General features: G+C 36.7%; 2 protein-coding genes and 1 long non-coding RNA gene across 3 annotated transcripts; 2 read left to right on the top strand and 1 right to left on the bottom strand.

The window, feature by feature from the left end:
- Positions 1-27,772: 27,772 nt before the first annotated feature.
- On the bottom strand, positions 27,773-219,458 carry LOC123632181. Its single transcript, XR_006733284.1, has 3 exons — positions 219,372-219,458; positions 200,147-200,215; positions 27,773-27,882 (listed from the first exon to the last, which is right to left on the bottom strand). It is a non-coding gene; the product is annotated as an uncharacterized LOC123632181 (long non-coding RNA).
- LOC123632180 (uncharacterized protein KIAA1143-like) lies at positions 159,257-159,738 on the top strand. Its single transcript, XM_045542269.1, is given in 2 exon segments — positions 159,257-159,317; positions 159,320-159,738. Coding segments are annotated over 2 exon segments (459 nt in total). The 3' UTR covers positions 159,718-159,738.
- Positions 219,459-260,827: 41,369 nt separating the features above from the next.
- Positions 260,828-272,303, top strand: IRAK1BP1 (interleukin 1 receptor associated kinase 1 binding protein 1). Its single transcript, XM_045543916.1, has 4 exons — positions 260,828-261,176; positions 268,207-268,272; positions 271,788-271,918; positions 272,025-272,303. Exons 1-4 carry the CDS (start codon positions 260,862-260,864, stop codon positions 272,293-272,295), a joined length of 783 nt encoding a protein of 260 aa, XP_045399872.1. The 5' UTR covers positions 260,828-260,861; the 3' UTR covers positions 272,296-272,303.
- The last annotated feature ends 9,876 nt before the right edge of the window (positions 272,304-282,179 follow it).

A 282,179-nucleotide genomic window follows, 5' to 3' on the forward strand; every position in this document is an offset into this window, starting at 1 on the left:
GCTACATATAAAAACTAAAGAACAGAATTTTGTCTTTGCTATTCTGTCCAGACCAGCCTTCACAATGATAACAGTTACACATTCTGAACAAAACACAATTGAGGATTCTAAAGAATAAACAAAAGCAGACAGACTGTAGAAGGGAGTCAAAATTGAAGAAGCAATCAGAATTTACCCCCTCCCTTTTTTTGTGGCTTTGCCCTGAAGGTAAGAGAGATAGTACATGCAATTAAATTATGAAAAAAAAATGGTGACATATTTTTTCATCATAAAGACAAAATAAAAACATTTTCAGAAAAAAAGAATATTTGTTTCCAGCAGAACTCTACCATAAGGAATGGTAAAGAAAGTTTTCCAGAGAAACTAACTAGTAAACAAACAACAGATGAAGCAAACAGACCTTATTTTAGGCATATCAATAATTCCAATTAATATTAATGGTATAAACATTCCAATTAAAATGAAAGAATTATCAAAGTGGATAAATAATTATATACTGCCTATAAGAGATGCAGTTTCAACATAAAAACACACGCGGGCTCAAAATAAATGGGTGATAAAAGATAAGCCATGCAAACATTAAGCATAAAAGGACAGAATCTGCTATATTGATGACAGGTAGAATGGATTTTAAGAAAAAGAGTATTACCAGAGATAAGTGGAATATTTCATAATAGTAAAAAGGGCAATCCATCAGAAAGACATAATACAAATGTATATACACCTAATAACAAAGGCTCACATATATGAAGTAAAATTTAAAGAATTAAAGGGAAAATATAATATTCTATACTCATAATGAGATACATTAACACCATTCTCCCATCAATTGATAGAACAACTAACTAAACAACAATATAAGTAAAGACAAAGATCTAAACAACACTATGAGCTACCTGATCTAATTAATACTTACAGAATGCTATAACCAACAACTGAAGAATTCATACTCCTTTCAAATGCACACAGTATATTCACAAGTAAACATAATATATTCACAAAGACATACTATATGCTGAGGCATAAAATAAGTCTTAATAAATTTAAATAACTGAAATCATACAGAGATTTTATCTGACCACAACAGGATAAAAATAGAAATGATTAGCAATTAGATTATCTAAGAAAACTCCTAATATTTGAACATTAACAACAAACTTCTAAATAATTAATTGGTCAATTATCGCAAAAGAAATTTAAAAATATTTTTAAAATTGCATAATAATGAAAATACAACATGACAAAATCTGTGGGATGAAGCTAACACAGTGTGTAGAAGGCAATTTATAGGTTTGAATGTTTATTTAGAAAAAAATTAAGTGTCTAATCCAATGTCCTATAGTTCCCACCTTAAAAATCTATACAAAAAAGAGTAAAATGTATCTAAAGTAAGCACAGGGAAGAAAATAATAAAGATAAGAACAAAAATAACTGAAATAAAAAACAGACAATAGAAAATTAACAAATTTAAAAGTTAGCTCTTTGCAAGGATGAGCAAAATTGACTGTATTTATTCAGGCTACTATAACAAAAACACCTTGGACTGGGTAATTTATAAATAATAGAATTTTGTTCCTTATAGTCTGAAGGCTAGTAAATCCAAGATCTAGTCACCAGCAGATTCAGTGTCTAGTGAGGGCCTGTTACTCCAAAGATACCTTCCAGCTTGCCCGGATGTGGCAAAAGGAAAGACCAGCTAGCTTCCTTGATCCTCTTTTACCAAGATGCTAATCCATTCCCTCATGACCTAGTAACCTCCTAAAGGGGCTACATCTTAATATTATTTTACTGAGGCTTAAGTTTCAACGTATGAATTTCGCGTAGACACTAAGATTCACTTCATAGCATTTCACCTCTGAGTCCCCAGAATTCATGTTCTTCTCCCATGTAAAATACATTCATTCCACTCCAATAGCCCCAAAAGTCTTAACTTGTTTTATTATTGACTCAAAAGTCTGAAGTTCTAAGTCTCATTTAAATATCTAAACTTCATATGTGTGAGATTCAAAGTATTCTGAGGCAAATTTCCTCTAGCTGTGAGCCTATGAAATCAAACAACTGATGTGTTTTCAAAATACAATGGTGGTACAGGGATAGGATAGACATTCCCATTCCAAAAGAAGAAGTAGGAAAGAGGAAAACGATAACAGGTCTTGACCAAGTCTAAAACCCAACCAGGAAAACATTAAATCTTAAGGTTCCAGAATAATCTTCTTTGACTCAAATCTCACCTTCCAGATACACTGTTGTGAGGGTTGGGACTCCAAGGCTCTGAGCAGACTCACTCCCATGGCTTTGCTTGGTGCAGTCCATACTGCAGCTCTCAAGGATGGGAGTCATGTGTCTACGGCTCTCCCAGGCTTTAGTTGCGCCCCAGTGGCTCTACCAGTCTGGGGTAGAGAGGGCAGCATGGCTCCACTAGGCATTGCCCTAATGGGGGCTCTCTATGATGGTTCCACTGGGCATAGCCCTCGTGGGGACCCTCTGTGGTGGCCCTGGCCCTGCCCCTGCAACAGCTCTCTGCCTGGGCCTTAAAGCTCTCTAGGGTATCCTCTGAAATCTAATTGGAGGTATCCATGCCCCCACAGCTCATGCATTCTTTGCTGTGGTAAAGATAGCCATGTGGGGACCACGGTTTACTGCCTGTAACCTCCAGAGAACTGCACCAGTATGCAGAGAGCAGAGACATGAGGCAGCACCAGGCAGCAAGATCTGAGGTGCTGCAGGTGCCTGAGGGTTCTCTTTTGACGTAGTTTTGTCCACCGGGCCTTTGCACTCTGGGCTGTGATGGGAGTGGCAGCCCCAATGACCTCCAAAATTCCTACCAGGTCATTATTCCATTGTTTTAATAAATAGTATCTGGCTTTTGCAGCCCCATACTAATCTCTTTATCAAACTCTCCCTTAGCCACAACCTTGGTGTTCTCTCCCAAACATACTTGCTTTTTCATTGCTTATAGCATGGCCAGTCTGAGAGTTTTCTAAACATTTAAGTTCTGTTTCCCTTGTGATTATAAATTCCATCTTTAGTCATATCTCTCTTCTCACATTTTACTTATTAGTAGTCAAGAGAAACCATGCCAAATCCTTGACATTTTGGTTAGAGATTTCTTCAGCCAAATATTCAATTTCATAACTCATGAGCTCTACCTTTAACAAAACTCTGAGGACATGAACACAACTCAGCCAATTCTTTACCACTTTATAACAAGGATCATCTTTCCTCCAGTTTCCAATGGCATGTTTCTCATTTCCCTCTGAGACCTTATCAGAATGGCTGTTAGAAAAACTCCTTGCCAAAATGAAGAACCACACTCTGTAAGAGGAGGGCAAGCTCAGACCTAAGAAAGAGTCAGACTACTCCAAGTTAGTAGGTAGTCAAAGATTTATTCAGGAGGAACTTATGTACAAGGCAGTCTTGGGCAACAGCAAGACCAAGTAGATCTCCAAGCCTGCAATGCACACCTGTCTAGTTTTTTATAGAATGAAAAGAGAAAGGAAAAAGGGAGGTGAAAGATATGTTAAGCCATCTGTTGCTTTCTTAATCTATTTACTTTCCACTTAAAGAGATTGTTTCGGTTCCCTATAATCTGTTCAATATTCCCAAGGGGGGCATATTCAGGGCAGCAGAAGTTATCTTGGCACCTGTGTGTTTCCTTCAGTTGCTGTGTCCTACAGTTCACTTCATGGTAATATAACCAGAATACATTTTCACAACAATGGCTTTACTTTCCTATTTCTACCAACATTCTGATCAAGATCACTTAGATAACCTCTAAGAAGATGGAGGCTTTGTCTATAGCACTCTCCTTCTGAGCCCTCACCAGAATCACTCTTAATGCTACATTCATGGCAATGTTGGCTTTTTCTAGCATAACCTACAAACTCTTCCAGATTCTACACATTGTCCAGTTCCAAAGATGTTTCTACATTTTTTGATATATGTAACAGCAGAACCCCACTTCTCAGAACCAATATCTATTTTAGTCTGTTCAGGCTCCTATAACAAAACACCTTAAGCTGGATAATTTATAAACAACATTGTTGCTCACAGTTCTAGAAGCTAGGAAATCCAAGAATAAAGCAGTAGCAGATTCAGTGTCTGGTAAGGGCTCACTCTCTGCTTCACAGATGGCACCTTCTAACTATGTCTTCACATGCTGAAAGGGGCAAAAACTAACAAGCTCCCTCAAACCTCTTCTAAGGACACTAATATTCATTTATAAGGGCAAATCCCTCATGACCTAATCACTCCCAAAGGCCCCATTTCTTAATACTATTATATTGGGGATTAAGTTCCAACATATGAATTTTGGGGAGACACAAACATTTAGATCACAGAATTTATCAATCTGTAGCTAGACTGGAGAGAGCAAACAAGAGAGAGAGAGAGAGAGAACTTTGTTTCAAAAAAAATAAAGAAGGCTATTTTTCTAATATTATAATACTAAACCTGATGAAGACTTAACAAAAACAAAGTATACACCAATATCCCTCCTAAAAATACGTGCAGAAATCCTTAAGTAAATATTAATAAACCAAACCATTAATATGCATAAATATATATACAGCATAATCCAATAGGATTTATACCAAGAATGAGAAGTTGGCTTAGCATTCAAAAATTAATCAATGTAATTCACCATACTAGCAGACTAAAGATAAATAATATAGCCATTTCAACTGATGAAAATTGACAAAATTCAACACTTGATCACAATAAAAACCTTCAACAAATGAAGAATAGCAGGAAAATGCCTCATCCTGATAGAGGCATATATGAAATATCTACAACTAATATCACACTTAATGGTGAAAGTTGAGCATGCTTATTGGAGGGCATGGGGAAAGTGGACAGGTAAAGGTAGGCAGGTAAGCTGTTGACCAACTCCTGTGAGTTCTAAAATAAAGAGGTCTTTACTCATGCTGGGCACAGAGATCAATTTCAGCTGTATCCCTACTGAGAAGATAAGATGTTCTCTTCTTTCTACTTCTCTCTCATACCTAAGCATTTGTCCTAAGGGCTCACTTCAGACATACCATTAAGTTTAAAGAGAAGGTCCAATGGATGGGAGTGCAAACATACAAGCAATCTCTGAGCTACTAACTCCTCCATACAAAACATTTGCCTTTGAATGTGTTGACTCTACACTTGAAATATTCCTGGTATTGCTCCTACTTTCTACCTAGATAGTTTTCCAAATTGTTTTGGGCTGTGTTTTTATCTTCTCTTGTTTCTCTGAAATCCCAATGCCATCTGCCTTCTCATTTTCAGGAATTCCCAAAAATGTCTTGTAAGCTGATGGCTTCCTTTCCTTTCTTGTATACCACCACTGCTCTAGGCTAATTTTTAAAAAATAAATTTTCTGCAAGTTTAAAGATTTTAGGTGGGGGGAGATGAAAACATAACAGCTCAGTCCACCATACTGATCCAATTATTTAATGAATAATTTCCTAAGCTTATAAGATGCAGTGAAATGGGCACTTTTATTCAATGTTATTAGGTATGAAAACAAATGAACATAAATATTGTACAAATTGTTACAAAATAAACAATTGAGGTATACAAGCATGTGATTTTCTAATATTATACATATAAGTACATGTTAAACATTCATACTCTTTGACCCAGTAATTTTCCTTTATAGGAATTTATATAAAAATAAGATTTATGAGCAAGAGTATTCACTCAAGCATTATTTATGAATGCCCAAGAAAGGGTACATCTAAATTATCCAGCATAAGAATAATGATTAGTGTGTGGCACGTGTCCATGTTAAAATGGATAGCATGCAGAAATAGAAATAAAAATATCATTTCAAAATATTTATTGATATGTGAAAATGTTTATAATATAACTTAAAAAATAAAATCTGAAATATTATACATAACACTGTGTCAAATTTCTTCACATATTTAATACATGTGCACAATCTTACAGAACCCGAAAGAAATATATTAAAATGTTGTTAGTACCTGGTTGTTGAATTACTTTCTCTTAATCACTGTATATTATTGTCTCTTCTATGATCTTTTTTTATTTTTCAACTTTCTAACATAACCATATACTTGTGGTCAGGAATACATACAAACGTAAGAAGATTGTTTTTAAAAAGAAGATGAGTTTATTTTTAATAGTTAACCAAAATAACCTATTCCCAAAGCTGCCAGTTAGTCAAAGTCTGGGCTGTATTTATTGTTTTACTTACAAGGAGAAAACTATTCAGTCTCTCATTTTCAAAATTCAATTTTCAAAGTAATTTCTGGCTTGTTCTGTTTTGTCTTGAGGATGCTGGTTATTATCTCCATATGGGGACTCCTTCAAAATTTTCCTCACACTACTGAGCATTAACACAAAGCAACTGCACAAATGTAGATTAACAATCACTAAGCCCTTTGGATAAAGTAATGTTGCAGACTGCTTTTCAACCTCCTGCTTTACTAATGAGCTTTTGAAAACTTCAAACCGAAAGCCTTAGAATTGTGGTCCTTTGTGGCGTCTCTCGTCTGTCGTGAATGATTAAGTGGCTTATTAAGACAATTAAGTTTGGACCTCTAACTAATCGTTTTTATGAGACACAATATCCTATTAGAAATCCCTGAATCTTGTGGAGTTTTTTTAATTCAAAGCTTCTGCTACACTATGATAATGAGAAAACAGAAACCATGGTAATTAATTATCATGAATTAGTTCACTTAAAGTAGCATCTCTTTTCTTCTTCCTCCAACCCTTTATCTCTCTCATGCTAGAATCTGGATGTGGACAAAAAGTTGTGGTAAGAACTCTATTTTCTTTGTTTTTATTTAAAGTGACCAAGTTAAATTACATGTGGTTTCTAGAGAAAGAGACTCCCCCCTCACCTCTGCCTTGTATCTGGCCAACTTGCTCTCTGTTCTCCAAAGGGCCTCAAGTTAATGTCACTCCTGATGAAGGTCTCTCCAGTCTCCAGTTTCACAGCCCCACGTGGTCATTTGTTTGACTGTGTGCATAATGACTGTCTTCCTCACTGAACTGTTAGTTTTATGAGACCAGGGACCCTACCTGCCTATAACCCCATGTACTTTCAGTGTCTGGTGCAAGGTAGGTACGTGATAAAAATTTCATGAGTGGGTTAACTCTTGTCACAATTTAGTCAAATATACAAAATAGGGATGCTTTGCAAAAATAAGTTTTATTTGATCTTTAGCTTTTGGAACCTTTTAAAAAATTTCTTTAATTCTATATGCAAGACAGAGTAACATAACCGGAGGGGCACTGGGTTAGTGTTTGGAGGCATAGCTGTTTGTGCTGGCTATCATGTCATCATCATGTAATCTTGGCTAGTCATTTAAATGATCTGAGCTACAATTTCCTAATCTACAAATTGAAAACAATAATACTTCCCCTACATGCTTCACACAGTGACTGAAAGATTCAAGAGAGAATTAATGTGAAGTTGCTCCACAAACTCTAAAATACTAACCCAAAGTAGGAGGCTGTCATTCTAACAACTTTTATGTATGTAGGCTCTTTTTTTTTTATTGATTACCTCTTCACACACCTACAAAAAATACTTTTAGGTAACGATGAAGACTATTATAGTACTCTGTTATAGCCCACCTCATTATTAGATTGTTGAATAAATCGCTGATCTATTTCCTAGATAAAAGAATTGATTACAGCAAAAGCATGATAGAACACAGAGTTTATGTTTTTATTTTTTATTTTTTTTATTTTTTTATTTCAGCATATTATGGGGGTACAAATGTTTAGGTTACGTATATTGTCTCTGCCCCCCCAGTCAGAGCTTCAAGCATGTCCATCCCTCAGAGAGTGCGCATCACACTCATTATGTATGTATATACCCATCCCCTCCCATCTGCCTGACACCCAATTAATGTTATTTTAATGTTATTCCTATATGTGCACTTAGGTGTTGATCAGTAAAACACAGAGTTTAGACCAAGCTTTGACTAGTGTTTTCCAAGCCAGAACAAGCAGAAAAGAAGTTCCACTGTGTTTTTACATGGAGGAGTTTCAAAGAAAACTGTGAAATTGAGTATCACCAAGAGAGAAGAAAATAACAATATTCTCTTTCTCTCTCAGAGATCTCAGAGTTGCATTTATGGTGGTAAAATCACCAAACAACTGGTTCTGGGCATCAGATACTTAAGCTTAAAAACCTAAAAGTCAGCACATTGAGAGTCAATCCATCTTTCAGGGGTGGATTTTATCCAGCTAAAAGACAGAGAATGATGCATAAAATCAGAATGCCAATTTATAAATTTATAAATAGAAATATGGTTGTCCTACCTCCTTAAACCTGACATCAGCATAACCAGCTCTTCTCTTCCAAAGGCAGATCATCAAGGAAAGTCAAACTTTAATGGGAAGGGTCCTTGAGGAGCATGAAATCACAACAAAAGTGAGTTATATAATTCAAATAATGGTCTAAAGCATGATGTCCACAATAAAGCTACTGGCCAATATTTTCTTTTTTGTGTTTAGAATGGACACAGCTAATGTTTTTTCCATTGGGTCAATTTTTCCCGACTTTATTACTGACTAATGTCCCCTTTGACTGTTTTTTCCTCTAGATTTATTTATGTATTCAGTCAAGTCTTGCTCTGTCCTGCCAGTAAATCCATTTTTTTCAAGTGATTGCATATCTCTATTTTGATCTACTATCTATTGATTTTATAATTTAATTCTCAAAGAACAATCACATTCTGCGTATTTACAAGATCTTAGTGGAACTTCACAGCTGCCCCCAAGTACCACTTTTAATAAAAACAAGGAAAAAAAAATTAGCTAGACATGAAAAAAGAAACCATTAGCCAGACATGTCTATTGCTCACAGGACATTGAATTATTAAGCCGGCACTCAAATATAGAAAGAGAAAAAAAATCAGCATTTAAAATTATGTCTGTTCAAAATTACATTAAAATAAGACTAATAAAGATTCCAGGGGATTTTGCATGTGACCTTTCTTGACAAATGATTCAACCAGATCTTAAGAAACATGGAATAGCTTTTCATTTAAGGCCTTAATGTGTTTAATGAAGTAGCAAAAGAAATAAAAAATCAATTTCTTACAGCTTATTAATTAATGTTGAGATTGATTTCCACTTACAATTTACCATTATTAGTCTCTTTCATTGATATCTGACTGTGCATTTATAAAACATCAATCTTCATAAGCTAATTATCATTAATTTTAACAACAATGGGAAAATATTGAAAACATACTTGAATTACCAACCACCTCATGAATAAGACTTAAACTGTTTAAAAACCAATACTGGCCACGTATAACTCAAACTTCTACACATTTAATAATTGGGATAAGATGTGAAGAAAAAAGTTCCAGGAGCACATAATTCAAAAAATAGTTTTCATTTTGTTATGAATTTTCATAGATTATGCTGCTTTAGTGAAGTTTAGGATGACAGGCATTAGAATACACAATTAATGTAATCCAGGCTATTGCTATGGAAAGTATACTTGATGTCTAATCTTACTAATCTCTACTTTAGGAAAATGTGCTTACATTCCTAACAGATGTCTCCAAAAGGGTGGGATTTTTTTCAATAAAAGACAAAAAAGAAGAAGAGAAAAGCTACATTGACATGGCAAAGAGAGAGAAAGAGATGCTATTTTTCCTCATATCATTTCCTTAAATGATATAGAAATCTAGTGACGTTTTATAATTCTATCACACTTGATATTGTAATAGGCACATATGGCCAATATGATTGCCAGCAGCATGCTTGCCTTTGAGCTGTTTAATTCAAGCCCATTTCACTATTTATTTATGCCTTGACTCATTCCAAAACTGATTTGTGTTTGGCTTTTATGCCATTTTGATTGTGTAAAAAGAAGGTATGCAAACACCCAAAATCTTATACCTTGAAAGAAAATTAGTTTGTAGTATCTTTGTAGCATAGTTCTTAACCTGAAAGAAGCCAAAATTTTCACACATTCAAATCTATAAACCTTTGGGGTGGGGGACATTGGAGGTATTTATCAAATACAAATTCATAATCTCTAGATGTTTCCTCCTTGAAACCAAGCATGTTTCTGGCCTACTACTCACACTTCTCAGCTTCTACTAATGGACTACAGCCTGATTTGGCTTTTGGTAGTCATCCAAGTTACCAGCATCATGGATTAAAAAGTCACATAGGTAAATTTCAGATTAGCTATTGTTTGAGATACTTGCTTTTATTATTTCAATTAAACTTTTGTTAAGTGTTTGCCTCATATATCTCTGTTATAGCCTACTATACAAATAAAGAAGCCATGTTTCCTACCCTCAAGATGCTCCAAGTCCTTTGGGAAGCACAGATGCCCATCAGTTCAAATGATTATAATATGGAACATGGTGATGATGATGATGATGATGATGATGATGATGATGATGATAAGCACCATTGGTTGAACATTTACTATGGCCTAGATATTCCTCTAAGAGTTTGCATGTATTATCTACTCAATAAAGTTAATGTCGATAATCTTATTTTACAAATAAAGGGACTAAGAGACAGAGCAAATGATTTCTAGAGGCCACACAGCAGAGAAAAACAACAGACTTAACCTGTCTTCAGTCAAACATAAAAATCCTTGGGATAGTACATAGCCCAGCATTTAAGAGGGTCAATTTCTTTATTCATAGGTAGGTACACAACATCCGGCTTCATGCCACACTTTGCATCATGCATAATGAGCCATTTAAAAATTCAGCCTATGAAAAATAAATGGATGAAATTCCATTTCACAATTTAGTCTCTCACACACACACACACAAAACCCAGAATTTCAACACTTAAAACTATTAGCTCAGTTTTAACTCTGTGTCCGTATTCATAAATGATCTTTAGCCAAATTCTCATCTTTCACTTTAACAGATAGTGCCTTTTTGTATGTCACACATTTAGATTCAGAGAAGTAAACACAAAAACTGCCAGCTCAACCAGGTGGAAAGAGAAGAAAATGGAGCATAATTCACTAGAATTCTTCTGGCTCACTCAGCTGAAGCCAAAGAAGCAGAATCACAAACATGGCTCTGCCCCTTCAGTGGAGCAGGGGCTACTGCAGGCTTCATCGTCTCTCAAATGTTTAACTTTAAATATATTTAAGAAACATATTACTGGGGGCCAGGTGTGGTGGCTCATGTCTATAATCCTAGCACTCTGGGCGGCTGAGGCAGGAGGATCGCTTGAGCCCAGGAGTTTGAGGTTGCAGTGAGCTATGATGACACCATTGCACTCTAGCTGAGGCAACAGAGGGAGACTGTGTCTCCAAATAAGAAACATATTACTGAGTACCATTAATTCTCATATGCTCAATTATATCAACAGAGACAGATAATAATAATGTATTATAATATGATCATATGAAGAACAGTTACTTAGCCCACAGACCCTTTGCTTTCAATTTCTTATGGTACTAACCCATATTTCCCATTTTGTCCTTTTCGTCAAAGTACTAGTATAAATAATACAGGGAAATGGACTGAATGGTTTCATCTAAGCAACGCTTCCTCAGTCAAAAGCTTGATAAAAATATAATACTGGCACACTGTGCTAATGAACTGATTTACTCTATTATTTCAATCAACATGAACTATAGGACAGTGCATACATGTAAAACCAGACTGACCACAGACCTTGAGTGAGTAACAATATATAGCAAAATAATTGACCTTTCCCCTCTAAAATTATTTTTCTCTTGTTTAGTGAAGTTGATACAAAAATTTTCCTCAATTGCTTCTGAGTATATTTGTAGTTAATTTTTGCTCATGGTCCTAAAGAGATCATGCAGAACTCTTAATGAAGCATGAAAGTCAATAAAAGCTCTGTGGTTGTTTTACAAACTAAGGCTTCAAACTTTGTCACCAAGTTTTAATTCCGTTCCTATCTGTCCATGGGAGAATATGTTCTTATTATCATTGTGTTCCCTGAAGTTCTCAATTTGCTTTCCTCATATATTTCACCAATCCATGGGTTCTTCCTCTGCAGCTCTCCCTAGCCACACTACCCTTGGGATCATCTCACCACCACTCTGCCCATAACCACGGGACTCACTAAAGATATTAAACAATGCCAAAGCAATATGGGACAGAGGGAAATGTCATGGCATTAAGTAAGAGTTGTGAAAACCCACAGATTCCAAGTTACAGGGTTTAAAATTTGATACTATTTTCAACCTAAAATTAGGAAGAAGAAAAGGGGGAGGAAAGAGAGAAGGAAGAAAAGGAGAAAAGGAAAGAAGCAAGGATTCATTTCAAGAATGGAATCTCCTTTCCCTGGGTTCCATATTGTCATCAATCTTGTTTTTCCTCTCATTTGACTCACTTATTCTGTGGTAACTTCATTTAAAAGAGCACAAGAATCAAGGATGATTTTTCACATCTTTGCAATATTCTATACAAATACTTGAATAATAATTTGGCAGGCTATATAATGCTAAGTTGAAAATTACATTCCTTTTGAATTATAAAGTATCTCTCCATAGGATTAATATTCTAACCTCAGTGTTGCTTCTAAGAATTCTAACACTGATAGAGCCAAGACAGATCAGAGACACCAGCTGGCAGATCATCTCAGAAAGAAGGAAAGTTTTAGATGAAAAAGAAAAACAAACAGATACAGATCAAGTGTCATTCCAAGGGAAATGGACCAGAACCTACCAGAGATTCCAGGGGAAGAAGTTGTGGATCAGAACAAGAAGGAGCAAGATATTATCAGAGATCAATCCCCAAGAGGCTTAGAGTCCAGCAAGATGGGTAGGTAGAGTGGATTGTTTCTACCTCCCCCATTTCTCCAGCAGTCAGCAGGCTCTCAAGTTAGTGAGAGCCTTCTACCATCATGAGCCCAAAAGATTCTGCCACCAATGAACTGGAAGCTTCTGAAGGACAGAGAACCAGGCTGCCAGAGCCCTCAGGGCTGTTGCCCATCACTACAGACCCAAGCAGAGATGGCAGGTGCCATATTGCTTCTCCACCTACCATGCACCTTTGTCCTCCCAGAGCGCTTCAGCTCACTCATTGCCACACATTTCCTAACTCCAGCCCAGACTGCAGGAGACACAGGGGGCTGGTGGGTCCCAGGGGATCTGCATGACCCCAGATCCTGGACACTCTGGGCATACTGCCTTCTGGAGAGAGAAATCCAGGTAAAAGAACCTCAGTGAAAACCTTGGAGATTCATTGAAAAGAGGCAATCACCAACACACATAATCATCAGACTGGCCAAAGTCAACACAAAGGAGGAGCTCCTGTGAGCCATCAGGTGAAAACACCAAACAGCTTACAAAGGAAAACTCATAAGGCTAACTGCAGACTTCCCAACTGAGACCTTACAAACCAGAAGGGATTAGGGCCCCATCTTCAGTCTTATTAAACAGAACAACTGCCAGCCTAGAATTTTGTATCCTGCTAAACTAAGTTTCATAATTGGTGGAGAAATAAAGACTTTTCAGATAAGCAAACACTGAGGGAATTTGTCAAGATCTGACCTGCCCTGCAGGAAATACTCAGAACTGCACTCTACATGGATCAGGACAATAAACATCCACCAGTGTAAAACCACCCAAAAGCTAAAAATCAGAGCCCATACAAAGCAATAGCACAAGATGTAAAACAAAGCAATAAGGTACTACCCAACAGGATGAACAGAATGGCATCTCATATATCAATTCTATCAATGCCAACGGTCTGAATGCCCCACTCAAGAGACATAGGCCGGCTGAATGGAAGAAAAAATACAGCCAGAGTATCTGCTATCTCTAGGAAACCCATCTAACCCACAAGGACTCATATAGTCTCAAGGTGAAGGGATGGAAAAAAATATTCCATGCAAATGGAAACCCCCCCAAAAAAGCAGGTATAGCCATTCTCATATCAGATAAAATTGACTTTAAATCAACAATGATAAAAAAGGCAAAGGTGATCATTATATAATTGTAAACAGAGCAATTCAACAAGAAGACATAACAATCCTAAATATATATGCACCTAACACAGAAGCACCCAGATTCATAAAGCAAATACTACTAGATCTAAGCAAAAAGATAAACAATGGCATCATAATTGCCAGGGACTTTAAAACCCTACTGACTGAACTGGACAGAGTACCCAAGCAGAAAATAAATAAGGAAGCACTGGACTTAAACAGGACTCTAGAACAAATGAGACTAACAGACATCTACAGAATATTTTACTCAAAAACTACTAAAAATAAGCACATGGAACAGTCTCCAAGATAGATCATATCTTAGGCCACAAAACATGTCTCAAAAAGCACAAAAGAATAGAAATCTTACCATGTATCTTCTCAGATTATAGTGGAATAAAACTAGAAATCAACTCCAAGAGAAACACTCAATTCTACACAAAGTCATGAAAATTAAACAAACTGCTGATGAATGACTATTGGGTCAATAATGAAATCAAGATGGAAAGCAAAAATTCCTCAAACTGAATGACAAGGGGGAAACAAGCTATAAAAATCTATGGGATTCAGTAGAAGCAGTACTAAGGGGAAAATTCATAGCCTCAAATATCTATATCAAAAAGACAAAGATCACGAATTAACAATCTTATGACAAGTCTCAAGGCATTAGAAAAGGAAGAGCAAAAGAAATGCAAAGACAGCAAAAGAAGAGGTAAGATCAGAGCAGGACTAAATGAAATGGAAAACATATAAAACAATACAAAGGATCAATGAAACAAAAAGTTGCTTCTTTGAAAAGATAAACAAAATTGACAGACCTCTTGCTAGATTAACCAGGAACAGAAGAGAAAGGACCCAAATAAGCTCAATCAGATATAAAAAAGTAGATGTTAAAACTAATACCACAGAAATAAAAAATATCATCTGTGAATATTATGAAAATCTCTATGCATATAAACTCAAAAACGTAAAGAAAATGTACAAATTCCTGGAAACACAAGCCCCCCCCCAAGACTCAATCAGGAAAAAATAGAACCCCTGAACAGAACAATAACAATCAAGGAGACTGAAGCAGTAATAAAAAATCTTCCAATAACAAAAAAAGTCCCAGACCAGATGGATTCACAACCAAATTTTACCAGACCTACAAAGAAGAGCTAGTACCATATTGCAGAAACTATTCCACTACATTAAGACTCAAGCATAACAAAATTGATACATATAACCAAAACCATTTGTACCCCTGTAATATTTTGTAATTTAAAAATAAAAAGAATCCTAATGCCATTATGATTCCAGAGTCTTTGTAGGTAAGTATTTGTTTGTTTTTCTCTCTCTGGAAAGTTTTAGGATCCTCTGGTTTTTCCACATGTTCTAATAGATCATAAAAATGTGGGTCCTTTCTTGCTGGACTCTTACTGGGCTGCGTTAACTTCAGGGCCTGTACTTCAGTTCTGAAAATTCTTTTGTGTTCTATTTCTTGAGCAATTTCCTAGCCTCTGTTTTCTCTGTTCTCTTTTTACCCAATATCTATTAGCTAAATATTGGAATACTAGGTTGATCACTTAATGTTCTTATCTCCTTTCTTTTATTTTACATTTCTTTATCTTTTGATTCTATTCTCCCAGAATTTCTTTTCAGCAGCTAACGGATTTTTCTAAATGATTTTAATCTCCAGGAACTTTTTCTGATTCTGTTTCTTTACACAAACATCTTATTTTTTGTTTTTGTTTTTTGCTTTTGTTGGATGCAATATTGCTCGTATTTCTTAGGATTCAATTATAGCAATTGCTTTTGTTTAACTGTTTTCTATTCCTGACCCTGTATACTCTCTGTTTCTTTTAGTCTTCCTTTTCTGACATTTGTCCCCTCCCTCCCCCAATTACATCCTTACATTGCTATGTCTGCTAACAGAAGTCCAGAGCTTTTCAGGTTCAGTTTCCCCTGAATATTAATGGCCATGCTCCTACTTGGGAGAGAGTTACCTAGTCTCCAGGGAATGAATAGGACATGGCAGGTCTAACTGCATCTTATACAGATTTTCCTCCATTCCCAGAAAGCATTACTAACTTAATAAGCCATGGATCATGTTGAGAGTAAGTTTTTCAGACTGCAGTGGTCTTCAGTGATGTTTGCCATGAATAACAATTTCACATGCTAAAAACACAATCACAGCCATTCATAAAGTGCTTCCTTGATACCTGTCTCAATTGTTTCTTGGTGTTTATACGTGCATGCCACTCACCCCTTGCTCATTAGTATCCAGTCACATTCACCTTCCTTCAGTTCTTCTAATAATTCAAGCTCCTTCCTATGCTTATTGTAGAATTAAGCCATAATTCTGTATAAGGATTGTATACAAGTAAATACAAACCAAAGGAAGGAGCAACCACCAAAAATGCATGACCAGATAGACAGAGGCCCATGGATTAATGAGCCATAAAACTCTATAAAGTACCTGTCCTAATAATGTAAAGTAAATCAATTCTTTGTTCACTCATACCAATATACCATAGGGAATTATATAAGTAAAATAGTGTACTTATAAAGGGATGTTCCATAAAGGCATGTTGATTGATTGGATGTTTTTAAACAGATTCATCTAGGCTGGGCATGGCAGCTCACACCTTTAATCCAAGCACTCTGGGAGGCTGAGGCGGGAGGATTGCTTGAGCTCAGGAGTTCAAGACCAGCCTGAGCAAGAGTGAGACCCCGTCTCTACGAAAAACAGAAAAAATTAGCCAGGTGAGGTGGTGTGTGCCTGTAGTCCCAGCTACTTGGGAGGTTGAGACAGGAGGATAGTCGAGGAGTTGGAGGTTACTGTGAGGTAGGCTGATGTAATGGCACTCTAGCCTGGGCAACAGAGTGAGATTCTGTCTCAAAAATAAATAAAATAAAATAAACAGATTCACCTATAGAATTTTTAAAATAACCAATCTTTTAAATAAATAACTATTTAAAATTCCTTTAAATAGCTATTCCAAGCTAAAAGGATTGACCATAACAATATTTACAAACTTGGTCATTATATAAAACTAAGGACATATACTGAACCCAGATTTTTGTAAATCTGAGTTTTTGCATCCTGCTATTGCTGTGAGAATGTAGTGTCTCTATAATTAAAATCTTTTTAAGTTTTTGTGATTTGGGGGATGATCCTGCCCAAGCCCCTCTCTGAGAACGGCCACCACCTGCCCCTGGAATCATGCTTGTCCTTTGGACCCACTTTGAGAGAGCCAGGAATATTTAAGGAGAGTACAAAAAACAAGACGATGCAAGAAAATGACAATGCACTGAAATGGTCCCACGTACTACCAGAGACAGGCACATGCTAAGGAAATCTGCCTGGTGAACTGCAAGTCTAGTTCCTGTCACAATGCCCCCACTATAGCTCTTCCTGTGGTTCCATGGGAAAATCCTATATGCTTCTAATTAAGCCTCTGTTTTTATGAAACAAAATAAATCACTATTTACAAATGCATGATTATTTTATCAATTCCAAGATGCACCTAACAACTGTCATATAAACATTATAATTAGCGTAGAGTGGAAGGCCAGGATCACATTGCAAATTAGGCATCTTCTTACATTTAATAAGAGATAAACTCTGAAATGAATACTTAATTGGTAAATTATATGTTCAACATCTTCAGGCCCATGGCAAAAATCTATGGCATAAGCTAAGGAATTATATTTTTATTTGATAAACCAGAATCACAACTGGATCTTTTAAAATGCTTAATAAATTCAGTGGAGTTAAGTAATTTAGAAGGACAAAAGACACTGGCTTCTAGAATTTATTTTTATGTAAATGAGAGCTGTACCTCTCAGGGAGACGAGTATTTAAAAGGAAATCAAGGAGTAAAACTCTCCCTTAGAGAACATCTGATCATAGTGAAAGTCTCCCTGAGCTTTTGCCCTTGGAGTTTGGGAGCTTTCTAAAGTTGGATTTATCAGTGTGGGCAATGCTGCGATGGTGTGAGTGTGTCTGTGGGTGTGTGTTTAAGCTGACACATGCAATATAAATCCTACAGTTAAGAGACTGCATGAAAATTAAATTACCAACTCAAAATATAGCTTGGGGAAATAATTATCAATCCAGTGTGCATTTATGCTTAGAAATGTTTAGTCAATTGTAAATGAGTTGCCAGGGTGTTAGATTATAACACTCCCGGAATTAGAGAATGATTCATATGAACTCCTGTGCTTCAAAAATAAACACATTAGCATGAAGTAGAATTACAGGACTATCTAGTAATTGACTTGTGTGCAACATATTTTTACAGAACCACATAATAATAATGACAATAATAATAAATATTTGTATAATACTTTATTGTGTTAAAAATCTCTTTAATGTACTTTACCATTACCTTATTGAAACCCTGTGAAGTACATATTCACCATAAATTACTAGAGAAGAACCTGAAGTTCAGAGACACTAGATAACTTCCTTAAGGTAGCACAGCTTGAAAATGGAAGAGCCTGAAGTTGACCCAAAAATTCTTGTATCAAAATCTGTCGTTCATTCACTACATAATACTGCCACCTAAAGTAAAGTATTTTTTTAAGCCAAAAGGGATGCAAATCACATGACTCAATAACTAAGCAACCAACACACTACAAAGCATGAGACTGTATGCTACTCATTGTGCTGCCCAGATGAAGGCCTATTCTCCATTTCCAAAGGCTTTGCTGCCCTTCAGGAATTCTTTCAGAGTCAGCAGCAGTGTGAGGCATGAGGTCAACTACAGAGCAGGTGGTCACTGACAGCAAGCATTAATGCAACAGATAAGAAAGCTACTACAAGCTGGATCCAAAGCATGGTGAAGCTGGAGTCCCTGCATCAGAGTCTGTAGCGAGGCCCCAGACCATGATAAGCCAACAGCAGGAGTAATATGAACGCTTAGAGAGCACTTTAAAAATAAATAATGCAAAAACCCATGAATTAATCTCATTATGCCCTGTACTTGCTGTGGCTTTTCACTTAAAAAAAAAAAAAAAAAAGGAAACAAAAATAGCACACGTTCTGTCTTGTCCTCACTCCATGAACACAGACAAGTTTGATTAACCACTCTGTCTTCCTTTCATATCCCTTTTCTGTAAATATGGAAATACTGATTCCTACCCTATAAAATTGTTGAGACTATTTAAAAATAGAAAGCGTGTAAAGCACTTAGAACTGTAGCTGGCAAGAAAAAAGTCTCAATGAATGTTAGCTGATGTTGTTTTTTATCCTTATTACTGAGAACCAAAACTATGCAGCCCAATATCTGTATTAACATGATTTTACTCCTCCAAGAAACTCTTATCCAAGGAGATGAAAGTACAAATAACTCTAGTTTTTGTTTGTTTGTTTCAGGAACTTCCACCAAATCCATACTTCCAAACTTTCAACTAGCCTTCATTACCTCCTTTCTCAGGACAATAGTTCACTCACCTAGGCTTATCAAGAGACTACTTACCCTTCCACATCCACTCAGAATCCTTGCCTCACTGCGTCCACCGATTCCGTACTATTGTGTCACCAACGCTGCTCAATACAATTAAGGTCTCTGCATTGAAAGACCTATCTTAAGCCAGACCCCCCCAAACTTTGTGAATACCCTGACTTTCCCTTCTCCCCTCAGAAAGTTTACTAAGACTTCAATAAAATGTTGATCTCCCATACTAAGTTAAGAATAAATGCAGTTTTCTTTATTTTGGTGGTATTTTTGGTGAGTGGTAGTTGATATTATTATTATTATCAAATGTAACTTTCAACTTTATAGCCCCACGTTTTCCAAATTATTGCCCGAGAGGCCCTGGGACATTGCAGGGAGCTTATAGTGAACAGCAGAATATGTTAGATTTTTTTAGGAAAACACAATTCTTGACATCTGTCAGACACTGCATGACTTTTTTAACATTAGATGGCTATGTCCCTTTCAAAACATATCTTTGTGAAAATGGATTTTTTAATGGTTGCTGGAATTAAATTAAGTACTGCATGAAGGTCAGTATCAAAAGAAAAATGAGGGTGACAGTGATACCAAAATTTGAGAAATTGTGAAGTGTTCAGCAGGCACACACTTCCCAGTGGTAAGTAATTATGGCTATTTCAAAATGAAAAAAAATGTTGTTTTTTCTTTTAATTTACATTTATTATTGAAATGTCTACCAAGTTGTTAGGACTTAATAGTTATTAAGTTGTTTAGAAATAACTACTTAACAATGGAACTCTTCACTTTTTATTTTGGTCTAAGGAACTGTAGGAAAAAACCACCAAGACACTAAGGGCACTGGGAACAAAGGAAGTTTAGAAACTTCATCTCTAACTTATTCTGTACACAAATTGTGATTTGTATAGAACATAAAGACTCCTTAACTTCAGGGAAAAATTACCCTTGTGGCTTTATCCATCCTTCAACTCTACCAGTCTTTCTGTGGGCTTCTCCCTTCCTTTGCATGTCCTCGTGTGAACTTCTGGATGACCAGAAGTTCTATTGTATTAATACTTTAGTGAAAGTTCCCATTTTTATTATGAGGGAGATTTTCTTATCTTGTCCCTGCTGCTATAACAAAATACCTTAGACTGGATGATTTACAAAGGACAGAAATTTATTTCTCATGGTTCTGGGGACTGAGAAATCCAAGATCAAGGTGCTGGTAGGTTCAGTGTCTGGTGAACATCTGGTCTCTGCTTCTAAGACAGCAACTGAACGCTGTGTCCTCACATGGTAGAAGAGATGGAAGGAATGAACCCATCTCTTCAAGCTCTTTTATAGGGTCTTGTCATCTTTTGAAGGCCCCTACCTCTTGATACTGTTGCATGGGGGATTAAGTTTCAACACAAATTTTGTAGGTAACATAAACATTCAAACCATAGCAGAGATTAAATTTATTTATACTAAAGATGAAATTGCCTCTCTCTGCTAATTTAATTCATTCATTCAACAAATATTTATTGAATGCCTGATACATACCAGGGACTGTTCTAGGACGGAAGATAAACTGGTTAGAAAATTTATTACATTAATAGTTCTAATGCCCTGGAAGCTAATTTATAATTAGCTACATATTTCCAAGTATAAATTGATACTGGAATAATAAGTATTTTTAAAGTAGGTGATGAATCCAAGTTGATAGCAGAATTTTCAGGAGAGAACATGGAGACACATCACCTATTATGCCCACATTAAATTTAGACCAGGACTGGGGCTGGTTATAAAACCTTCAAATGTGTTTTGCCAGCTTTGAGAGAAGCAAACACATGAATGACTGGTTTTATTGTGTCCCACTTTGCTGCTTCACTTCATGTCCATTTCACGAGTTTCATCAAAATGATCCATTTCTTTCACAGAATCTAAGATCAGTTCCGGATCATCCAGCCCTTCTACCTGGACCTTAATAGCCTGTCCCGCTAAGCCTACCTAATACTTTCCATGATAGCTCATTTTTTTTCTAAGAGCCGCCTGGATACAAGTTCAAATTATCTTTAATATTACAACGTTCTAAATTATATTCTGAATTTTGCTTTTTCCACACAAAAATTTAGAAAATATATATTTTTAAAAATTTATGGAGAACTGCATTTTACCAATTAATAACAGTCTAATAAAGATGTAAGTAAATTAAATGCCCTGCATGGAGGTTCCCAATTACTCTGTCTATATTCTACTTTCCTTATAACAAATTCAGACAAATAGAGAAGAGTCTCCAAAATGATGTTTCAGTTACTCCTTGCCCTTATAAAAAAAAAAAGAAGAAAAAAACCATTCCAGACCAAATACAAAGTCAGTAACTTTTAAGGTTCACCTTTCTTTCTCACCTCAATAAGAGAATGACATAGCAGCAAGAAAGAGAGTTGCCAAACTAGCAACCCCTTGTGACAAATAAATGATTCCTTTGTTTTCTCAGGGGAACCATGGAATGGAAAATTTCACCAAATGGAGCAATTTTAAGTCCTAAGAACAAGTATCTCCTAATTTAAGGCAGGAAGAATGCAATATGAAATTCTGCCTGAATGGAGGCCTAGAATCTTTAAGGACAAATTTGCAAAACCAGATATTTGATTTGAACTTCTGTCTCCTTGCTTAGCAACATGCCCTGCAAGCAGCAAATGCAGAGATGCTGCAAGAAAAGGCTTGGATGATAACAAGCCTGCTTTTCCCAATTTTTTCAATATGTTCAAGTCCTGAAGGCTTACCTTAAAAACCATTAATGTTAAAAAATTAATAATAATATGCACTCAGGATTGACCTCTGATGATACATATATCCTACTAATTGAGGGAAAAAATTAGAAGCAGTTTTTCTCCTGAACATTCAGAAACAAAAATGGTATTTGCTTGAAATCCTAGGAATCTTTCCAGAATGAAAGATTCAATGATTTAACCCTCTTCTGACCAGCAGAAACAGTAATGAGAACTCAGCGCTCCCTATGGTATAGTGCACACATCTGGTATTTCATTCCTACACACGACTACAGTAAAGGGAAAGCTTTAAAACTGGCTTTAAACTTCTGGGCATATATCCAGAATAATTGAAAACAGGGATTCAAACAAATATTTGCACAACTATGTTCATAGCAGCATTATTCAAAATAGCCAAAAAGTAGAAACAACACAAATGTCCATCGATGAATAAATAAACAAAATGTGACATATGCATACAATGGAATATTATTCAGCCATGAAAAGGAATGAAGTTCTGACACCTGCTACAACATGGAGGAAACTTGAGGGTATTATGCTAAGTAAAATAAGCTAGATACAAAGGACAAATATTATATAACTGCATTTATATGAGGTATCTAGAATAGGGAAAATTTTTAGAGACAGAAAGTAGAATAGAGGTTATCAGGGATTGGAAGGAGGAGGAAACTGGGAGTTAATGTTTAACGGGCACAGTTTCAGTTTGGGATGGTGAAAATGTTCTGGAGATGGATAGTGGTTATGGTTATATGATATTATGGATGTATTTCATGCCACAGAATTGTGCACTTAAAAATGATTAAAATGGCAAACTTCATGCTATGTATATTTACCTCAATAATTTTTTTATTTAGTGCTCCATGACTTCAGAGATATCATTTACAGGCAATTTATTGATCCAAAGTGAAGTGAGATAGTTGAATGGTATTAAAGATTTGTTGTAATTTGTTGATGCTAGAAGTGTTTTTTTGTCTTTTGTATGGTGTCTTTTTTGCATTCATAGATCATACTCAACACTCTTTCTTGTACACTGCTTAGTTCAGGCCTTAATCATTTCTCACCTGCTCTATCACAAAAATCTCTAACAGGTTTCTCTAATTCCATTCTTTATTATAATCTCTACAAAACCACAAGTTTGATCTTCTTATACCTTAACTCTAATCCCTCCCTTAGTCATCTTCTATGGCCCCTTTAACCCACCGATTAACAAATACTTTAGGACAGTATATAATTCTCCCCAAATACTTAGTCTATCACTTAACCACTAGTGCCAGCCTCCTACTTGTTGCAACTCTGTTCCTGCAAGGCTGGACCACTTGTTGCCCTGCGTTCTCCATTTATATCATTTCTTCTAGGCACCCCTTAGGGTGGCATCAGACTGACTGAGAGAGCCTGAAACAGCCATCCCCACAAGAACATGTCCCTACCACTTGGCCCTGAGAGGTTTGTTCCTGACCAAAGTCCCTCTTCCTGTGAAAATGTTAGAAGAGCACTACCACAACATGGGCCATGACTTACTCTTTTTACATTTCCATTGCAGTCCAGCTCCTCCGTTGCTTGCTCCCTTCAGATATAACATCATCAGTCAGATTTCAGTCATGTGTTTCTCTCCCTTGGGAGTTATTCTTCTCTCTCCTTCCAATTCACGAGGTGTTAATTTCCAGTTCCACTTTTTAATGGCAACTGTACTCATGCATACAAGTTAGCTCACAGTCACTTACCCAATGCAACATACTAGCCCATGCAATCTTTAATAAGTTCTTTTATATGAATTCTCCTAGAGTGTTAGGTTTATGGACACTGCCAGGTGATTTATTTCCCCATTCCTAGTACCTCTAGGAATAGCTGAAATGCAAAATTTTGCTTGCCTCAATGTGATATTGAGAAATTTGTTATCAGAAAAATATATCTATCTATATAAATATATCTATATATCTATATCTACCTATCTATCTATAGAGAGTGAGTTTATTGATTACTATATAGGCATTGAGAATCATTAGATTCTTTAAAATCTAAACTTTATTGCAACCAATACCAGTTTGGTTACTCAATCATTTTATTAAGCACCTACTAGGCATTGCTCTAGATTTAGAGGCACTAGAAATAATTATAAACAGTTTCCTACTCTCAAGTATCCCGTGATAGTAGAAGAGCTAGAGATATACAGAAAAACATTCAATTCAATGTTTTAATTCACAAAGTACTAGGTGGGGTGAGGACTGGTGAACAAAAATCTAGTCTGGAAATTTATGAAAGTTTTCTCAAAGATCTTGATGCAAAACCTGGATCTTCAAGAATAAATAGTGGTATAACATAAAGAATTATATTTAAACCTAGTATTAATAATAAAGAACTCTAATAATTTGTGTAGAAACATTTAACCTATCATCCAGACTTACTCTCTGCTTAGGGATCTTATAGCTGTATAGGTATGAAAGAGGACTCCAACCACATTTTCTCTATTTTCAACTAACTAATCTTTCGAGGTCTCATGACATTTTTTCAGCTCAGCTCTCTGTAGCCAACAGTGAGGATGGGAAAGTAAGAGTGTTCATTTCCAGTATATAAAATCTAAATAATTTAGGACTCACATGTTTGGCTAGGAGGCACCATAAAATTTGACCACAGTCTATTTGGAAGGAACAAGACAATATCCTGGAAAAGATAATAACAAAAACCTCTCCTTCTGCTCATTTTCAATAAGGGGATTTTCATGATGATGGGAAGGGACAGCCATTGGAATAAAACTGAGGCAGCATTCTGATGAAATCTTCATGACTGCTTCTTGGTCTGTATCAGGCTTATATATGACCTTTGCTGACACGTAGGACATGTGGAACATCATGTGGCTACTATAATCTTCACATAGAATCTACTTAACAATTTCCTGTGACTTTTTTTATATTCTTTTAAGTTACCCCGGAGCTGCCAAGAGTCACAACCATCAAAAATTTGGAGGTAGTTATTAGTTGCCATAACAAGCAGAAATCAGTTAGTCAAGGAGATGAAAAGGTGAGGGCATTTCTGGAAAAGCAAAGACACAGAGGTATGAAATCACGTAGCCAGCCACACACCGCTTCCCAGGTGCTAGTTGTAGAGATAATGCAACTGGAAGTAGGTAGGGGATGATGTAGGGTCTTTTATTCCACAGTAAGAAAACTGACAATGTAGACAGTTAAGTGACATTGAAGGTTTTAAGCAAGGTAATGAACATCCTCTTTGTGTCTAAAAAGTTTAGTTTCTTACTTGTTTAGAAAATGGAGTTGAGGCTGGGCGCAGTGCCTCATGCCTGTAATCCTAGCACTCTGGGAGGCCGAGGCAGGAGGATCGCTCAAGGGCAGGAGTTTGAGACCAGCGTAAGCAAGAGAGACCCGTCTCTACTAAAAATAGAAAGAAATTATATGGACAACTAAAAATATATATAGAAAAAATTAGCCAGGCATGGTGGTGCATGCTTGTAATCCCAGCTACTCGGGAGCCTGAGGCAGTAGGATTCCTTGAGCCCAGGAGTTTGAGGTTGCTGTGAGCTAGGCTGAAGCCACGGCACTCTAGCCTGGGCAACAGAGTGAGACTCTGTCTCAAAAAAAAAAGAAAAGAAAAGAAAAGTAAATAGAGTTGAGGGGAAATAAAGTCTGGATGTCCAGAAACCACTTAGAAAAGTATTACAGGAATTCAAATTAACTAGAACAGAGGTAATAGAAACAGAGAGAGAGAGATGTATTTGAAAAACACTTGGAGATTGATTAGATGCAGTTGGTGAGGGAGAAGGAGGTCTCAACAATTGCTCCAAAGTTTTCAGTTAGAAGTAGGTAACACCTAATGGTATTAGGTGAATGGTATTATCACCAGTTGAAATAAAGATTGGAAATGACTATTTTATAGAGAAAAATATTAATAGAGAGTTCTGTTTGGACTATGCTGAGTTTGAAGGGCATATAAGGCATAGATAGAGCTGAGGTGTTGAGTGAAGAATCTATACACAAGAAAGAGATTTATCAGGAACAAGTGCATATGCAGTACTCAAAACCATGAGGGCGATGAGATGAGCTTAGGAGAGCACATAGATGGCGAGGAGATAATGGTGGAAAATAGAAATTTCACACCTAGAAGACAAATACAAAAGGGATTAAAGGTCCAGAAGAGAAAGAGAGCACACTACAGTAATAGAATTCAAGTTTTGAAACTGATTGTTTGAAGAAAGCAAGATTAGCAGGAACAAATTCAACAGAGAAGCCCAATAGTATGTAGACTGAAAGTGCTCTTTGGCAATTAGGATGTCATTGCTGATTTTACAAAGAACAATTCCATAAAATGGCGGAGGCAGAGGGCAATTTACAATGGGAAGGGAGAGAATGGAGATAATTCTTTTTCTGCCAGTGTATGAGAACTTTGGGTTTTGTTGCTTCTGAATTCAGCATCCCACCACGCTAAAGTCTCCAATGCAAGGGCTCAATCTTAAAGATACTTTTGCTGTTGTTGTCTCCCTTCTTCTTGTTTCTATGTTAACTCTCTAAACCTCCAGTTACCTGGACTGTAAATTCTGTACATACCCTCTTCTGGGAGGCAGCAAAGAACATAAAATCTTTCATCTGCCTATTAATACCTTATCTCTATGGAAGACACTTCCACACCAAGAGTCTGTTGGATTTTGCTAGAGAAAATAGAACTCAATCTCTTTCATAGTTATTCATCATCTTATTTTCCTTCTTTCTTGCTTTTGTTGTCATTCAGGAAAAGGGAGAAATAGAGACAGAGAGATGGAGATAGAGATAGAGATAGAGAGAGATAGAGATGAGACAGATAGAGATGAGAGAATGAGAGGGAGAGAGAGAGAGAGAGAGAGAGAGAGAAACAGTGCTTCCACCAGCTCTCTAGTCACTAAGCACCATAACTGTAGGGGCTATGAATATGTTCCTAACCAACTGAGAAGTGCTCAGTAATGAGTAAATGAATGAAAAAAATCACATCTCTGTATCAGTCTTGTTACATATATTTTCATGTTTCTTTCCTTGTCTAGACTATAAAATCTTGGAAAGCAGGAGCTGCCTTATGTTTTGCAGCATTTTCGTGCCTTATGTTGCACTCGACTGTGAACTAGGTAAAGAATTTTTTTCTGTGATTGAATAAATTCACACAGTACTATGCAAAACAGAAGAGGGAATATTCAACACCGTGAGATATATACCCAAAGAATAAAAAAATATTTTCTGCCCTTAAAATTGGAATTTAATTGAAAAAAATTAAGTTAACATACATGAAAAAGTTTGGAGAGAATTTTAACACTGTCTGATTCTGGCCATAAAACTGTTCATGGAGATTAAAGATCCATGTGCCTTGGAATTGGCAAGAAAAGTTCAGTTGAAGAGATAAAACTTGATTTGACCTTTTGAGAAGGGGCTGGCTTTTGCAGTAAGTGGAGGGAGTTTAAATTCAATACCTGACTTGCTAGTGCCAAATTGTAAGAGAAGGAAGGGATCCCAGGGTGGATTGGACAGGGACGAGATTGGCAATGAGAACGAGAAGGAAAGCTCTTCTCTGTTGGAGAGGTAGGAAAAGATGACAGACTCTATGAATACATTTCAAGCCCATATTCCTTTCTGTTGAACATGGCGTAGTGAAATATGTTGTACTTACTGTTCACTGGTGTGAAATCCAAGTTCCTCCTCGGGGTGTCATGGTAGAGACAGTGCATCAAACTTGGCAGGGCGCAGTCAAGCATGCGAATGCTGGCGATGAATCTGGGAGGCAGTCTAGGGGAAAGACACAGGAACAGATTTATTTTTCGGTTACATTTATTTCCTCTTGGCTCGTCAATATTGATACAACTGATAAAACACAACAAGCAAAGACAGAAAAGTCTGTCTTCTCTCCAAAGAGAAGAGATGGGATGGAATGTGTCCGAGCAAAAGGTTCTGAGTATTCCAAGTGGAAACACTTGCAATACAGCTAACTCTCGTTTCCTGCAGATGAACAATAACATAATAGCTTTGAAATAACTCTAACAAGAGTAACTGTGTATGAATAAAGGAGTCAATAAAAATCGGTGTTCTTTCCCAAGTATTTTTATTTAAGAATAAAACCCCATTCTGTAATAATAATGTAGAAAAATCTTAACTGTGCTATTTATGGTACCTACATGTATTTATTCTATTTTAAAGGTTCACCTATGAATTTCATTTTGACAGTTAGTAGAATTTTAAGAGACCGTCACTCTCCCAAAAATATTCTTCACAGGGTATTAGCTCGCCATGTCCATTGTATCCAACAAAGAAATTACTGTCACTCATTAACAGTGCTAATGGTGCTTGGCAAATAGTAGATGCTCCATAAATATTTGTTGGATTCAATTCTCAGGAAATTTATTTTCTTTGCAGCTAAACATATAATATAAAATAGCTAATTCCTAGAGAAACATCTTTTTTCCCCAGACCCTCAAATTCCAGAGCTTAGAATTTGTTTTGTTCATTTTGTTTGCAATAATAACAATGAAATACAATCAAAATCATTTATTCTCCTCTGCTGGATTGTAAATCTTGCCTATTTTGTTTGCTGCCTGGTATATAATAGGCTTGCAATAAATATTTGTTAGAAGAATAAACAAACAAAAGCGACCTCTTTGACATCTGCAAGTGTGTATAGCGGGTGGAAAGACAGAGAGAGAAATGTTCTTAGTACTTTGATACATGTATACATTTACCTCCACAAACCAAACCGTACTCATAATTTTTTGTGGAGACCTCTTCTGACTATCCTGCTTTAGAACTGCCAGAAATGAACAGAATTAGAATGTATCTAATTCTAGATATACTGGACACAATTCAGAACTTTCAGGAATTAATTGTATCAACTCATTTCTTTCCATTTGTTGACCATACAAAACTTAGTTTCTACAAAGTTCTGAAGGAATTCCAGATTTAAAACAAAACACAGCAGCAACAAACTAAGCATTAGTTCTGATTTAATAATATTCTTACTCAAGGCAAACTTAAATAAGAGTGGATGTTCTGCTTTATTATATAATATGAATCTTATTCAAGAGCTCCTGAATACATCGATTAGAATGAAATCCACACGTAATAAAAGAGACAGTACTTTTCTAAGTTTTTTTCATCATGATTCTCTTATCTTAAAAACTTTCCTTGGCTCTCTATTATTTGTAGCAGTTTGAAAAATGTTTAAACTTCAGAATAATTCCTTCAGAGAAAAGTATTGCAAAGAAGCAGCAGTATGTAAAACAGATTACATAACAGAATTGCTAAACTGCTAAGCAGTGGAGTGGGGGGGGTGAGGGGGCGGAGGCCTGAAGATTCTAGGAACCCTGCTGTCTGCAGGGAAGTGGGACCCAGAAAGAGCATGGTTGTAAGCACAGGCCTCCATTAAATAGATTGGTCAGTAGACCTAAGCTTCAGAATTCTCACCTGTAAAGTGGAAAATATCCCCTACTTTATGGAATTGTTGTGAGAATTAAATCAGATGATTATTTGAAGTACTTAGTACAAAGCTCAAGATTCAATAAAAGATCACTAAATGGCTTTGTGGCAAAAAATGTTGACACTGTCTCCTCCCCTCGGATCTCTGTTGACCACTTTAATGAGCTTCATATGCACACACACACACACACACACACACACACACACACTTCACTGCAGCCAGGGCTTGCACTTTTGGAGAACCCAGGCAAGAAAGCTGAAGTGCCAGAAATTAATATCACCAATATCTCCAAACCAGCCCATGCCCCATGGCCCTAACTCAAATGACTGGTAAGTGCAGGAGTATTTAAGGCTTTTCTTTAACTTTCTAGTGCCTCTGCAGGATCAAAGTGAAGCCACCTTTGGAACTTAGCCTAAGAAGCAAGCTCTCTTCCTTGGTTTTCCTGGGTGTGTTCCCTTAACGAAACATTTAAACGTGAACCTTCTCAGGTTCTGCCTCTGGGGAATACAATCTAAGTAGGGGTCAGGGTGTGGTTACTAGCATGGCATACAAGGTACAAAATAATAATCCCAGTCTGATTTTCAAACACTTGGACCCAAAACATCTTCTCCTCAGCCTCCCTAATTCAGCTGCAAAGAAGCTATGGGGCTCCCAATACCCCACGAATATTCACGCCTCTTTTCTTTCCATTGCAATTGACTTTTCCTGTAAAAAACACTATCTTCCTTCAGGACCCTATTCAAATATCCCCTCCTCTGCAATACACCCAAAATCCCAGCAGAAATCACTGCCTCCCCTCTTACATTTTATCCACATCTCTTCTACAATACATCATATTAAAACAGTGCACGTATCTGGGAACTCTGAGAACAGTGAGTCCTGTTTACGTTTGCATTTCACACACTTCCCCTCTGGCCATCCTCCTGTCTGCCCTCACCCATGTTTCATATGTGACAAATCCTTTACTTAAACCCTTTGGACAAGATTGCTTTGGAATTTGGAACTTTTCAAAGCTTAGAATGATATTACAGGTCATGTGGTATATCTTGAGGAACATTCTGGGGCAGCACTCTAAAAAAACAAACACATTACACTTTCTTCAGTGAGAGAAATGTGTATTCACACCAAATGGGATAAATAATAAATGCACATAACCTCATAGCCATTCAGGTCAGGTTTTGCCACTAAATGAATTCCGTTTTTTTAGAGCTCTTTGGATTTCAGATTTATGGATAAGAGGTTGTAAGCCTTTAATAGAAGCTCAATATGTGTTTATTGAACTGGGTTCAAGAAAACACCCTCCCATTGTTGTTTTCACTTCATCTTCTTTCTGCTTAAAAAAATTAAAAGCAACTTTTTAAAAAAGCCCCTGGATACAGTTGGGTTTTTTCCTAGAATTCCAAGTAAACTGCCAAAATCATCAGATTTCTTCACCCAATTCCCGGAGAAACAAATTGTGCTGCTTTGCTGCTGTTCTAAGTGCTGGACCTGTGAAGCAAGGTCTTCTGCGGTAGTAAACAAAAATTGCAGAGCCTGAAATACTACTCATTTGACTATGAAATCTAAGTCCAGCAAATCCCTTAAATGTGCCTTTCCCTTGGTTTGCACTTGGCTGATAATTATCTCACAGGCATGAAAACTAAATCCCCAAAAGAGATGGAATCATACTTGATCACTGGAAGCATCTTAGAGGACATCTAATTCAATCCCTTCACTTTACAGATGATGAAAACAAGGCTCAGAGAGGTTAATTGATTTTCCTGAGTTCATACAGTAGGTTAGCAGCAAAGCTGAAACTAGAATCCAGGTCTCTGGGGTGAGTCCTCTTTTCTCCACACCATATTGCCTCAATAGAATAGGAGTTCTTTCGACTCTGACCCTTTAAGTCCTGCTATGCCAAAGGCTAACTTATCCTATTCTATTCTCCACATAACAGCATAACATGCATGGTGTGCTTCTTGAGTTCTGCATACCACGTCTGTCATTTGAAAATAGTAATCATAGTAGCTTCGCCTTTACTGAGCCTATATAATATGTCAAGGTCTGCACTCAGGGCCTAATAAAAAGAAGGTATAAATGGAAGATACTATTGCTATAGGTAATTATGGATCTAACAGCATTTATTAAAGGCTTAATAAAATTATTTTTGAAAATATTCTTAGATTTTTTTAAAAAATTATACTTACAGTGAAACAAACTGCATTAGGCTCATTAATCAAATTCTTAATAGGAAAGTCCCTTATGAACACTTTATTGAAATACTGTCACACATTTAAATGCTACACACATTTTGTTTGGCCCCGTGCTATCACTTAAATAGGGATTTTGAATTAAATTCTAATTATGGAATTCGACTGTGAAAATATGAGTTCAAGGAAATAACTGTTATACGTGCATATGCCATAAAATGTCAACATGATTTTAAATATTACTGCCTTATCTAAAAAATTGCAAATGCTCCCCCAGCATCAGGTAGCATTCAACTTCACATACTTCAGAAAGAGGTAGTCCTTTTTTTAGCTGAGTTTTATTCATGGAAACATTGAATTCCAGGAGGGATAAAAAGAACTTTGCATACCTGCTTCCTATCACATCATAGTGTCCAGAGAGGATTGCCTCCTCCACTGACCACCCTCCTTCCTACTTTAGGGAAGGTGAAAAGAAAGAGGAAGAGGACAAAAAGCAGTCATGAGTTCATATCTTCCAGACTACGAAGACACAGAAGGTGGGAAATAAAGCAATGAAAAGTTTGGAATATCAGTGCCCCTCCACCTCAGACCATTTATGTTACAAACAAAAGAAAATAAAATATTATTCCATCGGTTTATTCCTTTTTTTAAAAAGCACCAGTTGTCTTCAGTGAAAACATATGAATCCCTCTAACAAATCAAATTTATTGCTGGCTTGGACTAAAACAATTGACCATGATAGAGGACTCTGTTAATGTGTCCTGATATCAAAACTGTTCTGATAACAGATTTCCTCCCTCTCATAACTAACAAAGCAGAGCTCCAGACACCAGATTGCTGCTCTTACTGAAGTCAGCCACAGGTTGCAAAGTAAAAGAACAAATACAAATTAACACAAACCTAGTAACCCTACAGGGAAAAAACAAAGCAAAGAATGTACAAAGCAGAGCTCCAAATGGATGGAGGAAATTCATCTGCAAGGAAATAACTGCAAGAGCCCAAGAGGTGAGGTCCAGGCCTACTGGGTCAGGAGCCTCTGGGCAGGAGGTAATTGTAACATTGATTCTTTCAGAGACCATGCCAAGTCTCATTTGAGTTTCTTAAGAGAGTGGTATAGCTGCATGTTTCATTTCCCTAATGATCAAATTTCCCAACCAGTGTAATTAGGCCAATCAGGTCACTGAGAATTCTTAATTAATGAGAAATTCAAAGTCAATTTCACACACCACCTATGTCTAATTTTCCATTCACCTATTGCTATTCATCTGAGGGCAGTAAAATCTCTTTGAAATGTTTGTTCCAAAGTAAAACATTTTAACCTAAATTTGTCTTCATATGCCTGGTTTCACATAACTCACAGTTCCAACCTCCCCTCTCCCAACTTCTACTAACCGTATTATGTAAAATGCTTCATTCTGTTGATGACAGGAATAACAAGTATAAAGTGAGAAGCACCAACTTGAAGTGTCATGTAGGCAAAAGATAATATGAAGGAGAGATCTAAGTAAAAACAAATGCAGTGATTTTGTTTTGTTTCTTTTTTTCCCTGCTATATCTTCCATACCTAGGACAGTACTCAGCACATAACTGGCACTCCGTAAATACTTACTGAATGAATAACCATCTTGTTCTTTATCACTTACACGTGTCACATCATCCCAAGTATTGCCTTTTAAAGTACAGTAGCTTTCTTTGCCAGACACACTCAGAGAGGCATGGCATCAACCCTGCAGGATTGTTCCACAGAGCACCATCTGCAGAACATCTGTAGCATCACCACCACATGAAACATCTCCTAACACAAAATAGATGTCACACTCATTATACTATGCTGGCTTCCTTAAAAGTGTCTCCCAGTTCAATCTACATGTTTCCTAGAAGTCACTTCTCTATGTCCATGTGAACGATTGAGATTTGACTATGTAGCAGCTCAGGAGATAGAAAGCACACAGTCAGTTTAACAGAGGAAGATTAATATAAAGAACAATTTAACTAGGAAAAAAGAGTAACTACAAGACATAAGAAAACTCAATACGGTATCCCAGGGCTGAGAGAGAGTACTAAAAGAAGAACAAACTTCAAAGAGGGTCCCCTCCCCAAGGCTGGGGTTCAGACCCCACTGGAGAAGGTATATTCCAGCTCAAGGAAGACCAGAAAAGTTTTCTGGTTTGTCCGGCCTAGAGCTAGTCTGGAGTCATTAGGCAAGCAGGAAGCACCCCTCCAGAGTGGTGAGGAGGAAGTGATCAGCAATCAGCAATGTGGATGTGCAGAAGGGGTCACACTCCTCCAGACTATGGAGGGAATCTGGGAGCCAATAGGAGGGGGGGAGCAATCCCAAAGGGGCACAGATGCAAGCAGGAAGACTTTGGGGTACCAGTTCCCAATTTAAGAGGGGCACAGAAAGATTATCACCAGACAGAGGGTGCAAGGTAGCTGAAGACTCCAGGCCCATGGATGGGTCAGACCTCCACCAAATGTTCACACTCAGACTCTGCTAAGACCTCGCACCCTGGCCTTCCTCCGCCACAGCAATAAACAGCAGGACAGCCCCTTCCTTCTCCAATATCTCTCCAGCGCCCTCTACTGACAAAGCTTAATGTCATGCATACTGTAAAATAGAGCAGCTCTAAAGGAATTCCCTCTATTATCACAGGACATATATTGAAGGATAAATTTGGAGGTGAGAGGCAATAAATTAATAATGGCACAGACTATTACCTCAAAAAACAACACTTGTGTGCTTGTTTTTGTGCATGGACCAGCTGATAAGTAGAAACATTTCCCCATTTGGACACAATGCAACCTGCAGAGAACTGTCTTTCTAGAACATGCATCTCTCCAAGCATTACCTCAAAGTTAACTTTTAAATTGGGGGCAGGTTTAAACTTAGAGCCAAACCAGGTTTGGGAACATTTTTCTCCCCAAATATGTCCATATAAATTCCCCAAATAACCAATTGTCTTAAATGGTGACAAGACCCTCCCAACAGTATAATGATTAAAATTATCATCAAGAATTAATCCATTTTCATTCACCTGCCTGACTTTTATGCCCATCCCAAAATTGTCAAAGAGACATTTTTTCCCCTAAAATTACACATTTCAGTGACTTGATTTTTTTCCCTCACCAATAAAAGTCTCACACCCATTGCAGTGAATAAACCACGCCTCATTGTTTTGACCCTTAAGTCAAAGGACCCTTTGATTGTTAGCATGTAGAAAGTACACATGCCACCCACAACAGTGATGACAACAACAAGCATTACAATCCATTAAGTATTGGCAAACCCTTCAGTGAGTTTTCATATCTTATGGAAAGAATCCAAACATGTTCATTTCTAGAAGTTCTTCTCATCTCCAGATCTTAGAAATGACTCTTCAAGAAGTCAGTTTAATCTTTCATGTACTGCCTTTGGAGTTTCTGAAAATGAACATTCCTGACAACTGCAAGACTGCTCCAAAATGTTAAACATAGAAGAATGAAGGAGCTCAGGAAATCTCACCCCAAAATATGACTTTCTTTTTAATTAAAGGATCTCAGAGATTAACAGGCCCTTGGGAGAGGCTTTCTCTCTCTCTGCATAAACCATAAACCAGACTGACCTGATCAAAAGATCAAAGTGGGCAACTGACTTCCCTTCATCTCCCAGTTATTTCAATATAGTTCAGGAAAGAAGATCAAGAATGCAAACAGACCTGGCCCAAATTATTTTAAACACAATGTCTGCCTCTCAGGTTAATTTAATTTGCAAAAGAGAATCATTTACAAGTCAATCTGTCTCCCCTACCCATTTGTCTTCCCTAGCACCACTTGTCACCTAAACAGAATTACCTGAACTCCACATTTCCCCTCCCCTACAAAAAGGCAGGTATAAAAATATCTGAACTTCACTGGCATACTGGGTAATCACTATGAGATTCTCCCTATGCGCATGGTAAATAAACCTTTTCTCTTATTTCTCTGCCTTAATTGTGAGCTGGTCTTTCAGAGGACCTTCCAGGAAAAGGGCAAGCTTCCCCTCACCCCTATAAGAGGAAAATAAAAGGAGTCAATGTTTAGTTTTTAAGGTAATCCAAATATAGAGTTTGCACAGCTATCCATCTTTCCCCAAAAGAAGTGAATATGAAAAAACCCTTCAGGTTACTTTGTGACTTTGGGACTATGGGAGGAACCAGAAGGCCAGAGTCATAAATCCTATTAAATATTCTTCTATGACATGACCTTGAAACTGCCCTTTACCAATCGGCAAAGGAATACAAGGCAAGAACGGTGGCAAGGCCTAAAACTGTGGAGGCACAGGCTTAGCTAAAAGTAATGATAATAACCAGCCACTGTCCCCTTGCTTACTTGATAGTAATTAGCCACTGTCCCCCTGTTTTCCTCACTATAATTGCTACTCTGGAGTCATATAGCTGGTGGTCATAAAGACTCTTAACTTTCTCCGTAGACATCACCTTTTTGAAACCTAAAGGTAGCTTCTGAGATACCTTCCAGACCTCACGTTCCAGTGGACTGGCTGGCCCACCCAGAGCAGTGGCCCACAGGAAGACACTGACTCAACTGGAATTGTGACCCCAGCCCAGGAACTGACTCAACCCAAGAAGATGATTTCTACACCCCTATAATTTTGCCCCAAACCTAACCAATTAGCAAACCCCATTGCCTAATACTTTACCTGCCAATCTATCCTTAAAAACCCTGTCTCCCACATTCTCAGGGAGGCAGATTTGAGAAATTCCTCCCCATCTCCCCACTTAGCACTCTGTGGAATTAAACCCTTTGTCCATTGCAACCCTGACTGTCTCAGTGTATTGACTCTTCTCTGTGCAGCAGGCAATACAACCTGGTTGGGCAGCAACAACCTTAGGAAAGAACTCCAATAAAACTTACGGAAGTATTAGCGCATAAAATGAAGTGCTTATCCCCTAAGAGTGAAAAGCATCTTGAAAGAAAATAATCAGTTAATAAAAGTGGACTCCCATCTTGAATTTTCTAAACTAATCCTCATTATAACATGCTTCCTCAAGTATCCCCATAGCTCATTTATAAATATATTTGTTTTAAAACAATTCTCACTTAGATTATCCAGGCACAGATCGTGGAGGAAGATTTGAATTCCCCTTGCAAAGAGGTTTTAATAAATTGCTTTTTACTGCCCAGGGAAGGTCTGGAAAAACCTGGTGAAAGTTAATGAATTATTTTCCTGGTTTGTAAATTTTTATATGAAATCAACTGTTAATTTATTAAACAATTGTCAGAACTTCTATTTTCTTACAGCCCTAGGAATCCCCTTTGTGCAAATACCTGCAACGACTAACAATTAATGAAGGGCTAGAGGCAAAGAACATATGTTTTGATTAGTTATGCCGTATGTGCAACTCAAATTCCAACTATGTAGCCAGAGATGGGTATGCTATTTAGAGATCTAACCTGCAGGTGTGTTAATTTCTACTATTAAAACTCCAAGTTCTTTTTAATAAACTGACAAAAAACAACTACCCTTATTGATTTCTAATTATCTAGTGTGCGATTTGTGAGCAGAACCCGTGAGTGTCCATTTCTTAAGAATTAGATATTGGTTAAAACTGTACAGTTCCACTGAAGGATTGGGCCATATCCATGTTTAAGAGTTCAAGAGTGTTAATTGAATACAACAGTCATTGAGTAACCACATACTATGTATCTATATGTAAGTGTAATAATGTTAAATTTGACTTTTCCTGTTTTCTCAGAGTTTCTAGAGAACAATCAGTGAAGTATCACTTATGGACGACCTGCTAAGCTATTGAGAACCAGTTTTGAAATCCTTGGCTATCCCTCACTTTGAGTCTCTCATTTTCCAATAACAGAGGGAAAAGGCCATTTCCCATGCCTAAAGCAAAGGAAAACAGCTTCTGAAAACAACAGAGAGAACCGGAGTTTGGGGGACACAGAGTCTTGCTACTGATTGTCACCTGGAAAAGTCTATTCAGGAGGAGGCTGCAGCGTCTCCTATAGACAAGAGGAGGAGAGAGGGCTAGGGTAGGAACAGTAGTGAGCTGTACTTCCACTGAAAGCAAGGTATTTGTTTCCCATGGACCAAATATGGGTCCACTCAAAAGTACACCTGATACCTTGAGGAACAAGGTATCCCCAGAGAGATTCCAATAGAAAGTCTGGTAGGATGGATCTCTAAAGAGGAGTCTCAAGAAATGGAGGTATTACTTACAACAGAGATCTACAAATGGAACCACCCAGAAAAACACTCTACAAGAGAAACTCAGTATTGGGACACTTGCCCCTATTGACAGCATTTTAACAGCCAAGAGACACTTCCAATCACCCCAGCTATATATAACCTTTCTATTTCCTCTACCTGCCTCATCCCTTCTCTACCCACTCCAACTCCAAACGAGCTAGAAGCACTGAATGGGGAAAGGAGGAAAGTATCAGAGGGAGTAAGGAGAAAGACAGACTACACCCTTCATCTCACTGCGGATCTTGGAACCTGAGTGGAGCCTGAGGAGAGAAAAGGTTGGATCACATGAGATTGTGAAATTTTGATATTAGACTGGACCAGATTTTTCAACTCTTAAAAAATAAGACAGTTCTACTTATAAATACCTCGAAGTAATTGAAAAATGGATCCAAACAAAGAAACAAAGGCTAAATGGGGAACAAAGTACCAACTTTGTTAATAGCTTGATAAACGCCATTAAGTACCTCAGAGCAATGATGTAATGAAAGCTGGATGGAGACCATAAGTTATACTGGGATCCCTAAATGAGGCTTCTTGCTCCCCCAACCAATGAATCTGTGGGTACAAACCCTTCAATCTGAGGGTGAGACCTTACTGCTGCAATCTAAGGAAAGTCCAACACGAAGTATACACACCAGTGCAAGAACAAAAGAAGGAAGAGAGACAGCAGGAAAGACCTCATCTACCCCCAGCATCCAGCACTATGTGGCATGTGTTGTCTGGTTCATGTCTGGGGAAATAGCCCAGTATAAGCTGCCATGTGGAAAAGAGGAAGCTGAGGATCTTCCTGCAGGAGAAGTGAGGGTCCTGGGATGAAGAGCAGGGAGTAAAGGAGCACCGGAGTGACTGGCTGAGGCTGGAGGGACTAGGAAAGCCAGTCCTCTCTCAGATCTCAGGACACAGCAGGGGCACCTGCACATGGGCGCACTGCACCCTTTCATATGGTGGTGCTGTACCATACTCCTTGGTGCAAACACATGGTCCTGAGACTGGCTAAGTCTGACCATTCTGAGTCTATTCCTTCCTCGCTTAAGGGCAAGGCTTAGAAAAAAGTAGAAGGTGGAGAAAGGTTTTCTCCTCTGAGGGGCAGAAAGAGCTCCCACAACCTTACTTGATGGTTTTTTGGAGAATTGCTTATAAGACTAGACATAGCTTTTTTGAGGAAATTACACTCTGACTAAAGTGAACAGTTTGTCTGAAGTGACTAATCAATAGCTCTAGTCCCTACTTCCCTTTGTGCTGTGAACACCTAATGTTAGCTAATGGTGCAATTCCATCACCCATTATAGCAGCCAAGTTTCTGGCAATCTAAACCTCATCATGTCTTCTGACCTATTCTATAATGACTAAAATAAGACAGCTCTTCAAATCATATTCCATGAACAAAGCTCATAGAGGAAAATAATTGTATTCCAATTTGTGATGTTACTAAAGTAAATTGCATTAATACCTGTATGAAATGCACAATCTCAATCATTCTGACCAAAATAACATAAAATCAAGATGAAAAGTTTCCAACATTTTGGGTTCTTCACATACATCAATGATACAGACAATGATAACACACTTTTACTGAGTGTTTATCATTAATCAGGCACCAAAGCTAGCATTTTATATGCTCTACACTCTCTATATACTCACAATAACCCTGGAATCCATTATTTTCCCATTTTCAAGAGATGAAACAATTTAGTGATTACAAGTCACTTATCCAAGAATATACAGCTATCAAGTAGTAGAGAAAATATTTCAATCCCGGTATTTAAGCTTCACACCAAAACCCCTCTCACTAGAATGGAAGCCATTCTGGGTTTTTATTCTTAGACTGCTACTGCTAGTACCTTAAAGAAAATGCTAAAAGTAGTACTGTTTGATCCAGCAATCCCATTACTTGTCATCTACCCAAAGAAAAAAAAAGACATCCTATAAAAAAGACATATGCACTAGAATGTTTATAGCAGCAGAATTCACAATTGCAAAGATTTGGAAACAACCCAGGTGCTCATCAATACATGAGTGGATTAATAAAATGTGGTATATGTACACTATGGAATATTACTCGACCATAAAAAACAATGGTGATCTAGCACCTCTTGTATTATCCTGGATAGAGCTGGAGCCCATTCTACTGAGTGAAGTATCACAAGAATGGAAAAACAAGCACCACATGTACTCACCCTCAAATTGGTATTAATTGATCAAGACTTATGTGCACATATAGTAATAACATTTATTGGGTGTCAGGCAGGTGCAGGGGGGGAGGGGACAAGTATATTTATTGGGTATGCAATGCACACCATCTGGGGGATGGTCACTCTTGAAGCTCTGATTCGGGTGGGGCAAAGACAATATATGTAAACTAAACATTTGTATCCTTGTAATATGCTGAAATAAAAAATTTTTTAAAAAAGAAAACATATTATATATTTGTGATATAAAAAGGCAAGCATGCCTGAACTAATTGTTTTCTTACTGGAAATTACTGCATAAATAATAAGGGGCCATTTTGAGATATCTTAAATCATAGAATAAATGAAAATGACTATGCAAAAAGGTCTTTATCAGTCTTCAAAAACCTTTTGGTGAATAGCATTATTTTTAAGACAATAGCTTCAAAGGTTGATTTTATTTATTACATTGGATATGTGTTTCTGGGTGGGCAATATGTTTTTATTTTGTTTTAAAGTTTTGATAAAAATTTTACTTGAATTAGAAAGATGGAGAAAGGGTTTTAGGATGTGATATTTTTGTGTGTATGTTGTCCTACTAAATTTCGCATATTTATATCAAATGGTAACAGAATGCTTTTTGCCCTTTGTTGTATTGACGTTTCTATCCTGTATTTCCATCATGTTCCTGAAAACAAGAACCTTGTACGTTCCCTCCATGGCACCTGACTTGGAAAAATCTTAGAGGATGTTAAATAAAGAATTATTGATTGCATTATCTCATTGCTAAGGATTCAGAAGAGGAATAATATGACCCAAAAAAAGTAAAGGTAGATTAGGAATGACTATTACAGAAATGCTTCTGTTGGTACCTCCCCTCCCACAGCTAAAGTGCCGACAGCACATCACTCACTCCCAATCACTTTAAAATCAAAAAGTTTCCTATAAATGCATACCCCATAGTAATGGCGAAAACAAGAAGCTGCATTCCAGGCAGTCATTTATACTCCAATAAAGGAAAGATGATCCCCTCTTGCTGCTGGTGCCTTGCCTCAAACAGCTTTGGTTGTACTGAACGTGTCCTCGAGGGACCATCTGAAGACCTGGAGTGCCAGCTCTGGAGAGGAACGGCAGCACCAGAGGACCACAAAATATATGGAGGGGAGCTGGCCCGTGAGTTCACACGTCCATTCCCTACTCCTTTTACTTCCTCTCCACCTTCATTCAGCTGCAGAGAGGACACTGAAAGTCAGGGCTGCACTGAGCTCCACTGGCCACAAACCACCCCAGAGCAGATGTGTCAGAACTGACACATGCCCCTCTATCGCATAGCCTGGAGCTCCAAGTGGGCTCTGGGAACAGCCTCAGATGACTTGAACCATTCCTGACTCCACTGCCAAACCCTGAGCAAGCATAGGATTCTCAAGGTAAAATAAGGGAGGTTTTCCTGGGAGAGTATTCTCCAGGTCCCCACAAGGCGTTCTTCCACGGATGCTGCAGTGAAAGATCAGCAGGATGCGGGGCCTATCAGCTTACTGATTGCCCAGAGGTGTTTCCAAGGTGATTTTCCATTCTTCTTGGGAAACATGCCAGAACATTTCCCCCTTGGCCTAATTTTAAGCACCTGAACTGGTTCAGAAAGTAGAAGACCTGACACACACCCGATGCCAGTGCCTTTCCCCAAGGTGCTTTTCCTGTGCATGTCTAGGGAATGGGACCAGGTGAGCTCTCACATTTATTCTGATTCCACTGCAGCCCAAGGCATCAGCCCATCTCACAGAGCCCTGGAATCTTCCTGCTGCTGCCAAACTCGTTTCCTCTTCCTGGTACATGAATATGAAGTACACAATCACATACAAAGGCTGAGCCTTGGAGAAGTAAGTGAATGTTAATTTACATTTCAAAGGTGCTTTTCTCTGTTTCAGAAGACATATCATCTCCTCATTAAACATCCATCTACAATCAGCTCTGATGCCGAGCGGACCTTGATCCACCTCTTACAGATTTGCTTGAGAGCTTTAAGCCCTCCTAATCTCAGACTGGTTCATATTTGACTGCTAAGGTTTTAGCTGAGTATTCAGTTGCAATCATCATTTCATTTGATCATTTAAATAGAGAAATGCATTTTTTTCTCTTCACTCCTTTAATCTTTTCCTTATTAACAAAAAGGGCCTTAAGTCAAAAAGTGGGCAGGGATATAAAGTGAATTACTGATTTTTTGGAGAAAATCTCTATACAAACATAAGGCTTGATTGTATCTGGTCCTTCTAAAACTGAGCTTCCTGCCCTTTACAAAACTTTCATCTCCTTTAGGGCCTTATGGATAATTGAAAACATCCGTATTTGTGTCTTCTTAAGTACTTCCTATATATTTTTTAATATTATAAGACAGTACAGTGGAGTGGAGACAGATTACCTGGGATCATATCCCAGCTCTGATAATTCCTATATTTCTTAACCTTCCTGTGCCTCAGTCTGTTCATCTATAAAATGGTCACATAATAATGCTTCCCTAATAAGATGTTGTACAGAATAAATTAATATATGTAAAGCATTAGAACAATCACTGGCACAAGGTTTGGGCTCTATAATGTTAGCTCTTATTTATTTCTTAAAACAATTTGCTTGCAATGATATATTTTAAAAATTCAAAATTAGGTTGAACTCTAAATTTTTACCCTCTTTGCAGTTATTTGTCATTAGAACATGCCTACCTCAGCATTAAGCTTCAAGTGTATCACTTTGTGGAAACCCTTTAATTAATTTTTTCTTGAGTTTTGGTTTTTCATCTATAAAATGAAGACAACAGTGATGCTTGCTATTCTGAGGGCTTCCAGCCAGCCCAAGGCAGGATGAATAATGCCTGGGGAACAAGGTTAATGTGGAGCAGACAGAACTGTTCTGCTCAAGGCCACAGTATTGGTGATCGGGTCAACAAAGTCTGGCCTGGGACCTCCAAAAGGCAGGCCTTGGACTGGTTGAGAAATCAACAAAATAGGTCAGAAAGAAACAAAATACAAAAGTAAAAAAAATTAAGGTATTGGAGAAAATAGGAGAATTTTAGAAATTTTTTGGTCCCCAAATCAAGTTCCTTCCTGCATACAATATTCCTAATATCTGCAATAACGTTAAACGAATGTGCAACAAGATGAATAGTTAAATGCTGTCTTAGGAGGAACCAGGTTCTCTAGCAGAGGAAGAAAGGAGATTAATACATAAGAGCTTCCCATAGGGGAGAGGGCTAAGGACAGGATTTGGCCACAGTGCAAGATATCTGGATGGACCAGCACTGTCCTCCCTTGTCCCACTCAAAGCCTCTCTCTAAAGGAAACACATTGGGAACTGGCCCAAGAGGCCTATCAAAATTGATAGGTTATTACTAGACATAGTAACCAGTCAAGGTGGTCTAATAATTGTTAGCACAGAGAGTTAGTCAAGTTCTCACAGAACACAGACGGGGCTGGCTGCTGACAGGCATTGCTCAGGACTCAAGGGTCCTTTGCCCTGGGCAGGAGTGCTCTGCCAGCGGGTTTCCAGCTCAGGATGTTTCAGTCCTCCCTGCCATCTGAATCACCTGCAGATTCCTTGCTCAGTAGCTCTAACAAGCTCTCAGGTGATGCCGCTGTTGCTGCTCTGAGACTCACACTTTGTGGAATGGGGGGGTATGGTCCTCTGGGTAAGTCCCTCAAGAGAAAGTGTTTTGATGGGGTGATCTCAATCTGAGATTTTGCATGAGAGAAGAGCTCATGTATTGCTAGGTCTCTTTGGCGCTCTCTGCAGTTGAAAGAGTGTGGACCCTTTTGCCCAGGTTCAGTCTGTAGGGAGTGGGTAGATTATTCTCCTTCTCTCGTGAATTTGTGTGTAGGAAAATAACACGTTGGACTTCCCTGCAGTGTTTGTCTGAGTGCCTTGCTGACCAAAGACCCAAGAGCTGTTTAGGGCATGTCTTTCAGGTATTGTTAGAAATCCCCCTGTGAGATTGTGTCTCTCTTTTTACAGGTCAGAGTTGTCAGGTCAACCAACCCTAGTGGCCAGATCAAAAACTGGACTGGAGCTGGAACACCCAGACATGACATAATAGCGTGGGAATGAATAATCTCTGAGGACTCTTCCTGCTCTAAAGTGACATGATTCTAGGTTCTAGTTTCTCTCATCCATGTACGGGGAATTTTCATTTTTGTTACTGTTTGTTTTCATTGGAGTTAATGCACTGTACTCAGAAAAAAGAGGGGGATATCAATACAACATGCTCATCCAGTAGTGAAGGAGACCACACCCTTTCTTGAGACATCTGATTATGATAAGTAGTTTAAATAAAGTGTGCTGTTACCCAAGGGGAAAACAACCTCCTGCAAAGCATGCTTTAAAAACTTCTGTACACATAGTCATATGAACTCATCCATTTTCTATGGCATAATCAAAATTAACTTTTCCTTTTTACCTTGAACACTAGCATATAATCACTTTGAACAAAAAGATAGCTATCTAAGCAGTCATCTCCTTCAAGTCTTCACTCTCCTGTTTGTTTTCCCAGTAGCAACTGTCATCTTCAGATCTTTTGTTCACTGAAAAACTTAGAATAGTGTTTGGCATATAGAAAGCACTCAGAAAAACCTAAACCACCTTAAATCTTCTAAATCAAAACCCCTGATTTTATTCTAATGGGAAGAGAAAAAGTAAGATGGATAAAAAGAGGGAAAGAGAGACACATTTGTGCATATAGATTAAATGTTTACATCATGCATTCCACCTGCTGGATAATTAAAAGGCTTCGGAGTTTTAGAATAAGCTTTACTAGTCATACTAACTAATGTAAATTGTTTCATTGGAAAGATATTTAGAATTTAAACAGAAGAAAGAGTTGTAGTAAAGCAGCTTAGTGCAACAGACTTAGGCATAGAGAAGCAGAGGCAGATGAGGGTAAACTTTTTCTTTTTTTTCCATTTTAACTACAGACATCTGCCTTATTATTTATTTGTCAGTATTTCTCCATCTCTGAAGACAACAGAATCTTGATAACCTCTCAAATACTGACAAATCAAAGCCCAGCAGCATCAAGGGCTCTCACATATCCACAAAGAGGAAATGGTGGAGATAAAAGTGGAAAAGAGCCCTTAGCAATGGAAGGTGCTCATGTCACCTGTCCTAGAAGTAACTGAGCAGCACCATCATTGTTTCTGCCGGCTTCTCCAATTGTTGAAACTTGTCTAAGCACACTGCCTTCTTCTCCCACGCCTGCTTCAATTCCCCACTACAAAGCCTTTCATTCAATCACCTTCTGTGTTCTAGTGCCTTAGGAAAGTTCTCTTTCACGCAGAATACATCAGTGTGGGTAGCTGGAGAAATGTTCTTTTTATTACTGCATTTATCTCTCAGTAATCCATTTAATAAAAACTATTATAATAACATCTTGATTTTAAACAGTGCCTTTAGCTCTATTTTTTCATCAGTCAGTTGATATTTCTTTAATAGTTTTCTTCTTAGTGACTACATATAAAATGGAGAGATGTAGAAGACAGAATCCTTGAATTATAAATATTACTTTATAAGATGATTTAGTCAAATATGGCAATGCCCAGAACAAATTACTGCAGACTGTTTTGTGATTTATGATTTATGTGCCAAACTGCTCATAAAATCCAGGCTCAATAAAAGCTGGAAGGCCTTAAAGAAGAGATCATGTGCTACGAACACAGGCCATCAAGAGAATACAGGGCTCACATTCTCCATGTGGCACATGGCACAGCAGAAAGGGCATTAACTTTGTAGTTAGAAAGATTGACAGTAAAATTGAGATTCTGGCTCTTTCCTTAAAGGTTGTGTGACCTTGAGCAAGTTTCTTAATCTCTTTATAAGTTAGTTTCTTCTGCAGCAAGTTGAAGTGCATATTAAATTAGATCATATAAGCATACAGTAGGCACTCTATAAAAGTAGTTGGCATTTTTACTATTCTCTAAATCTCCAAGATACCAGCTTTACAGCTTCTGTGTTATAATACTATGAGGAAAAATGGATATTTTCATTAATAAAATGTATTAAATTTATTGAGTACTTAATACATAGTAGGTTATTTTTCACAAAGATAAAATATATGGAATATATACATTTTTAGACCCATTTTTTAGATAAGGATATTGAGCAAATCACAACCTTTCTATGTCCTGCCTAAAAATCTTCAGAGGTTTTCCCATTACATTTGGAACACAACCCACTTATCCCACTTCACCAAGCCCTGCAAAACCTGCCCCTGTAACCCTCCGTGACTTTCTCTCCTACCACTGCATCCCCTGCCTTCCACCAGCTGTAGTCCTGGCCCCACCCCCACCCCAGGTTTCCTAAATTCAACAAGATTGTTCTCTCTGGACATACAGTCCTTGAACTAAGGGTCCTCACCACCTTCTCCAACTCTCATTTTTGCATGACTACTTCTTTGCCATTTCGATCTTGCAATAAGTCCCATTTCCAGACAAGCCAATCAATAGTAGCTACTGGGTCATTCCCAGTGGTATTACTGGGTGTTAATTTTCTGCATAGTTTCTTATCACTCTCTGATTATTGCTCATTTAGCTATGCATTTGTTTGTTATACACACACACACACACACACACACACACACACACACGTGCGTGCTCAACCCCATGGCCCTCCCTGGAACCTTGACAGCTTTGTTCACCTCTGCATCCCCAGTTCTCAGAACTCTGGTACTTACTGGGTGTCCATGAATATTGTTGACTGACTAGATGAATAAATGAATGAGTGACCTTATCATTTGAATATGTCCTTGTGTCTAGGCAAAATTTAAATGTAAAATCACTTCCTCTGATTTGGTTGTCTGTAGAGACAGAAAAGAGACAATGCAACTCATGCAATCAAAAATCCTTTAGTTGCTCAAACATATTATCTAGCTCACCATTTAGACTTTTGAACACAAATGCTGAAAATATTACCTTATATACTAACATCTTTGGATTACCTCATTTTCCTCTCCTGTGACTGAGGTAGTTGTAGCATACTGATTTCTATTGCATCTTTTTCAGTCTTGGTTTACACCAAGGGTCTTGCCCCACCATGGACAGTGCCATGATACTTGCACAAGCACCACTCTGCCCCTTTGAGACCCACACCAAGAGGATGCCCAGCACTAGCAATGACCATGATGCCATCCCAGGCTCTTTGTGCTGTTCTTAAACTGCCCAGCCCTGGTGAGCAAGGTTCATGACCAGCTGGGTAACGTCTCTTAATGTTTCCCCCTGAGCTAAGAATATCTATTCCAATGAGCTATAGTGTGAATTAAATGAGGTAATGCATGCAAGGTGCCTGTGAACACTAAAAATTGTGCCTAACTTTTAGGCACAATCTCTTCCCAGTATGTCTGGGAAGAGATAAATTGTTGAGAAAGAAAAACATCAAAAACTTCTTGAAGTTCTAATAAAGCAAACATTTCTCTGCTAGACACAGATTTTCCCTGCCTAAGGTACTTTAATAAATAATTAACCTTACAGCTATTTGCTTATAACTAAGAGAGGAATCCTATCAGATAGCAATAAATTATTGCTGGAATATAGGGAAAAAACAGAATATAGTTTGTATTTTTAAAAGGTATATATTTTAGATATTTTTCCCAAAACAATTCAGTCTTGTGAAGAGGCTGTCTTAAATACATCCTCACACACTATAAGCTTTTCAAAACAGACTGCTAAATGCAGCTAAGCTGCACAAGCCCAAAAATCAAAGATAGGACATTAAAGAGGGCAAAACTGGGGCAATGACATTTATGGGCAATGTAACTCTCTTCAATGAAATGGCACAGTTATCCAAGTCAGAGGGCTTTCATTTCAATTACAAATATTATTAATTATGAATAAATTAAAATTATCACTGGCTATATGACAGTTTTCAGTGTACAAAATTAAGCGCATACAAGAGACAGACAAATAAAACATAACTCAGAAGGAAGTCTCTTTTAATTTGTTTCCATGTGCTCTCATGAGAGAAGTTAAATGTAGGTCAACCCAGAAATTAGACGAATTACAAAAAGCGGCGGGAAATGGACATCCAAGTATTATCTCTGAAAAATTATCCAAGTATTAACATTTTTTTCTTAGTTCAGTTCAGTTAATGCTTATTTAGTACTTGCTATATGTAACACTGTACTTGCTTCTCCATCATGTATCTGTGACTCCCAAGATATCACTCAGTTTTACTTTCACAGACTTTTCTTAGCTTTCAATTTTGACTTAATAGTTTTCACTCACTGGTTTTGGGTCTGAATTTCAATATTTAGATAAATAATGAAACTTGAAAGAAAACTCAGCCAACCTCACTAAGAGCAATGCTTTTATCCTTTTCTCTTTCTTAAGTTCTAATTTGCTTCTGTTGGCTCAAAAATTCTGTGTTAGGCCCACAAAATCTCTACCCTTGCCACTATTATGATATAATTATACATAATACTTTTAAAATTCAGTCAAAATTATACTAAAAAGCAAAAGAATAACAACAGAGATTTATAATTCTGTTTACATCGGAGACCACTTTACAAAAGGAGTTATGGTTCCTTTAAACACAGTGTTCTTTTTTTAGTTATATCATTTGATATTCAAAGATTGAATTTTCACACAACTTTTCAGGAAAATATCTACTGCCTAAACTTCAGTGAGTCATAATCTATTAAATCACTACATTTCATGACAGATCAAATAAAGTAAATTAGGCACATAGATTTCTATTTTTAAATACACACACACACAGAGTTTGGAGGGATCTTGTTTGTTTTTAAGGAAATCCAAGAGTTCAGAGTTCCATTTAAACATCATGAGATGCTCTGAATATCACAAAAAGGGTGGTTAAGGTAATGCTATTCCCTTAAGAAGACATGTGGGGAAAGAGAGAGAATTAGATGACAGAGGGCAAGAAAATACCTAAACTCTTAAATAATGTTGGTATTCAATATTCCATAGATATTTTCATGTTTCTGCATGGTCAGGGTTTTCTGAGCAAATATTGCAGGCAACTTGGGTTAAAGGATAATTGAATAGCATCCCTAAAGGTTGACACACACACCCCACACCCGGCCAGAGACATACAGTCTTAACTCTCCTTGGAGCCATGCATTTCCCTTCCAGAGTGGTGAAATAGAGACCTCCTCCTCTCTCCAGAGAGGAATTGTTTACACTCCAGAGCAAATGTCTCTTTACATTTTCTGAGGCGAGAATGCACAGACATGCCAGCCACCCTATATAAGCTCCAAGTTTTATAATTTTAGGGTCCTTCTCTGGTGCATGCATAGGGACATGAAGCCTCCATTTTACCACCCTGTGGGGAAGTGGGGCCTGGGGAACTGGGAAGAAGATGCTCTGTGAGAAATAATTTTTCTATTTTCTGATTGAGAAACCTTGTGTTTCCTGTTCAGAATAAATAAATAAAAATAGACCAATAGATATTAAATAACAACAATAACAGATAAAAGGAGAATTTGTGTATAAAAAAAGAGAAAGACATTAGTGGGGCAGGAGGAAGAGCCCTCTTACACAGATCAGAATTTCTCAATCTTGGCACTACTGACATTTGGACCAGATAATTCTTAGTTGTGGAGGACCATCCTGTGCATCAGTAGCATGCCTACCCCCAACCCACTAGTAGTCAGTAGCAGCCCCTCCAGTTGTGACAACCAAAGTATCTCCAGACATTGTCAAATGTCCTGTGGGGTGCAGAAACACCCCAGGGTTGAGAACCACTTATATGAATAGATTGAATATCATCAGCTATGGCCTCAAATTGATAGTAGCCCTCAAATATGCCCTATTAAGTGGTCCCAGTTCAACTGGCTTTCTCCTTTGGCTTTAGCAGACATTTCCTCAGAATGAGTTTGAGCTGTTAAATTTAAGTCCCCATACCTCAAAGCAATACTTTAGGGGGTTATCCTTAAAATGGTAGCTCTCCTAGAGTAAATTATGAAATAAATGACATAATTTCTATGTCCTGCCTAAAAGTCTTCAGAGGTTTTTCCATTACATTTGGAACACAACCCACTTGGAGATAGCAGTCCAATTAATTAGACAGTAGTAGTTGCATTTAAAAACCGAATACTGACATATAAAATAGTTCACCATCTACAGAATTTCCAGTTTAGAAAGCACCTATTTCCTCATCACCTCTGACCACACTTTTTAATACTTTAATATTCCCACAACATCCTTGGTGAGTGATGGTCTACTCAGTGCTTGAACATGTCAACTAATGGGAAACTCACTCCTCCTAAAGAGGCCCATTGATTTCCAGATAATTTGGAATTTCATAATTTTCTTGTTTAAATTGAAAAAAAAAATCTCATTTTAGCCTCCAACCATTGATCCAGTGGGTCATTTAAAACAAATCTAAACTTCTTTCCACATGATGGAACATACTATATTTGTATTCAATAGTATGTTTGTCTAATATCTACTTTTTCTGAATTAAATATCTATAATTCTTTCCACCATCTTTTGCAGGGCAGAATTTTAAGTCCTTTCATCCTCCTAGTCATTCTCTACTATGTTTTCAGTGTGTTCATATAGCTTTTATAATCTGGCTTCTAACATTCAGTGCTATGCTCTAAGTATCTGAAGATTAATTACAGTGCAGATAGCGAGAGGACTATCACATCTGCCTTCTCGACCCTACATTTCTGTTACTGTGGCCTGAGATGTTATGGCTAGTAATAAAGCAAACAGAGACATGCTAGAGGGTCTACTCGAGGTCAATGGTATAATTCTGATGTATAATAAAGAAAATAGAGATTCTGTTTTTGCTTTTGTCTTTTCTAACAAGGAAAATTGCCTCCTGAAAGAGAATTTTAAAAGAGAGAATGGCATCATCCCTCTTTTCAGACAAATCACATTATTATCTCATATTGAATTTACTCTCAACTTCAACCCCCCAATTTGCCATCATATGTGACATTGCCAAATCCTATTCTATCTTTATTTGTGACCTTAGTATTTGTACCTAGGTTTAGAATCTTACATTGAACTTTATATCAGTGAAGCTCTATAATAACATTTTCTAGGTTTTTCTTTATGATTAATATTAAACTCCTAATTCTGTAGTTATGAACTCTGCATCCTGATGCTTTTAGAAAAACATAATATTTGCCTTCATCTCTTCTAGTACTTCCTATTGTTGTTTACATTTTCACACATATTCAGCCTCATTCATGGCCATCCTCTACAATATATCTTCCACTAAGATGAATGAACCACTTCAAAAGAGGGTAAGTTTGCCATCAATGGACTTGTTCAAATAGGTTAGATCATCTGTTATTAAGAATTCTCCTTCAGAAAATAATTTACCATATTAGGAATCACAGAAGCAAAAATATCTACTTTCTTTATTATTAATCAGAATTATACCGTTGACACCAAGCAACCCATCTTTCTCTGTTTGTTCTATTGCTGATATAAGAAATTAAAGTCTCTTTTGATGTTCTCATTTTTTCTGAGTCTCAGTTTCTGAATTCCAAAACAGCTCACGTTGACCCAAGATGTTTTGGGAGCTGTGATTATGGATGAACCCTGAGCTTGGAATGCTGCCCCAAACAGGGCAGAAGTTGCCCAAGAAACAAAACAGGATGCAAACTTCCAGGATTGCATAGACATTACTGGATAATTGGCTTTGTCTTCACTTACTATAATATATAAACTTTAAACTTTTGTACTATTTTACCAAGAATTCTTTAGAAGGCCTAAGGCAAAGTCTCAGAATTAAAAGTTTTGTCAATAGGAAAAATTAAAACATTATGGAAACTGAAACCTCTATTAGTTTTATGGCTTCCTTTGCACTCCCTCTATCCTTACAGACACACATAAATATCAGGCATCTATCACAAAAATTCACAATTACTCTAATATGCAGTAACCATCTACTTTCCATTTATCTCTTTTCTATACTTAAGGCTCATCAACAGTGTGAAACTTTTCCTGAACAACCCTGTCATTCTTATAATGTCTTTCTTTATGTTAATTTTTTAATATTCCCTCATGTCTCCCCAATACACTATAATTTATGGAGATGGCAATGGTATCTGGTCTTCTATATTTCCCCCTAAACAACTAAAGAGAATAGGTAAATTATAGTTAAGTTTGCTGAACTGAGCCCTCTGTCAAAAGCTATACCTAGAATATATGTTTGAAAGACAAAGTTATTTTATGCACCAGTATTTTTGCTTTGCATTAATAATCCACTGACTTTAACAAACAATATTTTTTCTTATTCATTTCTGTTCCATTTGCTATCCCTGATAGCCTTTTAATTAGGTTGCTTGTTTGTCAAACACCAGTTTGTTATGCTTGTTCCCCTTCATGGATTCAAAAATAATCAAGGCAGGTGTTGTATAAATTGTATAGGAAGACATGCTGTCATGATCAATTGCTAATTAATTTCAGATTCTTTCTGCTCCTATGATGTGGGTGCACTCTCTCAAATGAAAAACAATAAACAATCATTACACATTTTGTGTTTGTTAAAGCACTTCATAATTGATAGCAGAGGGGAGATTAATTTTTAAGCAAGTGTTTTCATCCAAGTCTTAGCAAAGGCTCTGTCTTCTGGAAACTATTGTTGATTTTGTTTTTTTATTCTCAGAAGCCAGTGATTGTTTCTAGGCAACATAAAAATGTATGGGAAGAAAAAAATCCCCTTTAGCTTAAACTCACATATACTATTGAAGTTGGAACATTTTAAAGAGGAGTCAATAAATGCAAAGGGCACTTCATATTTTTAATAACAAAAATATCATCCAAAAACAAGTTCTTTCTATATACCGAGTACTTAATATGTATTTTGCCACTTAACCTTTATATCAACTAAATGGTGTTGGTACTACCATGATATTGATGAGAAGTCCGTTGTGCCAGGTAGGCCACTTGTCATATACCAGGGTTTGGGTTGAGTTCTGAAAAATCATACAGCACTGGCTAAGCAGTAGGCTCTGTTTGGGGAAAGGGAAAATGACAAAGGCCAGAGTCAGCACACAGAGGCTTCTTTGTTTCGCACTGAGGAGACCCGGCAGCACTGGCTAAGCAGCAGGCTGGTAGTGCAGAATAGTGAGCTACTCTCAGTGCGACTCCAAGTCCTCTATCTTTAGTGGGGTACTCAAGATACAGCAGTCGAGTCAGGGTAAGTAATCAGGTTGTGTTTGGGTACAGTCTGGTTTAAGGTACCAGCGGTTTATAGAAGCTCTCAGGCCCTGGAAACCTTGAGGCCCACGAGGTATCCCAGGCTCTATCACCATGGAAAAAAACACAGTCCCACGAGTAACTGCTTCCACTGACAGATGGGGAGGCCTGGGTTTCAGAAAGCTTTAGCGAGGTGACCCTGAGTGAACAACCTACAGTTACGTTTGGATTATTTTGTTCATTGAGCCACTGAAATTGAGTCTTTGAGAGATTAAATTGCTTACTCAGGATCAGAAAATAGTTGAACATTATCATCGGAATGCTGAGAGAAACAGGTGCCCTAGAATTAACCTGGAAAACTTTTTTTTTTGGGTAAGATAGTCAAAAACTGAGAGTTTTTACTGTCAATAGAACTATACAATAAAAAACTACCAGAATATACTCCAAGAAAAAGGAACATGACAGCAAAATTTTGTATGAGTTGCAAGAGGAAATGAAGACCAAAGTAATTGGTAAACAGGTAGATAATAAATACTGTTTACATTAAGAAAAAAAAAGCAAAAAAATAGGTATGGAATAAAAAAAGACAGAACAAATAATGGATGGTAATAGCACATAGGACAGAAGAAGATAATTACAATAAAATATGGTATGGTCCATGTCTTTTGCAGAAGAGGGATTTTGATACATTTAGACTCATATTTCACAAATAAAAAGAAAATATGTATAATGGACTGTGCTAGGTACTGAACTCACAGGCATGAATGACAAAAGGTTGCAGAGGAAGAAAGCAACAGAAAGACAGTGTGAAAAAACCTACAATGCTTCCCCCAGGTACCTTCCAATCTTGCCAAGTAGATCACCCCACCTCTCTCACCCACATCGGGTATCTCTAGTCATTTCTCTAATGATTCAAAATGCTCTCTCTGTGACAGTCCATCCATGGTGAACCTCTACCCACAAACTTTGATCCTCTCCTTGAGAGTGGCGACTGTAGGCTGCTTCTAGTCTGCCATGTTGCCTTCCTCCCCCTTATACCTGATTTATATTTTCAAAAATTCACTCTACCTTCTATGTAGGAACAAAACTGGATGCAGGAAGACCAGCTAGAAGGCTATGGTAATTGCCCAGGTGAGAGATTTGGTATAGCTTTTCAGATATAATCCAAACTTTATCTTGTCATAGGTCCTAGTTATCATGGGGGTCAAAATGCTCCTGAAATGTGATTGACATGTGTTGATTAAGAAGAGAAGTGAGATTAGAATGTAGGCTTGCTACCAGCAATGAAAACATTTGAACCGTAATTAATTGCTTTTATGGACTGAATGTTTTTGTCTCTCCAAAATGTATATGTTAAAACCTAAAACCCTCACCCTTAATGTGCTGGTATTAGGAGTGGGGCCTTTGGGAGGTGATTTGGGACTTGATTAGGTCAAGGAGTGAAGCCCTCATGAATGAGCTTAATAAAAGAGAAGAAGACATGGGATTCTCTCTCTCTCTCTGTCTCCACCCTGTGAACATACAATGAGAAAAAAACTACCTGCAAATCACAAAGAGGGACTTCTCTAAAATCCATTATGCTGGTACCCTAAACTCAGACCTTCCAGCCTCCAGAACTGTGAGAAATAAATTTCTGTTGTTTAAGCCACCCATCTACAGTATTCTCTTATAGCAGCTTGGACTGACTAAGGTAACTGCCATAGTTTTATGAGCATTTATCCTGTGAGCTGTATTAGCTCCACTTTATGTCTTCATAAAATCTAATAGAGTAAAATGTTTCCTTCTGTTCTTGAGAGACTTTAATTATAAAATATTTTGTAAGTCCTCAGTATCATTTACATGGATGCTAAGATATAGTGTCACGTACATGTATTAAGGAGAAAAGAGAAATGTGAACCATTTAAATATTTCATATAATAATTCCACTTCAGTGTTAAAAGAGAACGTAAGTATTAAAACATATGAAATAAGCAAACACATGTAACAGAATAATCCAATAAAAATAAAATGTACTTTAAGAACTAGAGTCTCTCATTAATTTTTTGCCATTAGTTTTCAAGGGAAGCATATCAACTTATAAGAAAAGTAGAAAAAAATACAGTATAAACAAGCATCTGTATGGAAAATTAGAAAGTGCTGGTGGCATCTGTGTACCTAGGACTAAGGAGCTATTAAAACTGCAGCTAGCTTAACTAAAACTAATCTTATCCTACCTGAAATTCCATTTTACCCTTAGGTGATTCTGAATTACAATTGAATAAAAAAGATTACTTCTAAATAGGGCTATAATCATATATTTTTATTGATACAACAATGTTCTTCAAGTTTGTGCAATTGTTGTCTGCCTTAAGATAATTGAAAATGGTTTCAATAATTAAAATGAGTTTAAAGGAGTAGCAAAGATTATTTTTAATGTCCTTTTCATGGAACATGGCTTCAGAGAGAGAAATTAAATCCTTGTTGGCTTCATCTTTCAGTGATTCTGGAGAATAAAAGGTGTTGAGAAAAGCCTAAGGGAACATCTGCCCATTTACTGGGGAGCGCAGAATCCAGTCCATTTAGTTAAGTAAAAATTAAACAGCGCTCAAAGGGCATGGGCCATATTCTGTTAAGCATTTTCCCAGACTTTACAATCACTTTGTATCAGCTTAGGCGATGGGACTTGAGTTTAGTACTCTCCCACAAAATATACTTGGCTTTTTTATATTTCAACCACTGATCTGAGCAGAGCTTCCTCCTCAGTCATGGGACAGGGTCAGAGCTCACTCAGACAAGAGGATACAACCACCCTGAATTGGGAAAAGTGAAATTCAGGGTATTTTCACACAGGCATATCTTAATATCCTCAGATATAGCAAAGTCCTGAAATTAAGGTATATTTTAGAAGGTCTTGAGTAACTTGATTTAATCAATAAGATAATATTAATATTTGTATTGACAAATATTGAAAAAGTGTAGTTTAAAAATGCTCAAAAACCATAAAAAGTTGTTTGCATGTCTAAAGCAATTTACATATGCCCAGGACAGTCTTTTGCTACATTATAAATTTAGAAAGTTCACATTTTGATCATCTGTGGTGTGAAGAGGTGATAGATGCCTGCCTTGGGAGTTATGTGGCTCATCAAAGTTATTTAACAATCTGAGCTTCAGTGTCTACATCTGAAAATCAGAAATAGTAATGCCTAATTTATTTTATTTTTGTAACATTTAAGTAAAATAAGGTTAAACAGAGCAAAATTCTTAGTGTTATAGCAGAAAGCAAACATGAGTTCCTCCTTTGTCCTTTCCAACAACCGAAATAACATAAACCCACAGAAGTATGATCCAAATTAAGGAAGCATTTTCTTGTGTGAAATGCTACTAGTGGAAATTGACTTCATGTTTGCATAAAAGTGACAAAAGTATGTTCTGCCTGTGCTACAAACAAACGCAATAAATATGCTGAAGGTAGTGACCATGGAAAGGCAGAAAACAAACTTAATTGAAGCAGAAGCTAAAGAATAGGAAAGGAAAACTGGAAGTGAGATGAGTTCCAGACAATAGAATAGTTCCCACTGTGAGAACTCAGAGACTAGAGGACAGAGCAACAGGAGAAAATATCAGCTACCAAAAAGAAACAACATATTTAACATTATTTTAACATATATAAAGACCTGTTACAGATCAATATGAAAAAAATTAACGTTTTCATGGAATGTGCCAAAGACATGAATAGACAGATTAAAGGAAAAGAAATATAAATAGGTATTAAATATATGAATAATTTTTCTGTCTTTATAGGAATAAATTAATCAAAGTGTCATATTTTTTTTTTTTTTTTTTTTTTGCCTACCAAAGTAGCAAATTTCTTGAAGTGCTAAAACCTCAGCTTACTGGCAAAGAACCAGTAAAGCCTGTGCTCTCACCAATTGCTGATAGAATATATATATGTACCCACTCCAGACAGAAATTTGGAAATATCTATGGAGAGCTGTTAAAGAGTTTGTATTCTCTAAGTAATTCCACTTCTAAGAACATAATCAGATACAAATATTATATGTAAGGATGCTATTTTCAATGTTGATTTATAATACATAGAAATGGAAAATTATCTAAATATGTAAACAACAGATTGAATAGAAAAATGCTAAGTAAGCAATGATCATATGTATGATGTACTATTAGAGAGCCAATAAGTATATTCCCCTCAATCTTTCAGAAATTATCATTGCTTTCCTAATCTATGAAAACACAGCCAAAGAATAATACACAGAGGTAGCTCAGGAAACCATAGAATCCTGAGTAGATACCATGCAGCCTTGTCATAACTTTGATAAGAAAACACTGTATCTACTCATTCCTAGACTAAGATATGGATGGGGAAAGGAGAGTATAGATTTAGGAAAGTGGATCCCTGTGTGGAGAAAGCACTCCTTAGACTGTCATTTAAACACCTGTATTAGATGAATATATTGGGCTATTTATTTAAAACTTAAATTGGAATTTTTTTCTTAAAATATATTGAGAAACAATGTAACCCTTGTGTTAAGAAAATGAACTTTGAGTATATATGGTACTGGGATAAAGGTCTATTCGACTTTCTGATAGTTGATGACTTAGGGATATTACTTAACCCTCCTAAGTCTGTGATGGCTAATTTTATGTGTCAACTTGACTGGACTATGGGATGCCAAGACAACTGGTAAAAACATTTCTGGGTGTACCTGTGAAAGTGTTTCAGGGAAAGATTTAGCATTTGAATCAGTAGACTGAGTAAAGAAGGTAACACCCTCACCAATGTGGGCAGGCATCATCCAATCCATTGAGAGTCTGAATAGAAACCAAAGGCAGAGGAAGGGCAAATTCACTCTCTCTTTACTTGAGCTGGGACATCCATCTTCTCCCGCACTCAGACTTCAGAGCTCCTGATTCTTAGGCCTTTAGACTCAGACTGAATTACACCTCCAGCTTTCCTCATTCTCCAACTTGCAGACAGCAGACCATGGGATGTCTCTGTCTCCATGACCACATGAGCCAATTTTCATAATAAATCTCCTCTTATAAGAAAATAAATATATATATCAACATACACATATATAAATATATCTTTTAAACTTCTATTGGTTCTGTTTCTCTGAAGAACCCTGGCAAATACAAAGCCTCAGTTTTCTGCTGTAAAAGAAGGACCATTACACCTGATTAATAATGTTAGGATGTGGTTTGGACTAAAGTCAGATTGCATATAAAGTTCTTAGCCTGGTACCCAAGAGATGGTGATGATTGCTAGTACAGTTTCATGGCATTCATTATTACCTAAGGCCCCAAAATGTCTTAAAAGCCTTTGATTCATCAATTCTATCCACAATTCTTAAAGCCCACCTTGTGTCAGAGCTGTGAGTTCCTCAGCATGGATGTAAAGATAAATGGATCACAATCTTTGTTCGAGGCATTAGCTCTATCTGATAGTGTGCTAGACCCTAGGGCAAAGGATGTGACCAGGACCCCTGCCCTTAAAGCCCCAAATCCAGAAGAGTAGCTATTTCATTAAAATAAAATATAAAATGTGCCATTAAAGAATTATGTAAAAATGGCTTTAGAGCTGCAGAGCAAGAAATGAATAATTACTTTGCAGTAAACAAAAACTTTAAAAATTGAAGGCAAGACTTAACTAAAATATTCACTAGAATAGACTTTTATATTCCACACAGTGCCTGAAAATAGCATAATCTCACTTTTCAAAAAATAAAGTTAAGATGAGATAATTGGTTTCTTTTGGAGGTGTAAAGAAAATAGCAATGGCATTTTGCATTGTATATCATGTCCACAAATAAGGAAACATCTGACATTCAGGGATTGTAAGCATCCCCAAACAAATTTCTATTCAAATTGCCAAAATATATATAAATGGAAAAGTCAGCAAAAAGGAAAAAGAACATCCCCAGATTTGACAAGCATCTGATGCACTATTGTTGCAATAGGGTCTTATATAAAATTTCATCTGTATCATTCAGCAAGTTCTACTGCAATTATCTAGACAGAAAGGCTGGTGGGGAAGGAAGCAGGCAGATATTTCAGTGCTCCATTCTGTTTCTGCAATTACTTTGCCACACATAGGGCCCTAGTTTTGAGCAAGGGTGATGGAAAAAGTGATAAGAGTTAGCAATAAAATTATACATGAAGAATAACTTTTAACAAAAAAAGGGAAACTTTCAAGTCACAAAAAATTGATTTAAGTATCTTATTTCAAATGTCCTTTGAAAGCTTAAACAACTTGGGCTCGATTCTGGTGAGTGTAGATATCCAAGTGGTCTGATATGGAGGGTGGAACCCAATAGCAAGCAAGGGAAAGGGAATTGGAGAGAGGGGTACTTACCTCTTAACTTCAGATGGTAGCCAGGGTGGAACAACCCATGGGAGGGGACAAGAAAAACAGAGCTCAGCCCATAGAGAGAAAGAGTTGGCAAGGGCTGGCAAATTTCTCAGGCTCAAATAAGTGGGCTGTTATTTGGTGTACGGAGTCTTGGGCCTAGCCGGCTCATGAGAGATTTTAATTTTATTCACAAACATTATGTAATGAGGGTATTGCTGACCTCTCTTCCAGTTTAAGGTCCTCCTTCTGATCTCATTCGTTGTCCAGCCTGTTTGTGCTTTTAGGGTATCCTCGTGTATCACAGGCAGCTGGGAGAGTGGGAGAGACAAACCTGTTTGTTGGGATTGTGGAAAAGGTAAATGTCGGCCAGACCATATGGTGCATGGGGGATAAAATAGAAGCTGATGCTGGAAAGGTAGATGGGGACATGAGGAAGGACCTTGTGAGTCATCTCCAAATTTGGACTTTAATTGTTTCGTAGGCAATGGTGAACTATTAGAAGTATTTCTGCAAAGGAGCAATGTATTTCAGCCAGGTACTTTTAAAAATATAATTCTGGAGAGTATTTTGAAGAAGCAAGGATGCCAGTTAGGAGAGTATAATAATAGAAAAGAAAGAAATAACAATGATGAACCAAGATTGAGCCACAAAAATGTAATGGAAAAAAAAGAAGAAAAGCTAGGGAGAGATAGCTCTTACACGTGTGAGAGAGGGACAGGGAGAAAGTGACAATAACTGATGCTTCTAATTTAGGTGAGTATGAAGCTAGTGGTGATATCCATATAGAAAAAGGAAGGATGCCGGGGGTGGGGCGGAAGGGGGGGAAGAGATAATGAATTTGGTTTGGGGCATGCTGAGTACAGAGTAGCTATATAAATATTAATGTAAAAAACCTTTCTTTTAAAGGCCAATTTAGATGACTAAAGACATCTTGACATTGAGACCCAAAAACTAGGTGGTGATTTCTCACATTACAAAAAGAATCCACCCTGTGTAAAGCTGTTCTACTAGATTTTTTGCAAATCAAGACTTTGCCCAATGCATTGAAATCAAGATTCAGTTTTTAATATTTAGGTCCAGAGATAAATAAGAAGCGATTATTTTGTCATAGAACAATGTAAATGCAAACAAAAATTTTCTAGAGTAGATGAAAGGGGAGGAGATAAAGAGAGGAACAGAAGGAAAGAGAAAGGCAAAAGCAAGGAAAAAGGCAAAGAAAATCAAAACGGGAAAAGACAAGCATGAATCTAAGGGTAAGAGTAGCTGGCACAGAAAGAGGGTGAAGCATGTAAGCTTTGCAGAAAGGTAGAGGATTAGACTTAAGACAAGGAAGAAATACGCTGATACAAAAGACCATATAGAGCATCTCCTCAAAATCCAAGTCAGTTAGCCTGGTGTGCTGTTGAGGGTTGCAGGAATGCCCTCCGTAAAGGAGGAATTTTTAACTGGTTTTGCAATCTCTAAAGCCCTGAATTCTGCACTGTGACTTAGACAAGTTGTTTAATCTCATGAGGCCTCAGCATCTGTATCTGTAAAATACAGATAACACCTAACTGATGTGAAAATTAAATTAGATAATGTAGTATGGTGCCCGGTACATTGAAAACATTCAATAAATAGTAGCTATTATTATTAACAATAAAAACATATATTTGTGTTCCAAAAAATTTAATATTCCACCACTAAGTATTAATTCATTGTCTTTTCTAGCTGCCCTTTATTGAAATAAGGTCTACCCTGGGAAAGGTAAGCTATTCTCATCACTAACATTGTACTGTGAAGTCCTTAAACAGATCCCATCTTTCACAGAACAAAGCAATTTAAGGTAGCATTATTACAAAATAGCATAGGGAATACTAAAAGAAAAAAATGCACAGAAATGGTGAAAAAAGAAAAAAACATTTTAGAATTTGGCATGGCCTCTCCTGACTTCAAATGTAGGACAAAGAATTATATGATCCTGGCTCTCTCTTAGTGAAGTCATTGTATATAAGAGACATAAGATTTCAAAGAAAGTGTTAAACAAGAGGAAGCACAGCATAAAAAGATAACATTATAAATTTAGCAAGATACACCAAAAACGAAGTGGAGGATGTAAGTTTGAAATGAAAAATTGACATGGCTTTCAGGTTTCTCACTAGTGAGCAAACAAAGATGTTGGAGGTGAGTTGGCGTGAGTCCTCAAGAACTGAAGAAAAAGACTGGGTTTAGTCAAAGGAGGCACAAAAGCAAAGGACTCAAGATTAGACAGAGGGTGGAGTTTAATGAAGAAACCATCCATCCCAGTAAAGAGGGGTACCTATTAGATTTTCCAACAAATGCTACATTGCTTTGCCTACATTTCTTATATAGCAAATGCATCTCTCAATATTGAGTCATCTGATTCTGTAAATTGTTTTTGAAAGTGATACCACATTGATAATTCTGCCTCAGATCCCACCATAATGAAAATGGATACTATATTTCTTTGTAAAAATTCAACCTTATTTAAGAGAAGATAATTTTAAAGATAAAATAAAATAATTATAAAATAAAATGCTTTAAGTTTATTATATAAGACATGTCCATATCTCATGTTAAAAGTGACTAATTCATAAGTTTGTAAGTAAATCAAGAAAATAATACAATATACTATGTTCTTGGTATTTTGAAAGTGTCATACTTTTCCTTACAAATAAATACAACTAAAATATGATTGTAAATTATATTTCCATACATATACACACAGTAGTGCACTGATTGCTCTGAGGGCCCCCACTCTTTCTCATTGTGATTGGGGAGTTGTGCCTCAGTTCTTGACTCTGAGCTTGGCCATGTTCATGTTGACTTGCTTTGGCCAATGGAATATTACCAGACATAATACAGGCAGACACTTGGAAAGCTCTTGAACATTTACTCTTGCTTGTCCTAGCATCCACATTCTTGTATCTCTGTCCTCAAAATGATGAGAACATATCTTGGCTACTCTTTTAGTAGATGAGACATGTGGTACAGAGCTGCATGTTCCTTCATGCTAGCTGAAGCATTCCCAGTCCATCCAACAGCCAGCTGACCCTCAGACACAGGTGAGACCAAGCAAGACCTGCAATTAATCCATAGCTGACTGCAGACATCCGAGTGAGTCCAGCCAAGATCAGCAGAACCTGCCAGCCAAGCTGTAGACTTGAGTGTAATAATAAGTGCATATTGCTTTAAGCTACTAGTTTGAGCATGGTTTGTTGCATACTATTATGCCAATAACTAATTGACTCACATACACCCACAAACACACACACATTTGATTACTGCAGTAGAACTATAATCCTCAATGATCTATCTCCTACATCTTCACTTCCGACTTAGCACTGTATATTGTAAACACAGCTAATAGTATTTTAAAATGTTAATTGACAGACAGATTATAGATTAACTATGTTTATCAAATTTTTCACATATTTGGGAATTCTAACAGTGATTTATATGTGATTAATATAAATTAACAGTGATTTATAGGTCATTAAATATGAAATGTCTGATTTTGAATCAAAAGCATAGTTTATTATATCTCAAACAAAAAGTACTACAATTAATCTAATTATGTGCCTAAACTACCAACAAAGTTTTGCAATCTTAACGGTAGCGTGTTTAATCCAGCAGCAAAGAAACCTGCAGAGCAAGTGGCGATGAAATCACCAAAGGCATTTTCCACAGCTTGTTGAGAATTGAATATTTTTCCTTACAAGAAGTGGTCCAAAGCATGGAAGAAGTGCTAGCCAGTTGGTGCAAGGTCTGGTGAATACAGTGGATGACAGTGAGTTTCCAAGTCCAGCCTCTGTAGTTTGAGCAGCATTGTTTGTGCAACATGTGGTCAAGGGTTGTCTTGCAAGAGGATTGGCCTGTCTCTATTGACCAATCTCAGCTGCTTAATCACAAGCATCCTCATCGTTTTGTCTAATTGATTGCAGTAGACTTCTGCTGTAATCAATTGACCAGGTTTCATGAAGCTGTAGTGGATAATACCTGCACTGGACCAACAAACATATACTATTAGCTTTTATTGATGAATATTCAGTTTTGGACTGTGTTTTGGCACTTCATCTTTATCCAACCATTTGCCCAACATTTATGATTGTCAAAAAGAATCCATTTTACATTACATGTAACAATACAGTGTAGAAATGGTTCAAGACAATTTCTCTGCTGATGCTCATTTAATCCATGGGGAACCCATCTATCCAGCTACTTTACTTTGCCAATTTGTTTCAAATGGTCCAATATTGTTGGAATAGTATGTCAAACCTTGCTGCTAATTCATGCATTGGTTGAGATGGATTCGCTTCCATTACAGCTTTCAGTTCATCATTATCTAATTTGATCTCAGGTCACCCATGTGGCTCATTTTCAAGATTAAAATCACCAGAACAGAACTTCTCAAAACCATCATACTGTGCATTCATTAACCACATCCTTCCCAAACACTTCGTTGATATTTCAAGTTGTCTGTGCTGCATTGGTTCCATGCCGGAACTCATATTCAAAAATAACACGAATTTTTGCCTTATCCATGGTTTTACAAAAAAAATTGTTCTTAAATAAATGTAAAAGATAATCACAAGCCAAATGGTAAATTTGAAAGACTGAAGATGTACCTTCATAATAAATATAAACCAAGAAGTGTCAAAGTGAAATGTCAGACAGAGATATCAACTGTCAAATTTAGTACTGAAGGAAATTAGACATTTCATACATAATAACCTAACTTTTTTTTGGTCCAGGATACTTTTTCACTTTCAAGAATTGAGAATCCTCAAAACCTATTATTTATGTAGATTTTATCTGTTGATATTTACTGTGTAAGAAATTAAAACTGAGAAGTTTGTGAAGTGCAAGAATAACAAGTATACATTCTATTAGCCATCAGAGTGGTGATATCATCATAAAGTCATGTGGCCCCTGGAAAACTACTCTATATTCCTGTGAGAGAATAAAAATGAAAAAGGAAAATAAGTTGATATTTGCAAAAGACTTAAAAATAATACCTGATAAATATATTAATGTCAAATAAATAAAAATAGTATGATTTGGCTATCTTGTATTTGTTTTCTGAATATCACTACTGTATAGTGTTTAAAATTATCAGATGGGAGATGATTTACAATAACATGCCTTCTGAAGAAGATATTTAATAGTATTAAGTAGGAAGTGTTACAGCATACACATTTCTGCATAATGAAGAATTCTCTCCAACATCAATTTAATCAGAATGTGACTTTTCTCACCAAAAAGCAAATCAGTTAAAAATCCCTGCATTTGAAAGGCAAAACACAAAGGCAACTGAGTGAGAAAACACCTAGACATTGCACAAAGCCACAGCATGATACAAATAAAGAAATAAGCTTTTCTTTATAATAATTGGTTAGCAGCCTGCATTTTGCAGATTATGTGGAGGTACACAAAGCCTATTGGTTTCCAACTAACATCTATCATTCCATTCTCCTTAACTATAAAACCGTAGTTTAACTCCCTGCATTATTAAACCATGGCAATGTTCTCTTTTTTTTTTAATTTCCTGCTGCTCAGGATTGCAGTGAGGGCTAGAGCTCCAAAAGAGGTAACCTGAAGCGTGGAAACCAGAAGCTGAGGATGACAGAGCATGACGGAAGCTTGTGTTTCTAATGAAAATGAGCCAACACATAATGCTGATTGACTTCCTCCCTACCTTTTACATGAAAAAGAAAGACAGGTCAATCTTGCTTAAGCCACTGTTACTTTGGAATGTCCCATAGTCACTTAAGTGCAGCCAACTTAATCCTAAATAATACAAAACTGACAATAAATGTTTTCAAATTAAACTAAAAAAATCACGAATGTAAAGCCTGGTAATTTTAAAAGAAAAAGAAAAAACCAAACATATGAAAAGAAGAATCAGTAAATTCTAGACATCAAAGAAGTGAAACTTAGTGTAGGACAAAAAAATTCCATGAAAATATTTGACTAAAGATTTTCAATAATTTCAATTGAGATGAATTCGGAATTAATAGCAAAACCACACTGTATGTCATTTGGAGTGAAGTATAAACAACTATGCTTCATATTACCATAGATCACATGTACTTTTCATTCCATAATGCATTTTTAATTAGTCTAAATTAAAATTTTTGGTGCCCCCATAAAGATTCATCCCTTACGGAGACAACTTTTTGTCATGTTTCAAGTAAGATTTGAAACAAATAAAATAACCTGTTAACGATGGTCAATTCTAGTTAGTAGGTACAGGATGGCTTATGACAGGGTTTTTTGCTTATTTGTTTTATTGTTGTTATTTTCCCCATATTTAACAAGTTATTTTTTCAAAATTAAAAAATGTAAGACCTTCCCTAAATTTTCACAAGCATAGAAATGTTGAATGTTTGAACACTTACAGTAAAGTAACACTCAATGTGAACCAAGAGTTAGACTCAACTCTGAGAATATTACTTTATCAAGGATTTTTCCTGTCTTGGTATATCTTTAATAACTTTAAGTTACATTAATAAAAAATAACTCAAATCACCCTTCTTTCCACTCATCATAAATCTTCTCTCTGATCAAGGCCCCCCGTATCACAAAATTATATAGTAGGAATGGAAGGAAATTAGATCATTCTTAGGATTGTGTGGCTTTAATTCATGTAGTCTTTAGCTCTGTGAATCAATTTAATTATAGATTACACAGCAATAAGTGTATTACCTTATACTGCTCTTCTATTTTGGTATTTCTAAAGGCAGCTTTCAAAGTTCTTTAAGTTTTTAAAGTGGAAGACCAATGGTTGAAATTTAAAAAAAACAAAAACTCTTGGTTTTTATTTGTATTTTCCCAATGAATTATGGAGAAAGCTGGAGAAGAATATTTGAGAAAAAAATACAGTCTAATACTGTCAGAAAGTAAACTTCAACCTATGGGTATATATTAACAGGTACAGAGGCATAATGTGGCTGTTTATATCTTTCTTCAGTCTACCTTAAACTTCCCCATCATTTAGGTTTATTATGTGAAAGATCCAGGCAATAATACAAGCTAACTCTCTCTTGCCCCAGCTAAAGGATGCTTGATGAAAGTGCATAGAGTATGTTTCCCTGATGATTAGAGATGTTTAGCATTTTTCAACAAATGTTGGCATGGAGGCAGAGAGATAGGAATACTCATACGCTGCTGATGGGACTGCAAACTATTAGTGCAACCTCCACAGAAAGGAGTATGGTGATACCTCAAAGAACTAAAAGTAGAATTACTATTTGATGCAGCAATCCCACTACTGGGCATCTACCCAAAGGAAAAAAAGTTATTCTATAAAAAAAGACATCTGCACTCGAATGTTTATAGCAGTACAATTCACAGTTGCAAAGATGTAGAAACAACCCAAGTGCCCACCAGTACATGATTGGATCAATAAAATGTGGTATATGTAGACCACGGAGTACTACTCAGCCATAAAAAAGAGACGAACTACCTACTGTATTATCTTGGATAGAGCTGGAGCCTATTCTTCTAAGTGAAGTATCACAAGAAGCAAAAAACAAATACCACATGTACTCACCATTAAATTGGTACTAACTGATCAACACTAACGTGCATGTATGGGAAGTAACATTCATAAGATGTCAGGCAGGTGGTAGGGGAGAGGAAGGGATGGGTAAATCCACACTTAACGGATGTGGTGTGCACTGTCTAGGGGATGGGCATGCTTGTCAGTTGGTGCAAAGGCAATTTATGTAACCAAACTGTTTATACACCCTTAATACTCGGAAAAAAATAATAAAATTGTTTTTAAAAAGACAGTACATAGAGAATGTTTGAGTTGTGTTCATAGACATTTGCACTGAGCAGAAATCTTAACCAATTTTATAAGAACAGCTTTTACAGAAAGTGGCATAAAAAGAAACATTTTACTGGGTAGGCTTTGAGTAAATTAACTCCTAAAAGAAGCTTTTCAAAAGTATTTAATCATGAAATTTTCAAAAGCTCTAAGATTTACAATAACCCACAATTGTTCATCTGAGATGTTGGTTCATGGAGAGTTTTGCTTTGAGGACACATGCAGAGGGAAAGATGCCCAGAGTAGAATTGATGTTATTACTAGCAAAGAGCAAGGTCATGTCATATAAACAAAGAAAGGCATAAAATGTTCTCTGAGAGAACATTTTTTAAGCATTTTGGGAAAATGTATGTCTTGATGTTATTATAAAATTACCATTATTGAAGAAATCCTCACAGTTTCTTTTTTAGTCAATCTCCCCAAACTATGATTGTTTAAGTATTATACAAAAAGGACAGTGAAGAAAACTAATTTTACAGGAAGTAGCTATAAAACATCTAAAATATTAAGGGAGCCGAATCTAATATTACAATCATACTATTTATTTTAAAGATGAGTAGACTACAGCTTACAGGCATTAGGCAATATTTCCTTGGTCACACCTCAATTAATTTGAACATAAGTTTCTGGGGGTTCAAAGATTGTTCCTTCTATTACACCATACATTGAGGCCCTTGCCCTCAAGAAGCAGCAGTATCCCCTGAGGGAAAGAAAACACCATGTACATACACAATGTGATGGACAGCATAATATGTGTGCAAATCTAATAAAATATAGGCATAGATAGGGAGGGGTAGAATAACAAACTACTGGAGTGGAAGTATAGGTCTAGAAAGACTTAAAGTGGAGATAGTATCTGAGTAGCATCTTAAAGGACAAATTGGGAGAGGCAAAAATGAAAGGCATACAAGGTCAATATGACACTACTAATGAACAGAGGTACAACATAATAAATGATATTTACATAGCAGTTTCCTTATGCCAGTCACTGTTCTAAGTGCTTTACATCTATTGACTCATTCATTTAGTTCTCACTATAACCCTATGAGATAGGTACTATAATTATCCCCATTATAAAACAGAAGAAACTGAAGCACAGAAGGGTTAAGTAACTTGACTCAGGTCACACAGCAGAGCCAGGATTTAAACTTTAGGTGTCTGGCTCTAAAGTCTGAACCTTTTACTCTTCTCAGTCGCAAACAAATGATTTTCTTAGGACTGACAAATAGTCAGGGCTTGGTGGCATGTTGAATGAATGAATGGATGAAAAAACTAAAAAGGTAAATTAAGGCTATAGAATAGGAGCCTTGAATGTCATTCTAAGAAGTTTAGATTTAATTCTGTAAGTAGTGCAGTTCCTTCAGAGAAAGGTAGTACCACATTTAGAGTTGTGTTTAATAAAGATTTTTTAGATAGTTCTATGAAAAATGGACTGCAAGCAGATTAATGGAGGCAGAAGTTTCAGAAATATCTTTGGAAATTTTCTTTGATAGTTCAATGAGAAATTTAGAGTTTCAGCAGCCAATCTCAGTTGGAAGGACAAGATGGTATAAAACAAGAGTCATGATACTCAAGACTTCTGAAGTTGCATGTCCCTTTAGGATCTGGAAAAGTGCTCAGTAAAAGAAAATAATCTTGTCAGAATTTTCCACAGCATCTTACTTTTATAGATGTAGATTCAATTCTAGATCTATGTCATTTCATTAGAGGTTTTTAGAAAGAAAGCCAAACAAAATAATACCCACTAGTAAAATTGAAAAAGGACTTATCTCTAATAGCATAGTTTATTTTTCTCATGAGAAAGAGCATGGGTATACTAATATTACTTAATGATCATTATAGTCACAAAATGAACTAATAATGGAAAGTGGTTAGCACAGTGCCTGACTTATGGCAGACCCTTAAAAGCTAGTACCTGCCATATTATCACTATTTTACTAGAGCTTCACCCACTTCCTGTTTCTTCAGCCCTAACTCTTCCCTAAAGGAGTGCTGTGGTGCTCACCAGTCCTGAGGCTGTAACTCAGGAGACTTAAAGTCGGTATGCACATTGTATTACTTCCCGTATTCTTTAAGTGCTTCAAGTGTTTGTGTTGCCTCTTCTACCAGAAAGTAAGGAAGTTGATATCCATATGACCTAGAATATCATAGGTACTCAATAAATACAAAGTACCTTCCCAACCAGATAAACAAATGTGCCTCCCTTCCTCCATTCGCCTGTCAAGCAAACAGGCAGAAGAAAAGGAGAAAGAAATGAAAAGGAATCTGGAAAAGCAATTTTATTTCAAAAAGAAAATAAGTATTATAACATCTATCCAGCTACACTGATCAGCATAAGAACAGAACACAATCCTAGGCAATATTTTTGTAGAAGAAAGTCCAAATCAGTTTTTTACAAAAATAAGACATTATTTGAAAAGAAAAAAATGGAAATACGTGTGTGTGTGTGTGTGTGTGTGTGTATGTGTGTGTTTGGCAGGGTGGAGAGGGGCATCTAGGGTTCATCACACAAAAAAGGAGACATTCTTATTATAAATGCCCTTGGGAAAAATCAGATATAATGAATAACCCTCAAAGAATCCTATACTTGGGCCACTATTGAAATTTTCAGAAAAGTATAAGATGTGATATACACAACTATTATGGAAGGGATTGAAAGAACATCATTTCATGAGGATAGTTTACTCAATTCTATAGATAACAACTAGTAAAAATAATTCGAAAAACCTGTCATACAATCTATATTTTCCTAGAATGCTTTCACACTATGAAAAGTCTATTCAAGAATCCTATTCTTCCTGAGAATCTAGTCATATTTAGTTATCAAGGAGAGCACCCCACCCTAATTCAATAGCATTGGAAATGTCTAACCCCAAATATCAAGTTGATTAATTATTAAGGAAAAATTCTAAACTTAAAATCAAAGAAGTAGAGTGGTATAATTTTTCAAAAGGCCAGCATAATTGCTTCTTGCATTATGTATTGAATTCCTTACAGCCAGCTTCTATTTGTTTTACATTTCCCCAATTATAATAACTGACCGAGGTGTTTATTTGAGTCTCTCTTTCTTAAATTCTGTTGTGATTAATTAGTGACTACACAACCCTGTTTTAATATCTAATTAAGATAATTATTTAAAATTTTAATATACTGTAACTCATAAGTATGACTTTAACATTACAGACAATAAGTAATATTATAAGCAATAAAACAAGTTAACATTGTATTAAGATTGAGCTATTCGATTACACAACCAAAGATTTTAGGTAATTCTCTTCAGCTTTTTAGGGCCAGAAGTTTTAAATAGTCTGTTAGGCCCTGGAAGAAAATTCTTGCCAATTAGACCATAAAATTAAGACATCTTCTACATCAATTCTAAAGATATAAATAAACTATCATCTTGAAAGTAGAAGTGCTTATCACTTATCACTGAGTTTCTGTTTTCACAGTTGAAAACCCTTTTCTCTAAAATTTAAAAGTATCTAATGGATTTTGAAATATCTGACAGAATTGCATAGATATTGACATGAACTAATGCAAAAGCCCTACTAACAAGCAAAATTTATAACCACGAAACTTAAAGACTAAAGGAGCCAATAAAATCAACAAGCACTTACTAAGATTTCACTCTGCCTACAATATTAAGTGAAAAGAAGTTTTAATGGACAAACTCTATACTTAAGTAAGTTGCACTGCAGTAGTGGTGGTTGGGATATACATTCTGAGTTTAATATTAACATTTACCTAAAAATATAAAAATGCCTCAAGTCTTAATGGTTAAAGAAACTAGATGAGAAAGAGTAAACAGTAAGGGATCAGGAAGAATATTTGAAAGACACGGATGGGCTTTAGATGTCTTGAGAATAGACACTGGGTCTTTTAATCTCTGTAGCACAGTGCTTGGCATGCAGTATTTGTGTAATAAATGTTTGTGAAACTGAATTCATTTTACTGCTAGCCATAGGGAAAGATATTTCACTTAGGCAAAGTACTATACACAGTGGCTGAAGGAATGGGAGAAAGAAGAATGCATGTGCACAAATGCTAACCCAAGGATACAGTTGGCATGTTGGCAGAGTGAGAGGTGAGGTTGGACATGTCAGCTCCTGGTCATTTCTGGCTCTTCTGATGTTTCTGTCCACCCACACCTAAGTTTTCTGGTATTTCTTTCCTGAATGTTCAATCTAACCTAGTCCTTGAGCCAAAACTGACTAAGGCAAGCAGTACATCAACAATTCCAGTCCTTCCAGCTAATGGGACTTAAAATTAAATCACCTACAAAACCAGACTCAAAATATAGCAACTTTTCATGACCACTGGGATCCTACATGATGGCTACTCTGTCTCTAGCAGTCAGATTCTGGCCCTAGCCTTCAGATGAAACCCAAGCACCTGTTCTGTCCTTTACCCAATTTTTTGGAGCATTTCTTGCCTTTTCTCCTCATTTCTGATCAGTATCTTCTCCACCATTTCTTCTATAGACAGGAACCTGATGTTTTTCTCAAACTACTGGAGTGAGCCAGTTTTCAACTTTCACCCAGAATTCTCTGATATTGACTACTGGATTCTCTCTATACCCAAGTCCTACCTGATTGAACCTTCTTCTACCACTGACTCCAGCATTGGGACCGAGATGGCTGGGCACGCTCTAAAGCTGCCTGGCCACGTAGGGGTGGGGAACCTGCAGCCTTCTGCTTTCAAGATTGTTCTTTCTTAAGCTAAAAGGGAGGCAAGAAAAACTTCACCTTTCTCTGCTGCACCCCTTTTAACAAAAGGATTTGTTCTGTAAAATTTGGATTCAGTCAAAAGGCCACATGTCACCTTAAGGCCACAGATCCCCCACCCCTGCCTCCTGTTGTACTACATGAATCTTGACCCAGGTCTTAACTCTCTCCAGACCCCACCTTCTGTGATGTGTTTCTGCAAGCAGACATTTATGTTCTGCCTGAAGATAGTGAGGTTTGGCAGGAAACCTAAGTTGGACCAAGGTTTCAGAGAATCTTAAATACCACATTAAAGGAATTTCAGTATGTTCAAAAATCAAATAGTCTTTGCATAGTTTTGAGTGGAGATGTGGCACAGAGAACTAGGATTTTAGCATGATTACTCTGGAAACTGATTATAGTAAAAAAAAAGAAAAAAAGAATACCATCTGCAATTGGCATATACAGCCTAGTTGTACAAGATGTGTCAATTTTGTTTCCTGTGACATATGCTATTGCAATGATGTCCACCTTCTTGTGTACTTAACCAAGAGTTTTAAAATGACTAAAGTTATTTGTGACAATTTGCCAAGTTGCTATGAAAAATTTTCAAATAGAATACTATTATTTTAATTCTAAATAAAAATAGCTATATGTGGAGAGTTAAATTACTAATCAAGAATGGATTGCTTTGGAAGAATTTGAGAAAGCTTTTCTGAAATATTTTCTGAAATAAAATAAAATATTTTTAGAAGGATAAATTAATTGGGCATCTTTATCAGGAAAGTCATCATGCTGAATAAAATAATTCTGCAGCAAAGCCTTAAAATAGATGTACTATATTCTGCCTTAAAGATAAATTTGACAATAAAAGCCATATATGACAAACACATAGCTAACATCATAGTCAATGGTGAAAAGTTGAAAGTTTTTCCTCTAAGATTGGGAACAAGACAAAGATGCCCATTCTCACCAATTCTATTCAACATAGCACTGGAGTCCTAGCCAGAGCAATTAGGCAACAAAAAGAAATAAGGCCAGATGCAGTGGCTCATCCCTGTAATCCTAGCACTTTGGGAGGCCAAGGCAGGAGGATTGCTTGAGGCCAGGATTTCAAGACCAGCCTGAGAAACATAGCAAGACTCAACTCTACAGCAATTTTTTTAAAAAATTAGCCAGGCATGGTGATGCACACCTGTAGTCCTAGCTACTCAGGAGGCTGAGATGGAAGGATCTCTTGAGCCTGGAAGTTCAAGATTATGGTTAGCTATGATGGTGCCACTGCACACCAGCCTGAGTAACAGAGTGAGACCCTTCTAAAAAAGAAAAAAGGAAGAAAGAAAGAAAGAAAAAAAGAAAGAAAGAAAACAAAAAGAAAGAAAAGACATCCAATCAGGAAGGAAGAAGTAAATTTCGTAGGGAAGTCACTAGGAGATAAATGGGGGTGTAAAACAGGTGGAAGATAAGGGTATTTTGTTTAGTATGTTTATTCAGGTCCATTAAAGCCTCTAATTCCAAGTCCCTAGTGATAAGGGCTAATTTCTCCCCCTGGTGTGGAGAGGGTACTGCTTGCTGTAAGCAGGAAGAGATATGTCAAGTCACCCTTTCTGAAACACTAATTTATTCAATGTTTTTTACTCTAAATAATCAATATACCAATCTGGCATATTGGGGGATGGCATGTCCTTCACTCCATCAATGTCTATACCACTCAAAGCAATCTACAGACTCAATGTAATCACTATCATTCCAACGGCATTTTTCACAGAAATTTTTTTAATCCTAAAATTCACAGAAAACCACAAAAGACCCCAACTAGCCAAAGCAATCTGGAGCTAAAAGAACAAAGCTGGAGGTATCATAATGTGACTTTAAAATATGCTACAAAGATTAGTAATCAAAACAGCATGGCACTAGAATAAAACCAGACACATAGACCAATGGAACAGAATACAGATCCCAGAAAAAAATCCACACATTTATGGCCAATTGATTTTTGACAAAGGTGCCAAGAGCACACAATGTGGAAAGAATAGTCTCTTCAATAAATGGTTTTGGGACAACTGGTTATCCAGATGCAGAGAAATGAAATTGGCCCCTTACGTTATATAATACGCAAAAATCTATTTTAAATGGATTAAAGACTTAAATGTAAGACCTGAACCTATAAAAACTACTAGAAGAAAACATAGGGAGAAAACTCCATGACATTGGTCTGGGCAATGATTTTTTTTAGATATGAACCCAAAGCATAGGCAACAAAAGTGAAAACAAACCAACAATATTACACCAACTTAAAAAGCTTCTGTAAAGCATAAGGAAACAACCAACAGAGTAGAGACAACATACAGAATAGGATCAAATATTTACCAAGCATACATCAGATGAGGTTTTAATATCCAAAATATATAAGAAACCCAAACAACTCAATAGTGAGAAAACAAATCAACTCAGTGGTAAGAAAACAAATAACCCAATTTTAAAATGGTCAAAGGCTCTGCATAGACACCTTTCCAAAGAAGTCATACAAATGCACAACAGGTATATGTAAAAAATTCTCAGCATCACTTATCATCAGGAAAAGAAAATTAAAGTCACAATTAGATATCACCTGACACCTGTTATTATCAAAAAAGATGAAAGGTAACAAGTGTCAGAGAGGATATGGAGAAAAGGGAATCCTTGCACACTGTTGGTGGGATAAATTAGTTTAGCCGTTATGGAAAACAGTATGGAGAGTCTTCAAAAAACTAAAAATAGAACTACTATTTGGTCCAGAAATCTCATTACTGGGAATATATTCAGAGTAAATGAAATCAGTACCTCTCAGAGATATCTGCACTCCAGTGTTCACTGCAGCATTATTCACAGTAGTCAAGATATGGAATCCACCTAAGTGTCCACCAATAGATGAATGAATAAAGAAAATGTGGTACATATACATAATATAATACTATGCAGCATTTAAAAAGAAGGAAATCTTGTCATTCACATCAACATGAATGAACCTGGAGGATATTATATTAAATGAAATAAGTCAGGCACAGAAAGACAAATACCACATGATCTCACTTATGTGGGAATCTAAAAAAAGTTTAACTCATAGAAGTAAAAAGTAGAATGGTGGTTACCAGGGGTTGAGGGCAGGGGAAGGTTAGGGAGATGTTATTCAAAGGAGAAATAAGTTCAAGAGATCTATTGTACTACATGGTGACTACAGTTAATAACAATGTGTTGTATTCTTGAAAATTAAACATTAGAGTGAGCCATACAGTTGCTTTACTTAAAAAGAAAAAGCAATCAATTTGCCATACTCTATAGTACACTTAAAAATTTGTTAGGAGGGTAGATTTCATGTTATGTGTTTTTACTGCAATAAAAAATAATCAAGTTGTCTCTTATGCTTTGGAATGAGCCATGTTAATGTTTTCTTCTTTTAATAGAAATATATAATTTGTGTCAAGAGGATGTTTTTTCCAATGACATTATATAACACTGTTTTCTTCTGTAATGGCTTTATGCTGATATTCAAACTACACAAACATTTTCAGAGTATACATAGAATTTCTTAATATTATGACCAAAAACCTAAAATGTTAAATTACCAGTTTACTATTCCAAATAATCTAATCATCAAAATGACATATTTTGGGATTATTTTATCTGGATATCAGTGTTTATTTGTCTTGTTAAAAAACATACTTTTAAGTATAATAGTAGAAATGTTTAATACTTTAAAAAGTAATTGAACTAGAGGCAAAAAATAGCCCTAAAATATCTGATTCTTAAACAACTGACTTTGCTAACTGGTTTATTATTTCAATTCTCTAATTAAAATTGATCCATCTTATGTATGTTACTAGTTTTCCATAGAAATGAAAAAGTGCCTTCATCATTTTCCTAGATTTATTTAGTCTAGGATTTGAGTATATAATTCCCTTTTTCAGTCTCACCCAAGCAAGTTACAAATAGACTCCACATAATTATATACTTGAGAAAATTCGGTATAATTTATGTTAAAGTAGAGTTTAGGAAATCCAGGGTAAATATAACGTATTTTTATCAAAACCCCATGTCCTTATTATGTGAGAGTATTAAATGAATTTAAAGGCAGATTATTTGTCTCATCCTCTTTCCCTAAAATGGAAAATCAAGGGATCACCTTCTCAGTACAGTCCCACAAAGCTGGGCTGGTAGAAAAATATAATACATCTCTCTCCTGGGGTTGTGGATTGCCATAACCAATGGAGCATGAAAGCCACGAACCAGGACAGGAAGATCTAGAAAGGTAAGGAATAATACTACTTGCTAGAGACCAGAAAGGCAATCACAATTATCTTTTGGGTTCACCTGATTCATTCACTGCCCCTCACCTATACTCAAAGTGCCAGAATCCATATTTTATGCATTTTTGCAAACCGAGCTGCAAATATAGTGCCCCAAATATAGTAGGTGATCAATGCATGTTTACTGAATTAATTGCTTAAATATACATTTAGCTTGGGTATTTATAAAGACCAAAGAAATGAATTTTATAAGTTTACAATTAAGCATGTAGAGATAAATATATTATACATACATATAGCTACATAGTGTGTGTATATGCACACACACAGACTCATAGCTATGATATGAAGTTTGTGTTAATCATCAATTCCTCCTCAATAAGGAGCAAAGTTTTTTTTTTTTTACTTTTTTGTTTTTTAAGACACAGTCTCGCTTTGTTGCCCATGCCAAAGTGCAGTGGCATCATCATAGCTCACTGCAACCTCAAACTACTGGGCTGAAGTGATTCTCCAGCCTCACCCTCTGGAGTAGCTGGGATTAAAGGCATGCATCACTGTGTCCCACTAATCTTTTTTCTACTTTTGGTAGAGACAGAGTCTTGCTCTTGCTCAAACTGGTCTCAAACTCCTGAGCTCAAGCTATCCTCCCACCTCAGCCTCCCAGAGTGCTAGGATCACAGGCTTGTGAACCACTGTGAGCAAAGATCTTAAATCAGAATTTTTTGAGGTGCAGACCAACCTAGTGCTGATCTGAATCCTCGTCTTTTGTCATTATTTTTTATTATCTTCTGGTCTCCCTTCTACATTCATTCCATTTTAATCTATACTGTTCCTGTACATTCCAAACATTAACGTTGATACTTCTATGGCTGTGCTATTGGTTATTTAGGCTCCTTTTTACTACTGGAAAAACCTATGCAATGAGGAAAATTCCAGCAGTGCAAACCTTCTCTGATAGAAATCATGATACCCTCTCTGTCTCTCCAGCTGACTTCCCAACAACCACTCCTTTATTCTTCAATTTCTAGTGTTAACAAATTGCAACTACCTGCGTATTCTGTGCTAATTTCACTTGCAACTACCTGCGTATTCTGTGGTAATTTCACATCTCCATGTCTTTGAACAGACTTGCTTGCTGAACCACTCTTTCAAGCATTATTCAGCTGGCCCACTCCTACTTATCCTTCAGCTGGAACCCAAAAGTCCTTTTTATGAGCACTGATAATTTTATCTTAAAATCACAAATATGTTTTCATGTCTTAATTTTTCCTGCATAATTCTGATTTTGGATGGATAGATAGAGATTGACAAAGATACAAATTAATATAATAGTATATAGTAAAGAGACAGTTATATAAATTGATATATATTCATATATATCAGACTCCACATTTTTATATATTGAATTCTCCTTGATTTAAAAGATACCTACAAATTCTGCATCTTTTAGTTTGTATATTTATAGCTGTATATCCACAGAATACTATAATGTTGTATAACTCAGATTTTAGCCTTAAAATTATTTCTTAGGTTGATTTCTTGATTGTTATAGCCATTGATAAAATTTTGAAGCGTTAAAAAATTATGTCATTCTCTATCTTGGCAAATAGCAGATCATATCATTTTTTAATCTCACTGAAATCTCCACTGATATGTTTTTCTTTACCTATGCTTTGGGTGAAATGTCTAGCATAAATAAATAAATGTTGAGTGATTAAGTGAACAGAATTAATGTTTATTGATGCCTTTCCTTATCTGTTTGTGAAATGAGGACATAGTTGTTATAAGCTTGGATTTTGCAGTGAGATCAGAATTCCATTCTTGGTTTACAACTTCCTAGCCATGTGCTCTTGGGCAATTACTTCCCTTTTCTCTCCTGTCAACTGAGGATAGTATCTTCAATAGGGTTATTAAAGATTGTATTAGACAAAATAAGAAAAGCTTATAGCATGAAGTCCAGTAGATTTGGGAATGACTACATCTCACAGAAGCTCTAGGAGGTGGATAGTGTACAGAGGCAAGGAAACTGAGGCTCAGAGACATGGAGCAAGTTACAGAGAAAATAAGCAGCAGAGCTGGGATCAAAATCCAGTTTGCATGTGCCTGTAATCTCAAGGAAGTTTCCACTATTGCTGCAAGAAACATCAGTGGCATTTTCCACTCCAGTGTTTCCCTAAAGGATAAATGCTGGTGAACTTCAGTTCATTTGTCAATTCTGTCTCCCCTGAAATCTCTTTAGGTTAGAGTTAATATCATTATTTGGCATTTCACATCCTGCCCAACATGTTTATAATTGGATAGTCTGATAAACGATCCTGCATGAGCCAGCACACTAACATTTTTGACCTTCCTCTGTCATTTCTTATGCAGAATTCCTCTTAAGTGCCACATGTACAGTTGGATGTGCCCTCTTTTAAAGCAGCTATGCATCGACCCAGACATTCTCAGTGTCTAAGCTACCACCTGACTAAAAATTAGCACTTTTAGAACCTATTATTTCATCATTTTATCTATGTCACTGCATAGTGAACAGGTGCCACATTTTTATCTAATTTTTTTCTTTTTAAAACCTGGGGGGTTTTTTTTGATTGTGAGTTTCTCAAATGGAAACAATTTCCTCATCTTTTTATATGTAACATCTAGCATGGTGCTTGGCATATAGTTGATGCTCATTAAATGTCTAAATCAATACTATCATAATAATCTCTAATAGTTATGGTTTTATTATTCTTTATTAAGGACTCAAAGGGATAATAATTATATTTTTATTATCCCATCAATTTTGTAATCTCTCTCCTAGAAATTTTGTTTTCTCATTTCATTGAGAACTGAAACATTAAGAATTCTCAAGCAGTTGTTGAAGAAATTGTTTGGAGTTTAAGTCGCATTTCCTTTACCAAGTAAAGTAATAAATGCAGATTCCCTGTATTTATATAAATACCCAATCATTAAAAAACACACTGCTCTGCCAAAAATTCTTCTTTTGGAACTCCCAGCCTTGAGGGAATGGGGCAAGAGTGGGTTGAGGATGAGTAGGATACATGTACTTAGGGAGAGTGAGCCAAAGTTCTCCCAGCAGGCTTTGGGGATGGGCTGTGGATAGAAGATTTCACAACTTCTCTTCAATGTCCTTTCTGATGCAATTTTGATCCCTTTATCACAAGTATATATCTTCTGTCACTTTTTCTGACTGTGCAAAAAATAACTTTCAGAATTGTATGAAGATGTGCTACTGAATATACTTTTTTAAAAAAGAAAAAGAAAATACCACATGATCTCATCCATATGTAGAATCCAACAAAGTTGATCTCATAGAAGTATAGAGTAGAATAATGATCACCAAAGGTTGGGGTAGGTAGAAGGGAGGAGGAGATGGGAAGATGTCAGTCAAAGGATATATAACTAAAGTTAGGAGAAATAAATTCAAGAGATCTATCATACAGCATGGTGACTATAGTTAATGACACATACAAAAAAAAATGATAACTGTGTGAGGTAATGCATTTGTTAATTAGCTAGTCAACCACTCTACAATGTATATGTACCTCAAAACATAGTGGTATATATGATAAATACATACAATGTTATCTGTCAAATTCTTTTAAAAAGAGACATTTGTAAAAGTGAATTTTAAACTGTACAGCACAATAAAAATTTTAAACCATTAAATAAAAGGAAAAAATGTAAGAGGTGCTAGATCACTGTCGTTTTTTATAATTATACATGTACCATATTTTATTAATCCACTCATGGATTGACGGGCACTTGGGTTGTTTCCACATCCTTGCTATAGTGAATTGTGCTGCCATAAATATTCAAGTGCAGATGTCTCTATTATAGAATGACTTTTGTTCCTTTGGGTAGATGCCTAATAGTGCTATTGCAGGATCAAATGGTAGTTCTACTTGTAGCTCTTTGAGATATCTCCAAATTCTTTTCCACAGAAGTTGCACTAATTTGCAGTCCCACTAGCGGTGTAAAAGTGTTCCTATCTCTCCATATCCTCGCCAGTATTTATTTAAAGTTCAGGGTTGGGGGACTCAATATTAACTAAGTATAATATTAACTAGCCCATTGTATAGAGGTCTCTTTGTCACCTTCCAATTGGAGCTTCCAAAATATGAAACTTCTAGCATCAGTCATTTATTCAAATATATTTATTGAATGTCTACAGTATGACATAAACCGTTTGAGGGATTTGGTACATAAAACAAAAAAGATAAAGAGAGGTAGAGATGAGTAGGAAGCAAGAAATAACTCAAAATCACCATTAAAATAAAGTCACAGTCAACCTTTGACTAAGTTTATGAATGTTTTGTGCACAGCAGGAAATAAGATGAAGTCATTTCCTTGTGGACCAGAGTCTATTAAGTAACCATTAATTATATGTTTCTACCAATTACCAACCACTTACTAATAATTGGCCAACTCCCTGACAAATATATATATGAATTGCATCATTTTGTGCTGATCTAATGGACCCATGTGATATGAGCAAAAATGCTTTTACTGAATCCATTTATTTAGAATGAGTAACTTCCTAGAGGGAAAACAAAAAGAATGAGAAAAAGAACTAATACCTTTTGCAACAATCTGTATGGAACTGGAGACCATTCTCATATGTGAAGTATCTCAAGAATGGAAAAACAAACACCACATGTATTGCTATTAAATTGTAACTAACCAATGAGCACATATGTACACAGAGGAAAGTAAAACTCAGTGGAAATCAACCAGGGTAGAGGGGAGAGAAGGGGAGGGGAAAAAACCTACCTAATGGGTACTATGAACACTATTTGGGTGACTGGCACACTTATAGCAGGGACTCAAGCATTACAAAAGTGATCCATGTAACCTAAAACATTTGTACACCCTTAATATTTTGAAATTTAAAAATGTGGAAAAAAAAGAAAAGAACAAAGAAAAAAACACATAAAACCTATGTGTATCAAATTTGTATTCCTCAAAGTCTAAGATACTAAAGAAAAAACAAAACATGATTTTTGATCAGCTAAAGTAAAAATTCTATTTTCTACTTCATAGTACTCCATAGTTCCTGGATGTCTTCATGGGGGAATGAGGTTCACTTCTGGCAGCCGGCAATGGTCTGTTCCTGGACTTAAGTGGTGGTTGCCAAAAAAGACCATGAAAAGGCAAAGCAATCATAAGCAAAAAGGACAAATCTGGAGGCAACACATTATCTGACTTCAAATTATACTACAAGGCTATAGTAACCCAAACAGCATGGTACTAGTATAAAGGTAAACACACAGACCAATGGGTCAGAATCCAGAATCCAAAAATAAAACCATATAGTTACGACCAACTGATTTTTGTCAAAGCAGACAAAAACACACTCTGGGGAAAAGACGTCCTATTCAACAAATGGTGCTGGGAAAACTGGATAACCACATGTTTAAGAACGAAATTGGATCCCTACCTCTTACTATGTACAAAAATTAATTCAAGATGGATTAAAGACTTAAATGCAAGACCTGAAACCATAAAAATTTTAGAAGAAAACATAGAAAAAACTCTTCTAGACATTGGCCTAGACAAAGAATTTATGAGTAAGATCCCAAAAGCAAATACAGCGACAACAAAAATAAATAAATGGGACTTAATAAAACTAAAAGGTTTCTATACAGCAAAAGAAATATCAAAAGAGTAAGTAGACAACTTACAGAAGGGGAGGAAATATTCACAAACTATACATGCAACAAAGGGATAAAATCCAAGAATTTACAAAGAACTCAGCAAGAAAAACTCCACGAAAAAGTGGGCAAAAGACATAAACAGACTCTTCTCAAAAGTAGACAAATGGCCAAAAAACATATGCAAAAATGCTCAACATCACTAATTATCAGGAAAATACAAATGAAAACCACAATAAGATATCACCTTATCCCTGTCAGAATTGCCATTATTAAGAAGTGAAAAAACAATAGATATTGGTGAGGTTGTGGTGAAAAGGGAATGTTTTTACACTGCTAGTGGGAATGTAAACTTGTACAACTGCTATGGAAAGCAGTATGGAGATTCCTAAAATAATTAAAATTAGACCTATGATTCTATCCAGCAATCTCACTACTGGGTATCTGCCCAAATGAAAAGAAATCATTTTACCAAAAAATGACATCTACACCCAAATCTTTATCACAGCACAATACACAGTTGCAAAGATATGGAATCAATCTAAGTGTCCATCAACTGATAAGTAGATAAAGAAAATATTGTGTGTGTGTGTGTGTGTGTGTAGTGACATACACCATATGTTCTCACTTATAAGTGGGAGGGAAACAAAGTATGATCATAAAGAGCTGTAAAGGACATTGGAAACTTAGAAGGGGGGAAGATGGGAGAGGGTGAATGTGATAACAAAATCTATCTATTGAGTACAACGTACACTATTCTGGTGATGGGCACTCTGGAAGTCCTGACTTCAGCATGATACAATGTATCCACATAACAAAAAGCATTTGTACTCCATAATTTTTTTTAAATAAAAATGGGGGTGCTAAGAATGTTCAGCCAAGCTCTTTTAAAAGTCTGGATAGACTCACTTTCTCCCTTTACTATCTTCCATTAATACTAAAACAAAAAAAAAAAATTCAGAAGAGTTAGTGCTAGATGCTATCATCATAATCCAAACAAGCTATTGCTTCTTTTAAACCGTGATGTGCCAAAGTTTTATTCAAAATAAAGTATTACCTGTTAGCCTCTACCAGACAATATTAAATGCTCCCATGTGAACAAGCTAAATAAAATCTGGCCATTGGTCTCACTGGTTCATTGTCGGTAGCTGAAATTATGTAAGTGAATGAGATATCAGGGAGATTGTGCAGAACAAGAAAAGAATTTAGAGGAGAGAAGCATCTGTGACAAGGGTCAGGCAAACGAGATTCAACTGAAATGTGAATGAAAGACACAATTCTTGAAGAGGGGCAAGATGGCAGAGTGGAGGTGACCTCCTGGATTTGTGCTCCCGGAAAGGAAGGCATGGATCTCGACCTGCCACAATGCTAGAGGATTGCTCCTCCACAGGAACGGTGGGGTGAACCCGCATAGAATCACCGTGGGACACAGAGAACAAGAAAAAACAGAGGCGAGTGGGAAATCAGACCGAGATAATTTGGAGAGTGCGGGACGGAAAACAGACAGCGGAGTGCGGGATGGCCGTGCCTGCCTCACTGGCGAGTGGGGCGGGTTCAGCCCCACAGCAGAGCGGCTTGATCTCCCCACTGACCCCCACATCCACTCGGTCAGGGATCTGACTGAAATTGGTGCAGAATCACCGCGGGGAGACGCGGAGCTCCGAGGACAGGTGACATAAGCGGGAGGGAGCTTAGACTCGGGCGGGTCTCCTTGGTGACCTATCTCTTAAAGGGACAGACGCGGACCTGCGCCGAGGCGAGGGGCCACGAGCGTGAAATATTAAAGCGGGACTTTTTTGCTCTTTTCTTCCCCGTATGGCGGCTTTCCGGCCAGGGAGCCGCTGTGGGCCCTGGCGCCTGCCGAACTCTGAACGCTCTCCCCCGGCGCCCGCAACCGGCGGATGCGCGGTCGCCATCTCGGTTCCCACAGCTAAGCGGAAAAGAGCTTGGACTCTGGCGGGTCTCCACGGTGCCCTATCTCTTAAAGGGACAGACGAGGACCTGCACCGAGGCGAGGGGCCGTGAGCGTGAAATATGAAAGTGGGATTTTTTTTTAATCTCTCTCTTTCTCTCTTTCTTTCTTTCTTTCTTTCTTTCTTTCTTTCTTTCTTTCTTTCTTTCTTTCTTTCTTTCTTTCTTTCTCTTTTCTTTCTTGTTTTCTCTTTCTTCTCCTTGTTATTCATATTGTTTCTCTCTTTTTTTTTTTCTTTCTTTTTCTTTTCTCCTTTTCGGTGGCCCTCCAGCCCAGGAGCTACTGTATACTCCTGAGTGCTCCAGACCCCCAGCTCTGATTCCTATCGAACCCTGAAAATTGCCCCCCAGTGCCAGTGATCTGTGGATGGGCAGCAGCAATTGTGCGGGCCAAGGTCTAACTGCTGCAGAGCCATAGGGTGCCAGGCAGCTCCCCAGGAGGCTCCATCCCCTGATCCATAGACCCTCTCCAGGTCACCTTCCCAGGTGTGAACACTGAGTGCTTCCCCAGATGCAAGAGTGTGGAGCCCGGACCTTGGGAACACTGGGACAGTGTAGACCTTTGCCCGTGGGAGCTGCAGCAGCTGGGGCACTGAGTGAGTGAGGGCACTGCCTCCTCCGCCTAGCCAGTGTCTTTCCTGCAGAAAGAGACAGAAACCACACATCCAGAAGAAGAACCAAAAGACAAGGGGGAAAAAAAAAAAAGAAAGAAAAAGAGAGGGAGAAGAGGCTTTCTGCTTGCAAATAGTGTGAATCCTGCCTACTAACTGAAAGTCCACAACACAGTGATTTAACTTGCCAAACTGGTCTTAGGTCAAGCCAACCCACTGGGGGTGGACCCATCAGAAGCAGCCCCCCAACTGAGATAGAAAAAAACTCTAAACAACACACAACAGTCTCCCCCTCTAGACAAAGGAAACAACATACCTAGACTGTTTCACAGCCTAAGAACAGAGTATAAGACGTGCTATTAACTAGACTAAAGCTGTGAGAAAAGATCTAACGATAGAGCCAGATGGGAAGGGCTCAGCGGAAAAATATGGGGAGCACAAAAAACCAAACGGAAACCTCACCCCCAAAGAGAAATACCAACTCTCCTCCAATTGGCACAAGCCAGTTTCAGAATACCAACATGTTACCAGAAGAATTTCAGTCTTGGGTTATAAATAAGCTGAATGATATACAAGAAAAAATAGATATCCAACACAAAGAAACCACAAAAAAATTCCAGGATTTGGAAGAAAAATTCACTAAAGAAATAGAAATATTGAAGAAAAACCAAACTGAACTCCTAGAAATGAGGGATTTATTCAGGGAGCTACAAAACACAGTGGAAAGTCTCAAGAACAGGGTAGATCAAATAGAAGACAGAATCTCAGAGATCGAAGATAACTCTTTCCAATTAAATAAGACAGTCACAGAGATAGAGCAAAGAAATAAGAAAAAAGATCAGAGTCTTCAAGAAATGTGGGATTATGTGAAGAAACCTAACGTGAGAGCTATAGGCATCCCTGAAGGTGAAGAAGATAATAAGCAAGGGCTGGATAAACTATCTGAAGACATAATAGAAGAAAATTTCCCAGGCCTTGCTAAAACTTTAGATATACAGGTTCAAGAAGCTCAAAGAACCCCTGGTAGATTCATAGCAAATAGGAAAACACCACGCCACGTAGTCGTCAGACTGACCAAAATATCCACTAAAGAGACCCTTCTTCGAGCTGTAAGGAGAAAGAAACAAGTAACATACAAAGGGAGACCCATTAGAATTACGCAAGATTTCTCAACTGAAACTTTACAAGCAAGAAGAAGTTGGGGCCCCATTCTCACTCTTCTGAAACAGAATAATGCCCAGCCTAGAATCTTGTACCCAGCTAAGCTAAGCTTTCCATATGAAGGAGAAATTAAGACATTCTCAGATAAACAAGGACTGAGGGAATTCACCAAGACAAGACCACCCCTCCAAGAAGTACTCAAAAGAGAGTTACACACGGATCATCACAACAAAGACCCACAAATGTAAAACCACCCAAGAGCTAAAGATCAAATTCTAGCCACCACAATGGCTCAAGAGAGAAAACATAGCAATGAAGTTCTACCCAATAAGATAAACAGATATCTGTCCCAATTATCAGTTCTCTCACTAAATGTCAATGGCCTGAATTCCCCACTCAAGAGACATAGACTGGGCCAATGGATAAAAAAACACAAACCAAGTATCTGCTGCCTTCAGGAAACTCACTTAACCGGCAAAGATGCATTTAGACTGAAAATAAAAGGATGGTAATTGATATTTCAAGCAAATGGTAGCCAAAAGAAAGCTGGTGTGGCAGTTTTAATTTCCAATAACTTAGTCTTTAAACCAACAAAAGTAATAAAAGACAAAGACGGTTACTACATACTGGTGAAAGGCACAATTCAACAAGAAGACATAACCATACTTAATATATATGCACCCAATCTAGGCGCACCCAAATTCATAAAGCAAATCCTACTCGATCTAAACCAAATGATAGACAACAACACTTTAATAGTTGGAGACTTTAACACCCCACTGACAGCACAGGACAGATCCTCCAAGCAGAAAATAAGCAAGGACATAGTAGACTTAAACAGAATGCTAGAACAAATGGGCCTGACTGACATCTACAGGACATTCTACCCGAAATACACTGAATATACATTCTTCTCATCAGCTCACGGGACATTCTCTAAGATTGACCATATCCTAGGACATAAAGCAAGTCTTAAAAAAATTAAAAAAATAGAAATCATACCCTGCATCTTCTCAGATCACAATGGAATAAAAGTAATAATGAACCCTAACAGGAACTCTCATTCCTACTCAAAGTCATGGAAGCTAAACAACCTTCTCCTGAATAACAATTTTGTAAAGGAAGAAATTAAGTCAGAAATCAAAACATTCTTTGAATTAAATGACAAAGGTGACACAACTTATCAAAATCTATGGGATGCAGCTAAAGCAGTCCTGAGAGGAAAATTCATTTCCATAAATGCCTATTTCAAAAAGACAGACAACTTACAAATAGACAACTTAATGAATAGACTCAAAGAGCTGGAGAAAGAAGAACAGACTGACCCCAAACCCAGCAGAAGGCGAGAAATTATTAAGATCAAATCAGAATTAAATGAAAAGGACAACAAAAATACTATAAGGGAAATTAATAAAACAAAAAGTTGGTTCTTTGAAAAGATAAATAAAATAGACACACCACTGGCTAGACTAACCAAGAGCAGAAAAGAAAAATCTTTAATAACTTCCATCAGGAACATGAAAGGAGAAATCACAACCGAAGCCACAGAGATACATGACATTATCTATGAATATTACAAAAATCTTTATGCACACAAATTGGAAAATGAGGAGGAAATGGACAAATTTTTAGAATCACACAGCCTTCCCAAGCTCAATCAGGAAGAAATAGAATTCCTGAATAGACCAATATTAAGAACTGAAATTGAAACAGCAATAAAAAACCTTCCCAAAAAGAAAACCCCTGGTCCAGATGGGTTCACACCTGAATTTTACCATACATACAAAGATGAACTGGTGCCCATCCTACATAAACTATTCTTCAATATTGAGAAGGATGGAATTCTCCCCAACACATTCTACCAAGCCAATATAACATTGATACCAAAACCAGGAAAGGATGCAACAAAAAAAGAAAACTACAAACCAATTTCTCTCATGAACGTAGATGCAAAAATTCTCAATAAAATCCTAGCAAATCGTATCCAAGTGCTTATTAAAAAAATAATTCATCACGACCAAGTAGGCTTCATCCCAGAGATGCAGGGGTGGTTCAACATATGAAAATCTATAAATGTAATTAACGACATAAATAGAAGCAAAAATAAAGACCATATGATCCTCTCAATAGATGCAGAAAAAGCATTTGACAAAATTCAACACCCTTTTATGATAAGAACACTTAACAACATAGGCATAAATGGGACCTACCTAAAAATGATACAAGCCATATATGACAAACCCACAGCCAACATCATACTGAATGGGGAAAAACTGAAAGCATTCCCACTCAGAACTGGAACCAGACAAGGCTGCCCACTGTCCCCATTACTTTTCAACATAGTATTGGAAGTCCTTGCAGAGCTATCAGACAAGAGAGCAGAATCAAAGGTGTCCAAATAGGGACAGAAGAGATCAAACTCTCACTCTTCGCTGATGACATGATGTTGTATGTGGAAAACCCCAAGGACTCAACCAAGAGACTCTGGAATTAATTAACGAATTCAGTAATGTCTCAGGTTACAAAGTTAATACACACAAATCAGAGGCATTCATATATGCCAATACCATTCAATCGGAGAACCAAATTAAGGACTCAATACCTTTCAAAATAACAACAAAGAAAATAAAATATCTAGGAATATATTTAACTAAAGAGGTAAAGGACCTCTATAAAGAGAACTATGAAACTCTAAGGAAGGAAATTGCAGAGCACGTAAATAAGTGGAAATCCATACCATGCTCATGGATTGGAAGAATTAACATTGTTAAAATGTCTATACTACCCAAAGTAATCTATAGATTCAATGCAATTCCTATTAAATTACCAACATCATTTTTCACAGATTTAGAAAAAATAATTATACACTTTGTTTGGAATCAGAGAAGACCCCGTATAGCAAAAGCAATCTTAAGCAATAAAAACAAAATGGGAGGTATTGATTTGCCAGACTTCAAACTATACTACAAAGCTGTGGTTCTTAAAACTGCTTGGTATTGGCACAAGGGCAGGGACACAGACCAGTGGAACAGAACAGAAAACCCAAATATAAAACCATCCTCATATAACCATCTAATCTTTGACAAAATAGACAAAAACATACTCTGGGGACAAGAGTCCCTATTCAATAAATGGTGCTGGGAAAACTGGATAGCCACATGTAGAAGACTGAAATAGGACCCACAGATTTCACCTCTCACAAAAATCAAATCACGGTGGATAACAGATTTAAACCTTAAATGGGAAACGATTAGAATTCTAGAAGAAAATGTAGGAAAGACTCTTACAGACATTGGTCTAGGCAAAGAATTTATGAAGAAAACCCCTAAGGCAATCCCAGCAACAACAAAAATAAACGACTGGGACCTGATTAAATTAAAAAGCTTCTGCACAGCCAAAGAAACAGTCATGAAAATAAACAGACAACCTACAGAGTGGGAAAAAATTTTTGCATACTACACATCAGATAAAAGACTGATAACAAGAATCTATTTAGAACTCAGGAAAATCAGCAAGAAAAAATCAAACAATCCTATCAAAAAATGGGCAAATGACATGAATAGAAATTTTTCAAAAGAAGACATAAGAATGGCCAAAAAAACGTATCAAAAAATGCTCAACATCCCTAATCATCAGGGAAATGCAAATCAAAACCACAATGAGATACCACTTAACTCCGGTGAGAATGGCCTTTATCAAAAAATCCCAAAACAACACATGTTGGCGTGGATGCGGAGAGACAGGAACACTCATATACTGCTGGTGGGAATGCAAACTAGTGCAACCCCTATGGAAAGCAATATGGAGATACCTTAAACAGATTCAAGTACACCTACCATTTGATCCAGCAATCCCATTATTGGGCATATACCCAGAAGAACAAAAGTCATTCTTTAACAAAGACACCTGTACCCGAATGTTTATAGCAGCACAATTCACAATCGCAAAGATGTGGAAACAACCCAAGTGCCCATCAATCCACGAATGGATTAGTAAACTGTGGTATATGTATACCATGGAGTACTACTCAGCTATAAGAAATAACGATGATATGACATCTCTTTGGTTCTCCTGGAGAGAGCTGGAACCCATTATACTAAGTGAAGTATCCAAAGAATGGAAAAACAAGCATCACATGTACTCACCAGAAAACTGGTTTCCCTGATCATCACCTAAATGTACATCAGGGAAGGATACCAATTGGATATCAGACTGGGATGGGGGGTGGGGGGAGGGGATGGGTGTATGCCTAAATGACGAGTGCGTTGCACACCCTCTGGGGAATGGTCATGCTTGAAGGTGCAGACCCGGGGAGGTGGGGGGGGGAGGGGATGGAGGTATGACTACATGATGAGTGCCAGGCACACTGTCTGGAGAATGAGAACGGACGCTCTTGGGACTCTGACTCGGGGGGATGGGCGGGACATGGACAATGTATATGACCTAAACTTATGTACCCCCATGATGAGCTGAAATAAAAAAAAATAAAAAGAAAGACACAATTCTTAATTGAGCTGATAGCTCAATTGACATAAGCAAAATTATCTAGTGTATCTATTACTTTGGCATGAGTAATTCCCTAAACTTTAAAATTCCCAAACCCTCTTCCACATTAAAAAAAAAAGTATCATATTAAACTCCTATATAGCAAGATTTACAGTAAAGGCAGGAGTTAGAAATAGAAATACCTATTTTAAAAAGTTTGTGCAGTACAGCTGAGACACTTTGGATTAAAACAAAATACATCCATTCCCACTCGTTATTCTCTTTAAAATTCAAAATGTATAGTTCTGCCATAAACTGTCCCCTTTTTCCCAGGATAGATGTTTTCTGCTTTTACCCATTACTTATCAATGCTCAAACAGACTAAATCCAATGACTAAAACAGCCACAAGGAAAAAAACTAATCCAGGAAAGAAAGATTTAACGAAGTGTTATTTTCATAAACAAGTGGTAAATATTCTTTATGTATAAGAGAAGGATCTCTTCTACTCATTCTATTTGAGGATAAACAGAAGGGGACTAAAATTTTCTAATTTTTTCTCTCTTTTCTCTCTTTTCCTAAAGAGAAACCTCTACTCATTTCCAGGTACACATTAGTTTGCACATTGACAAAGCAAAAAGCACAATCCTGAACCCCAATAAAACAAGTTTCTGCTCTTGTCACTTTCTTGTATCATGTAATATTTCTTTAACCTATACAACATATGTCCATAACTAAGATCTGCTATCTTAATTCATACACACCTATATTACATTTGACCTGTGTAATTCTAACAATAAAAAAGAATGAGTGTGACTACGAAAGAAGGCAGTCAGTTCTATTCAAGAGAGAGATAGAGAGTAAATGATCAAACCAAATGTCCTCTGCCATCCCTCTCCAGCTCTGTGCTGCTTATATTCTGCACAAAATGTACCAAGCACTGGACACAGAACCTCTGATTCCAACTAATACAAAAAAGAACATTCCAAGGTAAGAGGTCATTTACTCCAGCTACATTGACTGACTCACAAGCTGCTTATGATCCTTTTAGAGTTGTCTTCTAGGACCTAAAATGAGATGGTTCACAAGGTGAGACATTTCTCTAGGAATGTGTGGGCATGGATTATAACTCAACAAACACAAGTCAGATAACAAATCTATCTCCATAAAGAGCCGCTTTGAAGAGTTCGGCAGTTACACCAAATGTCAAGTGATGGAAATGCCCCTCAGAAATGGCTTAAGGTACCAAGTCTTAAAATTTCAGGAATGTAGAGTTTTGGTGTCAGCGATATGGCAGAAAAGGATGTCCCCAGTCCTTATCTCTCCATAGAAATAATAAATTGGCAACCATCCATGGACAAAAGTGCTCTTGTGGGAGTTTCAGGATCCAAGTAGGAGGTTGTGACAACCAGGTAGAGCCCAAGACCAAGGAAAGTCATTTTGAGAAGGCAGACTCAGCAACCACCAACCTGACAACAGACACAGAATCAGTTCCGTGACCCAGCTTTGTTCCCACTCAACCACAGTTCCAGAGGAGGTCCTGCTAGTAAACACAATAAAACCATTAATATAAAGCTTATATTAATATCATATTCATGCTAAAAAGTTGAAAGATTTCCGGAACAAAGCAAGGATGTCCACTCTCACCTCTCCTACTCAAAATAGTACTGAAAGTCCCAGCCAGAGCAATTAGAAAAGAAAAGACATCCAAATTAAAAAGGAAGAAGTAAAACTTTATCTGGTTGCAGATGATATGATCTTTTATGTAGAAAACCCTGAAGATGCTACCAAAAAAAAAAAAAAAAATAGAACTAACAAGTGAATTTAGTGAAGTAGCAGGATGCAAAATCAACATACAAAAATCAGTTGCATTTCTATACATTAATAGTAATTATCCAAAAAGGAAATTAACAAAGCCATTTACAACATCATCAAAAAGAATAACATACTTAGGAATAAACTTGAAGAACTAGGTGAGAGATATACTGAAAAACTATAAAACATTGATGAAAGAAATAAATGGAAAGACATCTCATGTTTATGAATTGGAATAATTAATATAGATAAAATGTTCATAGTTACTAAATTGATGCATAGATTCAAAGCAATTGCTATCAAAATCTCAATGGCATTTTTACAGAAATTTTTAAAAATCCTATTCATTTAGAACCACAAAAGACCATGAATAGCCAAAGCAATTTTGAGCATGAAGACCAAAGCTAGCAGTATCACACTCACTGACTTCAAAACATTTTACAAAGCTACGGTAACTAAAACAATATGGTACTAACATAAAAACAGTTGTAGAGACCAATGGAACAAGTAGCCCAGAAATAAAACCATGCATATATAGTCAACTGATCTTTGGCATGGATGCGAAGAATACAGAATAGGGAAAAGATCATGTCTTTAATAAATGGTGTTAGGAAAATTGGATGTCTACATGCAAAAAAATGAAATTGGACCCTCATCTCACAACATATACAAAAGTGACCTCAAAATGGATTCCATAATGTAAATATATATCAAAACATTACATTGTATCCCAGAAATATATACAATTATTGTTAATTAAGAATAAAACTGAAAAAAATGGATCAAAGACTTAAACATATAACCTGAAACAATGAAACTCTTAGGAAAAAAGTAGGGAAAAAGCTTCTAGATATTGGACTGGACAATGATTTTTTTGGATATGACACCAAATGTCTGGCAACAAAACCAAAAATAGACAAGTAGATTATATCAAACTAAAATCTTTATGCTTCTGCACAGCAAAGGAAACAATTAATAAATGAAAAGGCACCCATGAAATAGGAGAAAATATTTGCAAACCATAAACTTGATAAGGTGTTACTATCTGAAGTATAAAGCAACTCCAAAGAAGACATATGAATGGTCAACAGGTATATATATGAAAAGGTACTCAACATCACTCATCATCAGGGAAATGCCACAATGAGATATTATCTCACACCCATTAGGATGGCTATTATCAAAAAAAATAAATAAATAAGACAGCTAGTGTTGGTGAGGATGTGGAGAAAAGAGAAACCTTTTACACTGTTGGTGGGAATGTAAATTGATACAACAGAAATCAATATGGAGGTTCCTCAGAAAATTAAAAATGGAATTACCAATTGATCCAGCAATCACACTAGTGAGTATGTAGCTAAAGGAATTAAAATCTGAATCTCAGAGAGATATCTATACTCCCATGTTTACAGCAGCATTATTCACAATAGTCAAGATATGGAAACAACCTAAGTGTCTGTTGACGAAAGAGTGGATATGGAAAATGTGAAATTACAATGGAAGTTACAATGAAATACTATTCAGTATAGAAAGAAAGAAAGAAAAAGAAAGAAGGAAGGAAGGAAGGCAGGGAGGGAGGAAGGAAGGAAGGAAGGAAGGAAGGAAGGAAGGAAGGAAGGAAGGAAGGAAGGGAGGGAGGGAGGGAGGGAGGGAGGAAAGAGGGAAGGAAGGAAGAAAGGAAGATAAATCCTGCCATTTGCAAAAACATGGATGAACCTGGAGGACATTATGCTAAGTGAAATGAGCCAGATACAGAAAGACAAATATTGCATGATCTTACTTATATGTGGAATCTAAAATAGTCAAACTCATAGAAGCAGAGAGTAGAATGGTGGTTTCCATAGACTCTGGGAAGGGTGAAATGGGGAGATGTTGGTCAAAGAGTACAAAGTTTCAGTTATGCAAGATGAATAAGTTCTGGCAATCTAATGCACAATAATACTACATTATATATTTGAAATTTGCTAAGATATTAAATCTTAAGTGTTCTCACCAAAAATAAATAAATATGGTAACTATGTGAGGTAATATATATGTTTAAAAAAAACTTCAGAAACCGCAAGATTACTCCCAAAATGCCATGATTGTACAATGCTCTGCTTTCCATAGCAAGCACCACAGTATTTACAACTGACCTCAAGAGGAAAGAATAAGTTCTTGAAAGTTTTTATTTTATTCAAATATGCTGATACTTCTATACAGAAGGCAATTAAAGAGAGAGTATTAAAGTCCCCCTTACACACCATGATAAATATCTTCCATGACATTTATGGTCCCTAAATCCAAGTGTGAATAGCTTTTACAACATATAATTTCCTTCTTTGAAGGTACTAAATTATAACTGACTGATTTAAGTAACTCCACTCATTAATGATTTTATTTAAAAGATTAAGATAATTTATAAAGCTTTTACATTAAATTCTGCTACCAAATAATTTCTACACCACATAACATTATATCATCACTGTAGTAATTTTAACCATGAAGTTATCTACATTTTCAGTATCTATAAAAATTAACAAAGTGATGATGAACATTTTTCTTGCCCTTATAAGCAGAAGGTAAAGATGGTAATGAAATAAACTATGCAGCAAATGAAGACAAGTTGCATTAGCCCTAGGCATTCATTTCAGGCTACTTTTCATGAAAAAAAAAGAAAAATTAAAACATTTCCCTATGCCTAAACACAAAAAGGAAATAGCTCAAAGCTGAATTGAAATGTGGATAATGGACAGACAGTTAGGTTTACTCACTGAGTGACTGGTACCCACAGCAGTTATGAGTGTCAGCAAATCAGCAATTTACTCAATTCTGTGAATCTTCAGTTTGCCTTAAACCTTGTCAAAACCACAAATATCCAAAACATGATTTCCTAAGACATAGGATTTAAAAGACTTCCAGTATATTCAGGGAGTGACATTTCTGACTTGAGAAACTATTTACTCATTATTGTTTTAATAACATGGGATAGTTTTGCAATACTCCTAAGACTATATAAATTATTTAATAGATGAAAAAATGACATTTTAATGTGGCATTTTCATAATTGCAATTTTTTAGCCATTCATGCCCTGAGATTTTAACTTTCAATGTATTTTTTAACCTAGAAATTTCTTTATTATCTCTGTTAATAGGAAACATACTTTATAAATGATCAATGGAGAAAATTTATTGATGATATAAATAATAATTTAGTTTATCCACTAAATCGTCTTCCCTTTCACTAAAAATATCTGTAACAAAAAGAAAACTCTTAGTCTTTATTTTTATTTTTATTTCAGCATATTATAGGGGTATAAATGTTTAGGTTACGTGTACTGCCCTTGCCCCACCCAAGTCAGAGCTGCAAGCACGTTCATCCTCCAGATGGTGCCCACCACGTCCATTAGGTGTGTTTATTCCCATCCCCTCCTCCACCCTCCCATCTGCCCGACACATGATGAATGTTATTACTATATGTGCACTTAAGTGTTGATCAGTCAAAACCAATTTGATGGTGAGTACATGTGGTGCTTGTTTTTCCATTCTTGGAATACTTCACTTAGTAGAATGGGTTCCAGCTCTATCCAAGATAATACAAGAGGTGCTATATCACCATTGTTTTTTGTGGCTAAATAGCACTCTTCATGGTATACACATATCACATTTTATTAATCCACTCATGTATTGATGGGCACTTGGGTTGTTTCCACATCTTTGCAATTGTGAATTGTGTTGCTATAAACATTCGAGTGCAGATGTCTTTTTTACAGAATGTCTTTTGTTCTTTTGGGTAGATGCCCAGTAATGGGATTGCTGGATCAAATGGTAGTTCTACTGGTATCTCTTTGAGGTATCTCCATATTGCTTTCCTCAGAGGTTGTACTAGTTTGCAGTCCCACCAGCAATGTATGAGTGTTCCTAACTCTCCATGACCATGCCAACATTTATTGTTTTGGGACTTTTTGGTAAAGGCCATTCTCACTAGAGATAAGTGATATCCCATTGTGATTTTGATTTGCATTTCCCTGATGATTAGAGATGTTCAGCATTTTTTCATATGTTTGTTAACCATTAGTCTATCTTCTTTTGAAAATTTTCTGTTCATGTCCTTTGCCCACTTTTTGATAGGGTTGTTTGATTTTTTTCTTGCTGATTTTCATGAGTTCTGCATAGATTCTAGTTATCAGTCCTTTATCGGATATGTAACATGTGAATATTTTCTCCCATTCTGTAGGTTGTCTGGTTGCTCTCGTGGTAGTTTCCTTGGCTATTCAGAAACTTTTTAATTTGATCAGGTCTCATTTATGTATTTTTGTTGTTGCTATGATCACCTTTGGGGTCTTCTTCATAAATTCTTTGGCTAGGTCAATGTCTATAAGAGTTTTTCCAACATTTTCTTCTAGACTTCTTATAGTTTCACACCTTAGGTTTAAGTCAGTTACCCACCGTGAGTTGATTTTTGTGAGAGGTGAAAGGTGTGGGTCCTGTTTCAGTCTTCTACATGTGGCTATCCAGTTTTCCCAGTACCTTTTACTGAATAAGGATTCTTTTCACCAGTGTATGTTTTTGACTGGCTATATGAGGATAGTTTTATATCTGAGTTCTCAGTTCTGTTCCACTGGTCTATGTCCCTGTTCTTGTGCCAATACCATGCTGTTTTAATTACTATGGCCTTGTAGTATAGCTTGAAGTCTGGTAAATTGATGCCTCCCAATTTGCTATTTTTACTTAAGATTGCTTTTGCTATACGGGGTCTTCTCTGGTTCCATACGAAGTACAGAATTATTTTTTCTATATCTGTGAAAAATGATGTTGGTATCTTAATAGGGATTGCACTGAATCTGTAGATCACTTTGGGTAGTGTAGACATTTTAATAATGTTGATTCGGCCAAGCCATGAACATGGTATGGTTTTCCACCTGTTTACGTTCTCTGCTATTTCCTTCCTCAGTGTTTCATAGTTCTCCCTGTAGAGGTCTTTTACCTCCTTAGTTAAATATATTCCTAGGTACTTTATTTTCTTTGTTGCTATTGTGAAAGGTATTGAATCTTTGATCTGGCTCTCAGTTTGACTGTTGTTAGCATATAGGAATGCTACTGATTTCTATACACTGTTTTTGTAACCTAAGACTTTGCTGAATTTGTTTATCAATTGGCAGAATCTTTGGGATTTTATAGATATAAGATCATATCATCAGCAAAGAGAGATAGTTTGACCTCTTCTGCCCCTATTTGGATGTGCTTGATTTGCTTCTTTTGTCTGATTGCTCTGGCTAGGACTTCCAGCATTATGTTGAATAGAAGCAGTGATAGAGGGCAACCTTGTCTGGTTCCAGTTCTCAGTGGGAATGCTTTCAGTTTTTCCCTATTCAGTATGATGTTGTCTGACTTCCAACAGAATTGCAGTAAGCATTAACAAATCAAAATTTGTGGTGGAAAACTAAACAGGTGCTTATAATTCCACATTTAAATAGTGCCAGCATTTGATTACATTATGATTTTTAGCATCAGTTTAACAAGGTTAAATTTATAAGGCACATATTTTAAAAAGACATTTCATAATGGTGAGAAAGCTTGTTTTAGGTTTTTTGTTAGACCTTGTCTAACCCAGAGCTTTCATAACCCAAAGAAGCTACCTACTTCAACAACCAAATTCTTTTCAACATAAGCATAGAAATTAGAATATACTTCTACAGATATAAAAGAAGAGAAATACCTGAGCATCCAACATAGTCTCTTAGTTGTGTAATGTATTTTATCCTTTTTAAATAACCATAAAAACTAGAAAATCATGTTAAGGAAGTAAATAAGCCAAGACACACATATTGAGAAATAAAAAGGCAGACAATTTTCTAAATAACCTCTTGTATACTTGTTTCTAAATAACTTCTTGTATACTTATTCTAACACTGGCTCATTTTAAAACATGCATATTAAGAAATATTTTCATTTTGTATCCAAACTGAGGGAATATTCTTCTTGATAGATACTACTGTTTATCTCTTTTAATCCTGTGATCTAAACTCCAAGAAATGAGAGATGCTACATTTTTGTGATGATATACCTTTATACTAATTTCCTTGATCCCTCCTCCCACCCCACAACTTCCTTTCCCTATTATATGCCTTTTGAAAATGCAGAAGTACACAGAATGGGAGTGAGTGAGCGAGAGAAGAGAGAGAGAGAAAGGAAATGTATGTGAGAAAGAGAGAGCAAGCAGTTTCCTCACACAATGTTATTTCAAATCTCAAAATACTAGTGGTTTCCTTTGCATTAAAAAGAAACATTTTTCTAATTTCCCTCTAAAGAAAAAATATATTGAAATTCCTGTCATCACTTTAATAGTCTCTTCAGTGTTTATGTCACTAGATCCCCTCAATATTCAAAGGTGAGGTTTATTGATCTTCTTTCTTTTTTGAAAACTTAAAATTCTAACTTAAAATAATTCATTTAGGGAACCAACAGTTACTTGTCTTGTATAGAGAAAGAACACTCTCAAGTGGAAATTCTCTGCAGGATGCGTTGAAAGAGAGAATGGGCTTTTTGTTTTCATCCTATTTCCTAAGTATTTTCATGTCAATGGGTTAAAATATTAACTTACTACTTTGGGGAGCATCCACTCTGTGCCATGAATTGTGCTAGGTGTTTTATGCACCTCAGTGGATCTCAAATGTTGGTGAGTATAAGAATATTGGTGAGAGGTTGTTAAAAATGAAGATTCCTAGGCCCCTCCCCCAGAAAATATAACTTGGTAGATGGGGTAGGCCAAGAAATATCCTGAAAGCCCTTAGGTAATTCCAATGCAGCACACTTTCAGAAATCCTCAAAATTCTGATTAAAAATTGGTATAAAAGGGTTTTAGAAGCAGAACAGTGCTTCTCATCTTAAGCAGACAGAGGTCAAATAAAGGATTTATAGTAATAGTACTCTAAGAGAGTCAGTTGCTTAAATCCTGGCTTTAACCTGTCTTCAGGGACTCATGCCCAGGAACTCAAGACTTGGGATGGGATTCAGTTTTCCAAAGAAGCACTTAGGAAATCACTGGCTTCTCTGTTTTCAACAATGGGTGAACTTGACATGAATCTCCTTTAGTCTGTAGAGAGAAGCTGAGCAGAGAGAAAGGCAGCCCCGATAGCATTTGATACTTTTCACTCTGAACCACTGGCTTCTTGGGTCGATGACCACAACTGCTGCAGCAGCACTTTCAGAGACTAGAAAGGAGAGGGAGAAAGTAATTTCAGAGACAGCGTACTTGGCTCACCTTGCATTATTGAGCGGGAAACTGGGGGCTCTGAAACTAAGGGCAGCTGGCCTGGCCGCTTCCACAGACGCGTCTGCTGTGGCTGTCCATGCCACAGACCAAGGAGATTCTGAGGCACCAGAGCTGATCTGGAGCAAAGACAAACTGCCTAAAGTCAGAGCCAAAGCTCTCTCTTTCAATTAATCAAAACTAAATATCGAATTACAAGTGGGGACCAACATTGTGGTCTGTGCATGAAAGCAAATTTGTTTACTCCCAGAAACTCTAAGTCCTTTGGTGGAAGGGGAGGAGGTGGACAACCTCTCTATTTAAATCATATTATTTAAGGCATTCTATTCCTTATTAATAAAACTATGCACCAAGATCTTCTACTGGCATCACTAATGTTATTAAAGCTCATCAACGTGTTCGCTAAAGGCATCTGAAAAATAAAACGACAAATGTTTTGAAGCTACTGGAGTGAAAACATAAAATAAAGTGAAAAACACTTACCAAAAGAGTTTGCAAACCTATTAACCTGTGAGCAATCTTGTTTGCATGGTTGCATGCTTCACAAGCTTCTATTTTGTCAAAGTCATTGCTTCTTGAACTCCTGCAGTAAAATGTGCATCAGGGGCCTGCCTCCTTCTCAGTAACCTGTCCTGGCCCAGCACTTTCTTCAACCACAACCACAGCAAAACATCGTCCCACTATCCATCTTACTGAAGTGGGAGCAAGGCCACGCCTCCCTCCCCTCCATTCCTTTTATTAAACTGCTGACTTCTGACCCAAGCTGAAAAGCATCTCCATGTGCTAACAGATGGAGGAGTGCTCTTTCTACTCCTATGGAGCACCCAGCCTGCCACCGAGTGTAGTGGTGCCACAGGCCTCACCCGTTGGAGCTGTAATTTAACTAATGGAGAGCTAGTCAAAAGAAACAGAAAGCTCTCAATTGGGACACACAGGCTCATAAGCCCTGACATTGTTATATTCCCTGGCAAATTTAATGTTCCAAATGCATCTCTGCAGTGTCAGTACAGCCCTCCAATTGGAGAGAGCACAAACAGTATTAAAAGGGAAAAATACTGAGAGACATTTTTCTTTGAAATGAATTTCCATGGAGATCCATTTACTTAACAAACAGCTGCTGAGGACCTACCATGTTTCAGATGCCTTGGAGGACACTGGGTTTGTAATAATGGAGAGAAGAAAAGCATGGTCCTTGCTTGTCTGTGAAAAACAAGCACAGAACAAATAAATACCTAGTTATGAGTGGTGATAAGCCCTCTGATGATGAAAAGGGTCTAATGCTGATAAGCAATGAGACTAACCTACTCAGACTGAGTGGTGAAGGATGGCCTCTCTGCGGAGAGGACATTTAGGTTAAGACCTGCCAAGTAATAAACCTTAGAAAGTGAGGGGAAAAACATTCCAGACCAAATGAACAGCATATGAGAAATCCCCACGTGGGAAAGAGCTTGATAAATTTAGGGAACTGAACTGAAAGATCAGCATAGCTGGAACATAATGTGCAAGTAGAAGAGAGGCAGGGGCTGAGGCAGGCAAGTTGTAAAAGGGCCAGATGGCTTAGAACTTATAGGACTGTGGGTTTCATTTGAGAAACAATATGAGCCATTGCAGGATTTGAGGAAGAGGAACAGCATAACCTGAACTGCGTCCTTTAAAGCCCATAAAACTGACCATGTGCAGCGAGCAAGAATAGACAGAATCAAGGACACAAATACTGAAAGCACGTAAATATGGCAGACAGGTGATGGGACAGGAATAGAGATGAAAGAAACAGAGAGAGAGAGAAAGAGAGACAGAGAGAGACAGAGAGAGAGCCAGAGAGAGTTGGGGAAATGTAATTAAAAAACACAATCTCCTCCCAACTCAGAAAACCTCTTCACAAAGGTAAAAGAGAAAGAAAATAATTTTAATATTGAATAAGCATCAAACCAGAATACAATGTCTATCATAGGAAATCTGCTAAGAGATTGCAAAAACAGCAAGTCTCACCCTTTTATATAGCCAAGTCGGTACAACCCATTACATACATGTTCTTAAGATAAGCAGTAACTAGAGACGTCCTGACTTACAATGGTTTGACTTAGGATTTTTTAACTTTATGATGGTGCAAAAGCAGTACACATTTGATAGATACTGTACTTGGAGTACAATGCAACCATTCTGTTTTTCACTTTCAGTACAGTATTCAATAAATTACATGAAATATTCAAGACTTTTTTATTAAATAGGCTTTGTGTGAGATGATTTTGCCCAAATGTAGACAAATTAAGTGTTCTGAGCATGTTTAAGGTAGACTAGGTTAAGCTATGATGTTCAGTAGGTTAGGTATATTAAATGCATTTTCAAATGAAAGTGGGGTTTTTATGATGTAGCCCCATCAAAAGTTGAGGGGCAACCATAGTCCTCAAGTAAGTAGACTTGACAACATCATTTATTATATAGTTTGTCTTAAATTCACCTGGTGATTAGGATGGCCATCTGTGTTTGCTAATTGCCTTTATTCAAAGAAGAAACTTCTCATGTCTTTATGAAAGGAGGTAGTTTTCCAACTTGGAATAAGGCACTGCACAAGTTAGACTCCTTCCCTCTCACAAAGACTGGGAGATAGAGATGCTATCTCTCTTGACATTTACATTTCAAACCGTTGCTTACACAATCTTGAAAAGGACATTCCTGGGTCTTAAAGCTGCTGGTAAGAGACTATTCACCTTTTTAAAAAATGTACATACATTTCAAAAAGACAGAGAAAAAACTTATGATTACAAGTTTTCTAAGTAAATGATCTAAGAAAGGGGAGAAAGGAAGTAGTTTCTGCCCTTATTTTCAAGAGGGAGAGGGAAACTTCTTATTTTTAATTTGTATTTGCCTTTAGAGTATGTAGATAGACTTCAGATTATTGTACATTGGCTTAGATGTGAAGATTGAAGAAAGAGGAACTAAAATGATGACCAGGAGTTTGAGCAATTATGTCAATTATACTGAAAACAACTGTCTGTTCTAAAAGAGATGAGATGCATGTCTGCAGGTTTGAAGTGGATGTCCCACGTGAATGTGATGAAAAGTATGTAAGTATAGGCAGCATGTCCAGGAAACTAATTTCACAAAGTTGTCACTCAACAGCATTCAATGCCAACAAGAACAGAAGTGGCTAGCTTGGCAATTACGCAGGCAGCCAGCCCCTAAGCAGAGCAGCCACACATCTGGAGAGATTTGGACACATCAGAGGGCCTACGGCTAGAGCAGACAAAGGACCTGTTTCAGTTGTTAAGCAATTTTCTCCCAGCAGCAAACTTATTCCTTTGCACTCTGCTTTGTGATGCTGGGGCCGGGACGTGGCATACTCCATTGCTCCCTTGGCAAGGAGGCCTCCTGTTAGGGCACTAGAGGGGACTGGAAGGTTGGAGGGGGAAGAATGGACATGTTCCTCCTTATTTTGCTTCCTGGTCTTCTCAAATTGCCTTGGCAATGGCCCTTCACCCTGGCAGGGACAGTTAGTTCCAATCTTCAGCTTTTTTCTCATATTCCCAAAACAGTCTCACTGTGCCCCCTCCAAGGTACCAGCAGCAGCAGGAGAGTGACGCCTCCTTAGAAGTCTGAACGCCAGTACGATGGGGTCCCACCTGTGAGCTTCTAGATTCTGGCAACCTGAACCCTTCTCTTTGATCCCCCAGCCATACCGGTGGTAGCTTCTTGCTTCCTTTACTTATTATCTGTGTTCCCTAAGTGTGCTCTCTTTGCTTTTATAGTACTCCATCAGTTAGCCAATTTCTAACCTTAACTTCTCTCTGTCAAAATATTAATAACTAGTATAGGTTTTGTTTTCCTGACTGATAGAGAATACAACTGGAGACTGCTGTCAATCACAGAATAGATAGAGTGTCCTTAAATTTTGTCTTTAAAAGTTTAGCTGTGATGATCTTATCTTGTAAAAATAAGAGAATATTTAAGTACTACAATAAAATATATTAATTTATTTACATTTCTGAGGAAATGGGTCCCTGGCTCATTGCATTGTAAGAAGAAATACATGAGCTAATCTATGTAGTGTTTAGAATATAATAAGCAATCATTAAATATTAAACAATAATATTACTATTATAAGTATTGTTGTTAGAGCTGAGCCTAGCTCACAGGAAGGTAAAACTGTCTCTTGTAGAGAAGCAGCTTATCCCAAACTGTTCCCACCTACCCAAAGGATCCAATCAAGTAAGTACTCACAGCATTCAATGAGATAGATGACATTTAAGGGGGGAGAAAAGGAACTACGGCATTATCTGCCTTTCCTCTCTTTGGTTTCCCCCTATATTGCATTAGAGAAACTCAACAGTTTGGGCTAGAGATGGAGTGGATTTCACAGATGAGGAAAGTAAAACTTTGGAAGGTTAGATAGCATGCAGCCAAGATTTAAAGTCAAATCTACTGCTGGTAGACCTATGGCACCTTAATTTTCATGGCCTCAGCAAACAGGCTTCCTCCTGCCTGGGGATCTCTGCAGATCCTGCTCTCTATGTGCCCCATGGAGTTATGGCCTCTGTGTTTTCCTGTCTCTCCTGGAAGATGAAAGCCTGTATCAGTAGAGACTTTGTCCTGGTCACTGTAGTCTCCCCTAAACCTCATACTATATCTAGCACATAGCAGACACTCAATAAATATTTAATGAATGAATTCATTATACATTTTTAAAATGTTGCCTCCATAGTTATTTATCTCAGCATTTTAAGTACTTTATTATTCCCCCATGTTATTCAACCTTGGCTACAAACTTCAAAAGAATAATTTAGAACTATCTGATGCTTAAGTTCTCTATCTAGGAGGGAGAAATGCACTGCATGAAACTACCACCACTTAAAAATTATGTTTAAGATATTATCTGGCATATTTTGTCTGGAGAAATTTCATACGTTTAGCTCTCTCCTAGATATTTTCCCAGTGAAGATGAAGTAAGAGTATACTATCACCATTGTTTAACATATGGTGAAGGTAAGATACGCAGAAGACACTTTCCAAACTCCTCAGAGTTGGCTGACAACTAAACAGAGCAGGCAATGTGATATGGTGGCCAGAAGTTAGAGTTTGGAGGCTGAATGCCTTGGTTAAAAAATGCTAGGTCTCTTACTCCTACTAGCTGTGTGACCTTGGGAAAGTTACTAAACTCTTCTGTGCTTCAGCTTTCTTAAACTCTGCGATAATAGTATCTATCTCATAAGATTATTGATTATACGACTTAACATATATAAAGTAATCATAATAGAGTGCAGTATCTAGTACATAACTAGTTCTTATTAGTTTTATCTAGAGGAGGTAGCAAAATAGCTCATTAGCATCTAATATAAATATCACTTAGACACTTTGTGACTATAGTAGAAAGAGATATGTTTTGGAATTTAACCAGCATTTGAGTAATTTGATCTCAAGATGGTTTCTTAAGTTCTCTGGGCCTCTGTTTCTTCATCTATTAAAATAAAATGGAAATGATAATAGTTACCTTGAAGCATCATCATGAGTCCTAGAAATAAAGTCTATAAGAGTCACAGTGACCTTGGGGAGAACAGTTAGGGGTGGCTACATACATAATTTCCAGAACTCAGTGCAAAATAAATTTGCTGGTGGCCAGAGGGCAGGAAACTGTCCACCCTATTCTGCAGTGGACAGGTAACCCCCAAGGAATTGCTACCTCCATGCATGGATGCACTAGGTAACTGCACCCAGAGTTAGCAAGAGGCCCCTGCCAAGTCTCCGAACGCCTCTGAATTCATCATGGTGCTGCCATCCTAGGCGAATGGCCACGGCCTTAGCCCATCCCAAAGACACCGTGGCGAGCACCTGACCCCACTCTTCTTATGCTGGTGTCCAGGCAACCACTAGGGGCAGAGGACAACAACAAAAGCAGTGCCACCCCAACCCCCAATCCTTCACCTCCACCTCTACACTTGCTCCCAGTGATCTGGTCGCTGCCAGGAGCAGAGAGCGACAGTTGTCCCTGCGCAGAGACAGAAGCCAACTGCCCAGAAACCCTCCCAGTGAGGCGGGGAGACTGCTAGAGCCAACCCCACACTGGAGGCAACTCCTCATGAGTGTCGGGACTCCAAGCCCCAGAAGCATAATCCACTGTCGAAAGCAGGAGCCATTACCCCATCAAACTTGACTTACAAAGCCCCATTCAAAGATAAAATTATTGTAGGAAGAATTTCAACATGGTCACCATAAATCATCAAACCCTAAGTGCGGGGAGCCCCTTTCTGAGCCGCTCAACCTGCCCTGGTTTTGTGCCCACGAGGCGGGCCCTGCTTCCAGTTGAGAGGTGGCCACAAAAGCTACAGGGTAGTCTTGAAGAGTGAGTGCAAGGTACAAAGATAGTATAGTCAACTCGTTCAAGAAAATTTGCTGGGAGGGAAAGGTCAGATAGAGCAATAGCTGGAAGAAATGGGGTAAAAAGAGATTTTTAAATTTTGGTTTTCTGTTTTAATGTGAGAAAGATTTCAGGAGATTTAAATGCTTCTATGAAGAAAGCCCTAATAGGGAGGCAGGAAAGAAAGGGACTCAGACCCAGGTGCTGGATTGGCTTCAGTTACAGATTCAAGAGTCATCAGTGTGTACACAAATAGAGATGACTGTCCAGAGCGACAGAGAGGGAGGCAAAAACAGAGACAAGCACCAACATTTACATCCGTTGAGCACACCCAAATACCGCCACACTGAATGACAGGCTCAGTCAAAAGGGAATACTAAGGAAAACCATTAATGAAGAAGGTAACTTTTGACACTACTATTGAATGCACTGGCTTAGTCCAAAGTCCCGCTGGTATTTAACCTAATTTAATGGTCATTTAAGAAACATTGCTACCACAGTAGGAGGTTTTATTTCTGTTGATATCCCCTTTCTCAATGGTGTTTCATAAAAGCAGTTTTAATTTTTTTTTCAATAATTTTCCCTGCAACTAACTGTACACTACCTGCCAACTTTTGAAATGCAGTTTTTATTTTAATGGGGCAAACTCTTTTTTTCTGTGCCCTAACCTTAAGTTGAGTGCCGTTCACTACTTGTTTAGAAACAGCAAATTACAGTGGAGACTGGGTACACAGGGAAATCAAATGTCAGCTTCTAAATGATCACAGTTTTGTTAAAGGTTACCACTTGTCTTAATGCAATAACTGGGGCTTCTAATATGGCAGGGCAATTGCCAAATTCCTTTGCTCTGCTCCAATAAATATCCGACTCTGACAGTGACAGCTCTGTTCTGATACTCCATATGCAATCATAGGAAATACCAACTGATGCTGCTACTTAGGAGGCCTGGAGAAAAATAATACCTTACTGCTTATTATTCTTCTCTTAGTGAGAGAAATCTCCTTCTCTCCCTCCACTCCTTTCCCTCTCCTTTGTCCTCTCCTTCTTTCTCTCTCCTGCCTCTGTCCCTTGTCTTCTTTCTTGTTTTTTTTGTCTCTCTCTCTTTCCTTTTCTCTCTATGATACTATGAAGGTTCAACCTAGTCTCACAAACCTAATGTTTATTGTCACTATTTTAAACTACTTCTTAGTTTATCATCTGAGATTGCTTAATTTTTTTAAAAACAGGAAATTTTAAAAATGAATAGAAAGAATGGTAATTATTTGTGTAATTATGCAATTATTTATTTATACAATAATTATCCTTCTTTGTACTCATTTTTAAAATAGTAGTAATAATAGCAAAGTATTTATAAAAGGTAGTCTCTTTACCTCAAGTAATGAAAATATACCAGGTCTTTGTATTTGGCAATGGCTTTCCCCCTGCTTTTAATTTAGAACACTTTTCCTTTGAAATACATGCTACATCAATATGTCAAAATTTTAGACAACCGTTTGAACCCCCTCATGATAGAAAGCCCCCAAAATCTATGAGAAAGTCAAGTCGCTTTTTATTCCCAGTCCTGAGGTAGATGACTGTGACTACTTCCTAAAACACAAAAACACAACCCATTCTGAGTTCCTCTCTACAATTCTTCTACAATTTCTTTAACTTTTAGAGGCAAAAAGGAAAAAAAGCCTTAAAGAGTGTGTTGAAACTATCAATTTTCACCCCTGAAAAATGCTCATGTGCATGTATGTGTAATATTATGCATATACATTCAGGTAGTTCTTTTTTCAGGTAAATAATTATTTGATTTGTATAAGTAGGGCAGACAGAAGTATGAATAAATATAAAGATCAATATTTTTTCAAGCTCTGAGAGTGATATATATTGGAATCTAATTTTATTCACACTTCTGTCTGCCCCACTTATACAAATGGAAAAAACTAAAAAAAAACTACCTGAAAACATATCACAATGTCACATATATTTGTGTGCACATACACAATATTATATGTGTAGATATATACACACAATATGATATGTATGTGTATAAGGGTGCGTGTATATATAGATATACACACACATGCATACACACACGTAATGATAAAATGAGGGTATAATTAGGTCTCTAAGAGTAAATAATGTCCATTATTGCCATAAAATGATTCTACAATGATTAATAAAGCTATAAAATTAAATGCATTTAAGGAGAAAATTGAATTGAATATGCCTATTATATTGGCATCTCCTTTATGCCTATGGTGTGTTAATGGTGTGGGAAATATATATGCACTTAAACTATCTTGCAATTTATACCAGAAATTCCTCTGTTGTTTTTGAAAGCCCCTAAAAAGCTTGAATTCTCCATACATATTCCATATACAAGAGCAGAAGGGAAGAATTTTCCAACCTGTAAATTGTCTACACATGCACTTAATTTCTTCCCAAAAGCCCAATTTACTAGTCATATCAGGAAATGGACAGAAAGAAGTATAGTGGGAGCAGAACAAAGGCTACGCCTTACCCAGGAAAATTCCCCTCACCAGCAGTATGGATAACACAGAACTCAGAAACACACCGCAAAATTGTCAATTAGCACTGAGAAAAGAAAACAAAGTAAAGAAGCAAATTGATCCAAATTACATCATAAATGAAAAACTAGAAATTTCTTAAAATTTGCCCATTATTGTTTCTCTCATTTTCTCAGTTCTGGTCTACCAAAACCTAAGGAAACAATATATTTTGATTTCCTCTTAGGCCATCGTCTCTGAACTAGGTGAATTTAATTAACATTAACTATCTCTCCAAGACTACGTCTTGTCCAGAAGAGGGAATAGCAATCAGGAAATGCTAGAATTGTGCTCATGTTTAAGTTTCACATTTTAGTAGTTGCTATATTTCTAATAGTTGTGAAAAAGCATATGATCCTAATTACAACTGTTAGTAAGTGAAAATATATTTACATTTCACAAATATGAGTTTTACAAGTCTTAATTTTCAGAGACTAATATTAAATTATCCATTAACTAATTCACATTTAAAAGCCTACTTGCATTTGCTTGCTACTGGCAAACTAATGTTTGTTTTAGTTATTACATATACATCAAGAAAAAATGTAAATACATGTAAATTTCTGTACACATGGTTCTCCCTGTATTTGATTTTGAATTTTTGATTCCAACATAGACTCACAAAAGTGTTGATGCATCCATTGATTGCCATTAAAGGTTATAGCCTAATATATAAAAGTAGACAACTTCACCAAATAAGTAAAAAAAAAAAAAAAAATACACCAGAAAACAAAAAGAGCTCCGAAGAAAATGAACACAAGGTGGATGTGCGAGCAACTGAGTGGCTATTTTAAATGTGTGGGAAACAGAATTTAATCTAACCTTACTAAAAAATGTTAAAGGATGTGAATAATCATATGCTTAGATACATACCAGGGGCAACCATAGAACTTGCTTACAAAAAATTGTGAAAAATAGGACATTGGATTACCTCAATGTAACTACTAACATAAATTGAGTATCTGCCAACTGTTTACTAAAAGTAGGATAATGTATAACAACCATGGCCTTCATTCCATATAAATAGAGCTACAGCTTTGTAGCCACTTGCTGGCTATATGCATGAATTCAGGATATTAGTTCTATGAATTGGCATGCTCACATGGGTCTTTATTTATTTTTGTTTTAATTTTTTTGGTAGCAGGTGCTTAGGGAAGACCTCTTTGAGGAGGTGACATTTAATATCTCTGAAAATCATTCAGTTGATAAAGATCAAGAGAAAATAATTAATTCCAGGGAGAAAGAATAATCAGTTGAAAACAATTAATTGATATGTCTTTTATCTTTGACACCAACGATTAAATGATATTTCTTTTATCTTTGACTTTGGAATACAGTTTTTTTTTTTTTTTTTTTTTTTTTTTTTTTTTTTTTTGAGACAGAGTGTCACTTTGTTGCCCGGGCTAGAGTGAGTGCCGTGGCATCAGCCTAGCTCACAGCAACCTCAGACTCCTGGGCTTAAGCGATCCTACTGCCTCAGCCTCCCTAGTAGCTGGGACTACAGGCATGAGCCACCATGCCCGGCTAATTTTTTTGTATATATACTTTAGTTGGCCAGATAATTTCTTTCTATTTTTAGTAGAGACGGGGTCTCACTCTTGCTCAGGCTGGTCTCGAACTCCTGACCTCGAGCGATCCACCCGCCTCGGCCTCCCAGAGCTAGGATTACAGGCGTGAGCCACCGCGCCCGGCCCAGTTTTTTAATTGTGTATGCAGTGTTAAACGAGAATACTTGATACATGTGAGAGTAAGACATCATTTTATTAATTCCCATAGCAGTCAATAGATACAACCTACTCAGAAGAAAAACACTACCTACTTAACTCTGGGTTTTAGAGTAGTAAAAATACACACTGATCTCTCTCTTTGGTTCTTATTGGGTTAACTTTTCTTAAGTGTCCATGCACAATAAGATAAAATAAAATAGTATACAAACAACTCGAGTATTCCTTATCCAAAACAATTGGGACCAGAGTGTTTCAGATTTCAAGTTTCTTCAGATTTTGGAATATTTTCAGATACAGAAAGATTTCCTGGAATGGGACCCAAGTCTAAACATTACATTCATTTATGTTTCATATATATCTCATACACATAGCTTGAAGGTAATTTCATACAATATTTTAATAATTTTGTGCAAGAAACAAAGTTTGTGTACATTGAACCACCTGAAAGCAAAGGTGTCAGATGTGGAATTTTTCACATGTGGTGTCGTATCGGTGCTCAAAAAGTTTCTATTTTGGAGCATTTTGAATTTTGAATACTCAAATTAGGGATGCTTAACCTGTAATAAAATCTTAAATAATGGGAGATGAAATTTAAACAGGTTTGGGTAAATTGGCAATGTTTTTACCCATGACAATCTCAGGTCAAAATTTCATCTTCATAATCTTCATAACTGCCATTTATAATTTATCTCTACTGCCTGGGAAAGAACTACTACCAAAAGTGTCCATCTTTTGTACCTATATTTTTTCACTTTTTCCTCAAATTGTTAAATGATGTAATCTGCATTTAAAATTAACATGAACTAGGTGCTTTCCAACAAAACAATGAATATATTCTGATCTATATTGAGTGCTCACAGTTCATATTATTGCCCAAAGACAGATCTGACTAGGAGAAATGATGTGGTCCACACGTCTTAGGTACAAATGGGATCTGAAAGAGCTGAATTTCAATTCTGTGGGTGATTCAGCCATGGGCCATGTAGATACTCATAATGGACAATATTTTGTCTATGAAGTCCTTTGTTTAAAGGGGAGTAATGTGCCAAATCGAGAATTATAGCCATCTCATTCAAAATCTGCCAAATCATGTTACATTAAATTATTAATAAAATTATTCTTGGAAATGTAAAGATTTAACATAAGGGGAAGGATAAATATTAAAACATTAAAAAATTAACATGAATTACTTTAGCAAGTAAACTACATTCAAGTTTATGATAAGAGATTTCTAAATAACTAGTCAGGTGAGAAAAGGGCTACAAACGAAGCCCAAAAAGAAAATAAAGGGAAACTACAGATAAACGTGGAAAAGAAAACAATTTTGCCAGAGACCAGTTTTTCCTCTGTGATGTTTAAAGTGAATAATGATTATCTAAAAAAAATAGATTGACCAAACCACTGGATATTCCTGATTTGCTCCACCTTACCATACTAAAATATTGATTCAAGCATCAGCTGCTCTTTACAATTTGATCAAAGTGTAGTAAAGGGAGATGGAAAGTGTAAATGTTGTTGATTCTGTTTCCTTGTAGGGATCTGAATTTTTTTCACTATGCTCAGTTACAGAAGAATGCCATTGCAGAGCTGCATCAGTCACATCCAGAGAAAAAATAATGTTCATTCAGACTAAGAAGATAAATCAAGAAGAAGCAATGAAAAGTGTTGCTTTATTAGGATTCTCTTTAAGATTCATTTCTTCTTCATCAGTGATTCATTTTCTCTCCTAATTCTCAGATCAGCTTAATAAATATATGAAGAACTTTTACTCGGTAATAAAAGGAAATAATACCTGAAACTGCTTCTCTGAAATTATTATTGATGCTTGAAATTCTACTGAAACCATCCTCTTTAGCCTCCATGCATCACAAAAGAAGCTATTCCAAAGATATAATGAGCTCCTGATGACACCACAAGGAACATTTTAACTTTTGTGTGCCTCAGTTTCCCATTCCTATTCTGCAAAGTAATAAAAGTAGGTTCTAGTTGGTAACTTTTTTAATACTCAGAAGGGGATGATATCTTAGTACCTAATTCCATCTCTCTATTTTGTAGATAAGGAATGTAAATTCAGGGAGGTAAAATGAATTGATAAAGGCCACACCACAAACCAGTGACAGAGTGAGAGTGAGGGTAATGGAAGATATATTCCTATCTCTAGAATTAATTTTTATATAGCTTAAGCCAGTCTCTGCATATTAATAACTGCAGGGCAATTCTGAGAACAGAGGCATATTTTAATATACAGTGAGATAAGTGACTTCATTCTATCAAAATGATGGCTTTTATTTTTACTCAGTGATGATAGGACTTGTCTATTGGAAAGTAGAAACATTGTTAAAAATATTTTTTGTCAAATTAATTACCGATGTATACATGGCACAATAGTTTTGGTGTTGGTATATTTTTAGTCTGATTGGCAATTATCTAAAGTGGGCTCTGATGTACCTTTATTTTAAAAGGCTCAGTTTTTTAAAAAATGATCTCAGGATAGAATGCATTTTTTTCCTACTGAAAAAACTATTTAATTAGAAGTACTGAGCTTGAATTTAGTCTATTATGGAGGAGGAAAGAGAAGCATTTTAATCAGAGAAGTCACTTGTCAGATTTATGTCTTATAAAGATCAATGTGTTTTTGTTTAAAGTACCATAAATCATTTGACAGTTCTCCCATCAAGGAGCGGGATCTCTGTTCCCACCCCTTGAATCTGGGCAGGCTTGTAACTGCTTCAACCAATATAGATCAACAGAAGTGACACTATTTGACTTCCAAAACAAAGTCATAAAAGGCCACATAGCTTCCACCTGGTTCTCTTTGGAGGCTCACTCTGTAATAAGCAAAATTCCATATAAGGATTCCAATTATACCACCTTAGAGAGGTCATTCATAGGTGTACCTGTCAACAGTCCCAGCCTTCTAGTCGTCTCTGCCAAGACAACAGACAGGTGAGTGAGGAGCCTTCAGAATATTCCAGTCTCCAGCCATTTGAGTCACTCCCACCTGTTCAAATATTCCCAATTGAGACCCCAGATACTGAGGAGCAGAGACAAGCCATCCCTACCATTGCTGTCCAAGTTTCTGACGCCTAGAATCCATGAGTATAATAAATGATTGCTATTTATGTTACTAACCTTGAAGTGGTTTCTTCACAGCCATAAATAACTGGAACAATCACTCCAACAACAATGAAGACAATGAATTAGAAGACTGAAAAAGGAGGTTCAATTAGGAGGCAATTGCAAGTGTCCAGTAGAGACACAGAAGCCTGAAACAAGGGTGGAGAAAAGAGGGGAAGAGATCAAGAGAGAGTTCAGAAGCTGAATCTACAATATACATATATCACAGGAATAGATGAATATTAGAATGTAACCTTTTAGACTGGTATATCATAAAACTATTGTGTTATCAGCCTAAGCCACTTTAGAACATGAGTCCACAATTTAACGATAGAAAAATGAAGTAATTTTCTTCCCAAATGTTACACTTCTTATGAATCCCACATTCTTCCACTGCAAATTTAAACCTTCTCCTTTGTAGCCAGAGGGTCACAGGTGAGTCAGGGCTCACTGAGGGAGCTGGGGGTGGGGATAATAAAATGAAAGGAAACCCTGCTTGAATATGTGGCAGTGATCCACATTTTAGTAACAGAAATATCACATAAGTAGTCTAATGAAGGAACTAAAAAGTTTGTTTTTCATCCATTGAAAAACAAAGTGTCTTAATTGACTGAGATCAGAATTTCTCAACAAAATAGAAATTGAGTTCATCTGCTGAATGTGAGATAGGTGAGGGGATATTGAGGACTTAAGGAATGTGGAAATGTTTAGGTGCATTTGTCCTAAGGGAGGTAATTGAGGTTAATCAAGGGACTGAATAGTTTACTAAAAAATAGCAAAGATCTAGATACGGTTAAAGAGCTTGAATTTGTAATGCATTCACTCAACATAATTTTGTGATCAAAGGCTGGCCCCTTAAGAAGGGAAATTAAGGAAGTGGTTGGTTACCTACACTTGGAAAGTGACCAGAAAGAGAGCAAAAGGGGGCAGGGGGGTACAGAGCACTAATGGGTGGGGGTGAGTGCACAGTTGCATTGGGCAACCAATGAATCCATGCTGAGTGAATTAGAATAGGAAGGGAAAGGAAAGGAAGGAACCATGGAGCTGGATGTCATATTGAAGGCTACAAGCAGGAAAAACAAGGAGCTGGGAGAAGCAGTAGGCAGGGAAGTTTAAGTGAGATGAGGACAATTCACTAACAGGCAGTTTAGACAATGCCTACAGCTAGACTGCAGGGACCAAATCCTAGTTCCACCTTACTAACTGTGGAGCTAGGGTAAATAGAATTATTGTGACATTCCATATGTGAATATATATATAGTATTTAGGTCAAGGTCTGAAATAGAGTAGCCACTCAATAAATGTTAGCTATCATTATATTCCAGAGTTTGCCATTGTAGAGGTAGCGTAATCAAAAATGGTGAAATATAACTCAAAATGATGAAGCATAACTTCAAATGATGTGTGAGTTTGCTAATGGAGACACATCACTGAGAATAGATGATTTTATGCCATCAGGGAGCTGAAGTTCAGTAAAGATAAAAGTCAATACATTTGAGGAAATTATTTATATTCTGTCTTCTGAAGCTCTACTGCCAGTGACTAAGGATGATAGAAAGAAGATACATTGATATTGATAAATGGAGAAGTATTTAGGTGGAGAAAACCAAATTACTTTTTTCTTTTCAGATTATTCTTGCATTTGGGTGCCTCAAAAAACCAGCATTAACTATATCCACATGACAAAAGACACATGTAATTAGTTCACAGTGAAAATGCCCACATTTCTGAGGTGTCCTGCATCAGTGCCAGAATGATCTCTTCTGTGCACCAGAGTTTAGGAGCACTGACCACGTCCACTTATAAGACCATGAAGCTCTCTCATTTAAACTGAAATATGAGTCCCATATGCTTCTTAACAAAATGTTATGAGGGTTCAATTTCAATTATGGGTTAAGACATACTTTGGACACATTTCATAAAATTAAAATGGAATTATATACTAATTGGACTCAACAACTCAGTATAACAACATCTACACCTAGAAGCACATTAAATATCATTTCGTGAGAAGGATGACAAGAGAATTATTTCTAATCAGAACTTGATGATTTTAATGTGATTAACTGTTTTACTTCCCTTTATGTTCATTCATTCAACAAATATTTATATAGTGTCTATTATGTATAAGGCATATGCTATTTGCTACCAAGAATAAAGGATACAGATTAGGGTAAAACTTTCTACCTTGGCACTTACCATCCATGGAAGAGACAGATAAGTATATACATTAAAAACTAGAATAAAGGACAGAATGTATAACTGGAAGTACTAAATAAGGAGCAATTGATTCCAGCTGAGAAATTTTCATAAAGTAACATAAACACAAACATTCAGGAGGTAGAGACACCCCTAGCTAATGACCAACTTGAGAATAAAAGGTGTAGGGCTGTGACTTGGGGAACATTTGAGTGAGTTGGCATGCGTCTTTGCAAATTCCTAGCCTGTTCAACAACCCTCTATGCTGATTAGCACTGTGTCAAATTCACACATTTTAAAACGCTCCTTAAAAGTAATCCCACTCCTGGCTCAACCTTTGTTGGACACTAGTTTATAGGTAAGAACTGGTACCTTTTCTTTATAAATTTGATTTGGATTTTTGATATTATGTTTATTTTATTCCAACATTAGGATAACCTCTTCTTCATTTTAATCATTGTCCTTGGCATTTTTAAAAATAATTTTAATGATTACATTCAAATACAGCATATAAATGCTATTTATTTTATATGTCATTAACATTTATTTAATAATTTAGCATGTTAAAGATCTGTTTGTGTATTCTTTCCATAATTTACATTTCAAAAATTTTAGTTGCTAAACTTAAAAAGCTAATGTGCAGTTTGTCTCTCTAAATATAGGAAAGGAAATTAAAAAAAAAAAGATTCCAGAATGAACTGACTTCTTGCTCCTTTTGTTATAAATCATTAGTCTAAGACAATTCTATTTTTATCCTCCTTCTACCACAAACTTACTTTCATTCAGTCATAAGTTTGTTTAGTTTTGCCAAGTACTTGCAGAAAGTATACACCATCTTGCAGTACAAAAGCAACACTAAGGAGTATTATTCCACTCTAGGTAACATTTCTCCTCCCTTTTCAGAGATTGCTTTCCAATTCCATAACCTCTTACAGATAGGGCGTATGTTGACAAGCACAAATCCTTTCTTCCCTTATCATAAGATACCAGAGTCTTACACAAACAAGTATCATATCACTCCCAGAAGAAATCCACATCTAGATTTCTTTGCATTGCAAAAGCTAATCTTCTGCTTTCATTATCTATCGGTGTTATTACAGATTTCAACCTGATGTCAGCCTTTGATGTTACCTGTAAAATCTTCCCTATTTCAACAGCATAATCGCTTCTTACTTAAGAAATTCTGGCAGAACAAGTGATAACCTGACTGTCTCTCCAATTCCCACCTGCTGGCTCTATTTGGCTCACATCAAAAATAATTGAGCTCCTTTTTTTTTTTTTTACCTAAAAATCTGAATCAAAATTCAAATAGACACTGATATTTATTCCAAGGACAAAAAATTCTCCCAAAAGAAAAAGACAGAGATTTCCCAAATTTAATGGAATTGGAATTCTGGTGTCTTGAACAAATAATGAAGCTCTTATGGTAAATAATTGGAAACATGGAGATTATGTTAAATTGTTTTCTAATAAAACTTATGGGATACAAATAGAAGACTTAATGCATTTACTTACAGTCATGTCAGGAAAACAAATAGGTAGCTGAATGGCCTTCCCATCTGAAGTCTGGCATGAAATTATGCCTGAATGGCTTCCAGAAAGAGAACCCAAAGAGTGCCACTCCATCCTGGAACTGAGAAGTTTCAGGCCAGTCCTCATTTTTGTCCACACTAAGTAGTGGTGAGACCAGCCCTTCTCTATCTGACTACCTATTTAAAGTTTTATCTAATAGATTTGCAAACATTTTTTAGCCTATACTATTAAAAATACCACATACTATTCCTACTACAAAAACAAAATTCTTCTCACCAAATAGAATGAGAAGGTTTGTCACTGATGTGACTGCCTCCCCAGTCTGGATTTTATTAAAATTGTAGCTATGTTAATCTGTTCTCAAAGCAAAAACAAAAGAAAGTTTTGTTTGGGTTTGTTTTGTTTTGTTTTGTTTATTTTTGGGGGGGTTGGGAGGGGTTTTGCTGGATGAAGGTTGCAATTAAACTCAAAATTGCATGAATCAGTCTCTCGTAGGGCTGCAGTTGAATGTATAGGCCCTTTGCCATGCAGAGAAAACCAGCCATTGTACCATTAGGAAGTATTTCCTCACCTAACAACCTAAATGATAGTTCTGAAACATTTGTGCTCTTGCCTGTGGACCGTGTGTGCTAATAGACATCAAAGACAATGTGATTGACATAATCAGAAGAAAACCAAAACTCAGCCTAAAGTCCCCATTGCTTCCACTGACAAATCCTCTACAGAAAATTTTTTTAAGTGATAACAAAACAGATGGCTTTTGTTTGATTTTTTTTCCTTCTCAAGTTTACTTGAAGGTGAAGGTAAGAAGGTAGAATATTTGAATGAACAGATACTTGAAAGATGGAGACAAATTTAAAAGCCTAATAATCTACATTTAAATAGTCCCTCAAATTAATAATTACTAGAATGTAACTGTTAATATTTAGTTGACTATAGTTGAAGCATTTTTGTTTGACTTGGGCTTGAGCTCTAGATTTCACTTCATGCATCTATTTTACCAATGAGATAATATCCAAAAGACACCAAGTAAGTTCATATATATATATTTTAATCATTTCATTTCTTACAACTCCCATTTAAAAAACTGCCTTCTAAGTATACCCGCACAAAGAAAAATCAAATCCCAGAGATACATACAATTAGCCTAAAATAAAATAAGCTTTCTTTTTTCCTTCCCATGTAATCATACTTTACTCTCCTGCCATTTGTTCCACTCTGGATAACCTGTGAATAAAAACAACCTTTGGAAATACACCATACAGTCAACAAGTACAGCACAGTGAACAGAACACTTAGGTTATGATTATAAGGATTGGGTCAGAAATACTCTCCCCTTGTGGCTTTTATTGTCTCCTAACATTTTAATGGTATCATTTTCCACAAAGTTCATGTACCCAGATTTTCAGCTAAACTCAATATCTCAAACATGAATGGCAAAACAAAATAAAATCATAACAGACTTTTGAATCATGCTTTTTTCTCTTAATACTACAGATTATAACCATATAAATAGCTTCTCCTAAAAGGGTTAACATACATTAGATCAAAACATATTATTATACTCAAAGATTTAAGAAGTTATCCATTGTTTCTCAGTTTCTGCTCTCAATGTGCTGTCTTCATCACAGGCACACACATATCATCCTATCTCTACCTTCCTGTATTGGCTGATGCCATCACCATCTTCTAGAAGGCTTGGGCTCCCCACTCCGTCAAAAGAGTTTCTGTGTCCTTTCTCCCATTGAGTTCTGTCTCCATTCCATTTTTATCTTTTGTGCTAAAGTCCATGCTCCCGTTATTTCTTATCTGAACTAAAGTAACAACGTTGCTAATAGAGTCTTTGTGTCTCTAATCTCTTCCTTTCTGATTCATCCTGCACATTGCTCCCAACAGTCATGCTCTTAAAACAATGACTTGTGAATTCCCTGTTCAAAATTTGTAAATGGTTTCCCACTCTATACCAAATAAAATACAATCTCATCAACCTGGAATTCAAAGGCCTCTATAAGATGGACTCGGTCTTCTTAACAACTATTTGCTACTGGACCTACACACACACATGTGCACACATACACACAAATACACACACCATAATTCTCTCCATTCCTTCAATCTACACTTTAATAACTCTGTATGGCTTTTATTAAGCCATTATCTCAGCTAAAATTTTCTTCTTCTTCCAAACCCTCTCTATTCATCAACAGTTCAAATGCCCCTCTTTCTCACATTAGTTCAAATAAATCTTTTTCCTGAATTTCCACTGTTCTTTACTTGTTTTTCTATTTTGATACTGAACACAATTCTTCCTATAATATATATATGGCTGCATAAATATACATATTATATATGGATTTTTGATCTTCTTAAAAGTTGAGGACTATGCCATAGTAATCTTGACATAGAAGGTTCTTAAAAAATAGTATTTGTTAATTTCTATTGCAGGGTAGTAATCAGGCAATGATATTTTACATAAGTGAAGAGGAGAAAAGAAGAATTTATTTTAATTTGTTGATGCTTTGACTTACAAAATGAGAATTCAAGTATAGGGTAGAAGAGAGTAGATTAATGCAACTGTAGAAATATTAAGAAAATGGGGAAAAAAGAGAACAGCCTAATTACCTGGGCCCAGAAATGTTTTATGTAAAAAATTCTTCTCAGTTAAAATATGACCGAGTCTACCTATTCTTCCTTTCCAGGTAAGATGGAAAAAAAAATATGTCTGTATTCATCAGGGTTCTTCAGAGAGACAGAACCAATAGAAGATGATACATATATGATAAGAAGGGATTTAGTAGAGGAATTGGCTCACATGATTACAGAGGATAAGAAGTCCCACAACGGGCAGCCTGCAGGCTGGAGAGCCAGAGAAGCCACTAGCAATGCTAAGTCCAAGTCTGAAAGCCTCAGAACAAGAGAAGCTGATGGTGTAGGTCTCAGTCTGAGACCAAAGGCCTGAGAGACTGCAGGCTGCTGGTTTAAGTTCTGGAGTACAAAGGCTGAAAGCCTGGACTTCTGATGTTCAAGGACAGGGGAAGAAGGATGTCCCAGCTGCAGGAGAGAGACTGAGAGAATTCGTCTTTCATTCCACCCAGGCCCCCAGCTGATTGGATGGTGCCCATCAACATTGCCCAGATCTTCCCCACTCAGTGCATGAAACACACTAATCTCCTCTGGAAACACCCTCACAGACACCTCCAGAAATAATGCTTTCCAGCTCTCTAGATATTCCTTAATCCAATCAAGTTGATACCTAAAATTAACCATTTACAATGTCTATATGATTTAGTTTGCACACAGCCTCCTGACCACTTCTGCTCCTTCAATAATGTTGCCAGTGAAGAGCACGTTACAGTTAAGGACAGATAGAGTGGGCACTTAAAGCCTAAAACTGAGGAGGAATAGTCATCAAACACATGAATTATTAGTATATTTCTACTCATAGAAGTTGGTTTTAAAAGAGTACTATTTCTTCAAATTCCTAAAGTCATATGTCTTTAGTCATTAATGGTTCTTAGCAGACTAAGTAATTTTGACTTCTTCTAGGATAGTTGAATATTACTCTTCTCCAACTCATCGCCAGAAAGACAAATTCAGGAGGTCTTTTTGTGTTTAACCCCCTTTGATCAAGGCATAAAGTTTATTTGACTAAACTAAGAACATAATTTTCTGGAATCAGAAGGTTAGAACAAACAGATAATGATTAATGTATTAATTTTAGGGAATTTGGTCTTTATTCAAAATATAAGTTTCTTGACTGTGATTAATAGGGACAATTTTATTCATTTCAAAAATGAAAATAATACAAGAAAAGCAGAGAAAAAGCTAATTATTATTAATACTCAATGAATCATCATAGCACTTTCAACTTTAAACCAACTCTAGAATTTTAAGAATCTATGTTACCTGCTTGGGATCACAGGACAAATTCAATTTTATCTGTTAATGTAACCTGGAATCAAAATGTTCTTGTTACCATGTTCAAGTGCAGGTTGCATACTTTGGAGAGTGTGTTTTCTGGAGTGTGTGTGTGTGTGTGCGTGTGTAGGAAGGTTGCCATTTTGCTCAAAATTTCATGAATCAGTCTCCCATGGAGCTACAGTCTCCCATGGAGCTCCCATGGAGCTACAGTCTCCCATGGTCGTTCAACACACCAAGAAAACCAGCCATTGTGCCATGGGGAGTCATTTTGTCACTTACCAACCTATTATAGAAGCAAATAAGAAAGTAAATTTTTCATGTCTTTTTACTCAAAGTATTTCACCAAGACCTACAAATCATTATATTGTAAATATATCCTGTGGCACATAAGCAATATATTTCTTTTCTGTCTCTAACTCCCGTAACTTCTGTCTTTGTTGAGAGGACAGCATGTCACCAGTGCCTTCTAGGGTATATAATTTATCTGTATAACATTTTTGGTGCAGAGAATTATGTATTGGTCTTTCCTCCAACTGGTTTAAAGCAAAATAATGGGTGCGTACAATGTTAGTTCTAAAACTTGTTGTTATGAAGGGAATAGAAATGAACACAAAAGCCCGTACGGTTTTTTTTTTAAATAAAAGATTGAATTGATCTCAAAGTAGAGAAAGGGAGTTGGAGTTTTCAACTCAGCATTGAAAAAGCAAATAAAAAGCAAGATAAATCAACAACATCTATAACTGTTGCTCTATCAACTTTTAACTTTGCAAGAAAACCATTAGAGAGAACACTGGATTCTGTAAAATGGAACAAAACCTCCCTCAAAGGGCTGTGTAGAGGATTCAATGAGATACGTCTCTAAGGCACATATCCTAACACAAAGAAAATATAAATATAAATATCAGCTGATAGAAGTAATAGTAATTGGAAGATCAGGATGTCAGCATCATTTCGTCACCTGCTATTGGCCATGAGCACATCATTTAACCTGTCTGATCCTCAGGCTCATCAAAGGTAGAAACAAATTAAAATCCCTATTGTGTATTGTGTAGACCTTCCCCACATTGTTATAAAATCAAATAAGAAAAGTATAAGCAGTTGTACAAATGTAAGATATCATTATTTATTAATATATCTGGTAATTCAACATTGCATGCAATCCAGAAATCCTTTCTAAAACATCTCTGCAATATAATCATTCAGATCATGCCTGAATAGCAGAATGATCTGTAGCTCACTACTTGTAGTTCCAACTAGCTCAAGGCAGGCAGGGACACACATTCACAGACATCAAAGCATTTGTAATTTCCTTATCCTTCTTCCTGTTAATATGTCCCTATTATCAGTGGCCCAGGACCTATCTTAGTGAGTGGTCAATGATAGAGTTAGAAAACAAGGGCCTAAGGATGCATCCCAAAGTCTTTCATTTCCCTTTTAAGATTCTACCCAATATTCATAGACAACCAAGAGCCAACTACACACATAAATTCAAGATTAAAAATGTGAGAGTTGAAAGGAAAAGAAATACATAAGCAATTACCACCTTCCAAGTCTTATCTTGATATAACAAATAGTGTAGCTGAAAGAATTTGTTTGATTAAGGAAATTATTGGTTTTTCATTAAAATTTGTCATTTATTTGGTTATCATATTCTACTTGGCGCCAACAAATATAGTTTCTTTCGATTTCAATCATGTGCATCTTCTGTTAAAGTTAAATATACCATGAGTAATATAAAATCAGATAATCACCTAGATAATGAAGCCATGGAGAAACAGACAGTAAGAAAGACAGGTAGTTGCAAATGCTTTTAGAGTCTGCTGATACTGATGAATTTCTGAGATTTAGTTAATACATAAGGAAACTGAGAACTCAGACTAATTCTTCATTTTCATCGAAGCCTAATGGCATGTTTTCTTTTTTTCTTGCTTTCTTGATTTCTTGCTTTGTTTCAAAATATTAATTAAGAGTGTACAAGTGTTTTTGTCACATGGATACCTTGTATAATGCTTAAGTCAGGACTTTTGGTGTGTCCATCACCAGAATAGTGTTCATTGTACCCAATAGGTAAGTTTTATCCCACACCCACCTTCCTGCCCTCCCCTCTTTTTGGTTTCTCATGTCCTTTATATTACTTTGTGCCCCTGTGTACCTATCTGTTAGTGAGAACCCATGGTGTTTGGTTTTCCATTCCTGAGATACTTCACTTAGGATAATGGTCTCTAGTTCTGTCTAAGTTGCTGCAAAAGATATTATTTAATTCCTTTTATGACTGGGTAGTAATCCATTGTATAGATACACCACATTTTCTTTTTCCACTCATGAATTGAAGTGTACTTAAGTTGATTCCACATCTTTGCAACTGTGAATTGTGCTGTGATAAACATTTCTGTGCAGATTTCTTTTTGATAAAATGACTTCTTTTCCCTTGGGTAGATGTCCAGTAGTGGGATTGCTGGATCAAATGGTAGGTCCACATTTATTTCTTTGAGGAATCTCCATACCATTTTCCATAGAGCTTCTACTAATTTTCAGTTCCACCAGGAGTGTTTGTTTAAGTGTTCCTTTCTCTCTGCATCCACATCAGCATCTATTGTTTTTTGACTTTTTAATAATGGCCATTCTGATAGGGGTAAGGTAATATCTCATTGTGGTTTTAATTTGCATTTCCCTGATGATTAGTGATGTTGAGCATTTTTTTCTATGTTCATTGGCCATTTGTCTATCTTCTTTTAAAAAACTTCTGTTCAATGTCTTTTGCCCACTTTTGATGGAGTTGTTTGGCTTTTTTCTTGCTGATTTGTTTGAGTTCTTTGTAGATTCTGGATACTAGTCCTTTGTCAGATGTATAGTTTGTGAATATTTCTTCCATTCTGCAGATTGTCTATTCACTCTGTTGATTATTTCCTTTGCTGTGCAGAAGCTTTTTAATATCCCCTGCTCATGGATTGGTGGAATCAAGATTGTTAAAATGTCCATACTGCCCAAAGGGATTGACATATTCAATGTAATCCTCATCAAAATGTCAGCATCATATTTCACAAATCTAGAAAAAAATCATCCTAAGCTTCATTTGGAACCAAAAAATATCCCAAATATCAAAATCAATGTTAAGCAAAAAGAACAAATCTGGTTGCATCCTGTTACCTGACTTAATAATTATACTACAAGGCTATAGTAACCAAAATAGCATGGTACTAGTATAAAAGTAGAGGCACAGACCAATGGAACAGAATAGAACCCAGAAATAAAACCGTCTCCCTACAGCCAGCTGATCTTCAACAAAGCAGACAACACACACTGGGGAAAGGAAGCCCTATTCAATAAATGGTGCTGGGGAAATTGAATAGCCACATGCAGAAGAGTAAAACAGGACCCCTATCTCTTGCCATATACAAAAATTAATTCAAGATGGATTAAGACTTACATGTAAGACATGAAACCATAAAAATTCTAAAATAAAATGTAGGAAAAACTCTTCTAGACATCAACCTAGGCAAAGAATTTATGTCTAAGACCCCAAAGGCAAATATAGCAACATCAAAAATAAATAAATGGGACTTTAATTAAACTAATTGGCATATTGATCTGTGTTAGTTTACAGGTTTAAGGAGCCATAGGCTGATTCGAACTGTGACAGTGGAATAACTCTTTTTGCATGTCCCATTATGGAGCTGCTTTTGCATGAAAGTAAGTGCTGCTCTCCACCTTAAACATAAATAATTACACTCTAACTATAAGATAAGCAAGAAGTGCCTAATAGCATATTGCTACTGTGTTACTAAACAGTCACTTAAATGTTGTACTATTTGACAGCTCTATGGCATAATTACATGCTAGATGAGAGCATTCACTTTACAAAGTGCTTGTATAAAAATAATTAAGAGTATTTTTTGAAAAATCAAGCATTTTAAAATAATGTTCTACTGAGCTGAACTCAACACTGCAGATAGCAATAAACTAAGTCGTCGCAGATTAGATACATAAGGCTAAAGAATATAAGTGTGACTGTAAATTAAAATCTCCAAAAGACTAAACTTAGACCAACATCCACATTGTTCCAAAATTTTTCCTAGCATCAGGCTGGATGTGTGATAGACAATCATGAAAGAATCTAAAACCTTTTTAGACATGAACATAAATAGTTTAGTGCTAAATTCTCAGTATTAAATAGATCTGCCTTATTATTCACATTCAAGCTAGATATGAATGCAGTCCACAATGGAACTAAAAGTAAAACAAATTGAGAAGTTTAATTGGTATATTTAGTGAAGTGAGAAAGAGTTGGCCATAGTTTTGAGAGAAATTTTTTTAATTATCATTATCAAGTAGAGGTAACACATATGTTAGTTTGAGGAAATCCCAGTATGTCCTCCAGCAAAGCTTATGCCTACAAAGCACCTTGCTTAGAAAATGACACTTACTAGGATTGAAATGTGGTTAATGAATAAAACATTTTAGAATACAGAAAATTAGAACCGATTTATTTTCTTTTCAGCTGCCCTGGTCAGTGAGTAATAGCCTCAGATTAAAATATAGAAATGTAATTTTCAGTGTAAAATGCTATATATTTTTAACAACAAATTTATTTTAGAAGGAAATAAATGAAAATGGAAGTTCAATAGTCAACTTCACTAAAATGATACTACTTTTCTATTTGAACAAGTTAGGTATGTTCAAATAATTGATTTATTTCAACATTGCCTGAGAAGAAGCAAAGTTGGATCCAGCAGTCAGAATGCTACTCTCTGTTTTTCAAATCTGGAATTTATCAATTTTTCCCGTCTGCACCTGAGCACCTGGGTGGTGTATTGCCACATATATTAAATGTAAACACATGACAGATCCTATATATGGATGAAGCCTGATAGTCTCTAGGAGGCCTGAGGAATAGTTCCACAGAATATAGATCATATTATCTAAGAAAGGTGACTGCAGGGCCTCAGTTGTCATTACGGCATTTTCCTATTCCAGCCCTTAATCAGAGCTCATTGTTGTGCCTGACCCTGCTAACACTTAGGTCTATTTTCCTTCATTGGAAAAGTCAATAATAGATCTAGAAATCAGAAGTTTAACAATGTATGACCAATCTTTCTATTCGCCCAGGATTCTGCTTAAATTAAGGTAATATTTTACTTTCAGTGACAATAATTAATAAAGAAGTCTTTATCTGTAGGGGAAACATTAAAAGGCTACCTTTAGATTTTTAGATTTATATATCTAATGTTCATTTGTCCTCGGTCAGCTGTATAGAAGGTTGGTTGCATATTAGTTGGAAGAAGTAGAATATTGAAATCACTAAAATGAGGCCATGAAGTGGGGTGTGTGTGTGTGTGTGTGTGTGTGTTCGAAGAAGGAAAGATAAATCATTTATTTTTGGAAAAAAGCAGATAATCAACAAAATTATGTATGTCTATTCTTTAATGGAATTCACTTCTTATGGGGTAGGGAATAGTGTATATTTAATAGAATAGACACGAGGCACTGAAAAACTAAATTCAAAGGCAGGAAAGATAGTGAAAGAACTGAGATTAGAACTTGAATCTTGTAAGTGTAAACAAGTTTCCTTTATACCAAACTAGGTCCCCTTCAGAACGTATTATTTCAAGTTAATAGGACAGTAATTTCAGGTTGTAACTCCTCTTACTTAAATAAGGCAATGCCCTCTAGTGGCTACCTTTAAAATGGCATTATATTAAATTTACAAGGTCATCTTTACTCTGAAGGCGAACACTTAGAGGGGGGTACTAAAATGTCACCTCACTATATGGATACAGTGGGACAATGACTATTGAATGACAAAAAGCTAATGTACCACTGCAATTAAGAGTATCATCTACAGGGAAGAACATTGATGAGGCTCAGGTTCATGCTCTGATCTACAATTGTCATTAGCCACACTGTACATATTACTATCATGAAACTCAATGAATAACTATCCAGATTGGTAATAAGTAAAAGCCATTAGTCTTTTCTTCAAAAATACATTAAGTGCACTTTTTCACTGACCACTACTCTTCAACTTCAGTGTTCTCACCAGTTCTCTTTTCTCTTGTTGTTAACAAATCTAATACTCGCGCTCTCTTTTCAGTCTTTTTCTTCTTTCTGGGACATTTGACCATATTAACAATTCTTTCCTTTTATAACAGCTCCCTCAGGAAACTCTGGCATTTTCTTCCATTGCTCCCCCTTCACATCGAACCAAACTGCCTGATTTTCCCTCTACATACTTGAAATACTTCCATCTCTGAAAATCCAAACTCTATGTATTACTCAGGACCTATTCCCATGCCATCTTCCTCATGAGATTTTCATTCCTTCTCCTAGCTAGTACTTTCTCCATGCATGGAATTTCTATAGCATTCCAGCCTTTTTTTAAAGATAATTGCAATTTTCCCTGAACATGAGCTTGTCCCCAAAAAAGTTTCGACCAGGACCATCACCACCACCACTAATTATTTCTGAGTATTCCAAGGTAAGAAGCCTACCATCCAACATTTCCTTGTTGGCCCTAATACATTGTGTTCCTCCTCATACCACAGCCGCTACTCTGCTTTCCGCTGGCTAACGCCTGAATGCACTTTGGAACCCTTGCAATATCTGCTGCCGGATGTTTCATGTCCACCTGAAAGAGAATTATTTAAGCGCCTTTTGTATTACACTCAGATACGAAGCCATCAAATTAGTTCTTGGTCACTGATACTTTACCTAAAAACATCACCGGTGGTGTCTACACATGGCTTGTCTATAGACATGAGGACACGGTGGTCTGAGCCAGAAATTAATCTGTGTCATATTGACACTCTCTCACTCTCTCATCCTGCTAGACAATTTCTGGTCAGTAATTTATACTAGGTTCAGCTTCATTAGTAGGTTAGTCTGTCTTCTTCATAAAATGTGCTCACTTCCAAACAGCCCCACAGTCTGTCCTAAAACAGACATCTAGCACACCTGCCAGCTTGTTAGATACAGCTGTATGTGCTTACAGTGTAGCCACAGATTAGGCTTAAACTAGATTTTGCTCACCCACTGCCTAATTCCCAATTCCACCTGCCCTAATTCCCAATTGGATTGCGATCAGTTTGAAGGACAGGATCTATATTTCATTATTATTTCTCCAATCAACCTTTGCACAGTGCTTCACACACAGAAGGAACTAAATAAAAACCTGAAGAATTAATGATAGACTACAACACCAATTTCCATTTTTATCTATTTCGTATGAATTTCATGTATTCCTTCCAAGTTTGAATAGCTCTTATAATAAATAAGTTTTTGTGTGTAAATGATATGTAGAGAATACAAATAAACAATTATGCTAATAATTCTTCCCCCAATTTTAGTACAGAATATGTTACTACTGTTATATAGGAAACATCATATTCTATCACTGGTTTCCATTAAAACTAGAGTGTATTTAAAGGGAAATGGAGAGCCAAGGGTTTTTACTTTCCAGAGTTTTGTTCTATTTTAAATAATTGGGAAGTTTAAATTTATGTAAATAAATGCATATAAGATATTTGCATGGAGGCAGATCTTTGTTTTCTATGCTTTGCAGCCTATATTTTTAGGCTCTGTCAGATGGGAATAGGGTAGAAAATTGTATATTTTTAAAGAGTTTTGCTTTGGGGTGAGATTTTTTATGGGTCTGCAGAGGGGTAATGTTCTCCTGGTGGATGTTTTCATATTAAATATCATTCACCATTGTCAAAACAAAGTACTCACAAAGTCCAAGCTTGGGGAAAAATATAAGACATAATGAGGAAAAAAAGAAAGAAATGTTTATGAGCAGAGGTTATTGTATTCTTTTCTTTATTAAACAAATTTATAAAGGAAAAAATTTGTCATCTTCTGTGCAAAAGACCAACTGAAGATAATTTTTTTGTCTTATAGCTGTTCTCTTTATCACAAATGAATTTATAATGATGATTCCCAACTAGATGTACTATTGGCAATAAAAATGATCAGTTATTTGGTGTTTAATACATTTAATGGGGGGAAAGAGTTGTGTGGTGTATATCCACAAGTCTAATGAAGAGAACCACAGGACTATTTTGATTGTCTTTGGTGTGTTTCATAATATTAAAGTTTTTGTCCTATATGTTAAAATCAGCAGTAAATCAAGTTATTTTTGTAGTTTTGGCAGAAACTGCTAGAGATTTCCCAATATCTACTTTTACTTTCTTTCTTAACTGTACCCTAACTTTATTTCAAGATAATTCTCTTTGGAGCTAGGTGGTTATATTTTGTTCTATTTCTGTATGATAAATTTGTAGCAGTTGAAAATCATATTTTTCCAACCTTCAGACTTTTTCTTCTCAACTGGGTGAAATACTACACAATATCCAGGCTTCTTGGGTTTTCCAGTCCAAGTTATCCCTGGTATGGGACTATTAAAGCCAGATAATTTCAAAATAAGTTTTAGATTTTGCTTTGTACTTACCATAATGTTTTCTGGTTCTTTACTTTTGTGTTTCACTTTCTTTCTTTACATCAATTTTGAAGTTTAATATTTCCATGGATAGGAAAGCCTTAGTATAGGAGAGGAACCCAAAGAATGTACCCCATGAGATGAAATCTTTTAAGGGAGTAAGGTAGACAGAAGGTTTTAAAAATAGTGATGAATATGGCAGGTTAAGTTATGATGATGAAAAGGCATTTTAGAGTATCCTGAGTCTAAAATGAGGGGAAAATACAGCAAATATCACATTTACCAAGAAGGCAGAAAGTGAAGATAAGGGGTCAGTTCTACAGTTGCAGACAGAAAATTGGAAATCATGTTCCAGATGAGAAACTGAAGCCTAGAAAATTATTTGTCTGACCCCTCATTGTGATGCATTTAGGGTGCTCTCCCATCTCACAGCACTGCCTCAGGTGAATGTAGAATGGGGAAGCCATCGAAACCCAGGTTTACAAAGCTGATTTCAATGCAAACATTATAGGAGGCAAGGAGGGAAGCACAGAGGTGCCAAGACAAGGTCTCCAGAAGGAAATCTTAGCCAGAATCTCAGGAAAACCACTTATCTCTTTTATCCTTGAAGTCAATAAAGGAAAAGTCAAACTTTGCACTCCCATCCCACAACGAAGTGGCAGCATGTTAGAGTGAACAGCTTTGAACTCTCAACACTTATAAGTGGAAGAGAGAAAAGCTGATTCATTAGCACCAGAGACATAGATAAAATCCCCTTTGTACAAGGGGCAGTATTACTGCATGGCAAGGACAGCTCAGGTGGTCTCTCCTTCTCTGTTCTTGTCTTCATCCTGGGGGCCATGGGCAGGCTTACAGTCTGGTCCATGACCCACTTCTGCCCACAGGCAGGCCCCAGTAGGGAGTAGATGGTTTAGTCTGAAGGGAAAGATAAATACTGTCAACAAGAAGAAATAGGCAAGCACTGAGAAAAATAGAATTCCACACAGAACATAATTAAATCAGATAACTTTTTAAAAATAAACAGTAGATGTGGATCACAAATTTTGGAAATAAAGTACTGTATCTTTTAGTTCTCCTTTAGAAACACATATACTAATTTTTAATGTACAGAGAGATCTGAAAATCAGTCATGAGAAAGAGACTCAAAGGTGATTGGGGACATCAAATTAGATGAATTTGCAGTGAAAGATGTCAATGAAGCAAAGATTCTAGCTACTTGAGACCCCAAGAAACAAATAACATCACAAGCCCACAAAATGATGGCCCTTTTTGTATAACCCTAGAATAATTACATTTTATGTTGAGAATCTCAGGATAACAAAGATGTAGGTTAAATGGAAAGATCCACAGGAGAGCTAAAAAAGTATTTAGAGAAACAGAGTATTGGTTTATACCCACAAATTTACAGATTAAAGACCTCAGCTAAATAACAATTTACCCTGGGTCTGAATATCTGACCATAAATATTCAAAAGGTGTATATCAAAAAAAAAAAGAAAAGAAAAGTAATTTAGCTAGCAATCAGGAGCATAAATACAATTAAGTTACTAATTTTAGTTTGAAGAAATTAATTTGATACGTGTGGGGCAGGTGCGGGGGGTGGAGGGGATGGGTATATACACACCTAATGGGTGTGGCGTGCACTGTCTAGGGGATGGACATGCTTGAAGCTCTGCCTTGGGTGGGACAAAGGCAATATATGTAACCTAAACATTTGTACCCCCATAATATTCTGAAATAAAAGAAAAAAGATATGTATCTAGTTAAAACTAGAGTCCTTCTTGCCTTCTGGCTTGGTCAGGCTTAATCACTGTAGACAAAGTATTATTAATATGTCCTTTGCTTTGATAAAACTGCCCCACCTACCCCAAATTATTCTCTCCACCAGGCTTTCTTTTCATCTTGCTTTACCAGAAATTGAAATCACTGCAATGTGTAAGGAAGGCCTTGCCTAAAATATTATCTATAAGAATGTTTCTGATAAAGTGTATGTATTACTTAGACTGGAGAGTAGCATCCTGGAGTCTCTTCAGAACAGCAGCCCTAATTTGTTCATATAGGTTTTCAGTTTCTACCTTAGAAAGAACAGTAACACGATCCCCAAGGAAAAAGTTCTGAGGAAATTAATTTCACTGGAAATAGGCCTATGCTTAGCCTGATAAGCTCGTACCTAGCTGAACAACATAATTTTGTAGAGCTATGAAGGGCATGCTCGGAAAGCAGTTGCTGGTTGAAGGACAGACAGTACTGTTAGGAGGACGAACTTTTCAGATTCCACAAATGTGATGTTTTAAAGTCAGGAATTGGAAAGTTGATTGAAGAATGACTTTGCCATTTATGCATTTCAAAGCTAACTCATTTACTCTCTAAGGTATATTCCTTAAAACTCTAGTTTAGGGGTTAAAATTTACAACCTGAGAACCAAACCCAAATGCTGCCTGTTTTGTAAATACAATTTTATTGGAACACATCCATGCTCATTTGTTTGTGGATTGTCTGTGGATGTTTTTCCCAGATAAATCTGCTATAATGACAGAGTTGAATGGTTGCAATGGAGACCACATGGCCAGTAATGGCTAAAATATTCACTAGCTGGACCCATATTGAAAATGGTCACCAACCTCTGCTCTAGTTCTTTGGGATGTCAACAAGTATTACCTGATCAAAAAGTTTGGGAGACACTTGGTTAAATAAAATTAAGATTGTCTGTGAGACTTGAGTCTTTGACATATTAAATCCCCAAGGAATCAGAGGGAACGGTTCACAAACTTATTAATATTAGAGACCACAAACCCTTTTTTCATGGAATATCTTTAAGGACCTGTTTTCTGTAAAACATAATTACAGGAACACTACAGCAGTCACTCAATTAACAGGAATATTAGTAGAGTATCTACTAAGTGCTAAACATTAGAGATTCAAAGATGTTTAAGATACTATCTTTGCTCTCAAAGAGCTAACTGACTATTAGGGAGTGAAATATTAAGCAAATAATTGTGCAGTTCAGAAAGTGCTAAACTAGAACTTATAAAGTGATCAATACTAGTTCAAAGGAAAGAAAAATCAACTTTGATTAGAGTGTGTAGAGGTTGGAAATCATAAGAAAGGTATAGAGGAGAAGACACTTGAACCACGCTCTCAAGAATGTACAGAAATTTTCCATGCAGAAAATGCAGAGAATGTTAGACAGAGAAACCAATCTATCTATAAAACAGAATTTGTATTTTGGAAACTACAAGAAATTTATTTTTGAGAAGTCAAGAAGATATTTGGTTCAAGAAGTAGGTAGAGCTCATATCCCTAACCTTGAGTATATGTAAAAAATCTATGAGAAACATAACTAATGGCCAAGATAGAGAGATGTAACGTCACATACCATCTGTGTTGGCATCATATGAAATGAAGCTTCCATTTCCCACAAAAAGCAACAACTTGGAAACTAAAATGTAACATGGAATTCAGAGAAAACAGGGAAATTTTTAAGTGATAATTCAATTGTAGCTTCATTTATTCAGCAATTTTCAGCTGCTCTTAGATAATGAATGGAGAAATGAGTTGAAAATAGGGATGCTTGCCAGGTAGAGACGGGAGTTTCAACTTTAGAAAAAGAATGTAGATTTCATGGAAGAGACCTATTCCCAATTTGCCTGACAAGCTACAAATTTCCACAGTGTTAACCTGAATATATTTGGAAGCTCAACCAATAAAAATGCCTGGCATAGAGATTGACATGAAATGCAGCTAGAGATGGGGAAAAAACATAAAATTTTTAAAAAGATGCTTTGGAAACCACAGATAAGCTAAAGGCCAGCAGAGCCCTGGTAAAGAGTTGGCTATTAGTGTACTCAGCATTTTATCTTTTAAGACAGTGACAGGCACTCTGGCAAAGGCTGCTATGGGAAAGATCTAGAAACATTAACAAATACGTTTTCTGTTTATAATTTTCAAATTCTGCCTTAATTTTCAAACTGTTTTCCTCTTTGAATTCACTGATTTTTCTCCAGGTAACAACCTTCCTGTCTATTTTTAACTGATCCCTAAACCGTCCACTTCTTGGCTTTTCCAACTCTGTCCCTTTTCACACTCTCTAGATCTGTTAATAGTAACTCCATTGAGATGACAAAGGTCTCTGATACAGGACTTCTCAACTTTTCTCGCTTTTACCTAAAAATGTCCATAGATCTTTACCACTTTTCACTTATTGCCTTTCTGTCTTAAAATAAAAAATGCCCTTGCTCCATTCTAAGACTGACCTTTCAGTGTTACTTTTGATCTCATTTGACTCTCAGAACTTGTCTCATAACTTCTCTCTTTAGCTTTAGTCATCCCCTTCAATCTTGTGCTCATGTTGGCTTCTTCCTTCATGTACAAATATGCTAAAGGTTCTCCAATTCTAAATAGTTTCTCAACCCTGCCTTTCTACCTCTTGCCTTGTCATTCCTGTGAATGCTCATAGGAGTAATTCTCCCTCAATTTCTCTATTTTAAATTGCTCACTTTGACCCTAACCCCAGTGTAGTTTCTATCTACACCACTTAGCTGAAACTCTTTCATAAAAATCACCAGTAATATCACTGCCAAATCAAAGAGTTTTGGGCTCTTTCTCTATCTGGCTTTATCAGAAGCATCAGACAGTATTAAATGTAGGCTCCTTCACAAGACGGACGTCCTTTGGCTCCAGTGATCTTGAACCTCCTTCTATTCCTTTTCCTACTTGTCCTCCCACCAGGTGCATCACGTGTTCATCAAAGTTCTGTTCTTTCCTCTTTCCTGCTCTCTATACCTGACTTTTATCTCATAATCCTTTTGTAGCCCTTCATATTCTTTCACAGTAGACTCTCATAGCAATACTCAAATCGAACCTGCTGCTGTCCTCTCATTTCTTTTATCCTTCCTTAAACTGCCCTAAGGATTATCTTATTAAAACAAGTATCAGATCACCACAGCAAGAATGAGAACACTTAAAATCTGTATAGAACCGTATAGATTTCCAAGCACTTTTATAATTACTGGATGGATAACATTCCCTGTCCTGTCAGTATTACTCTACTAATCATAAGGGTTAATATATTAAGGCTCTAAGAGGGTAAATGACTTTCCCAGGATCACGCCATTTATAAGGAGCTGACATGATCTTTGAACTTGTGACCTCTGACTTCTTAATGTTAGGCAGATGCTTCCATGTCACTCCTCTCCTGCCAAAACCCTTAGTCTGGAGAATAGGATTCATTATCTAGAGCTCTCTACCTTCCCATCTTATCTTGCTCCATACATAATAGTATATTCAAAGTGCCTCACACAATGTAAGCACTATACAAACTTTATGATTATTTTCATCTGTGTCACCTTGCCATGGGTTTCCCAACTTCATATTTTGCCCATACCTTTTCTTTCTTTTCCTTCTTTACTTTCTGAATCCATGTAAAAGATTTTAATGGATTGTTTAAGGACCCACTTATATGAAATGTATTGCTTCTCTAACAGTTCTGCTATCACATGTGCTTCCTTCTGTTTATGAATGTCTTCCCCATTAAACTCTTATTTTCTTGAGGCACATTGTGATTTTTAAAATTCTGTTCTTCCCCTTCCTAACACAAAACACTGTATTTTGCACATGTTATGGGTATAAAAGTATGCCTGTTGATGTAAATGTTATCATCCCTATTTTACAAGTTCATACCTAGTCTTAAAGCCTTTGAAGCTTGGCTAGAGCCCAACTACTTTATCAAATTGTGAGCAAGTTGTCATGCAGCATCCTAGCTGAAAATAATCCAATTTTTGCAAGGCAAAATGGGGAAGATTATTATATCTATTTATGTAAATGATCTTTTCTGTCAGTTCCAGATATTGCTTTATTTTAAAAATGTAAGTGATAGTGTCATGATTGTGTTTTTTGATACATAATTGTACACATCTATGGGGTACATGTAAAATTTTGTTACCTACATAGAATTCATAATTATCTACTCAGGGTACTTAGGGTATCCATTACCTAAGTATTTATCATTTCTGTGTGTTAAGTACATTTCAGATCTTCCTTTCCAGCTATTTTGAAAAATACTATACACTGTTGTTAACTGTAGTTACCCTACTCTGCAATCTACATTAGAACTTATTCCTTCTACCTAACTGTATGTTTGTACCCATTAACCAACTTAATCTTCATCCCACCCCCCTCTCCATACACTCTTACCTCTCTCTGGTATCTATCATTCTACTCTCAACCTCCATGTAATCTATTTTTTTAGCAACCACATATGAGTAAGAACATGCAACATTTGTCCTTCCGCACCTGGTTTATTTCTCTTAACATAATGACCTGTAGTCCCATCCATGTTGCTGCAAAGTACATAATTTCATTCTTTTTTTTGACCAAACAGTATTCCTCCGTGTGTGTGTGTGTGTGTGTGTGTGTGTGTGTGTATCACATTTTTCTTGTCCATTCATCCATTGATGGACACTTAGGTTAAGTCCATATCTTTGCTATTGTGAATAGTGCTACAATAAACAAGAGAATGCATATATTCCTTTGATATATTGATTTCTTTTCCTGCGGATAAATACCCAGTAGTGGGATTGTTGGATCATACGGTAGTTCTATTTTTAGTGTATTTGAGAAATCTCCATTCTGTTTTTCATACTGGCTGTACTAATCTACATTCCCAACAAAAAGAGTACGTGAGTTCCCTTGTCTCCACATCCTTATCCACATGTTGTTTTTTTGTCCTTTTAGTAATAGCCCTTCTAACTAGGGTAAGATGATATCTCATTGTGGTTATGATTTGCAATTCTCTGATAATTAGTGATGTTAAGCATTTTTTTACATACCTCTTGGCCATTTTTATATCTTCTTTTGAGAAATATCTGTCTTCTTTTGCGAAATGTCTATTCATCTTCTTTGCCCATGTTTTAATGAGATTATTTGTATTTTTACTCTTGAGTTGAGTTCCTTGTATATTCTGAATATTAGTCCCCTGTGGATGAGTAGTTTGCAAATATTTTCTCCCATAGGTTGTCTCTTTATTCTGCTGATTGTTTCCTTTGATGTGCAGGAGGTTTTTAGTTTAATGAAGTCCCATTTGTCTATTTTTGGTTTTGTTTCTCATGCTTTTGATGTCTTACCCATAAAATCTTTGACTACACCAATGCCCTGATGAGTTTTCCCTATGTTTTCTTCTGGTAATTTTATAGCTATAATTTTAGTATTGCTTTTACTATGTCTGTGAAAAATGGCATTGTTATTTTGGTAGGGAATTACATTGAATCTTCAAACTGCTTTGGGCATATGGTCTTAATAATATTAATTCTTCCAATTCATGAGCATGGAATGTCTTTCCCTTTGTGTCTTCAATTTCTCTCATCAATATTTTGTAGTTTTTCCTGTAGAGTTCTTTCACCTCTTTGGTTAAATTTATTCGTAGATTTTTTGTAGCTATTATAAATGGGATTGCCTTCTTGATTTCCTTTTTAGTTATTTCATTATTAGTGTATAGAAAAGCTACTAATTTTTGTATGTTGATTTTGTATACTGAATCTTTACTGAATTTGTTTATCAGTTCTAAGAGGTTTTTGGTGGAATCTTTTGGTTTCTTTATACATAACATCATGTCATCTGCAAAGAGGGATAGTTTGACTTCCTCTTTTCCAATTCAAAATGGCTTTTTCTTCTTTCTCTTGCCTGATTGCTCTGGCTAGGACTTCCAGTACTATGTTGAATAGAAATGATGAAAGTGGACATCTGGTCTTCTTGCCGTTCTTAGAGGAAATTCTTTCAACTTTTTCCTATTCAGTATGATGTTAGCTGTGAGTTTGTCATATATATATTATACTTTATTATTTTGATGTATGTTCCTCCTGTGACTAGTCTGTTGAGAGTTTTCATCATGCAGGGATGTTAAATTTTATTGAATGATTTTCCTGCATCTATTGAGATAACCATATGGTTTTTGTCCTTCATTCTGTTGATTTGATGTATCATGTTTATTGATTTGTGTATGTTTAACCATCTTTCCATCCCTGGAATGAAACCCATTTGATCATAGTGTAATATCTTTTTGATGTACCATTTACTAGTATTTTATTGAGGATTTTTACACCTATGTTCATCAGGGACATTAGCCTGTAGTTTTTTCTTGTTTCATCCTTGTCTGGTTTTGGTATCAGGGTAATACTGGCCTTGTAGAATGAATTAGGGAGAATCCCTTCCTCTTCAATTTTCTGGAATAGTTTAAGAAGGATTGATATTATTTCTTCTTTATACATTTGGTAGAATTTGGCAGTGAAATCCATCTGGGCCCTGGCTTTTTGTAGGGGGAGATTTTTTATTACTGATTCAATCTCACTACTCATTATTAGTCTGTTCAGGTTTTTTATTTCTTCATGATTCAATCTTTGTAGGCTGTATGCTTCCAGGAATTTATCCATTTCCTCTAGGTTGGATTCTGTGTGCATGCAATAGTGTAGTCTCTGTATGATTTCTTTGCCTGTAAACAGCATTAGTGGTTCTGTGATTCCTTGGTGACTTAGGATGCAAATGTTAGTGGAGGCTGTGGTGAAGTTTTGCTGGGGACTGGCACACTAGGTAAGACAGTCTTCAGGCCCCAGTGGTGGTAGCAGTAGGCTGAGCATGCCTGTCCTTGGGCCCCAGGACAATGTATGCTGGTCCCAGTTTTAGCAGGCGCAACCAGGCTGATTCTTGGGCTTCCGAGTGGCTTGCTTAGGTGCTGGGAATAGAAGCAGTGGCTGAGTGGGAGGGTGGGATTTTGAGCCCCCTGAGCAATGACAGTAGCAGTGGTGAAACAATCCTATGGGACCCAAATGGCCCATAGTAGTGTTGGCAACGATCTAACAGGCCAGTCTCCAGACCTGCAGGTGGCATGTGAGGGTGGTACCAGCTGTAGTGGTAGTGGTAGGTTGAATGGGCTCAACGTCAGACCCTGAGAGGAGTGCTCAGGTGCCACTGGTGGTGGACTGGGCTGGGCAATGGCCAGGCCCCTAGAAGGTGTATTCAGGCACTGGCCAGGCACAAGTGAAGCCAGGCTGGGCTATGCTCTCAAGTCCCCTAGTGGTACATATGGACTCTGGCTACGGTATATAGGGGCAGGGTAAGCCCCCTAGCTGCCAGAAAAATGCTGGCAGCAGTTGTGCTGTGGGCCTGCCATTGGGAAGGACAGAGTTGCCTTACCTCTGGGTAGCCATAAGCAGGCTGCTAGGAGGCTCGGGCTTTGCTCACACTTGAGCCTACAGCAGTCTGCAGCCACAGGAGTTGCAGGCAGTGGAATTCGTCGTCAGCATGCATGAGAATGCACAGCTAACCTTCTGCAGGGGAAGTGGGATTGCTGTCTGTGGCTATTGCCTCAGCCCTGATTGTAGGGTAGGAGGCAATCCTGTGAGGGCTGAGCTCTCAAAATGGTGCCATGCTGCTGCTGCCCAGGACTTGGGGCTTGTAGGACCCAGCATAAGCTCTCTCTCTAGAGCAATGCCTTTATGTGCTTTCCAGGGAGCTCCCTATGTTAGCCTTGGGACCCACAAAAATCAAGGGATTCTTCCATGGCTAGGGTGGTAGAAGTCCATGGCATGAATATGGACCACTGGGCATCTTATACTTACACTTTCCCTACAGTGGAAAGTCTCTCTTGGCTCCCAGACAATTCCAGCTGAGCAGGTCACCTTGCTTCCTTTACTTTCCTTATATTAGGTGTTTCTTATCACTTCTTTGCCAAATTCCAACGTTCTCTCTTGGATAATCTTTCAAACAGTAATCATCTACTCACTACTTCTGCTCTTCTTAGAGAACAAGGTAAGTAAGAGAAGCCTCTAATCACCCACCTTGAGTCCCCTACTGGAACAGATTTTTCCAGTGACAGTTATTAATATGTACCCTTTTCTTGTGTCATATTTTTATTTTTAATAAAAAATCATTATTCTTTGTATTTATTTTAGGGTTCTTATTTTCACACCTTTTGTTCTTTGGACCGTCCTAATTTATACATCTAAGATAAGCTCATTATTGTGAAGATTTAAATGACATTAATAAAATTACAATTCTAAAAATAACTATGCTCATTGTTGACATTTCAGAATATGCAAGAAATAAAAAATACATATTTTCCCATGGTCACAGCACCACAAGATAATAATTCTTAGTAATTTAATGTGTTAGTATCCTGGTTTTCATTTACATATAACAAAAATGAAATAATTGTAGATTCAATTTTGTACCTTATTTCATTTATCTAATATAATACCATAGTATGTCCTCATGCCCTTAAATATTTTATAAACATCATTTCAATGCCCTCAGAAGTGCATCATGATGTACTACTACATTTTAAACATTTTTTTTATTTTGGTGTTTTAAATTATTTTCAATGTTACTATTACAAATAATACTGTGACGAATATTTTGTGCATAAATATGTGTGCTTCAAACTGTGGAATTATAAAATCTTAAATTCACACTTTGATTCTGCCTTGTTTACAACTTTACTTAAACCATAGGTCATAAGTTGCTAGAGTATTGAATGGAAACCTTAAGAGTAAAAGTATTTGTTAGCATAAAACATTGAACTAGACAATCTACTTTGTCAATAGAAAGAAAGTTGAAGGAATTTATAAATCAGATGCTAGGAAGGTGCCAAGAAAAGAGCATTAGCAACTTGGGTAGAAGATTCTGTTTACAGTAGATCTACACGTTTTGTACCTATCATCATAAAATTGAATTTGTCTAGAATTTGTTGAGATGGGCAGAAAAGATTTTCTGTAATACTCTATTTTTAAATATAATGATTTTTTGTTTTCACTTATGGAATACAATTGTCCTTAAGGCTATAAATCCTGTAAATCTGGTTTTACATGTTTGTTTTAAGAAATTGAATTTACTCGCTATATGTTTGTTATAGAAAATTGTATTTATTAGAATATGTTTGCTGTAGAAAATTGAATTTACTTCCCTAAGTTGTAATACACAGATCAACACAGTAATGATTAACTAACTTAGTGTCTGTGCCATTACTAATTTTATTCTGTAACTTTAGCAGATGATGTGAATTCACTGAGAATCACAATATTCTGCATTTTCTTTCCTCTACATTATTATTAGGGAAAAATTGCTTGTAATTCCAACAACTTCACTCCTAAAGAATACACAAAAATTGTTTCTTCATCAAGATACACTTATAAAAACTGAAATTAATGGAAAATGTTGTAAAATTTCAAGTTTTTTATACATTTTGCTAAAGATATTGATGTAAAAGTTCATTTATTCAACAAACTCATATTAAGCATTATTATGCAAGGCACTGCACTGGTTACTAAGGATACAGCCCACAATGAACCCAATCTTGATGCCAAGTCATAGTTCCAGTGACAATAGATAAGAGTACCCAAGGCACTATGCCTTTGCCAACACTGTGTTTTAAACCTTGAAGATTTTATTTGCCAAATAAAGCATATCATTTTATTAATTTGATTATATATTATTACTACTGAAGTTAAAATTCTTCTTATATCTATTTCTTTTTCATGTACTCATTTTTCTCCTAAGATTTTTAATTTAATTTAGTCATAGGAGCAAATTATATGTTTAGCATGTTGATCCTTTTATCCATACTATTTATGATAAATATGCATTTTTTTTCAAATATATGCATTATGTATTTTGCATATGGAAGAGTTTTTATTTCCATTGATTGTTTTTCTTTATGGTATTTGATATCATTTTATGTTTAGAAATGCTTTTCCCATCCCAAGATCAGGCACATGTTCATTCATATTTTCTTCTATTTCCCTTGTTTTCATCTCATATTAAATCTTTAAGCCTTTGGAAATTAACTTTGGTATATGGTATAAGTCAAAGAGCTAAATTTATTTAATATCAAATTTCTTATAAGCTGACTACAAATTAACTTATTAACTCTGTCATATCTCACAGCAATTATGCTATTTATTCTCTTTGTATATCTAAGAATTTTAATATAGATATTATAAATATATTGATACTTGTGTTTCCCAAAGCAAGAGGACTAAGACATTTATTTTATGGTAGATTATATTTTATATTAATTTTAAATTCTATTCTTGGTCCTGCCCCCTCAGCCATATCACTTTTTATGACAAAAAAAGTTCTACTTTGTGCAAGGAGACTCTACTAGTCTCTATTCACACAATGCTTCTTCTCATTTTTCTTTAGGTCAGCCACACTGACAGTACCTTAGACTAGACTCGGGAGTTAGAGGCCTAACTCTGACTCAGCAGGTCTTCTCTAAATCCTAAGTAAGATTTTTAACCTCCAAAAACCTTTATTTACACTTACTAGTAAAAGTTCTGATTAATTATCTTGTCGATACTTGAGTCTGGGGGAGGTCAGTGATGGTCACTTGCCTTTATCCCCACTTCCATTTGCTTGTACCTCAAGTCCTGTCCAGTCATAGCCAGAAAAATTTTTTTAAAAAGGAGAGTACAGCTGGGTGCGGTGGCTGATGCCTACAATCCTGGCACTCTGGGAGGCCTGGGCGGGAGGATCACTTGAGGTTAGGAGTTCTAGACCAGCCTGAGCAAGAGCAAGACGCCATCTCTACAAAAAATAGAAAACTTAGCCAGGCATGGGGCCACACACCTGTCGTCCCAGCTACCCAGGAGGCTGAGGCAGGAGGATGGCTTGAGCCCAGGAGTTTGACATTGTAGTGAGCTAAGATGACACCACCGCATTCTAGCCAGGGTGACAGAGCAAGATTCTGTCTCAAAAATAAATAAATAAATAAATAAATAAATAAAATAAAATAAAAGGAGAGCAGGTGGAACCCCAAAGATGACAGAGAGGAGAGAGGGTTAAGAAACCAAGGGGACAGTTGAACAGGTGGTAAAGAGAAAGAGAGGCTCCCCACAGAAGGAGATATTCCCTGAGAGACCTAGAGATGCCTGACCCCTAGAAATAAGAAAGATCCTTTAGAAATAGGTGCTTTTAGAAGTAGGCAGGCAAGATCAGTAGAATAGAGGAGCATATTGTCTCACTAATGGATACTCTGTGTAAATTAAAATAGGCAACTTTCCACTCATATCAAGAACAATTATGTCAATTGTTCTAGACTTTAAAATAAGCATGCACATCATTGAATATGCAAGGCTTAAGGAGTCTAAAGAGATCAACTTCATTTGGAACTGATTGATAAATGGATATGATGGAAGGGTCCTGTACTTTGTGTGATATCATTAAGTGAATATACAAATAGTAATGATTATTTCTCAGTGAACATTTGGTAAAACGGAAGAAGAAAGTTTAATTTTCATTTTTTGCTAAAACTTGTGTCAACTTTAAAATATGATTATGTTTGATTAACAAGAAAACAAGATACCCTGTTTTATGTTTCTAGCTCAGTTTTATTGTTTTGTTTTTAGAATTTACTTTTTCAAGAAGTCCTGCCTTAACTCCATTCACATCTAACTACATGGTTCTGACAACTTTTTATTATTACAAACTTCGTCCTATGGATCAAATTCAAAATCAATCTCAAATGGAGCCATCTATGTCTCTGATTTTTAAAAGTACACATCTTTTTAAATCTAAATAAACATAATACTATAATAGTTTATAAAATTGTACAATTTCCCTTTACTTTTGAAAAATCGGAGTCTTATGCCTTAAATTAGCTTTGTTTTTTTTTTAACTTACATCTCAATATTTTTATTGTTTAAGCTAGAGAGCTGGTATCAAATATTAATGCCAACTTAAATCAGGTATATTCAATAGGACAAATTATCCCCTCTTTCTATTTCCTAGAAGCAGATGGATTCATCTTTGGTTAAACACACTTATCAGAATGAAAAGGGAGGCTTTGCTAAATATTGGATTCTTTTGGCAAGTAGCATTTCCCTCCTCCCATCACCACCTGGACATTCTCCTCCAGGCTTTCCTCTGTATCACAGAGAATGGAAGCCAAGGAGCTGCATTTCCCCAACTCTCTTTCCCCCAGTATTCTAAATTCATTTAGTGTTCTGCCAATAGAAAGCATTTGCTCAATATTTGGAAAATGGAATAGAATCACTCTGGGTTAATTTCTCTTTTCCAGTAGGAAGCATATATGTAGATTTCTCAGACATAAACATTTGCAGCCACCTTCAATCCCCTACCATTCACCTGCTTTGGGGTTAAATTAAACTGTTCCCATCTTAAGGGATATTTTTGATACTCCATATTCCCAGTCTAAATATCTAGAAATTACTGATGAAAAATTTGGAAGGGAAAAGTTAAAAATGAAAAAATATTTTCAACTAACCTACTCAAGTCAAAGACAGAGGTTACCAGTGCTACAAAAGGAATGATTGAATTGTCCTGAGATCAGTTGAAAACATGAGGTATAATTTACAGCATGAGTTTGCACCTATCATGGGTTTCAAAAAGACAAAAAGGCCTAAAGGCAAATAGAAAACTTTCATTGTCCCCAGAGTGATCTGTTCCTCAGGGCAGTGAGGTAAGAAGCGACAAGGTGCAAAAAGTCAAAGAGGAGTGGTACTCCCTCACATCCTACCTTGGGTCAGGTTCCCCAGAAGCAGAGCTTCCGACAGCAAGACTCATGCTGAGAGATTTATTAAGGAAGGAAGTGGGTGGGGCAGGGGAAAATGATAAGCAAAGATGTGATTTCAACTAAAATCTAGTCTTTGTCTGATCATGGGGAGCTCAGGAGTATGATGGCTCCAAAGAGTTTTCCACCTGGATGAAAGAAAGCTGGGCTCTTGGCTGGGAAACATTCACAGCAGCAAGGAGATGGGCTCCCCTCTCTGGTAAAGAGATCAGGGTGGGGCACTTTTGGGGAGTATCCTAGGACAATAGAGAAAACCTATCCTTCAAACTGAGGCAGAGCTGAGAGACCCAACAGTGACTCAGACAAGTCCAGCTGGGCAAGTTAGATGAGTTTATTAGAGGTTGCTTACACAGGGCACTCACTCCTGGGTGGCACAGGAGTTCTGTGGAGAATAAGATCCGTAGCACCTATCTGTGGTGTTGCCTTAAATCCCTTCCCAGTGAGTGACACAGAGCTCTTTTATTGTGTCATTGCATATTTGCATTTGAAACAAATTAAGCACGTGCAGTACAACCATCATGTGCCTTCATACAACCTAGGTTATGTTAATGCTATTATAGTAGCCCATTAGGCAGGCATTTCGGTATTACAATTAGCTAAAGGGTATTATAGAACAGCTAAAGCAGTTTTAAAGCAGTCAGTGTTGGCTTAAGCTAGTTGCCTCAAGAAAGTGCTGAGGCACATCTCTTATGTCTTGTTATCTTTGGTATTTGCTTAATCTATTCTGTAAAAACTTTGTTGAGCACTCCCAGCTGGCAGTGTTGCTCTTTGTGTGGTGGGGAATTTTGTTATTTTTCCCTCAGGCCACCTACACCATCTACTATCCATACAGCAGGGCTACTTTTTTGCTCACATGCAATGTATATCTGTTCTCATTGACATTCAGTCAGACCCAAATCCATTTCCTATAGCACAAGAAATTTCATATGTAGAATATTAATATCAGGACCATGGAAGAAAAATGAGAAGCCCCTAATCGCTAATTTTCCAGAAATAATAAGTTCTTTTTAAGAGGTTGACAAGATGATTTAAGATATCCTTTGATATTCCAAAGGTGCCACGATAGCTATATTTTATACAATTGCACACATTCAACTCAAGACCAAGTTAGGGAGTGAAATTAACCTCAGAAAGAAAAGGCAATTTTAAGTGCTCAATATCATTACTATAAAAATCAACGATATTCCTAAAGGCATAGTAGTCCGTGGGTGATATTGTGCTGAGGAAATAACCAAGCCAGGTTTCCTATATTCTTGGGGAAAGGTGTTAAAGCCAGGTGGAACAGCAATAGACAGGTTGGTGACTTTAATTGGACTATAGTTGATCTCTGTTGCAACAGACTTAATTCGTGCTGTGTAACCAGTAAATCAAATTCACAAGTATATTGTTTTATAGTAGAAGATACCAAACTGAAAATTGGGTGTCTGATGAAATTGATGTCAATGTAATAAATGAGCAGGAAATGTGCCTTCCACCTCTCCCTTTGATGCAGTTAATAGGAATTTACATTTGGCTCCTGTAAAATTTTCGGCTTTCTCTAATAATTGCATTGTTAATAGAGAAAAGTTGGAACCTTCTAACTGAATCTTTTTATTATTCAGTACTTGATATATATGAATAAAATTTATAACATATGTTTTGAAGTATCAATTATAGACATTGTTGAAAGACTGAGTTGGCATACTGGCTCTGCCACTTATTAGATGCATGATCCTGGTCAAGTCTCTTAATTTTCTTTGTTTCTCCATTTCCTCCCCTGTAAAGTGAAAACAAGAATAGCATCTACCTAATAAGCTTTGTGAAGTTTAAATAACTAATAACTCAAATAAAGTGCCCAGAACAGCACCGGCAGCATAAGTGCTAGGTAAGTGTCAGCTATCAATAACAGTACTACTTTTATTAAGAGTAAAAATGAAGACCCATGAACCTATCATCTAACTTAAAATTATCAATACAGTTGCATTTGCCTCTGTACTTCTCCCATCCCATTCCTGTTTCCCTTAGCCTTGCTGATCTCCATTAATTTGAATTTTGATCATTCCAGTTTTTAAAATTATAACCTCTATGTATGAAATTCTAAAAATATTTTTAGTTTTACTTCATTTTAAAATATGCACAAATAGTATACATTATAAGTGATTTCTAAGATTCAACCGTATTCTGCTTCTGTTGTAGTTGTTTCATTTTCATTACTAATATTCTTTTCTATGAAAATACTGTGATTTTCATATATATAAATATATATATATATAGTTCTCTGTTGATGAACATTTACATTTTTTTCCAGCTTTTTTGCTGTACAGATAATGCTTCTCTGAATTTTGTTGCCATGTTTTCTGGTGCATATCTGCAAGAGTTTCTCTAGGACTGTGGTCCCCAACCCCTGGGCCACAGACCAGAATCGGTCCATGGGCTGGTATCGGTCCGTAGCCTGGTAGGAATCGGCTGCACAGCAAGAGGTGAGTGGCAGTGAGCTAGTGAAGTTTCACCTGTATTTACAGTTGCTCCCCATTGCTCGCATCACCACCTGAGCTCCACTTCCTGTCGGATCAGCAGCAGCATTAGATTCTCAGAGGAGTGGGCACCCTACCGTAAACTGTGCATGAGAGGGATCTAGGTTGGTAGTTCCTTATGAGACTCTAATGCCTGATGATCTGAGGTGGAGCTCAAGCAGTGATGCTAGCACTGGGGAGCGGCTGCAAATACAGATTATCCTTAGCAGAGAGGTTTGACTGCACAGTAAATGTAATGCACTTGAATCATCCTGGAAACCAGCCCCTCTGCCCCAGTCCATGGAAATACTGTCTTCCATGAAACCGGTCCCTGGTGCCAAAAATGTTGGGGACCACTGCTCTAGGATATAGGCTTAGGAGTAGAATAACAAGGACATAAACTATGCAAATGTTCAGCTCTACAAGATAAGTAACCATTCCTGCTGATGCCACATCTTTACCAAGAAGTGATATTGACAAACTTCGCCTTTTTTTCTAATCTATAAGGTAAAAATATATTTCACTGAGGTCTTAATTTGCATTTTCCTGATTGTTAATGAGTTTGAACTTCTTTTCATGTTATTTAGCCATCTATATTTTTTCTTCAGCAAAATGTTTTTCATACAATTTTGCTCATTTCTCAATTGAGCTGTTTTATGGAGTTCTTTAATTCCAATTACTAATCTTTTGTTGGTGATATAATATTTTGCAAGTATCTGTTCCTAATTTATAACTTTGATTTTTACTTACTTTAGGATCACTTTTGATTAAAAAATTTCTTAATTTTGATGTAGTCAAATTTATTTTTTAAATGTCTTTTATGGTTAGATTTTTAGTTTCTTGTTCCTCTTCAATATTTGAGCCTTCAGAAACCGTTTCAGATTCAACTCCAAAATCTTTCACATGGTCCCAGTACTGGATTACCTTGCAGATACAGGTATTTGCCTTTTTGGGAACCCTGCCTCTCTTATATTTTTACCCTTTATTGTTTTGAGCTCCAGTTACATCTTCCTGGGTTTTTCTTCTGTTTTATTTTGTTGCATAGAGAGAGGGTTCCTGGGATAATTCCCCTACTTCTTATGAAATACACAAAAATTATGTTTCATAAAGAATGTGGATGTTTCATCTGGAAAACATCCTATATGGATCCTATGTGGTCAGATGCTGAAGCCTTATTCTATCTTTACCTCCCAAAATGCAATATGTGTTAGAAAGTACAGGTAAACTATAAAACACATTCAATATCAGAGTCACATCACTAGGAAGCATCATTCATATCAAAAGTTCATTTTTATTTGGTCATCTCTTGCATCAGAAGTTGATGAGAATGCTTTCAATAATAATCTTCCTTAGGTTGGAGAAATATGAAGATGCTGAGCCCCTCAGGATAACTATGTTTGTTCAACAGATATTACAGTGCTTGCACATAGTAGGTACTAATAAATACCAATTGTTTGAGAAGACTATACTAAAATACAAAAGAATGAGGTGGCTACACTTTTTCCCAACTAAGTTATTAAGTCTGTCAGCATGTTATTTTACATAAATATATACCATTTATATATTTTGATATACAAAATATATACCAAATATATATTTTGTCACCCAAGTTTCAATTCCAATTTAATGCATTGAACCTACTCTAATTGCATACAACTCCAAGGAGTAAGAAGACATAAATATCTACTGGTGGAAAACTGGACACAAGCTTTTAGTTTTATTTAAAGGAATTGGTACAGTAAGGCAGAAGGATCAAAGGGGGAATTATCCCAGGAATATGGGAAAGAAGAGATGATGTAGGTGGTACTTCAGTGACAAAATTTAAATGAATATTTTGATTCTTTGCTGTAGACAGTTACAATGTAGTCAAGCCAGACAAGTACACTGGGGGAGAGGGATGGCATATATGTAGAGTAACCATACCTAATTTCCTTTATACATCTATAAATAACTTAACCTCTGGGCTGGACCCCTACCTCCACAAGGGACTATTTTTTCTTCCATTAATATTCTAGCAAACACTGGGGGCTCTACAGAAATGTCTGAGTACATTTTCTTGAGTAAGGGAGCAAAATTTTATGCCCACATGCTAGATACACAAGTATGTTGTTCATGGTACTTCATTCCATCCACTTATAAACTTTTCACCGCAAATCCATGACAGCCTCACTTTCATAGCACTCCTATAACAATTCATAATTCTTGGCAATTTTGGTTCTTTCTCTCTTAATCAAAATAGAACATTAGAATACACATAAGCAAAGAATGACATTAGTCTAAAGATAAACAGGAATTCATTCTAATTTACTAAAAAGTATTCACAAACTTTATTATTTTAACTATTATTTATAACAAATTAACTACAATACATCTCACATCTGAACATGGCATGTCAGTGTACATGGTAGTTAAAAACCACTGCCATTTGTCAACTAAATTTTTGATCATCTGAAAAAAGTGAAGGTAACCCACAATTGTAAGTATCCTCTACTAAAAGAGAAAGAAATAAGTTGCTCTAGGCACTGAAAAGTGTCAAAGCACAGCCAAATGTAACAATACTTATGTTCATTAATAAACCATAAAAATAAGTATGAAGAAATATTTGGTTTTCCCAGTATTTTTTAACATAAAATTTCCTCCAACATAACATATTTTGTTGTCTCAGATGTATTGAAGCCCAAAGCATGTCTTTCATTGGGTGGCTTCACAGGAAATGAGGGAGGTGGCAGAACAGTATCCAGATGCTGTTGGTGGCCACTGCCACCTGGCACAGCAGGGGGATAAGAATAGAGGAAATCCTGGCCACTGTTAGTGTGGAGACGATACAGTATAAGAAGGAGCAGACAAGGAGAAAAGCTCATGTAGGTGGGCAAGTCAAGAGAGCTTTTAGAAGGCCATCAAGAATGATGGTTAAGGGAAGGAAGCTTGCACAGCTGCTGAGGTGTGGGAGAGTTGGGAGAAGAAAGAAGATTTAAAGATATGCATCTCTAGGTAACAAATCAAATCTCTTTAGAGTTCTTGGAGGAATAGAAATAAAGTTTGGAATTACATTTAATTACTTTCCCTACTGGACTGTCTTTCTATTGAGGTGTGGGATGATTTTTTCACGTATTCATTCAGTCAGTCAACTATTCATTTACCCCACAAATATATATTGAGTGCCTACTATGTGCTAGGCTTTGGTCTAGGCAATGGGGATACAACAGTGAATAAAACAAACAAAAATTCCCTGGCCTTATAGAGCTAACATATTAGCGGAGAAAGACAGACAATACACAAATGATGGAAAAGTCATTTAGCATGTCTGATGACAATTCTACTATAATACTATAGAGAAATACTATACTATATAGTATGTTACAGTATGACATATAGCACTATTGAGAAAAATAAAGCAAGAGTATAGTGAGTGTTGGGAAGATTGCAAAGTTAAACAAGATAAACAAGTTAAACAAGCCTCCCAGGGGAGGCTTTCTTGAGGAGGTTACTTTTTTTTTTTTTATTTCAGCTCATCATGGGGGTACAAAAGCTCAGGTTACTTTTAAGCAAAGACCTGAAGGAAGTAAGTTGGCTAACTGTGAATATGTTGGAGAATAGCATTCCAGGCTCGGGGAACAAGTGCAAAAGCCCTAAGGTGAGGGTGGGTCTGGCACACGGTTAAAGGCAAGTCTTCTTGTGTTTGGTAACACATACATGTTAATGGTAAGGACAGATGTAAAACAGCACAGTATTCTTCAAATTATGGGTTATTACCCATTAATAGGTAAGAAAACTAATTTCCTTAATGACACAATTTTAAAAAATAAAATGGAATAAATTAGAACAAAAAATAACTGAGAAAATCATGGGGTTTTTTTTCAGTTGGAAGTTTTATTTCAGTAGTGAGTGTGTCTGTGTTTATGTGTGAGACAAAGAAGATGAGTGTTAAGTGGTATAGTGGGTTGTGATGTAAAATACATTTCTTTACTGTGGGCTCCAGCTAAAAATGTTTGAGAAATACGGAAGTAGACCTCCTTCCCTTTTAGTAGTTAACTTCTTAGTTTTGTATCTATCTTAACAGCGGTGATTCTCAATGGAAATGGAGTCTCCAAAAGTACGAAAGTGGGACATTTCAGAATCATCTAGGACACACTCCCCAGATCCCCAGAAATTCTTATAATTCCTCACTCTAATAAAGAATCACTATTTTCACCATCCATCACTAATACTGAATGCAACTTGTCACATCGGCCCCCTAAGCAGAGGTTTAACCACTCTAGATAGGCCTGGTAACCTGCTGGGCTAAAGCTATCTTCCTCATCGTAAACATCATTGCTAATGAGAGCCAGACCCTGCAGACTCAAGACCATGGCCCAGGCACTATCACAGAGTGGTGAGCATCATCTCTTGTAGGCTGGGCTGGAAGAGCTACCCTTTCCTAACCTCTCTGAGTACACACTCTGTCTAGTGTGCAGTCTTTCATTTATCTCTGTATGTATCTGAAGACTTGAGAAGATCTCAGTGTAAGTCTAGATCTCTATTTTGGTGAAAGGAGAAGCATCCAAAAGACCCACATGCACGGAAATGCTCTATTTGTTTGACTTTAAGTTGAGTTTGTCCTGAAATGTCACTTGCAAGCCCATTTGTTGTTCCCAGCACAATCAACAACAGTCTTTACACACTAAATTCTCCCCTACTTCTTTGCTACAAATAAAATGTTCATCCTAATTGGCCTAATACCTGTGTCCTTTATGAACTCTTGCCTCCTACCAGCTTCACAAAGTTTGTGTTTATGACTCGATTTTATTTTATGCTTCTCTGTTGGTTTATTACTGGACTGTCTTTTAACTAGTTAGCAATTTTTAGTGACAGTTTCAGCTCTAAAAATATACTGCTTAGTACTTTTATATGACAGAAAACTTAGGTAGTATTATCTTGGACACAGTCATGCATTCTGAGACCACAAGCTCTGGATCAGCATTTTGCTTATACTATATAGATTTCTTAAAATGATGGATATTATCACCACCTATAGACCAACATTTGTCTAGTTCCTCATACTCTTCCAAGAATGTTTAATAAATATTAAGTAGTAACTGTTCTTATATATTACTATACTAGCTTAAGGTGAACGTCATAGATCCAGTCTCTTGTTGAGATTGTTTCCTTCTACAAAAACAGCCCCAGCTACATTGACAACCTTACATTGTTGATGGATTGGTACTGCATGAAAAACAATTCTAACATATGCTCTGCTACCATGTCAATAACAGTCTCATAGAATGCACAGATTGCAATGCAATCATTGTAAATGATTGTCAACTAATGTGTGCTTGCATAGATTGAGTAGTCCTACTAATTTTAAAGATTTAATTACTTTTGATTACATGTAACATTAATGGCATAAGAGCCAAAAATATTTCATATATAATTTTATAATCTAAATATGAAAAGAAATATGAGCGACATGAGAAAGGTTCAAACACTAAAAAACAAATACCAAATATATAACTATCTGTCAGCTAGTTTTCTCCTTTCTCCATCAGCTAGTTTTATTAAATAAATTTTGATGGTAAGAAAAGATTAGGTATAAAAGCTTACATGGTAAAATCAATAATACTAAATATACTGAAGTACTCATTAAATCTTATGATCATGTCAGTGAAGCATTTATTTATTGTTTTATCTATTCAGTGAAGCAAACAATAAATTGTATAGAGTATTATGTCACTAAATTAAAGAGAGATTTATGTTTGAGAGGCTATGTTAGTATCTCCATTTAAAAAAATCTTTGTAAATACATTTCTCCGACATTGCATATTCAGATATTCAGTATTAGAGGTCATAGTCTTAAACAACCAGATGGAATGAAGGAAAGGCTGTAGGGTTTCTTGAATTAAAAGGCCCTTTTAAATCTGAAATTGTGACATACATTTCCCAAGAAATGTAGCCTATTTTACAGGAAAAATACTGTAGGTTTTATCCCACTGAAATAGTTTGCTTATCATTTAAAACTGGTCAATGAAGGATTTCCTAAGGTTTACCAAAAATATAAAATTTAACAGAACATAGGAAAATGGGACACACCCAATATCTGGGAAGAAGATGGCATTATAATGTAACATTTGTTGGTCCATAATTCCCTTGAAATAGTGATGCCTGTTTGATGTAGTCTCTACCAGTTGAGACAACAGTATACAAATGTTCTATTCTTAAATTTTATTTTCACTCTTAAAAATAAAACCTTTCTGGCTTCCTTTGAGAATTAACCTCCCAACCCTCCCCACTCTCAATGTATTCACCCAACAAAATATGTTTTCTAATTGGATCATATAGTGCTATACACTTCTGGCCTTGGATTTTAATATATGTATACTTAAATTACAAAGAATAGGCCAGGTGTGGTGGCTCATGCCTGTAATTCTAGCACTCTGGGAAGCCGTGGTGGGAGGATTGCTTGAGCTCAGGAGTTAAAGACCAGCCTGAGCAAGTGCAAAACCTCATCTCTACTAAAACTAGAAGAAAAAATTAGCTGGGCAACTAAAAATAGATAAAACTAGCCAAGCGTGGTGGCTTATCTGTAGTCCCAGCTACCTGGGAGGCTGAGGCAAGAGGATCGCTTCAGCCCAGGAGTTTCAGGTTGCTGTGAGCTAGGCTGACACCATGGCACTTCAGCCTGGGCAACAGAGCGAGACTCTGTCCCCCAATAAAAAATAAAAATAAAATAAAACAAAATGAATAAATTACAAAGAATAGAGGGAAATATGTAGATATAATCAAAACCCAATGACTTGTTAGCAGGTTTTTTTCTCTAGACATTACCCTATCTCAGTGGAATTCATTGCTCTCTTGTCAACCAAGTCCTGATGAAGCCATGTTCTTACAAAGGCAAGCAGGCAGTCTGGGAGAGAGAGGTGGGTAGGGAGGACCTTTCCTCCACTCTACACACACACTAGAATGTAAGCTTCTTCTGTTCTTCTAGGAAGAGCTTCTATCCTATTTACTTTCATAAATGTCTGAGTGTGTAGGGCATGGGTCATGCTTTTGAAATTTTTTTGATTGATTGCTTGAAAATATAAAATTTGAGTAATTCTCACTTATTCCTGGCCTCAAAGAAGGTGAGGATACTTGAGGGATTGTGATAAGAGGATTAAACTGTGTTTAAAAGAACTATGTCAATTGATTACCAATTTTAAAAGTCCTAGAACACAATAAAAGTTAAGAATAAAATACTCCTAAACCAAACATAGCCTGTCATCAACCATTTAGCAAGAACTTCAGTATCTTATTGTACTTTAAGGTCATTGTTATTTGTATCATTTTTTCACTGCATATTACAATAAGATATATTAAATACATATCAGGCTGAATCTGTGTGGACTCCATAAAATATGCTGCAAATTAGACTTTAAAATAAATCTCTGAGACCAGCTAATTTATTTAACAGTTGGTTCTTATTAGGAAAAGAAAATATAATTTTGAGCTATTATAGGTCTTGAATTCAAGACAAATGAGACCTATGTTGAAGCAGAAAGCTTAAATTAGTTATTACACTTAGAAAGACATGAGACACATGTTGTTCAGTACATATGGTTGTTGGTGTGCCTGGGTTCAATTCTCATTCCACTACTTAGTGTATGACCCTAGACATAGTTTCACTTCTCAGTGCCTCAGTTTCCTTATCTGTAAGATGTAGATTATAATAAAAACCTACCTCATAAGTTTATTGCAAGGATTAACATCGTTGATGTGATGCTTTATTTTTAAATAAGATACCCTGCCCCTGAAGAACTTACTTAATTTATTCTGATTGGGGAAACTTTACAGACAACAGCAAAAATTAAATAAGATAATTAAAGATTATGCTAATTACTATAAAAAAGGTAATGAGATATTAAATAACATGGGATGGCCACTTTAAATAAGGTGGCATGGGAAGGCATGTATAAGGAGATGGCATATTTCAGAGATTGTTCTGGAATGAACAGGTGAAGTTCATGTGCAGGGCTGGGGGAAGGGGTTGCAGTTCCAGATAAGAGTATATACCATGACTCTGCAATGGGGAAGGACTTGCGGGGTTTGAGGCACAGACAGGAGCATGGTGAATGAGTGAAAGGACAGACTTGTAAGACATGAAGTTGGTGGATTAGGAGGAGATGAATCATGCTGGACAGCACTAGCCATGTTAAAACGTCTATCCATCATGAGGTCCTATTTGTGTTCCTCTAACCATATCTTGATCCTTTCCACTTCTTTCAGTCTTCTCTGTTTCCACCTTCATTAAGGCTACTATCATTTTTCAGATGTATAAATTGATCTCCCAGACTTTATACTTTTCTACTTCCAATCCACGCAGATTGATCCTTTTAAAACATTTAATCAAACCACATCCTTCCACTTCTTAAAACTCTATCATGGGCTCCTTTTATTGCTCTTTAAGAAAAAAACTAGACTTTTTAACATGGCTAGTGCTGTCCAGCATGATTCATCTCCTCCTAATCCACCAACTTCATGTCCTACAAGTCTGTCCTTTCACTCATTCACCATGCTCCTGTCTATGCCTCAAACCCAGCAAGTCCTTCCCCATTGCAGAGTCATGGTATATGCTCTTATCTGGAACTGCAATCCCTTCCCCCAGCCCTGCACATGAACTTCGCCTGTTCATTCCAGGAGAATCTCTCAAATATGCCATCTCCTTATACATGCCTTCCCATGCCACCTTATTTAAAGTGGCCATCCCATGTTATTCAATATCTCATTACCTTTTTATAGTAATTAGCATAATCTTTAATTATCTTATTTAATTTTTGCTGTTGTCTGTAAAGTTTCCCCAATCAGAATAAATTAAGTAAATTTCTCAGGGACAGGGTATCTTATTTAATCTTTATCTTCAGTGATTGGCACATAGTTGGTGCTTAATCAGTTTTGAAGAAAAAAATGCTTACCACTGTTTGTGACACATAAAATGTTCAATCAGTGGTAGCTTTTATCATTAGAGTGATGCTTTTATTCAAGGAAATTGCACAGATTATCAGGTAAAAGAGTGACTATAAATACGTAACTTGATTAACTGTTCTTAGTATTGAAAGAAATTCACCAACTCAATAAATAAACACTGTGATGGTGGATAGCATTCAAGTTAATTTTATCATGTAATATTGAGTTTAATTCAATTAATGGAGATATTGTTTGAGTTTCATCTTTGAGAAATACAGAAATATTAGAATAGTAGATAATAGATACAATTTCTGTTGCTCCCTCCTAGATGTCTATCCAACCTCACAGGTAAGCACCTTTTGGATAGGCATAATACTCCACTTAACATGCACATGCACACACTCAAGTGAACATGCTGATGGCAAGTGTTCAAATATTTGTTGAATTGAATTGAATTGAATTTGATAGAAAATATTAGAGACAATACTACAGGAGAAAGGAGATCAAAGGTTTATCACACAAATGCTTCCCTACTCACACAATAGCTTGGACCATAGTGCTTTCAGTTAATCATGATACTAACCAACTGGCCAGAATTAAGTTTATTGACTAACTCACAATCAATCAGTTGTTTGACTAGACAACTAATCCATAGTAACAATTAGCTAGAAAAATTCCACAGATTATCCAATGTCTGTAACTGTCCCTCTGCAGAAGGTCTCTCAAAAATCAGAGAAACATATGCTCTGAATATAATATAAGGCAGCGGAAATGCTCTTGGATGACAGCAGAAGCTGAAAATAACAGGAGGGCCAAAAATATGATGAGGTTTGATTAGAGCAAGGAGGAGAAATTATTGTCACAGCACAGAACACAGAAAGAGGCTGTAGCTGATAAAAGTAGAATCAAGAACTAGACTGGGAGTTTTGAGATAAAATATAATTTCAGTTACAGAAAACAAGAGTTAAATGAAAAACAGATAGAAGGCAAAAGAAAGAAAGTTTGGGGAGCTTTCATTCATAATCAAGAACTCAAAATACCTTACTTATTCCTTATTTAATACAATATAAAAGAACATGCTTTAGTATTAAAACTGTCCTTGATTCTTTAAACTTTGCTCAAAAAATTCACATTTCAAGGAAAACAGATCCAGATAAATGAAAATTCAGAGAACTTAAAGTAAAAGGTGTAATTTATAATCAAAAATTTTCATTAATACCTGAAGATTTCTGTACTGTAGCAGAAATTTTATAGAATAAAATATCATATCTATATAGAGAGAGTGTGTATAACTAAATTTCTAACATCTCTGTAGCTTTCAAAGATCAAACCCAAATAATATCTTCATTGGTTTTAAATCCTTCTTCTCAGGATCTCAACGTACATTATTACATAATAAAATCCATTTGTTACACTTACTCAGGTGACAATAGATGTTATATCTATTTTGTAGAAAAGGAAATCAAGCCGATTTTATGGGACTTCACTAATTTAAAGCAATGAGTCAAACCAAGCAAAAAGTTATGATCTCAAGTCAGAAGACCCAGCTCCCCAGGTCTTCTCTCTTTCTCTTACTTTCAGTAACTAAAATTAATATACTTAATATACTACTGAGCCACTCAGAATTTTACCTACTGTTTGTATAAGATAAGCTCAGTGAAGTAAAAAATTAAAAAATAAAAGTCCATATTTTATCTTTAACTTCAAATAATTCTCACCTTTGGAAAATGTAACTCATGGATTTTTCTAGAATAAAACACATGAAAATGAACAGAAAAATAATATACTTGGGAAAAATAAGATTCTAACACTGACTGTTCTCTTTCTTCTTGAAAGTCTTGCACTTGGGTCCTGGCAGAAGTATCAGAAACTCATACATTACTGATCTTTATTCCCCTTGGAATTGCAAGTGCATACTCAACATCTCTGATACATTATACATTACAAAAGGATTACCTGAGTAGCTTGTTGAACATCCAAGTACCTCAGGTGGTTCTTATCCAGGTAGTCTAGGGACTCAACTTTCAAAACACTTGATCTAGGAGTTAATAAGCCAGTTGTAAAAACAAAAAAGCACACATAAGACAAGAACAACATATAGCCATCAATGCAAGGCAAACGTTGCAACACAGTCAGTTGTGTGATCAATGGAGAGAAAACGTAGGCATGATCAGGACCTCCTCCACAGGTTGGAGTTCTCCAAGTTACTTAATTCACCAGATTTGTTTTCTTGTTACTGAAGTTTAAAGGAATCAGACATAAGTTATGTCTGTCTTCCCATTTCTGACAAAAAAAGCCTGGGGAAATATTTCCCAGGCTAATATCTAAGTCCTGCCAGTCATCCATCCAAGGCTTCTTCTGGATTATACTGAAAAGAACTATTTCTAACCTTGAAAATTATGAGCAGTTAGGAAAATACTTCTCTCTTATTTTTTAAAGAACTATGAATTATAAAACAAGATATAATATTTTGATTATCAAATTAGCAAACGTTAACAATCATGAGAGAAGTCATTCAGAAGCAAGAATTCAGAGAAACAGTCATTTAACATAAATAAGTAAAAACGCATCTAAACTTGAGGGGGATTTTAACAAGGTTTATTAAAAACTTTTATTTAAATATTTTGCATTCCCTTTCATCCTAGGAAATGATCAGTAAAGTGTACAAAATTATAAGAATAAGAACACATGTTTCAGTATCATTTACAATACTGGAAAAACTTTAAGCAACTTCAACATCCAAATATAGGGGATTGATTAAATAAATTATGCTACATTCAGTGATAGAAATTTATTATCCAGTCAACAAAGTTTAATGATTTTGAAAATGATAAATATATATATCTAACAGGTGGGACAAAAGCAGTCCTTAAAATAATATTAAAGCATAAAGTTATTTGTGTTTTAAGAAAAACAAAAGAGAGACTGAAACATGTTGAGTGGATAACTCTGATTAGTAGAATTATAAAGCCTTCCTGTATTTTCCAAGTTTTTTTCAATGAATACATAATTATGCTCTAATTATTTTGAAAATAAGTGAACAAAAGTTTTCAAAGCCTACTAAGATAGGAAGTGTGCTAGAAAAGGAATTCCTTGTACAACTTGGAGCCAGTGAGTTAAAGGGAGAGGAGGTAAAAATGAATAAACAGCTCTTATTTCGTGTATTTTGGACCAAAACAACTCAAACGTAATTTTGATGTCTTTAATTAACAAACAGAATTTAGGACACACCAAAATACATTTACTGAACTCTATGAGGCAGTTTTGCAAGCTTGGAACCCCTCATGTGCTGCGACAGTCTATACCTGGAAGAAGCTACAATGAAAGCCTGTCGGGCATGAAGCGTTCAGAAAACGCCAACCCTTCCACTGTTGAATCACTTCCAATCAGCCAACATCCTGTTGTGCACTTAATAAGCCTGCTTCTTTAACCCAGACCCCTACAGGTGACCCCGTCTATGGTGAGAAAGGGGGAAGTGAAGACAGACTTTCCCGTGGCCCCGACTGAGAATGATGGAGGTTATTCATGGATTACTGATTTAGTTAAAAGTAAATATATTCCTCAGAGTATGGAGCTCTCTGAGTCTTACATCAAACTGCAAAGCTTCAAGCAAAGGGCTTGGCAGTGTCTTCATCACAATTCCTAAGAAACCTGTTCTCATCAACAAAAAATAAGATACTTACCTTTGTGTTTTGCCAATATCTCTGTTAAGCATTTGTACCATATGTATTTTTCTAACTATGTTAAGAGGTTTAAAAGAAATAAATATGTGAGACTTTCTTATCTTACCTTTATGTACCCTGGCAACCTGTTTACTCTCCGTTTGTATTCTCACAAAGTACAGGGATGGTCTCTCAGCAATTGGGCATCAGCGTCCTCTCAATTTGCAAATATGTCCCCAACTTCATTTTGAAAATGGTATTAACTGAGATACTTAAGAAAGTAAATTTGCGGCTATCGCCTCGGTACTGTCAGTGGCGGCCCCGGAGCCCGTCTTTCCCCAGAGCTGCTATGAGCAAACGGAACCAGGTGTCGTACGTGCGGCCGGCCGAGCCGGCGTTTCTGACCCGCTTCAAGAGCGGGTCGGCTACAGGGAAGGGCCCACCGTAGAGACCAAGAGAATCCAGCCTCAGCTCCCAGATGAAGATGGTGATTACAGTGACAAAGATGAACAGCCCCAAGTGGTGGTTGTTAAAAAAGGAGATCTATCAGCTGAAGAAGTCATGAAAATTAAAGCAGAAATAAAGGCTGCCAAAGCAGAGGAAGAACCAGCTTCAGCTGATGGAAGAATCATGTATCGAAAACCAGTCAAGCGACCCTCAGATGAAAAATATTCAGGTTTAACAGCAAGCTCAAAAAAGAAAAAGCCAAATGAAGATGAAATAAATCGGGACTCAGTTAGAAAGAACTCACAGAAGCAAATCAAAAACAGTAGCCTCCTCTCTTTTGACAATGAAGATGAAAATGAGTAAGTGTAAACATTTTGGACGTAGTCTCCTTGGAAAATACATGGGGTGTTTTTTAAAATAACATTTTTTTCCTATTATAAGGAGTTCATTATTTAGAAAATACAGGAAAAAAATTAATAAAATAAACTAAATCTGTCCATCAATACCTCTCTGACTTGAAATGCCAACTTGGTAAAGTTAACTACTATTACCATTTTGTTATTTCCTGTGTTTGGGTGTGTATGTAAATTACATATTTTTAAACAAAATACATCTTGTTTGTATAAACAAAATTGTATAAATACAATTGTATATGTTCTCTGTCCTGCTTCTCACTTGACATTACATTGTGAGCATTTGTCCAGGTCAGTAAATTTCAAAAACCTGACATTCTTAGCTGCAGAGAATTTTACAATTAAACAGATCCCCTGTTGTATCTTCCTCATTAAGAGAACCCTACTTTGGCTGGGGGAGATGATAATGTGTCTAGTTAAAAATACCTCCCCAGCTCCTGCTAAGGGTGGCCATGACTCAGCTCTGGCGAGTTAAGAGTTAGCAAGTGGAATTCTGCTTAATAAAGCTGCTGAGTTTTTTGATGCAAAAGGACAGACTTGGCAAGCATGAACATTTACCCTTATCTCTTCATCCTGTTTGAAGTGCAGACCTGAAACCTGAGGACCAGAGCCATTTTTAGGCATAAGGAAGGCAGCCATTTGCTTTGGGTGGTTTAAGTGGAGAGACTGAAGGAGCCTGGATCCTTGCTGGCATGCCTTGAGCTGCTGTACCAGCCTTGGACTGCTGACCTCTAAACTTCTTGAGACATGAGAGGAATAAACACTATGCTTATTTAAGCCTCTGTCAGGTTTCTCTCTGCCAAATGCAGGCCTAAGTAATAACAATAACTGGTCAAACATGTTTGTATAGGCATCTCTGAGTATATGTGATGATTTCCTTAGAATGAATTGCTGGAAGCAGAATTACTGGATCAAAGTATTTGAATATTTTGAAAGCTGTTGCTATTTACTTTCAAATTGTTTTCTAGAGAGACTTTTAGCATTTCATTTACCATCTATAAGAGTCCACGTCACCTCATGCATGATAATAGTGCACCAGCCTCGGAGTGGCACCAGGCTTTTAATTTTTGCCAATTTGATGTATTGAAAATGGTGTTTAGTGGTTAAATTTAATTGGCATTTTCTTTGATCTACCAGGGAAGCTAAACTGTTTTTCAAATGTTAAGAGACCATTTATATTTCTTTTCTGAATTAACATGTTCATTTTCCATTAGTATAATCACATTTTTCTAACTTGTAAGTTAGTTAATCAATGATTTTTGTTCTGTTTCCCAACCTCTGTATCAGATAAAGAATCACCTATATTCCCTTGTTCTTTGTTTTTATTTCTTACATTTTAAACTTTATTCCATCTGGAATTTATTTTGGCATACTTTTTCTTGAATAATCAATTGTCCTAGAACCATATCTGTTTCTCACTCATTTGAAAGGCCATCTGAATGAGAGAGTTTGCCAGGTGTTGGGGTAAGGAAGGGAAGTGCCGTACATTCTGAGCCTTTCCAGGTGATTCCTCCAGACCCTGCTTAATCCTAACAATTTTCCTCATTAGTAAAAGTCAACCAAAACTGGTGGCTTGTTAAAATCCCATCCTTCACCAGCCACATCCACCTGAAATTATGAATTTCAGATCATCTTGTCATAAATTTGGTGCCACATCTATGTTTCCCCCATTTTAAGTACCCAGTATAAATAATACTCAAATGTGATGTATGTGTGTGGGCTAGGGAGCCTTAAAATAGGCTCTTTCTAAATCACTCAAACTAGTCCTGAAGCCATGCTGCAGTACTGTTTTTAATATATACTTACTTGTTACATAAGCCAAGGGTTTTTTTTTTTCCCTAATTTATATCATTACTACATCTATTCTTGTACCAAAGTACACTGTTTTAATTACTCTAAATTTTAATATGTCTTAGTATCTGGAGGTGGGAATCCTGAAGGCAGGGAATTTGTTTTATTCACCACTGTATCCTCAGTACCCAGAAAAGTACCTGGCATATTAAGTGCACAATAAATATAGTTATATGAAAAAAAAAAAAAAAAGAAAGTAAATTTGCACATTCACTTTGTAATTTTTTATTAACTATTGCATATAGGATATATTACACTGCATGGTGAAAAGTTAAATGAAGTATATTCTGAGAGATTCTGCCAAAAAAATCAAGAAGTCAGTCCCTTCTTTATTTTCTCCATAATCTTTTTTTTTTTTTTTTTTGAGACAGAGTCTCGCTCTGTTGCCCGGGCTGGAGTGAGTGCCGTGGCATCAGCCTAGCTCACAGCAACCTCAAACTCCTGGGCTTAAGCGATCCTACTGCCTCAGCCTCCCGAGTAGCTGGGACTACAGGCATGCGCCACCATGCCCAGCCAATTTTTTTTCTATATATATATTTTAGTTGGTCAGATAATTTCTTTCTATTTTTTTTTTTAGTAGAGACGGGATCTGGCTCTTTCTGAGGCTGGTCTCGAACTCCTGACCTCGAGCAATCCACCCAACTCGGCCTCCCAGAGTGCTAGGATTACAGGTGTGAGCCACCGCACCTGGCCATAATCTTCTTAATGTTCAGAAACTTTATTATTGTATGGTCCCCTTTGATTTATCCTATTGCCTGGTGTTAAAGAAGTACTAAAATAAAATAAGTTCAATGGGATTTTTTTCTCCTTTCCTATTTTAAACGTGCCAAATTTTAATCAGTCTCATTGAGTTTGATCTTCATTGAGAAGTTAATGAGGCTACATTAATACCACTAAGTCAAGTCATTTCAATTTTTATTGGCTCATAGAAAAATAGAGCTGGAAGGAGTCTTAAAGGACACTAATGACTGTCCCCAATACATAAAAATATTCTTCAGCTTTTCTAGTGAATGATCATCAAGGCTCTATTTGAACATACCCAGTCATGGAGAACTCACTAAATTTTGTGGTGAACATTGCGATATGCCACTGGACATCCTTCAAGGAGGACTTGTTGCTGGCTACTGGAGTGCTCATTGTAAACAGCCTTCTCTGGAAATTTCCTCAGCTGCATGGACCTGCCAAGCCCAGCGCCATGCCCTTTCAGAATGTCCCTAGCCAATGATTAGCCCAGCTGAAGCCAATTCTGAAGGGCCACTTGGCATCCACTGCACTAGACATCTGCAAAATTCTGTTTAATTCCCCTGCTTTCCACAGGTACTCTATGGGCACTTTTCAAATAATTCCCTGAACACTAAACTCTGTCCCAGAGACTGGTTCCTGGGAACCCAACCTACAAACTACCTTTTCATGCAACTCTATCCATTGTTTGCTTCATTTTTCTCCTACAGGGCCCCAAAATATGCCTCTTGCATTTACATTTGGTAATTCTTCTTCTGTCCTCAGAATTCACACAAGTAGGAATATTCTGATGTTATCTGAAAATTCCTTTAAGTATCTGTTTGTTGGAATTTCTTAAAACACAAATAATCAATGTTATGACAACAGTAACTAGATCAATATTTACATCAACATATAACTTGCAATTCTTTCTTTAAGAATTAAAATAGAAATTCATTCAAAATTTCTGAAAAAGTAATTGAGATTTTCTAAAAATATTTTGTTTCTAAAAATAAAAATAATAAGACCTATTTCATCAGTTGGGCCCTTCTTTTCCAAGATGAATGCCACAAGAATTCATTTTACTAGAGTTAATGTTGGGTTTTTTGCTATGGATTAGTATTTCAGCAGGGATACAGGAATAGTAAAATCCTCCACTGTCTGTATTCCTAACCCACCCTGACCCTCATTCTGTCTGGAGGTAATGCAACAATAGTAGCAAAATAGGGGGGGAAATAACATTTTAATAATATATAAGTCAGTGTCTGATTATATAGAGCTCTAGTAAAACCCTGAGTGGAGCATGTAGCTTCAGTTCAAGTTTAAACTGAGGTACCCTAACTTCCTTCAAGTCTGAATCCAACACTTGGCCTCTTACTACCTGCCAATTGCTGAAAAGAATAGGAACTAGATATAAAACCAGTATATTCAATTGTGAGCAGGCCCCGAGCCCAATCATTCATCTAAATGCATAGCAGAGAGACAATTATGCATGGACACAAGAACCTTCTTTAACAAACAGTAATCCCACATACTAGTAATCATAGTCAAAATTGTGCTCAAGAAAGCAGAGTGATCCCATTGGAACTGCTTTATCCTTGAAAGAAAGCTCTTAGGAAGATGGAGAAGAGATGTGAACTCTTCACACATTCTTTTCTACTTGCCACTGTCTTAGAATAGAAATATTTATACCCCAAAACACCTCTTCTGTGTAGATTCCTTCTAATACATGCTTTCAAACTTCCCTTCTGAACACATGTATTTTCCCTCGGTATAAAACAACCTACCCTAAATTTACTGATATAGGTTCAAAATAAAATAACACACTTGTGAGCCATATGATCATTGAAATTATCTAAACTCTAGTCTGTTTGCAAATCTTAAAAATGGAAATAATAGCTACCTAATAAGTATATTATGAGGATTAAATATGCTATCACACGTAAACTGACATAGTGGTTAAGAGCACTGGAGTCAGATGTCTGCATTTTAACTCCAGTAAAGTTATTTAACCTTGCAATGTATCATTTTTTCCACATGTAAACAACACTTCTTTCATAGCTATGTCATAGGTAATGAAATGAAATAATTCACATAAATCATTTAGTATAATGATTGCTTAACCATTATTAGCTACGGTTCTTCCCTAAGAGCCTAGAATGCAGGAGGCACTCAGTACTGCTGGTGCTGTCCCTCTCCTCCCAGCACCCACTTTTTTTACCTTTAACTTTCATTGTCTATGGAAAGTATATATGTCCTTTACTACTTATCTTTGTCAATAATGATGGATGAGGAACTAATATCCTTGTTTTTCTGCTAAAGAACTCTAATTAAGAAGCCTTTGGTGTTATAGTACATCTTTTGAAAGTCTTTTTGTGGATTTCTTCTAAAAACTTTATCCAGTGGAAGGTGCACATTGATGCTAAATCTGAAACTTAGAGTAGATAGATAAATGTATTTTATATTTATTGCCTTAGGCAATTTTTCATATAGGTGGCACACATAACTTAGCATAAGCAATATATTGAACTCTTTCTAATCCAAGTGTGAAAATCCTTGGATAGGCATAATTTTTAAAGAGTATGAGCACCTTAGAACATACTTGAATGCCTCTCAGACCGTGTGAATGGGTGGGGGAGAAAGGCAGTCTTTGGGAGCCAACATTATCTTTCATGGCTCATCAGAGCTTTTCTTGGGTCATTTTCTTTAACTCAGACCCATATGAAAGTGCTTTTTATTTTCTTAATGAACTATTCTTACACAAAATTGTGTGGCCAGTCATGTACTTTTTCAACATATGCTGTATTATCCAGGCACAAGTTTACAAAAAAGCAATTATTCAGTGTTACCACTTCTGTGCAATTCCAATGTGACATGAGCATTAAATCTACTGTTAGTTGTAAATGTTCTCATTATTCATGGCAGACCAGTAGGTACTATAAAAATAAATCAAATGCCACTTATTTAATTCCACTTCAATTCAATAATGTTTTAACTTCATCAGATTTCTTTAGAACTAAGAAAGATGATTCCGAATCAAAATAAAAATTTTCATTTCCCCATCATGCCAAAATACTTTAAATTTTCTTGTTCTAAATGACAGAACATTAACTTCAGAGAATCAAGCACCCCATAAACTCCATTATACTAATACTAATTAAGATTTCTAATTTTAGGTAAACTCAGAACAATTTGTTCAGAAACAGAAGTGTCTCCTGTTATCCAGCATAACATGATGGAGACAGAATTAATCAAATCTACATCTATACATGAACAGACTCTTTAAATAACCTTAACTTCTAGATGCCTCAGTTCACCAGTTTATTAACAAGGCATAAAACTCTCCCCTCTGACAAATTTGGTAGTCTGTTTTAGAAATAAACCACACCTATCAATTATGAAATTAAAATTCCTCAACTAACAGAACTGCAAAAGATAAATCTCCTACCATGTATTGGTCACTTGGAAGTCAATAAAATTCACTTTATTTTGTGTTTAGTGAAAAATGCTTTAAATTGGAAGGAAAGGTAAATGGGGAATGTATGGAGAAAATTATATATTAACTAGGATACTATGTGTCAAACGTTATTATCAAAAAGAATTTAAAACATTGAGTAATATTAATTACAGACTCTTATAATCTCAGGTAAAGATCAGTCTTCTCTAGCAATGGCTTATTTCTCAAAGTATCTTTGATTGACCAGAAAGCACAGAGTTAAAGATACATTTTAGACTTCCTCTGCTAAAGCCATTTATAAGCCACCCTTGATATGCTCTCACAGCCCTCAAGTTTTCCACACCAATGATTATAATTTTTATTAAAAATTATTTGCTTAGTATCTGCTTCTTGCGATATATTTTGAATTTTGTGAGAACAAGTATATTCTTGGTATTGGTTGTGCTGTATACCCAGCACCAGTACTGTCCCTGACACAGACAGAGTAGATTACCAAAAAATATTTTGTTGAGTAAATTGTTAAATGAATGAATTAGAGAAAGAATATACTCATGAAGGAAAGAATGAATTAACATGGTGTGGTGGCATGTCTATAATCTCTGCTACTCAGGAGGATAAGGTAAGAGGATTGCTTCACCTAGGAGTTTGAGGAAGAAAGAAATGAACAATTAAAGTGAAAAATTCCCTTAAGCAGTTGGTATAGGGACATTTTTATCAATTATTTTGATCATAAAACAACAGAAGTATTTAACAATTATTCCTGGGAGACAAAAGTAAAAATGATAAAACTTAGTATAGTCACAACAGGTGGCATTTCATTTTTCTCTAAAAAATTGCAAATAGTGAAAGTTTAGTGTGTCACAGTAAATTAATTTCAACATGTTTTTGAAGAATTTTCCTGGAGGTCCTAGATTGTATAATAAGGCAAGGCAAGGAAACATAAGACGTACAGATTGGAAGAAATGAGAGGGTGGAATCTCTTCTTATTTGCAGACAATACGATCATGTACATAGAAAATCCTAAGAAATTACCCCCCAAAAAGCTATTAGAAAAAATGTAGTAGTTTTAAAATGTTTATAAATTATTTGATACTCCTCTCTTTAAGAGATGGCACCTGATTTCCCTTCCCTGCATGGGACATATCTGTCCACTCAACATCTCCAGTGCTAGCACTTAGTGAGTGCCAGGCAACACGGAGTGCATTTTCCATGTATTGTGCCACTTAATCTTCACAACAAATTTCTAAGATATGAATTTAGCATCCCTGGTTAGAAGGTATGGAAATGTAAATTAAGAGAAGAGATAGAAACAGGGGAAAGTCACTCATGAACTGTCAGAAGAAGCTCTGTATGTGTCAGCCACCCACACTCTTCTTCCCAACTCCCACACATGCAATGGTATCTTGTCGCCATGTTGATGCCAGAGAAACAGCCTCTTTAAAAATCAAGTAGTCTAAATAAAACTCCCAGTTAGAGTTATCACCATAGAAAGGTCCTCCTAGTTTCGCTAATGGCGAAATTTTATTTTTATTGCAGGAGTAAGAGAAGTGACCAGAGGGCATGCAGTCTTCTTGTCTTCTCCCTATCTCCACACCCTAACGTAAACCTTGCCAGGCCACATGGCCTGTGACCGTGTGTGCAGTTCTTGTAGTTGGCTCTTTCTCTCAGGGATGACCAAGACCAGTAAACACACACACACACACATAGGTAAACAACTTAGAGGATAAGTCTTGGATATTCGATTTTCATCTGAAAGAAATTCCAAAAAGAAAAAACAGAGAAAAATAGAAAGAAGGAAATAATAACCAAAATAAATAGGACACATTTTTCCCAACTGAGAACATACAACACAAATTTTTAAGTTGAAAGAACCAACCAAAAAGGAAAATGAAAACTTTTTAAAAGAATCTTTTAAAAGGACTTCTAGAATCACCTGTAATATGTAAATAGTGGTATAGTGTTATTTGAAAATAGACTTAGATTAGTTTTAAATGCATGTTGCTAACTCTACAGAAACCACTGAAAAATTTTAAAAGAAATATAATTGATAAACTAAGAAAGGAAAGAAAATAGAATCATATAAAAGGTTCAATTAAAACCAGAGATGGCAGAAAAAGAAGGGAAGTTTAAATAAATAAATAAATAAATAAATAACAAAGAAAAAGTGAAACAGAAAAGTTACAAATATGGTAGATAGGCCGGGCGCGGTGGCTCACGCCTGTAATCCTAGCTCTGGGAGGCCGAGGCGGGTGGATCGCTTGAGGTCAGGAGTTCGAGACCAGCCTGAGCAAGAGTGAGACCCCGTCTCTACTAAAACTAGAAAGAAATTATCTGGCCAACTAAAAATATATATACAAAAAAAAAAAAATTAGCCGGGCATGGTGGCTCATGCCTGTAGTCCCAGCTACTCGGGAGGCTGAGGCAGTAGGATCGCTTAAGCCCAGGAGTCTGAGGTTGCTGTGAGCTAGGCTGATGCCACGGCACTCACTCTAGCCTGGGCAACAGAGTGAGACTCTGTCTCAAAAAAAAAAAAAAAAAACAAATACGGTAGATATTAACCCAAGTATATCAAAAATTAATTTAAATGTGAATGGTCCAATTTAAAACCAGGTACTGTCAGAGTAGATTAAAAAAAAATATACATACACAAGACCAAACTATGTGTTGTCCACAAGAAATTCCCTTTAAATATAAAGTCAGAGACAGGTGAAACAAAAAAAGATGGAGAAAGTTATATCACACTAACCCTAATCTAAATAAAGCTGGAATAGAAATATTAATTTCAAAGAAAACAGACTTCAAAAAAAGGAAAATTCTCCAAAAAGACACAGTAATCCTTAATGTGCATGCACCAACAACTGAGCATCAAAATACATGAGGCAAAAACTGATAGAGCTGCTAAAAGATATAAGCAAATCCATTATTTTACTTGGAGACTTCAACATCCCTCTTTCAGGTAGAATAAACCAAGATGGAATACAGAATGTGACAAAAGAATCTAACTGTATTACAAATGTATAAAACCACCTCACCAAAACGGGTGGGAGAAAAGGTGCTGTGCACTATGATGTACAGGTTAACAGTTCTGATACCGCTCTAAGTGAAACCAGAATTGAACGATTAGGTACGTGGATAGTAGCTGGTGGGATCTGGGTTTCTCATTGTTGGAGTGGGGATTCCCAGGTAAGTAAGGGGAGAAGGGTAAGATGATCAATGTGGTAATATTAATATATGAGAGCTGTCCACATCAATAAGAACTCAGGTTTTACTTAGCACAGATACAGATATAGACACACATTGGTTAGCATGCAAACATATATTTCTATAGTCTGTCAGCCCAGTACCAGTGATCACACTGAAGGCCCAAATCTTGGTTTCTAATGTCATTTTCAATAAAAGGAACTACAGATTCTTGGAGAAATGGCTGATTCTAAGACGATAGCAGGAAATACACAAGGTGAGGTCTTGTGGTAACAGAAAGTAAGGAAGTACTCAGGGAAAAAAAGCAAACTACATTGATGGGGGTATGTCAAGTAGGTACAGGAGCCAACTGAAAGCTTTCCCAATGGACAGTGCTAGAAAAATTTGGGCAAAAAAATAAAGTAGTATTTTATTATTGCCCAAATGTGAAATAAATATTATAAGTCCATACTGACATAAATGATTAAATAAATTAATATAAATGAGAGGAAGAAACAAAATTCCCTTACAGAAAAATTCCAAATAAATCTATGTAGTTATTCTACCTTAAAGGAGAAGGAGCATAACTCTTCATTCCTTAAATATAGGCTGTGTGCAGTGACTTTCTTGCAAAAAGTAGAGTATAAAAAGGCAGAGAAAAGAGCAGTGGAGAAACCTGAAAAAAAAACACTATTTCAGCCAGGTTATCAAGGTAAACATCAATAATCTTAAATCATGTTGACACTATGTACCTTTGACATAATGTGAAAAAGATGACACTTTACCTCTGTGATCTTCCTCCCTAAATCTTATTAACTCCAGCCTAATCATGAAGAAACATCAAAAAAAATCCAATAAAGAAGCACCCTACAATATGCCTGATGAGTACTCCTGAAAACTGTGAACATCATCAAAAACAAGGAGACTGAGAAACTCACAGCCAAGAGGAATCTAAGAAGACAGGACAACTAAAAGTAATGTGGTAACTTCGATGGGATCCTGGGGCAGAAAAAGTAAAGTCAGTTAATAAATAAAGAGAGAGGAATAAACTATGGACTTTAGTTTGGCATCAATACTGGTTCATTAAATGTAACATAGTAATTTAAGATATTACTAATAAAGGAAATACAGTATATGGGGTGGGTATATGAGAGCTCTGTACTATCTGCTTGATTTTTCTATAAATCTAAAACCATTCTAAAAATTAACATCAATTAATTTTTTTAAGTTGTTTAATGAAAATTTCTTACACAGAGCCTCTAGAAATTGCATAATCCCAAGAACAAAGAAAGATTTGAAAAGTTTTCAGAAAGGGAAAATGTGGATGATTTTCAAAGTAATGAGACTCAGGAAAGCATAAAACTTCTCATCAGCAATACTGGGTGCTGGGAAAAAAATGGGAAAATGCCTTCAAAGTTTTGAGAAAAAAATAATTTTGAGCCAAGATAAATAAATAATTTGAGCCAAGCCAGACTGCTACCTGAATACACTGGCAAAATAAAAACATTTTCAAACTTTCAAAGACTCAGAAAACTCACAGACTCTTGCTCAAAGAATTATTAAAAGATGTTCCTTAGCAAAATAAAAAAGGAACAAAAGAAAGAGGAAAACATAGGAACTAAGACACAAAAATAGTATTCCAAACCCTGAAATACAATGAAATCTTGGAGAAATGTATATACAGCAGGAAGAAAAGGAACATGGTCCAAAGCAAAATTGAGTATCAGAAGCTTTGAGAAGACAATCTTGAAGACCCTATAACAAAAAGTATGGTGAAATATCTAAATCATTATAGTACAATGAACAAATATTATAGTATTAATTCTTTAAATACAATGTTTACCTCCATGCCTCAAGTTTTTTAAATTATGGGTCTCATTCAAGAAGCCAAATTTGGTGAAATAAGATTATATCTTCTCCTATGGCTTCAAAACCCTTCCTGGTTGTTTAATAAACAAGATCTATATACTCAATAGTTTGATCTCCTTATTGGTAAAATATTTAGAATAAATTTGTAGACCAAGCATGAAGGACTTAACTATAGTTATAGAATACAATTCAAATGCTATAAATATGGATAATTAAAAATCATAATATGGTGGAAGGAGGTAGGGAGGTAGAAAAGTTGGGAGAGGTGGTGAGCACTGTAGATGTGCTCGTTCTTTCATCAAAGAGTGCGAAGTCAACAGAGTCTGCCTGAGGTTAACTGGTCAAAAAAGCAGAAGTTTAATTCTATCAAGTACTGATATAAAGCATCCAATGAAAGAAATAAAAATAAGTATGTGACTGAGAGAGTGGCAGTTTGGGAGGGTGTTGCAGGAGTGAGGAGAAAGTAATATATAAGCTAAATTCCTTATTTCTCAAAGTAGGGAGTTAGTAGATATTCACTTAAGTTGATAAATCAAGAAATGTAGATAATCACATATGAGAAAAAATTCTTCTAAACAAAGAGGTGTTATTCATTTTTAAATTTATTTTAGCTCAAAATTCATAAAATTAAATTTAAGCTTTGGTTATTTGAAAATGTTAATGCTAATCCCAAATTCTAAAGGATAAATGACACCTACATGACCTGCCACTGTAATTGCAGTCTATGTTCCTTAGAAATGCACAGACCCACGAACCAAGGGGAGCACAAAGCATGTAAGTCTTTACTGTTTAACAAAGAAAGAATGAAAATAAATCCACTAAACATTCAATTTATAATATAAGAAAGGAAAAACCTAAGAAATAGAAATATAAGAAAAACAAGAGAAGAGAAATAATATCCTAAAGATTTTTAAATGACCAAATAATAAAAGAAACATAAATAGATCTAAGAAATAATCCAAATATTACTTAATACATGAAATAGACATACCTCCAGCAAGTTGGTTTACGTTAACAAAGGAAAAACACTGGTATATATAATTAGGAATAAGAAATGGAATATAACAGATAAAATTATATTATTTTTAATTATAACACGTAGGTCCAGAGTGAATGTGAAGCAATTTAAACACAGACCATGCAACACAGGACCTCATAAGCCAGGCCCAGCAAATACACAAATAACTTGAAGGTGAGGCCACATTTATTAAGTACCATTTGGATAACAACAAGTAGAGCCATTTATATGTAAAGGGAAAAACAGGATACTTCAGTAACAGGGACGCTGAATAATGAGATTTCCAGAAGAACTGAACAATCAGCAAACCCATACTGCAGTGGCATCAGGCAGAAAGCAGTTTGCATAAGTGAGAAGCCAAACGGTACCTTCTTTGCTACAATCTCTGAAATAGACATCAACTAAGAAGTGACTTGGTCCCCAAGGTTTGTCAACTAAAGAGCAGCTCAATATGAAAAATAGGAGAGAAAAGGAAAGGGGCAAAGGCAGAAAGACTGAGAAGTGAATAAAACAAATAACATTTCTGGTTTTGTTTGAGGAGACATCCCATTCCATTAGCTTTCACAGACAGATTCCTTCTTAGGACCAGTAAGGACTTTAGGGATCACTTTCTGAATCTCCCTCATTTTTCCCTTGAGGAATATGTGTTCCTAGATAAGAAACAAAGAAAGTCAAACTCCTGAGAAGAAACTCCAGACTCCAGATTTATGGTAGATTTACCATTTCATTACACACCACAGTCTCATTTACTTCTGAAACTACCCTTTACAAATCAACAAAGGGGTGCAAAGCGAGAACTGTAGTAAGGGCCTACAACTCTGCGAAGGCACTGGCCTAGCTAAAAATAATGATAATAATCAGCCACTGTCCCCCCGTTTGCTTCTCTGTAATGGCTACTCTGGAGTCACATAGCTGGTGGTCATAAAGATTCCTAATTTTCTCTATAGATAACATCACCTTTTCAAAATCTAAAAGATATCTTCCAGGCCTCACATTCCAGTGCAGCAGCTGACCCGCCCAGATCAGTGGCCCATACCAAGGAACTGACTTAAACTAATATTGTGACCCCACCCAAGAACCAGCTCAAGAAAGAAGACAATTTCTACACCCCTATGATTTTGCCCCAAACCTACCCAATTAGCAAGCCCAATTGCCTAACCCTTTGCCCACCAAACTATCTTTAAAAACCCTGTCTCCCACACTCTCAAAGAGGCAGATTTGAGGAATCCCTCCTGTCTCCCCACTTAGTGCTCTGCAGAGTTAAACCTTTTCTCCACCACATCCCTCACTGTCTCAGTGTATTGAGAGAGTGGCAATACACTCAGTGTATCTTCTCTGTACAGTGGGCAATACAACCCAGTTGGGTGACAACACTTCAACAAAAGATGTGGGGTAACAGTATATGATTTTTCACCATTTTTTATTTATTTAAAATCTTTTTATTTTTCTTACGTAGTGATTGAGCAACACCTACATTATAATTGAGTGGGAGGAGAAAAGAAAATTTTGTTTAAAAAGCCATCTCTAAACTCTACTTTGCTCAATTTCTACATGGCTGTTCCTGCTGTAGCAGTGAGGGAGAACTTTCCCTTTCCCCCGAAAGTTAGCCAAAAAATCAATTCACAATTAAGGCAGATTGATAAGAGAAAGGTTTATTTCATAATACCATGTGCATGGGGATAATCACATAGTAATTACCAGATATCCCATTGAAGTTCAGGTATTTTTATGCACACCTTTTAGAGGGGACAGGGGAAAATGAGGAGTATAGGTAATTCTGTTGAGGGGCTAAATGGTTGTTAGGGAGGATTAATGGATGGAGAAAACAGATTCACTTGACTGGTAAATTAGCCTGAGAGACAGGTCTTATGTTTTAAATGGGTTGGGCTAGGTCTGGTTGCATTCTGTAATATTTTGAGATAACAGGGAGAGGAAGGTAAGTGAATTGCCCCCTTTGACCTTTTGATCAGGTCAGTCTGGTTTGTGCAGATGGAAGAAAGCCTCTTTCAGTGCTTTTTGATCTTGAATGGCCTTGAATTCAAAATATTCCTTATAACAAGGAGTCATATTTTGGGGTGAAATTTCCTGAGCTCCTTCACTGCTGAACCCATTGCACTCTGGCACTTTAACAGAAATCATCTGGCAATGTGCTATCCTACAGGGACATGGCAGCACATCTATCCTGATTCTTATTCAAATGTATAAACCATTAAGTCTCCTGTAACAGAATGTATAATAAATATGGTTTTTGCCTTTCAATACAAGATCAAGCCACAGTTTAAGGCTCTTTGTAATATTCCTAGCATCCTAGTCTCCAGGCCTGTAAGAGCACTTAAGGACGAAAACTTGCCACTGGCATTGTTCTGCAATTCAATTATGCTGGACGTTGTAGGAAGCAATTCTAAGATTCTGAATAGATTCTTGATGAAAATATTGGCTAGGAAAATTATTGTGCCCTCATGCCTATCCAGCACATCTGGTAGGAAAGGATTGTCACTTTATTTTCATTCCACGAACAATTAAAAAACTAATTTGCAGTTTGGGACAAACAAAGAAATCTGAAACAGCAGTTGACTGATTGAAACCTCTTCAATAAAAGAGTAATCCTGACTAAATTATTTTAAAAGACTTTTTGTTCTTTAAAAGGTTTATTGAGTTCTATTAATTTAAAAACTATGATTTATCCTGGTTTGAACTGATATTTATCTTTGGGCTAAATAATTGTACATAAATAGGGTGGTGGTGGGAGAACTGTACTATAGAGAGAAAGGGTTAAAAGACATGAGTGGAAAGAAGTTCACAAAAGGCTAAGCAAAGGTTCCCATAGACCCTGGGTGGGAAGAAGAGAAAATATGAAGGAGAAGGGAAAAAATGATGCTGACAAGCCATGGGACAAATAGAACAGAAAAGAAATGATACTGAAAGTTCAGCACTTGTCCTCAAGGATGCATCAGAAGAACGAGAATAAGTGGTTTGAGGAGAAAGAAAGAGAAGTTTATCACTTTGCCAGCAAAGGGGGAAAATGGTAGACTATTACCTCAAAATTCAAATTCCTGTACATAAGCAGAAATACAGAGCTTTTAAAGGGAGGGCCCTCAGTTCTAGGCTATTGTTGCTAATGATTCTAATCATCCCCTCTCTGCCAAAGACAAAGCCATGACCTCTGCCCACCTGGGAGACACACCCAGATCTCTGCCTGAGGTGCTGGCCCTGGGATGGAGCCCACAGTTCAGCTGAGCTATCTCCTATAACACAAAGAACAAAAGACATTCTTCTACCCCTCCTGACCACCTGCCTGAGTCAGGGATGGAGACCTCAGTTCCCAAAAAAGAGTGGGGGAAGTTTTAAAGAGACAGAAAACATCTTTTGCCCTTTTTTCCCCCAAGCCATTCTGTTACAATAATACAGAGATACAGGGAACCTATGCATCAATGCATCTTCCTTTTCCATAGGGTTGGGATGTGTGATCAGAGAAATTACAAATAGTCCAAGATAGTTGAGCATATATGCATCAATGGTGCTTCCTGCAGGTACTGAACACTGGACATCCAATCCTCAGGGAAAATATCCAGTCTGTGAAAGTATGTTATCCTTCAGGCACATGGCTAAAAGGAAGGACATCTACACATTCAGACTTTGTTAACCTAAAGATTACATTTTCTTTAGGAAATTTCTGACCTAAAATCTGGTATATTTCATTTCTAATTGATAATTAAATTTATACTGATGCCCAGATAACTCTGTTTAAAAGTATCTGGAACTCTTTTTCAATATAGTCATGTGTTCTAGTAGAGGCCAGCAGGGGCTACATTCTATGAAACTAAATATCTGTAGATCAGAATGTGAGCTGAAAGGAAGGGAAGTTTGTTGGGAAGAGGGTTTACCCCACAGTAAAGAATGTAGGGGTATATAACCAGCTGAGTTGCAATACCAGGGAGAATAATTAGAAGATCTATAGACCACACTCTGCACCACTCCTAACTCCTCTGCAGACATTACTAACTAATAACAGTGTTCTCTTCTACCTGAGGCATGACTCAGCCATATTACAACATTATATTGATAAGAGCTGGCATGAGAGTCAAAATCTGCTTTCCACCTGTGAGCTATTCCCTTATCTTCCATGATGCCTTATTCAAAAATTAGCAATCAGTAATTGCACTCAGGCCACAAATACTTACAACTGCAAAAAATGTAGAACTGGAGGGCAAACATAGATCTACAAAAACTTCTTTAAAATTCCTATGAGGATTGTCGGAGGGAGAAGTTATACTTTAAATTCAGGTGTTCTGTAATAAGCATGCAATTGTATAGTGTTTTATAATCTTCAAAGAACTTCCACATACTTTTTTTAAATTTAATTCATTGCAATCCTGTGTGACAGAGAATAAAATTAAACAAAAGCAAGAAACAACCAGAATATAAGAAATTGAGGCTTTGGTAATTTTGCTTTGATGATTTTGAAAGGCAGAGGTACTCGTCTGCATAGTGCATGAAGGGCTTGTTATTTTTCCTCTTCTCAATTTAGCTCTAAACAGTCTCTTTGACTCCCTGTATTATGCAGGACTGACATATCCGTGGTGGTTTTTCTTTGCACTTCTAACTCTGCATTTCTGGAGCTAAGAATAAAATTAAAATCACAATTGTTCCATGATCTGGAGCAAAAATTTGATCTTAGAAACAAAAATAGCCATTGAGGTAATATATTTGAATAATACTTTTACTTCCACAAACTTTTTGCTATAAAAAGCAGATACATTTTTTTCTAGATCAAATACATTTCAATGCAAGTAATCCTAATTGTAGCTAATTAAACCGTTCAGACCTTTGCTACCACAGATTGACATAAAAGACATCTTTGTTCTCTTGTACAAAATAAAATAATCTTTCTGAAAAAACAATTACTGAGATCCTTTCAAAACTTCAGCTTCTCCTCTGACTCACCTAATACTGGTAACATATACCAGTTAGTCCCACCGTGTTCCTTATAATTTGGCTTTGGGTTGCTAAAGTAAACTTACTATTCATATCTATGACTGTGCTATCTTTTATTATCATGGCTGAAATTATACAAGGTTCCAAAAAGAAATAAAAGCTTTGACTCAGCATGAACAAAAACCTAGTATAGAAAACCCCACAAATTCAATCAAATCAATTTTCTCTCATTCTAAGATGTACCTTACTCTGGGTACATATTTTCTTACACTCTGTGTAAGTCTTCTCCTAGGATTCTTTTTATTATTGTGAATTATTGGAAGCAAAAGTGCTAACTCATGAAATCCAGTTTATAAAAATGCTACTTATGTTAAACAAATTGATCTTACTCCACTCAAAGTAAAGTGCTTGCCCTATATTTCTGTGTCTTCCAGTTTAGCACATCTGTCTTAGATTTACCAGATGAATGACAAAGTTGCAAACAAAGTTTCTGTATCATTATGTCTTTAATTCCCAACATGTTCAAGAGAAGGAAGCCTAGAGTCAGGAGGAGAATGTGGCTATGGTATGTTCCATCATTAGTAAAACCAATTCAGAAATGTTTCCCTTTGAACATGATTTGACTGAGAAAGGCAAAATGCAGCCAGAGAAGTAAGCATCCATGCTGACTACTGACAAATGTGCCTTACCTAGCACTTCAAAATGCCCACCCAACACAAAATGCTGTTCAAGGACTACACTGCTTTCCAGCAACTTGCTAACTTGAGATGCAACTAAAGAAAAAAAGGTGGTTTTATTCATGAAAATGAATATTTGCTAAGTAAACACCATAAAAATTTAACTGTACTGTTTGCATCATCAATCTGAGAGCTATTTATTCACTGATTTGGGGAATTAATTCCCTAGTAGGATGAATAAAACATTATTTTCCAAGATTTATTTATTTGGTAAGTTTTTAAAAACACTTTGTAGCAACAAACTTTTTGTATCAGCAAAATTTAATAATAAACAGAGCTGGTAAAAGCACACTCATCGTTAGGAGATCTGTATAAGATGAGGTTTAGATTTTTGGTGATTTGGGGCAACTCCTTTAAACTTCCTAAAATTCAGGGTTTTTATCTATAAATGGAAATTATATTTCTCCCCCTTAAAGTTGTGCTAAGCACTAGCACATAGTAGCCCTTCATCAGTGGTAACCAGTAGGAGCAAAGGGAAGAAAACAGGAGCATAGCAGTATCAGAATAATGTTTTTGGTGTTTTTTTGAGACAGAGTCTTGCTCTGTTGGCCAGGCTAGAGTGAGTGCCGTGGCGTCAGCCTAGCTCACAGCAACCTCAAATTCCTGCGCTTAAGCGATCCTACTGCCTCAGCCTCCCGAGTAGCTGGGACTACAGGCATGCACCACCATGCCCAGCTAATTTTTTCTGTACATATTTTTAGTTGTCCATATAATTTTCTTGCTATTTTTAGTAGAGACGGGGTCTCGCTCTTGCTCAGGTTGGTCTCAAACTCCTGACCTCGAGTGATCCGCCCACCTCGGCCTCCCAGAGTGCTAGGATTACAGGCGTGAGCCACCGTGCCCGGCCCAGAATAATGTTTTAAATAACAAATTGATTCCTGTTTCAATTTTATCCCATTAAAAATTTTTCTAACAGTGTACATAAAAGCTACAAGCTCAAAAGATCTCACTCCTGTTAACAAGCAAGCCTAGCCACTTAGAGGAGAGATTAGAAGGCAGGGTTTAGGATGAAATACCAAGGTAAAAAGTGAAATGAACAAAAAAATATCAGTGGTTTCTAAGTTTATCGATTTTGCATAAATTACCATGCAGTCCATTCAAAGGTCCTTAACTTCAAATGTATAAAATGCACTTATTTTCTCTTTCCCGAGTCAAAATTCAAGCCTGAAGAGACAAATAGCATCTAATCACATATAAATAAAGGGAACATATTCCTGAAAATAGAGTTGCAGCTGAGAACATTATGTTTGAATGGCTTTATGTGGTGTACCCTGCAGGCCTGAGTCAAGACATAAGTGCAAGTCCCACGATCATCAAACCTGACCATGTTGCCTGGGTTAGAAGGTTACAGTCACGGATGACAACCCCAGAGTGCCCAGTAGATTTCCTGATGACTTGCTGGTATAAACAGTCATGGATAATAGTTTCTCCTCTTTGAACTTTGATTCTTTTTTTTAATTGAGAGAAAATGCATTTGGATAAACATTACACTGTGTACAATCTAATTTGTCCAGAAGAATCGCTGGACTCAAAGTCTTTATCAAATGACTAGGTAGGCACAGAGTAGCTCTTTACTCCAGATCTCAGTATCCCCCTTAGGTACAGATCAATCAAAATGAACTTTCTACTGCTTCATGGAACATTGTCATACTAAAACTCAATGGTTTAATTCGGTAAGAAAACAATGATTCTCAGTGCTCAGTAAGCTGCCAGAGGCTAAATACCCGGGACATATGGTTAACCACCAGCCCGGTCACTTTACCATGAGAGAGCCTTTGAGGTTAAAGTAACCATCACAACCCTCCTCTAACTAAGATGTCCCATGACCCTCTAACTCCGTGGGTAAGATAAGAGAACAGACAGAAAGTGAATATTATGTTAGGAGGCAGCCATTAGGGGCAACGCTTTGAAGTCAAGTTTACTGGTTTTACATGGGACAAATGACTTAGCCTCTCCGCATCTCATTTTCTTCATCTGTAAAACAGACCTAAATAAACAAGAAATAAATAAGATTGTTGAAGTCAATCACTTTGTGTAGTGTTTAACATGAAGTGTACCTAATAAATATTAGCTCTTACAGTATTATCCTTATAGATACATGTAGTATTGAGCAAAAAGGCAATAGATTCTTGAGTGCAAAATCTAAAAGAAGCTTGAAATATTTATATAGAAGAATTCTGAGTAGAAAATTTTTAGCTACAGGAAAAGAAAAACAAATGTACACTTATTAGATACATATTATTCTCCAAACATTGTTAGTCACTTATATGTAATCTTATTTCATTCTCAGAACAATTCTTCATATTAAATGTTACAAGTATTCTGACTCCATAGGGAAGAAAACAAACCTAAGAGACTTTATGACACTTTCACAAGATTACCCAGCTTATTGGAGGCAAAGAGGAGATTCTAATACAGGTTGATCCAACTTTCAAATTCATGTGTTTTCATCAAACTAGGATACCTCCACAATATATTCAGTGAACACATCCACCATGAATTGTGTCAGTTCAGATAAATCAACATGGCTGGGGTGAAGAGACATCAGTTTAAGTTATTAAGTTAACCACTTAATAACAATTACTGCAATTTCAACAAAGAGAATATACAACAGTTAATATCTCCAACCACAAGGAGAGTAAAGAGCTTGTCCATTTTAACTGTTATTAGACCCATCAGTTGTCTTATCTAATCACTCTGACCTTTATTTTACTACTTACTAAAATACTCTTTGCAAAATAATGTAAAAGGATCATTAAAGAAGCTAACCTTTGTAACACCCCTTTTTTCACAGGAAGGAAACTTTGTAGATGTCAACAGATTCAGTGATGTGCCTTAGGCACATAAAAAAGGCTTGCCAGCTGCAGCTCTGAGGTTAATATTTCACTATTATATAGCAACTTCCCATCTGAGGGTTTCTAAGACCTTTATAACTTTCCAAACAATCTAAAGGCTCTGCAGTCAATATTCTTCCTTTCCTAAATGAACATAAATTCTGCTCGAATTCACCAGGGAAAAAGCACAATGACCATTCTATCTGTGTTAACTGTGCCTGGCACTGGACCCCAGCTGAATTTTTTTATATAACTGTTATAGCTCTTAACACATTGTGGTATAATTATTAATTTATACATCTGTCTCCTCAAATAGCCAGTGGGCAACTTGCTGGCAAAGCCTGTCTTGTTCGCCTTGGTACAGTTTTAGTCGACAACCACTTAATGAGCATGTTCTCTGTGCCGGATCCAAGCTAGATGGTCAGGCTATAAAGACAAATGAAGCATGGCACTGGCCCTGAGGGTTGCTGTGGACAAGTGGCAGAGTCAGGTACATCCACTGATCATTTCCCCACAATGTGGGAGAAACGACAAGAGATATTCAGGCGGAGCACCATGAGAGTATGCCCAGACCACAAACCCAGCCTGGGTGGTTCAAAGAAGACCCTAGAGAAGGTGAAGACTGAGCTACAACCCAAGGATGTGGGCCTCTGCTTACTATCACAGAAAGTGGCAGATGGCAAAGATTCAATCAATAATCTGTGAAGGGTGGGGGGAGGGCAGGGAAGGAGGGAGAAATGAGGACATAAGAACAAGACTGGACTATTGATTCCTTATTTCCACCAAAGGTCTGGGTGTATAGATTTTGACCCCTTAACCACATTTTTTATATTGTTACTCATGCTTTCACCAGTTAAGATCTGAAGAAAATGTTCCTACTCTTTCTCTACTTCAGAGCTTCCTAGTTTCTTTCGCGTCATGGTGCATGTAGAAAATAATGTTTGTGTGGCTCCCCGAGGTAATCAGGAGAGGCTGACTGTGGCTAGAGGTGACCTATCAACCAGGCTCCAGTCAGCCACCCCAAAGGCTGAAGGGATCAGTGTCTCAAGACTTTAAGCCATTTGTGGCCCATTAGTGTGCAAAGCAACCACGTGGGAAGTATGTCCTAAACTAACTCCTTCCCTCTTTTCTCCTTCTCATTCCTGTCGTGCTCGTGCAGATGAATCACCCATTCTGTATGAAGTTCCATCATGCACCTTCCCTTAAACCTATAAACATTTTCAAATCTCTCCTACTTTAAATATTAAAAAAAAAACCCTCCTTCAACCCTACTTCCTCCTTGAAATGCATCCGAATTATTTTCTTCCTTTTAGTACTAAACCTGCAGAAAGTTTACTTCACTAACTAACTGCCTTTCATCTCCTCAATCCTGTACAATCCAGATAACATTCTGGAGACTGGCCATAACATTGTGAGCAAGATAGCCAAGGTCCCTGTCCTCAGGGAGTTCAATTCTCTTTAAGGAGATAGACAAATCAAAAAATAGATGTATAATATATTATAATATCATGTAGCTAAATGCTTTGAGGAAAAATAGAATGGGACAAGGGAATAGACAAGGATGGTGGCTACTATTTTAGAAAGGCAGTCTTGGAAGTCCTCTTTGAGAGGGTAATGTTTTGGCAGAATTAAGAACATCCAAAGAAGTGTAGGGGCAAGCTATGTGTACATATAGGAAAACAGAATTCCAGGAAGGAAATTTCAAATATTTTGATGTGAGAACTGGTTCTTGGAGCCCAGTAAGCAAGGGGGAGAGTATTAGGAGATAGGGATAGAGATGGGAGGCAGAAAGCCATCTATGCAGGGCTTTAAATGCCATGGTAAAGACTTTGTGTCTTGTTCTATGTGTGCTTAGAACCCTTGAGAAGATAGTGAGCAGAGGAGTAAGATCATTGGACTTATTATTTTAGAAGAATCCCTTTGACTGTGAAATTGAGAAAAGACTGGAAGAGGCAAGAGACAATAGTGATTAGATCAGGGAGGTTAAGCCAGAGGGGAGGAAAATGCTGGATTCAGGATATATTGATATAAAGCTTTAGAATTTGCTGAAGATTTGGATGTGGTATGTGAGATAAAGAAGTAAAGGATCAACCCAAGGTTTTTAATCTGAGCAACTAGAGGAAAAGTGCCATGAGGAAGCTGAGGGACTGAGAGAGTAGACCATGTTGGAAAGAGCATCTACATGAATATTGCAATATACAAGAATAATGACAGGAGGACTAGGGGAGAGGACTATGGATGACTTCAGCTGGGAGGAGTAGCTGGAAGGATTGTGTATAGTCCCACTTCTGCTTGGAAACCTTCCATGTCTTCCCATCTTTACTGCTTCCTGAGGGAAGGTGCCATGTCTTCTTTGCATCAAAGTTTGGAATGCCCTATGCAACCTGGGAGCTTAGTAAGTACTTGTGAAACAATGACTGAGTGGGATGAATGAATTATACACTATATATATGGCTCTTCAAGATTTCTCCACTCATCTCCCACAACCATATCACCTACTATCCAGCCTCACAAAGTACTTCACATTGCTGAATTTACCCTGCATCTTTCCACATTCACATTTGTCTTGTTCATGAGCCTATCCCAACCTAGATGATTTTCTCCTATTCCATAACTCCTATGTCCCTCGTTTCAAGATTCAACTCCCACCCAATGTTCTCCAAGAGCAGTGTCATCACACCTCACCCCCATATGTGACAAGGTGATTCTGCCTCCTGCTCTGTGATCCACTAGTTTCTAAAATAGCACTTCTGAGAGCCTTCCTTGGACTGGAGTTTGCATTTTCCTAGTCCTCTAGATTATCAAATCCAGGGCAGCAGAAACATCTCCCTATTTTTGCCTTGCTAATCAGACAGTTTTGAAAATTCTTTACAGTTGCACAACAAATTATAATTGGATTCAATTAAAATTAATTTAAACCAGGCAGGAAAAGATCTCTTCCAGCTAAACACAATTGGTATAATATCTGTACTTTCGAATTGTTTTGTTTAGGAAACAAATCTGAAATCATAAGGGTTTTTTATGAATATTCTGTATTTGAGGAATGAAAAAGTTGAGCTCAATTTTAAATGATGGTAAGTCTCTAGAATGGACTGAATGCCTGTGTCTCCCCCAAATTTATATATGAAAATCCTAACCCCCAATGTGATAGTATTAGGAGGTGGGGCCTTTGGGAAGTGATTAGGTCATGAGGGTGAAGCCCTCATGTATGGGATTAGTGCCCTTATAATAGTCCCCAGAGAGCTCCCTTGTCCTCTTTCCACCACATGAGGATACAAAAAAAGGATGGCAGTCTGCAACCCGTAAGAAAACCTCACCAGAACCCGACCGTGGTGGCACCCTGATCTAAGACTTCCAGCTTCCTGAATTGTAAGAAATAAATGTCTATTGTTTATAAGCCACCAAGTTTATGGTAATTTGTGATAGCAGCATGAACTGAGACAGTCGCCTAAGCTGTACACCTACCTCCTAGCCTCACCCTCCGTCATCCCCCAAGTGCTCCTGAGTCCACCATGCTCACCTACTTGCTGTTTACTATACATGATCTCTCACGACTCTGCACAACTTCTTCCCTCTCACTAGAATGTCTTTCTGCACTTTCACCCATGGAAATTCCAACTCAGCTTTTTAGATTTAGCTCAAATGACACCACCCCTATGAGATCTTCTCTGTCCTACTGGAGAGAAGTTGAGCACAGAATCTGCTGTTTCTCCAATACCTCCCATGTAACTCACATAGAGTACTTGCCTTAAGCCAGTGCTCACCTGTCTTGACTTCCTTCCCAACCTATCACTGTAAATCCTTCTAGGACAGGATTTGTGTCCAGTTATTTTTGTGTCACCAGGACTTAGTATTGGCTAGGAAAAAGTAGACACTCAATAAATAATTACTGAGGTGAATGAACCTCGAAACTCTCAGCCTGTAGCCTCATAGCTCTGCAAAGCAAATTTGTCTTAGTTTGTTATAGCTTCTTGTTTCAAAGATAAACTTTGATTAATTGTGGTATCTGGAGCCAAAGGCTTGTAGATGCCTCCTACCAGCTTTAGGAGCCCACACTACTATGAAATACCTTTGTTCCCCCAATAATTATGGTGCCTTTTTTCTTTTTCTTAATCCCTCTGGCCCTTTCAGTTGCTGATTGTGTTATTCAGCTGTGTAATCAGCCTGAGTGATAAGCTGTCAGCAGTTACTTTTTTAATGTAAATGATTTCTTTATCCATGGGTCTGGGCTGTATGTTTTTCAGGAGGTGGTACAGGATGGGGAATTAAGAGTGTTTTCTGGTGAAGTATTTTAAGGAGCTTTATAGATACTTATTTCTGATTTTACAAATATGCAAGCATCCTGGAAGTAATTATCAACATACTTCTGACTTAATTATGCTTAAAGCTTAAGAACATACCAACTTTGAGTTTAATAGACACTGCTAATCTGATTTTGCCTGACTTTGTACTTTCACACTTATAGCCACCCAACTTCCTTGAGTCTCAGTTTATTCCATTTAAAAAAAATGGCTTTCCAAGATTAGAAATCAACCCAAGATTGTGGAAGACAGAGCAGGAAATCATGATTTGGGCTCTTCAAGCCCAAAGTCTCCTGCCTCATCCCCAAATGCATCCATAAAACTAAATTATAATAAAAGAATGATTATTAAGTGCTTGTAATACAATAAATTCTGCCCTAAAGTTTCTGATCCAAAGGAGAACACGTGCAAAATGTTTCTTCCTATTTTAAGGAAAGGCTTTCCGTATTTATTATTATCTCATTAGTAAGCCCCAAGACAGGATTTCTCATCCACAGGAGAGAGAAACTTAGATATAGAGCATTCAAGTTCAAAGCCAGATCAGCTAGTTATTTACCGTACAAGCGTGACCACGGACAAAATGTTATCTCAAGAATAGAACAAGGCCGGGCGCGGTGGCTCACGCCTGTAATCCTAGCACTCTGGAAGGCCGAGGCGGGTGGATCACTCGAGGTCAGGAGTTCAAGACCAGCCTGAGCAAGAACAAGACCCCTGTCTCTACTAAAAATAGAAACAAATTATATGGCCAACTAAAATATATGTAGAAAAAATTAGCTGGGCATGGTGGTGCATGCCTGTAGTCCCAGCTACTCGGGAGGCTGAGGCAGTAGGATCGCTTAAGCCCAGGAGTTTGAGGTTGCTGTGAGCTAGGCTGATGCCATGGCACTCACTCTAGCCAGGGCAACAAAGAGACAGTCTGTCTCAAAAAAAAAAAAAAAAAAGAATAGAACAACAAATACCACCTGTACTCACAATTAAATTGGAACTAACCAATGAGCATACATGTGCACAGACGGAAGTAAAACTCAGTGAAAATCAACAGGGGCAAGGGGAGAGAAGGGGAAGGGCAATAACCTATCCAATAGGTACGATGTACACTATTTGGGTGACGGGCATACCTATAGCCATGACTCAAGCATTACAAAAGTGATCCATGTAACCTAAAACATTTGTATCCCCTTAATATTTTGATATAAAAAATAAATTAATAAAATAAAATTTGAATTTCAAAGAAAAAAAACCAAAATGTCAGCGAATAAGAAGTAATACTAAAATACAATTAGCCCTGGAATCTGTTAAGGCCCTTTCTCAGTCAAGCCCTCTACCTGGTGTTCAGTATTCAAATATTTTTAAAATGAATGAATAGATGAATGTATAAGCAGTTCCTGTGTATACCAAAGCCAGTTCTGAGCAGCCCCGTAGCCCGAGGTCTAAACAGCCTGTAAGGGAATTGATATTTATTTTGCTATTTAAACACTCACACATTCCTGAAAGTAATGTATTGTTTTCTTTACTGTATAGGAGAGGAATCCAAGGTTAAGAAATGGGTTCAGGCTCATATGCTGCCTAATAAATTCAGAATTGGGATTAAACCCCGTTTTAACTATCTTCAAAGCTCATGTTCTTATAACTCTACCAAGATGCTTCTATGATTTCCCAGTAGCTAAGCATGATTTAATGCTGTTCTTGCAGTATTAATTCCTCTAGTGATTCAAGATTCCAAATAGAATGTTGGACATTTTATGTATACTACAAGACATAAAGCCTGAGTATCCAGGGAGAGGATGTGGGGTTACCATTAAAGAGGACTTTTAGGCAGATAATTTAAACAAGTTCTTCAAAATAGGTATAATTGGTTTTGTGCTGCAATGCAATTGGACAGGATTTATAAGCAGGTGATTTTAATGACCATAATTTATTAATACTTTCATACACAGTCTCACAAAGGAAAAAGAGGGAAAGGAGATGGGCAGAAAGCTTTGAGGTCCATGGATTGAGTTGTCTAATCTCATCAGTTCTCCCTCAACAAGTGTCACCTCCTGCCCAGGTCAGAGCGGGGTGAAGATACCCAGAGATACTAAGGCTTCTTTCCCTGTCTGTCCCCAGAGTTCATACATGCAGAATTCTGAGTAGTCAGCCTCAAATTGTTAGCCCCACAATGGCTGAAATTATAACATGCAGATATTTATTCTGTTTAATAAGAAAGTATTCTTGGTAAGGTAAAAGATACAAGGTAGTTACAACTTAGAATAGATTCATTCAAACAGCTCCATCCTAATGCTTTGTTGAAATGTATATACTATAAATGTAGTAGTTCTAATGGAAGAAGAAGAATGGATAAAATTTTGGAAAGAAGGGCAGAGCAGGAAGATTTGCCACAAAGGAGGTAGCCAGAGGGCAATGAGAAATTCAGAAGCCCTAGACTCTTTCTCCAACCCTGACAATGGCAGCAATCTTGCATATGCATAAATACTAAAGCAGGAAAATAAATTCAGTGTAAGAAACAACTATAATGGTATTGTTTAGGGAAGAAGATATACATATTAAGTTGTATATCTGGTGTGCCGCCCAGAAAATAAATATTAATAGTAAACCCCTCAGGTCTCACCCACTAGGGCAGCAGTTGGGATGAGATGCTTTTTCTAGGGCAGCTGGAACCTTGATGTGATAGACATTGAAACACCCTTGAAACACTGGGAGTTAGAGCATGGATTTTTCCATCAGGAAAATATGGCTCTGCTGGTTTACCTGCCATGTAATCTCAGGTGGGCAAGTTAGCATCTCTGAATGTCTTAACTCCCTTCCTGTGAAAAAGGAATATTAATGCTTTCTCAGGGTCATACCCATTAAGCAATGTTAAATATGTGAGACGCTTAGCAGAGTTTCACACTCATTGCAGGTAGCTATGGAGGGATAATTGGCTAATTCCAAATATTATAAACATAGTACAACTATAATACACCATTGAAGTATAAGAGTCCTCTAGCTGTTCATATATTTGTTGACTTATGGCCATGTAAAACTATGAGTCAGATCTGGGAATTGCCCTAAGAGATAACCCAGCATGCTGTGAAAGTGAAATAAATCAGTATAGGCTGATAATCTCCCAGGAAAAATTATTCCCATGTAGTATAGGTGAGAAGGGCAGTGTATGTGTCAGTCATGCTCCTAGAGCAGAAGCTCCTGGGATGGCTAGCATGTTACCATCTCTTTCCTGGATATTACTCAACAACATCCAAAGTGTCTACCAAAGCAGGGAGTCAATGAATGCTCCTGCTGATGGGCATCTTAAAAATCCCTCCCAGCAGCTCTCGTGGGGCCCTAAGTTTCACTCAAGTCACTGGAAGTTAATTGTATGTGTGTAAAAGGGAGAAGGCAGTTTAAATTGTATTTAGATCGGTACAACAATCTCATTAAAGTTGAAAATGGGTTTTTCATCTAAATAAAATGTGTATGTGTCCCGATACTTGCTTTTGTAGAAAAGACTCAACTCCCTGACATATCCTTTCATTTTTTCTGGTTTTAACATCAAAAAACAGAATTTTGATTGGCTTCCATTAAAAGATTAAAGACAGTTGTCTAAGCTGTGGTCATTAGTGGACTAGGAAAGTTGAGGGTAGCTTTCAATATTCCTCCAGTGTATTTTATCCTCAAGCCCTACTACATGCTGTGATTGTGGGGGTAGAAGTGCAATTTTACCCAATTATAGAGGCACTGCCAGGAGAATAGAAAAGTTGTGCTAGTTCTCTCTTAAAGGAATAGTAATAAAATTTTAACATCAAAACTGCCTAAGAATAGACTTCTCAGTCAAGTAAGGAGAGGAAAACTCATAAAACTATGCAAAATATTTTCAAGAACTCATTAAGTATCCTCCTTATTTTATATATTTCATTTCATTCCTCAGAAAAATTCCACTGTAATGTACTGCTATTAAAGTGATTTTCTTTCTAGAAGTTGCTAGTAAATATTCCAAATCTAGGGAAAACAGGATTCTATTACATCACATTCATATACGAACTCTCAGAAAATCTCAGAATAAAGCAATGCATTTCCTAGCAACATTCCTGGAGTGCTTGCTCCTCCATGAGGAATATAAGAAACCTTCCAGAATTTATGAACTTAATCTTAAAGAACTTCCTTACTCAGTATCTCTCTATCAAGTCTAATGCAAAGAGCTACTTTTCCTTCCATAGAAAATATATTTGGTAAAATATGACACCTTATTTACAAATTCCTAATCAGTTAGTCAAAATCTTCTAATGACTGCAAGGATGTAATTTTAGTTAGTCACACATTTTGTAGATAAAAACAGAAGTGATAATCTCAGTTTTAATTCTGGAAAGAGTTGATCAGAAGATAACTTTTAAACAGCTGTACAGTAGACAGGAACAAAAGATGTGGAAAGGAGTGAAACCACCTTCTACTTTTCCAAGTGTGCCAACAATAACCTTATTCCAGACCAGACCAATATTTCTTTTCACAAAGAAAAGGGTGCTGGAAAACTTCTAAGCACAAAGCCACATAAATCAGAAAATGTTTAATGGTGTACATGTTTTCAATTTCTTTAGGCCCCCTCTTCAAACCCCAGCTAGGAATATGACATTAGTTCTCTGACGCAAAACTAAAGCATTGGAAAAACTTACAGTTTCTCCTTTAGTTGAACACTGGGAGATAGATCCAAAGCCATGAGCCACAGGGAAAGCACTCACCCAAAAAGCCTAAATCAAAAAGGTATTAGCATTATGGATGTGTCTAGTGGCCATTTAATAAAGGGAGCCTTTTGGGAATGAAAAATAATTCATCTAGTTATAAAGGTTCACCAAAATACAATATTTTATATATTCATTCCCCTGGAAGCAGTGACAGTTGGCTGATCCTGATCCTTCCACAGGAAAGCTATTGAACAACTGGAAACAGCACAATCTATGAAAAATGAAGAGCTTTCAAAGTGTGAAGAAATGAATGAATGACTAATGTGAAAGACTAAGATTTTTCTAGTTATCCCCTCCCAAACATTGAAGTTGGACCAGAGCAGAAATTAACCAGACTGTCTTTAAGTGCAGTTGACTTTTCACCTATTTAATGGTGTTGGGTGGGTCCCAGCAGACTGGAGATTTAATGGGCTGTGATCTGAGAGACACTGGGAAATGCTACCTTCACCCAATTTGTCTGTAAAACCATCCTGGCGTTGAAACTAAAACACATATTCACGAAGTCACTTTTTTAATCTAAGGTTTAGTCTCCAAAAGTCATCTAATTAAATATACGTGTATTTCCTTGAAAGAGAATACACAATAGCATCCACTAATAGAATAATTTATTAATCCATATCTCAAATTAGTAAAGAGATGAATATTGACAATTGAAGGAATGGAACAGGGGGCAAAAGTATTTTGGGAATTAAGGTCAGTAGCCTTACAAACATGAACTGAGAATAGTTGAAGAGAGAGGGTTGTGGCTAGATCCTGACACGTCCTGGGAAGCCAGAGAGCTGCACCAGGACCTTGAGACTTGGGTTGAAGAGGAGCAGACAGATGAGAGGAAAGTCCTAGACAATTTTTGCCCGCTTTCACCTAGGAAGGGATGGTCCCAGGTAGTGAGGCAGAAGCCAGGACAGAGTCAAACAGAATTCTCTCCCTAGGTTTCTTTCCAGCCCAAGTGCAACTTTCTCTTCTCTTCTCTTTTCTTTCTACTGAGAAAGCTGCTACTACCCCTCAACATGATTTTTCAGATAATAATCTATTTCCTACACTGAGTTCTTGCTTTGTGCTAGGAATTGCTGAACATTTTATATGCCTTATCTTATTTACTATTATATGGCAGATGAAGAAATCAAGAAGGCAATCCTATACCTCATAGGTTTCTTATGCAGATTAAATAAGATGAAGCATGAAGGAAGACATACAGTCAATGCCATTTCCCTCTGTTCTCCTCACCTTCACCCCTGCTGCTGTCCTTGGTGATTGGGAAATCCACTGTCCAACTGCTTACCAAGTCAGGCTAATACTTGAATAGCACAGATTTTTATTCTCAGACTGGTTCCATTATTTTTACCCTGTTCAGTCAAAAATTATTGTAGACCTTCAGTTTCACCTCTTGATGACAATGTTAGCCTAAGGAGACCAGATCTGCAAACATCTTTAACTACCCTCCTTCCCCCTCATTTTAAAACTTCATTACCTCATTTTGTGTCTCAGGGTATTCTTTGGAATATGAAATTATATTACAGAAGACTTATTATGAGAGAAATAAACCACCATGGAGTAATACTGGGCCCCAGGTGTCCAGTGTTTAGCACAAGGCTGGTACATTGTAAGCATTCCATAAATATATTTTTAAAGAATAAAAGAATTAAAGGAATACATCACATTTTTAAATCAAATAAAATATGTTAATATTGTATGTGCCTATAATTCTGTTACAAATCAAACATTACGTAAAGCTCAAAGGCAACTATGGCAAGTATCATGTCTGCCATCTGTCATAGTCATTTTCTGATGAAGAATTTTTAGAGTACTGGGAAGTCTCAGGAGTTTCATTAGGTGAGTTCTGCTGATGTTTAATGTGAAGATAACTGTTATTTGGAGGATAATTTAGCCAAATCAGAGATTCAAAGGATACCCCTGAATAAAATGACCCTCCTTACAGTCCATTCAGACTGCTCTTGCCTGAGTAAAGACTTCAGTCATCCCAACACTAAAATTTATGTGTTGATTGTGCAGAGGCTGCTCTCACTTTACATTCAGTGGAGACTGAAAATAAATCTAGGATATGCTGACTAATTCTCCTGCCAGATATCAGCTTTTAACATGCATGAGATATTCCCACTGTCATTTGCCTGAAGGGCATCAGAGGGAGAAAGGGAAATGTACTTCCTCAGAATGAACTTGGTCTAAGTTCTCACACAGTCAATATCATTACATTTTCTTGAGTTCAAAGCACAGGAATTGTGATGGATAAATAATAAAAATTTTAAAAAAATCTGTCAATATTCACCTCCACATTTTAGCAAACATCAAAGTAGAATGGCTCAGAGGCAATCAGCAATTTCTTCTAACAGGATTCGGCACCCAAATGATTAGACATTTTCTGATTATATGGATTCAGTGTGGATAGTTTCATTGTATCCTAGTGCTCTCAATAAAGTCTCTTCTTGCTGATATAGGCACCTATGAGCACCACAGACCTTGAACTGCTCACCATTACTCACCTTCTACAAATAGAAACTAGAGTCATTGCTTATGTTCACTGGTTGTCTCATTAATTTCCAACAACAAATTCAAGTCATTTGTTTTCTTTCTAAACTAACTTAACCTAATAAGCAGCCCACTGGAGTTGTTAGAGAGAAAAGCAAAAGTGAATGTAAAAAGATAAATTTTTTTAAAAGTCTGAAAGATTTGGTATGCTATGTCATACCTAATATACAAATACTTACTTTAACCAAAAAAGCAGTGAAAACATACTTACCTAAAAAAAAGAAGAGTGGGGATGAGTATGGTATACCTCAGAGTCTCCAGAAATTCAATACTGATTAGTTACCCAGAACAATTTAGTGACACATTTTGCAAGCAGAAGATGCTTGCAAATAAGTAATTTCATTTCATTACTCTGTGAGACTAGCATGAAAATGAGCAATAAAAGTACAGAGATGGGAAGAAGCACAGAGAAAACAAAAAGAACATAGGTGAGAATAAGACACAGCCAGAGATGATAATAAACCAGGCAAGGAAGACACCAAAGGGAGACAGAGGAAAAAAAGAGTAAGTCACTGATGGGAGATGATGTGTGTAATGCAAATCTTGGTTTATATCTTCTATTCCTTCTATTCTGTGGCCAATTCCCCTGATTCTATGACCTGTGAATGTTTAAAACTTATCTCAGGAATTTTGCAAATGGTAAGGGTTAGGGGAAGGGAGAGGCTTCACTGACCTCAGTTTGAATATCTCTGGCAGAATTCTGAAGCCACTTTGATATTTTAGCCCTTTTAGGTAATTTGATATTTTTGCTTGGATATCCAACATTTCCTTATCTTTGAAGTTCTATGAGAAGTAAGGGTTAATTCGTAGAAGACTGATCTCCTAAAGGTTGGCCTTCCAGAAAAAGTGTCACCCTCTTACACAGCTCCTTAGAACTCAGCCATGGGCTGAGTTCCGTAGGGCTACGGAAATCAATCCTGGTCAACTTCAAGGATAGGAGCGTAGTCCCCTGATCCCCCCAGGGTGAGTAATAAATCATGTTCCTAGATCACTATGTCATACAAGCACAACTGTAAGGCTTGGACCTCAACCCTCATATTATGTCAGGGGCACATGTGGGGCTCTCCTACCCATGAATGCTAAATTGGCAGTTTAAAATTGAAGCTAAGACTTCACTACAATCTTTCAAGATTCTATCCCAGCTCTTGATCAATCAGAAAACAGACCAATGCTTCCTTAATCATGCAGCTTAAAAGCTCCTCAGCCAAAGGGTTGGAATCTCTCTCTTAGAATCTGGCATTTAGCCCTTCCAGATCTCTGTGCACTCCCTGAGAACACATGCTCTCTCCTGTCTCCCTGAGTTTCCCCCCAATAAACACTATCCCACAAAACCTGATGTGGGTGCTGCCTGGTCGTGCAACATTGTTTGCACAATAGTCAGTGACTTTACAAAACATATTTTATTGTAAGTTTCCCCAGATTTTAACTAGATAGACTATTAAGGCTTTGAAGCAATTTAAACCTGATACTCTACCTATACTACCTGCTCTACTCCCTGTCCCCCACCTGCAAAGTCACTAGGATGTGCAATTGTAGGGCCTGAAATCAACCTGAACATTAGAAGCACAGTGCATCTTCACCCACATAGTACTCTCTCTCTTGGCTATGCAGCCCCATCATATCTTTTTGAATGACTGCCCTGTGCCAATTCCAAAGCACTTATGCCACCATGAAGAGATGGTTACAGAAATGCTATAAGAGGCCAGTCATGCACTTGATCTCCATGTAGAAGATAATTTTGATCTCTTCCAGACATCAGATTGCTCCTCTTACTGAAGTCAACAGGTTGCAAAGTAAAAGAGCAAAGATAAATTAACATGAACCTAGTAACCCTACAGCGGAAAAAATCAAAGTGAAGAACGTATACTAACAATAATGAGTAATCAGCATATATAATCTTTCTGTAGGGAAATCAAAAATGCCATCATCACTATTTGGGGATTGAGAGATACACTGACAAACAAAATGGATTTTCAGCACTGAAGAAGTAATGTGAGTTCTGCTTGAGGAAGAAAATACTGATTCCCACAAGTACAACCCATTATTTTAAAAGTCTCTTCTCCTCTAGTTAGAAGGAGCCTCTTTGGTTGTGATAATGCATTATCAAAACAGTAGTCTCTTTGTATCTGAACAATTTGGGGAGAATAATAAAAGATTGAAGTAAAAAACATTGAGAACCTTCTAAGTCTCTGAAAAATATAACCTCAAATAAAAGTAGATGCCCTATGTTTGACTAATTTGAAAATAAATTGAAAATTCACTACCGTGGTACTTTTTAAAAATTTGATAGTTCTTTGAAATTGTATTTTAAACTATCCCGTTTTGTTCTGAAAGGGAGATTTTTTCCCTATTTCTTTCTGAAAGTTTTCTCTCAAACATTTTTATCTGAAGTTTTAAAAAATACATTGTTCTGTCGTTTTCTCACTTTGAATTACTTCTTCCTCCTGGTTCCTCTCTCTCTCTCCCCCCCCCCCCATCCCCCTGTTCTGATTTGAAAGCAGAGTTGGAAATTCTCTGAAAAGTGGAAGTTTTGAAAAATAAAAACCTGCATAGCCTTCTCTCCATCAGTTAGTAAAAATGCATCCTTTTTTCTAGCTGCTTTTGCTTGTGGAAGCTCACTTATCCTGAACTAGTATTTTTTTTTAACTGAACAAACATTAAAAATCTGTCAGCAGGTATTTTTCAATGTGAGAGGCCTCAAAAAGGCAACAGAAAATCTATTTTCTTTACTGAAGATATTTCTGCTATGATGTTGATTCTCAGCCTATTTCAAGAAGAACCAAGTGTCCCAGGGGACTGATTATAAACTACAGTGTCTTTCATGACTAAATAGTCGGCTTGAATTTGTCCCATCTTGGCACCAAACTTAAATCTATGCCAGCTAAAGAACAACTGGGTGAATTCTTTCCCAGGAAACACTGCTAAGAAGCCGTGTGGCTTGGAGGTTAGAGCACAGGCTCAGGGTTATATTGTCAATCTAGTCTATGTAGGGCAGTTCATACATTCTGCCTGACTATATAATTTCAGTTCTCTTGACACTGGTAATTTCCTCAGAATCATTCAGATGAAAAATAACTAAAATTCCTTTTCAAATCTTAGCAAAGTTAGAGAGGCTGCCTCTTTGATACTCTCTTGCACAACCTTATGCAAAGGCTCAGCTCTGAGATGGGGATCAGGCCATGCCTGTGAGGCATGCAGACTAGATCAAGGGCCATATCAGAAGCTAAGTTAGTCCTAAGACTTTGCAGAACTAGAGAGAAATTGCTTCTTCTGCCTCCAGAGCATGGGAAAGTTCTGAGCAATTCCGCCAGCACTCAAGGCATATAGAAGCTAATCTAGGCTGTAGGCTCAAAGGCTCAACAGGGCAGCAGTTCTTGGGAAGCTTTCATGAATTCTACAGAACATCTCTGAGACCTTGAAGGGTCCAAGAAAGCACCAGGACATCTTTAGGTTCTCATTCTCCCACTCTTCCTTGAATAACCTCAGGTATAAAAGAAAACAGCTACATTCTCCCATCATCTGGAGATGCTCCTCCAATAATAAAGGAGAAGAAGGAGTAATGGGGTAGGAGAAATGAGAAAGCAGAAAGCTTTTTCAAGGCAGAAGAGGTTGTTAACATTGTGAAATGCTATAGGGTGATAAAGAAGGATGATGCCAAAGAAAAAAACCATTTAGCAATTGGACCTTGTACAGGGAAATTTCTATAGAGTGGTAGAGGTTGATGCCAGGACCTGAGGAAAGAATGGAAAATGAAAAAAGAAAAGAGCTCATTTATTGTGTTAACTTTTTCTAATTATTTTGGTGAAGACAAGAAAAAAAAATAGTGATAGGTCAAGTGATATCATTGGCAGGGGAAGGAACATGAAATAAAGGTTTTCCTCAGCTCTGTGTCACAGAAAGCTCAACCAGACATTTGGTTCTCTTCTAAATATTCTAAATATATAAAATTCTCATTCTTAATAACAATCATCTGATAAAATGTTCCACAGATAATTGAACACTACTGAAACTCTTTTCTTAAATGCTAATGGAAAATAATATAAAATATTCCTTTCTGGTTTCTTAAAGGAAAAAAAATGTATATGTGAGGCAAAAGTAAAGAGAAGCAAATATATAGTTATTCCCTAGAGGAAAGTCATGGTTCAAAAGTTAAATGACTATATCAGAAGCGATACTAACCTAAGAAGTGAACAAGAAAACTCCATTAGGATGATTTTTCTTTCCTCTGAACTATAGTGCTCTATCCCATGAGAATGCTAGGGGAATTTTATAGCATAAAAGTTTCCCCTTTATTGCAGTGATTCTCCTCCATTGCAGAGTTTTTTTCAAATAAAGGCCCTTCTGTTGTCCATCATGGCAAAGTTCAAATAAGTCTGTGTTTCTTACTCAGGCCTAAAGCCAAAGTCTCTGAGGCAACTGCAAGGTGCCATATGGTACTGCACCTGCTATAAGCTCGTTTTCACTTCTGTCAGCGAGTTCAGACTCCTGGGACTGCATGGGTTATCTGCCAAGTGCTTATGCCATAAGTGTGTCTAAGTCAAATTCCTCTTTGTTTTCCAGCTTTCTATACTAAACTTTTTACCTTGGTCTCCAAAAGAGTAGAAAAACTGTGTACAATGATGCAGATATGGCATATTCTTAGAAGACTTCTTTCGCAAGTCGCTAAATATTATTGGGGGGAAAAAGGCATTTTTGCAAAGCCTGGCATAACAAGTGCTAATTGCTAAAACTAAATTGCATTGTCAAAAACCAAATATGCAAAGACTGCTTCTTCTTCTTCTATGAGTATATTTCTCTGGGTACCCAAAAAGGCTGTTGCTTTCTATATCATTCGTATTCTGAATCTTATCTGGCATCAAAACTCTGATATAGATCTGCAAATAGGATATCCAGGTATAACTAGTAACAGCTACCACAACTGCCATGGGAAATCTTAAGCTTTTGGCAAGACGTTGCATGATCATCATTTGCTAGCTTGCCAGATGGTAGTTCACATATGTTTACAGGAGGCTAGCAGAGTAGCTAAGAGAGCAAGCTCTAGATCCAGACTGTCCTGGATAGTATCACAGCTCCACCATTTGCTATGTGACTTTGGGCAAGCTACTTAACATCTATTAGCCTTAGTTTCCTCATTTGTAAACAGGGATAATTCCTACCTGATGAAGTTGTTGTAAAAATTAGATAAAGTCTTGAGGGGGGGGTGCCTAGCACACAGTAAAATTCAAAAGTGTTACTTTTTATTATTAATAGGAAATACTTTTCTCCCATTATTTTTAGTATTGTTATTCTTTGTGCCATCCTTCAAGAACTTAGTCCTCATCTTCACAGAGTTAGAGTTCCAATTTGGACTTGCCCCTGAAGGAAATATTGAAAGTCTAATCCTGCCTCCTTGCTGACCAAAAAAACACAAACTATTTAAAAGTTCCTGCAAATTATCAAAGATTGTACTTTATTTGATTTTGGGACACAGTGTTTTTGTTTAAACAACCAACCATAAACTGGGACATTCACTTCATATACACTGGATTACAATGCCATGGATTGGGCCATTTTGGGGTTATGATAAAAGCAGCAATTTAGAAATGGGGTGAAAGGAAACACTATAAACAAGAGAATATTTTCTCCTTTCTAAATGTCACACATGGTGATTGAACTTTGAAGCCTCCTAAGAATTCTTCTGATTAGCACAGTAGACTGGCACTTTAAAAGCATCTTCTCATGCAAGATAAACAACAATCTCTGTGAAAGAGACAAATGAGTGATCACTTATCCTTTCCCAGATATGGAACCTGAGGCTGCTGGAGGTCAGGTTTTCGTCCAGGGTGACACTGCCAGTTAGTGATCGGACAGAGGCTTGAACCAACCCTTCTTTTCTTCATGGCTGGTGCCCTTTTACATAGTCCAAGATCCCTCCAAAATACATGAGTTAACCAAGAGGAATGAGGGACAAACTAATCTTTTAATTTAAATTGTTTCAAAACATTAAGACTAAACAGTATCAGCCAAATCAACTGATACTCCTGCAGCATCCTGGGTCATTTACTGGAGGAGTCTGAGTCAGTTCCATAGTTCCCCAGGTTTTACTGAGTACTCAGAAAAGGGAAGTGATGAGCAAATCCTTTAAGTATTTAAAAAATGTCTCTAGGAGCACAAAGAAATATGAAAGACTACAGTTTTTAAATCCACCATGTGTACACAGTAATCCCTCTCACACTAAGAGTCAGTAGCTGCAGCAGGCCCTTTTTCTATATCAAAAAATCCCATCATCTTAAAAGTAAAATCTAACAATAATTTTTTAGTTCTTTATCCAAAATACATTAAAACTATGCACAAAGGGTCAACATATTCCAATTAGTAGTATTAAAGTCTGAGATCATTTTAGATCAAGTAATACCTAGGAAATAAGATAATTTACTTGGATTAGAATATATTAGAACTGGTTTTATGAAGGAAACTCCTACTATATATTGATTTTATCTGCTTAAAAACTAGTATTTCAATTAACTTTCTTTGGTTATTGGCAAAGGATGCCAGAGAAGAATGCATGATCCCATCCCTACTGAGGAAGCAAAGTGATATCAAATAAAAAGTGTGAAGTTTGGAGATGGATAACCTTGGCTTATCTCCTAGATCTTTCAATTTGCTAGCTGCGAGCTTTGGAAAGGTCCTACTCATTGTCTAGAAAAGAGGAATGATAATGACATCTTGCCAGGTAGTTGTAAAGATTAAAATAATTTATGTGAAGGGCCTGTAGTGTTTATTATTATGTTTCCGACTACACAGCACTTTTTGAACAACCTTGCTCAGTTTGGGAAATTTCTCATCTTATGGCCCCTCCTTCTGAAAACATAAACCAAGAACCCTGACCCTCTCTACACCCCAGGCACAGACATGACTTAGCCTCCCCTCCAGCAGCCCCAGCCCCCACAGTCAGATGCTCCTCCCAGTGGGCATTTCCAGTTTTGGCAGGAGGAGCTGGGGCCAGTACCCTGCAGCAGTGCCAATAGGATCTCACTGGAACAATCCAGCAATGTAATTTCAGCTAATATCAGTTCATAAACTAATGTAACTTAATAAACTCTTTGGCAACACTGCTGGAGTGATTTTGGTTATTAGCAACCAAAAAACCCTGATCGAAGAAAAATCTATTCTCAAATATGGCATGAAGTACACATCCAACAAATGATAGTTCTCCATCACCCCTCTGTATTGCATCCACTATATTAAAGAGTATTTCCTATTAGCAGTTAACTTTTATTGAACACTTATTATGAGCCAGAAAAATGAGAAAACTAAAGCATAGTCATTATATTAATTACCAAAGTTCAAGTGGCTAATAAATGGTAGAACCCAAATTGGCTCATCATCATCATAAATAAAACCTATTTTATAAATAGGAATCTGGGACACAGAGAGGCAGATACCCTCTCAAAATCACATAGCTCATAAGCAAAGCAGCCAGGATTTCACAGTATACTACTATGCTTTCCTTTAATGTCAATCATACTGGGGCTTATCTTTTTAATAATATCTACCAATTACAAAGACAAGTCAAATCTTGGTATCTAGAAGAATTCTCTCTTTGACTTTTTTCAATAAGCATAATAAAAAGCCCACACTCCTCAATGTGAATGGAATCCTATCTTTTAATCTTCAAGTTGTCCTCTAAATGAGTTCAGGCAAGTGGCATATTCTATACTTGAAGAGTAAGGAACGAAGTCATTATTCTTTGATCGATCCTGATGCCCTATTATCTTCCACTCTGGAACTACAGACTGTAAATTAAATAGTCAATAAATCTCACAGGGTTCATTATAGTTATAGATTCTGGACATCAATTCCTGATTTTGGTACTTCTGTTGATTAGCTGACTATATAGCACCAAACAAGTGAAAACAGCCCTATCTATGAGATGCCCTTTACTACTGAAAGGTATAATTCTCTTTGTTATATACTACCTCTATTAAAGTCATTAAACGTGGCTTTAGCACTAAGGATACTGAAGTAATTGCTGTTGTTCTCATGGCGAAATAGGTAAGAGCCTGTTGTAACACGTAGCAGACACTCAATAGGTCTCAACTAATTTTTTTTAAAAATGAATACTTATGATGTCCATGCTTTGTGCTGAATATTATGTTGAACACAATCTACAGATTTTATTTTGTAATGAGAAACACTTTTTTTAAAAACAAGGAAGACAAGATTTCAGCTTTGAGCCTACCAGGTCAGATGCTTGGAAGTGTTCAAAACACTACCTTCTCAATTTCTTCCTTTTGAGCTTGTTACATTCCTGGAAATACAATAAAGAGAAAGCATAAGAACCAGAGGCACAGGAGCAAAAAGCTGTTCAGAGTGTTCCTGTTCACATTAGAAACAGGAAACCATAAAACTTGAAAGAACAGTCTTGGTCTCATTTCAACTACATCCAAATTTGAATGACCTAAGGGACAATTTGGCTACATGTAAACACTTTACACTCATTTGAGACATCAGACTTCTCTTTCGACATCTCCAATATATGAGTGACACAGTTCTGCATACTGCCACAGGTTCAAAGTAAAAAACTAGACAATAATTTCAATGTTTGAGAAAAAGAAGATAGAATCCTTTTTTACTCAGTCCATTTGATCATATGTTTTGGCCTCAGTGCTTTGCAATTTTTTCTTCTTTTTTAGTTTAAGAACAAAAGGAAGCACCCAAAAGGGTAGCGAATCTCTTTGGGTCATGTTGGGACAATAAAAGCACATAACCAAAGATTGGCAAGTCAGGACAGGAAACATTTCAGGGAGTGTGCTGCAGCTTCCAAGTCTTCTAGTACAATAAAGCCTGAGGCCTGCTATCTCCAGACCTGTAACAGCAGAGGCTGCAGAAGCTGTTGGATCCTTGAAGTTTCAAAGCAAGTTTATATGAGCTGACTACACTACCAGAGAGGCCTGACACTAAAAAGAGACAGCATGTGTGCATAAAAAAGGCTGGGAACACAGGAAGGGCTCTTCTGAAAAAAAGATGTGGGAGTCACATGAAAATGCCAACAAAAAGGAGAACTGGCTTCCTTGGCTATGTATGTAGATGATCACCCTCAGCTAATTATGCTAAATGCCAAAGAGCTAACATCTTTCCTGCAGACTCACAAGGGAGATGTATGAGGAAATACTGGTAGGATTCTTGCAAGGCTGGATTGCTAAAGCAGCTTCAAAGGGAATTGTAAGGAAGATGTGAGAACATCAGGGGAAATCAGTGCTGTATGTGCAAAGGAAATGTTTCACTGCACAGAGCTAACTGTTCTTTCATACACTTGTTCCAACAGGAGATTCATTAAGACTTAAATGAAACTTACGTAGTTATTATACATGACAGAACATGTGCCATGAAAAAGCAGGCCACCAAGATTTGGGAAGATGTTCCCATGTTCCTTGGTCATTGACAACTTTTTCTTAGTAAAAGGAATTTAAAGTCCTGCTTATTCTACTATTTATCATCTTCCCTCCTAATTTTTAACTAAAATTCCAAGTCACTAAGGTGAGTTATTATTTTGATTAATTTGACATTAAACAGTTAGGAAGCGATATATTTAACCCTTTCAAAGGGAATTTTTCCTGCCAAAGGGACTCTTCGTTACCAAGGTCAATCTCCAATTGGTAGGTGATTCTCCCTTCACTCTCCTAATGGCAGGCATTTCAGACCAAACAAACTTTTTGTCAGCATTCTTTAAAATACACCTTGGAGGTGACTACATGTTCTGACTAAGCCAGACACTAGCTGTAATAGGTACTTTGCACTTGTACCTTGAATCCCCTTTGGTGCTAATTAGTATTTGTAAAATGGAAATTTTTTATAGCATTTCATCACCAAAGTACATTAAGTACCAACAATTATAAAAGATTTTGAGACTGAAAAAAAAAACCAAGGTGAATTAATCTTTTTATTGCTTTATGAAATGTAAGAAAGATTCTAGTCCAACATAATTATATGATTTTATAAATCATATAAAATTAAATATTTAATTATGAGGATCAAATTAAAAATTTACTTGTCAAATAGTCTTTTAAAAAAACACTATAAAGTATACAATATTGCATCTTCTCATCTCTCTTTTGAAAATGACTTTAAAAGAAAATATAAGCCCATTATTAACCTAACTTAATATAACAACTTGATTCTATACATATATGTTCATTGAATGATTTAGATATCTTTAAAATGCCCAATTCAATATGACACATAAAAAAATCACAAAAGTGAAATGGACCTATCATATCTGATTTAGATATTCATTTTTAAGTAAGAAAAATCTTAAAGAAATTTCAAGAGTTGAGAAATTTTACATTGTATCTTGAGCCAAGAGCTAGGATAATAATCAGAGATCTAGTAAGTTATAATCTGGTCATCATTTCTTACACAAAGTGTGATGGTTAATTTTGTACCAATTTGACTGACTGACCATGGAGTGCCCAGATACTTGGCCAAATAGTCTGTGTGTGTCTGTGAGGGTATTTTTGGATAATACTAACATTTGAATCAATAGACTGAGTAATGCAGATTTACCTCCTTAATGTGGGTGGGCCTCATCCAATCAGCTGAAAGCCTAAATAGACTAAAAAGATACACACACACACAAACACACACGTTAGTAAGGGGGAACTCCTCCTGCCTAACTACTTTAGCAGGAACATTGTTCTTTTCCAGCTTTCAGACTCAGAGTGAAGCATTGGCACTTCTAGGGTCTTCTTGAGCCTTCCAGTGAAGCAGCTGGAACACCAGCTCTCCTGCTTCTCAGGCCTTCAGACTTTGACTCAGATTGGAACTGCACATCAACTCTCCTGAGTCCCCTGGTCTCTTCCAATTGCAGATCTTAGGACTTCTCAGTCTTCATAATCATACGTGCCAGTTCTTTATAATAAACACACACACACACACACACACACACACACACACACACACACACACAAACATCCTATTGGCTGTTTCTCTGTAATACCCTAATACACTAAGTTGCAAGCAAACAGTGTTGTGATAAAAGAAAGGAACTCACTAAACCTTCAGGTGATCAAAACTTCCCTTTCCTAAATAACTTTGAGGAAGTTAATATTTATGAGAAACAGAATAAATTCCATTTCCTAATAACCACATTAAACCCTTTTTTAAAAAACTGAAAATAATATGTGTATGAAACAAAAATTTCTTAGAACTTTCTTAATGGGCCATCAGATTCAAAACAAGCATGAGAAATGGACAGACAAGTTAACAGATCTGAAATTTTGTCAATGCTTTCTTAAAGAGAAAAGTTCATTTTTAGGTATTTTTATCAAAGAATACGGCATCATAAATTGCATTAAAAACTGACTATTAATAGAAAGAGGACCCAAAAGAAGTAGACAGTCACAAGAAAACAAAAAAAATCTAAAGGGAAGAACAAAAATTCCCTTGTCCATTTAATACCATTTAGAAAAGGAAGCAAAGGAAGGGAATCAACATTTGATCAAAAGCAACCCACTGGTTTCTCTGTAAGAAGAGTTAGTTTTCAATATATGGGATGTTTACGTAAAAGTAGAATATTTTCTTCTCTTTAAATTCATACCAACTTCTCTCAAATCAACACCTGCTCCAAATTTCCAACAGATTTTTAATTCAACATATTCTAGAAATTTATAGTCACCTGAACTTTTGTTGACTGACAGAATTTGTTACAAACCATAGTATCAAATATTTAGAGGGAATAATAAATTTACTTTAAAAGTTCCTTAGTATTGGGAAAAAGTAAGACACACTATCCAATAAAGAGTGTTGGCATATTTGGGGGAAAATATAGTGGACATCTGCATCTCACACCAACTATAAATAAAGAGCTAAATATATGGCAAAAACATTACAGTGATAGAAGAAAATATGGAATATCTTTTTGTAGTCTTTTGCTGGACAATGTCTACCTAGACAAGACCCAAAACTCAGAAGTCATAAAGAAAAAGACTATTAGACTGGATTACATAAAATGCTAAATTTTTGTGAGGCAAAACCAATTATCCTATCTCCTTTAGGAACAAGTCGTTGTCTTCAGTCCACATTCCCGATTCAGTTAACTAACACAGAAGCTTTGTAGGAGATGCTATCATTGGTGGTTCTAGCAAATCCCTCTCTCAGTACAAGATTCAAGCAATAAGATCCAACCCCTCTCCAGCCAGAGTCACCTCTCGCCTTGCTACTTGTTACCTCAGGAGTAGATCAAGGTTCTTTGGGGCTCACAGTTTATATAAATTTGAGGGGTTATTTCTAAGAAAAAAGAACATCATATTACAAATATAAAGTTAGGTATACAAGTGAATGTTTATTTAAAATGAGAAAATAAATCATAATTTATAAAACAAAAAATATTGATACATAAAAATTTTTAAATCTAGAAAAATAATGTATTTTATTGTCATGTTGTATGTTTTCCACATTTTTGCTTCCTGTTTTCTGATCACTTTTTTATGACAATTGTGTAATATTAATTTCTAGTAAGGATAAAAGGATAGTTTTTTGTCTACAAAAGTTGATGGAAATTTGTTTTATTATCAGGTTCACAAAGGTTTCTTTTGAGCTTTCCAAGAAGGAGCACCAGATGTCACATTCTCATCCACTTTGATCATGATTTTGGAAGCCATTCCTGCTCCAGAAGGCCTAACAATAGCTTAGCTATGTATCAAAGTGACTGAGAACCATATATAGCCTACTAACCCCAGGCTAATTAATGAGCCAGCTCATCCTCCCTCTTACCCAGATCCCAAAAATGTCCACAATAAATTCCAACTCACCTGCCAAGAAGGGAAATGGTAAAAGTGGAATGAAAAAAGACAACAGTTTCAATCTGAGTTGGCAAAGTATCTTACTTTGCAAATTTTACAAAGGCATGTAACTATATAAAAGCATTAATAGGATTCCTCACAGAGCCTTGGAAAGTGTCCTTGCCAGGGGCCCTGAAACTGAAGCTTTATTAGATTAACAGCAAAATTCATCTGTGGTTTCTTCCCAAGACAGGACAAGTGAACGAAGAACTAGAAGAAGAGGCAAATGAGTGGCAGACGTAGTGATTTCAAGAAGTCCATAATCACAAACTGGCACACATCCTGGCCACTTCTAGGAAGGGTTGTTGGTGTGAAGCAGAGAAGGGAACAAAATCAGAATGAAATGCTTTAGAATATATCACTCAGTCAGAGTAGGAGCCATGTGGGAATTGAATATACAACATCATACTGCAGACATATGTGGACAGAGCAAATTGATAATGAGGAGGTCTGCCAAGAGGAAAGAAGGAGAGAGAAGGGGGAGCCTGGCACTGGCTAAAGACATATATAATTTTGTTTAACTTCCACAACAATCCTGGGTATTGTTATGCCCATTTTACAGATAGAACTGAACATCAGACAAGTTATGCAACTTTCCCAAGGACACATTACAAATTACTAGCCCTGCTTCCCCCACCTTACTGCCTGCCTACATTGGCAGTAAAGACTTCCTCATGCACTTCAAATAGCAAATCCCAAAACATACATACTTTTCAGTACAAGGTGTTGAAATGAAATGAAATATGTAGGGAAGAAATTTCTAAATTTAACATTTTATTTGGGATACAAGAATTGCAATTCAGGACATACACACAGACCAGGTGGTCTTCAGTATGTTTGAAGAACAAAGAGGAAATTGGAGGTTTTACAAAAAGGAGAAATATTATGTACTGTTTTTCCAGAAAGTTCATTGGCACTAGTAAAGTTTGGGGGAGGTGGCAAGCTCTGCTGGTGAGTGACAGTGGTGAGTAAAACTAGTCTTAGAGTTGCAACAGGTTGTTTCAGAAGCCATTATATAAAACTAGTTTCAGGGGACATCAGGTAGTTTGAGCAGCCAGAGAATTACATTCTTGGAGAAACATGCAGTAAGTGTTTCTCCCCTTGGCTTCTTGACTGTCAGTTGGGTATGAAAAGAATAACCCAATTTGTATGATCAACTTTCACAAAGGTCACAGCCATTCAAATTGGCCTATGAAAGTGACTAAATCAGTAGTTAGAGCAAACTAAGTTATTTAAATTATCATCAATCTTGTGTAAAGCTGTTGAGGACAAAGGAGGGAGAACTTCCCAGAAAATGGCAATTCAATAATAAAGCTGTTCTTCAGCTTTCAATCAAACTCTCCACCTAAATGCTTTTGGAGTAGGTATCTGAGCTTCCTCCTGTGTAATGATACTTGACTGGACACTATGAGCTTGCATCAAGTGGGCATTGAATGAGAGACATCCACTCACCTGAACAGGGATTTGTCAGCAATTTCCCATAAAACACAGGTCTAAAGATAGGCAAATCAAAGTGTGACTGGTATGTAAAAATTAAATCAACTTAAGTATAAAGTGGGTCTAACATAAATGCAAACCAGACAGAGACTACAAACATAAATTGTGATAAAAATTCATTTAGAAGAAATAAATACAGAGAGATCTGTGAGGTGAGTTTGGGGAGTTTAATGTCAGATGGTATTCAGGAATCACAAAAATCATTATTTTCTTCATAATCAGAAAATAGAGGCAGGGTTAAATAATGACTCATTTACATCTAAGATAACTTAGGCCCAGTTTCTCCTTTATTGAAATAACACATTCAGTAATAGATATTTTCAGAAGTGAAAGATATATGTGTATGTGTATATTTTTTCCAGAACTTATTCTTTTGTATATGACCAATATATAGTGATGTTGTAAAAGAGCTAAGAGCAAATATGGTAAAGGCAGAGGATGAAGCAGGAAAATTAATGTTTAAAATAGAATTCTCAAAATTCAGTGACAGTAAAGGTAAATGATAAGTGAAATTGTATATTTCACAAATGTAGTCATATAAAAGAAGATAGCTTCTGAAAGATTGAATTACCCCATTCATTTTGAAGAAAAAAATGAAAGCTTTATTATACATAGATGCTATGGAGTGGAACTAAATTTAGAGTGATCATAAAACTTTAACTTGCTATCCCAGGAATTTGGAAGTGTAACAAATCTCAAGATTGGGCTGCAGAGCCGCTTTCAAAAGGGTATCACATGTTTTAAATCCACACAGTCACAAGGAGTGAAGACTAACAACTGGGATTTCATGGATACTATTAGCTCTTTGAATGTTTTCTCAGATGAGGGGTACGCAAGCAAAATGGGAATCCACTTGGAAAGTTATGCCATTTAGAAAACAGACAAATTTCATCCCACCTCAGGTTTTTTGGCTTTGGGGGGTTTTTTGACAGACTTTTTTATTTTAATTTCAAAATATTAATGGAGTACAAATGCTCTTGTTACGTGGATACATTGTATAATGCTTAAGTAGGGGCTTTTAGTGTGCCCGTCACCAGAATAGTGTTCATTGTACCTGATAGGTAAGTTTTATCGCCCACCTACCACTCACCCTCCCCCCTTCTTGGTTTCCAATGCCTTCACATCTCTTTGTGCCTGTGTGTACCCACTGTCTAGCTCCCACTTATTCATAAGAACATGAGGGGTTTGTTTTTCCATTCCTGAGATACTTCACTTGGGATAATGGTCTCCAGTCAATAAGGAAAAAAGTAAAAGGGAAGTGGTGGCATCTTAAAAAGGCAAAGACATTTTACTTGCTTGCTTGCTTTATATATTAGATCTTGCCCTTTAACCTTTCCTATAGACCTTAGGTTTATCCATATGTCAACCTCATTAATGCAAAGCCCTCTGATGTCTGAACAAGTAAGTGCTTGTGTGTGCTTAAGTATGTGTGTACTTTAAAATGAGCTGGTTTTCTTTGACTTCTTAATCCTTTTCTATAAATCCTTAATTCTCAATAAATAACATTCTTTATAACAACACTGATCTGCACAAGCATGCAAGCCCCACAACCTAATGGCAGCTACCCATTTTAAGGCTGTCAAACCAGACAGACTGCTGTGACATTTGGATGCCTTCCTAAAGGGAAACAAATATCACAGGTGGGCATTATGGCTCAAGTTCTGAAACCATTCACTACCCTTATGCTCTCTTGAGAAGTAAGTAATTACAAGAAAAACTTTCCTGAAACTCTGCCCCCGAAACTTCCATTCAGCCCTGCTTATAGAATCCTTAATCTTTTTTGTCTTTCTCTTTTCAATGGCTTTCATCTTGGCTACTATTCCCTTGTATAGCATATCTGTCAAAATTATATAAAATATAAAAACTCCATTTTTTAAATACAAAAATGGATTTAATTTTACACACTAGTGTCATCAGTTACTCCTTGGTCTTTAATTAAGTGATGAAGCTCATGTGAATTCTTTCTCATGGATTAAAAAATAAATAAATAAGCCATTCAGTTCTATCTGTCCCATCATGTCTCCAGCCACCAAATTTCTAGTAGCCTAGCAGGACTGTGGCAGAAGCCCAGGGTGGCAGTGCATTCTAGAAGCTTGGTAAGCACACTCACACACAACCTTTTGTAAAGGGATAAAAATAGCCACAAAGGGCATTCACATTTGGCACCCCCTCCACACAATCTTGTTCCTAATCTCTTCTCCTAAAATCACTAAAACCCAGCGATAGATTTACTGTCTCTCTCCCTTCCACTTTCCCCATTTAAGCAAGGTTATTTGGCCCTGGACCCACCAATTCAGCAAAAACAATTAATTACCTCAAAGCAAAATTAGATTGTGTTCAATGATATTGTCTCCGTCTGTCATAAAAGAAAATTGCAAATCCAACTTACTGGCTGTCATTTTCCCAGACTGTGCTGATAAAGAGCTGGCTTTGTTATTCAGTAAATGTCTCTGTGAGAAGAGCACGCTATATAATTTGTGAGACCCAGTGTAAAATGAAAGCACAGGGCCCCTCGTTTAAAATGCCAGAAAAACCAATGCCATTGAAGTTACTAAAAAATATTAGCACATTAAATATGAAATATCCGATTTCAACTCAAAAGTGTAGTTTATTATATCTCAAACAAGAACCAGTACAATTAATCAAAGTATATGCCTAAACTATTGACACAGTTGTGCCATCGTAATGGTAGCTTGTTTATGCCAGCCGCGAATAAGCCTGGAGAGCAAGTGGCAGTGAAATCACAAAAGGTGTTTTCCACAGCTTGTTGAGAATTATATATTTTTCCTTGCAAGAAGTGGTCCAAAGCCTGGAAGAAGTGTAGTCAGTTAGTGCAAGTTCTGATGCATACGGTGGATGACAGAGGGTTTCCAAGTCCAGCCTCTGTAGTTTGAGCAGCGTTGTTTGTGCAACATGTGGTCAAGGGTTGTCTTGCAAGAGGACTGGCTGTCTCTATTGACCAATCTCAGCTGCTTAATCACAAGTATCCTCATCATTTTGTCCAGTTGGTTGCAGTAGACATCCGCTGTAATCAACTGAACAAGTTTCACGAAGCTGTAGTGGATAATACCAACTCTGGACCACCAAACTGACATCATTAGCTTTCGTTGATGAATATTCAGTTTTGGACTGTGTTTCAGCACTTCATCTTTATTCAACCATTGTCCCGAATGCTTGCAATTGTCAAAAACAATCCATTTTTCATTACACATATCAATACAGTGTAGAAATGGTTTGCCTTTATGTTGTGACAGCAAAGAAAGGCAAGCTTCAAGACGATTTCTCTACTGACACTTGTTTAATTCATGCAATACCCATCTATCCAGCTATTTTACCTTGCCAATGTGTTTCAAATGGTCCAATATTGTAGGAATAGTAACATCAAACCTTGCTGCTAATTCATGCATAGGTTGAGATGGATTTGTTTCCACTACAGCTCATCATTATCCATCTCGGTCTCAGGTCACTCACATGGCTCATTTTAAGATTTAAATCACCAGAATGGAACTTCTCAAACCACTGATGTACCATGAGTTCATTAGCTACATCCTTGCCAAACACTACCTTGATATGTCAAGCAGTCTGTGCTGCATTGGTTCCACAACAGAACGCATATTTGAAAATAACACAAATTTTTGACTTATCCATGGTTTAAAAAAATTGCTCTAAAAAAAATTTGAAAGATAATCACAAGCCAAACCATGCATTTGAAAGAATGAGGACATACCTTCACAATAAAAATAAAACAGGGAGTGTAAAAATTAAATGTCAGAGATATCAACTGTGAAACTTAGTACTTAAGGAAATCAGACATTTCATACTTAATAACCTAAACATAAACCTTTTGCCTTTCTTCCATGGTCTCTCTCTTGACTTGCTATGGCATTTTTTATTTGCCACTTAATGGCATTCTAAATAACGAAAAAATAAAATTTTATACTATTAGCATGACTTACGCATAGCAATTTTTAAATATAAGAGCATTTTGGTGGTATATGGAATCATCAAAATGACACAATTCATATTTTGTTGTTCAAATATGCATATGTGTATTTCATTCTCAGCAGAGGAGTGGAAATGATGCACAAACTAACTCAGTTGTTTTTATTTCATTTCTTGGTACCAGTACATTCTCTCAACATTCTCTACCTTTGGCTTACTGATGGGTGGTAGAGAACTGAAAGGAAAAGAAACTATGGGTTGCCCTATCTTTCCCTGTGTATGTTATCATTTCGACACAAACAGTTTGCAAATAGAAGGATGTAATATGAGTAAAGGGAATATGATAGGTTTCCACGGTGGTTTGTGTTTCTTAGGATGCCATTGCCTTTTCTGCATTCAAAGCAAGTTGTGGTTCAAACAAAATGTGGCCTCTCATGGCTGAGTAAGTACCTCCACTTACTTAGCCTTGGACACAACACTTCCCCTATACTTTTTTGAAACTTGCTGAACCCCCACATATCATGCATTCACTGGAATTTTGTGCACATAAAGCATTGCAAACACTCTATGTGAATGAGGGGGCAAAGAAAGGTGGATGTGCATATTAAATGTACCTCTCTCCTCCTCAGTGTGTTTCATTGCTCCACTGGACCTTCCTTACATAACACAAGTTCAAAGATGACATTATTAATAATTTCAAGGCAGTGTCAGCAGAACATTAAGCAAAGCACGGGGCCCTTCTGAGTACAGGTTGCAAAGCTAGCCCTGTTTGTGAGATGTATTTGGACAGAAAATTCTCACTCTTCTATACTGGGAGGGAGGAATGGGACTTACATTTAGTGAGTATTTACTATGTGCTGAGCACTTGGTTAAACCCTTCACATACACTACCTCATTTAATCATCACATAACACTTTGGGGTAAATATTATTACCTCCATTTACAGAGGAGGAAATTGGAGATTTTAGAAGCTAAGTGATTTGCCCACTATCTCGTGACTAAAAGATAGTGGAGCAGGGATTTTAACCCAGGTTTGACTGATCCCAAAGCCCATTACATCTACTATCTCCATGACAGCATTTAGTGCATATTTTGGATTACAAAATTTTTGTTACTATCAGATATAACACATATAATAAATATCTATATGCCAGTAACACCAAGTATGAATTAATAAAATAGTATGGTTCACATGCTCACTTATTTAAAAATCTCATCTAGCCTTCTAGTTTAATATGACAGATAGAGCACACATATTTATCTCCCTTCCCTCCTGAGGCTTCATTAAAATAATAATAAGACTGTTTTTTAAGGTATAAACCACCAACTACAAATAGCAAAGGATAGAAGCTATTGGTAAATAGGCAATTTCAATAAATCAAAGGAACAATTCACACCAAAATATGCATTATAAATCCATTTATGAAGTTTAAAATCAGGCAAAACGAAGTATTTAGTGTTTCGGAATACATACATAGATGATAAAACTATTTTTAAAAGCAAAGGAATGACGAACACAGCTTTCAGTGTAGCAGTTTCCTCTGGAGGAGAGGGTCACATGCTAAAGAGGAGAACACAGGGACTTCTTCTATGCTGCCTAAGCAAGGTAGTAGATGCATGGGTATTCATTTTGTTATAAATTTATAATATATGGGGAGATACAAACACACACACACACACACACACACAGAGCATATGCTGTTTTGAATGTATGGCTTATTTCCCCCCAAAAAATGTAACTTTTTAAAAAGAGACTGCATTTATAAAATAACTACACTACAACATCATATAAAGGAGGAACTATCAGATAACTAGAAAAAACTTTTGGAAATTAAAATATGATTGCCAAATTAAAATTCAGTAGAAAAGTTAGACAATAAATCTAAAGAAATCTCTCAGATTACAACACTCATAGACTAAAACATGGGAGAAAAGACCAATGATCCAAAGGGCTATTTCAAGAGGTTTTACATCCAAATAAGAATTACAGAAATAGAGAAAAAAAGAAAGAAGAAGGGAAAGATTACCACAGAAGTGCTAATGATAATTTCTCTAAGATGAATCCAGTCTTCATTTTATGCTCAAGACTTAAATGTGTCCTGAAAATATGTTATACATCTAAGAATAAAGAGAAGATTCAAAGAACAGCCAAGGAGAGAAGACAGCGCACCTGTAAAGGAATGAGAGTCAAAGACATTAGCCTTTTCTTCATAACAGAGAATGTGGAAAGGCAATGGGAAAAGGCCTTCAAATTTGCCAGGGAAAATTTTTTCAACTCAGATTTCTATAACCAACCTTATAACCACCTATGAGAATATAATAAAGATGTCTTGAAACAAACAAGGACGCAAGTTTACTTTAAATGCACCATTTCTTAGGAATAAAAATCTATCTCAAGAAAATAGGGAAATATTCCACCAAAACAAAGAAGGAGGAAGATATAGGGCACCCCAAAACAGTGATTCCCAACCCTAGAGAAGCAAAGCAAAATTTCAGGATGACAGCCACATACTGTTCTAGAGAGTCCGATTAAAGATTAGGGCCAGAAGACAGAGGGTTTGTTATGGGAAGACTCAGAGAGATGAGAATAAATAGAATAAATAACACGGTTGGAAGTTTGGAAAAACTTGAGGATAAAACAAAGGCACTTAGTGAAGTGTAAAAAAGAGAATCTGTTAATTTGACACAAGGAACATTCTCCATTAGGGATGCTAAGTTTGTATCTCAATGAGAAGGAAGTGTAACACTGGCATACTACTTGGCTCTACAAGGAACAATACGAATGTGCACGTGTGTTGGTGCAGGTCCTCCAGGAAGCAGTGGTCAAGGCAGAGTTAGAAGTGCAAGATATGTATGTATTGGGTGGGGATGCTTGTGAAGGATAAAGGGGAGAGGAAATAGGAATAGGCTGGAAACACCTTCAGTCCTTAATGTAGGTTTGACACCTGTGAAAGGAAAGGAAGAAAGGAGGCTTGGGTAGGAAGAGCCCAAATTATAGCACTGCTCTAAAAAGTTTTCAGCCAGCCCAAGCAGGAGCTACAGAGCAAAAATTGCCCTTTGGGGGGTCCCATGTTGGACAGCAGTCGCCAGTACCTAGAATCCCAACCATGCACAGTTACTGGCTAGAGTTGCCCAGAGAGTCAGGAAGAATATGTCCTCTGCTAGAATACTCAAAAGTACTGCAATTCAGGTTACCGGTGACTACACTTTGCTGGAGAGGCTCTCTTAAAGGAGATGTGAGTGGCATAGCACACTTCTTCCAATAAATGCAACATACAAACTCAGACCCAAAGAACACAGCCTCAAGACTAAATCCAATTACTGCATCAGCTGGAAATTTTTTCAGTATATGTACTCCTTTATACCTGGTCCAGATGCAGTCTAGTCATTTTCCAAAAGAATTTTTTAAAAAGCCAAGTTAACTTATCCAACATACACAATGGTGGGGGAGGTAGAGGATAACCACAGTAAAAGCTACTCAGTTATCAAATACCGGGCCCATAATGTGAAAATTCTCAGAGCTCATGATTGTCTCCATTGGCCAATCTAGAAGAACTCAGTTCTGCTGTGTGCTTGTCCATTTTCTTCAGAGGCTTCTGGTTTTCTTTGGGCGTTTCTTTCTTGTCCATTACCCTCCTTAAACATATTTGAAGTGGGGCTTGAACAGCTTTCACAATCTACTTCCTGCTGATGCAGTTTTGCAGATTAGCAAATTGCTTTCAAGGTCAAAAAATCACAGGCTTTTGTAGGTCTGATGTGTGGGTTATTTGGTAAAAACATTCCCTCAAAAATTTACTAGCTACTATTCTTTTAGATGTTAAAGGTTAAACACAGCTGAAGATTTCACTGACACATCATTTCCAGACTGGAAGATTGACGTTTTACTATCCTCTGTGCTCTGCCTAGGACACTCTCTGGAGTAGCTGGCAGCTACTGGAAGCCAACTGAGATAAGGCTTGGGTGGCAAGGCAACATCCTTAATTTCATCTTTGCAGCTACACTAGTTCCCATAGTCTGACAGAGGTGCTTAACAAGGTTTGGGGCTCTATTCTTATCTTCTGCTAAAGCTGACAGTTCTGTAATTGCTTAAATTTTGATTACAGAATCAATCGAGTTTTCCAGCCCTGAAAAGCCCCAGGTTAACCAAACCCCCAGCCATCTAATATTGCCTTAGGCACTGAGTCCCTCAGCAGAATTGCATTCCCTTCCATTTCTACTTGTAAACCAGCCTGACCTGCGCTCTCTCTCTTGTGGAGCCTTCTAAATGAGGCAAGAAGTAGCCAACAGACGTTGAATTTTTTCCTACCACTTCCCTTGGAGTTATTGGTTCAGTTGGCCCATAATTTGTTTGGTCCAGTTATCAGAGGCGTGTTGGCTGCCATTTTGCCAAACCATTAAAAAAAAATGCCTCCTCCCTTACATTCTGCTACATCTGTATCCTTGAAACCATCAAACAAATGCATCTATTTAAGTTTCTGTTATACGCAGTACCCCACTTCACATGCCAAATTGTATGTTAGTTAAGATACAGGTCAAGCTGAAAGAAATAGAAACCTGAGCTAACATACCTTTAGACAGAAGATAATTTCTTTCATAAGAGCGGCAAGACGAAAGAAGGGGAGATAAACAGTAGAGCCCTTTCCTTTAAAGTCTTTGGTAGTATCATGTCATTTTCACTTATATCCCTCTGGCTAGAACATAACCCATGACCACACTTAAGTGAAAGGAAAGCTAGGAAATAGATGGCCATGTATCCCCATAAAAGTCCCATGGCGCTCTTAACAATGGAAGAGATAGAGAAAGGAAATCAGAAACAGCCAGCCTCCTCTGCCACTCTTCCCCAAGTCTTCCTCCTTATTTACTGGAGAACATCCAGACTAATTCTCCTAAGACAGAATTTCCCCTATAATTCACTTAATCAGGACTGATATGAATCCCTACTGCTCGATACGTAAAAAATCAGTTTCTCTTGCTCTGACTTCCAAGGCTCCTCAATCATACTTTTTTCAAAGCCAATCTCAGGTCTCATTCTCTTTATGTTAGTAAAATCACAGGCCACTCCAGCCTGGTCTCTCTGTTCTCTGAACTGCCAGTGATGCAGTTCAGCATTTGATTGTTCTCTAATTTTCAGTCTAAAAAATATTTTGTCTATACAGACTGATTTTGTGCTCATTATAAGAAAGTTTCAGGATTTATCATTCTTTTTTTTTTGTCCCACAGTACATATTAAAATGTTAATCTCATAGAGAGTGCTTAACAAATAATGCTTGATAGACCAGAATCTTAAGTCCTTAAACATGCAAGAATTATAAGGGTAATAACTTAAAAGTACAACAAAGAATTTTTATTTTCTCTAATGCCATGGTTTTGTAAATGTACTATGTAGGGTTGAATTCTTCTTACAAATAAATTTCTAAAAGTTCACAAATACATTATTTCTTTTCAAAAACATGTATTTCTTCTCTTTCTTAATATTAAAAAATAGTAAAAAAAGAAATGTAGGAAATGTAAGTAGGAAAATAAAATCATCTATAATCCCTACAAGAATAGGTTACCACCAATAATACTTTGGAATATATTCTTCAGTGAAAATATTATTTCAAACACATGTCAATGAGAATTCCATGCACATGGTTTGAATTGCCTGAAAACTATCAGAGTATTATTATCTTAAACAGAATTAATGATCTTTCTTATTTTTATCCAACAGGACTATTTCAAGCCTGCTAACATTCTTCTCTCTGCACCACTTTCACCAAAGCATATATATTTAAGCTGATTTTATGCTTTCAGGGTTTACTATAGACAAGTACTTGGCTTTTAGAGATATAGTAACATGTCACACCATCTATAGTCATAAAACAAAACATGTAGTATTTTTATGTGTTTCATTTTTTCTTCTCTATGGGTTCTAAACATCAATGTGCACATTTTCAATAAAAAGGGATACCTACACTATAAACTTATATTTGTATATGTTTCAATATATTTTATGGTCTTCACAATTCTCAGCAAGCACCAAAAGATATATTCTCTCAACTTTCAGATAAAATTTCCACAAGATACATTTTCCCTTTAGAATATTAATCATTAAATTATATCTATACCTTCTTGTTTATATCACAGAGTTATGATGAAAATAAATGAATAAATAAATTTGAAAGAATTTTTAGATCCTGGAAGGAAGTGCAGTATATAAAGGTGAGGTATTACTTTATTTACAAACTCAAGATTTATTTTGAAATACAGCATTGTATTGCATATACACAGTTATTTCCCAGAATCACTACTTTCATCTCAATAAAAATCAAATTATTGATTGCTTCTCTTTTCTCTGTAATGGGTCCTCAGATCTAAAATATTTTATTGAAACGATAGCTTTCCTGTATTGAAAAAGAGTGCATTCACCTGAGAATAAATGGCCCCCCACTTGTTTCAAAGGGGGAGATTACAGAGATGAAGACTACTTACGAAAAACTTGAAAAAGAATGGACCCACAATAGGCAACAGAATTTCAAGAATAAACAACAGGTACGATATGAAATCAAGAGGAAGTGCTATCCTGATCAATAGTTTCATTCCTTTATTTTTGACTTATCAAACTGTTATTGCTAATTTATTATTTTCCAAATTGGCATATGGAAAATACGAGACAAGTATTAGAAAACCAAAGAGGGAATTGATTCCTAGGCAAAATGTGAACAATTATTAAATCCAGGTGATGAGTATATGAATGTTTATTATATCACTCACTCTACCTTTCTGTAGTTTTTTAAATTGTCATAATGAAAAATTGCTTTACCTCAAAGTTTCAATCACTTCCATTTCACCAACTATTAATAAAACTCCTTGCTGAATAAAACTACTCCAGAATTAGTACCAGCAAAGCAATTCACTTTAATACTCTCTATACCTTTTACAAAATAAATTGTTAGAGTAGTGTCTGATTTTAACTAAATAAGCCAACAAATAGATGTCCAGATAAGGAAAGCCCTGCCTTCATTATCCCTTGCTTCTGTACAATTTCTGTGACCTATTTCAAGAATAAATCACACAGGTTTGTTTTCCCAGGGAGTCTCTAATACTCTCCAACAATATCACTTATGTTTATTTCCCCAAAGGATTTCCTGGGTACTCCTGCTTGGAGGCTTATTGATGTTCATACAAGTACATATCATTTTCATAGATATTATTTATTTCTTCTTGCATCATAACAAGCCCTTTTCTTTTGATAGCAATATCGATGAAAATGAGCAGCAAAATAGATTTTATTTACTTCCCCCACAAGTCAGAAAGAATGAAATTCCACCTCAAATTTGTTCCTTTGGACTGAGGTTTTTCTAATTCCAAATATCTTTTTATTACTTTCATTATTATTTGCACTTACACAAATACTACTCATTTATTGTGGAAAAATTTTAAACATAGGAAAAAGTATATAATTCTATCACTGAAAGAGGCTCCTTCCAGCCTTTTTCAGATGGTTTATACCATCACCCACACTAGATCTCTCCTTTAACAGGTGTGTGCACTGAGGAAATGAAGACTAGGAGGCGTTATTGTCCTCCTGATGCTAGAGAGGCCCTCAGAAGACAGGCAATGACACCATAAGCCAATCTCAAAAGTATGTGTTTTTTTGACTATGACATACGTGTATCTCAGGAAACCATCACCCACAAGATAATATTTCCTAATCTTCCCAAGCTCTCTGCCCACTCTACTCCCACCCCTAGCAACTTTGTATTTAAAGAGGTGGGATCCTTATTAGAAGAAATGGAAGTCAGGAAACCACCCCCAGTTTGGAATTGCTTATGTTTGAACATCATCTTCCATCTTTCTGTGAGTTCTTGGGGATGTTTATCTCTTCCCCAAAACACTAAAGCCAGGCTTTAATGAAACTCAACCCAAAGGATAGCTTGGATTCTTCCCCATGGTCAGGATCTGTGCATTTACTATAAACAAATATTAAATAAGGAACTCATATTGACTTGGAGAAGATGAAAAATCTTCTGAAACAATAAGGAAAAGTAGGTTTTTCACTGGGTGGTCCAGTAACAGATGGTCTAAAATTACTTAATGCTAGGTGATATAGAGCTTAAAAAATGTTAAATCTGAGAAATAAAAAATAAAAGAAAGAAGAGAGCAAAATCTCCCAATTTCAACTGATTATTCTTTTTTTGAAGTCTCCCAAAACATATTTTGTTACAAGAATTAAAATAGGCCGGGCGCGGTGGCTCACGCCTGTAATCCTAGCTCTGGGAGGCCGAGGCGGGTGGATCGCTCGAGGTCAGGAGTTCGAGACCAGCCTGAGCAAGAGTGAGACCCCGTCTCTACTGAAAATAGAAAGAAATTATCTGGCCAACTAAAAATATATATACAAAAAATTAGCCGGGCATGGTGGTGCATGCCTGTAGTCCCAGCTACTAGGGAGGCTGAGGCAGTAGGATCGCTTGAGCCCAGGAGTCTGAGGTTGCTGTGAGCTAGGCTGATGCCACGGCACTCACTCTAGCCCGGGCAACAGAGCGAAACTCTGTCTTAAAAAAAAAAAAAAAAGAATTAAAATACATTATGACTACTTTTCCGTGTTAATAAATATAACTCTCCAATTATACTACTATATGACTATAGAGCAGTCTGATTTATAGATATGCTACAATATATTCAGCCAGTCCCAACTGTTGGACATTTAAAGCTATTATAAGTAGAACTATAGTAAACACATGTATATTTCAGTCTTTACACATCTTTAATTATTTTACAAATTGCTGATCTAAGGACTATGTGTACATTTTAAGGGTTTCATTACATATTGCATATATAATCACATACTATATCTCTCATATTGACCTCCCCAAAGTCAGTATGCTCCTTCCAGCATTGCATCAGAATACTTGCTGCCCCACACCCTTCCCATAATTAGGTATTATCATAAATCTGAATGTTTAGCGAATTGGTAAGTATAAAATGGTATCCCCTTATTTTACCCACTGGTCATAGTTTGCCAACCCCTGTTCTAAGGGATTCAGAAATAGCACTTAATAGTCTGTGTAGGTGCAGGCAATAAGGAACCAGGGACTTTGAAGAAGGGAGGGCTACCAATGCCTGTCAGAGAGGAAGAAACTTGCCAGAGGGCACAGACCTGACCTGGCCTGTAGAAGTGGCTTAGCCAGGTAGGGACATAGCTACCTGAGCGTGTGGCCAGAGCTGCCAGTGAAACAGCCCCTGGGTGGGAAGGAGGGGCCAACTCACAAGGGTCACTGATGAGATCCCCACTGGACCATCTGCACACCGATCTACTGACTTCCACAATGAATAAAGAAGAATGAGGACCGGAATCTGGATGGGAAGCAACCTCCTGCCACCATCCCCTCAACAGTGTCCCTCCAGCACCCTCTGTTGACAAAGCTTAGCATCAAGCCAGCTGGAGAAGGAGAAACATTTAGAGTTCAGCTCTAGGATCACAAAGCAGGGCACAGAATGGTAGATTGGAGCTGACAGACAAAAATTAAAAATTGGTATATGGATGCCACATTTTCTAGTAATCCAACTTTATTCAATGATGAAGTTTAAAAAATCTTACAGGAACAAAAATTTAGCATGTCCTTATAATCCAAATATCAAGTCTTAGTAGGGCTTTTGACAAACTATGAGAGTCACTGCTAAATTACAAGAATTGCCAACTATGGTAAGTTGATGGTATGAATGACTTCAATTCTTCACTCCTCCCTTTACCCCATTTCTTTTGCCACCTGCCTTTGCAGTCCTGACCCCTAAAAAGGCAATCTATTTCCTTACCCCTCGAATCTGGGCTGGTTTTGTAACTTGCTTAAGCCAATGAATGTTAACAGATGTGATGTAAGCAGAAACTTGAAAAAAGTATTTCTGTGTCCCTGCCTACCTCTCTCCCTCTGCCATTGCCATGAAAATATGGCCACATTAGCCTATTAGATGCCAAAAGACACATGGATTGAAACCAAGTTATCCGACATAACAAGCATGTCTAGATAAACCTACCACCTGTTGACATGCAGTTATGAGGGAAAGCCCAGCTAAGAAGAGTAGAGCTGCCCAGCTGATAGACACATGAGCCCTGCATAGCCCAGACAAGACCAGATGAACACCTTGGCACAAGCTAGACAAAAGCTTAGTGTTGTATAGTACTGAAGGTTTTTGTTTGTTTATTATACAGCATTATAGTGATAATAGGTAACTGATATACTTCCCTTCTGTATATTAATAGATGAGAGGAACATCATTTGTATACCGTACAGGTGTATGGATAATTGATGTTTTACTATGAAAGTTGAGATCCATCCTTGTTTTTCCACATTAAAAACATCCAACTTCTGCTTGGAAGTAATGATCAGGTATATTGTAAGTTAGGGTGAAACATTTTCCCAAGTCCACCTTTGGAGTTTTCAGACATGAGAATGAGTAAACTGCTGCAGGATCTGTTGAGGCATAAAGGAGGAATCTAGCATTTCCAGCTAGTGGTTTCTTTCACACTTGTCTGCAGCTTACAGCTCCCCACCAGATGCATGTAGACACCCAAACTCACCTAGATCAGCACTTTAGTCAACCCCCATCTTCTCTATCCAAAAAAGGTCTACCACAAACCCACATAAAAGAGCAAAACGTAAATGCTCTTTTTCTTCAGCCCACTCCGACTAGGCCATCTCTGGGATCCCATCCTCAGTAAGTCAGCTCCCTGCCACAGGTACTCAAGATCCCCATGCCAGGCCCTGGCAGCCTCCTGTGGCCTCCCATCCTTCATCTTTCTCTCATCCCTGGTTTCTCTTCATCCCCCCCCCCCATATATAGAACCTGCTCTTAGCTGTGAGCATCTGTGAAATTCATACCCACTGAAATTATAGTGATGATAACTTAGGAGCAATGGAATCTTACCAGAGAGAGGGTGTAACCGTATAAGACAGAATGGCAGACATCAGTAGTAGAATACGGAGGGAGGTGGGGAGCACAGCCAGGGAAGGGCAGGCTTCACGGACATGAGACCTGCACACCTGCACAGTGCCATGCACCTAAAAGAAACCCACACTTGGTTTAATGCTTTACTGTTGCCTTCTTGAAATTTTTAATAATTTTTGAACAAGGGGCTCTGCAATTTTATTTTGCACTAAGCCTCACAAATTCTATCTGGGTTTGTCCAGAGGTAACAGATGGTTCCCCTGATATGTTCTGTTCTACAGAAGAATGGGTTTCATATATGGAAATCATTTTACCTATAAAGTTTCCCAGATGCTACTGACATAATAAGATACTGAAGTCTAATCTATCAACATTTAGTATTTTAAGTCTCAGGTTCTTTCTGCTTCTCCATAGTCATTCATATACCAATGCATACACCCTTAAAAAAGAGTTGAAACAAATATTGGCAAAAGTCCGTGAGAAGACTATTTTGATTTTCCTGAAAACAGAACATATTTACCATTAACACTCCGGCACCATGTTAAATGTTCTGCTGGGACTACCCTATAAACCCTTATCCCTCTTGCCTTCATTCCACATTCTGTTCTGTGGCAGGGAAAATGGAGATCTAAAATGCAATTTTTCCCTAGAGGTAACATTTCATGTACTATTTATTAAATCTACATTGTATGTCAGATATCTAAAATAAACCATAAAAAATGGCCTCATACTAAAATAACCTTTTCAATTACCTCTCAATGTAATACCTTTGTAACTCTTCCACATGTCATAAAGCCCAAGGACTGGTGTTTCCTAGAAGTGTCATTATTGCTACTGGCAACAATGAATCTGCTCCCTGAGTTTTTCCATATCCTCTCCTCTTTGTACTATATTTTATGTCCTTTCCTTATGCAACATTTCCCCACAGTCCATCTACAGCCCATCCATAAAAGGGAGAAATCCCCAACTTTCCCCTATTTACAAATGGATGAGGCTGACTGCCTACCTGTTTAATACAATGACATACAAACTCTCATTCTTCTCAAAATATTTTCACCACTAATCTGTTAAAAGAGTCTAAAATTCCAAACTCCAGAGTCATATTTTTGTATTAAGAATTATTACCAGAACTATTCTGTTAATGTGCAATTGATACTTGGAAGAGGCAGTATAATCTACATAATATTGAGTAGAAAATAATTAAATACTAACACCTCCTCTATTCTTCCCAGATCTACTGGTAGATATGCAGAAGAGGCCAATGATGTTAGAGATGTTATCATCTTGCCACAAACTGAGGGATCACATACTCAATTTATACAGCAAACAGAAAGTAATTCCTTCCACCAGGTGGAATTTAAACAATCTTCCCATTGGTGCAGCCCCTCCTACAGGCCCTACCTGTAGCAGACAATGTACATGGTAGGGCACAGAAAATGCAGCCACTAGTGAGAGAAGAATGAATCAAGACAAAGATAACTTGGACTACAGAGAAAACCAAAGGGCCAAGCAATCCATAAAACCTATTTCTATGTTGACAGGAAATTTGGCTGCCTGAAATTCTCAGACCACATAAAAAAGAAGCAAAGTCTTTTTTTTTATCATGAACTTTGATCATTGACAGAATCATAGTCTGAGAGCTGACTTCAAATAGTAAGAAATCTAAAATGAGAAAACAAAAACTAGTGCAAGCATCACAGAACAAAATATTATGGAGCACACAGAAGACATCAGAATAACTGAGACAACACAAGGAGATGTGGACAATAGATCAGAACAGAGATACTCCTTGGATCACACGTACCTGAAATGAACTTTAAAAAATAAAGTTTATATTTTTTTAAATTAATGCATATCAAAATGAGCTTAAATTAATGCTTAGTGCTCATTCCAGATTCTGATTGTATTTATTACACAAACTTTGGTTGTCTTCATAAAGCTCTTAGTTTATAAATCCCAACAAATCTTTGGTATTAAACATCAGTATTAATACAGACCTATCTACCATTGGAAGTCAATCCAAAAGAGAACAAGAAACATAAATGCAAACTCCATCTTCAACCACAACATGAGAAAGGGATGCCAAGTTCAGCAAAAGGCAAATTGGAGTGTGGACAGCAATTTGAAGTATGGATTTAGATCCATAATCATTAATTATGAAATCATCTCATGCACACATTCTTCCCTGTGTTTAGTCATTGATTGTGTGAACCCTTACAATTAGCCTGATATTGTAAAATATTATTTAGTTACCCTCTGCCTTATTGTTTTTAATTTTTACTTTATGTATTTTTTGTAATATACAGAATATATTTCAATTATTCCTTATAGTTATTTTTTGTTTATTATAGAGGCAGCTTAGTGTATTGATTGATGGCATGAACACTTAAGCAGACCACCTAGCTCTGCTACTTGCAACTATCTAACCTGGGCAACTTATTTAATTTCTCTATGACTCAGTTTCTTTTTATGTGAAATGGTGATAACAGTATTATTTCACAAATTTGTAAAGTTCTTACAACAGTGCCTTGAATATAGTAAGCTCCATATAAGTGTCACTAAATTAAATCAAATTAAATGTTACCATTTAAAGAAGTTAATGTGCACACATGAGATATATGCTCTTTTTTTTCACTGACACATAAAAAATAACAAAGTTTGAGGTGCACTGTTCTAGAAAATCCTGTGTCACATTTATGTTACTTAAGAATTTAGGCCAGCCGCGGTGGCTCACACCTGTAATCCTAGCTCTCTGGGAGGCCGAGGCAGGTGGATCGCTTGAAGTCAGGAGTTCGAGACCAGCCTCAGCAAGAGCGAGACCCTGTCTCTACTAAAAATAGAAAGAAATTACCTGGACAACTAAAAAATACATATAGAGAGAAAATTAGCTGGGCATGATGGCGCATGCCTGTAGTCCCAGCTACTCGGGAGGCTGAGGCAGTAGGATCGCTTAAGCCCGGAAGTCTGAGGTTGCTGTGAGCTAGGCTGATGCCACGGCACTCACTCTAGCCTGGGCAACAAAGTGAGACTCTGTCCTAAAAAAAAAAAAAAAAAAAAAAAAGAATTTAAAATGGCTATGGTTTATCAATAGAAAATTCCTACTCTGTTTAACTTAAAGCAAAAAGAAAATATCTTTATAATTTTATATATCAATTCACTACTTGCTTTTCAAAACTATAAGGGCAGAAATAAAGTGTTTAAAATAAATAGCAAGTTAAATATAATTTACATGTGGCTGAGAAAATACTGTGCCTAAGATTCCTAACAGAGTGACCTTATGAAATGCTCCTTATGTTAATGTTTAAATTGGTTCATATTCTCTGAGCACCAAAAATTAATCATAGGGGACACACAGGAGCCATAACCTTCCCACATAATCAAAAATCAGCAGACATGACAAATGATGGTTACTGATGGACAAATATGGACAGCATGTGTGTGACTGATATATAAGGGTCCAATGATGGCTGGGAATGCAAGTTACTGTGACTCAATGAGACAAATATTCATAAGGGAGCCTACAAATGGCATTTTGAGCATGACTAGCTGAAACTAGGAGGCTGAGTGGGGGCTGTTCAGAGGCTATGATATTTAAACAAAATCTGAGTGAATGGTTACGGGGTAAATTTTGTGTGGGTGTTGGGGATAAAGAGAAATACTAAGCAGGGAGCATGGGCAAAGTCAAAAAGACATGAAACAGCATGGCCTGTGCAGGGTACTGTAAGCAGGAGAGGGAGTGAGTGGGAAAAGATGAGAATAGAAAGGCAAATAAAGCCAAATCCTGAGGGACCTTGTGAGTGAGGCTGTGAAACCTGGATTTGGTACCAAAGTCATGGAGAGCTATGAAAGGAAGCTGCTCAGGAGAGTGACACAACCCAATTATAGTGGAAGGAAAACTCAGAACAATGTAGACAAAACAAAGGGACTAGAGGAAGGGACATCAGTTCAGAAGCTACCTAAGTCATCAGATATAATAGAAGTCCAGGCCTAGCATAATTTATAAATCAGCACTTCGAATTTCCCATGGATGACTGTTGACTCTCTATCTCAGCGAGTTCCATACATTCATTCAACAAATAACTTATTGAAGCCTTATTCTCTACCAAATACAGCTTGAAATGCTGGAGATGGACTAACAAACAATGCAGAAAAAGGCCTTTCTCCCATGGTGTTTACATTCTAACCCTATAGGCAGACAAGAATCAAATAGTATTAGTATCAGCTGGTAATGGTGTTATAAAGGCTAGGAGAGTGCTAGGGGTGTTCTATTTTACCTAAGACCATCAGGGAAGTCTCTCTACTAAGGTGATGGAGGTCTTGGTGAAGCAAGGAAGTGACCATGTGGCTATCTGTCCTGGCAGAGGAAATAAAAGTGCTACAGCCATGAAATAGGATTCTGCCTGGGATGTTTAAAGAATAGCAACGTGAAGTTGAGACCACTGGTCGAAACTTCTGGGAGCCAGGTGTACACTCTTTTACAAAGTCAATAATGCATCTTTCAATCAGGGAAGAAAAATGTATCACAGTCATTTGGAAGCCTGGGAGAGAGAGTATGAATAAGTCAGAGCAATTTCATCCCCACAATCAGAAAACTCACTCAGTGACTTTCTACCCTCCTGATTGTGGGTTGTTAAAATCATGTGTGTGTTTGTGTGTGTGTGTATTTATGTGTGTGTGCAATATGTCTGGGTACCAGTTTAGATAGCCAGTAGCATGATTAAGTGGCATCACTATGATGTGTTGGGCCAGTCCATGCACATTAGCACACAGCAAAAGGTTATCAAAATCATGGAATTTCTGGGAAAAGATGATAGACAGCAGTTTAACTGAAATAGTTTATTTATAGTCCTACAAGAGACCTCTTTGCCTCTCATACAAGTTGAGGGTTTATAATCTTTCCATTTCTAACCACCTAAATCTGATTATGTCACAAATTATTATGGACCTCAGGCTTTACTTTTGGCATAATGCTGCTGATCTCTGGCAACAACAAAATAATTAAAAGTAACACCTAAGTACTCATGAGAATTGAATATTCCCTTCTGATCTTATTTACCTTAAGTTTACACATTTAAGCACAGAACTCCAACATTTAATAATCCTTCTGATTATTAGAAACACTGATGCTAGTGAGGCTTACTTATGTCAGACACTACTTGGGGCACAATATTATGCATTATCCCATTTAATCCACACAATATCCTTAGAGGTCTGGAAAAGTGAGCACGTAGAAACTAATTTCCATGGATTTGCCATCCAGGCATAAAGCATAAAAATAATGAAACAACTTCATTTATTACTTTTAGAATTGACAATATTTTAATAGTAAAAAAGAAAAAGAAATGCAATAATTTGAGTTACTAGATAAAATAGGAAATAAAAATGTCAACCCCTGAATGGAACTCAGAGAATTCAATAAACATTTATTGAGTATTTTTATAGTTCAAAGGTAAATTAGGCCATGCCCTTGAGAAACTTATACTTTAGCTAAGAAAGAAGGGAGGAAAAGAGGGAGAGGGAAAGGAGAAAGAAAAAGAAAGAGAGACATTACACTGTAAGGCAGGATGCAGGAGTGTCAATAGAAACTCATGGGTGGAATTGATTCTCCTGAGAGAATATGGCTAGAATTTTAAGGGAGGTACAGGTTGGGGAGGGGGAGGCAGAATCTGGTTCAGATAGGGCAGAGAGCCAAGGAGAGAGACTCCACCAAACATAAACAATCATAAATTAGAGAGCAAAGAGAAGGGTATTTAGGAGCCAAGCCAGAAGAAATCAAAGTATCCGAGGAGCAAAGGTGGGACTGAGTTGAGAGCATCTCAGGTAAAAGAAGGAAAGAAAGATATAGGAACAGGAGGCAGATGTGAGCATGGTTTACAGGGCTCCAGCCTTGCCTGACAGATGAGGAAGGGAAGTGCCAGATAAGGAAGAACAGAAGCCCGGTTCTGATACACGATAAGTGGGAGCACAGTCCATTATATAAAAATAAAATCATGAAATAGTAATAACCATTTATGTTCTTGCGACCTCTTCTTATTAGGAGTAACTGTTAGCCAAGACTACTACGCATAGCCAGAGTTACCACAATAATTCACTTAAAACTGCACAGAACTGTCAGGAAGAAATTGTGAGGGTAAATAACAATGAGAACACACAGCTCAGAAGAACTTTAAGTCAGAGGTGGCTTTTGCTTGGAAGACATTTTTGTTGTAGAGACCTAGAAATCCATCTTTCCTCTTTTACTGGCCTCCTTCCAAGGTCCTAGCCCCAATAATATCGACAACCCAGATTATTTGCCATTGCCCAATCACAGAATATTCCTCAGATCTCCAAATTTGTCCTAAGGCAGGTTTCTGTGCCTGAAAACACCTCCTCCTCCTCAGGCCAGGTACCCAAACGTGGAAGTTGAATTTAATTACAGTCTATTGATGACATTGGTTTTTCCTTTGGAGAAACTCAAATTATTGATCCTAGCAAAGCAGGGATTAGTGTAGCAAAGTAATCCGAAGCTAAACAGAAAATCTTCTACTAAGGATTGATGTCCCCAGAAAGGACTATTGTGATCTCAATACAAATGGCTCCCAATGTTAGTGCTAAACTGTGTCCCTCTCATAGGGAAACTGAAATTTCCTCAGTAGGAGATTGAGGAAGCAGAAGTATTTCCAATTCCTCGTAGTACCAAATACCTGAGGAATTTTCCACAGCTCCAAGATACACATCGGGGATTCGACATTTAGCACTCACTGTGCCTTTCTCCAAACCACCAATTATTCATTACCCTTTGCAGATGAGGCAATTCTAGTGTTACTTACTTCCCAGGAAAACTCTGTGGAAATACCACATTAATCATTTCACATATTTGGAGGTTGATAACATTGCTGAGTTTGAGTTTTCAATCTCAACAAACTGGTTTTTAGATATTTCACAGTTGTATGAGGAAATTTTTCTTTTTTAAGACTGGAAAGATGAAACCATAATTAGTTTGCCAAAACTGTCCAATATCAGTGATTTACTCATTCTGAATTCAGCACTAAGATCATGCTGTTCCTTTAGCATTTTCTGACTAACAAGGCAGGAACCTCACGAATTTGAACATTCTGTATCAATAACTAATGAGAATGTACCTACCTGGGCTTTGATGTTGAAGGGCCCAGAGCACCTGTGGAATTGAAATGCTGGCTGGCCACAGTACAGTTCACCGGTTGATACTAATAATGCCCAAGCCCACCACACACTAATTTGATTTGGTGTGACATTGGTCTCTCATTGAAGCACTGCCATTTTGCAGCTGTATTATCTATTGTAGAGAGCATGAAGGACCAGGTACTTTCACATTGGCCCCAAGACCTACATTCACACATTGTAAACTGGATATTTTCATTCTCATCCTGGTGTTCCTGTCATTGTTGGAAGTTCAAGGTGTGCTCTGAAAGCTACCTTTTAAGTTTCCTCCTGCGGAATAGGCCTAACTTGTATTTTCTGAAACCAGGTCATTTGGGTCATGTCTTTGATAATATAATAATCAGAGCTAACATTTACTTACTCAGCAGTAGGCACTGCGCTGAATGCTTTACTTTCATTAACACATCCAATCCTCATGTCGTTTTAGACCAGGGAGCTGAAGTTTAGAGAGGTCAAGTTATCTGCCCAAGGTCGCAGAGCTGGTGAGTGTCAGAACCAGGTTTTTTTTTTTAAATAGAGAGAATTGGAGCTCATTCATACTATTTTTATTGTTCAGAAAGTGATTGTTTTATCTGTAGTTGGAAAAAGCTATTATCAACTTTGAGTTTGAATGTCTTAGCTTCATCCACAAAAGGACTGCAGGATTATGCTAGAGCATATGACTAGATTTGGATGGAAATGTTTCTTCTCAGGTAGCAAACTCCTTACTATAAAAAACTATTTTTAGGCCGGGCGCGGTGGCTCATGCCTGTAATCCTAGCCCTCTGGGAGGCCGAGGCGGGTGGATCGCTCGAGGTCAGGAGTTTAAGACCAGCCTGAGTGAGACCCTGTCTCTACTAAAAAAATAGAAATAAAAATTATCTGGACAACTAAAAATATATAGAGAAAAAATTAGCTGGGCATGGTGGCACATGCCTGTAGTCCCAGCTACTAGGGAGGCTGAGGCAGTAGGATCGCTTAAGCGCAGGAGTCCGAGGTTGCTCTGAGCTAGGCTGACGCCACGGCACCCACTCTAGCCTGGGCAACAAAGTGAGACTCTGTCTCAAAAAAAAAAAAAACAAAAAAAAAAACAACTATTTTTAAGAAGAACAGTTTTGAATTTCTCCAGAAAGACATTATAGCTCCTCCACTGGACCTCACATGTGTGTGACCTTGGACATGTTACTTAGCCTTCTGAATCTTAATTTCCTCTTGTGTAAAATGTAAATACTCTCTACTTTGCAAAGCAGATTAAACGATTAGAATAATGAAAACGGATTTCAGATGCTCAAAAACTTGTACTCATTTATCCTCATCATCATCATAAATATTATCATTGTCATCATCAGAAGACATTAGCACTTCTTCTAATGGTCAGAAAACTTCCAAGATCATCTCTTTCCATATATAACGTCAGGGCTTACAATGAGGACAGATTATGAGGCAATAGACTCTTTTTCTTTACAAAATTTGATTCCAATATTGCTTTCTCTACATGATGACTTTTGTAGTAAAAAACAATTACTAATGTATTCTTCCTTTTTTCTTTTAATGAAACTAGAATTAATTAGAAATTATTCCCTACATGTTATTGTAGAATCTTCCTTCAATAAAAGAAAACTTGAATCTCCACTGACAGAGTCCCATTCTTTGATTTCATATTTTTGTCTGAGTTTCCATGAGGTCTCTTAGCCAAATCTTTATTTTTTGCTCTTGTTGTTTTGACCAATTTTATAAGCTTCAAGAAAGGGCATCAGGACTGAAGGGACCAATCGCATTACCTAACCCTGGAGTCCGTGACAACGATGCCTCTGCAGCCCTGAGTAGAAGGAGTTTCAAGGTAGAAGACGAGTTTTTGTGTCATTCCTTGAAAATTGTCTCAATTGAACGATAAGCAGATGGACAACTTCATGGGGAGGCACACACACACAACCCCACCACACCACCACCCGGCTGTGGCATTTATTGCATCAACTGTGCACCTTGCTGAAAGGTCAGTTGTCAATGGTCAGAACTGAATAGAAACTCTGGAGCTTGCACAGTATTTAGTATCTAGCTTAACTGAGACATTGAGTCCTAACAGACAGCCATTTATATGACAGAGAATTACTTCAGTATTTGTGGAAACAGTTGAGACCCTGAAGTAAGGGGCAGCAGAGGATAGATTCTCCCACCAGGAAATATGCCCAGATAAGAGCTATAGATGGTGGAAGCTCATTTTGGAAGCTTGCTGGGGAACCATGTTACTCATTGAGGCTGCATGGGTAAGAATTGGCATATAGGTGTAACAGGTATGCTGAATTTAAAAAAAAAAACAACAGGGGTCTGAATATAAAAACTGTGAAGATAGGATCACAAGTAGAGAGAATGTAATTTCTTCAAAAGTGAAAATTTCACAACCTCCCAGCCAAGATTATTCTACTGCTAATTCTTTTTCAAAATCTGTCAAAGAGTTAATATAACACTAATAAATTAAAAATAAAGTTTTGTTGTAACATTATGAAATGCTTAAAGAAAAATCAAGTGACTAAAAAGAAGAAAGATCAAAAATGTTAAAATATACATTTGAAATAAACAACATATACTGGATGAGAGTAAAAGTAAACTCTATATTATAATTGAAAAAGGTTTACTTACAAGGTCAGAAAGAAATAAACATAAAAATTTTATAATTCAAATTTAAAATAATAATGGCAATCATACCCTGCTATTTCCTCTTAAATTATGACTTGTAACACTTGCTGATTGACATGTTTTAAAAATCTATCAATTTACAGGTATTAAATTGAATTATGCAACAGGTTTGTAATGTGCCTATAATTTCATATTTGCATAATTGCATTTTGGATAAACACCCTACATTGCGTTTAATATGCATGATGTTGTAAAACAAAAGCTATGCCTCTGATTTTATCCCAAGTGTACAGGATTTATCCCAAGAGAACAGAAAAAAATTCCCAAATCCTCAATATTTAGGTATTTAGAAAAGTGGCTTGCCCATTAGTATTCTGAAAAGTTGATAATGGGAGTTTTAAAATGCAGTTTTCTTTAAACTAGAAGAGCGATAGTTAAACAAGACCACATTAGTCGTCTATGAATTGTTTTCCAGTAGTAATTTATGCATTGGTTTATGAACTTCGGTTCTCTGGTTATACCAACAAATCTATGTCAAAATTCTACATAAATTCTGGCTGGGCATGGTGACTCACACCTGTAATCACAGCACCTTGGGAGGCTAAGATGGGAGGACTTCCTTGAGGCCAGAAGTTCAAGATCAGGCTGGGTGATGCAGCAAAACTCCACCTCTATAAAAAATAAGAATAAAAATAGCCAGGAGTGGTAGTATGCACCTGTAGTCCCAACCACTCAGGAGGCTGAAGCAGGAGGATTCCTTGTGACCAGGAATTCAAGACTATAGTGAGCTATGATCATGCCACTGCATTACAGCCTGGGTGACAGAGCAAGATCCTGTCTACAAAAAAAAGAAAGAAAAGAAAAAAGAAAAAAAATTTTACATAGATTCTATATAGATAGGTTTGACATTTTCTTTTCAGATTTAGCTGACAGATGTGCAGAATTATCTACATTCAGATGGTCCCCTGGTGCTTATGTACCAAAAAAATCAGTACAAATTTAATATTAGAAATTTCCCCTCCAATATTTTATTTGTTATCAGTAATCAGTCACATTTTATGGTTCATCTTAATTTCTCAGCTTCTAATGATGAGAGGCACGAAGCAATATATTCATCTTTTTGGAAACAGCAAAGAACATAAAGCTTACTATCAATTTCTTTAACTACATCCTAGAAAACCTAGTTTATCTCAGATTAATTTTATAAGATCTAAAATAAATCCAATCCAATAATCTGTGGGAAAAATCAATAATGAAATAGTTAATCTCTGGAAATATACCCTTTTTATGGAGTTTACAGAAGGTGATATCATCTTTTTAAGATTCTAAAATATTCTAGGAAAACTTGCTTACTCTATGATGTCATAGCTCCAGAATAATAAGCAAAATGTTAGTTTTTAGAGAGTTAGGCAGAGAAAAGTAAACTGAAATTCACTTTTCATACACTGAATATTGTGTATGATTCCCTTTAAAAATGTATGTGAAATTAAAATTAGAAGATGTCTCCTTTCCATTAAAAAAAGGAGTGGGTAGTCAATGAAAATAATATATACAAGAAATCTAGCAGTCCAAAACAGCTATTATATAATTGTGTTTATTATATTTCACAGGCCAATTCGTTGCAATGTGTCACGCTAAAGGGGAATATTTGTAATCTCCTACTGCCATCTTATGTAATGTCTTGTCACTACACAATACGGAATATACATGAAGGAAAACCAAAAGCATTTTCTGGAGGTTGTGTATTGAACCCACATTTCTCATAAAACATTAAATATCTATTGCTCTGTTACCCACTTTAACTACATTAGGATTTTAAAATTTTGGCCATTGATCAAATTATTTATAATTTATTTCCTATTAATATCTTAAACCTTCTATTCTGGTCATGTTATTATATTTTACATACAGTTTATTTAAATTTAAAATGCTATGTAGCGCTATATATTATTCAGATGCATGAGTAATACAAAAGCCAGAGTTTAGAATTTATAATAAAGTGGAAAAAAAGTAAAGTTCTATGCTTTAAAGCAACAGAAGTCAATAGATTTTCTTGCTGAAGTTTGTTCTGAGATCAAGTAATAAAGCCATCAAATTTATACAGTATTCTAAAATAATTTAATGTGTCAACTGTAAACACATGGCAGTATTTTAATCTAAAAATAACAATACAAGTAGTCTGAATTTGTATTGATTTTTCTATAAATTCTAACAATTCTTCTTTAACACGTGTCACAAATCAATTACTATTCAAAAGACCATACAACCCAATACAATTTGGAAAGCTGTCAGTGGGAGAGTCTCCCAATTTTTATTTTACTGCCTAATACCAACATCCCAAATATTAGATATATGTATCAATTAGGAATGTGCTCATCCACAAGTAAGAAAAAAAAGCCAATTAATCATGGCTTACACAAATAAGAGTTTGTCTCCCCAAGCAGGAGTATGTTGCCTTTGATTCTATTTCTCAACAATGTCATCAGTTACCAAGATTCTTTCCAGCTTTTCATTCTGCCACCCTTAACACATTGACCTTTGTCCTCATGCTTGTCACCTCATATTCACAAAAGGGTTGGTATAGTTCCAGACTTTAAGTTTATGTCAATATTGGAACAAAGTGAAAAAAGAGAGTGCCAGACGCATCCATCCCCTTATTATCATTCTTAGTTTCACTGGCCAGAATGAGCCACCTAGCCATTTCTAGCTGCAAAGGAAGCTGAGAAAATGAGTATGTAGCTGAGCATAGTCACTGCGAACAGCAAGACACAAGGGAAGAATGGACAGTGGGAAGAAATATCGTCTGCCAAAAGGAATGAGATTAATATTGGTTGATAATTAAGATTTCAGGTCCAGATTGTGTGCTAAGCTGTAGCAGGAAGCCTCCTTCTCTTTCTAAACACATAATAATGCTAGGTTAAATGTTAGGAAATAATACATAGCCAAGCTTGAAGCAAGTAGGGAAATCTTCAAGTGCCATAAACAAAGAGAATCAATAATAATGCTTGGGAGTTGAAGTCCAGAATTTACAGGGGTAACTAGAATGAATGTACCCAAGAGGCAAAAAGGAAGATGGCAAATGAGGTACACAGGCAAGAGCTAGTACAGACCTGGAAGCGGGGAAGGGGAGGTCTGGTGGGGAAAACACCCTTCACTGATGCAAATACATGACACAAATATGGATAGTGTACCTCAGGCCTGGGCCAAACTAGCTAGTCTTTTGAAAGAAATCAGAGCTCCTGGCCTGCATCAGATGTGGAGCCTGTGGCCTCACACAACTCACTCAGAATGGAAACCTTAGGGAGAAAAAACAGTGGAAATGGTCTAGAACAGGTTCTGTAGCACACTGAAACTGGCAACCATAAAACTTCCCCAAAGGGACACCTTCATAACCTAGGGTACATAGACGATAATTGCTGTAAAAGATTAAATTGCTAAGAAATATAGAAAAGCAAGTGCCATGAGTGGCACATCAAATGGGAAAAATCATTCCCAAGAATCCAGAGATAATAGAGCAATCTCAAAGAAACTCTATAATATTAATAAGAATGTTTAAAATATTTAAAGGAACAGTATCTATCAAGGCAAGACTGGGCCATTATGAAAAAGAATGGGCAGATTTGAAATTGTATTGGATACAATATATGTTATTCTGGTGACCCACAAACTAAAAGCCCTGACTTCACACTATACAATTCATCCATGTAACAAAATACCACTTGTACCCCCTAAATCTACTGAAATAAAAAAAAGAAAAATTGAACCAAAAATAATTTTTTACAAATGAGAAATACAGCAGAATATAAATAATTCTTCAAGAATCTCAACTTTAGCATTGTAGAGTGGTTAGCAGGTTTTTAAGATATCATTTAGAGCATTTTCCACATATTTGATATATTTTATAGAAACAAATTTATAAAACACACAGTGAGTTATTGATCTTTTCTAAATCTGGTCTTTGTAAGACTCTTTCAACTTTAATAAATAAAAACGATAAACACAGCCCATACAAGGTCCTGGGGACCTAGAGAAGGAGAACAAGAAAAAATATTAAAGAAACAGGAAACTTGACTTACCCCTTTCCTCCCATGACCCTAAAATGAGTTTGCATGTCATTCAGAGAAAACAAATGAAAGGGCAAAGGACACAGAGTCATTTACAAGGACAAATCAATACAAAAGCAACTGAATTTTAGGGAGCTAAGGGATGTAGGGCAGAGGTCATACAATCAAAAATTGCAAAGATGTTCTCTCTGGCCCTGAAGAGTCTCCAAAACATCCCCACAGAGATGAATGTAGCAGACCAAATGAGGGCATCTGCCAAAAAGAGCATCCTGAAGGGGATGAATTAGCAGCTGAATTTTGAAAGATCTGTGGGGTTGAGGGAGAGACAAATAATTATCAGAGTAGTGCTGACTCACCTTTCTATTAATACATTCACAAGATTGTATCTAGAACTGTCCTAATGACACAAATTTAAATGTATTTTAGAGAAACTGGAAAGATCCAAGAGAGGTTAAAATTTGTCCAGTAGATGGAATATCAGCATTATGAGCAAAGACTAAATGGATTTCCTTCATTTCACATGGAAGATATATGAGTGCTACGTTCAAGTTCTTCTTTCAAAGTATTTAGGATATTTTAGGAGGAAATTAAGTTACTGCTCTCCGTGAGGAAAAAGATCAAAATTGGAACAGAAATGATGCACAAAAGGAGGACTATGACATTCAGGATAATAAACCCTGAATTAAGCTATCAGGTCAGGAGCTAACTTCCATTTCTAGACATCAATTAACAAAGAATCGACCATGATGGGGTTATGAGTGATTTTCACTTTCTTCTTTATACCTTGCTAGAATGTCTAAGTGTGTGTTACTTTTTATGATAAAAGAATATAAAAAAATAAAAATTGAAAAGCTAACTGACATGGTTCAGACCAGCAGGTGCCCGAAAGAGGATGGGGCGGGGGGGAATGTAAAAGTCTCTCTAGGTCTTGTATTCTGTAGGAAAAATATCCCTTCCACAAATTATTTTCCATGCCAATGGAAATTTCTGATAGCATACTAATTATTAACACAAAATCTAGGAATATAAATATATTCAATCAGTTCTTCAGCATTTTGTGATAATTAATGTAGTTCTTAACTTTCAATCATGATGGTTAAACTTCTTTAGCAATAATTATAGATAATAGAGAAGGTGGGGAGTAGTAAGTTCCCCCTTCATTGAAAATAAAAATATTCAAAAGAGAAAGTCTAACTAAGAAAAAGCTACATTGTACTTATCATTCCGGGAAAAGAAAAGGAAATGTAAAATAATAAATTGTCCCACCTACTTACCTCCCAGTTCTTTAAATAATTTTCTTTATATAGAGAAATAAGCAATATAATAAACATATAGGAACAATTCTAAACAATGACCATGTTTTGCTTCATTATGTAACTATAAAAATAGATCATAAAAATTATAAAAGAACATAATAATTCTTTCATTAAATGCAATAAGCCCACATAAAAACTGGAAAAATTCAATCATAGCAATATGGAACACTTCTTACTAAGACAATGACACACACGGGAACACATATATGTAACAGATCAATTATCAGCCTGGTTTCCTAAGATAAAAGTACCTGTACAAATCACTGTTAAATCAACTTCAATTACCATGTCAATTTAAACCAAATTAGGCCTAAAGCCACATAAGGCTTCCCTGGTTTCCCAGAATTAATGGAATTGTTTACTAAAGAACCTGAGTCATTCCGCTAATTCTATGTTTTGCATATTTGGCCTGAGTTATCTAAGCTTAATTCAGAGGACTGGGCTGAGGAAATTCTACTCTGATGCCATCCTGTTCATGGTGCTAAGGGGCAAAGATATTAGAATTCTGAGATGGAAATCTAATAAAATGCTGGGCACCTGGGAAATCAGTGGCAGCAAATCTGAATCTCCTGGGGAGTCTTTTTAAAAATAGCAGATCAATTAAGTCAGAATCTTTAGAAATTGAGCCCATGCCTTTTAAAAAAACTCACCAGATGATTCAAATACAGAGACAGGATTAAAAAGCATAGCAATAGATGATATCAAGCAAACAATAATATTCAGGTTGAAAACATCCAAAGCAGAGAATTGTGTTCCAAATCAAAAGTCAGCTCCAAAGGACATTAGAACACCAATATAATGATTTATAACCCCGGAATACAAAGATGACAATTTATAGTAGCCAAGGCTCCAAGAAATTATCTGAGGGGCTGATTGCTGAGATACTGAAATAAATCAAAGCAAGAACTCTCCCTGGTTCTCTTACTCTTCAAGAGCCATGAGAACAAATACAATATGAAAGGTGAATAAAATTTACTGATGAATGTACCATCTTGTTTCTCACTATTTTCCTTATATTTTACTGATAAAAAGGAGTCAAATGTGATAACCTTGTGGTACTGCCATTTGAGGTGGCATTTGACAGCAAAGCAAAACTTACTGAACTTAAATATGAAAATAAAAACTAAAAATTCCATTTTTTTCCAAAATTTAGAAGTATCTGGATGTTTAACATCATTTGTGTTTTCTTTAAAAGGTAAAAAATATGCCATCCAACTTCTCAGTATGCCTCTCAGGATCCCTCCATCTGGCTTCTCTCACATTTTGCTTTTAACCCATATGAGTCAATGTATGTTTAATGCACAGAACATTCTGTAGCATACAGTAAGGGCTATTGATAGTAGCTGTTTTATTATTAATGTATAACTTACATTATTAGTACTAGTAATATTACTATTATAATAATATTAGCTAAATGCTATCATTATAGTTTTCCTACGATTTATATTAATATTAATCATTATAATTATTAATATTGATGTTTTTCATCATTATTATTACCACCCATGTTTCCAGGTCTAGATCTCCTACAAAACCCAGAGGTACTGAAACTTCAGAGACCACAAAGTCAAAAGCATAGGACCACCTTTAGGCAAACACCTTTAGGAGTGTAGTGGTTAATGGCATGGACTTTGGAGTCTACATACTAGAATTTGAATCCTGACTGATGCTGTGCGACTTTGCACAAGTGACTTAGCTCTCAACTGTAAAAGTGGGATAATAATGGCTGTATCTGAGGACTGTTGAAAGGATTAAACAAAATAGTATCCATTCAACACTTGGTATAGCATCGTAAGAAGTGCTCAGTAGATGTAGACTGGGATGCAACACCCCCAAATCCCACTCTAGGGAAAATGAGAGGTCCTTCTTGACTTTGTACACATAGAAATATAGAACTGGCTGTGGAACATTATATCAAGCTACCTTAGTGAATTTTTTATTTTTATACTGATGAAAATGTCTGAATAGCTACCAAGAAATCCAAGGTAAAAACTTTACACATTCGTGTTATTAAAAATGGTCTGACTCTGGTAGCATCAGTGTCTCACACATAGTGGGCCCTCAATAAATGTTGGATTTGTGGAAATAAATTGACTACTGAAAGAATATATAACGTAATTTTCCTTGTTTTTTTTATTTTTTGGTACTCCAGTAATAAAATTTTTATATATTGCTTTACACTTTCTGTGTTATACTTCTCTGAAGCTCCAGATGAACATGCTCTCTCACCAAGCATTTGATATAGTGGCAATTCTGTCAATCTGAATTGGAGAGAATATTTAGAGTAATGGGAATCTTATGGTTTGAAACTTTTTGAAGTGTTAATAGGCTTTTGCTTCAGGATGGAAAACAATCACTTGTCAACTTGGGTCAGATCAAGCGTTTTAAGAGTAGTGTTCACAGAATGCTTGGTAAGAATTAAAGTAAAAACCAGAACAAAATAGTTCTTACAAAAGTTACCTCCATACAACAAGAAATAAGCATGATAAATTAGGCTCCAATGTAAGTTACAAGCATGCATAAAATGTAACTCTAGTTCTCAACAATTTCCTTACTTTTTAAAATAAGTCTAATTGTTGAAAGTATTGGCCTCTTTGATTTTTAAATGCTGTGCTCAAAGAGAAGATCATGCTACAATGGTATCAAAATATGAAGACTAAACATGTATAGAACAAAAGGTAGATGAGGAACCTGAGATGTAAATAGGGTAAGTGACTTGGCCAAGTTCATAGAGCTCATCACCAGCAGGGCCCCCAAGAGAACAGGATAGGTGCAAGACTTCCACTGGTCTCTCTCTCTCCCAGGATCCAAAGAATCTTAACATAATCCAAGCAGGTTAGCTTTTAAACTTAACCTCAGAAATAGTGTGATTTCAGAGACAAGAATTTTTCTTTGCTCAAAAAAAAAAAAATCCTCCTGCTTGATATTGCCTAAAATTTCTTCAATAGGAAACAGAGATAAAAAGATTAACATGCAAATGAAACATGAAATCTCTTGATAATGATAGATACTAGAAACCAGGAAGAAGCCGTGTACTTGAAAAGTAAGAGAGTTCTCTGAAGGAGAAAAGAAAGATTGTTAAAAGGTGACAATATAGAGGGCTCATATCTGTGACTTCTCAATTTTGTCCTGTACTAAAATCTGTGTAGGATGCTGATTAAAAGCTTATACTTGAGAGTGAGACTTTCTCAAATCCTACCTAGGTATATGACCATGAGTCATTAATCATTCTAAGCTTCATTCTTCTCATCTTCAGAATGAGGATACTATATGAAAAAATGCTCAACATCACTAATCATCAGGAAAATTCAAAGTAAAACCACAATAATATATCAGTTGGAATGGCCTTTATTAAAAAGTCCAAAAACAATAGATGCTGGCATGGATGCAGAGAGAAAGGAATGCTTATACACTATTGGTGGTACTGCAAATTAGTATAACCTCTATGGAAAATAGTATGGAGATTTCTCAAAGAACTAAAAGTAAACCTACCATTTGACCCAGCAATCCGACTACTGGATATCTAGCCAAAGGAAATCATTTTATCGAAAAGATACCTGCACTCGAATGTTTATTGCAGCACAATTCACAATTGCAAAGATGTAGAATCAACCCAAGTGTCCATCAATATATGAGTGGATTAACAAAATGTGGTATATGTATACCATGGAGTACTATTCAGCCATAAAAAGGATGAATTAATGCCTTTTGCAGCAATTTAGATGGAACTGGAGACCATTATCCTAAGTGAAGTATCTAAAAAATGGAAAAACAAACACCACATATACTCACTACTAAATTGGAACTAACCGATGTGCACACATGTGCATAGAGGGAAGTAAAACTCAACAGAAATCAACCAGGGGGGAGAGGGGAGTAGGGGACACACAAAAACCTACCTAACGGGTACAGTGAACAACACAGACACTCTTATAACCATGACTCAGAAATTATATAAGCAATTCATGTAACCAAAAGTCTTTGTGCTCTGTAATAGTTTGAAATAAACAAATAAATAAAATGAGGATACTAATACTGTATCTGTCTCATATGGTTGTGTGAGGATTAAAAGAGCTAATATTTTGGAAAGCATCTGACACATAATGAACAATACATGTTGGTTATTAATATCACTTTATATACCTCTTGAACACATAGACCCCCCCCCTTAGGGGTAAATATGTTTAAAAATCTCATTTATTAGTGTTCAGCAAAGAATATAAATTTCAGCAGTGTTATTTTAGGCCTCTCAAATAGGACATGGTTTCTTTTGATTTCTATCAAAATATGTTCCTCGAAAGTAAAACTGCATTATACTCTTGAAAATACATTTCATATTGTTAAATCTAATTTTACCTATCTTTATATACACCAAAATATTATTCCATTTAATGTTTATAAATAAACAAGAGTCAGCATAAGTAAACGTTATTGCTATATAATTTGGTTTGATAGTAAATTAAACAAGTCCCCATCAATAAGTTTTATGCAGCTGTGTCTGCCAGCCAAATATATCCATATCTGATATGACATTGCTTTATAAAAATATTCTTGAGTAGTAAATACCCTATGAAGAGAGGACACAATCTATATATTAGAATACCTTTTAGCAAAATAGAGGAATATTTCTTGGTGTCTGGACCAGCAACATCATACCCTGGGAATTTAGAAATGCAAATTTTCAGCACTCACCCAGAGCTGTGAATCAGAAACACAGGGATCAGGGACCAACAATTTATGTTTTAACAAGTCCTCTAGTTGATTCTGATGCACACAGAAGTTTGAGAACCGCTGGTCAAAACTCTAGTCAATAGGGCTGCCTGCTTTAGATACCCTTCACTGAAGCTGCCTAAAACTTGAGGGGCTGTACCTGCAGATGACAGAGAACCTAGAATTCTTGGTCCCAGCATGTGATTCCAGAGGAAGTTTCCTGATCCACTACAATTACCAAAAGCCCATAAAGAGTGGAGGGGATGAACTTGGCAAAACTTCAAGTTATATAGCCTCAAGTCAAAACCAGACAGCTGAAGGCCCTGAATTTTACTCCCCATGGGAAATTCCTAACCAGGATGATCACAGCTGCAATCAGAGTAAGGAACTCATGCTCTTCCCATCATGCCCCTGGCAGGAAGCTGAATAATGTTCACCAGTGTGAGTGGTAACAAAGTGAAGACTTGACTTGAAAGATCCTTCTAATGTTCCAACTCCCTTTTAAGAGAGAAACCAAAACTACCTTAAGGTCTTAATCCATTTTGATGGACTGAAATTCTGGGCTTTCTAAACTACTGGGCTGGAAACTGTGGGCCTCAGAGTTATTTCAAGGGATTATCAGTTTATATAATAAATATTAATACACTAACTACTATATGTAGATAATAAATAACAAGGCAGCCAACGGTCATTTGTCACTCAGCCTAGATCAGAAACTTACTTACATATTCTGTTCACTCACCCAATCTTCCCAATAGCCCTGTATGATAGTTCCTTAGAAAAGTAATTTACCCAAGATCTTATGGCTAGCAAATGAAGATGTTGAGAATAGTCTGAATCAAGAATAAATACTCTTAACACTACCAGAAACATACAGATGTCTGAGAAACTGAGTCACTACAACAGGCAGAAAATTTTGCTTGAGATACTGAAGAACCGCAGAAGATGGGACTTATTTTAACCAGGAGAAGAACCAGGCACAATAACCTTCACCGAGTAACAAAGTCTTATTTGCCAAATTGTTACACACTGTGCAGAGCTATCACTGAATTCACCTTGGCCTAGCTGCCTGAACTTATGTCTGTAGCCTAACGAGAGAGAGGGCTTTGGCAAAAACTGAACAGGTCATTTTACTAAAACCTAGTAAAATACTAAGAAACAAGCAGTACTGCTTTAGGATACCTTTAATGAAGAATAACACTAAGAGTAACTCATCTACCTTTTGTTCTACACATGTTTAATCTTCATATTTTGATACCTTTGTAGCATGAACTTCTCTTTGAGCACAATATTTAAAGATCAAAGGGGCCAATACTTTCAAGGACAGATAGATAAGGCATTTTCCTTGACTTCCCTCTCCTTTCCCCCTCTCCAGCATACATATAAAGGAAGTATATTAAGAAACTGGAAAATCAGAAGCAGAGATTCTTCTTGCTGTCTCGAAGGGGCTTCCTAGCCTCTTATCTCTTCCCTCCCCCAAAAAAAGATTGGCTAAGTATACCAATTTTGATATCTAAAAGATCCAAGTTTGAACTTTAGTCCCAACCCTTACTATCTATATGACTATAGACAAGCTATTTAATCTATTGAAGATTCCATTTCTTTATTTGTAAAGTGGAATAATAATTAGCACCCACCTCATAAGCAGTGTTATATTAACCAATAGGTAGAATAAGGATGTGCTTTGCACACCAGCAAAGCAGGGGCAGTCAACATGAAGTGAGAAAACATTTTTTAAAACAATTGATATGAAAAAGCCTCAATATAGTCATCAAAGTAGTGATTTTACAATCTAATAAATATTATTTGAAATTCTACTGGGTTTGTTTTTGCATTGAGGGAGTAGTGACAAAGCACCGTAATCTTTTCAGTGCTTACTGCAGTTGAAGCCTCAATCTGGCCCTGTTCATAGCATGGAAGATTAAAGGAGATTCCACGTGGGATGGGCTTGGTTAATGTTGGCCTAGACTAAACTCTCAATGAATACTGACTGTTATTATTATCTGCACAGCAGCTTCCTCTGTTCACTTATACCTTCTGCTTCCTATTGACTTTGTCTTGTAGAGCCAACTCCTACCCTCGTTCTATAAGAATCTTCAGCTTAAGCTCACCATAACCGAACACAACATTCTATGTCTCTCTATTAAAATCCTCAAGAGCAGGCTGGGTGCAGTGGCTCACACCTGTAATCCTAGCATTCTGGGAGGCCGAGGTGGGTGGATCATTTGAGCTCACGAGTTCGAGACCAGCCTGAGCAAGAGTGAGACCTTGTCTCTACTAAAAATAGAAAGAAATTACCCAAACAACTAAAAATAGAAAAAATCAGCCGGACATGGTGGCGTGTGCCTGTAGTCCCAGCTACCCAGGAGGCTGAGGCAGGAGGATGGCTTGAGGCCAGGTGTCTGAGGTTGCTGTGAGCTAGGCTGATGCCACGGCACTCTAGCCCAGGCAAGAGAGTGAGACTCTGTCTCAAAAAAAAAAAAAAAAAAAATCCTCAAGAGCAAAAAATCTGAGTGGATTGGACCCAAACAATTGTAGGCTGAAGTGGAGGTTTGTAGAGCAGAAGTGAGTTATATAACCAGCTAATCTTCTTCCTTTTTTCTTGGGCTTTTTGCTATTTCTGCTGTGGTAAACATCATCTCCAAACCCTGTCATTTACAAGAATGAAGGCTTATTTCTGGCCCATATCCCATGTTGACTGCAGGTTGGCTATGACTCTGTTCCATAGGTTTTCTTTATTCCAGAATCCAAGCTGAATGAATAGTCTCTATCTGTGACACACCATTCTTTTGTCAGAGGGAAAAGATCATGGTGAAATGATAGTTGACAAGTAAAGTTTCTGCTTAGATAGTACTTAAGTCATTTATGCTCACATTAGTCAAAGAAAAGCACATGGCCAACCCTGGGGCTAGGACGTATAAGCCTCCTACGAGGAAGGCAGTGAATAATTGGGGAAGTAACACAACCTAGCACAAGGACTATGGGTGAGAAAGTCCTTCAAAACTTATCTACTACAATCATGTGAAGAACCACACTATTTAAAGTGTATAACTTACAAATTAACATACTACGTGGGGAACTACTGTTTAAGAATGTTAGTTTAAAGTCTCTCGAGTCACTAGACAATCTGAAGAAGTTTCTGGTCAGCAGGATCGGGTATCACTTTACATACATGAATCATTCAATACAAAAGTGTTTTGAAGACAATAAAGCTATAAAAATATGTACTACTTTACATTTTATTACAATAAATATGTCTTTCCATACTCAGTGCACAAATGGCTCCTTAAGAGAGCAATTTTTTCTTTTTTAATAAATTAAGGAATTTAGAAAACCATTATTTCCAGTAGCATAAGCTTTTGCACTTTAACATAATCAGTTTCTTCTACTTCATTAAAATGTGAATTTAGGGTAACATTATGATTAAATTAGTTTTAAATACCATGGGGAACATCAATATTTGCTACCATAAAAATTCGGTAATGATAATATTTCATATGACTCTGGAATAGTTCAGGGAGTCTATAGACAATACTATATAATGAAACCATTCTTTTTCAAATTGACCATAACATAATAGGCCAAAAATATATCATTTTAGGTATCTGCAATTAGTAACAAAAGGCATGATTACATATTTCATGCTCTATGAATAAATGTATTGAATCTAAAATTAAATTTTGAAGAGTTGTAGCAAACTATGAAAGTTAAAAACAGTTCCATTGCTCTGTCTTCTCTCTAGAAATCAAAAAGGTTTTCATTACTCTCCCTATTCTGTCTGTAAGGAGATTTTATACAATCTGTTCCTCCTCATGTCAAGCTGTCAATATAGCTCTAGCTCTAGCTTCCAAGAGAGCCACAGCAAGCCCAGAGGAGATGTCACACCAACTAGTGTCTGAAGATTTATAAAAATGAATCAGTATTTTATCCTACTTAGGAAAAGTACTTACTTGGATAAAAAATGAAAAGAAACTATCTTTCTGAAAAATGATATTTTTTAAAATTTTTCATGTATCATTATTCTTCATAAGGTAAAGCCAATGAAGATATAAAAAGATGAATTAAAGAACTGAATTTTTCATGGTTCAAACAATTTATGCTGAAATTTTCTTATAAGAGTAAATTGTTTTTGTCAATATTATGAATCTGCCTTCAAGGCAAGGCAAGTTTATCCACCAGGTATCATAGCCACAGTATTTAAGGCCTAAATTTACTTAACAAAAAAAAAATTTAGACAACAAAAGCAAAAATGAACAAATAGGACTACGTCAAACTAAAACACTTCTGTACTGCAAAAGAAACGATTAACAAAATGAAAAGGCAACTTATGGATTGGGAAAAAATTTTGCAAACTATGTATCTAATAAGGAATTAATATCCAAAATACATAAGGAACTCATATCAATAGCATTATTGTTATAAAATATAAAGTATATGAGGAGCTCATTCAATAGCAAAAAAAAAAAAAATTTAGTTAAAAAAATGGGTAAAAGACCTAAATAGACATTTTTTTCCAAAGAAGACATACAAATTGCAAACAGGCATATGAAAAGTACTCAACATCACTAAGGAAATACAAATAAAAACCACAGAGATATCACTCACATGTGTTAGAATGTGGCAAAAAGAGAACCCTTGTATACTGTTAGGAGGAATGTAAATTAGTATAGCCATTATGGAAAACAGTGTGGAGGCTCCTCAAAAAATTAAAAATAGAACATCATGTGACCTAGCAATCCCACTATGGGTGATTAAAAAGAAAATTAAATCAATATCTCTAGGGCAATATCTGTACCCCTATGTTTATCACAATATTATTCACAATAGCCAAGATATGGAAACAATTAAGTGTTCATTGATGGATGAATGAAGAAATGTGGGATATATACAAAATGAAATGTTATTCAACCATACAAAAGAAGGAAATCCTAACATCTGGGACAATATGCATGAACCTGGAGGGCATTATGCTAAGTAAAATAAGCCAGACACAAAAAGACAAATACTGTATGATCTCACTTATACGTGGAATCTAAAAAACTCAAACTCACAGAAGCAGAGAATGGAACAGTGGTTGCCATGGTCTGGGGTGCTAAGGGAAATGGGGAGATGGTCAAAGGGTACAAACTTTCAGTTAGAAGATTAATAATTTCTGGGGATCAAATGTACAGCCTGGCAACTACAGTTAATAAAGCTGGAACCCATTATATTAAGTGAAGTATCCAAAGAATGGAAAAACAAGCATCACATGTACTCACCAGAAAATTGGTTTCCCTGATCATCACCTAAATGCACATGGGGGAAGGATACCAACTGGATATCAAACTGAGACGGGGGGTGGGGAGAGGGGATGGATGTATGCCTACATGATGAGTACGTTGCGCACCGTCTGGGGAATGGTCATGCTTGAAGGTGCTGACTCAGGGAGGTGGGGGTGGGGGGAGGGGATGAAGGTATGACTACATGGTGAGTGCCAGGCGCACTGTCTGGAGAATGGACATGCTTGAGGCTCTGACTCAGGGGGATGGGCGGGACATGGACAATGTATATAACCTGAGCTTTTGTATCCCCATGAAGAGCTGAAATAAATAACAATAATAATAATAATAATAATACCATGAAAAACAATGCCAAAAAAAAAAAATACTGCATTACATGCTTGAAATTTCCTGAGAGTACCTCTTAAGTGTTCTCACCACAAAAATAAAATGGTAACTATGTGAGGTGTTGGATATATAAACTTGCCTTTGGTAATCACTTCCCTGTGTATATATATCACAGTGCACTTCATAATGTATATATATCAAAACATTGTATTCTATACCTTAAATATGTACGTATTTGTCAATTACATCTCAATAAAGCAAGAAAAACTTTTTTAACTGTCTTACCAAAACTCTGCTTACACACACACACACACACACAGAGAAAAAAACTAATTTTAAAGCAAACAATTTTATTATTTACAGCAAAGCTGTAATAATTACAATCAGGAAATTTTTGTTAAGCCCAGAAGCACCAAATACCCACCTTGGCTTAAAAATTTCATTAGTATAGTAATCATAGAATATCTAATTGTAATAAATGTAACTTCTGGGTAAATCTGCAAAGAATAAAATATTGCAAAATGTATTCTAAGTAACCTAATGAATAGGTTTTTTTATATGTGAAATATTTATTATTTATTATATATATATACTAAATAGCTTGATAACTGGATGCAATTTAAAAGCCAGGGAACATCTCCCCAAGATGATGGCTTCGCTTTTGAATAATTAGTCTAAAACTCATATCTCTTCTACCAGAATTAAAATAACTAGGCCAGTCCTCAACTTCTAGTTTGTGACCATAAAGCCATACCCTATGCATTAAGAGCAAGTTTAGTCTTCAATTATCTGGAGTGTACTAAGGAATGAGTAGAAAAATGACAGGTAAACTTAGCTAATACAGGAATCTCATGTTATTAAGGCACAACTTTTTTAAAACGTAGCCACAATACATTTTGAATTTACCCCCACTAAAAATTGTCACTTCATTTTTCTAAGGTATTACATCAGAATACTAATAAATCATTTGGGAAGCCAATTTAAAAGGCAGATTCCTGGGCTACACTCGCAAAAAAACTGATTAAGAAGATTTGGAGCAGGGCCTGGAATCTGCATCTTAAATAATCACTCCTAGGTAATTCTGACACTTGAAGAAATACAGGCCTAAAATACAAACGATAGCCTTCAGTTCCTAATAGATTTCTCCCCAAGGTGATAAGGAAGGTGGCAGTGATTCTATCACTATCCATGTCTAAACCTGCTTATCATTCCTAATAAATATTAGCCAAAGATTCCAGGCCAACTAACTCTTAAGATAAAATCTAGCAAAATTAAAATGAGCTCTGCTCTGGTGAGTTAAAAGGTCAAGGAAACAGGTTATTCCTTTTTAAAATATGATCTAGTCCAGACTCTGGGACCAAATAAACATCATCACACTTATGGAACTCATTGGCAAGATATGTAGACAAACAACCATTCAGTTTTTCAATAGTTTTGGAAAAGAGGGAAATTCTCAATAATCATTCTATATACCTTGTTCCTCTTTGAACCAATATTAAAATAGAGGAGGCTCAATAAAATGAAGCAACGTATCTGTAATTTTAATATGCAGTTATGTTAAACATGACCTGTTCCCTTCTATTATCATTTAATAATCTGTGTACATTTTACTTTAATAAATTTTCCTTACATCCTCTAATTTGTATATGCTACTTTCCTTCTGAATTTCCCCCAGTTTGACTAATATATCCAATCTCCTTTCTGTGATCAAAGAAGAAAACACAGTGATTCTTTTTTTCTTGAATCCTTATCTTTTCTAAGCATCAAATGTATCTCTGGTTTCTATAGCACAATGTGTTAAATTCTTTTTGTGCTTTCAATATCAAAGACACTATTTCTTTTTGATGATATGACATCTTGAGCAATCCATTTTCTTTCAAACTTGCAACATATTATTTCCCTCCCAGAAGTGACTGCCTGTCATCGTTAAAGTAACCATACAACTGTACTCAAACATTCTTAACAACGGTAAATCCAAAATTTTTGAACTAAACTCCGTTTTACATTTTTTATACTGGAAAGTGACTGGTTTCTGTGCTTTCATTGAAACAAGGATACATGTGCATTTCAATACACAGTAACAGATTTCTAAAGTCTATATTTTATATAAAAAAATTAAATTTCCTTTAAAAATTGAGACCAGCAGTAATTACTTCTTCCTTAAGAAAAATAAACTTTTTATTGTTTTCCTAGACTTTGGAGTCACTGTATCTCAGGCTCATGGTTCCTCTTAGGATATGAGCTCAGAATGTTAGGTTTCCTATAAGGGTTATAAATATTTTTATTATAAAATTATGAATGCTGAGCACATAATTATGTGAACATTGAGCTTTTCCATTGATGAGTGTGAGTGGGAAACTTCTATATGCAAAGTACCACAGAAGGTGGAGCTGCAAAGAAGGTTCAGGACTTGTATCTCCAGATAAATGACACCCCACATGTGAAATGCTCATCTCCTGGACCTGGTGATGTGGATGTTTGCCCTCCTGTGTCTACTCTCCCAGAACAATAAAAATAATGCTGTCTTTCATATCCAAAGAAAATGTGACTAACCCAGTATCAGCAGCACATGACTTTGAAGTTTCTTTTTTCTTTCAGAAATAGTAATAGGTCTTTTCTGATTTGTCTATTCCTGAACTGCCCAATATGGTAGCCACTATACAAACATTACTATTGAGCACTTGAAATTAGGCTAGTTCAATTGATGTACCATCAACATAAAATACACACTGGTTTCAGAGTTAGCACTAAAAAAAAGAAAAGAATACAAATAATATTTATTACATGTTGAAATGACATTATTTTAGATATATGAGGTTAAATAATATAGTGTTACTAAAATTAATTGTACCTGTGTTTCTCTTTACCTTTTTTAATGTGACTACTAGAGAATTTTAAATTATGTATGTGGCTTACATTAACTTTCTCTTGAACAGCACTGATCTAGTCCGTCTCTCCCAGATCCTGAATGGTACACAGTTGCAGGTATAAGACATATAATTTAAATTAGAGCTATCATATGTTACAATGATACATGATAAAATTAACAGACCAAAAAGAAATTAAATATGTAACCTCAAAATGTATCACTAAATGAATTATCCATCTATACCACCAGGAAATCTGGGAAGTTATAACAATGGGTCTAATTGTAATAGTAGTGACAAAAATCAGTTCCCTAGTTTGGCTCCTATGGAGTCTGGTCATTTGGGGAATCCTTAGCACCTGCAGTGCCTGAGTGCTTACATGTTTATATGTGTAAAGGAAAATAGTGAAGATAACTGTCATTTACCAAACACCTAATTTAAATCAGGCATTTTACAAAGACTCCACATGTAACCCTCATAATAATCCTGTGCGACGTATTAATCAGGGTAGGCTAACTGCTAAAACAAACATTACTCAAGTTTCAGTGGCTTAACAAAATAAATGCTACTCTTCTTTACAACTGATTGGGGTGGTGAGGGACTGGCAACAGGCTCTGATTCAGGCCTCTTCTCTCTTATAGCTGTTCTCTCTCAGAGGTCTTTGGAGTCCTCTCCAGTCAGCCAGCAGATGGAGAAAACAAAAGAAGAGAACACATGGAAGATTTTTATGGGCCAAGCCAAGAAGTGGTACACTTTATTTCTACCCACATTGCACTGCCAGAATTTAGCAATCGAGACACCAATCTACAAGGGAGGCTGAAAAATATCATTTAACTGTGCCCAGGAAGTAAAGAAGAACATAGATATTGGTGAGCATTAGCAGTCTCTGTGAATGGTAGATGTTATCTCTATCTTATAGATGAAGAAACTGAGTCTCAGAAACATTAAATTTTCCACTGTCACAGATCTAGAAAATGACATTCAACCACATTCTGTAGGGCCCCAAAGCCCATGCTTTTTCCAGGAAACACCGCAGAACTCACAAGAATCGCCATCATCTCAATATGTATACTTACCTCAGTAGGAGGATTAAGCAAATGGTGAGAAGATGACAGGGGACTGAATTGTCTAACCTCTCCTGCCATTACATAAAAGGGAACTTTGGGAAAATCAGTTTAGGCAATCAAAAGTTCACTTTACATTATTAAAGAATATATTTACAGGACTTGAAATCAACCTCAACAAACAAAAACATAGAACCAATGGGGTGGATTATTCATTGCCAAAATGCCGAACAGTCAAATACATAAGTCCCCAGGATAATTAATAAATAATTACAGTCTGGTAGGATTAGTATTAAACCACAGAACATTTCTGTTTTGAAAGTTAAAGTAATCTCTGCTTTATCCAGAACCAAAACCACACAGAACACCTTAATAATCAGTTTTATCTTGCAATGCTATTGAATAACAATTATTTCTTGTATTAATGAGTCTAAGCCATTTCAAGATTCTGAAGTTTCTTCTGAATTATCAAAGATAGATTTTATATGTTTAATTTAATCTTATCATTAAAGATTCTATTATAAAATAATTCATTTAAAGTTAATAATTCACATAGACTACTTTTATTAAATCAGCTACATTGTTCAAATATTCAGAATCACTTTATTCCCTGATATTTCTGAACAAACAAAAATTAATCACATTTGGGAGAAGGACAGAACATGGAGTGACTAACATGAAATTAGAACATTTTCTTCATAGGCAGATGGCTAGTGAGCTGGCTATGAAATGTAGATAAAATTGTTAGGTGTATACGAAAATCATTTAACTAATCTGGCTATAAATGAGACAGAAATCAAAGTACATCAAAAGATTAGTTAGGCAAAAAAGACTGGAATAACTCATAGGACACCTTGAAAGTTCATAGATTTGAAGTTTGAATTTGATATAAAACATCACCTTAGTAGGGGAGGGGGCAAGATGGTCAACTAGAGACATCAGTTGCCAGATGTTCCCAAAAACATAAAAAAGTTTCAAATGAAAAATCATAGCCCAGGTGAAATACTGAAGGAAATGGTGCCAGAAATCACCCTTGTCAGAGATCCCTCAGGAAGAAGTTGTAGAGCAGAACAAGAAGGAGCAATATTATGGCAGAGACCAACCCTGAGGGATTCAGACAGAATGTGGCAGAAAGGGTAGGTGGGAGTGTTTACGTTTCCTCCCTTCACAGGTATGGCAGTCTGACAACTCCCAATCTGTCAGAGAGCCCCTCCACCCTGACAAATCCAGGCACTGCTGCCATCAGCGAACTGAGAGTTTTTGGGCAGCAGAACACCAGGCCTCAGTCCCGTCTAGGGTCGCTTCCCCAGACCACAGACCCAAGCTAAGACAGCAGGCACCATGTTGCCTGTGTACATGCCTCTATCCTGCTGGGGAAGTCACAGCCCTTCAGTCTCCCTGTCACTGGATCCCACACAAACATTCCCCAGCACCCACTTGGACCGTGACAACCACAAAGGAATAAGGAGACACAGGAGAGCAGCATTATTCCCAGAGTTCTACCAGTAGAGCGGGTTGTCCCATGGGGACTGGGAAGTGTTGCGAATGCTTTTTAGGACAGAGAAAGTGAAGTGGAAAGCCCACTCTTCTGCACCAGAGAGCCCCTGATTCATGATCCAAATTTGTTTGCATCCCTCCCAGCGGAGGCTTGAGTGCAGAAAGGAGTCCATAGAATAAGAAACTATCCCCACCCCAGAGCAGAAGCTGCACCGGAGCCCGGAAAGGGATGTAGAAATGGAAGCTCCCCTCTTGCAACCACCCAATGCTGCAGACATCAAGTTTATGGCACAGGTGAGCTGCAGGACGGCCAGTTCTAGGTTTGCAGCAGGGATATACCCCCAAAGTACTCTGCAAGGAAAGTGTGGCCCATTGCCCTCCCTTCATGGACATGCAGAATGGGACATGGGACATGGGACATGGGAATCTCAGCCCTTAGCTATCAATATCACTGGGTTCCATAGCCAAAGCTCCCCAGCATCCACTCAGACTACAGCAGCCTTGAGGGACCAGTGAGGTCCAGGGGAACTGTGGGTCTCCTGGAGCTCGGGCATTCAGATTGGGCTGTTTCCAGCTGAGAGGAGAGTGCAGCACACCACAGGGCCCTTTAGGACAAAGCGGAGCAGAGTACCAGCTCCCCACATTCAGGGTCTTCTCCTCCTCCCCTCCCTTGCCACAGCTGCCAAGGCAGCCACAGGTGTTTCCACTCAGGACTAGTGAAGGTTCCACAGGAGACGATTAAGCCAGGCTGCCTGGGCATTTCTCCTCCCACATCTCTGTTCATTTCTTTGTACTAAATTGTTTAGTTCTCTCTTTGTATTGTAGTCACCTTCCAGACCTCACCCTCCAGGCTTCACCTTCTACACTCAGAGAAGCTTATCAAGGAATTTTTCTGGCCAGGCGCAGTGGCTCACGCCTGTAATCCTAGTACTCTGGGAGGCCGGGGTGGGAGGATTGCTCAAGGTCAGGAGTTCGAGACCAGCCTGAGCAAGAGCGAGATCCCCGTCGCCACCAAAAATAGAAAGAAACTAATCGGACAACTAAAAATATGTAGAAAAAATTAGCTGAGCATGGTGGCACATGGCTGTAGTCCCAGCTACTTGGGAGCCTGAGGCAGAAGGATTGCTTGAGCCCAGGAGTTTGAGGTTGCTGTGAGCTAGGCTGACGCCACGGCACTCTAGCCTGGGCAACAGAGTGAGACTCTGTCTCAAAAAAAAAAAAAAAGAAATTTTTCTAAATGAAGACAATTCCCTAAGTGGGATTCTAGTACCACTGGTGAGTAATATTTTTGGCTCATTAAAATATATATATTTTTTTCCTTAATTAAAAAATAAAGCAACTGAGTGTCAAAGGAGATAAATTACACTGCTTACATATCTAGAAAATGCAGGCCATTTTACTCTAAATGCCTTTGTCTCTTTAAAACTCAATGGTGGTTTTTTTTTTATTTAAATTAATAAAGTTTGGTTTAGAGTAGTTTCAAGTTCATAAACAAAAAAAAAACTGAGCAGAAAGTACAGAGTTTCCATATATTCCCTGTCCCCTCCACACACAATCTCTCCCACTAAAGATATCCTGCACCACAAGGGTACATTTGTTTCAATCAATGAACCTACGTTGACACATCATTATCACCTAAAGTCCATCATTTGCATTAGGAGTCACTCTTGGTTTTGTACCAAAGGCTGAAATTGCTGAATTGTGTGGTAAAACATGCTTAGTTTTGTAAGAAACTGCCAAATTGTCTTCCAAAGTGGCTGTGCCATTTTGCATTCCCACCATCAATAAATGAGCAATCGTTTTGCTCCACATCCTCACCAGCATTTAGAGTTGTCAATGCTTTTGATTTTGTTCATTTTAATAGGTGTATAGAGTTATCTCATTGTTATTTTAATTTGCAATCCCCTAATGACATGATATTGAACATCTTTTTATATGCTTACTTTCATCTGTGTATCTTCTTTGGTGAGATGTCTGCTCAGACAATGCTGGTTTTTTATAACAAATAAGACTTATAACATCTATCATTCTGTATTAACTTGGACTCTGTTTTTAGAATTAAAAAGAGGCTACTCCAATTCTCTCATTTCACAAATAAGAAAAATGAGTCAGTAAAGGTGAAAACTGAATCCATGACAGTACCTATAAATTTAGAGTGAGAAGAAGCAAGCTGAGAAGGCAGTGAAACACACAGGAAAGAACTGACCAGAGAGAAGGAAGTAGAACAAGAAGAGCAGTGTTATAGGAGTCAAGAGAGTCCAGAGGTGAAGCACATTTTTTATTTGTTCACTTTTTTTGAGAAAGAGCTTTGCCAGCAGCAATAGGCCCTGTATGGAGTACAAATGATCATTGATCCCTGGGAGGCAGCAGGACAGGGTCAAAAGAGCCTTAGACTGCATTTGCTGGTAACCTGTGGCAATGACTTAAAAAATTTTCTGGATTCTAATGTGTTCACCTGTAAAATGAGACTATGTTTCTAGGTTCCAAATTCAGTGTTTTCTTTACTATAGTATTTTTCTCTTTTACTTTATCACCTTTTTATGTCATCTTTTTTTGATAATTTTGCTAAAGTATTTATCATCTACCTCTCCGTGCTCTGTTAGATCTCTAATGTTTGACCATGTAACCAACATTGCATTCCCTTCTGCATGCTTAGAGAATTATAGTTACAATAATTTTTTAAAATATCTATTAAATACTATGCAGTGGCTCATACCTGTAATCCCAGCACTTTGGGAGGCCAAGGGAGGAGGATCACTTGAGGCCAGAAGTTTGAGACCAGCCTGGGGAACACAGTGAGACCCTATCTCTACAAAAAATGATCCAGCTAATTTTCTAGCTGGAACTGGGAGGCTCAGGCAGGAAGTTCATTTAAACCCAGGAGTTTGAGGCTACATTGAGCTATGATCGTGCCATTGCACTCCAGCCTGGGCAATAGAGCGAGCCTTTTTCTTAAAAAAAAAAAAAAAAGGATTTAGTATTTGTGAACTGAGGAACAATTTATGTAAATAGCCCTCTCTTATTTGTTATAATTTCACTGAGATGTTGTAGTATAAACTTGACTATTTGTTCTATATAAACTCAAGAAATTAAGATTTCCTCCCTAAGTAATTTATGTATCTGCAATATCCTATTAACTTTCACAATATAACAATTTGGAATTAAATCATTTTTGGAGGTTAAAATATCTGTGGGCAAAGTTATCTCTAATCCACTGCTTTCAAAGAGAGTTAATATCAAGAAGAAGCAGTATTTACCCAAGTGAGAGTTTCATAGCTTAAATATAGGAATGAACTACCAAATATTTCTTACTGTCTTGAATATAAGCAGTGTAAATCGGCTAAGATAATTACAACCAATAATTATTACTATAGTAGCTTCATTTATAAAACATTATTTCTTCCTTAATTAAATGAAGCATTCATCCCTTTGCATAAGCAATTAAAATGTTAAGCAAATAAAATGTTATATTATGCAGCTAAATATGTGAAAACCAAGAATAATAAGGCAGAAAATATAAAAGAAAACCAGTGATGTGAAATAAATTAGAAAGAAAATGAGCAAAGTGAAAAAATATTTAAACCAAAAGTTTATCTGAAAAAAATCGAAGTGTCCAAGAGGTCAGTCAACCATGTACACAGAGTCAGGTGGTACTGAATCCAGCAGCAAAATATAAGACAGCCCAGTCTAACAACAAGATGATATAGTGGATAGGCTGACTCATGTTCATTTTCCCTCAGAGAATAGAGATATACTTGAGAGCATTTTTTCTGGACTAAGTTGCAACTTTCAAGGTGAAGATGTAACCATTATACCCTGGAACTCTGTGGAAAGAGGGCAGAAGAGGCAGGTAAATAAACCTGACTGGCAAAAATTCCCATGGTCCACATAGCACATCCTATGCCCACAATCCTATTCTACCTGTATCATTTAAGGGACCTGAAGATAAACATCTGCAACCTATAAGAAAGTAAGAAACAAACCTGGAAATAATAAGAAAAAGCTAGGAGAGTTATTTCCACTGTCTGGGATATTCGTGAGATAAGACAGGATATTATCTCACTTCATTTCTGGAAAGTCTGAATCCAATTACTTTTTCATTAAAAAAAAACTCACTGTAGACAGTATTAACCAATATTTATCTGTTTCTCCTCTTTTTTCCAAACACTCATCCATTAACACTTTGTCATCTAGTTCCCAGTAAAACACTTCTTTGAAAGGTCATTAATAATCTGCCAAATATCATGTTTAATAGGCATGTCTTCATCCTCAAATTTTTTACCTGTCTATATTGATCACTTTTTTCTTTTAGAAAATTTTACAAGCTGGAGTTCCAAAACATTGTCCTATCTTAATCTTCCTCTTTCCTCTTTGAGCCTTCCTTTCTGCCTCCTTTGATTACTTCCCTTACTAATATATTTTCCATAGGCAATTAATTACAAAGTATTATAACAAAGTCTGAAGTGATTCAGTCAAGGAACAAGTCAAGGCATCTTTTTTGACAAGTCAAGGAACTTAAGAAGCTTTAATCAAATGCAATGTACAACTTTCCTCCCCTTTTGCTATTATTATTATTTTTCCTGTGCCACACCTTCCTTCGGGGTTTACTAATATTACAGAGCATGTACTATGGTAATATTCTGGTGAGAGTCTGTAGGTGGTAAACTCCCTTCAGTCTTCATATGTCTGAAAAATATCTTTATTTCGCCCTCATTCTTGAGGGACACACATCTAGATGTATTATATACTTCTAGGTTAGCTTACTTTTTTCCTTGCATCTGGACTATAATATCCATCCTCTTCTGACACTTGCACTTGGTTTTGTTTTGGTTCTTTTAGATGTTTGGAATTGCCCATTATAAGCTGGATCATGTCAGACACTTTAGCTCATAAAGTCAGACAGTCCATCAGAAATCCATCAGCAGAGGAGGCACAGGACTGTAGGATTAGCAGTGAGGGTCCCGTGGACTCATGTGGCCTCTGCTTACCTCCATCTCCTCCACCTGGCTAAAAAAAAAAAAAAGAAAGAAATCCATCAGCAGATAATAATGGTACTTCTGGGACACCAAGTATGAGCAGATCCAGAGGCCATAAGCAAGCTTCATGAGCAAGAAGCCCAGACCCCAGTGCCACCCACCAAGATTGCACCAAAACACCTTGCTCAGCTCACACCAACGGTTATATGTGGGATACTCTGATCAGCTGAAGGAGGAAAAAGCTTTATGAATAGGTTATAGATAAGTTGGCTTGATATGCTAGTGCCAGTCAAAAATGGAAAGTAGCTGCATCATAACGTCACTCAGGATGTCCTTGAATGACAGTGGAGAGGGGAAATTTTCCCAAAGGGTGAAGCTTTGAGCAGAGCACCTAGAGATCCACTTTGTGTGGTGCTCTATAAATTCCTTAAGACTGAAGGTCACAAGTCAGCTTTGAATTCTCCTTCTCATCTATCCTTATCAGTGAATAGTTTTAAGATAACATGAAACTTATTCAAGCTATTATGTAAAAAAAAATGGAAGGAGAATTTTATAATAATGATACAGGACCATTTTATAGAACTCTAGGGTAGGAATGAGATCAGGCCTAAGGAAAATTCTAAAAACAGAAATTGGAATTGCATCTGGACTCTTCTTCCATCTCATCTCTATTCCTCTCTGAATGTATGATTTCCTCTTTTTCTCTCTGCTCTATACACTGACTTTTTCTGCCTCTCCAGTAGAAATAGTATGTGGAAAATGGAAAATGGTCAATCTATATCTCTCAAGGTTTTATTTATATATATATATATATATATATATATGAATGTATGTCATGGTCTAGCCACCTGAGAGACTAAATTTTTGATATCTAATGTAAATACAGATTCTCATGTCAAAAATTTTAACTGGCTCAGCTTGAATCAAGTGCCTATCCTTGATTCAATCAACTTGGTAGAGTATAGTCACCTTATTCAAAATGGTTGCTAGGGGCTCAGCCTTAACTCTGAGGGAGAACTCAGTCATTATGAGCTGAACAAATGGATATACTCTATCATCCTCATTCATTCTCCCGGTTATTCAGGCTGAAAACCTTATATGAGTCAGCTTAGGTTTATTCTTCTATTTATTATATAGTTCTATCACAAATAACTAATTCATTTTTCTTTCAAAATTACTGTTTTATCCATTCCTTCCCCTTTCTTACTAACTTTATTACTTGCTAAAATGATAGTTCAAAAAAGGGACATTCTACTGTAGTTAAATTTGCATTACTTTAACTACTAGTGATCACAAACTTTTTTTTTCCATGTTATAGGCTATTAGTATTTCTGCTTTATTGGTCTATATTATGGACTGAATTGTGTCCCCCCAAAATTCATGTTGAACTGCTAATGCTTATGTGACTATATCTGAAGACAGGGCTTTAAAGAGGTAATTGAGGTTAAATTAAGTTACAAGGGAGGGGCTTTAAGAAGAGACACCAGTTTGCACAAAGGCAAGGCCATGTGAGGACACAACAAGAAGGCAGCTGTCTGTAAACCAAGGAGAGAGGCCTCAGGAGAAACCAAAGCTGCTGACACGTTGATCTTGGATTTCTAGCCCCCAGAACTGTGAGAAAATTAATTTGTGTGGTTTAAGCTTCGAAGTCTGTGGTATTTTGTTATGGCAGCCCTAGCAACATAACACAGTTTGCCTCTGTGTTATCTTTCTTTCTTTCAAGATGTTTGTTTTTTCTGTTAACAGCTCTCTAAACATTGACTCTTACCCTTGTATACACAATGTTAAAACTATTTTTCCCAATTTATTTGCCCCACCACCACTTTTGGTTTTGTTTTGTTTTACATACTGACTTTTTTTTTAGTATAGTCAAATTTATCAAACTTTTCCTTTATGGTTGCTGCATTTGAAATTATGCTTAAGAAAGGCTTTCCCATCCCTAGAATCCTATTTATATTTAGCTATATTTTCTTCCAATTCTTTTTTCTTTTTGGTCTCATTTGAATATGATTTTCAGTGTATAAGACATAAATTTTTTAAAATATAGCTTACCAATTTTCCCTGTACCATTTATTTCATTTTCCACTGACTTGAAATCTTTTATCATATCCCAAATACTTAAATACACTTAAAACTCCTGTTGCTTTTTGTTTGTGACATTTATTCATTGAATAATTTATTTTGGAGCCTGTATTTTTCCACATTCATCATAAAGAAAAAGAATTTTCCACCAAGTTTAAGAAACATTATTTTGGGTGTCTTGAATTGTAAAAATTATGAGGGAAAGTTTTTAAAGTTAGTTTTTAAATTAAAGTGGTATCATAAAAATGCTTTTAGCTACCAATAACCAACAAAATAAATATATACAATATTATGTTAACCCAGTGATGAGACTAATGAAAGAAATGCGGGGTATACCGTCCGACTTAGTTGAATTATCATACTCATCAAAAAGAAAAGGACGATACAAGAAACTACATGAGGATTGCCAGTTGACTTTTTCAGACTCCTTTCAAGAGAACAAACAGTTCCTGTCTTTTTAATTAGTTATTCAAAATTTTTTTCACCTCAATTCTCTTGATAAAATTCCAGTGGTAATAGGGAATGAGCCCCCAGGGCTATTTTTACAAAGATCACTGCTTAGTGGTAGGAGGGGAACCCAGAAGAGGGGGAAGTTGAGGGTTGTGTTATAACGGTTCTCTCAACATCTAAATTGTACAGGCTTAGCAATGTCCACGTTGAATGTGCTTTGATGCCACTTCAATCTCTCCTATCCATGTTCAAGGCCAGAACCATTCCAGAGATGATGAAAAAAATTGGGGGACTTGAAAGTCATGCCAAAGCTTTAGCTATTACTACAAATCCATTTTTTCTCTCTCTGCTTCTTATATGTGAAGCACTCCAGCATACAATGAACACCTTATAACCACACGGCAAAGGTGAAAAATACTATCACATGGCTTTAGAGAAGACAAAACTGAGATACGAGGAATTATAACCTGTTGCGAACCACAAACATTTAGCTGAACTAAACCATAACGCCGTGGGAGCCTCAAAAAGCCGTGCCCTAGCTGGGCGCGGTGGCTCACGCCTGTAATCCTAGCACTCTGGGAGGCCGAGGCGGGCGGATCGCTCGAGGTCAGGAGTTCGAGACCAGCCTGAGCAAGAGTGAGACTCTGTCTTTACTAAAAATAGAAAGAAATTAGCTGGACAACTAAAAATATATATAGAAAATCTTTGCCGGGCATGGTGGCACATGCCTGTAGTCCCAGCTACTCGGGAGGCTGAGGCAGTAGGATCGCTTAAGCCCAGGAGTTTGAGGTTGCTGTGAGCTAGGCTGATGCCATGGCACTCACTCTAGCCAGGGCAACAGAGCGAGACTCTGTCTCAAAAAAAAAAAAAAAAAAGCCGTGCCCTGAGAGGGGACTGTAAAGTCTGAGAAGAGAAGGCTGGGTGCACAGCCCGGGACGCAGAAATACAAAAAAGCAAGCCCACTCGGCTTCGCCTCCCCGCCCCTCGAACTACTTTCACCTGAGGTGCCAGAGGCGCGGGATGGACCCCTTGCGTGGAAGCGCGGAGGTCACTGAGAAGGGGGCCACAGAGAAAGCCCGCTAAGATTTTTGACCCATAAGGTAAACATGTTAAAAAACTTTTAACAACGCGCTCAGCCGGCGTGTGGTAACAGAGTTGCGCCAAAATCTCCCCTGATGCAAGGCGCAGTTCGCTCCCTCAGAAGCTCCGGGGCCTCTAAACCCATCCCAGCATCCTTTGCGCCGCTCACAGACAAGCCCTTGCGCGCCTTGGCCCCTTCGGCCACCGTCGGCCTGGAGTTACTATGGAAACCCAGCTGCGGTAGCTATGTCTTTGCAACAGATCCCGCCGTCGCGGGTGTTCGTGGAACTGGTTCCCTGGGCTGACCGGGGCCGGGAGAACAATCTGGTTTCGGGCACAGAGACACTACCTGGTCTCCGTCGCCCTCTGTCCTCTGCACAGACCCAAACTGCAGCCCGCGAGGTGCACGTAAGCGGCACCGCAGAGCTGTCTGCTGGCCCGAACAGGGCGCAGGTGTCAGTGCGAGTGAGCAGCACTAAAGAGGCGGCGGCAGAGGCCAAAAAGAGTGTTGGCCGCCGTCTAGACTACATCACGCAGAGCCTCCAGCAGCAAGGTCTGCAGGTAAGCGTTCTGCGGGAGACGAACTGCGAAACACAAGGCACAGAAGGGTCGGCAGATGGCCTGGCCGGTAAGGGCCCCTCGAGGGGAGGGATATGTGGAGGGTCTTGAGCGTTTAGGACGCCTTTGTCGCATCGGTATTCCAGGGCGAGAGGACCTGGCAGAGTTGGTCTTTGACCTATCCTTCTCCTAGATGAAAGCATTATTGGCTGCAGTGAACTTGAAAAATAAAAGAATGCAAATTAGGTAGGTTATCTGGCGGTATTTTATGGAACGATTTTGTTTTTAAACTTGAAATGATGAAATGTTAAACTTGAAATGTTAGATGTAAATGCTTGCCCAAGTTGAGTACTGGACACGAAGCATTTTTTGTCTTGCTTTTATTCTGCACCATGGAACTGGTAAGTGAAGGACACGACTTGCTTCCTCCCGACCATGTAAAGCTTTGCATGGAATGGTTCGTCAGTATTTTTCGCAGACAGTAACTTTGGGGAGTGGGGAAGAGGTTGCATCCATTTTCATTTTATAAGGATTCTCATAAAATTTCTCCAGCTTTTTTCAGTTTTAACTTCAGAAATAAAAAACTAACCCAGTATTGTCAATGTCCCATATATGAAGTACTTCTGCTTACTTACCAGAGATGTCCATGAGTCAAATCACTAAACAAATCTTACCTTAAGCCTACTTCTGAGGAAAGGGAAAAAAATGAACCAGCCTTATTTAATGTACACAATAGCCCTGTTAGACATGTTTTAATATCCCCATTGTCTGGATTTGAAGAGGCTAAATAATGCTCTGAAATTAGCCAAGGCAATATTTAAACTCCTGTATTACTGAAACCAAAATCTAGGTTGTTTCCAACTATGCCAGGCTCCAGATAATTAGAATGAAAGCAGAATTTCCTCATTTTACAGAGAAAGACCCCAAAAGCTGGAGTTGTGGTTTATCCAGGGTAATATTAAGTTGTTAAAAGTGCAGGCTTGCTTCCCAGTCTATTGAAATGACATGCTCCCAAATAGCAAGTCTTTATTTTAATGAGAAAATATATTTACATTGCACTTACAAACATAAGAGTTAATAAAAAGTCATTTGGAAAAAGATTTCTCCAAATGATTTTACAATTTAGAAAAATCCAAATGCTAATTATAAATAATGTGAATAAAGTACATTTAATATGTAGAAAAAATATTTCCTTAAAAACTGCTGCCAGTTCTCCAGTCCTATTTGAATAATGTAACAAGTTAAGTCATTTACATTAAATGTAAAGTGAGCTCACACAGCTCTAACTTCTAGTATGTAAAACAAACTAAATTACAAAGTCCAACCTACAATGATTAAATCAAGAGTCAGTGTTCAAGGCAAAACACAGGAAGAACAGTGTCCTTCCAATTATCTGTGATAATTGTGAGGTTTATAAACATCACTCCCCTGCTTAAAGGGCTCTTCATAATCCAAACTCCTTTGCTTAATAGATGGAGCCTCTAACTCTCTATCCTTATTTCCTACCATCTCTCTTCCCTCTCTGACTAGCTGACTTCTATTGCTTTTTTCTTTAAGAATCAGCCCAAGCTCACATTCTTGGCATTTTGTTCCTAACATAATACTAATCCCTGCCACACAACACTCCACTCCACACTTGTAGTAAAACTTTATCACCCTGTATTATAATTCTTAATTTACTTATCTCTCCTCCATGTTCTAAACCTCTCCAGAGCAGAGACCATTTGTTTTCTTTTGCATTCATGAGTTATGTTTCATACAGATCACATACATAATGTCTACTCAGAAAGTGCCTTTTAAATGAATAATAGAAAAAAATGAATATAGCATTAAATGAATAAACTATTAGTTCAGCTATATTATAGATTATATATTTATGAGCTTGTGTGAAAGTAACCCTTACTTTAATGTTGTTTTCATAGTAGAAATATTATAAAGTTCTAAGTAGTATGTATTCATTCAACCAACAAACGTTCAGTGTTCCCTATCACTGTTCATTTTTAAATAGCACTTACCATAATATTGTCTTAGTTCTTTCGGGCTGCTATAATGAAATACTATAGAGTAGATAGCTTCCAAACAACAGAAATTTATTTCTCATAATCCTGGAGGCTGGGCAGTCCAACATCAAAGTGCCAGCAGATTTGGTGTCTGGTGAATACTAGCAAAAATTACCCTGACATCCCTGCTTCCCCTTTATTTTCTCTTCTCTCCTATTATAGGCATAAAATAACTTCACAATGTCTGCTTCTTCCTCCCACAAAATTGCTTCTATCACTCAGCATGCATGTCTCAGTTCTAGGGCAAGAGAGGACTATGAGTGAATGCTGAAAGGACTGTTTCCTTAACTCTCTTAACATATTGTATTATGAGCAACATTATTGTAGGATTCCAGTAACAGAGTGAAACCAAAAGAGAGACCCCTTCTCTCCTTTTTGCTTCATAACAGACCACCTCAGCCACCATGACACCACCATCAGGAAATACTGTGTCCACAGGAGCAGCAGAAGAGAACTTTCTATATATCCTGATGAAATATCAAGACATATAGTTCTTGCAATGGACTAAATGTTTCCCCTGAAAATTCCTATGTTGAAACTTCAACTCCCCAGTATGATGGTATTTGGAGGTGGGGACTTTGGAAAGTGATTAGGTCATGAGGGTGGAGCTGTTTTATAAATGAGAACTCTCAGGACCAGAGTGATTATTGGCTGATAGCTTGCCTGTGGTCACACAGCTGGGAAGTGGCAAAATGTAGGCTCCAACCAAGAAATTTGACCTCAAAGCCCATGTTCTTGACCACTACAGGATGTTGGTGCTTTATTCTCTTGGCAGTGGATGATTGAGGTTTTAGGTAGCAGATGCTATTGATACCCCCCACTTATATCTCTTGGCACTTCACATTTGTGTGCATGCAGTCCCAACCTCCATCTGCCAACATTTGTGAATTCTTTGCCTAAAAGTGAAAGCTTTCCCTGGCTGCAGGAATCCACTCTGCCTGCGAGTGAGACCAGCCAGTAGAGCCAGGGAATTAACGTCCCCTTCCCCAACCCCATCAACCTTTAATTGAAGGCTCATGTGGAACTGGATTGACTGAGGGAAATGAATGAAAAGAGATCCCCTCTTTTTCACCCCTTGGGTAGAATAATTCTGAGGCATGTGTTTCACCCTGGTTCTCAGAGTTTCTCTGTAGGATTAAATTTGAGTTACCCACAGTGGTAATTTGCTTGACAACACACCCTTTAGTGACTTTCTTCCCTTCTCTGTCTTGCTTCCCACTCCCCTACTTGTGTTTTTTGAGGTCACCTTCAAAATTAACTGTATACAAATCCTTGTCTTAGGATCTGTTTCTAGGGGTACCCAAATTTAGATAGGGAGTAGTAGGAACAGATTGAACATAAGCTTAGCTATAGTTTTCCTTATTAAAAATGGTGACAAGATGAATGTCATTGTAGTTATGTATTTATGCATGTCCTTAATTACAGGATGAGTATCCCAGATCCAAAATGCTTGGGACCAAGACTGTTTCAGATTTTGGATTTTTGGGGGTTTTGGAATATTTACATATATACTTACTGGTCGAGTATTCCTAATCCAGAAATTCAAAATTTGAATTGCTCCAGTTAGCATTTCCTTTAAGAATCATGTCAGGGCTCAGAAAGTTTCAGATTTTGGAGCATTTCAGGTTTTCAGATTAGGGAGATACTGATCTGGTAATGTTTGGACATTAATTCCTGGGTTATGCATCTTTGAAGGCTTATGAAAAATTATACTCTAGGAAGGTAAGTTTATACTTTTACCATGTGGCACAGTAGACATTATTTTTTTCTTTAATTTTGCCAGTGCAGTAGTCAAAAAAATGATACTATTGTTTCTCTTTTTTTTGAACATTTGAAATTAAACTTTTTTTGTGTAAATTTCCAGTTCATAATGCTTTACCCATTTTTCTATCTTTATTAATTTATAAGAACCTTAAATATTAAGATGATCAATAACCTGTCATATATTGCAAAAAAGTTTCCCAGTTTTTTATTTTGTTATATAATTTAAAGTATTGTATACTCAAAATTTTAAAGTTTTATATGAATAAATTTGTTAATTTTTTCTGCATATTTTCTGCCTATTGTATGATGCTTCCTGGGTCCTTCCCAAGCCTAAGGCTATGCAACTATTAACTAATATTTCCTAGAATCTTTAGGGACTGTTGATAGTATATTAAATATTTACACTGTGCTTGGATTTTACTTTGGTATGGGATAAGGGTTTTGTTTTCTTTTAAATAGATAAACTAGTGGTACTGAGACCATTTATTGAAGTCTGTCTTTCCCTTACTACATGTGCAAGAACCTATCTCAAACTGCCTTTAAAAATAAAAATGACTGTTTTACATAACTGAAAAGTACAAATTGTAATATGGACTTTCAGGTATGATATGGTCAAGGCTCTATGTATTTTGATGCAGTTCTCTTGGCCTGACCTGTATCTTCCTTCATGACCAACATGTCCCCATTTACCTGGAACTGCTCAAGTTTTAAAACTAACAGGCCCAGGTCTCAGGAACCTTCTTAGTTCCAGGTTAACAGGGACAGTTGATCACCTTGTTTATTCACTACATAACAGCAACGGACTCCCCTATCCCCATTGTGACAATCAAAAATGTTTCTAGACATTGGCAAATGTCCTTTGGGGGGCAGAATCAGCCTCTGCTCAAAAACCACTGCCCTATAGATAAACAAGAGATCTCATACACTGTGTGGGAACCCAGCAGCCAGACTACCATGCATATATCTGTAGTGAAACAAAGTTAGGTTTATTTAGCGTGATGCAGCAAAGAAGAATGCATCCCAAAGGACCTTAGGAGTGTTTCAGAAACAGGGAGTAAGGAAATTATGAATAAAGCAACTATAAACATTTGTGTGCAAATCTTTGTATGAAATAGAGTTTTCAATTCACTTGGATAAATTACCCTGGAGTGCTGGTTTCTATGGTAAGTTGACTTTTAACTTTATAAGAAACTGTAAGACTATCTTCCAAAGTGGCTATATCATTTTGCAATCTCACCAGCAGTGAATGAGAATTCCTGTTGCTGTGTACCCTTCCCAACATTTGATATCATCAGTGTTACTGGATTTTAGCCATTCTAATAGGTATATAGTGGTGTCTTGTCTCATAGTGGTTTTGTTTGTTTGTTTTTGTTTTTTATTCTTATTTCAGCATATTGTGGGGGTTTCTTGTTACTCAAGTGAAAAAAGCTGATTACAAGCACTATATACAGTAGAGTAGTCCCCCCATATCCACAGTTTAGTTACCTGCAGTCAACCTCAGTCTAAAAATATTAAATGGAAAATTCCAGAAATAAACAATTCATGTTTTTAAATTGCACACCATTCTGGGTAACACAATGAAATCTTGTAGTGTCCTGCTCCATCCTACCTGGGATATGAATCATCCTTTTGTCCAACATATCCATGCTGTATATTCTTCTGCACATTAGTTACTTAGTAGCTGTCTCAGTTATCTGAGCCAAAAAACATAATATGTACAGGGTTTGGTACTGTCCATGGTTTCAGGCATCCACTGGGGCTCTTGGAACATATCCCCTGTGGATAAGGGGAGGCTACTGTACTGTTTTGTACTTATCTGCATTCTAAATTTTCTCCAATGTGCAGGTATTACCTTTATAATAAAAATTGCATTAATATTTTCATGGGAGTGACAGATATCAGAGCTATAACTGGATCTTCAGATACTCAGGTTAAAGGTTTTTAGAAATTTTCTGGATAACATAAGCTGCCTGTAATTAGTTTATATCTTAAAATTTAGATTCAGACATATCCCCTGCAAAATAACTTATAATTAAATTATTATTTGGCATAAAATCATTATATATTTATAGCATATATTTTGAGATACAAAAAAATTATATAGAATATAAATTTTGCTTATCTCCAAGGATGAGAGTAGCTGACAACTGAATTTCATTGAATTCAAAAATCCTTTTGAAAAGTAAATAAGAAATTTAACTTTATCAGAATTATGTACCTTGTATTTACCCTGAGAATTAAAAAGTATTAATACTACTTTTCTAAAAACAAACTGGCTCAGATCCAGTATTTTCAAGGAACATTTATATCATAGTAGTATAGCATCCACTTTTGCTGAGTGCCTTCTCCATGCCAAGTCCTTTATATACAACTTCTCATTAAATGCTCAAAACAGTTCTATATGGTGTACATGGTACTAACCTGCTTTTATAAATTTGGAAACTGAGGCTCAGAAAACTGAGTAACTTGCCCAAATTTCCATATGATAGGTATGTAGTAAATTGATATTGAATTATTTATAATTAAACATTTTAAAAACTCAAACTCAACATTAAGTATGCTCTATGTACAAATAATTGCTCATATATATTACCCTAAGTCCATACTTTCTCTATATGCTAATATGAAAATTACTTTAAATGGAGTGACAATTACAATGAAATTTTAAGCAACTATTTGTAGGTTTCTAAAGTATTTTATGTCACTTTTAGGAAAATTTTAAAACATCAGGCTGGGCGCGGTGGCTCACACCTGAAATCCTAGCCCTCTGCGAGGCCAAGGGGGGAGGATCACTCGAGGTCAGGAGTTCGAGACCAGCCTGAACGAGACCCCGTCTCTACTAAAAATAGAAATAAATTATCTGGACAACTAAAAATGTATATAGAAAAAATTAGCCGAGCATGGTGGCGCATGCCTGTAGTCCCAGCTACTGGGGAGGCTGAGGCAGTAGGACCGCTTAAGCCCAGGAGTTTGAGGTTGCTGTGAGCTAGGCTGATGCCGCGGCACTCACTCTAGCCCGGGCAACAAAGTGAGACTCTGTCTCAAAAAAAAAAAAAAAAAAAAAAAAAAAACCATCAGGCAAAGCAGTTCTTTTTTCATACTTTCTATCTTCCTTATTTTAATAATTTCGGGTTCCTAATTTATGTCGTAAGGTAATTGCATTTAGTGTAAAACATGTAGTAATCATACTCTTGGACTTTCTGTTTCAGGCAGAAAATGTGACTGTGACAAAGGATTTTAGAAGAGTGGAAAATGCTTATCATATGGAAGCAGAGGTATAGACTTAAATAATTGGAACCAGCATGACTCTGTAGGGACAATTTGTCATTTATTTTCATTCTTGAACTGAAATGAACAGGAGAAATGCTTTTCTTGATATTGATTAAGGATAATTTTTCTAAAAATCATTTTGGTGTTATATATCTATGTGAGCTTTTAAAATTAATGAGATTAATTTAAGAGACATTGTTTAAATTGAATAAAAATAGCAAGTGGGAAATAGTTAATTGCCACCTGAATAAAATTTAGTAATATCACCTAGTAAGCAGAAAACACTAGAGGAGACAAATTTCTTTTCAGATAAAAAGCAAATAAAGTCGTAACATGAAAGATTGAAACATTTTTCAACATTCTCTTGTTTGGTAGTGTAATTTTACTGTGTTGTGGTAAGTATTATTTAATAAAAACCACTCAACCTTTACACAAACTAAAAAGAACAAAACTATCTTCAGTATACCCAATTAATAGCATTTAGTTCCTACAACTGCCCATACTTTTATTTATCTTTAAAGATTTGATGATCGGGATTTTATGAAATTAGAGTATGTTTTAGTTGTGGTTGGATTGCAGGACTGCTATCCATTTCTGATTCCAAACATTTTGGGATGTGTGCTTAGTCCATGCTCCCTCCTTGTCCCAGGAAACAAGGAAGAGTGTGTTATAGTTGAATCTTGTTTATTGAATGAGAGAATCTTTGTCTTTAGAGGTAGAAAATACCTCCAGAAATCACCTGGTCCTGTCTACAAGCATATAGTATATTATTTTTCTGGTAATAAGGGAATGATCTTAGGTTCAAATAACACAGGTCCACAATTCTCAAAGGTCATATAGCAAGAATTAGAATGAAAATTAGAACCCTAGATTCTTATCTCTTGAAATAGTAATTTCCACAATGTTTGTTTGTTGCCCCAGTGCATACTTTAATCATTTTGGGATTTTTCAACTTAAAATTAAACTATCTCAAGGATTTTTAAAATTACTTATTATGATTTTAGAGACCATTTGGCAGAAGTTACTTTGTAGTACTGAGGACTGAAAAATACCTTTCAAAACAAGATGAAGTGCAGTCTTGTAAGATTCCAAATTACAGAGGTTAAAATCTGGGAGTATGTTATAGCACTCCTCCAGTAGTTATTACCTGTTAGGACTTCAGATTGTAAGGAACATAGATAGGAGCAGATCATCTTGCTTAAGGAGGTTTATTGTGAGGGTACACAAGGGAGTAATGAGGAAAAGGAAACAGCCCCAGCAACCACATAGCCACGCTTCATGGAAAACGAATGTTATTCAGATCATTGGGTTGTTGTAGGAACTGACCTTCCTACAACATTAGAAGAGAGCATTAGAGCTGCTTGTTTTAAAACATGACTAAATGAGGATTTGGCTAAATGCTGTTCCTCTTTCTTTTGCTTTACTTACCTTTTTAATGTTTTATACTTGAATTTCTTAAAAGAGGATCTGCTCATATTTTGTGTAGTGCTCCATGGGCCAGAACTCGTATCATATCACACGGTCCAAACCACGATTATTTTAAGCTCAGCATCAATAGTCAGTGCAGACCATTGTGTTGGGATTACAAGATACAAAATGTGCCAAACTATATGTAAAGAACAGTGTGTGGCTTTATGGCGATGGATGGAGCAAACACTAAAATCTAATGTCTAACATATTCTCAAGGACTGTTAAGCATATGGAATAAGATTACATGGTAAGTGGACTCATAGAACTCAATAGGAAAAAAGCAAATAGCCTGGTTTAAAAATGGGCAAAGGACTTTGAATAGATGTTTATTAAAAGAAGACATACAAATGGCTAACAGGTATATGAAAATGTGCTCAGCATCACTAATTATCAGAGAAATAGAAATGAAAACCAACAGTGAGTTACAACCTCACACCTTGTTAGGATGGCTGTTATCAAAAAAGCAAAAGACAATAAGTGTTAGGATGTGGAGAAATTGGAACCCTTGTACACTGTTGGTAGGATTGTAAGATGGTGTAATCATTATGGAAAACAGTACAGAAGTTCCTCAAAAAATTAAAAGTAGAACTACTATATGATCCAACAATCCCATTTCTGGTATATATCCAAAAGGATTGACATCAGGATCTGGAAGAAATATCTGTACTCCCATGTTCACTGCAGCAGTATTCACAATAGCCAAGATACGGAAACAACCCAAATGTCCATTGACAGATGAATGGATAAAGAAAATGCATTATATGCATGAAATACATATCATTTCATGTATATACCACATGTCATTTAAAGACTGAATGAAATGTTATTCAGTCTTGAAAAAGAAGAAAATCCTACCATTTGCAACAATATGGATAATAATGGAAGACCTTACATTAAGTGAAATAAGTCAGTCACAGAAGGATAAATACTGCATCATTCCACTTAAATGTCGTATCAAAAATAAACTTATAGAAGCAGAAAATAGAATGGTGATTGACAAGGAATGGGGGAAGGGGAAATGGGGATTCCTTATTCTGTGGGTATAAAGTTACAGTTATCCAGATGAATAAGTTTTAGATACTTGCTATACAACATAGTGCCTATGTTAACACAATGTTGTAGTGGTAGTGAAATGGAAGCAGAATGGATTGTTCTTTACCAAATTAGTTTTTGAAAGATTTTCAAGAGAAAGGAGAAACTGGCTCACTACAAGAGAAAATTGCATGCTTTAGAGAGACCCAATCTTTTGTAATTTAAGGTGATGAATTTAATCTTTGCTCCCTTCCCTGTTGCTGTGACTGATAGTATTGAAACCTGATAGAACATCAGTCTTCAATGAATAACATTCATGATTAAAGGCTGCTGTTCTGCACTGTGTAAGATGAGGTCATCTCACATCTTTCTTTCCCTTTGCTACTCCAGCTTACTCTCTTGTACACATACTTTTTTTGTTTTACATATTGAGCTTGTGTAAGTAAGGGTTCTTTAGAAGAAAGGTTTAGACCTCTCATGAAAAGTTTAAAGACTATGGTTTTAAAGTATTGCTGAATATAAGGACTGCTTCCACATGTTTAAAGGCAGAGGACATAGTGAAATAGATTAGCTTCCACATATAGATCTGAAATAACTATTAGAAGAAGAAACATACCTCAGTGACAGCAGTGAAGTACGATATAATTGCTGCTAATCGGAAAGCTAATAGCATAGATTAGACTAAGGAGTCATGAAAAGTTTGATAGGTTAGAATTTAGCCAGATGATAAAGTTGAAGGGTAATCCTCCAATATCATAAAAAGTCTCTGGTTTAAAATGAATTTTAAAATGTTCCAGTCAATATTACATAAATTTCAAAATTTATAAGCAAAAATATTAGCTTTAATAACAAAATATTAATGTAGTTATAAGTATCAAATAGGCTTTTTTAAAAATCTGTTACATACTAAAATGATATATACTCTTAATCTGGCTTACTTTTTTTACTCACACTTAGAGAAAATTTTGAAATAATACATCAGACATGAAAATAATACTAAGTGTCATTTCATTTACAGGTCTGCATTACATTTACTGAATTTGGAAAAATGCAAAATATTTGTAACTTTCTTGTTGAAAAGCTAGATAGCTCTGTTGTCATCAGCCCACCCCAGTTCTATCACACTCCAGGTTCTGTTGAGACTCTAAGGTAAGTTTAAGCACATCTTTAACTAAGTTACCAATTCTTTAAACAAAACTATTCATTGCCACAGTGTTGAATGTCATATTAATACTCTCTGCATTTAATTCCTAAGACGGCAAGCCTGCCTTGTTGCTGTTGAGAATGCACGCCGCAAAGCTCAAGAAGTCTGTAACCTTGTTGGCCAAACCCTAGGAAAACCTTTACTAATCAAAGAAGAAGAAACAAAAGAATGGGAAGGCCAAATAGATGATCACCAGTCATCCAAACTCTCAAATTCATTAACTGTACAACAAAAAATCAAAAGTGCAACAATACATGCTGCTTCAAAAGTATTTATAACTTTTGAAGTAAAGGGGAAAGAGAAGAAAAAAAAGCATCTTTGAAATTCCAACCAAAATATATTGTATTTGCATCATTTTTATCTATTTTTATACTTTTATAATGTTTGCTTTTATCCTGAATATATAAATTGTATAGTAAACTGTTTCTCTCCAAAATCTGTAAATCCTTGAATATAGTCCCACAGAATACTTATGTTCACTTTCTGTTTCTATTTTATTATTTTATTATAAGAATATAATCTTTTAATCAGAAAAGTACCATCTGGCTATATAACACTTTCCTATGTTCTATTACAATTGTATTATTCCTTACAGCCAATTTCATTTTTCTACAAATGATCCTTTTCTAATTTTTACATATTTGAAATGAATATAAATTGGATAAAATGTTTAGAAAAAAATTTCAGGATCACAGTTTTTATGAAGTGAAATATGCATTAGGGGTCAATCAGTCAACCTCTGGAACACTTTGGAGTTTTCTTTCTATATAGTCAAAATTGGTCTATTCTACTAGTAAAAAGAATTCTAAAGCCCTATATATACCAATATTCAGCATTGAAATGTGATTTTATAATAATATTTTAATATGGTTTTCTGATGTCCCTGAAGTTCATAAAACTGCAAACGAAATAATGAAGTTTCAGGGTAAAATTCATATTTAGGGAGGCTAAAAAGCTGACCACATTCATTCTCTACCTCAGTCTTGATGTGAAACATAACGTATGTCTTAAATAGCAGTAATAACTCAGTGATTTCTTTCTCCCAAGAGTTAAGTATATGCTGATAAAGAGCTAGAAGTAAGATTTATGTATGTTAAAATAAATCTTCTATCTTCAGGTACATAGAGGTTTGAATATTTTTTTTTTCTGAATATCCTAGTTGATTTTCCAAATACATAGGGTAATGACAGGTGAAAGAAAGGAGACAAAGAGCAAACTGAGATCACTTTTCTATTATCTTCTTACTTCATTTTCCTTAAGAGAAAGCTAAAAAGTAAATATTTTTCAGAAATTACAGTTTGTTGGCCGGGCACGGTGGCTCACACCTGTAATCCTAGCACTCTGGGAGGCCGAGGCGGGTGGATTGCTCGAGGTCAGGAGTTTGAGACCAGCCTCAGCAAGAGCGAGACCCCATCTCTACTAAAAAAAAAAGAAAGAAAGAAAGAAATTATCTGGCCAACTAAAATATATATATAGAAACAATTAGCCAGGCATGGTGGCACATGCCTGTAGTCCCAGCTACTGGGGAGGCTGAGGCAGGAGGATCGCTTGAGCCCAGGAGTTTGAGGTTGCTGTGAGCTAGGCTGATGCCACAGCACTCACTCTAGCCCAGGCAACAGAGCGAGACTCTGTCTCAAAAAAAAAAAAAAGAAAGAAAGAAAGAAATTACAGTTTGTCACCGAAGATTACTAAGACCTTATTTTTCTCCAAAATTCTTTGCCTCCATTTGCTCATCAGTGGTCAAAGCCAGTTTTTAATAAGATTTTAAGAGTTCATGTTTGTTCTTAAGGCTATTAGTAATTATAAGTATGAAAGTCACTAAAATATTGTTGAAAATTATTATACTAACCTCAATAAGTAGATGTAGTGTTATAATTTATTGAGTCACCTTCCTCTACCCACCCCCACCCCAAGAAAATGATAAGGAGGGATGATTTAATTGTAGAATTTCTACTGCAAAAGGAAAATGCATACTGCTCTTGGATTAATTTTTTTTTTAAATGTTTACAAGTGATTGTATATCACTGTTCTAGAGGATTTCTATTTCAGGACTTTACTTTTCAATATAAATGATAAAATGTGCACGTGTCATTTTATACCTACCTTTTGTCAAAAGCCACTATATTGATTAATCACATTATTTTCTGCCTGAAATCCCAAAATATTATTTTAAATGATCGATAAAGGTCTCCTCTGAAGGATGGTAGCTAATTTTTTCAAGGATAAAAGAAATGAGACAGAATTACAGCACAGTACAACCTTTTTATTCTTTGAAGACTTTGAGTAAAATCATTGTCATAACCCTGAGAGATGAAATGCTGCGTTGTTGATAGAGCTGCCAGCAGAACACAGAACTGCAAAACCATCATACACTATTTGCAGACATCTCCACAGTGATACGTCTTCCAAGATGCATCTGCATGTAGTATATCAGGAAAAAAGAAGAAAAACAAGTTTATTAACTTTGATGTGCAAATTCTTTTAGAAACATTTACATCTAAAATACTGTGTGTCTTTTCAATTACTGTTGCCCAACTGAATCAGTTACTAATTTTTATTTTTAGTATTGGAGTCAAAACTAATTAGAAACAACACCAGATCATGAGGTTTCTTCCCAGCCACATTTATTAGTCTTAAAATAAATGATAAATTGCATTACTTACCTTCCTCGTTTCAAGCATCAAATTTTCCACAAAACTTGGGTTCACCATAACAGGTATCTTACATTTGTGTACCCAGATACAATCTCACTTGATATTTGTAATAATTAAAGAGGAAGCCTAGGTTGCAAGAAAAGTTTCTTTCACTAGGAATAGAAGATCCTTTCTTGAGGGGGAATTGAAATTCCAGAGATGCATTTAATCCATAGTTTCTGTGTTAAAACAATAAAAGTTTAGAAGTTAGTGCTGAGAATGTGATAGCCTAGTCACATTGGACTTATTTGCTTAGTTGGTAACTGAGCACTTTTTGGTTAGTATTAAGTAGGTGCCTGTCTTATCACTACAGTGTGTACATCTGCCAAGAGAACTGGGTTTAGACATCTAATGGGGTTGAAAGTCAACGTGCAATTATTTTAAGCCACTCTCAGTTGACTCCTCCACCAACTGGTGGAAGAAGATGGTGAGTCTTCTGCCTTTCAGGTTCTTTCCCAACAGCAGGTTTGTTTCTTGATTTACGTGCAGTCCTAGAGCTGAAGGAGACCAGAGAGGTCAACTCTAGGTCCACCTTCTATCTAATCCCAAACCTTTTCTACAGCATCTTCGATGTTTGGTCAGCCAGCCTTTGGCATTGATAGAAAACTGTAAGGAGTAATAACATGAAAGCCCAGTCTTGGGACTAGCAAGAAAATGTGAAATGATAAGAGGGGAAAATACATATTGAGGAGAAAGAAAGCTAATTTAAGAAGGGAGAGCAAGCAAATCTGGATGGTCCCTGACTTACGATAGTTCTACTTAGGATTTTTCAACTTTATGATGGTACAAAAGCCATCCACATTCAGTACACACCTCGACTTACAATGTGGTTATGTCCAGATAAACCCATTGTAAATTGAAAACACCCTTAAATTGAAAAGACACTTTTGACTTATATTTTCAATTTACAATGAGCTTATTAGGATGTATCCTAACAAAGTCAACATAATTAAGTAAAGGAGCATCTGTAACAGATTGGCCTGAAGATTAGCACATCCTTCCCTTCCCAGAAATGTAAAGATTTTAACCTGGCTTCTCTTGGTAAATCCATGTGTGTGCTTATGTATCTGTGTGTATGTTTCATAAAGAACTTCAAGGATCCCCTTAAATGAAAGCATAATCAAAGAGACATGTATTTGGTCTTTTTTCACTTCCAAACCAAAGGCCAGGCTTTAATGGCATGATAGATGCAAAATTCCTCTAAATCTGAGTATCACTAGTGGGTCCCACATTTGACCAGGAGAAAAGCCATAAAAAAATAATTTAGCAACAAGTGATACATAGACTGAGATGAAGTCCAGATGGAGAGAGAACCTGTGGTTTACTTAAGAGACATAGTAATCAATTACAATGTGTGGAGCTTATTTGGATCCTGATTCAAACATACTAAAACAAAAATATAGCAGGAGACATTTGGAAATTTGAATACTGCCTAGATATTTGATGTTATTTGTATATATTTGATAGTTTTCATAATAGAGTTTTTTTTAATGGTATCTTTCATTACAGTATTCTGTTTCTGACAAGAACATAGGAAAAAGGCGGAAGGAAAAGAACGAAAAATCTCTAGCGGGTCACAAAAGATGGGCACGAGGAGTCTGAAAGGCAGGCGTTGACATTTATGTGAGTGATACTAAGGATGAGACTTCAGCATTTCACAGAAGAGGGGGGTTGCTAGACTATAATGAAGAGAAACTGGAGTTAATTACTTACTGGTTAGGATGACAAGGCCCACGAGAGGGGATGAGGGCACCCGGATGAGCTACAAGAGGAAGGAGAAGGGAGATACTGGTTTCTCCTTGCATTAAAAAAAAGTGATGGATTATCAAGAACATAGTGAAAGTCTACTGTGTGTCCACCACAGTCCAGGATATTGTGGAATATTCAAGAGAAATATAAATCGTAGAAGTTAGCTCAGGAATCAGCATCAGAACAGAACAGAATCTCCCGAGTAAACTATTCATGGAAAGTAGTATTACCTTGGTGGTAACATTTGACAGAAAAAATTGATTTCCCGTTCAATAGTTACTGTTTGAAGAATTAGACATTTATAAATGTGGACCTACATTGTGTATTAGCTACAAAATACCAAAACAAATTGAATAGGTTGTAACGAAAGGAAACGTGGTATCAACCAAAACAGAAAAGTGCAGACAAAAAGGCATAAATCAAAGCAAAATAACCTTGAGTGGGACCAACACTTGCCTTCCCCCAGGTTCAAAGAGGAGCAGTAAATGATACATGTTGCCTTTTCCTTCCTCCCCGCCAAAATATCCAGAATGACGGGTGCGGAGGCCCGGGAGCGCCAGCCCGCGGCCTCCTTGAGCGTTGCCCGAGCTGTTCCCCGCGCTCCGTCCCGGGGTTTCAGCCGATGAGCGGGAACGCGGCCCTGCCTCGTGCCGGAGCAGCCCGGGCTCCGGGCCGGCGCGCGGGGAGGGAGTGGCGGGGCGCAGGCGGCCGCAGGGACTGCGGAGGTTTCGCTGCGCGCTCGCGCCGGCGGGGAGGCCGCGAGCACACACACCCCGACCTCCCCACGGGTGCCCGGCGCAGGCACGGCCGCTGGGTGCGCCCCGAGCGCGGGGGCCGCCCGGACGCCGCTGAGGGGTCTGAACCGCACCTTCTCCGCCTTCTGTCCTGAGGGCATTCACCCGGCGGTGGACGAAAGCTGCTGCAGTCCACCCAGAGCTTCATCTCGTGCGGTGACCCCCATTCCTAGGTCTTGGCACTTAGCTCCCTTGCCCACTAGTGGCAAGGGTCGGGACGGCCTTGGTCTCCTCCGCATCCCTCACCCGCCTTCTGCCGGCAATGGCTGTAGATTAGACCCCTTTCCCCGGCTTTTTCTCTCAGGCCTCTACTGCATTCCTTTTGCGACTGCCTGAGACCACGCTGCCTCCTCCGCGGATCGCCACTCCAGTGTCAAAATCAGGTCACCATAAATCCATTCCTGGACACAGTGACCTAACTTAAACGCAGCTCTGATTGCAGCATTCCTCCCAGCTAAAAGCTTTTTGGTGTCTTCTGATGGCCGACAGGACCAAGGTCAGTCAACACGCTCTGCTCCTTTCAAGGCACCTCCAGATCCAGTCCTGTTGCTCTCCCCAATCTCCGCCCTTCTCATGCGCTCCATGGGAACTGAACACACTTCCCTCTTGCCCTCATTGCCTCTGCAGCTCATCTGGCTAATTCACTCTGACCGTCTTGTGCCTTCACAGCGCCTGCATGTTTCTCTCCATTGTAGCAAAGGTCGCTACTCCAGCTAGTTTATATGATTGAAGACCAGGGACATCTGACCCCTCCCATGCTCTTTTCACCATTGTAACTTCTTCTGGGACAACCTCCCAGGGGAGGATTTCCTTCTTATTTCTAATGGAAAACTTGGGTGATAGGAGATTCATTTTCACATCTGCTCATATTTAGAGCATCTGCAGTAAGTGAAGAGGAACAGGGGTAGGTTCTGCTGACAAGGAAGAAGAAAAAGAAAGAGCAAACCCATTTTGAAACTTAACTATTTTGATGTCTATCCTCAAAGGAATTGCTTGAGTTACTGTAGCAATTATTATATTGGTACAATAATGTATCTGAAGTCATTCCAGGCCATCTGGAATACTATTCCAGCTGATTATTCCAAGCCACTTAGTTGAAGAGTTTTAATGAAGTAACATGATCAGAATTGGATTTACTGGATACATACATCACATATACACACATACACACCACCACCAGCAACAGTGCAGGAAATGAGTTATAATGGTACAAAAGCAAACACAGGAAATAACATCCACAGGGTTGTTCTTAATAGCAAAAGATGGAAACAACCACCATGTCCACTGGCAACAGAACAGTTAGACTGTGATGTTTTCACACAATAAATATTATACAGCAATGAAAATGAATGAATTATACCTTGTGTAAAAACATGAATAAATATTACAAAATTATTGCTGTGTGAAGAGACAAAGAGTATGCCACTAAAACTGTGGAAAAAAAGATATTAGCACCCAGGCTTCTGATTTGTCAAAGAGAAATATGCTATCCATGTTTATACTTGCACACAATATATGCAATTCATAAGGCATCTATCTATAAGCACATGTGTAACCGTATTATATGAGCATGGTCCAAAGGAAGCATGATTGATGGCACAAAAGTCATTACTGAGGAGATGAATGCATCTTTAAAATAGAGTTTAGGACAAAAAGTGATGAGAATGAACTAATTAATGCATATTTAAAGTGTAACCCTAACTTTTTTCTCTATCAACATTTCAACTATTTATGTCAAAGGAATAGAAAATAGGCATTTGTTAGAATTCTTGGAAAAATACTGATATTGGGTAAAATAAAGAGCAGCAAATAGGCAGTGAACAGATGATATACTCTTACACTGTTGACATTTTTAGCTGTTCCTTAGTAACCACAAGGTGACAGAATATAGAACCTATACTTGTAATCCTCACAATATTATACTAAGCTAAATGTTTGAGTCATATGAAGTGTTCCAGAATAAAATTTCATTTGTAATATAGATAATTTTAACCATTCCCCTAAATTAAAAGAAACTTGTTTAATTGGAGATTAACAAGTTAATGAATTCATTAACTAACTCATAGGCAATTATAAGTCACTTGCAAAAGAATATTGAAAATTTTTCTCAATCAAGATGGCCAACTAGACACAGGTAGTATATGCCTCCTCCATGGAGAGGAACCAGAATAGAAAGCAGGTGCTCACATTTCAAACAGATTGTCTAGGAGATAATGCTAGGATTCACCAGGAAAGCAACGGGAAGCACCAAAAGTGGGTAAGGACAGGGTTCAGGACAACTTGACCGGCTTGGCTAAGAGCTGAGAGAAGCTCCTGGATGTGGGGAAACAGTAAGAGTGAAGGCCCCAGGGCTCTACACTCCCAGATGAGCTTTTACAGTTCTGGCTACACTACAAGAGAACCCCCAACCCATGCAGGTCTTGGGCCTAACATAGGGAGCTCCCTAGAGATTGCACAGAGACGATGCTCCAGAAAAGGAACCCACATGTAATTCCACAGGCATCCAAGCCTAAAGCAGCTTGAGCTGGGCATCATGCTGAGAGCCTAGATACCGGGGAACTATGGGCATGCCTGCAGCTACTGTGTGACTCTGAGGAGGGATAGAGGATCCTCGGAGCTCTCACACACCCCTGGGAAGGTCCCCACTGCCCTGCTCTTGGCTGCTGTTGAAACTGAGATATAAGCAGACAGCATTTTCCACAGTGGAATAAAGCTAGAAATCAAAACATAAAGGAACTTCAGAAACTATACAAACATATGGAAAGTAAACAACATGGTCCTAAACAATCACTGAGTCAATGACAAAATAAAGGTGGAAATTTAAAAAATCTTTTGAAACAAATGAAAATGAAAACACAACATACCAAAACCTGTGGGATACAGCAAAATCAGTGCTAAGAGGGAAGTTTGTAGTATTAAATGCCTACATCAGGAAAGTAGAAAAGCTCTTTTACCAAGGACCCACCTCTGTGGCCGACGTTTGCATCAAAACCATGAAGGACGCCCAGATCACCATTGAGAAGTACTACACAGGCCTGGGCAATCATTTCTGCACAAACAAGCACATTTGTGAAGAGATTGCCATTATTCCCAGCAAGAAGTTCCACAACAAGATAGCAGGCTATGTCATGCATCTGATGAAGCTGATTAAGAGAGGCCTGGTGAGATCATTGAAGTAGATCCCGACACTAAGGAAATGCTGAAGCTTTTAGATTTCAGCAGTCTATCCAGCCTGCAGACCACTTGGCTTACAGTTGGGATGGATTTCAAAACACCATGTGGGGCCATTTGAATCTTTCTGCTATGCTGTAATATTTCAATAAACCTGGAACAACAGCAAAAAAAAAAAAAAAAGAAAGAAAGAAAGAAAGAAAAGTAGAAAGATCACTAATTAACAACCTAGCATTGAACCTCAAGGAATTAGAAAAACAAGAACAAGTCAAACCAAAAGTTAGCAGAAGAAATGAACAATCAGAACAGAACTAAATGAAATAGAGACTAAAAAAAAATACAATGGATCAATGAAATGAGAAGTTGGTTCTTAGAAAAGATAAACAAAACTGATAAACTAATAACTAGACTAGCCAAGAAAAGAAGAGAGAATATCCAAATAAATACAATCAGAAATGAAAAAGGACACATTACAACTGATACCACAGAAATACAAAAGATCATCTGAGACTATTATAAGCAATTATACAGTCATGAACTAGAAAACCTAGAGGAAATGGATGAACTCCTGAAAACATATAGTCTCCCAAGATTGAACCAGGAGGAAATAAAACTCTGAATAGACCAATAATGAGTAGCAAGATGATTAAATCATTAAATCATTTAGCTTCTCTAATGTAACAGGGAAATTATTATTATTAACATAATAATATCATATTATTATCACCTAACTCATAAAGCTGTGAAGACTAAATAAGCTACTTTATGTAAAGAATGCAGAACAGTGCATAACACATAGTATTTAATTAGTCATGCTAGCCATTATTGTTACTATCAGTAAGAGTTTGGCACTTGAGAACATGTAGTTTGAAAAGACAGCTAGGATAGAAAATTTATATCTAAATCAAAAGAGAGACAGAAAAGAAATAAAGTGGTTAGAGAAAAGTCCAAGTTTGTTCATTCAGTAGCATGTCACAAAAGGGGGATAAGAGGCTTACACCATTTGCTCCAAATTTTACACTGTTTTTGTATAGCAAACTTATGTATTAATTATGGTTTGTCATCCAGTGAAATAATTAATATCACTCTATTTTGTAAAACAATATGGCTACTCTACTATGAGAACTTAATTAGCATGCAATTTGTTCCCTAACAGTAATGACACAGAAATGCATTCCAAACAATCTTTCAAGTGGCCTTATTAAGCAAGGGTGGCTAACTAAGATTAAAGGGGAGATAGGTTGCCATAGGGATTAGCAAAATTTATGGCTCATATAAAAAAAAACATAACTGGGACCTCTGAGTCTTTAAAATATAGCTCTAGTCAAGGGCAAGGTAGTCAAATATACCTATTATTTCTCTGGAATAAACATGGCTTATATGGTGATTAATAGAATTGTCCTTATAGTATGAGAACAGCAGAAAGTTTGATGAAATTGTTTAACAAATCTTTGGGTGTGGCATTTCAGCTGAGTATACAAAGCCATTTTCCCCTGATTTTAAGATTTTGGTTAAAGATCTCAGATTAAGTGAAGTTATGTGTTAACTTGTAGATTTTTGTTCATTAGAGTTAAAAATCATCTGTTCAGTGAAAAACATAACCACAATGTTAACAATGTTATATAAAACACTAACCAGTTTTTAATCTAATCCAGCAATTTTCTTTTCCTGTGAATGGGCCACATTTTCTTAATTGTTTGCATGCCTCAGAGTTTTATGTTGAAAACTGGATTTTTGAATATTATAATTTGTAACTTTGGAAATCGGATTGTTCCCCTAGGGTTTGTTATTGCTGCTTG

This window comes from Lemur catta, chromosome 2, assembly GCF_020740605.2.
Source record: "Lemur catta isolate mLemCat1 chromosome 2, mLemCat1.pri, whole genome shotgun sequence".
Lineage (NCBI taxonomy): Eukaryota > Metazoa > Chordata > Mammalia > Primates > Lemuridae > Lemur > Lemur catta.

Bases quoted from the DNA above. Each gene is read 5' to 3' on its own strand.
- IRAK1BP1 (XM_045543916.1), top strand. From the start codon at position 260,862: ATGTCTTTGCAACAGATCCCGCCGTCGCGGGTGTTCGTGGAACTGGTT. The intron at 261,177-268,206 runs GTAAGCGTTCTG...TTTCTGTTTCAG, and splicing joins TCCAGCAGCAAGGTCTGCAG to GCAGAAAATGTGACTGTGAC. The intron at 271,919-272,024 runs GTAAGTTTAAGC...TTAATTCCTAAG, and splicing joins GGTTCTGTTGAGACTCTAAG to ACGGCAAGCCTGCCTTGTTG.